Source organism: Scomber japonicus, chromosome 18 (assembly GCF_027409825.1).
Source record: "Scomber japonicus isolate fScoJap1 chromosome 18, fScoJap1.pri, whole genome shotgun sequence".
NCBI lineage: Eukaryota > Metazoa > Chordata > Actinopteri > Scombriformes > Scombridae > Scomber > Scomber japonicus.
In genome coordinates this window covers 14,643,663-14,932,020 of record NC_070595.1, presented here as the reverse complement: position 1 = coordinate 14,932,020, position 288,358 = coordinate 14,643,663, and the positions used below count along the sequence as shown (strand labels likewise).

The window sequence follows — 288,358 nt, the reverse complement described above, 5'->3', positions numbered from 1 at the left end:
ACAATATGGCACGTGCTCATTATGACTGTGAAGTGACACAACTATATAACAGGTAGACTAGTGCAATGTTGGAATAGTCCAAGTCATCCAAATCAATACTGTCAGAAGAAAAGAGGGAAAACAACCAATTGTTGTCACTTACTCCAACTCTAATGTATGCATGCTCAGTATCCACCCTCTGGACTTTCAAATCGTCCTCCTCAGCCATGGTTAGACCTATTCTTAGCATTTGGGGGATATGAAAGACTTCTTCAAACGCACCTTTTAAGCGTCTTCATTTGTGAAACTTAAAATAGACCTCTCTCTGGCTACGGGACGAATTCTCACCACCCCCTTCTCAACGGTGTCAGTTATCTTTTGCCTCGGATTTCGATGGAGTGAAACTATAAAAGGTCACCGGGAGCACCAGGAATTTCACTGCAGTCGTCTCGAGTCTTGTCTGTATCATCTGTACCCTACAAAGCAAAAACATCAGAGGTGAGTTTGACTGAAAATGAGAAAAATAAACCTGGGATCCAAGCACACAGAGACGCAACATCACGCCTGGCATCTCTAATGTTTTTTTTGTTTTTTTTTTTACTTTTAACAAGGACTTGCAACCATCTAAAGAAAAATATGAGTTTTGCGGGGTTTTTTTGGGGGAAGAAACACCTTCAGTTGCATTAAGAAGACATGGATTACGATTCAGACCTCCCAGCATCAATACAGTTGTGTAGCAGGGAACAATCGCATCCTCTCGAGTGGGACTTGCCATTCAGAAAGAAGTGAAAGGAATTTGTCATGAAGCTTTCTAAACTTTTTGCATTTGGATAAGCATTATTTTTTGGCACCAGACAACACTCGTGCAAATTATGGAGTTCATTTCTTTTGTTTTAATGATGATCGGTATTCAATGTCTATTTAATGGGATTCACTACTTACCCTAAAAGATCAAATAAGAAACATTTATTTAGGAAAGCTCCCCTGTGGCTCCTTTGTGATTATTACTTATGTATAGGCTACCATGTCCTAAACGTTTAATAATATGTATTTTGTTTCTGCAGATCACAATGGCCTTTGCAAGTGTACTGAAAGATGCTGAGGTCACTGCAGCCCTGGATGGGTGCAAAGGTGACTCATCATGAGACAATCATAGCTTTAATCTAATCTAATCTCAGCTATTCTGTATCGCTTCGTTAACAACCCATTATCATTTTCAGCCGCTGGTAGTTTCGACCACAAAAAGTTCTTCAAGGCATGCGGTCTGTCCGGCAAGTCCACCGATGAAGTCAAGAAGGCTTTCGCCATCATTGACCAGGACAAGAGCGGCTTCATTGAGGAGGAGGAGCTGAAGTAAGACTCACACCTGCGACTGCGCACCCAGCACCAGATGGTATCCTCTTCTGTGCTCAACAACAGACCATGTAGTCTTTTATGATGAAATTATTTGGCACAGAGGTTAATAAAAAAATACATTATTGCATCTTCTGTCCTATCACCTATACAGCAGTAATATTGATAGTGTGATTAAATATTTGAAATGATTGATTCTACTTAATTTATCATATTTTAAATCTTCAAATAGATTATGTATGCGCTTTAAAACAATAGGCATGCCTCTAGATATAACGTCAGCATCAGTGGATAAAGTGATAGGGTTGTGGGATCATGTTGCATATGAAGTTATGAAGTGTGTCTCAGCCGATGGGGAGCTGTGGACCGTGAACTAACCACCTCTGTTCGCGCACAGGCTGTTCCTGCAGAACTTCAAGGCAGGTGCACGCGCACTCTCCGACGCCGAGACCAAGGCTTTCCTCAAGGCCGGTGACAGCGACGGTGATGGCAAGATCGGTATTGATGGTAAGCACTTTGAGATGCAGGGGCATTGTTTAAATGTGTTTGGTGAAATTGATGCCCTCAGCTGTTGGTTTTCCTCTGTCTCTCCCTCATCATAGAGTTTGCAGCCATGATTAAGGGATAAAGAGGCTACTGACCAACACCCGCTCTGATGGAACAACAATGCCCGCGTCGACCTCCCCCCTTTTCATCTGAATATAAATAATTTTTATACATTTGCTTAAGAGACCTTTCCTCCTATGCAACACACTGTCCTAAAATGATGATTGTGAATGTCGCTCCGTTGTGTTCATGTCTTAAATATGAATTTTGCTTACTGTAAAATCTATGCACTTTCCAGGAACGAACGGTATAAAAAGAATAAATTATTCTTTTGCTACGGTCTTATTGGGTATTTATTCTTTATGAATGACCTGTGTCTTTTTAATTAATGAACACAATCTGATGAAGTGTGCAGGGCAAATTCTCTCTCTCTCTCTCTCTCTCTCTCTCTCTCTCTCTCTCTCTCTCTCTCTCTCTCTCTCTCTCTCTCTCTCCTTAATAACAAACTTATTATTATTATTGCCAAAAGTAAATTACATAACCCTGTTGAGCTATTGAATCATATCCTAACAGTCAATTATATTGATTGTCACTGGAGAGAGGCAGGATCATCCTAGCTGCACGGGCAGCCTGTCTGTCAGCAATTTAAAGACACGCTGTCAACTTGGGTGGGAACACATTTCCGGCGTTCACTGCAGGTCAGCAGCTGCAAATCTGTATGGTTGTCGAGCAACCATGTTCTCCTTTTTTAATTTCATTTAATTTGTGTAGGCCTATATATCCGTAGCAGAGGTTGTGATTTTGCCTGTTTTTAAATAAAAAGCAAAAATTATACACTCTTTACTCCTCTGTTTTATCATTGTAAGAGGGAAACAGGTATAACCATATGTTTAGTAACATGTAGGCTATATACATATATATATATAATCTGAAAAATAACTTGGCTTCACATTGTTGTCACATTTTTATTTACAGACTTTTTTGTTTTTCACTTTTTTGTGATGCCTACGCAGCAACAGGGTGACAACTGACAGTGACATGGTTAAGTGGTATACTTTATTGGTCACAATATTAAAAGGGCAGCACTAAACTACACTGGTGTGTGTCAATAATTTCACATATACAGTCTGAACAGAGACAGCACAGAACTGGCTGTGCCCTAATCAGGCTTTTATATAATTGTAATTGTAATTTGATTGTTTTATGGTCAATACTTTATCAATTTAAACCAATAAATTGCTTGATTCTTTGTTCTGAACTGTATGAAAAAAGTCAGCTGAGGTGATGACTCTCAGTGTGTTCACTGCACAGATGAAAAATTCTTGTTAAGAGCCCTGTTCTGTCCTCCATGTTGGACATCAGCTGGTCTAGTCTGTCTGGATCCTCTAGAGCAAAACTGTACACAGACAGAGTGACATATGTGTTACTTCTTTACATGCAAACAATACAACTTAAATTACTTCAATGTGTAACATGTCATAATCAATTTATTGTATCTAAAGAAAAGTGGTGGACATCACAGTCCTCATTCTGTCTGATGTGTGCAGTTATGGGACTATTTCACTGTGGAGATGAGCGTAGTTTGAGCAGTCAGCTGTAGGAGAGAGAGAATGGGCTGAAGATGGGCTGAACAGGCTCAGCAGGAGCAGCAGTTGAGTTGATTAGCTCAGCTGAGGTGAGTTTCCTAATCAACCTCTCGTTGTCTATGCAGTAGTGGCTGGACTGACGGAGGGTTGCACAGCTGGAGAGAAGAGCCCAAAGTTTTAATTTGTTCTCTGAGTTTGTGTCGCAGGTGGAGTGCAAAAACAAAGGTTTAAACGACACACGGCATGTCTCTGTGCTCTCTGCAGGGGGAACCCTCCGTGGCAGAGACTCTGCTACATTTATTTATTTTTTATTTTTTTAAATTTTTGATGTGATAGTCATATGCAGTTTTTCATGCCGTATGTAACACACAGCTGGCCCACATCAAGTACGTTTTGTAACCTAAGTTTTAAGGACAAACATATTTTTAAAAATGAATGCAACAAACAAGCTTGTTTTTACTGAAGTCACACATGACGATACATCAACAATTAAAATAAGTGCTTTCGATATAGTCCGTCTCAGTAAACGTTAAGCTACTTTACACAAATCCTCCTGAAATGGCAGGTGTAACATTGCTTAATGTGTCAACGTTTTACGCTACAATGACATGTTTTTAAGTGACACACACCTTGACTGGCCCCCGGGACAGCATGTGCACTGTGACTATTTTTTTTTATATCACTGGATTATTACTGGACACTGGATTACTTACTACTATAAAGTACACAGTAAAAATAGTTAATAATATTTGTGCATGTAGTTTAAGAAGTACTAAACCACCGTTTTAATTTCCACTAACTATTTATGAAAGACAGTAAAAGCAGTTGATAGTATTTGTGCAAGTAGTCTTACAAGTAATAACTCCAAAATTATTGATCGTAATACTAATTAGTAATAGTATTACAAGTATATCAGTGCTGAATAGGACGTTTTTTCCTGCTCCAAGCACCGTAGTACTTACACACATACAACATGGTCACTTTTGGGGACATTAGACTTCTACATTAATTTCCTGGAGACGTACCCCAACATCACCACTAGCCCTAACCTTAATAATTGAGTGGGGACACGACTTTTGTCCTAAGGTTGACAGGCTGACCCCAATTCACTGGGCCCACAGTGTGAAATTTGTCCCCATAGTAACCTTTGACAGACTTCTGCATCACACACATACTAACTAATCACGCAGCTCCGTACAGCAGCCACTAGATGGAGTCACATCCATTACCATAACAGTGGATGTTGGGACACCGGTCACAGACCAGATACGCCTTAAATCATTTGGAAATAAAATCAACTGTTGAGACTGTTCAGACATTTGATTCCCTTTAGAAAGAAGAGTCTAGTTTTAAGTAATTGGGCCTTGGCCTATTCACCAAAATGGGAAACTCATAATACTTCCATACATTAAGATGTCTGAGCCATTATAGGCCTATTTTCTTTTAACTTGTTTTTTATTTCAAGTTTATTGGCACAATGCAGATTGTAGAACTAAAGTAAAACATATCTTCTTAAATTTATTAATGGGAAAATCAGTCGTTAAATAGTCTAAAATATTTTTTTCCAGTTTGACTCAGTACTTCATTTTCTTGATTGCTGTAATATTTTTGTAGAGATTAAATAATGCACATAAAATGCCATTCGATTTACAATATCATTCCCTTTAATCCCACTGAATTAAAAATAGGCTATTGTTTCAAATATGTTATATTATGACATTGGACATTGGACACTGACATGTAAAAACGATGTGATGTGAGAGGAGAAACAGGGCGATCTAGGCCTGTATGCCCAGTAGTGCCGTTCGTAAAGAACATTAGCAAATGTAAATGAATAAATGATCGCCAAGTAACTGTATAGTCTGCGAGGTATCAACATGGCGCATGACATCATGCACCGGCTGTGGGTAAAGTCGCACCACTGCTCTCGATCCGGTGTCCTTATTCTCTTTTTCACACACAAGTCTGGAGGAGATGATTGAGTTTCTCTTTGCTTGAGGATTCCAGCTCCATTGGAACCTCACAGGAGACTATCGGTCATCACTTGTTGAGGGCCCCCATTAACAAGTTGGCACCGGGATTAGGTTAAGGAAAGGTTGACAATGACAAACCACCGGACATACTACAAGCTTTTATTGAATAATGAAAGACTGCAGGACGTTGCCAACGCATTATACAAAAAGCCACTTCACGTCCCCTGTGCTTAAAACTCATCCCCAAAGCGCCGGATCGTGATTTTTACATAGTACAGTTTCTTTAGAAATAACAGTAATCGAATAAAATGAAACAAAATACACAGAAATGATGGCTCCTTTTTCCCGGGCCACAGTGTAAGTCTTTATACAGTATCGCATTACTGCGCACGAAAGTTTTCTAGACCTTTAAATAATGCTTAAGAGCACATTTGCGCGCATGTCATCACACTACACCGGTCAGACTTTACCTGTTGTTCTCGGTCGCCAGCTGACGCGAACAAGGGGGGCTGCCAAGAGGCGCTCGTGCGCATGGAGTGACTGACTTTTAATGTGAGAAAGGTGGTGCCCCTGCCTTTGGCTATATTGAGGGATATCCCGCAGTGTCCGGTTGCAGATGATATTCCTGGAGACACTTTGGGGAAATACATCTCTGTGGACGCAGTGACAGTGTAATGATTAGACTCTGATTCTGGCAAACCTAGTTCAAAGCTTAGTGGGCCTGATTACTTACAAAACCCAGTGAAATGGCATCTGATCTGTCACTGTTACATGCCACTTTTATTGAGTGTAAATCGTTTTTTTACTGTTCAGATTAGATACCATTTACATCACGGCATATGTTTTTTCACCACCCCTTAATGCAACTGCATGCTGCATCATAGACAAGTAACCTTCTTTTCGTGTGCTGCAGTGAACACTCTCCCAGGAATGTGCTCAATGACCCCTGAATTTGTTTTTGTGTCAGACCCGTTGGGGCCCACAAATGTCCTTTGAGCAGCTGCAATGGTCACTTTGCAACTTGGACTAATGGACAGACAGACAAAACGCTCAGTGTGCAGCTCCTGGTCTCCAGAAAGACAGACACAGTGACCTAATGGGACAAATGATCAGCCCTGTATGACCTCTGCCATACCTTCATCTAAATGGCCCGTGTGAATACCTCGGATACTGTAGATTATTGTGCATCATCATCACCATCAATGCGGGACAGGACAGCGACAGCAGAGGGTGACCTCGGGTCCCTTAATCAGCACAGTTGACAAAGCAGTTCAGAGAGGCTGTCCCGCTGTCAGCGTGAGACGATGAGAAGGTTACAAAGTGACATTTAATGTACTCTGATATGTTTTTGGTGTTATATTGAAAATAATCAAAACCCCATCTGCTGCGACTCTGTATCTATGAAACAAGGGCAGGTGTTTTAAGATCCAGGCAAGAGGTAGATTGGGGCAGGTATGGCTATGTAAGTACAAAGAGGTCATAATGGTCTCACCTATTACAGGATACCACCCAATAATGTTGCACCAATGCTGTTTTGTTTTAATCAAGAAAATGTATCACACAAGACATGTTCCTTCTGCAAGACTACAACTGAACTACAACTAATTAAATAGTCAGTTTACATTTCATTTTTCACCTTAAATGTAATGATAAAGGCATATTCGCAGCTCGTTTTGGGATTGCTGCCTGTAAAAGGATATCTGTATGAAAGGGATGGGGGGGGGGGGGGGGGGGCAGAAACAGCAAGAGAGGGAGAAAAGGAGGGAGAGAGAGATTGCAGTTACAGTACAGGCACTCTGCATTCACTGGTACGTAGGCTGTAATTTTAAAGGCGAGAGGAGGGGTACTGGGATGACAGGAGGGAGTGGTGGACGCGGGGAGAAGAATGCGCTTTTTAACTTAATTTGCTATTTACAAGGGCGTTACAGATGTCCACGGTCCGGCCTCTCTGCCCCTGGGCGTTATAAATAGTAAAGGTTAATTAGTTAGCTGAGAAATTGGATCAGGGGCGGGCAGTAAGAATTTGATCCATAGACAGGTAACTCAAGCAATCCCCATTGTCACTGCAATCAGACCTATATAAATCCGCCTTGACGGACAGCATCACCACATAGCCTTACCTCTCTGCTGCATCACCGACCGGGCAGGAACCCTTAACACGGTAAGTTGCTCTGTGGCTGCAAAGAAGTCGCTTATGATGGAAAGCCTTTGGTTTTTGAACTGTAGCTTATCTAAAAAGATTATGTAGGGACGGATCCTCTGGCTTCTATAGACTATATTCAGCACTTTAATACACTTTAGTGGCTGTCTGTAGTTTAAAGACAGGTGATATAATTATCAGGTAAAACTAGATGTTTCTTTTCTGTTAAATCTTTGAGATGTGACAGTATAATGCGTTGTATGAAGAAAAGCTGGCATTATTTTTACATTATTTAATTAAAAAAAAAAATCTTAGTTATAAGTTTTAAGGACTTGCATTACAGGCTTGTTCTCTCCTGGTACGTTACTGCACTGACTTCTCAGTGACAGTGATCAGTCACTTGGATACTTTTTGCTTTCCATCAGTGTCTAGTGAGAAGGTTTAGCTGCTGTACCTTGCTAAATGTGTTAATAATTCACTACGGTTGTTCCTCCTACAGGAATAAAATGTCACTCTCATCTATCCTTTCCGCTGATGCCATCGACAGTGCTATCAAGGACTGCCAAGGTATCGTCTTCCACCAATATCATTATTGCTTTCTTCATTGTTTTCTTTTTAAATTCTGAAGCTACAGTATTTCTTCTGGAGCCCGTACTATCACCAGGCTGCTTCTATATGAGAGCCCCCTGGAAGAATTAAGAAATGAAAAGATGCATTAAGACATAAAGGGCTAAGTCAAGTACAATGCAACCTAGAGTACATATATTTTATGAGTGTTGGTGATGAGTGATTTACACCGCACTTAATAATACTTTTTCAGTCAAGAGTCATCAATCCACTTGTCTCCAAAATTCAATAACAACAATTTGGGGCTTTGTTAACATTACATACAGACTCTGTTTTAATTCTAGTTTGATGGAAAAAACGCCACACTATATATTTGTGTTAGATATTGTAATTCAATTGGTTATGGCTTCTGACTGTGCTCCCTATTTCTCCTCCAGCACCTGACTCCTTCTGCCCCAAGAAGTTCTTCCAGTTGTGTGGCCTCACCAAGAAGAGCCCCCAGGATGTGAAGAAAGTTTTTGGGATCCTGGACAATGACGGCAGTGGTTTCATTGAGGAGGAAGAGCTGAAGTGAGTGAGCAGCAGGGTTCTACAAACTACAAACTTTTTGTTGTGCCCAAGGATTTAATCAGCTGCTTTTGCTAAGGCGAAGATATAAGACCTTTTTCTGGAAAATAATACAATTCGTAGTCATAGGTTTTCATGAAATTGAGAAGATGTTACGAAGAGGCTACCCATCCATCATTAATTTATCCAACCTTTTAGCAAAACCTTAATAGACCACTGGAAATGCTTCTCTGAGATTAAAATAGCTTCTTGTATATACTGGTATGTCTTTGACTTATGACAATCAGCTATAGTCACAGTTTACTCAAAAATATGACAAAATCTAATAACACTTGTGGGATAATATAGGTTTAAATGGGCCTTTAAATCCATTGTGATAGTTTTGTCCTCTGGCTGTACAGCAGAACACATGTACGTAGCACTATCTGATATCTGAAGACAAATGCTTAATTTACCCACAATGGAGTTTACTTGTTTTGCATCACACAATACACTTTGCTTATGTAGAAGACTGTTGTGTGTATGTTTTTATAAGGACTTATTTAACCTCACTGTCAGATCCTGATTATTGCTTTTGTGATTATTGCTATGTGCTGCATCCAGTAGTTACTAAAGGGTGTCTCTATAACTATAAGCTTTGTCTGTAATTATCTGTGTCTGCCAGGTTTTTCCTCCAGAGGTTTACTCCTGGGGCTCGTGTTCTGACAGACACAGAGACCAAAGCCTTCCTGTGTGCTGCTGATGACGACAGTGATGGTCGGATTGGAGCAGATGGTTAGAGGATCCACACCTATTTGACAAAATATTTTTATTATATATGTGCTTATTGAGCAAAACAATTCCTACAATCTTTACCTTTCTAATTAGAATGCAAACTGACTAAATTGCTGTATGATTGTTCATGGTCTGTAAGTATTGCTAGAGAGAGACACATTAACACATTTAAGTATAAAATAATAAAAAAGACACAAGTCAAGTTTCTTGGTGCAACAAGAGTGCAGAAAGATGCAGCAGGTATTTAAAAAGTGACACATATAGAATGTTTCTGAAGTGCATTTCATCTTAACTTTCTTTTTTCCTTTTGGTGTAATGTCTTTGTTTTGTTCTTATAAATTGCACACACATTAGAGTTGCAATGAGGCAGGTGTCGGACAGATGAGAGAAGTAAGAAGGTGTCACATCCGTCTAACACTGTTTCTTTTCTCCACAGAGTTCCAGGCCATGGTCTTGTCCTAAACAACTGACCTCCCTTTCTTCAACTCAGTCCGAGACCTCCTCTACCTGCCCCCATTTCACTGCTTCAGGGGGCTGTCTTAGTTTGGTCAATCATTTTTCATCTGGTTAGATAAAAACTTGTTTGATTATTTTTATTTTGCAAGACTCGCCCCGGTCCACAGATCCATATTCTCATCATGGTTTTTTTTTTCTTGTTCCATATGCTTTAGACATACCATAAAGCTGTATTGCAAAAATAAATGTACAATTTACCAAATTAATGAGAAAATAAAATAATAAATCCTAAGTTCCCTTGTTATATTCATTCTTTTTATTCAAGTGTATGATCTTGTATGTCACAAAATAACATGAGATAACCCCAGAAATGCTGTATGGTGGAAGTCACTGCTTATTGAAAGGATTCATATGCAAAAAGTGAAGGTCTAATGATGAAGTGGGAATCTATATATACAGAAAATGATCAAGATGTACCTGCCTGTGCACAAAATAAACATACACATGCCACACCACGACACGTCAGAGTCATCTTTAAGTCAGCAGTAAAAGAGAGCTAATGTCAGGTATGAGAGAGATACGTCTTACAAACACAGGGTTTCTGATTTAGTGTGTATAGAGTACAGTTTAAGTGTGTGTGTGTGTGTGTGTGTGTGTGTGAGAGTGTGAGTGTGAGTGTGAGTGAGTTTATAGCCATCGAGCTATAGAGAAAGCAGAGGAGGTGACCTTGATGACCACCTGAGTGTCACCGTGGCTGGATCGAGTGACACCTGACCTCAGCTTTGTAAATAAACCCAGCTGAACCTTGGTGCTGCTCAGGATAGAGCGATAATACACACACACATACACATACACACGCAACAAAACCCAGCGCATTTGCAAAAACCAAATATGAGATCCGACACAGGCTCTCAAATATGCACATTAACACACACACACACACAAACCCACACACACATCCAGGAAATGTATTAATATATGCATCCAGTTGAGGTGGTGTGTGTGTGTGTGTGTGTGTGTGTGTGTGTGTGTGTGTGCGTGTCTGTGTCTGTGGGATGCACAATAGGAAATGCAAACTCTGCAGAATGCTATAGCTCAGAATGCTAGGCTTTCATGTGCTCCTTTGCCAGCCAGGTTTGTCTGATAGATCAGGACAGCTTGCTCAGGACATATTAAAGAAGAATCATTTTAATACTCTCACCCAAATTCTCAGACAGAATTTGACCATCTCAAAACTGATACCCCCTGCCCCAGCCTGTACACAAGACCTTAAATAGCACATATCTTTTTCATCCTGCATTTATAGGATTTATGGGATTAAAATTAACAACCACCTCCCCATTCACCTGCCTGCCAGAGGCGCCAAAATACAGAGTGCCACAAGTTCTTTCGGTGGTTCCACCTTACTGTCATTTCAATTATATGTGTATTATAGGGAGAACCTGACTATTACAGCAGATACCTGCCACTCAGAACTATGAGGAAAACACTGGTGTTAGCATGAGGTCGTGGTCACGGATGTAGGATGTATAGTCATTTCAATTACTACTTGATTCATATCATGTGCTGTGATGATAGATGTTTCAAGTGTTGTCCTTCCCAAGTCAAGTCTGAACTGCTTATGAGAGACCTGCATGTGTCTTATTGTATTAAACAGTTTACTGTCACTATAAAGTGATAATAAGGTGATAAAAGAATACTGATTCATAAGCATTTTGATATGTTATACTCACAGTGGTAACCATTTCAACCAATAAGTCAGACATATTCACGTTAAAACACGCCCGATCAAGTCAAGTCAATATTAGTTGTATAGCCCAATTTCACAAATCAGAAAATTTTCCTCAGGGGGGTTTTACAATCTGTCCAGCAATACAGCACCCCGTATCCTTTGACCCTCAGATAAGGACAACGTTTTTTTTCCACGGAGAAAAACATGGAAGAAAATAGAAGATCCCTTTTCCCATAGAAGAGCAATGGGAGAAGAGCATGGACAGAACTGCTACAGCTGTGGTGTTTACAGAATATACCAGACCAGCAAAACTACAGAAATATAGCATTGAAAAACAGGATGACAACATTATGGATAAATGACATATGTGAAAAATCTGATCAGGAGGATGTCCAGCAACTTCCCGCTCAACTTTCCGAAGGCACTAAAGACATTTCACAGCATGCACCAACAGACCCATAAACAGTTTGTATCCAAATGCCATCACTATACTGAATACTGCACTAAAGGACGCTGCAATTAAGGCACCATAAACAATCCTGTACTATGAAGTGCAATATTTGTATTTATTTATTTCTACTGAGTGCAATACACCTACTTTTAAACAAGTGAAATACAAACAGCTTCTGGCTGTATATGTAGTTACTGTGTATGTATGTTTGACATGTGTGTGTGTGTGTGTGTGTGTGTGTTTGTGTGTGTGTGTGTGTGTGTGTGAGAGAGAGAGAGAGAGAGAGATTTTTAACTTAAATTTAAATTTTTCTTTTAAGTCTCTTTCTATTTGAGCTCCACTCTGGCAGCGCAGCAGAAATTTTGTTTTCTAACTGTACTGTACAATGACAATAAACTAATCTATTCTATTCTATTCTATTCTCACTTCCAGTTAACAAAGGTGTTAATTTCCCACAAGTTATGATGACACAGCAAACACAGAGTAAGCCTGTGAGAGTTAAGTGTAGATTCAAAAGTGATGCTGTATATTTGAGCACATGCATGCGTAAAAAGATAGTGGTGTGCTGACGATTGATTCTTAGGTTGAACTCAATGACACTGCAACAACAAAAAGAAATATTAAAATATACAAAAGCAAGCTTCAAGCATCTATACATATACTGTAGGAGCAGGAGTAATATCAAGATTGTGATTAAAACTTTTATTCCATACATGGTTTGTTCATAGAAAAATAAAAACCCAGGATGTGAACCTAGCTGTTTGTCTTACAACTTATCTCATGAATAAATCATGAACCTTTTATTATAATATTAACATTGCTCATGCTCTTTTATCCATATTTAAACATGTCACTTCAACACAGTTAATGTATCAAGACACAGACACGAGACATGTGCAGAGATACAGATACAGATTCATTATCATATCCACATCTGCTGTTATCAGGGGGTAATACTGGTAGCACAGCTGAAAGCGGGACAATGTTGGGGAAGCCAGTAGGTAACACAAGCCAGGGGACACGCAATGGAGCTGTGACCCCTGTGGGTCAAGAGTGGCAAGCAGTAAACAGGAAGGAAATGTGAGCCAACAGGTCGACACCGACTGCTGGTTGTGCTGCTGTGGGACAGCAGGAGACGAGCTGATGTGACCAGAAGATTACCTGTACTCAAGGGCAGAGGAGGGAGAGAGAGAGAGAGAGAGAGAGAGAGAAAGAGAGAAAGAGAGAGAGAGAAGCTATACAGTATTATTTGTGAGGAAAGCACAAGTAGGATAGGCCATGAGTGTTCACCTGTCCTGATGGGCCGACAATATGAGACTGCAGGTCTTGAAATTCTCCCACCTAACTGGTCATAAAATGCAGCTCTATTAACTGTCAAGAGGCAAAAACAGCAATTTAGATGCAACCTACAAATGTATATGTGTATATTCTGTTGACTCATTTTCATTAACCTCTTAACGCACGCTGTTCCGTTCACGGGACGGGACGGATGTTAGGAGGTAGCCACAAGTTCTTCTGCATGTTTTAAACACCAACCCTTAAACATATATATTCATGCCGTACATTGTTAGAAAGCTTAGATTGTCCTGATTCATTCAAGACCACTCACGACTTATATGGTTGCTCACAGCCGTAATAGTATTAGCGATTAGCTCGGCTAGCCCCTGAGCTAAGTAAGAAAAGCTATAATGCCTACATACCTTCAAAGTCTTCCCTTTATCCACAACGATCATCTTATGACTCAGGACTTTCTGTACAGCTCGCCAAGTATCCATTCTTGTGAAATATGAAATCCGTTTCCATAAAACCGGAATATTTTCCTCAATATGTCCATGTATTTAGTCCAACACCTAATGTAATAACACAAATAACAAACCATATACGGTCCGTTTACGTCATTTCCTGACCTGCGCGTCCATCTCAGAGTACACGTGACTAGATGTTTACGACCGTGAGCCTCTCCTGCTTCTGACGACACCACACACAAGCCAATCGGTGCTTAGGATTAGGCAGTACATGTCTCCAAAGCCAATGAGGACATGTGACCGACAACAATGACGACATGGCTTTGATTGACTGCTCTTCAGGCCTATGGAAATATTCGGTGAAATGAAGTTGATAACCTTTTAGCCAATAGTCTGAGGTTTCCAACGGTGTATGACACTAAGCTATCAGGTTTAGCTGTCCATAAACAAACTCCAAGCGTAACCGGCGTGCGCCCGGTGCGTAAAGGAGTTGAACCATACATCATTACGCACATGGCATTTTGGTACACAGTTGGTTCTTCTTCGACTTGACATATGACTTATAGCAAAATAAACATATAGATAGATAGATAGATATGGCCAAACAAAAAATATGGTTATATGTAATAATAATAATAATAATAATAATAATAATAATAATAATAGTAATATGGCGTCAGCTTTCATTAGAGACCAAGATTTTGATTGTAGGCAAAGGGGATGTGAAGTTATAGGTGTTTGATTGTGGTTATACAGCTTTGGTAACCAAGTGTCCATTTGGAGTCTCCAAAAAGGACCTGAGGAAAACGCATGGACATACCTGTTGAAAAATAAGTCACAGAATCACACAGACATTTTTACGAGAATCCTGAGAGTGTTTCCTTTCCAATGATACCAGACACATCTCTGAGTCTCAAACTATGTGGGATCTGTGCCGCTCACAACTTGGGCATGTCGTTTAGGCTAACAGCATAAAAAACAGGGGCGTGTGTTAAGTGGTTAAGGCCAGGTAAATTTAAATAATATGGTAAAAGAAAGGGACATTTTGGAAAGGCAATCCTTACCTTTTTATCCATTAAATATAAATGACCAGTGAAGGGGGTAATTTTGTACTCTAAGAATTAATGAGAGAGGTTACAAATAAAACTTTTAACAGGATGGAATTGAGTGGTACAAGTTGCAGCAGTGATAGTTGTAATCGTAGTAGCAGTAGTAGGCATTTTGAAATGTTAGGATGCAGCATTAGGTGACAAACAAAGGACTAACAATTAGAGGAAATACAGCACCTTAACTAAACTTTTACTTCACATGTGTATAAAAACATTATGTGTCAATGCTAATAACCTTGTAACACCATTCGGACAGGCTCCTCGGGATGGACACATAGGCCTGGCCTGCTTGTCTGCGTCGCACTTCAATAATTGATGCCCTCGCTTCATTGTCACCAAAAACTCATATCAAGAAAGGAGTGTCAGGCTCACCTTTCTGATTAAGTCTATGTGAAACTTTAATGTGCACCCCATCTTCAGCTGATAACAAACGGATGTGCTCGAGGGCAAACGAGGAAAAGGGAAACTAAACCATTTGGATGAACTCTAAACATCCAGCATCTGCTTTGACAAACGCCGATCATATTTTGACTCGTCCCCATTTCTTTAGGAGCCTGGAGGTATCAGAGATGTTGCTACCTGATAGTCTGAAAAGGGAGGAACGTCGTAAAAGATTCAACTGGTGTGTTAGGATGACTGAATGGGCTTTGTGAGCTCTGTGCAGGAACTCTATTCATAATGCAGGGGATGACAGCACTGCCTCTGTTCCCCAACAAGCATTAGTCCTGAGCCTCTACTTATGATGTCTGCGTGCAGCTTCCCTTCATTAATGAATGATAGGCCATGCACATATCAATGGCCATCGCTGACACACACACACACACGCACACACACACAAGGCATCTACAGAAGGTGATTTTTCAAAGTCTATTTCCACCCTGGATTGAGCCTATAAACTTAAATATCTGCTAATTGATAGGTTTTTTATTGAGCTGTGTCTATTAACTGGACTAATACAAGTTTGCAATTTGAACTAAAAGCCACACCCTGCTTAAATCCCTGAGCAGCTGTTACATGTGCTGACTCACCTTCAGACTGAGTAATGGCTGTCATGGAGAGGTAGACAGGTACTTTGCAGACTTTTCCAAATGAGAAGGCACAATCAGATAAGATAGCTAGAGTCATCTAGGACAAACTTAGTTTGAGTCGCTGAATAATGAAGGCAAACTGTCAGGTTGGAGAGATCAACTGAAGAGTGTTTGCGTCTAGGTGAAGTCTGTTTGGTGGTAAACATCTTACAACATCCATAACTGTTGATGTAGTCATATAGGCTATGTGTTTAAATTACATGCATGGCGCATTAGTAAACTCAGACATTAAATCACAAGTGTCTACTTCTGAAAATTATGGTTAATTTTTATTTATGTTCATCAACATAAACTTTAAAAATGGGTTCACAATTATTCAAGTCTCTCTTAAAACACTGAAACAGGTTTTTGTAAGTGGTGAAGGCCAATATGTACCAGTCAGTATGAACAGGAATTTTCACAGCAAGGAAACCCCCATTCAGTGGTCATATGTTTTGGAACAGACTTGAAAAATTGTGAATCTACGTTTTTTAAGCACCTTAATTATATCTTACGATTTGAACCTCCAAAGTTTACTACAATTAACCTGCGTACCATATGACATTTAAAAGCAATATTTAAGGCACGATGAGAAACTCTAAGCAAAGCATTCATTATTCTACGTGAGTGACCCAGTAACTCTGTAATGTACTCGAGCATGATAGTACTTACGAGACCTATATCAACCCCCACTCTACTCCAATGCTACCCACAGATGGACAGACTTCATGTACCATCCTTGTTCCTGCATGATTTAAAGAATTACTGTCACCTGTCAGGTTTCAGCTACCCTCCAGTCTCAGTTTCTATCTCAGGCCTAAGTCTGGCCATGAGATCTGACTGTTACCTCAGAAGAGCTGCCAGGTTGGTCCCCCTACTCCTCCTCCCCTCTCTCTTGTTAGATTTCAGCAAAGAGTGAATTATTCAGGGTTAACAAGCTGTAGGAACAGCAAACTCAATTACACATTTTCATTAAACCTCTCTTGCGGTGGTGTCTAAAGAGGAGAGGATGTGGCTCAAGTGTAAAACCATGCTAAGCTGACTCCACTGACAGAGAGGCGACAGAGAAGAAGTGACATGTCAAAGGAGAACCTGGTGTAAGGCGAAGTCACAGCCTCTTCAATTGTTTCCTGGTAAAGGATTGTGTTGCCAGATTTGATTAAGTCCAAAGATCACTTGTGAATGAAACAGTAGCTACACTGAGCTAATTGATTTCTATTGGCGCAACAGGTTGACTGCTGTTGAACTGAAGCAGACAGAGCTGAAATGCTTAATTTATCAATTTGGCTACAATGGGTCACATATATGTTAATTTCAGGCAAGACACAATAAGTCATGTCTGTGGTTATCACAAGACCTGTTCTTTTGACCTATTATTCTCTGTAGAACATTAGTATGTAAAGTTTTGGGCTTGAGGGCTTGACCATTCAAAATAGTAGATTTAAAACCCACAGAGAGTTATCTTCATGTCTAAGAAACTCTAGCTCATGAAATAGCTTAGTTACACTATGACTGAATCTAGGAAGCAAACGTTAAATGCATTACCTTTTTGTATATTTGGTCAAAATATATGCTGAATTAATACATTTTATTACAGTAAAATGTGGATTCCCAATGAGTATGCTTGACTCACTGCAAAAATGTTGATTTTATCTAGTTATTTTATCTAAATGTAAATCGTCACTGAATGATGTCCGACACAAAACTACAGCAGCACTACTTTCTCTGGGCTGTGATGTCATGTCACATGCCTGGCTGCCCTGATAAGAGTTTAAAATCTCATTAGAAGATGTTTCCTTTTGTAACAAAGAAAAGTAATTTGGGATTAAATTACTTAATGGTGAATTGTACTGAAAGCAGAGCAGAAGTAAATGTAAATTTTACTCTGGCAAGTTTCAGAATCAGAGTATTCAGTGTTAAATTTCCAGTGCTAAAATTCAAACCAGTCACACTAATCCTATGCATAGCGTAAATGGGGGTGAATGAAAACAGTGTTAGTTTGAGTTTTGTTGTCATTGTAAAACATATGAAGCTAAATCTCAGCTTGCATCATGATTAAATGGTCTTTGTTAATTATGGTGAAGTTCATAAATTGATAGTATGAGTTCCTCTGTTGACTCTTGACCTACAATTGCTGAAGTTACTGAGCTTGCAAAGATGGGACACGAGAAAAACGTTACTGTGGCGCCCTCTAGTGTATTTAGAAGAATACATGCAGAGGATATATTGAGAAAGTTGATGATTTCAGCATCACTGTGTGAATATTTCAAGTCTACCTTCACTCAAAAATATGTTTTTCTTCTTGTTCATACAGTTGGATGTCTGAGCTTCACTATGTAGAATGATGTATGTGCAGAGTTTGATACTAAGGCTGTTTTCACATTCATAAAAGAAACACAAAAAACATATCAGACACATATTATTAGTCAAAGTAAAGTGTTTTATATACCTCTTAAAATGTCTAGAGGGGATCTTTAAATTGTTAATTAAGATTCACTTTCCTTCATAATACACATTACTTTAATTGTTTGTTGAAACAATAATGGAATACACATTCAGGTAAACATTACATTATGCATATAGTCTATACGGTTCAGAAATTAGTGACACACATGAGGAAATGAAGAATATGTTATATAAGTACATAAATGGAAAAATACATTTATTTAATAGATCTTAAATAAATAAATAGTGAGGATTCATATATCATTTTGTCAGGAAATAGTGTTTTATAGTGGTTTATTCATTTATTGCTTTTTCTTATTATACACTAGTTTGAGTGATTCAAATAAAGAGTTCAATTCTTTGAGAAAAGGTGCAATTTTAGGTTATGTTTTGGAGAATTTGTGTTTATTAATTTTTAAAAAATGAATAATAAAATTAGCAAGATATTCTGCAGTATTATTCTCTGAGATATAATAGCAGATGGTACCTTTGAGGTCAACAGAGTATAGATAGTTGAAAGCTTCAGAGAGGTGAGATTCCAGATCAGTTCAAATATTTTTGGATATTTCACATTCAAAGAGCAGGTGTGAGATCTTTTCCATATGATGTTTACAAAAGGTGCAAGACACATCAATGTTCATGAACTTACCATGAACCTACCAGTCAGATAATTAGTGGGGTACATTTTTGGGGTACATTTTATTCAGGATTTTGAAGTGTATTTCTTTAGCTACTTATAAGGCAAAAGCCAAGCTCTTTTCCAATTCATGTCTCCAAATTTTGATCTCCAGAAAAACTTGCTTCTGGGTCTTATTCCTTCTTTTTTATCTGTCACTTCAATACCATCCAACATTAGAGAAGACTTATCACACACATACACACACACACACACACACACACACACACACACACACACACACACACACACACACACACACACACACACACACTTCCATGCCTCTGTCACTTTCACCGGATGTGACGTCACTGCGGCCTCTTTCCTGTGTAACCGGCTCTGGAGCTAAGCTGCTGCTGCTGCTGCCTGTCAACATCACACAGCCCCAGAAGAAGACATCTGTGTCCGGGATTTTGTTTTGTTTTTTAATCAGTTTGTCTCTGACAGTACACGTCCATGTCCTCCGCCATGCCCATGTACCAGGTAAAGCCCATCAGTGGGGGTGACATAAAGATTGATTTGCCCACCTGCATGTACAAGTTACCAAATATCCACGCGCAGCAAGGGAACAGCTGCACCCCCGAGCACGCGTTTCAGGTAACTCTTAACTCATTTCATTTCGACCAGCCTCATCTTTATTACTGGTTAGCTTGTGTTTTACCCTCGCTTCGACTAGCCCGCACTGCAGTTTTTTGCTTCTCTCGTGTTAATACATGCTCTTACTGTGTGTTAGCATGAGCTGACTGAAACCAAGCTAACTGGCTAATTTAGCTAGTCAGGACAATGAATGATCTGGGTGATGCAACTTGTGTCAATTACTACACGTTTCCTCTGTTCCATTCATATTAAACATTGTTACACGAAATAAAGTGGGGGCACTTGTAGAGTAGATTGTCTTCATCCTGAGCTGCATTTGCTGACATTGTCATAATTATATATCTATGTGCACATAATGATGGTACATGGGAGACCCTTTACTTCATGTGGAGGTTTCACTGTCAGATCAGACATTTGACACATATCTAGTATATATATAACCTAATCTGACAGCAACAGACTGCAGCTATCCACCTCAGGTTTAGTCTTATAAAATCTCAAAAGTCTTAAAGTCTCAACTCAAAAATACGATTTGATTCTTGTTCCTATAGTTTCACAGTGAAGAATGGTGTATGTGCAGAGTTTGTTTTCACTTTTAAGTTGCTCAGATTTAAAGGCGTTGGCCTGCCAGCATGATTTGTGACATCACAACTATTTTGGATCCTATCATTGTCCAGTATGCTAACTTACACAAGTGTGATGTGGAAACTTGAAAGGTCCAGTGCAAAAACACTGAGAATGAACTTTTCAGTGAAGTACGAGACAGTTTTTATCCAACAGTTAAACTACAATATATTTAAATTTTTAATGAGAGAGGCCATTTAAGTATTTAACATGGTAATCATACTTTTTTTGGTGGGAAAACCATATCAGACACACATTAGTATTCCATGGAGACTATGTTTATATGTCTAAATGCATGTCTGGAGGGGATCTTTAATACTGAAATATCCTGTTTTGGTCAGTTTTCTTTGTACTGTAGGTCTATATCATATTTCTGTAAACTGGGAATATGCAAGCTGTCAATACTGATGATACACTTGATGTTATCTGTGCATGGACAGTTTCACATTAGGACTCAGAGTCTCACCCAGGTTTTAAAACTGCTGGGGATCTGTACTGCTACTCTCAAAGCCGTCATGCTCTCAGATTTTCATTTGCGGTTTCAACCAAACTGTGCAATCTTCTCTCCGTCTCCACAGAATGGCGAGGTGGACCCAGCAGTCAAAGCTCTGGAGGCCCGGCAGGATGAGATCATGCACAAACTGTATGAGCTGAAAGCAGCTGTGGAGGGCCTGGCCAAGACGGTAACCACGCCAGATGCAGATCTGGACCTGACAGTCAGCAGCAGCTTCTCCTCCCAGAGCTCCAGCTCCACAACCCTCAAAGGAACCGCAGACTTGGACACACTACTGGGCAAGGTAGGAATCACTGGTGTTCTCTGGATCCAGGTGTAAGCATTAGAGCCTAGATGTAGTCGATAAATGTTGCAATACAGTATTTATTTTAAATTCTGCAATTATTTACCTCCTTTATCTTGTTCATGTCACAAGGACCTTGGTGCTCTCCGTGACATCGTCATAAACGCCAACCCGGCCCAGCCACCTCTGACTTTGCTGGTGCTTCACAGCCTGCTGTGTCAGCGCTATCGGGTGCTCTCCACTGTCCATGTCCACTCCTCAGTTACCGGTGTGCCACCACAGCTCATGTCCTGCCTGGGCCCACGCCACGCAGACAGTTACGCCCGCCAGATGTTCCAGCTGGGCTTCACCCTCATATGGAAAAATGGTAAGGCACAATGAGAGAGGCAGGATTTGTTATTTAACATGGACGTAGGACATGGGACTTAAAGTGAAGTGCAGCAACAACAAAAAAAACAATTACATGCACAAAGCCATTAGTACATCAAATCAACGAGGCAAAATATAATTTATCTGCACTAAACTTGAACCAGTTTTTGCTCAGTCGTACATGCAGGGGCAACACAATCCATGAAAAAAATGTTCTTTAATTTGGAAATAATTTGTTGAGAAAATGAGTAGGTGTTTTGCAATGAAACTAATTACAATAGCTCTCACCATCATAGTAATTACAACAAACAACTGTAATCAAGCATTAAGCCATTTGAGACGTGGCACTGCTAATTTGACTGCATGTGATTAAGATTTTGAAAAATGACAGTGATTTAATTATCGAGAACAAATCTTTGCAACATTTTAACACGACAAAAGTACCCTTTTGACACCATAAAGCATTTTGAATTACATGAAATTACACATAAGCATCGCCAAAACACAATGGTATACATACCATTGTGTTTATAACTTTATATTCTAAAATAATCAGCATATTGACATGATCTGACTGCTTTAAATGCTTTATAAATGGTGTTTTTGTTAACCATGAGGACTGTCTCTCTTCTGCCCTGTTCAGTCCCCAAACTGCAGATGAAATTCAGCGTTCAGAACATGTGCCCCATCGAGGGTGAGGCCAACGTTGCACGCTTCCTCTTCAAGCTACTCGCTACCTACCCCTCTGACCCTGCTCTGGCCACGCTGGTGGACAGCTGGGTGGACACTGCTTTCTTCCAGCTGGCAGAGGGCAGTGCCAAGGAGAAGACTGCCGTCCTACGCGCTCTCAACTCTGCTCTGGGCCGCAACCCCTGGCTGGCCGGGCCAGAGTTCTCCCTGGCTGATATCGTCTGCTACTGCTGCGTGCTGCAAAGCGGCCCAGCTTCGTCCACTCCCACTAATGTCCAACGCTGGCTCAAGTCCTGCGAGAACCTGGGCCACTTTGGACCTGCCAAACTACTTCTGCAGTGACCAGGGTTGTCTCTGGACCAGACACCGGAAGGGTGTCTTACCCAAGCAAAGTGAGAGAAGGGCATTAGAATATTAAAATATCCAAGCCATGTCTGGAACGCCTTTTAATGCTTCCCTCCTTACTGTAGTATATCACAGAACTGACTAAGACTCAGTAGAAGCAATTGGTGGTTGACGGTTATAGTAAAATAAGAGTATTTGTCTCTGCCATGTTGCTTTTGTATAACAAAGAGATTTAAAGGTAACTTCTTGCAAGGGAGGAAGCATGAGAGGACCGTAAAGACAAGGGCGTGCTAATGGATTAATCAATGATACTGACAGAAGCTGTTAGTCTCACACACTGTACACCTTCCACCCACTTTGTGCCTAACAAGATCCTGTACTAAATGTGTGTGTTTATGTGTGGTCACAGGTATTACCAGGTGTTTTGAGAAGTAATACTTTGTACCATTGTTTTACTGAAATCATTAAAACATCCACTTTGGATCAATCTTTGAACTGGGGGATGTAGTTTGTTTATTTGCTATGAGAACTTCTATAAGTGAGCGTGGCATGTGCTGAAGTGCACCTCTGTGTCCAACAGGGGGCAGGATTGTCAGATGAGTTAAGGATAATTAGGATATTGTCATGCATCCATTCCATTCACCTGCTGTTGCACAGAGCTGCATCCTATTACACATAAAGGGGAAGGTAGGGAAAACACTCCAGACAGATTAATCTTCCATGACTAAGCCAACACAAGACTTCACATCTTTGTAAATTTCTACTCCACCTGGCCGTGGCGAAACGGTTAAGCGCATCAAGGCACAGTAAGGACACAAGCGCACACTAACAATAAGGTTTGGGACATTAATATGGGCAAATCACTAAATCTTTGACTTAAAAAAAATAAAAAAATGTCTTCATGTATAACCATGATTTGGCTAAAAAGCATTGCAGGTTTGGACTGAAATCCAGTAGTGAGGTGTTAATTTAGCTGAAATCACTTATGGAAATTAGTGCAGATGTAATAAGGTTTATAAAGAGCAAGTCAGTTTAGTTAGTAGTTTGTTATTTTCCTTACTTGCTATGTAGGTACTGTAAAAGGCAATACTATGCAGAGTATATTTTGAATTATGGGCCACCACAATTAAAGTAATATGAAACAGTGATTATAGTACAGAGAAAATGTCAACTGTTAATCCTTTAACACAATCAGCCACAGTCAAAAAGCTGTAAAATACATTTGCAGCCACAAACTCAAAATATTTCTTATAGTACTTCTAATGTGATTTAATCACCCAATATTTAGTTTTAAGCATGTGTAAGTTTTATGCCTGACAGGACAACTATTCCCAAGTATGTAATCAGTTTACTTTAACTTTTAATTCCTTAATCGCTGCTTTGTTTGGAAAGGTTTGCACTGTAATGTCACAATTCTCCTAGTAATCCTTAAAGCTACTCACCTTAACTGTGTCCCTTCCCTGCTGCTGGCTTTTAAAACAGCATTTTCCCATATCAGCTGCTGTGCTGTTAAATAGAGTCCCAATAGCCCATCTCTCACGCAGAATAGATTTTGAAGTTCTTTTGTTAGTCTGCCTAATTCATTATGAGTGCTGCAGGCAAAGTCAGAAAATCAGATAACTAGAACATAAAGAATCATACATGCAATAATATTGAAAATAAGAAAAGGCAAATCCCACAGCTTTTTGTAGGCTACTCTCTCAGGGTTGGTTTTGCATCTTCAGTAGTGTCATGTTTACAACAGCTCGGGCCCATACCGAGCCTGTGTGTGAGTGTGTGTGCATCTGTGTTTTCTGACAGCCTCCTTTTGGTCTCTAGGCAGCTGTCTGACAAGCTCTTAACTGACATCTGGGCACATGGTGGGGAATGCACCTGGGACACGGCAGCACTGGAATTTTGCTGTTTGTATGCTGTGTGTTTACTTCACACACAAACACAGGCTTCTTGGAGACTGTCATCAGTATCTGTTGATGTAATCAGGGCCGCATGCAAATAAGGCGTCTGATCCCATTTTGTCACTAACCTAATTAATGTTGCTTTCCAGTTGCTTTTTGGTTTAAAAAAAGAAAAGCAAAACGATACAACGATACTCTTTCCTTGTATCTTTATATATTATATAAAACATACAGACAGGAGATGCATTCTCATTCGACAGCTGTAGAAAAAACAAGCTACCCTAACTGAAAGACAAAATCAATTCAGTTTAACCCTGTGGCTACTTCAAATCACAATACACAGATAGAAAGATGCTTTTGTCAGTGTTTTCCGTCCATGATTGTCAATTATTTTCATATACAAGTAGGCCATTCTGGAGAAGGAGATATATACTATGCCTATCAAAAAAGGAGAAAAAAAATTATTATTAGAAAACACATCTGGCTGAAATGTGACATTACTCTGGGTTTTTTTTCTGTAATGACTTGAAGTTTTAGCACAACATGGTTTGATTCTGCATCAATCAAAAGGCTGAGGAGAGAGAGAGAGAGAGAGAGAAGAGAGAGAGAGAGAGAGAGAGAGAGAGAGAGAGAGAGAGAGAGAGAGAGAGACTGGTAATGTGTTCAAACAGGGGCCAAAGCGCAAATGCTGCTATTGTATCTTAATAGCTGAATGCGCTCAAAGTAGTCATCAGTCAGAAAGTTTCTCTGTGAGGTGACCAAGTTGCCTTTTTGACTGAAGAGGCGCTGGACGGGGGCGGTGGAGGGCAGAGTGGTGTTGTATTTTAGGAAAAGCTGCTTCACTCTGGGGAAGTCCTGAAGGCACTCTAGGCTCTTCCCTGGCCCTTCAATGTACTTGCGGACCTCCTCCATCGCTCCCCGCTGCTGGATCTGAGTGGCCGGCCTCACGGGCCCGTAACTGAAGAAGTCATCTTCAGATTTAATGGTTGACACATTGCACTGGCTGGTGTTTGCCTCGGTTATGTTGCAGGGATCCACCTGGGACGCCTCTGTAGCCAGCAGGGCGCACATCTCCTCTCTCTCAGAAGCAGGCATCCACCACAAGCGAAACTGAGGAGTTGTCGCTGTTGCAAACTTTGCTTCTGTGCTGGCGAACAGCTCCTGGAACCGTACATCAATAGCCATAACAATGGCAGTGATGACATCGCCGAAGTAGTTTGCGGCCTCTTTCTGCTCGTTTAGCTTGTTCTTCAGACTTAGTACAGTTGGGATGACCAGACCCAGGTAACATTTCTGCTCCGCTTGGAAAAGTTCAAGTGCAAAAGCGAGTGGGTGGAATACAGTCGCGTATTCTTTGAGGAAGGCCATCTCCTCTGGTTGCAGACGTGGGACCTCCAGACGGGCACACAGCTCGGTCAGCTCCCGCTCACTGAGAGAGACGATCTTCTGCACGGCACAGAACTCCACATTCCAGCGTATGACGGCAGGGACGACGAGCGCCATCTTTCCTATCTCCTCGGCTGCATCCATACCAACTTGGAGATGGTGGCATTTGCTCCATATCGCGTACACCTTAGCCATTGTACTGTAATGCAGCTGACACATGGGCCCCTGCGACACAGCTTGCCAAAAGTCTTCGGAGACAATCTGCTCCAGGGTGTGTGATGCACAGCGTTGCACAGTGGGAAGAAACAAGAGCATGTCCTGTTCCGGCTCACCCTCGAGGATGGTGCTCACATTCTCGTAGAAGCCGATGTCATCGTCGGTGTCCTGGCTGTCCAACACAAACTCCTTGAACACGCTGACAAAGGGGCTGCCGTTGTCCGCCACGGTGGTCTGAACTTTACTTTCGATATTGAACGTCACATGGATGTCATGTATTTTCCCTGCAATGGTGTCATACGTGAGCCTGCCCTGTAGCCTCACAAAACCCAGAGCAGCAGATTTCCTCTCCAAAGAATCTGTGTCAATCCAGTGACAGGTCATCCCGAAGAAGCTTCTGTTGCTGGCTGTCCAGATGTCAGCTGTGGTGCACACATACTGGACATTACTGAGTTTTGTCATCAGCTCCTCCCGCATCCTGGAAAAACCCTGGTCCACCTTTGTAAACAAGGTCACCCTGTCCATGGACTTTAACCCTTCAGTCAAGCCCGCAATCAGCTTCTTGAACCCAGGCTGCTCCAGCACATAAAATGAATGGCAATCCTCCACGATGAAGTTGAAGACATGCTCGTCTATCTTGTTTTGGGACATGCATTTGGAGATGATTTCCGCTTTTAGCTTTTTGAGTTGGCAGTGCCTGCTCTCCTCGCCATTGTGTTCTTCCCTCCTCCGTCCCCTCTTGGCATCAGGCCTGGCATCACAGCCCAAATGTGTTCTCTGGAAGACAAAACGCAAACATGGTTTTATGTTGGATATGTGCCATTTTTTCTACTGTGCGGACTTTCCATCACTTCACAAACTTCACAACTGCAATGAAAACCTTTCAAAATAACACGTGTACAGAATAATATGCTTGTTTTTCTCCAGCAAAGTTGAACACAAAGAGCCTGAGCGACACGAGTTGGTAATCAGCATGCAGCTACAATGTAACGTTATTAATCACGAGTGCAGCTATTCATTCATTGACCCTTTTAAACATTAACCTGACGGCTTCGGGACATCGTTTACCAGTACATGACTGTTTTGTAACTCACGTCTAAGTGCTTCTTTAGGTTTGATGTTGAGGTCTTCGACGTGGATAGCAGATTAACCCTCGGCAGACACAGATTACACTGGACGATGATATTTTTTCCTTGATCTGCCTTGTACGTGAAATGGTGGCGATAACGCCAAGTATGCATGGCCGATTTGGTCTCGCCACTAGGTTCATTGTGATCCACATCCATGTCGGACGCAATCTCTACTGTTGTTTAACGTCCTGAAATAAAATAAAAGTATCGTAATCCGATTTAGTAATCGTGATTACACGTAAAGTAACGATGGCAGTAGAGAAATCCTCCTGAAAAAGGGGCAGGCCTTTGTTCAGCTGCTGCCTACCAATTACACAAGGAGAAGCCACTAGCGTCACCACCTGCTTCTGCGCATGCCCACTGACGGTGACACCAGTATGGCAGAGACTAGGCAAAGAACAGTAATACGCATGCGTGGTACGTACATGGGCCGCTGTGCCGAGGCGTCACAGTCTACTCCTGTAGTGTTTTGCTCGCAGTCATGGTACTTTAACCAGAATTTCCTTTTTCTCCAGCCAGCGTTGCAGGCGAGTTGGAGCCACCATGAGGGCAACGAAAGGAAATTGATGCAGTTGATCAAAAACCATCCAGAGAGTTACTTTATGTGAAAACAACGATGGCCATTTGAACAGCAAAGACAGAAACTACGAATAAAAACAGGCATCGTTACTATTACAGAGAACTGTACACACTCACTGTTTTTCTCTTTAAATGTATTTAGGGAAAGCGTCTTTTACAACATGTGTGACAATAATCCAATAACAGAAAACAATTGGGCATCATAATGAAATAAAGATAAGCTAAAGGACGTCACTTTCAGTTTGTTAGACCATTCAGCGGCTTAATATCTGATGCCATCATTTTAAAGACTGATAAAATCACATTTCAGTGTGACTATTCTGCTATTTAAAGATTTTGAATAGATTACAGATTAGTGGCAGTGTAAGTGTAGTTTAAGAGTAGACTGTAAGCACCAGCTCCTATAAGGCCTACTTAAACTACTTTTACTTAGTTTAACCCTAACCCTAACCCTTTTACATAGTAGCCTACACATAAATGTATTCAGAGTAAACACAGGCCTATACTGAAATCCCCTGAAGCCAGCTTTTCAGGGAATAGTAAAACGCTGAACTATGTAATCTGTAAATTATTTCTCATTATAAGTGTAACCCATTAAGGCTAAATTGAAACAATACGTCAGATAGTCTTATCCTAAAATGAATTGCTAGAAATATAAAATTTCCTAGGCTGGCAAGAGTTGTTTTTTCTACTCTAGCATGAGGCACCTTGCCAGTGAACGCCACCCAAGCATAGTGGTTTGAAAACTTTCCATCTGGCTCAGAGATGCATTAAACATTATTTTTGATCTGGTTTTCACCTGGGCGTGAATAGTATTTTTGCATGTGTAATAAAGCAATTTGACTGCTTCATGATTAAAATTCATGAGCAGGAGAGGAAAGAGTTTGTGTGAAAGTGACTGAGGAAGAGAGATATTCACACGTTTTATTTTTTATGCCAGTGTCATTTGCATGAAACCTACTTCAATTACAAACCATTGCCTGTATTTACACATCTATCTATCTATCTATCTATCTATCTATCTATCTATCTATCTATCTAAACTGTCTGTCTGTCTGTCTGTCTGTCTGTCAGCATCCTGCTCTTGAGACAAGTGATTGACATTATGTTTGGTGGTAATAAGCGCTCACCAAACCTCTAATAGCTATTATAATGGTCTTGTGATTGTTTGGTGTTAGTGCACCACACATAAGGACGGGTGTGTCAAAGCCTGTAATTATTTCTCCCCCCTAATCTCCTTCTCAGCCAAACGGTGACTTTGGTAATATTAACAGCTTCTGAATTCAGCAGAGACAATTTATTTAACTAATTAATACCCCGCAACCCCCCCAAGATTCCTGTTTAAAATGCATGAGTGGTCCAATAGTAATTTGTAATGTCACTAAGGTGTTTTTTTTCTATTTCTCTCTTTTCTGCACATATCCTCCATTGGCTAGATTTGGTGAGGGTGGGGTCTCACTTAACAGCTATTGACGTGATCCTTTTTAAATGGGTTTTAACAGAGGCGCAGTCTATGTGGGGAGAGAGAAAAGTGCTTTGAGACAGAGGTAAAGGAAGGAAAACAGAAAGATGAAGTGGTGAGGAGTTTGGGAGTTTTTCTGGATTGGTATATGAGATGTTGCTGTGTTGCGCGCTATAAAAATCTGTGTGGATCCTCTGGAGTGGGCACAACTGGTGGCTTCTCATATTCACAGCAGCAATCAGTTGCTTTTGAGCATCAGGTGAGCTTTTCAGCCCTACATCTTCCGTCTCCTGGCTGCACACTTCACTTTTAGCAGAGGAGCAGAAAGAGTGAACGCACCTTAACAATATGCCCAAAGGATCCGCGCCTTGACGCGCCCCGGTGTGTTGGACCGGTGAGAGTATGGACTAGTATGAAGCGCCATGGCTTGGTGTGACCGCGGGGTTCAAACGCTGCTGGCCACCGTGGGGGCTTTTGCTGCCTTTAGCCTGATGACCATCGCCATCGGCACGGACTACTGGCTCTATTCGCGGGCGTACATCTGCAACAGCACCAATGCATCCACAGACGACACCCAGTCACAGCCCAAAACCAAGAAGGGCGATCTCACCCACTCCGGGCTGTGGAGAATCTGCTGTATTGAAGGTAAGACCGCTCCAAGCCTAGTCTCACTTTAGGGGCTCTATATTTATGGAAGCCGTCAACATGTATGGTGCTCTGGCAATTACACTTAGACTGCACTGTTCTGTGTTGTTTTTGTGCGAGATATAGTTTTAATCCTCTCTTTTATATGAGGAGGAATCTTTTGTTTCTCAGTAGGCACAGTCATCTGGGCGCACAAAAGTACGCGCTCCCTTTACGCACACATAGACTGAAGATGGATGCATAATAAGAGAATGATCGTATAGGTGAAACAACTTTCAGAGGTTACAGGTCAAATGGACAAAAATGCAAGATTTTAACACCACAGATGTGCTGAAATAGCAAATGAACGCTAAACAAATGAGCGGTGTTCAGCTCAAACCAAGCTGTCTGCCAACTGTTACATCGCCTTGTTCAAGCAGAGGCCCACACAATACATTCAGCTGTGATATAGACTACAAAAGATTGCGATGCCAAACCGGCGCGTCTGAGCCCATTCACTTTTAAGCCGGTCGCTGCCAGGAAATGTGTGCGCTATTAGTCTACTTTCATTCATGTCTTCATTGTATCCGATGCTGTTGCTTGGCAACATCTCTGAAATTGCTATGGAAACATGCCCGGTGATTTAAAAATAGATGACTCTGAGTTCACGTCATGTCCAAGCAAAAGAGCAAAATTATCATTCATAATAGGAAATTAGGCAAATAATTTATACTTTACATCTTGTTTTTCCCTTTGGAAAGTGTTTCTGAGTAGTTTTACGCATTGGATGTTTGAAACCAACAGAGGTGCGCGTGCAGTGACGTCTTGTTTCAGATGCAGACAGACACCCATTCATTGACCAACCCTCCTTCCGGCCATCCCTTGACTTTTCGCCTTAGCTACAGTATCATTAAGTGAGTCGATGAGACTGGATGGATTTGTTCACGTTACAAACGTCTCTCGTGACGCAGTGATTGGCACAAGCAAGGTTTGCGAATAAAAAAATGTCCAGCTGCAGGCAAGGTAGAAATAAGTGTTAAAACGTTTTTAAACTCATAAAACGTGTCTGAAAATGCACTGCTGGCAATCCCAAACAAACTGGATAAACTGAATTAACGCCACCTGCATGAGCACTAGATACATTTTGTAGGAGCGTATCATTTGAAGCAATATCTCGAAATCTTGTTTTAAAGGACATTTTCCTTCAAGAGCGACTTTTTTGTCCGTAGTGGCAGGCAAACACTTCAGGAGGAGTTGTGCTCTCTAAACGCAGCACATTGTGTTCCAGCAGCAGGTACAGAGGAGCTGCCATGAAACGTGACACACACAACCCTGTTGTCATCTGTGGAGTAATACTGAAGATGCAAAAATAAAATGAAAAGCTGTAAATATAGTAGTGTTGTGAGACAGAAACAAGATCAGAAAGGTTTTTGTTGTTCTTTTATGTATTTTCCTTTGACTGTATTATATATTTGTGTGGATACAGTAAGATACACTAAGGCAACTTCATCTTTTTAGTTTCTTCTTCTCTAAAACCAGCAGAAAACACAAAATTAAAAAAAAAAAGAAAGAAAAGAAAAACCTGGGCACTGGATACTTATTATTGCCTGTAAAATCTGTTTTAGTGGTGCATCAGTTGCTTTTCAGTGTCTATAGTCCATTCTGTGTCCATTAGTGAGCTTGTTTTCATTCACATCTGTTAGACTTGAAGCCATAACCCACACACAGGGAGAGATTTAGCTGTCAGCAATGATTAAACTGTCTCTGGGTTTGTCCTGCAGTGAAGACGAACACTTTAGACACATGTAAAGAACATCCTGGTGTGTTATGACACTCGCAATTTACTGAGAGTCATGCTCGGCTGGGCACCTGTCTAGGATGTGTACAGTCTCATGTCAGATATAATGCAGGGAGCATTATATCTTCTAATACCCTAAGAAATGATGATAAATTACAAATGCCGGCCAACTATTATGTCAGGCATGATTTCCCATCAGTACTTTGAAGTAAATAATGAAAGCCGATTAATGACAGTAGAGACTGGATTGATGTTGATGAGGCTAGGGACAAAGACTGGCTCTGTGCAGTGAAGCTTCTTTTTGAAAACATAATTTGCACAAACAATGGCCAGTCTATCATATCAGTCTCTCCGTCGCTAATAGTTTCACTTCTGTGCCTCTGCCTAAAACGACAAGCTGCTGGACGATGGCTCCGTTGTCATGGAGACTCATAAGTATAGAGGAGAAGACAAGGAAGGAAGCCTCACCCCCGCTCCCCTACACACACACCTCCTCTCCTCAAACACACTCACTCACACACACACACACACACACACACACCCCTCTGGTCATTGTAACAAACACACTGGGTTATTGACGGCTCCGTGTGTATCACAGCTACTGGGGAAAACATCAACGCGTTTTTAGCTGAACAGATTGTAGCAACAACATGTCTTTCTCTCAGTGACAACACACTGCTGTAACACACATGGCTCTGTTCAACCCTTTCCCTCTTCACAACCTTGTAATAAATGTGTTTTAGTAGTCACCCTGTTTCTTCAAGAAGTGTTACCTCTTCCCCAACAGGCCTGTGTGACATTTAAGTAGCAGGCAGGAATATATTGAATGAAGCTTACTTTACATTGAGGTCAGCACTACTCTCATTTATGGAAGTCCTTTGCATTACCTTTTTTTTTACCTTCCCTGTTTTTTTCTCCACATGAATATTATGAGGTCAGGGTAGCACCCACGAGTGCACTGAGTAAGTCTAATTTGCATCAGAATCGGCAAATGCATCAGAGGCTGTTGCTTACGTGTGGCTCGAGTGCATAAATCCAACATTTGAGAATGAGAAATAACCTAATGAATAATACAATTATCAGGTATATATTTCCAGTAAAACACCCCAGCCGGCAGTGGTGGTGGTTTTCCTGTTTTCCAAAGTAGTGTTGGGCTGGTTTAGGTGGGGAGGGGATCACTTTGCCAATTCCACCATGCTCCATAAGTCTGTAATTAAAACGTGACAACAGAGTAGCTGATGTGCAGTGTCTCTTTTCATCTCTTTCAAGGTTTAACAATTCCATTCATATCATTATTTTATCTGTTTATGGCTTTCTCTTCCGCTATTCTACTTTTTTAATGAACCTTTGTAATCCCTCTTAAATTTTGGATGCATTTAATTTCTTTTCTCTTTCTCTTTCTCTTCTCTTCTCTTCTCTTCTCTTCTCTTCTCTTCTCTTCTCTTCTCTTCTCTTCTCTTCTCTTCTCTTCTCTTCTCTTCTCTTCTCTTCTCTTCTCTTCTCTTCTCTTCTCTTCTCTTCTCTTCTCTTCTCTTATTTTATCTTATCTTAACTTATCTTTAGCTCTAAATTGAGGTCAACATATTGTAGAGAAGGACAATTTGCACATCATACAAAGATGAATTCATTGTTTCAGTTCAGGATTTGTTGGAAAATTGCCAAAGAGAAAGTGTTGTTGGGAATGAACACCTGTTCCAAACAAATCTGAAAATGTTAGGGATAAAGGAAAAGGATGAGGAAAAGAAAATATGGTAGTTTGTAGTTTAGGGCATTTACATATGAAAAGGATTTATCATGGCAATTTTGAAATACACACAAACAAAGCTTCAAACCAAATCTATTTCTAATACATCATGTATTCAGTGTCCTCATTGTTTGAGATGTGGTTTCAAACCCAAAGAAAATACAAAATATATGTAAAAGAGCACCTATAGGTTACAGTTATTCTTTAATTTTTTATTCTCATTCTCTTTTAGACTCCATCATAAATGTTCAGTACCAAACATTTTCTTATTGAAGTGAATGGGAGGGTGTGTCCAAACTTTTGACCGCTGCTGTACTTTTGTATGAGTCATTTTCAACAGGCTACATGTGGTGATGGATCTGAGTTTTCTTTCAACAGCGTGAATACAAATGCACAGTCTACCCCAAGCAGAGCTGTATTTGAAGAAACTACTACCTGGTGACAATTTAATTAACCAACTGTCAGTCATATCAGCACTGAATCACTGATGTCTTCTCCAAATTGCTTTTCTTTTATCCTCACTTAGACTGAAAATCAAAGTTGAGGGGTTTGTTTGATTACACAGCTGCTTTTTATATTGCATCCCAGCATCCCCTGCCTCCATAGTAATAAATGTATGTATTGTTAAGTTCACATGAGATGTACATGCATGTCTGTATTTTCTATCATGCTCCAGAAACAGAGCTCTGTCTGCTTACAGCTTTATAAAACCTTATCATCTGTTATAAACCACAGTGCACTCTCTACTGTCAGTGTTCACACTGACTGTCGCAGAAAGCAACAAGAATAAAAGCAAAGCAAGTTGTTTCTGCTCCTGTTTGCTGTAAATCTGTTATGTGGATCCAGTGGCAATGCTATTACTGAAAGAATATCACCCACCAGAGGCCACACAGTTCTAGTGAAATACAATATTAATGTCACTTTTGATTATTTTATTCATCAATCTATTTGCAGTGCTATTGAAGTGTGAAAACGAGGAAGTAGAGGCATATATCACATATAGCTCATTGTCATGATGTACTGTTCCTGGAGACACCAGGAGGTGAGCAAGTGTTTGACTTGATGAGACAATGCTATTGGTGTATTCCACTGAGGCTGCTTCCCTTATTGGCCAAACTGCGTTAATTCAAAATAATAACAACGTGCATCATCCTGTTGCCACCGGCACCACAGCTGTGACATCTGCTTCCACTGAGATGTGTGTGTGTGTGTGTATGTCTATGTACACGTATCTGTGTGCTTACGTCTGTCCATTTGGGACCGCAGTCATGTACTGTTCAGTGGTGACAGATCTGTGAAAGGGAAGCTGGGGAATTACCATCTCTTGTTTCAAAATATAGTGAAGATGTCAAAAGGCTTCTTGTATATTGTGTGTGTAAACAAGCTTATTAAAAACTAACAAGCGTTGCCATGGAAAAGAGGAGGAGATGCTCAGCATGGGGCTTTGCAACTCCAGTCAGGCACGGGGAACCCATTATTTCCTATGTGATGTGTTTTCTGTGTAAGATTAATTTCCACTTTGTCACTACACAATCACCTTGTCACACGCCCCTGAATTTATAGAATATAAGTCTGTCTGACCAACCCTATGTCCCTGTCTGATTCTCTATTCATCCTTTACATTTACAGTTGTTACATTGCACAGCTGTCCTCCGACCTTTATTGCACGATCCATATTTTGCTGTACCTTTCCTTACCATTTCTCTTTCTCTTTGTAATGTGGCCTCCTATCTTTTCTCATCTCCTTCATTCCTCTGCTCCCTGTGCTTTTGTTGTTTCATTTCCTCATACATTCTTCCCTTGTTTAATCTCCACTTCCTCCCTCCTCCCTCCCTCCCAGCTAGTCAGACTTTATTTCATTTCATGAAGGGTCCATCTGACAGCCAGCATTCTCTCTCTCTCTCTCTCTCACACACACACACACACACACACACACACACACACACACACACACACACACACACACACACACACACACAGACACACACACACACACACACACACACACACACACACACGCACACACACACACTTAATGTAGACACTGAGCTGATAACTGTCACTCATAAATCCCAAGCCTCAAGGCCTCTGTTTATAATCTGATTCCTAATCAGTTGCAATATTGTCTTCTATTTTATCCATCTGTGTGTGTGTGTGTGTGTGTGTGTGTGTGTGTGTGTGTGTGTGTGTGTGTGTGTGTGTGTGTGTGTGTGTGTATGTGTGTGTGTGTATCCAGCAGACACACATACACAGGAGGAGACAAGAAAAAGGCGTCAGACAGGCTGGAGTTGTTGAGGTCTGGGCTGGAATAGACAATGGAGAATATTGTGCAATAGTCAAAATTAATAGTTGTGTTCTGGGTTCACAGTGGAAGGTGTGCTTTTGTGTGCCGTTTTTAAACAGTGTAAATCTAGTTTGACATTTCAGTTCAGTAGAAAAGACACACACATACTTACAAATATGTGCAGGTGCTGCAGCATGATTTGGTGTTTACACAGCAATTAACAGGGTAGCAAAGGTGTTTGTATTTTTGTTATCTACTCTGTTCTTAATCTAACCACGTGAGCCAAATGTGTTTTATTTCTTCACAAGGCACAAAGTCTCACATTGTGGCTTAAAATAGTTCCGAGCCATTTTTTTTTCCATCAGTGACTAGACACAGAAACTTGTGCTCTATTTCCGCCGACTGATTTGACACTAATTAATTTGATGTCCCTTATTAAGCAGCAGACCCAGTTAATGGAAGCCAGCTTGCCCTTAAAAGATGTGCCACAGACAATAACGGTTGTGTGGCTCACCCTTGGGCACCTGGGAAATGGAGTTGACAGGTGTCTGTCTGTCGTTGGCACAGACGGTTAATGGGGTGGTTGACTTCAGTATGGTATAGGTCAGCTCTAATCTTTGCTGCCTGTTGGGCCATTAGGAATGAGGAGGTGGGCATTGTGTTTTTGATGTGAAAGTCTTCAGTGCATACGGGTATAAGAAAAATTCAACTGAGATTCTGCCAATCCAAAGATATGCAAGTGAACACACAATGCACACAAAATCACTGATATGATCATGTAATCAAACAAATGAAGTCATAGCCTTTAATATAGTGGTGTGCAAAATGACTCACTCACAGTGCAAATGGTGAATGAATAGCCAAAGAGCTTCCACCATTACCACCACTGCTCAGTGTACATCCATTAACCCCGCCCCCAAACCTCTTTCTCTCTAGACAAGGTGTTGTTTATACTCCTGCTCAATTACAGCTGTAATCTCTCTCTGTATCTCTCTCTCTCTCTCTCTCTCTCTCTCTCTCTCTCTCTCTCTGTCTATAACCCTCCACTCAGTTCTCCCATTTTAATTCACCTAGGCATTAAAAGCTTCCAGCACATGGGGCTTTTGTTGTTCAAATAGGCTTCTTGTTCCTCCTGGCACTCAGCCATTCACCTGCTGGACACGTGCCAGATCGAATCCTCCCATCCCCAGCCAATGCAATCTTAATCACACCACTGTAAAGCTTATGTACTGATTCTCAAAACACAAACTACCACTCTGGTAGCGCTAATTATTCTTCTTAGATGTGGTCTACAGTTTGCAGGATTCACAGCACACCCAAAGAGCTATCCACAGTAACAGCAATGCTTGTCTGAATACCCAGTGTGCTCTAGGTCAAAGATGAAACTCTCATTTGCGACTTGAAGTAAAAACAATTGAGAGGCTAATCTAAGAAGCTAATCTTAGACAATAGTTTAATTCAACCAGCAAAAGCTATAAGAAATAAATGGTAAAGTTTTATAATTATCTTTCAAAAATAGGAGAAGCTCTTACAATCCGTGGGTCTTTTTTAATGTTAAAATCACAATATTAAATAGCATTAATAAAACTGACCTGGTGGTATTCATTCAACAGTTGACCAAATAAATCTGAATGGAAGTTATGGTAAAGAATAAGTTTGGCATTTTGGGAAATACACTTTGCTGAGAATTAAAGATTAAAGATTAAAGATTTGATACCACTCACGTGTCTGGTTGTGGTATTAATCATTTAATTTAAGCAATAAGAGTACTTCACAAACTGTTGAACTATTCCATTGAATTCATCAGAAAGGCAGTGTGTCCCCCTATTACGTGCTGCTGCCACTTGCCAAGAAACCACACTGTTGAGACATGAAAAATAACCAGACGTCTTCTGGGAAGTGACTTTCCACTTCACTCTCTTTTATCTGAGACAAGAGAAGGACACAGTTACTCCAGAGGACACAGTTTAACAAAAACAGGTCAGTGGTTAGGGAGTAACTGTGACTCCAGGACCTGCTCATACTTCAGCCAGCTGAAACCAACTGGAGTTTGATGAATTCACATCAAACATGTAACCCCAGGCTTTGAATAAATCTAGTTTAAGTTCAGCTCGCCTCAAAAGCAGATTAACACATGTATTCTTGATCCTATTTGTTGGACCGAACAGTCCTCATCTCTTAAACATCACATGTATCAAACTGTTATGGCAACTTGGTGTGCAGTGAGCAATAATTCATGCATTTTTCTGTCTTTGTCCTGCAGGGATCAATCAAGGCAGCTGTTACAGAATCAACCATTTCCCTGACGACAATGACTACGACACAGACAGCTCTGAATACTTGCTGCGTAAGTGCTCCCCACTCATCCTTTTTGTCTGGCATTGTTAAAACTGATTGTCTGTTATTTTTAAGGCTGAGCAAAAAGTCCACCAACCTCCAGCATCTTATTATTTGACAGTCGTTTTTAACCAAGCAATACTCATTTATACATAGATTAATAAAATGCAGAACAAAGACATAAAGAGATATTTGGCAGTTTTCAGAGAGGCAAGCTTTAAAATACATTCAAGGCTGGATTATAAGAAATGTCAGACTGTGATCACACCACAGTATGTTTTAAAAAAAAATCTTTTTACCTACCTCTCCTGTTTGTGTATCTGATATTTCAGACACCCACAATTACTGATGTCCTTGTCGGATGATTTTAAAGCAGATCTTGCCTAACATGACTGAAAAGTAAAGCCAGTTCTCAATTTTGTCGGTGGTTGATTGTCACACTTGAATGCAATGTTCCTTACTTACAGCTCTGTATACTCCACTATCACAAGAGATAAGTTGACACTGTATTTTTAGGCATGGAGGTCAAACATAGGACGAGCTCTTTTCTCACTAAAATATAGAAATGCCTTTAAAAAGCAGAGAGAAACTGACAAAAACTAAGATGCACAAAAAAGTGGTTGAAAATCACATCTAAAAATACTGTACCATCTGCAGTGTATTGTTTTTGTATTTCTTAATTGCTGTTGGTGTAGGATCAGCAGCTTATTTGCATGTTCCCATCATTTCCCTTTCTTTTTCCAATTAAGTGAAGCATATTCTAAACTTTGCTCAATGCAAAGAGGAACTTGTTTACTCTAAACTGTGGTGAGGAGCAAAAAACAAAGCAACTTTTGGCTAGGTGTGGATATACAGTAAATCCCTTGTTGTATCTGCTATGAATATTGATTAAAAGACAAAAATGACCAAGCTTACACATAGATTGTTATTCAGTAGGTATAAAACTGGAGTCATTCAATCAGCAAAGGACCTTTTTTGAAAGGACCTTCATTTAAGGCACTGCCAATTCAGTATGGGTCTAATATGTAAAGACTCATCAGACTACACTCCATTAGCCAGACTAAATAAAAGGACGGCTTAATAAAACACTTCACAGTTGGATGGGATCATCCATCCTTGGAAACTTGAAAAATGGCACAGTGATTCATTTGTGGGGAGGTGATAGTCAGTGAGACCTCGTGCTGCATCCCACAGCTGATTAGCAAAGCTTTGTCACAACAAGGCACAACAAGTATACAGTACATGGTAATGGAGTTCTCAAAAATGGAGAGATGGACAGAAGAAGGGTAATGAAAATGCTAATTATTTAAAAGGGAAGTTTTTTTAAAAACAAAATGTTCTTTTAAAAATCTCTGTGTTGTGACCTATACATCTATGCATTGTTTTGTAATTGCTTTGATCTATTGATACTCTATTGATTTATGCTTTTGTATTAATCACTCCAATGTGTCCTTTTATTTATTAAGTAGTATGATTAATATTTTTACTACAACAAATGACAATGTGTAATAAGAGAGGCATCTCTTCTAGTAAACCTACAGAGAATAATTACTCGAGTCCCCCTTCAGCTTGTAGTGAGTTTCAGCTCATTGTTTAGCTGTCCAGCCCACGACTTTACTGTGTTGGTTCACTCTCACTGCTCTCATACAAATGTTTTCAGCTCTAAAAACGCCTCTGTACACTATGTGCCCAACACCAAACAGCAGACACGCTTAGCGACTAGCTACTCAACATATTTTCCTTAGGAGTTGATAGAGACAAAAACAGCTAAAAGAGAATGAATAGGCTAATGGTCTTTTGTTCATCAGGTGGACAGAAACATGACTCCATGAATCATAATGTTACAAATGCTGTATGTGTAATAAGCAACTGTTTATGTTGATACCAAGTGGGGCACTAAGAGCAAAAAGATAGTTACAGGTTTAGGTTTAATGAACTGTATTAAACTATTTGCTGTGACTTTGTATTTTTTTTCTTGCCATGTCTTCCCTCCTCTGTCTCTACAGGTATAGTTCGTGCCTCCAGTGTGTTCCCCATTCTCAGTACCATCCTGCTGATGCTTGGCGGACTGTGTGTAGGGGTTGGCCGAGTCTACAACAAGACAAATAACGTCCTCCTCAGTGCTGGCATTCTCTTTGTAGCTGCAGGTGAGCTGAAGGCTTACACTGTCAGTCCCACTACACTACACTCCCAGTGTGGAGCAATCATGTCAGGCCTGAGTCTCATCATGAAGAAAGGCAGCTTAATGTGGCACTTGCGGTTATATGTTTTAATTCATCAAAGGTGCAATCATGACGATGAGCTTCATTCCCCATCGAAGACGGTCAGGATCTCCTTTCATCACACATCTCATGTATTGAGGACACATGCCATTAAGAGCCTCAGTAGTGATGAGAGTCCTGCAATCATTGGCCGACAAACACTTTTACAGTCTCCACAGATGTCGTGATTGAATGTGGTGAAATCATGGATGATTGATTCTTGCTGGCTTTTCCTTCACCTTTTTTTCCTCATGCTCTTATGCTACTTTACTCCTTCCAACTTTCTTTTTTTTCTTCTCTGCCTCATTTTTTGTCTTTCTGATTTTTCAGGTCTGAGTAACATAATTGGCATCATCGTCTACATCTCCAGCAATGCAGGAGACCCCAGTGACAAACGTGATGATGACAAGAAGTACACTTACTCCTATGGCTGGTCCTTCTACTTTGGCGCCCTCTCCTTCATTGTGGCTGAAACCGTGGCTGTGCTCGCCATCAACATTTACATTGAGAAAAACAAGGAAGTCCGCTGGAGGGCGAGGCGCGAGTTCATCCGCTCACTCTCTTCCTCTTCCCCATATTCGAGGATACCGAGTTTCCGCTACCGCCGGCGGACGTCACGCGCCAGCTCTCATTCTACAGAGGCTTCACAGGAGAACTCACCTGTGGTTGGACTGAAGCGGGCGCCATCTTCCAGTGGGCCCCTGGATGAGCTGTCCATGTACGCCCTGGCGAGGGACAGTGTGACAGAGAACACGTACAGCCCTGAACATGAGGGAGCTGCTGAGTTCCTCCAGGTCCATAACTGTTTCCCCAATGATTTAAAAGACGGGGTAAATCGCAGGACCACACCAGTGTGAGATTAATTCTGGAAGTGGATAAACGGGAACATGATGAAAAACCAGTGGGCAGACCTGTTAAAGCCTGTGTGCTTGTGATAGCCTGCCATCTTTAGAGACACAGTTTTCAAAGAGAGACTATCGTTTTTGGAAATCACTAGAAGGAGACGAGAGGATAGTCAGCTGGATAGAAGATGAGCCAATTAACAGAACCATCATGAGTTCTTTCTCATGTATCTGCTTTTAGAGATCATCAAAGCAGAATAGAGTAACCATTGTCTGTGCTGTAGCCAAACCAGTGTACATCGAAATGCTTAAATTATCAGTGTGTTATCATAACCCTTGTTTGGTTAATGGTCACTACACACGGTAAAGTGTGCCAATCAGCATTATACTACCTGTAAATGATATAACAAGGTGCTAAATGATATGTACTCTTTGACTTGAAAGTGTTTCATCTGTGTTTGAAGTTGCTAGTGTGGACCTCTCTTCAAAGTTTCTATTGTGTCCTCATAATACTGTGGTCTTGCCTTATAATGTAATCATATCCCTCTCTGTCTTTCAGCACTGCCCTTTGGAATAATGTATGGCCTTTTAAACAAACTAAAATGATGAATATTTTCCTTTTTGATGAGAACAGTCTATGTCTTAAGAAAACAATTGACTCGCCAAGTTTCAGTATATTGAATGTTTAATATTTTAGCAGATTGTACATGTCAACCATTGAATCCCCCCAAACAGTATGAAAGATGTTGTCTCCTTCTCTGTCTCTTCCTTAATCCTATTCTTCTCTGACGTTTGTCATTTGGACAAAATGTCTGTTTTGTCAGTGGAACACCTCCATTCAATGGCCCCTTTTATTCACTTCCATATCAGTCCGCCATCCTTCCATCACACCCCTGTGATGGATGTGACATTGTGTATGTGCCTGTCACAAAAGAAGAGCAGCTGACAAAAAGGGGGTGCCCAGAACTGTGAAAAGGCACAAGTCAGGACTTCATTTTGCTCTGAATGGAGTCCTGGCATCCAGAGTGTTTAATGGATAAGGATCAGTGCCAGGCGGTCTGTCTGTCACACCGCCTGTGAGTCCATCTGGCTGCCTATGTCCCCTTCCTGTGTCGAACAGAGACCCCAGACAGAGGCAGAGGAAGCTGTCTGCAACTGCATCCCTGTAGACTCTAATAACCAGACGTGTGTGTGTATGGCCGTCTTGCACATCCATCTCTGCTCTTACTTTCATTTCTCTCAGGAAATACTGTGTCGTGGCAGGCTTTACACTTTTGAGATCCTCTCCATGCTTTGCAGCCGTGCCGGGAAATGGACCAGTGATAAAGACAGACCTAGTGAAAAATATTTCAAAAGAAAAAACTGCCATTAACATATTTAGAAAATACTGGGTGTTTGCTTGAGCTTGTCTCTAAGAACCAGCTGGGGTGGGGGTTCTCAGTCTTAGGGCTATTCAGCTGGTTCTGGTTTGGCAAGCGAGCTCACTTAACCACAGTATAGTATTTGATTGTATTTAGTGTGTTTGATATTCCATTAGAGATACCACTTCATGTATCCAGCTGAGCCTATGTAAATGAAAGCCATCAGTGTGATCCATTCTGATTGTAGATCTTACACTTTTATATCAGTGTGGGGGAAAAAATGTGTTTGTTTGTAATATAAAGTTGTATATAAAATAAACATTTACAGATGATTCAAAGCATTATTTTACTGAACATTGTCTTAAATATTGACACAGCTTGTGGAATAATGCCTTGAAACAATCTGGCATTGGTCATACGATTCAATTTACCATTTTATATTCTGGTTTTGCTGTCAATTCTCAATAATTCAATTATCAGTAAAAAAAAAGACAAAAGAAAAAAGAAAAGGAAATAATCTACTGAATATTCTGTTTTGTAAGGTGAAGTACAGTAAAAACGTTAGAAAATATGTATATACAGCAGCTGTACTTTACTGTATGTGCTTTTATTTGATAACGGCTTACTATCGTGGTGAAATAAGCACATGCTCTTCTTTTCTTCAAGGAATTAATGATACACCTTTGAGTACAGATGTTCACAGGGGAAGGTGCTAATCTGATGAGAATAAAAAAATCATAGGGAAAGAAACTAAGGCACTCCTGTCTTATTGTATCAAAAAACATGAACTAATTTTCTGAGACACCTTCACCACAAATTCAAGCAACCACCTAGAAGGTACTTTATTATTTTGATATTGGATAGTAGAGTACCTTTGTTTTATTAATTTGTTTCCCGATTTTATTGTTCCAATCCACAATAAGCATTTTTCAATTGTTTTCCGTATTGTTACTGTTTAGTTACTACCAAAAACAAACTGTACATAGACCAATAAACCAAATCAGGGTCAAACTGTTGTGCTTTAGTGGTGATTTCTTTAAAGGAAAATCCACATATCCACCCCAGGAGAAATGTGAGACCACTCTCCATCAAAAGAATACAGACCAGTAAATGTATAGGATTTATGCCAAATGATTATAGTGGAGGAATAATATCAGTGGAGGTTGTTTTCCCTTGAAGACCTTTGATTGTAGTGCTTCATTCAGATTTCTGGGACTGACCTTCTCCGATTCCTGAATGCCTCATCACTTTAGCCACATAAGACTGAATCACTGTCATCTTATGATGAATGAGCCACTTCAGCCTTGGAGTCTCTACATTGTTTGGCAGAGAAATAAACCAGTCAGCATGGCACTAATGGCAGCACTCTTAGATCAAAATGTTAAAAAGCCGTCACTCTCGCTCACAGAGGTACCTCCAGACCGAAGAAAGCCTTTTTTTTATCTCAACGGTCACCCGGCTGATTCGGTCATTGAGCAGAATGAACCGTTGTTTTCTCTTTGTGTTTCTGTGAATCATATGAATCAATTACTTTTTTCCCCTGCAAAGGGTTGATCATATGCAGCTAGGAACCTGCATGGAAAAAATGAGACTCATCATCTGACTTATTACAGTTTCTGTTTGCATATATTTCAAAAGCACTGTGTTACAATGATCCTGGACACAGGCATCTCTCTGTTTCAAATTTATAAAACCACCAGTTAGGATGGTTACATACACTGAGATATGCTGTCCCTCATACATTACCCAGTTACTGTCTGATATAGATGATTATTCTGCTATAGATATTATTTAATTTAGTCAAAACAGGAAACAGGGCTATTTACTATTATTGTTTTATAGTAATATCTGATGTTGCAGTACAATACCCTTGTAATTTTCACCTAATTTCATTTTTCTTCAATCTGTGCTCATTAACCCACAATTCACTATCCCACATCACATAACTGCTTCACATAGATGGGTGAAAAAAAGCTTTCGATCTAACAGGTTAAATGAGTGAGGATGATGCCATGGAGGCGAACGTGTATGGTAACTGATCCCGTTGTTATAGAGAAGAATATTAACATGACCCTCATAGAAATGGCCTTGGGGCATGGGTAATCTAATTTAGCTTGAGTAATGTTGCCTGTCATTAGCAAATGAATACAGTCGGGTCCCTCTGAAGGCTATGCAATCTATTCTGCTATGGGTAAAATTAGCCACCAATTAAGGTTGTTTTTCATCCTGGAATAAAAATTCTAACAGGGAAGCTGGCAGCCATAATTGAAGTTAATCACTGCTCAGTTTAGACGTGTCAATTCTGATTTCAGTAGAAGTGATTTTGTATGTTTTTGTCATTGCTTGAACAGATACTGAAAGCTTGCCAGCAATATTCCTGGTAGGCTTACTGTTGATGACAATCCAACAAGTGGCACTCACAAGTGAGTCAAAGATGCCTGCTAGCCAGATGCTGTCATCTGTTTTCAGTGTTTCTCATCTCTCATCAGCTGACATGAGGTGATGCCTCCAGTAACACACAATTGATTGCTGATGACGTGTTACCACGGTCATCCACACTGCTGGCTTGTTGCTTGGAGACTCTGCAACTGCAAGGTGTTTTGTCTCTCCGCAGTTGCCAGGGCACCATGAGAAAATGAAGCAGGTCAGAGGGTCACCCCGTAAGACAGGCTGCACCTAAAGACACTATTATTACACACTTACAGACAAGCGGTCGCTCTCACAGCTTCAGCAAGGGACTCGTCCTCTGGGAGAAAAAGCAGTTTCACTGCAAATGTATCCAGGTGGAACGTGATAATGAACACAACTGTCTCTCATCTCCTCTCATCCCCCACTGTGGGGTTTCTTTTCTTCTAAACTAGTGAGTGAGATGATTTATCTTTAATGATCAATTTCCTGGTTCAGTTAGCTTATGATGGTTTACTGAAAGCACTTTGGTTCTTTCATGTTACATTAATTTTCTAAAGTGTGAGACATCAGACTCACACAGCTGTGGTTTTTCTGTCCAACTCCTTTTCTTACACACATAGACATCAAAGTATTTTTTGTAATAATTGGCCTAAACAATATAGAAACCATCCAGACTCTCTCTTTGATTTACACACACACACACACACACACACACACACACACACACACATATTCACACAAATGGGTTCAAGCGTCGTATCATTCTCGTGACAGACTTTCCCTTTACCTCTAGTGCTTGCTTTAAGTGCTTGCCATTTAATGTGTTAAAAACCCAGAGCTATATGAGTGTTGTCAGGGCTGAAAATGGGCCAGAGTCCTGTCTAAAGTGGGGCACAGTGGTTTATAAAAAGCAAGTCCATTTACTCTAAGTATTTCATGGGGGAAAGGTTGATTGTGCCTCTGAGATGTATCAGGTTTTTACAGTTTTTCCCTCCTCAAACTGTGTGATATGTCTTTTCTTTCCCTACATCTATTAAAAGAGATAAAAATTAAACGTTTTGCAATGTCACTTCATAGACGGAAAAGACAGAGCAACCATCAAAGTGCAGCACGCGGTATGCCACAGGAACTTGTTGGATTTCACAAGTAAGCACTACTTAATACATTTTCAAGGACATAAAGAAGGTCAATTCATTAAACACAACAATGAACAGAAACGGAGAACATTCTCTATTGTGCTGCATGTACTACCATATTTGAACTGCATAAACAGAATAAAGGAAATGTATTAAAGGTCTTTTGTTGAAGCCCTTTTTTATCTCTTTCTGAATGGCTGCTGCCATCAGGTGGGATCGCTGTCTCAAACCTTGACTGCTGATTGGCTGAATAAGTAGATCAGCTCATTCAGACGACAATTAATATAGGAAACCCCCCCCCCCCCCAGGAGTCCCCTGACACACAGCACCAGAGACAACTGAACTGGAAACAGATCGGACATAATAAGACTATGAGAGAGATTTGACAGAGAATGTTCTAGATATGTGATTGATAAGATCAGTATTTGGCATACAATGAAATATTAAACAGCACTGTCAAAACTTGATGAAAGTTTTCATTGGATTGTCTTTTTTGCATAGTTAAAAATGTACAACTGTAAGGCTCACAATCAGCAAAGTGTGTCTAAACGTGAAGGTCTGAAAGTGTCTGATCTTGACCCGACTTGTCAACATTAGAATGGTCAGGTAATCAGGTAAAGTGTAAACCCTTCCCTGTAACATCTTCATCCTGTAGCTGAATGGCCTCAGCTCACCAACAGCAACTAGGGAGGGAGAGTAAGAGAGCAGAGAGGTAGAAACTAGGGCACTGTTATCTGGCCCCCTTTTTTTGCCAAGCACCAAGCACAAGGCAGAGAAACAGAAAGAAAGAGTCCTGGATTGGAGAAGCAAGGACATCAGAAGTGTCGTGCAGCTGTGAACAAGACAGGGGAACCTCTGGAATCAACATCCAACACAGAGGAGCTGAAAACAAGCAGGAAAAAAGCAACCTTGGCTGTCTTTACGATCTCACACACACGCCATCTATACAAAGCCACATACGCACTAACATTTCACTTACTCATATCACACGCACACACACACACACACACACGCGTACGTACAAACAGTCACGTGCACTCACAGACGAACAGCCACTTTTCTTTCCAACTTTCAACTTTGCACATCAAGCAGTGACATGTTTGAGGAGCAGGCGACCAAGGTCAAGATCACCTCTGTGGTGATTTTGGTGGGTATGTCGTCAATGCTGGCAGCCGTGGTGACTGACCACTGGGCTGTGCTAAGCCCCCGGGTGGAGAAATTCAACGCTACCTGTGAGGCGGCTCACTTTGGCCTCTGGAGGCTCTGCAAGAAGAGCATCTTCATTGTGGAGGAGGACCCCCAGGGCAAAGGCTGTGGCCCCATCAGCTTACCTGGAGGTATGTAGCTTCTTTATGTTACAGCTGGTGAAAAAAATAGACTGTTTGATGATGTGGTTTTTTGTGTAGGGTCTTACTTGTGCTTAGGGTTAAAGTTCATGTCAAGGTTAATCTGGTCAGATTTGGATGTAACATGTACAGGTAAAACCTTTCTATTAGTAATCAAAGTGAATTTGTTGTATGGTTGCTGCAGCTGACATCTCCACTAGCTGTTCCATCATGATCAGGAGTTTGTTTTGGCCAGATTTAGAAAGACAGTGAAAAAATTGGTGAATTACAGGTCAACAAGAAAAAACAACAGAAAAAAATGACTTCAGCTGGATATAGTAGATGCATCTTTCTGCTATCTTTCAGTTGCTTTCCTGTATCACAGAATCACATTAAGGTATGACTTTGATGTATGTGGGTTTCAGCTCTGCAGAACTGGTGTTTTTTGCCTTCAACTGACATTTTTCATCAATCCTTGCATATTCACAGGAAAAAAACTAAGCCAATTATCAAGTTTTCGATAAAATGAGACCCTCAAGTATTGCTGATCATTGACAAAAGGCAAATCATTGTAAGGACTGTCTTGGTAGACGTAAAGAAGGGAAAGGAAGGTTTGGAGGGTCAGAGTAACATTTTCTTCAAGATCTGCTCTCTTGATCTCCACCTGTGTGTTTGTCCCTTCCTCTTTTTTCACTCCTCTCCCCCAAAAGGCACATGGGAGTAAATACAATATGTTGGCATACGCACTGATGCGCAACAGTTCAATGCGCAGCCTTCCACTGAACCGTCATTATCTTCCACAGAGGAAGTCTCTGTACAGACTGCCAATTAAGCACACTCCAACAGCTGAAGTCAAGTGTGTAATGGAAGAGCATGGCTGGCTACTATACTTCACAGTTACACATTTACCTCACAACTATGGCCTTATTTCTCTAATTTCCTTGTAACTCTGTTGTAGCTTCTCTCACAACACATCAGGAATTACATCATTTCTCAATATTCTGTCTGATTCTTTATACTAAAATGTAACTTCATAAGGGTTCAGTTTAACTTCTACACCCCTTAATTCCCCCTTTATTCTTACTCACAGTGTCACAGTAGATCTGAAGCTGGCTTTGATCTCATATGCAAGTCTGTCTACAGAGCTTTTTTTTGGGATTGCACTTAATTCCCTGAGCAATTTCTGATGTCAATGTCATGATGTATAAACCCACCAATTTGTGGCCAAACTCTTGCTTAACTGTAAAAAATAGCAAAAATAAAAAATGAGAGAGATTTAAAAAAAAAAAAAAAAAAAAGAAAAAGTTCTTTCCTTTCCTTGCATAATGTTACATACAGTAAGTGATTCCAAAAAAAGTAAGTCAAACGCCTACTGTCTTTTATTTAAAAGTCTGCTTCTCCAAAATAGCCTTGTAGCTTTAATTACAAGCTCCCTTTGAACAGAGCCAGCCCTGGGGTAAACAGTGTCTCGCTGGCCTCTGGCTGTGTGTGCGTGCTTTGCAGCTTAACAGAGAGATTTCTCTCTGGCTCTATCATTGACTTAGCCTCCGGCTCCAGCACCTCAGGATCAGTACAGACCTTAATGAAGTGTGGCTTCCCGCTCCAGCTCATGAGTTAGAGTACACCTGGGAGACTCAGGAGGGATGAAGGGAAATGGAGGAAGAAAGCAGAAGTCTGTGTGGGTGGATAGAGTCAAGGATGCCTCAGTTGATGGGGTAATGGTGTCCAGTGAAGGGGGGGGGGGGGGGGGGGGGGGGGGTGATACTGTACATTGTTTACGAACCAGAAAAAGGGGGTCAGTAGATGCAGCTGTAAGATGTGCCCCTGCTATAAAAAATATGGCAATCACAGGGATAGCCAAGGCCTCCAAACACATTCTTGGCACAAACAGAAATGTCTATCTTTTGAGACCAGTTGTTTTCCATCCCACAATTCAATCACCTGTGGAATGCATGATGAGCATATTGTAGCTGACAGACTCTATATCTCAATTATCCATTTACAACCTGCACAAACTAACAGACACAGTAAAACAGTGTCAGGTGCCAGTGCAGAAACCCAGCTGCTTCCATGCTCAGCATGGCTATGCATTAAAAGAGAGAAGCCATCTGACAGACCAACTTGTCAGCGGCATCTTCTTTCTTTCTTGCCAGTTAGTTGGTAGTTCGGCTCATTAAAACAGGGTCCTACTCTCCCCATATTGGCTACAAATTGTCAGAGTGCTGTTTTTGTTAGAGAGTCCTTGGCTACCATCTTCCCCACACTTTTATGAGGGTTATGAGTCAAAAAGATGAGTCATTCTCTCATATTATTTTAAAAAGTGTGGTACTCTGCTGTTGGCTCCCACATCAGTTTTGGTTATACAAGCCCATCTCTCCCCATTTGTGGCCCCACTGTTGTCAGAAATGGATGTAATGGCTGATGAGTGTGGTGGTGTGTCCCTGTTCAGTAGATTGCAACTGCTCCCCGTTGTTTTTCACACCACGTCATTTTGAGATGACATTGGGTGAGATGCTGATGAATGATTTCTTTTCTCCTAGTGGGAAAAAGTTAAAAACAGAGTTTGTTTATTGTCCTACACCAGTGACCAAAAAGGTGTCTAAGGATTTCCTCTTTGACAAACAGTTGCTTTCTGTAATAGCTATTCACAAGTCAATCTGCTCATGAGTTTGACAACAAAAAGGATCATACTGTATTTCTGTTTGTATTTTTTCCTTGATAGAGTGCTTTCAAGGAATGGCAGCTAGGCTGAAGGCTTGGCTAGATTGCAAATTTTATGGGTGTACAATAGTTTTGAACTTAGCAAGTCAGCCAACCACAGACAACAACGTTAACACCTCTGTCTGCACCATGGAGTCATTTTGATAGTCTCCACAGATTTTATACAATATTCAACCTGTAATAGTTGATTCATTTGACAGTCCTGAGCAAATATTTAAATCTTTTATATCTCAATTAGCAATAACTCTCAACACCCTGCTCTGGTAGTTAGCAGGATGCCTGTGGGGTTCTGTGGAGCAAAGAGAGCCCTAGTACAGTTTTAGATTTGTCTACATAAGTAAGAATCCTCTGAGTTCACAGCCTAATGGAGTGGGTAGTGGCTAACAATACCACCTCAGCGTAACTTTATCTAGGTCTCAATTTAATGTGTGTTGTGGATCGAGTGTTGAGCACATCAGTTAAGCACAATCATGTAAAAAAAAAAAGAGGCCAAGTTGATCCAGGGTGCACCATAACAGATTACATCCTTGATGAACAATGTATACCCAAGCAAGCAGCGGTGATTGGACTTAATAACACGCATTTGCATTTTCCCAAACACAGGGGGAGTTAGTTATCAAGAGGCACATACATAAACACTTTTTCATATGGGCACAATTATGCTGCTTTTGTGAAGAGGTTGCATAACAATGGCAGCAAAGCAGTGCACCCAAATGACTTCTGAAATTAGCTTCCCACAAATGACGCATGATGATAGCTTGAGTGCTGTAAAAATCAAACAGACTCTTTATGCATCGTATCATGCTCCCCAGAAGGGAAATAAAGAGAATAAATAGTGCATTTGTGTGCATGTATGTGTTACTACATACAGTATATGTGTGCAGAGAAGCAAGGGAATTATGATCAGCTGTGTTTTAGACTGTCTGAGTGGTCAAGCATCACATGTTTTTCCAGCTTTACAGTGGAAAAAAATTACCCCCTGAGCACTTACACCTCAAATAAAATGTCTTCCTCATCCTCTGCTTCTTTCAGTGATACAATACCTGGCTGGTGCCCCCAATTTATGCCCTTAAAATCACCAATATTCACCTTAAGCCACCATTTGCCTCTCTGGAATGTCTGTTTTTTCTGCTTCGAGTGCACAGCCAAAAATGTGGAGGTGTGGTGCTGATTTTGCATTTGGAAAACAAGGTCCAAAATTTGAATGAATCATTACCCGTTATGCAAATTTGAAATATCTAAAAAGAAATACATATTCAGAGATAACTGCTGCCTCCATTTGCCGAATGCAATGAGGTTGTTGTGGTGATCATGATGATCACACACACAATCATGCATCTACAGGACCACGAGGGTCATGAGAACTCTCCTTCACTGTTGTGTCCTAGTTAAGAGACCCTGGTGGCCATTCAAATACCACCCATCTTTTTAACATTGACCTAGAAATAGTAATTCTGTGTGGCTAGAAGAAGGACAGACTGCCTTCATGTATCCTCAGAAATGTGAAGGATAGATAAAGAGTGAGTGGATGGAGGAAGAAGAAAAGAGAACCCGGCTGTAAAAAGAAAGAAAGAAAAGGTTGAGACTAAAGAGAGGGACAGGAAAACTTTAAAAATGCATTAAAAAATGCACAGACAGGTGGAGAGGGGAAGATGGAGAGGAGTCACAGTGCTAAAGGGGAAAGGAGAAGCTCCATATTAAAGAGAGGAGGTGTCAGCAGAGTTAAATGGAAAGAGGCAAGTCTAATGACTTTCTCGCCTGGATCTAAAGCTCCCTATTAGCGAGACTGCAAGGTCAATGTTACGGACCCAGATGTTCTCCTCCACATTGAATTTTCCTCATCTGGATTTGCAACACAAGCCAGATTTATATTGTTAACCTTTATGGGGGCAGTGTAGTATTATTTTCATTGCAGAAAGTGTGTTTTATGGTGTATTCATTTTGTGGTTGCGCTTGGTAATAGCTGAGCAGATGTGTTTTTTTAGAAGCAGAGAAACAATGGCAGAATGTGTCATAAAGACAAGTTTACAAACTTTTAGACCTGGAATCTATGGTGGCAGTGAAAACTAGAAAAAGTAACAAACTGGATAAATCATGTGGATGAATCACAGCCATGCACTTGCTCTTCCTGTCTTCTGTCGTACTCCAAAGATAAAGTACTGAGGAAAGAAGAGATTTCCTTACCTTACCTGACTTTTTATTCAAGAAAAATGCTACATTTAGAACTGCTGCTGTCTACCTTGTATGATATAAAGGCACTGAGAATGTCAGTAGCAAACTAAACAGGTTACAAAAAATACATATTCTTTTTTCTATAGTAGGCAAGACAAGGTTTATTACAATGAATAAACAAAAACAATACTGAATCTTTATTTCCTTGTCTTTGACATGGATCATCATCTGATGAGAGTACTGACTTTTTGGATATGTAGCTTTCTCCTCAGTCCTTCCACATTAAATCATGTTTGTAGTCCTCATGTGCATATTTAAGACCCCTTCCACTGGCTTCTCTCTTTTAAAAAACAATTTGAATCAGCTGGGAAAAGTATTTTCAACCAACTCACAAAGATGTAGTGATCTGCTAGCATCAGGCATCTTGCCTGGGTCCAGACCATTGAATTCACCCACTCCACTGAGTTGAGTTGACAGGCAATCAGGCATCTTTTAATCCTTACATGTTCATATTCTGAGCCTTCACAGTAAAGAGCAGGTCATTTTTGACCCAGTTCAAGTATTTCTTGATAATTCCCTATATAAGTCCCTATACCAAACTTTGAACCACAAATGTATTTTTCATCCATATACTGTCATTATATCAGTCACTAAAGAAAGTAAAGGATGCACCAGAATTTTTGAAAAGTAGGTCTACTTATTACCATTAAAGTCATTCAAATCATAATAACAAATCCAATAATTTCCACTTATTTTGGGCCACTTTACTAAAAGTCATAAAATTTCAGACCCAAGAAGGGCTAAACCAACCAAATCCACAGCTGTCAGCTTAAAATGAAACGTCTGCTTTTGTCTTGTTCTGTGTGATATTTGGAGACCCACATATTAGAAAAATTAGAGCTAATTTTGAGTGCTAAATCTGCCATCTGTTATAACTGCAAACTGATATATTAAAAAAGACAGTGACAGTAACTATCAATAACTAAAGCTAAGAAAATCAGTGAATGAGAAAATCTGTTCTTTTTTCACTGCTAATGTAGTGTAAATGAGATCACAGTCACTTTAAGCCTCCTTTGTTTATATAAGAGGTCTTGCTGTCTTACCTTTGTGTGGTGGGCAGAAAGTAGTCTTCACAGAGACTGAGGTAAATCTTACAGCTACAACCAAACACACATTAGCTTAGATAAGCTGAGCCCCAGAGGTAAAGACACCTAATGAGAAAAAACTAATGAAAATAATATATTTGCAGATCCAAGCTGCACTGTGACCCCTCCTCCAATTCTCCCTACCGCCAGCCTATGTGCACACACACACACACACACACACACACACACACACACACACACACACACACACACACACACACACACACACACACACACATACACACACAAAACACACCTATGCATGCACACTGCTGTGTATGCCTTTACATGCGTAAATAGATAGGACTAGCCAAGACCCGCAGCAGCCTGTTGCTAGGTTACCTCTAGTGATTCTTTCTCATCCTGTGTAACAAACTGCTCCTCTGTTGCCAAGTACACACACGTATGTGCACACACACACACGCGCGCAGACACCAACACACAAATATTGTCCATCTCTGTGGACAGAGAGAGCACCTGTCTGCTTTATGGGTTTAATCTCAGTGAGAAAGGATGGTGAGTGGTGGAAAGAGGGGACACTTGCTTGGCCTTTACATCCTCTCTAGCCCTTCCTCTCAGCCTAGTTGCCCTCTGCAAATAGATAGATGGATGTGTGGGAAATGACTGCACCTAGGTAAAATCACTTTTCTGTAAGAGGCTATATTGAAGATTGCAGTCTAAGGAGTTTGGGCAAGCAAAGTGCAGCAATGTGTCATTCTTCTGTGGAAATGGGTGTGGACTGATTTCTGGGAAGCAAACACAGTCAATAAGAACAAAAGTGATGGATTGTTGTTTTTCTAGGATGACAGAAAGTCACAGAACACTGCTATGTTTTTTAGGCATCCAAAAGATAGCCAAAGAGAAACCGCAACAGTTGTGCATGCTGATTCTTTACCAATTTAGAAATGAGAACGATGTGGATGTATGCTTTGGCAAAATACAACAAACACAACATTTTAGCCCTAGTAAAGAATGCCTTTCAACTAAAGAAACTCAGGTTCTAGCTGCTGGGTTTGCATGCATCCACCCAGATGAAAAGACCAAGTTTACACAACACTAAATCTGCTCAATGTTGTGCTGTACTATAGAGACAATATTCACAATGCCCCAAAGAGGATATTGGACTGACATGACATAGAAAGGCAGCATTCAATTTAAAGCACTGCAGTCTGATTTATAAGAAGATAGTTCAAGAACATGATGGAATATGTCTTGTTTATTGAGAATAAATTATGTGAGTTGATAAATGAGAGAATAAAGCATTCCTAGAAAGAATTGTAACTGAAGGCTGAAAATACATGATGATGTGAAACATTTATTTGCCAGGTTTAAATACAGTAGTGTGCTTTAGTACTTTATAAGTGAAATATCAAACCAGAATTCAAGGTTTCAAATAAAGCTGTACAATATTTTTCAGTTTTTCTTAAAATTAACTTGTTGTTTTTTCATGGCTGTATGTCTCATTAATATACCATATGTATTGATAGGTTTTGTAATGGGATCCATTGACTTGCAGACACATGGAGTGCACAGATACAACCTGAACCACCTGCTCTCTACCCTTCAATCTGTATTTTCATCTCTCCCATCCTCATGTCTCACTCTGCAGCAAAAAACTGTTCCTACTTCAAACACTTTACATCTGGGGAAGAAGCTGAAGTTTTTGAAGTCAAGACCCAGAAAGGTGGGTATTTCCTAACTTATACCCAGAATACATATTACAACGAATCATTTTTATTTTTTAAATCAGAGACCTAACTGTCTGTTTGTGATGAAGAAAAAAACCAAAACACAGCCATTATCATTAACATAAAATGAAAGAAGGTGAACAGTAAATCATGTCAAATGTCATACATGGATATACAGTACGCACACCACACATCCATACAACACAAACCTAAATACAACATGTAAAGTGCACTTTATATCACATAAACACAATATCCTGTCTCCTACAGGTTAATTTTATTCATACACAACTAACTTGCAATAGCACATATGTTTTGTAGCAACTGTTAATGCCATCTGGATTATGTTTTATTCAACATCACGAGAAAAGCTTTGAGTGCAAATACTGTAACAATGCACACTGTCCCTCATATCAGAGAGTAATCTGTCAACATCCTCTGGCTGTCATCCCCCATCTTTACTTTGTTAGCCAGATTGCTATTTTCAAAGTGAACTCATTTCCATGAAACAGCTACATTACATTATACATACATTGTATAAGTACAAAAGGAATATATATTGCATCTATTGTTTAAAATACAGAATGATGAAGGCGTATGTTATAACTATGTATTTTAGCACAACATCATGTCTACACAGGGCCAATAGAAAGAACTACCTTGAATTAATGCAACAAAAAAACACACAGAAGGTAAAAGTGAACAGAGCTGACACTTAAACACACTTACATATTTACACAAAGCAACAGTCCTCAGACACAAAAAGAGCCTGACCTACACTGGAAAGACTGTAACATTATTTTACACTTGGTGTTATTCCACAGTCGGGGTGCTGAAATGGAATAGGATGCTCCAAGGATCATTTCTATCACAGTTGGAGTGTTATAGAGAGGGACAGACTGGATTATGTTTATCTGACAAACAGACAGGAGGGGAGGCGGGCAGCAAGACAGAGAGAGAGAGATGTTCTAACGATCTTGTTATAAGCCTGCAGCATCTTATCTGTCATGCAAATGGTATTATTGCCAGTTTGGATAAATGACTGTTGTTTTTAAAAGTGAGGCTAATTTAAAGGCTAATTATCTGTGTCAAACTTGTCTGAGTGCAATATTGAAACAATTGCTATGTAAACGATGCCACATTCCTCTGTTTTTTTATTGCTACCGCTTTGCTGTCTTTTATTCCCTCTCTCACTCTCTCTTGTTCTTGTTGTCTCACATCCATCCCCTAATTCTTTTCTCTTTTCTTTTGTGTCTTCCCTCTCTAAAGAGTATAATATCTCAGCAGCAGCCATCGCCATCTTCAGTCTGTTCTTCATGATCATGGGCACACTCTGTCTCATTTTCTCCTTTGGGAAGGGGCGAGACTACCTGCTCCGGCCTGCTGGGATGTTCTTTGCCTTTGCAGGTCAGATCATGTAAATCCTAGATCGGCCTTTGTCTCTAACTCTTGTCTCTGTGTTAAACTCAAATTCAAATGAGATGTGTCAATGTCACCATCATGCACACCTTTTCTTTTGATGATAATTGCCTTTGTAGTTATTTTACAGAGCTAAACCAAGCCACTGACAACTCTTTTGGAGTTGGCATGTGCTGATAGAGTTGATGTAGCTCTGTGGTGACAATTCAAAATGTCTAAGTGTTAAATTAACTGTGATGTGTGTGAACTTCTATCTAGCACTATATTCACCACTACAGGCACAAAGTTAAAACAAAGCAGACAATCTTGAAGTGAAAATGTGGAACTGTAACATTTGATTAAACAGTTATGACTACACAAATGCCACAAATGTAAGTGAAGCATCTGCTCCTTTCCAGCCCATTACAACCCATTCTTACTGTTTTTTGTCACGTAGGCCTTTGCATCATAATTTCTGTCGAAGTAATGCGCCAGTCTGTCAAGCGCATGGTTGACAGTGATGAGACCATCTGGATTGAATACTACTACTCCTGGTCCTTTACCTGTGCCTGCGCCTCCTTCACCCTGCTCGTCCTCAGTGGAGTTGCCCTGCTCCTCATCTCTATGCCCCACATGCCACGTAACCCCTGGGAGACCTGCATGGACGCTGAGCCTGACACCTTAGATTAGCTGCAGATGATGCATCTAAAGAGCTGGTTCAAATGACAAAAACTACAAATGATTTTACATGATTTTAAAACCTTAAACGACTAATCCTATGTACTTTACTTTTACTGTATGATGATTGCAAGCTATTTTCCAAAGTATTCAAATAGCCTGAAATAACACACTAGACATCCACTGGTTTCTGTTCATGTTGGTAAAATATTAATAATCAATCAACATACAGTTACATATGTATGACATTTAAGATTAATCTTCCAAATAGCACCTTTTTTAAAAAAAGAAAAATTCCTCCAAACTCACATTATCACCTTTGTTTTTACAGTTGACAGTAGACAAGTTCTACAGTCTAAGTTTCAAGTCTCTTCAAAATGATTAACCAGTGACCAGTGGATGTCTATTAATAATGAATGACTAAAACTAGAAATGTGTGGTATGTTTTTAAAATGGCAAAGTTTAAACAATTTGAATGAATGTGGAAAAACATGCAAACACACCTGAATCTCAAAGCCAGAGTATTTAACTTTGACACAAACCTACAGTACCAGTCAAAAGTCTGGATACACTTTCTTTAGAAAGAGATTTAAAAAAAAGAAGTTATTCAGTCATTAGTGGATTATCTGACAATATCAAACATGAAAAACAAACAAAACATGATCAAACATGAAGAATGATTAGATCAATTTAGCCAGCGATAGAAAAGACCAGGTATGAAAAAATAGTACTGAACTGGACTGTGTTAGAAACAAACTCCTACACCAAATATACAGATACAACAGGTGACCCACTGCACTCTAACGCTAAAGTGAAGTAGTGAATCACTGAAATGGGCTACTGTCTCTACGGTCGTTTCTCTACAGACTATCTCTAATCAATCTGCCATTGATTGTCTAGAGAGGGACCACTTGCCTGCTACTCCTTTGTTGACATCAGCCATTGATTTCAGCTCAATGTTCAAGACTTAAGCCCCTAAGCCCTGATCCATGATATTGTCCTTAATATCTGCTGAACCTCTGGGTCATGTTTTACATGTAAGTGAATGTAATCTGCTTTTAGTGGGCATTTTTAATAGTAAAAACACCAGATATATAAAGTTTAGAAAAAAATGGAGAGCTTGCTACTGTACATAACTGTGGGGTTTGAAACATATCTTTACTTAAAATATATTGTAAACATCCATAGACAATTGTATTGACATTTAGAAGAAATACAGATGTTTGTGACACTTTTGTTTTTTATTGACAATGCTGTATTAAATTGTGTTACCTTTCTTTTGAGGCCATATATTTGACACTGTTTTATTTTGCCCTTGCTTGTAAAATTGTACATTGAAGCTTGAAGAATTTCCTGTGCTGTATATTGTTGCTCTCAGATGAAAACCTTGACAGACAAACTTTCTTATAAGTGACTTTTTAATTATTTTCATGTTCAAATCCCCGGATAACCTTTTCATTTCTAGTACAATAAATTAAAAAAACAACAAAAACCTGATTTCACCTGACAGGAGTAATTTCTATCTGGCTCTTTTTCCTGTTACACAAGCATTGTATATTGTTAGCGAAAAAAACAGCTACCTATGTCCTGTGTGTTGTTTTTCAGTGAATCACTCTGAACCCGGAGTCAGTCGGTACAGGCACAGTGAAATTAAGGTTGCCTAAATGACACAGTTTCACAGGGGAACACAAGCAGAAATGATTAAATCTAGCTCTGAGGTTTGAGAGGAAAATGTCCATTTTTCTTGCTGCAATCACAAAAGTTACTTACATTTTTTTCCATTTTATGACTGTTTTGTATATTTTAATTACATGAAGCCATCATGTTCAGATGGACAGGAACCAGGTGTGGTTTAAATGATTAGTACCTGAAAAATCTATATTTAAATACAGCATACAATAATCCTGGAGGTGCTTCATGCATAAAAAGCCACATTTTTATGAACAAAACCTAAACAATCGACCTGATTTGTATTTTATTTCAGAATTGTAAATGTGTTAGGTATGTGTCCATGGTTGTATTTTTTTTCAAAAGAAATAAAATAAAATAAAAATGTCAATAATGCTATTTGATATTCATGACTTCTTGCTCACAGTATAAGGCACATTTCCACTTTGGTATGACATCTGTATTTTCTTGGTAAATGGGTCAGTCAAATGAATGCACATTTATTCCCGAAAATAAGAACAGAGCTTAAAGTCTTTTCTTTACCAAGCATTTATCTTGGTGTCGTCACTCACACATTCACAGAGCCCCTTCAGTTCAGGAACCTCTCAACCAGAAAATGTAGTCGAATTGAGAGACAAACCAATTGGAAATGCTCCAGGGACTCTACACACTGCAGGTCAGGGCTTTTCAGGAGTGGATGTAATAGATGCATGGAGCTCCCTAAATCATTCATGAGACCTTTACCTGAGAGCAATGAGAACAGCACGGGCAGAGCATACACTGACACACAGCCCAGCACGTATTTATGCTCTGATCCCTGGAATTCCCTCACGGATCTGTTTTATATCGTTGCTTCAATATCTGATTCCAATCTAAGAATCTAATCTAAACCATGTGTTTAATATTTTGCAAATCAAATTAAGAGGAAATAAAGCCATATCATTTCTGCATATATCCGAGGCTAGAGCACAAGATGGTTGAACATTTGCATAGTGGATACCATATTTGGCTGCTAGAGGCTATACGTTCGAGTCACAGGAAGCCAATCAAACTTCATCCAGAGGCAACTGTGGCTCTGTAAATAAGGGACCAAAGAAAATAATCCATTTGGAATAAACTCAATGCTGTTAGATTTGTAATTGATTTGCTTGTGGAAAAGGTCATAGAAATGCTTGTAATACTGCTTTCATGTGTAATTGGTTTGTGGAGAAAACATGACCACGCAGCTGCCTACGTGTGCAACCCCCCCTCCCATTTACCTAATCTCTTATCCACAGAAGCTGGAGGTGAGGCCTAACACTTTATAATTTTCCACAATTTCCACCTATGATACGAGGTATTTCTGGTGTGGCTAGATGGACCATAGTTGTTAGTTATAGAAAAGCATTGCAGACCATGGTGGTTACAACACCTGCTTTATCATTTAAAGTGATATTGAATCTTGGTCTAACTTTGTGTCTACTGTCCATGCGGTGAGTCTAAAATATTGATCATCGTCTTCAGCAGCTGCTCCTGTACACCACAAGTGTATAACATTGAATCGCTCTCCATACACTTTGCAATTTGAAGCAGAAACTGAGTGGATTCTGTTAAAAGTCAGAAATGTCATGCTTTAGCAGGTGCCATGTTGCAATTCAACAGGTGGCCTCATTAACATGATTAGAGGAGTCTTTGTAAAATACTGTACCAACCATGTCTGTGTTATGTGTCTGTGTTTGTTTCTATGAAATAAGGGTAATTTTGAGACCTTTCTTTTTTGCAATTAATGTGTACTAGGAGGCTATACTCTGTTTCACACCTGTGAAGCTCGAGAGTAGGTGATGAAGACAATCAACAACATTTGGGTTGATGTCATGGCAACTAAACTCTATAACCCAATCTCCAAAAAACTTCAATATCACTTCAATGTCTTCAAAGTCTTCTGAAGCCATGTGTTCACTCTGTGAGTAGAAAAACAAACATTTTGTATTGTATTTGCTTCCTTAAAACCAAACCATATGAGATGGAGGTATCACTGTTGCACTGTTGCGTTACTAGCAAACTAGGTGGTTTAATGCAGCAGCCCCACAACGATCAAATAGATAAATAATAATGGATTTGACTGGATAACGGATAAATATATATTTTTTGTCACTCTCAGAACAAACATACTTGAAGGGGCTGGCAGAAACAATGGGGGGCAGTGCTTTTATGTAAGTATTGCACATTTTTTGGGGCTTGTGTTTTGCTGCTGGCACTTAACCTCATAATTAGAGATAATTAAATTAAATTAAATTATAATCAAATGAGACTTGATTACCATAGCCAATATTTACAAGACTAGAAGATAGTCTTATTCAAACTCAAACTGAAAGATGTCGACAATCCGCTAAATTAATTTAATGAATTAAGCCTAAACTCAAACATCAGTGTAACATGTATGTAAATAGCCCAACAGGATATGACTGTAACTGGGGTGAGCAGGAACTCACGGATGGGGCCAGCAGGGAAAACATTACTGCGCATATTCAGTGGGCCGCATAACATGAAAGCAATCCCAGAAGATAGAAACTTTTTTGCCGTATGCACCAACCGAGCAATTCTTATAAGACTGAATAGGCGCTATATTATATATAATAATACAACCATGATAAAAAATAAATAAATAAATTGAAATATTAGCAAATTAAATTGTTGAATGTTCTGACAGATTGGGTGCGATTGGTCATTATTACTGTGCAATTGAGTCAATGTATTTAGGAATATGTTAGGTATAAATATATATAAATATATTCTAATAGGTAGAATATAAATTCTACCTAAAATATATTCTAATAGGTAGAATATGTAGAATGAGCAGAACAACGCCATCTAATGTCTCGAGATCGTAGTCGCAACAACCAAAAAGTAATTCCAGCAGTCGGGTTGCCAGGTCCGGTGCCGGATTTTATTTTAGCTCTAACTCTGTAAATATACCACTTTATCCACATGTCTAACCTTTTTAGGCGAGAAAGTAGCCCTTTAGATCAACAATGTGACGCTAATTTGTCCAAATAACATCTGCTTAAAGTGTTGTTCCTGCGAATTCGGAGCCACTCAAGTTAGCCGTAGCGAGTAACGCACTTCCGGTCATTTTCACAAAATAAAACACCCGTTGCCTTTTATTATTAAGAAAACCATAACGATAGAGTTGGTGCTTTTATTTTGAAAACAGGAAGCGAACATACCCTCGCTGTAACTGACTTGAAACCACCGAGGTACATTACATTGTAACGCCAGTGGGAGTAGCAGCCATAGACATATATACGTAGCAGCAATGTCTCTGCATGTACTGCCTAATCCTAAACACCGATTGGCTTGTGTGTGGTGTCGTCAGAAGCAGAAGAGGCTCACGGTCGTAAACATCTAGTCACGTGTAGTCTGAGATGGACGCGCAGGTCAGGAAATGACGTAAACGGACCGTATATGGTTTGTTATTTGTGTTATTACATTACGTGTTGGACTAAATACATGGACATATTGAGGAAAATATTCCGGTTTTATGAAAACGGATTTCATATTTCACAAGAATGGATACTTGGCGAGCTGTACAGAAAGTCCTGAGTCATAAGATGATCGTTGTGGATAAAGGGAAGACTTTGAAGGTATGTAGGCATTATAGCTTTTCTCACTTAGCTGAGTGGCTAGCCGAGCTAATCGGTAATACTATTACGGCTGTGAGCAACCATATAAGTCGTGAGTGGTCTTGAATGAATCAGAACAATCTAAGCTTTCCAACAATGTACGGCATGAGTATATATGTTTAAGGGTTGGTGTTTAAAACATTCAGAAGACCGTGTGGCTACCTCTTAACATCCGTCCCGTCCCGTGAACGGAACAGCGTGCGTTAAGAGGTTAATGATCAAATATCAAAATCCGAATAGCGTCAGAAAGTCAACCCACTCTCCACATTTCCATTGCTACCGTTTTGATACTTCATGGTACACAAACAAATAGCATCTCATATGAAAGCTAAGACCCTGGCGAGTTCAACAGTACCACTATTATTGAGCTAAAAACTCAGTGAACCAGCAGCATACAAAGGTAAACAACCACTTATTTACAGCGACTAACAGATATTCTGTCTTACCTTCGAAGTTTTGTGATGAAAAGTTGTACTTGAGAGCAAAAAACGCTGGTTTTAGTGAGTCCAACACGGCCGTGTTTGTTTACAACTCCATTTCACCTGAGGCCTGTACTACGAAGCTGGATTTTCTCTTATCGAGATAACTTCAGGGTTAACTCTGGGTTTTCCGTACTACGAAGCTGGTTCACTTCTTACCGGGGTAAATCACCATGGTAACTTATGCTGAACGACTAACCTGCTCCGGAGCAGGTTATGTTCTGGATAAGAGATCAATGAGTACAAAAGCACCACCTCCTGACCAATCAGCTCTCTTAGAAAATGACCTGCCCATTCTTAAAAGATCCTGTCAACACGCGGATCGCGAGAGGAGCGCTTAGGAGAGAATGAGCTTTTAGGGATAGATGCAATTTTTTAATTGGCCAAAATATATATTTAAAAAATAATCATTGAGGCACGTGGGGGATATTATTCTGTAGGTTTGACATCCTGAGATCAAAGTGTCAGGGAGCATAATAACTGTATTTATTTATTGTAATTGTAAAAAATTGACGAAAATATATATTTGTAAAATAAGCCTTGAGGCACATGAGGGATATTATTCTGTATGTTATACAGTTGGTTTGAAATCATTCACTCAAATGGTTGTAGCGCATAATAGGTTTGTATTTTGAATGTTGAATATTAAATTAACTTAATGTCTCTTATGAAAGGAAGGGCACTGAGGAAGCGCTCTGCCCCAAACGTCTGTGCCGTAATAAAGTGGCATTGTGTGATCAGAGTGCTGTCCGTTTATATTGTCTGATATATTAATATTGTATGATCTCGTGAATTTACACATTAACAGAGTCGGCAATTTTCTGCCAGCATTCCTTCCTGGCTTTTGCTACATCATCAGAGTTACTTTTGGCCTGGATGATGTTTGAATTCTTCATATTTATGAAGAATAATTGTCTGCTCCTCCATGGTAAAGGGTAAAGTAGGCTGCTCTGCAGGGTTTCTGCATGTTTGTGATTGGTCAGACGCTGCAAACACCTCCCCTTTATGTGAACGCGCACTGATCCAGATTGGAAAACCCTGGGTTGATTTACCGAGTTGATAACCAGCTTCGTAGTACCGCTTATCCTGGACTGCGAAGATCTGGTTAAGTCAACCCAGGTAACGGAGAGAGATCCTGGATAGGTTAATCCAGCTTCGTAGTACAGGCCTCCAGTGTCTGCCTACAGTAGCTGCACCGGAACAACAGACAACCCTGGCAACCCGCAATTCCGGCCGTTAATTGGCTGGTACAATGTACACAGAACGTGTCAGAACGTCATTGTCGAAAAAAATTTAAAAATATTAATTCAGCCTAATATATTTTTTTATGGAAAAGCAATACTTTCATTCTGTACCCCTCAAAACGCCCCGTGGCTGTATTATTTAAAAAAATATATATAGCTTTTAATAAATATTCTACATATTCAACCTTTAATGTAAGGGTTAGAGAGAAGAAGTTATCAGACACTGATGTTGATGAGAAAAGGCCATAATGACTGCTGGTCCTCTCTAAAACATGTATATTATATTGAATCTACAATAGACCATCCAACTAATTAGGTTGCCTCTAAAGGTAACAGAAATGAATTATTTGCCAAACTGAAAGGGGCTAGATAGACTTCATAAGGGTCCAATCCTATGGAATCGTCTCTACTTCATACTTCTACTGAACTGCAACTCAGCCCTTATTTCACTCCACTACATTTATTTGACCTGTTATTTTACATATTAAACATTTTATACTGACATAGCCTACAAAACATACAGCATGATGAGTTTATAAAATTTGATACACTGCTATAGATTAAACCTCCTATTTCTGTATAAACCTAAAATGTTAAAGCATCAATGATACTAATCATATATAAGGGAGCATTAAACAGTCACAGATCCCAAGTTTTTACATTATGAATACTTTTACTTTTGATACATAACTGCATTGTGATACTTGCATGCTTTTACTCAAATGACACTTGAGGTTGCTCACACACACACACACACACACACACACACACACACAGAGTGAAAGAGGCAGACACAACAATATTTACTCAACTGATCATTTCCACAGAACTACATATTTGACCTTAGGGTGACTATTAAAAATATTATTGACACTAAAGCTGGCCTGAAGCACTGCTTTCACCATAACTCAACTGTCTTTCTTTCCCTGTTTCCTTCCCATCACCACGTTAATTCATATTCAAATAATCTTTATTGACATGACAGATCAGAAACCTACATTGCCATAGCAGTACAGTACTCTTCTCTCTTTACTTCAACTCCGCACTTGTCTCTCTCACATTTCTCTTATCTTCAACCAGATCAAACCCCTCCCCTTTTCTTCTTTCTCTGTTTCACATCTTTGTTGTCTTATCTTTTTCTCTATTTTCTTCATCTTTATCACTTTGTCTTTCTTTCTTGCCTGGCAGCAGATTATGCTCTCATTTCTCCATTATCACTCTTTTCTTTGCTGCCCTTTCCTGAGTCTTCTTCAATCCTCATTCCTCCTCCTTCTCTCTCTCCTTTTGCACCTCTGTTTCCTCTCCCTTTCCACAGTGACAGTGAGCCATTGGTTCATCTCCGCCTTCGTTTTATCAGCTTTTTCCTCTCCTCCCCTCTATCTTTCTGCTCCAGTGCACTCTCAAGCAGGCACTCTGCTGTCTAATGACTTGGATCGCTAGTGACTGTTGAGAGGAGATAGACCTGTAATAAGGCAATCCAAGTCAGTGGAACAGTGCAAGGTGTTACCAGTGCTTCATCTGTACTGTACACAGAATACTGCTCTGTGACCTAGAGGCAGAGGAGCTGACAGAGCATGGACATGGAGATGAAATGTCCTCTGGGTTGAGAGTGCTTGACTAAACCACTTATGTTTAGTGCTTAGATATTGGAAAGAAAAGAGGACAAATGGTGAGATTACACCAAGGAGGAGAGGGGTAGGGTTGTATTTCAACAAATGAACGTCCTGTTAAAAAGAGGGAAGATATGGAAATAAATCTAATATTGAATATGTAATCTTGGACAATGGTCTCCAATGTGAATTTGAGGTCCATTTATGTGCACGTTTTTATTCCATTCAAATCATGCAGCAGCACATTTCATTAGCTCCTCCTGTCTGGCTTAAAGTGGTTAAATTAACAGCTTCAGTGTCTGGTTGAAATCTAAATTGAACTCAGAGTTCTTGGAATTACCAGCTCAAGTAAATCTTACACGGTTTATATGAATAAGTCATCTGTGTAAGTCATCATCTGAGTTGCATTTGTGGTTTGAAATCACCAATAATAATTTGAGTGACGTAGAAAAGTTCATAGTTTACTCCATATTCATCTCACGAAGGTAATCATTTAGTCATTTAATAAAAACATGTTTTCAACTGCTGCCTTAGCAGATAGGTGAAGATAACATTAGCTTGGAGGCATACAATTCAGATGGAACCTGTTCTTAGTTCCCATCTCTAGACATACAGCTGCTAAATACACAATAGTTATTCTAATTGTATTGTATGGTATATGGAGCTCTTTTGTCACTTATGTCCTCTATGTTGGCACTGGAGTTCAGAACTGAGCCTGGCCGTGTGGTAATAAGAGGAACCTGAAACTTGATAATCCGATGAAGATGTTTGTACGATATGAAGCTGAAGTTTTGCCGGAACCTATTCAATGACATGTGATTATAGAATGTGGATCTACAGGTCTACACTGAGATGTGGCCAGAATGTGTTTATGGTGTCTCTTCAAACAATGTTCACCCTGATCCATATTGCACTATACATTTCATCTTTATGGAGGGTTTGTGTTGGCGTTTAATATACATGTTAAATGCAAAAACACCTGCTGGTACATGATAAAGCTCAATATGAAAGACAAATACTCATAAGGTAATGGACTTGCACACACACTCACGCACACACACACATGCACTGGTCTTGCTGCCATGGGCAACAAGAGAAGTCAAAACTCTCACTGTTTTTTTTGTTTTGTTTTTTTTGTGAATTATTAATCCAAGTCTGTTTTCATAATCAGTAGGGAGGACATGTGGAAGAAAAGGTCAGGCAATAATTGCCCAAAACAGACACATACACACATACACACACGTACAGGAAACAATTGTTAAGAATGATGGGCATGGAGGCGTTATTCAGTCCGGCCCTTGTTGAAAAATAGATTTGAGCACTGCCATTATGCTTCTTTCTATTATGTAAGAGAAGAGCAGAGACAGGAAGAGAAGAAATGAAGAATAGTCACACTGACAAAGCCACAGCCGGGTAATCATGGGGACAACAACAACATAGTGTCTGGAAGAACCTTTTGGCAAACAGCAGTAGAATGACAGACTTTACCTGTTATCATTTTATTCATTCTTTCATTCAGCCATTCATTAATTTCATTCTTTACCTCTTTTTTGTTGCTTTCTTTAAAAATATAAGTTTAGAAAAGTAAAAAGTGACAAACAGGAGCTTGATGTTTGTTTTCTTATGCATTAAATCAATGGCAAAAAAGCAAAGTAAAATTGTCCTGTGTCACAAAGAAATATTTCCCTGCACTCAAACAGTAAACCTGTGAATGTTGAGCAAATGCCAATGCTGCAGTTTGTTGATAGAAATCTGAGGTGTCCTGCAATGTGCAATATGAAAAGTTTCTCTGAACGTTTTTCTTAATCATGTCATTTTTTGAAAGTCAAAGGGGCCACTGCTCCTGGGTCACTGTGTAATTTGCTTTCTGGGATTTTGTCACCAAGGTAAGAATGAGACAGCATAACCCAAAAAAACAGAAAACAAGCATACTACATTCACACCACTCATTCAGGTTAGGCTACAAACATAGGAAAATTAGTGCAATGCCACATACAGCTCATGGGCTAAATGACGACTAGCAGAACCATCATTTCTCTCACATGCTTGGTAAAAGCTTTCATCTCTGTCACGCAGGCCTGTGACTCACTCATGGGCAATGTGGGAGGAAAGCACATAAGTACAGCCAAAGTTTTCTCAATTTTAATTTTAATTTTTCTCATTATACTGTATATGTTTCCTCTTTGGTATGAGCTTCATAGTAACCATGGTGACCATGAAAGAGGGCTAGTGAAAGACAAAATGAGAGAGAGAAAACACTGTTGTGACTGGTGGAGAAAAGGTCACAATGGCTTTAGTGTAAGTAGATGATGGAGTTGTTAGTTTGTGTGCAGAAGAATAAAGTGTCAGTTTAATTTTATTTTTGAGTAAAATACTCATTTTCAATGAAGAGACGGAGGGAGTAGGAGAGATGGATCCACCCCCCCATCACACACACACACACACACACACACACACACACACACACACACACTCAGACTTTCACCTCAGGTCTTCCACAAAACTTAACTCTACTCAGGGTCAAATACAACACAGCAGTTTCTCCGTGCCTACTTACGGACACAGCCAGTCTGTACAGATTCACCTTGACGTGTTCCCCTCATGTCCATCAACCTCCAGTACTGTGATAGCAACCATGGCTACAGGACATTTCCTCCATAACATGCATAGCTGCTTCAGGGTTGATACAAGTTGTCAAAATGCATACAATATAATCCCTGACACCTAATAGATAAAATGTAAATGGGTGTAATGCTGTCTCCCTTTCCCATCATGTTCCTGTATTCTACTAGGTTGTCCACCCACTTATGATTAGTCCTGTTCTGGCACTGGTTTTATTTTTACTTTGTCTCAATTAGCATCACATTTGTGCGTCACAGCTATGAGTCGCAGCTTCTCATTTTACATGTGCATAATTTCATCTGTCTGTCTCTGTCTTCAAACTATTAGGTTGTCATTCTGTTTTTTTGTTTATGGACTCAGTCTAACTTTGAAAACAGACAACCACTATTGTGACATTTTTGTTATTTAAAATGTTGGTGGTGTAAGAAAAGCAGGCTATTTTAAATCATGGCACTCTATTTGCAGAGTAATGACATTTACACAAGATGCACCAAGGTGAATAATCAATGTAGTACATCACTTATGTAAAAGTATATGACAGCAATATACTTCCACATGCCAGGGGTGATTTTTATATAGTTTTGAATCATTTATATATTGACTTTAAATTTAAAGCATTTGTATTTCACGTGTAGCTGAGTCATATTTGGGGACTAGATCCTAAAGTAATTTCATGCTATGTGTAATAGATTCACAATAGTTTGAACTGTTTTTATCTGCTATTTCCTTTAAACTGGGCTCCAGTCACGTGTCCACTTCACACCTGAATTCAGTGAAGTGCAGCATACTACACTGTTTACATGTAATGACAGATCACGTCCTAAAATGACAAACTGAGACTGACAGAGACATAGACAGATATGTAAATATGCACTCACATACACACCTGGTGAGTTTCTTTGTTGTGTCCAAAAACCAACCACATTTATCATTTTCTACCACAGTGTTATGTCCCGCTCTGACAGAGGTCAAAATGACACGCTGTGACAAATGACACCTTTTCTATTCTACTAAGGAAAAATGTTTGTCATTGTCAGTTAAATGGTGATGCATGGAGACATGAAAAAAAAGCTACTCTGTGTCATTGTTCAGCCCATGGATGGAATTAGACAAATGATGAGCATGTCCATGAAAAAACAGACACATGTGTCATAGACAGTGACAGTCACATTTGCTTATGTTTGGATAACTGTGTGTGTGTGTGTGTGTGTGTGTGTGTGTGTGTGTGTGTGTGTGTGTGTGTGTGTGTGTATCAGTCAAATGTATCAACTTCCTCACTTCTCCAGTATGTGCTTCCAAATGTGACATAAATGTATGACCATCTTTGTGTGTGTGTGTGTGTGTGTGTGTGTGTGTGTGTGTGTGTGTGTGAGAGAGAGAGAGAGAGTGTGAGTGTGAGTGTGTGTGTGTGTGTGTATGTCAGTCAAGTGTATCAACTTCCTCATTTCTCCAGTATGTGTTTCCAAATGTGACATAAATGTATAACCGTGTGTGTGTGTGTGTGTGTGTGCGTGTGTGTGCGTGTGTGTGTGTGTGTGTGTGTGTGTGTGTGTGTGTGTGTGTGTGTGTGTGTGTTTATGCCCCCCTATCATTAATCTGCTGCATTTGAGGGCTGATGCAGATGAGTAAGCCTTTCTATCAAAGACAAGAAATTGTTCATAATAAAGAGACGGCTGCAGCACGCCCTGTCATCAACAACATGCCACCTCATCTCTATACACACAAATGTAATTTCAGAGGCAATTCAGAAAGCAACGGGAAAAATCAATGGAGTGTAGTATTAAATGAAAAAAACATTTCCTCATTAAAAAATCAGTTATTTGTACGAATTACAAATATTATATTCTCTCTCTTGCAGAATTACTTTGTAAATCAATTACAAAGTGAAAATGAAGATTCAGGTACATTTCATTACAGTTGATATGCACTGGGTCTGATACTTATGGGGAAAAAAACGTTTTATTTAATCAGGTAGTCTTATTCATCTCTTTCAAGAGAAATGCAAGAACAAGAAAGATTATCAATCACATAACCAGCAAATATGACCAGGCAACCAAAACGAGATAATTCATAACTAATAACAAGAGTTGTAAAAAACAAAAGATAAGAAGAAAGAATCTAGTTTGAGGGCAGTTGCATTTCTTTTAAAAGATGCAAAGTACCTGAAACCAGTTATACAAAGATTAGTCTGTACATGATATGCGTGGATAAGTCGTCACTGGACTGTGTACTGTCATTACAGCATAATTAACATCAACAAAACCTGTGTTTTACAGTTTTAGTACATCTGAATTCAGTCGTTGTCTGTGCCTGAGTCTGAAAAAGCTGTTAACATTACTAATACTGGAGGAAGGAACTCATCAATTCATGTTGTGTCTTCCCACTCCACAGGTGAGAAGGAGGAGGAGAAAGGCAAGGTGTATGTGTGTGTGTGTTTAACTTTCATCACAGTCTAGACAGCACCTCAAAGCCCCTTGGATGAACTCATTAGCCTCCATCTGAAGGATCATTAGCTTACCTTTGCCATCTTTTTCTCTGTCACACCCCGCATTTTTGAACTCCTCCCTCTCCTCCCATTTCATCTTCTTTTTAGTTGCTGCTCTGCCATTGCCTTTTATTTTTCTCTGTCATTTAGAAAAGCAGTTTGTAGTCTGGGCCTTTATCCTGTTAGTTAACCTCTAAGATCTGGGGACACAGTAACATCACTATAACACTGTTATCATGCTTGTTGTTACATACACAAATGTAAGCATGTTATCTAAAGCACTGAACAATAACAGTCAGTCAGTCAGTCAGTCAGTCAGTCAGTCAGTCAGTCAGTTAATCAATCAATCAAACTGTATTTGTATAGCAGTTTTTGTACAGGTTTGGGCAATTAATACTTTACCGATTACTGAAAAGCTGAGAAAACAGTACAAATGTGAAAAGTATCATTTTAAAACATGGATAGAACAAAATAAATGATTAAATGAAATAAATAATGTCCATAAAACATTCAAAATCAAAAGCCAGGCTAAAGAGGTTGTTTTAAGTTCACGTACATTAAGTCCATAACACTTTCAGCTGCTCTCAGATCGCCCGGCAGACATTTCCAACAGCTTGGAGAATAACAACTAAAAGCTGCAGCGGGTGTTGTGGTTCATAAATGACAAGCATACATGGCAAGCATGTCAGACAAACAGGTTGGTGCAAGACCATGAAAGACTTCAATATGGAAACTTAACAACAGGTGCAATGTGTAACCTTCTAACCCTCTCTTTCTAGTCCTATCATTACTGTGAATGCCTGAAATATTCCTGTATGGTAAGTGTGGTAGTTAAAGGTACTACAAAGTTACCCTGCAAAATGTTTGATGTTTACAATTGAAGCAAATCAAAGTAAAAGGCAAATTCACTTTTCAGGTCAATTAAAATTCAACTCAGTTCTGGTTTAACACACAGTACTGTGATGGTTAGAGCACCTCTTCATCTCATGCCAGGATTCCTGCATGTTTTTTTATGGTACTTTGATCACTTGTCTCAACCACATGTGATATGGTTCAATGGACAGAAAGCACGAAACCAACAAAGGATTTGAAAATAGGGCAGTGACAGAGAGAGAAAGACAAGATCAGTTTTCATCCAACCATCAGGTGAATTTGAACTTCTATCTGAAACTGTGTGGAGTCAGTCATTATTTATTCATCAGATTGCAGCATGTAGCATTTTTCCAAATAACTTTTCAGTTTCAAATGGCTGTGACAAGTTTTTCATCATAATGAGAACATTGCGTTGAATTTTCATTCTGCTTTTCTGTTTCAATAAATCATAATATTACAAGGAAAAAGAGAACTTGAATGGAACCATCAACTGATTATCATACAGGCAGATTACCTTCCAGAGCATTCAACAAACAACACAGACAATCTTCAAACGTACAACTTTTTAAAATCTCTCACTCTGCAATGATTGGCTGACATATAGCAACCGGTGTCTCCATAGTGACATGAAGGCAGCAGCTTGGCTGTGAGCTGGGCATTATCAGCAGGCCTAAAATGCACTGTGGCCACTGTGACGAAGCAAAAAACATTACCTCTGTTTAACAAAAAGCTGCGATTCAAGCAAACACAGTCCTGCACACGAGCATATGCAGACACATGCACAGGAAACAAACATATATGCACATACATACACATCTCAAAAAATTCTTCTCCCTTCACACACCACACCCTAATAGCTGTGATATTGAGCGGTTGTCATTTAATCTTCAAGGAGAAATGCAAGCTGAGCCCCAAGATGAAAAAAAGACACCACATCTCCCACAGCAATATCGCTCCACTGGCAATAAGTTTAGATTTTATTATACATTATGCAAGAGACAATCTTCTGCTCTAAATGAAATGTGCATGACACCTAGATGGCTGTCTGACTCACTAGATTGGGAAATAGCAAGTCTGAAATTACCTGGATAAAAAGACACATTATGGCTACCCCGTTTATAGGATTAGTATTTTTTTTTCATGGTAATGCTGGTCCTGAAGCACCACCACTCTCCACATGTCTGGATTTAGGGGAAAGCTAAGAAGTGGATTACATCTCAGTGTATCCATGGAAACAGTCTTGACATCGACACGTCAATCACTGCTCTGAAAGGTTGCGTCTGCATGATTGAGGACGAGTGCAGATGTGGTGACAGAAGAAGAGCATTTTGGAGCGATGTGTAAATGATGTATATTTGAAAGTGATGAGGGAAAATGCCACTTGATGCTTTATTCTTATTGTCTTGTTGTTTTTATGTTGTCCATGGTTGTTTCTTCTGATTGTGAATAAGTGCTGTACTGCTCCCTCCTGCTGTGATCCTACTTGTATTTATTGTAAATCAGCATAGTTATCTTATTTTTAAAAATTCTCTACAGGGAAAAAAAAAACGTCAGAAGCATATGTACTTGCAAACACCAATCAAGGTCAATGTCCCTTTAGACCTCTGACAATACCAGGCCTCAGGGAACATGGAACAGGTGCTATTGTACAAAGTGCTGTTTTGACAGCCCCAGGCAGTGTAGCAACAGAGACAAACAGCAATTTCTGTGAAGACAAACTTGTCACCTCACCTCATAAAATCCCTCAAAGGTGTTCTGACTTTAAATTGCTGTCAGTATTACCATTAATGTCATTTCTCAGCTCCAAATTGCCACCACCCTGGTGTGCATTTGACAGCAGAGAGAGTGTATACTTAAGTTTGTGGTACCTTGCACTATGCTTGTGTATGATTATCTGTCTAAATAAGTGTGTGATACATATGTTTAAGTGTTTGTATCATATGTGGCAGTCATCTCTGTGTGTGAATCCCTGTGGAGAAAAAAAGCACAGCTGATAACAACACCCTTTACATTTTCCAAATGATATGATATTTTTCACCTCACACTCTCAGCCACTTCATCATCACTTCATTTGTCCCCTCAATGAACTGGCCTCCATTCACTGCTGTGCAGGGGTCTGATCAACACATTCATGGTGCTTACAGTAACATTTGCGTCATGGAAATAAATATTTATGTATGTTGTATGTGGTCCACATACAAGAGAACTTACGCTGTTGACAGTGCTGACTATAGACTATACAGTTGATAGTGTTGATAACAATTCAGTTAGTGTATGCTGACTAGCATATGGTGGTCATTTCTTACTGTGCAGTTAATTCACCTGAATCTTGCTAACAGCACTGGAAAAATATTGGGTCTGCCAGGGGCAATGGATGCAAGCAGGTTAAGCCAATATCAAGTGCTTTATACCTGCATTCTTTCTAATGGCCAGCAATGGGTGACTCCACAGGTTGTAAAAAGAAGTCAGATTGTATGGAAGTTTTTGAGAAAATGACCCTACTTCTCACTTGAGCCTCACTTATAACCTCAGGAAACACTTTCCTAATGAGTTTATGGTCTAAATTACTAGTTTAGAGTCTTACATTTTCTAAATTATGGTTCCATTTAGAGTTAAATAGAGGATAAGACAGGGTATGATTTAGGGCGTGGCCATCTTGTGATTAACTTGTGGCTACAATGTTGATAATGTAATGTAAGTTCACGAGCAAGGAACACATCACCAACGGGATACGTTTTAACAGATTTATTGACAGAATTTGAATTAATTGTGTATTCTTGATGCGGAAGGATTCTTGATACGGTGATTCTTGATGCGGTGTGGGGAGGTCGGACGAAGGATCCGCTAGCTTGGCCAGCAAAGATGTCAACGTTCAAATTGCTGAATACAAGGCTTCAAAACATAGTCCTCAAACCTATGAGTGACTGCTTCCATATTTTTTTTACAGCAACAATGGCAACATGTTGCTTTCTTTCTAAATCTGCCTTTTTTGATGAAAAGAGACACTGAGCATAACACTGTCCACATTATTGTGCAATATGCAATGGTTTAGCATTAAGGTTTCTCAACTTCAGATTCAGCTTCAAACTGATCTTTTCAAGAGTATATCAGTTATCTTGCTGTTTAATCCAATATATTGAACAGTCTAAAAGTAATGTGAGCTGATTAACAGTGCTGCGTGCATGTCTGTGGATAAAGTCAGCCATTAAATGTTACTTTTCTCAGCTGCTCAAGATTTTCAAAGTCAGAATAAGATGAAAAGAAGAACAACCCACAGGCAATTTTTACACCACGAAATAGGTGGATCAAAGAAGTCACAGTTTTGAGCTAACCAAACCAAAATCATTGCTGTTCACATTGAATAGCCCAGTTTTGAAAAGCTGCAGCCCTGTGTTGAACTTTACATGGATTGAATCAAGTCTTGCTAGAGTGACAAGGAATTCACTGGTAACACAAATGAAGCATAAAAGACATCCACCCCCGTCCAACCCAGACCCCCTCCCAGTCAATTAACCTGGATCTAATGCAATCATTAAGCTGCTCTGTGAAGCCCGTCTAATGTCAGTGTTTTCTCTCCTAGACCGATGGCTCCAATAAACCCCTTATTAATTTTTGGCTCCAGCACAACCCTCACTATTGAACAAGCTGAGAAACGAGCTACTTTCTCACAGTAACAGTGGACTGACTGTGTTGAGAGGTTAGGAAAGTGACAGTAAAGGCCAGCTAATGATGTTGAGCGGCGAGCGGCGTGGTCTCTTAGCAACAGCTTCTCCTCTCTGCTGACACTCTGATACAGGCTGGAATAAGAGTTTGGTGTGTGTGTGTGTGTGTGTGTGTGTGTGTGTGTGTGTGTGTGTGTGTGTGTGTGTGTGTATGTGTGTGTGTGGCAGGCATCATCAGTTTGACATTATATTTAGCTTAACTTAATGTGACATTATTTTTTTCTAAATCCAATTAGAAATGATCTTTATTTATGAGATGATTTTTATATGAGACATGATTTTTGTGGTCGCTTCGTGGTGAACAAGCCTAAGAAATTGCATGTTTGTGTAACTGTGGTGTGGGTACATAATGAATTCATATGGAGAACAATATGTTGAAGAGACTTCACACTTTAACTTTAATGGGGGACATCATCTGACAATCAATGTTGACTGTTTGTGTGTGTGTGTGTGTGTGTGTGTGTGTGTGTGTGTGTGTGTGTGTGTGTGTGTGTGTCTTGAACCTTACAGGACAGTCACACCTCTTACACAAACTGGTTAAATCAGACCAGAAATAAAGTAGAAGCACACAAAACAGATTTGTTTGGACTGTTTTACATCACTTGGTTTACTCTCCAGGCCTGCCCATTGGTCATTATGTGTATATGTAATAGTCTGAAGATCCAATTAAGAAATTTAGACTTGACTTGCAAGTCAAGCTTGTCTTTACTTAAAAATTAAAATTGTCCCTACTGTAAAATCCTTTCGAAACACTAAGTCTAAATGTGAGTATGCACTGTTGCCTCTGCACTGTCAGGATTGGAAAATGTTATCCAGATACACAGCATAGAGTATGCAAGTGCATTGCACCCTCTTGCGTTGAGACATGGGAACTTCAGTTTCTTTCCCTAGCAGCACAGTTTCACCAATTGTTAATCCCACCAGCCACACTGCTGATGGTTAATGAGTGTAAAATGTATGCAAAACTAATAGTGGTAGTCTGAATTATTCTTTATTCAGTTTTCCTGTAGGATGAAAAACAAACTTTCCTAAATTAAACTTCCTCAGCCATCATTTTTCGATTAAAAGAAAGCTTCTTTTTGAGGATGTAATTTTTGAGGAAGAAACATTCAAGCAAGTATAGCTACACCTACCAGAACCACTACTTTCTCTCTTTTTTATTTTTTCATTATTACAATCCATAAGGTTATTCTTTCATTGGCAGGTTATATAGCTTAAGTATCTCATTGTATCTTATCTCATCCTATGTTATCTTATTTTATTCTTCTAACTTCTTTTGATTTAGTATTTCATTCTTTTACTGTTTCATGATTTACACAAGAAATCAGATTTTTTTTCAGGGACAAAGACAGAGACTTTCAGCACAAGAGGTTTGACTCCACGCCTCACATTAAAATGAGTCCCATACACATTGATCAAAAGTCGGTTTTCCACTCTGTTTCTGGTACATTTCCCAAACAGAACAGTTGACAATAAAACCCTGGTCAGTGATCAATGATCATTGAGTTGAAATATTCAGTCATAGTATGATTTGAGTGACTGTATGAGCTCCATGAGGCCCACTAAGAAATGTTTGGAGAGATTTAAATAGTTTTAAAAATTAGAAAAGCACCTAATACATAGATGTGTGACCTGTGATTGTTAATGTGATACAAGCTGTTGTCCTCTTTACAACTCTGTTTACCGAAATTATGATCTGTCTGCCTATGATGTGAAACAGATGGAGATTTTGTAATGCCTTCACACTAAGATAACATGTGTATCAGCCACCAGCGGGTCTTTCATTAGCTCTGATTTTAAATGACAGTTTGCTTCATATTGCTGGCTTGTCCTCAAAAGTTGTCTTCAACTAACGACAGAACTTCCAGAACTAAAAAGACTTTGCTGAAAGACTGAAAAATTATTGACAATTTGGGAATAAGGCACAGTAATACCACTCCTTTTGAATATGCAACATGGGTATAATTTCCTAATTTAAGCAGCTTTTATCAAAGCTTATAAATTGCCTAATGGTCTTATTGTTTTAAAAAAGTAATTAACTAATTATTTACAGGTCATTTCTGCTAGCCATTCATAAGAACACATTTTGGGTTGCCAGGTTGTGTTTATCCTCCTCCAGCAGAACACTTGCTTTGTCTTTTTAGGTCCTCTAATGTAAAGTTTGACCTTTTAAGGAAAGAGTTGCACAGCATCTGGATAACCAGTGTAGGATTATTGCAAAAATATATATATAAATAAATACATTTTAAAAAGTCAAAAAACCTTTGTTAATGAATTGTTAACATTTATCATTTCAAATGAGTACTGTTGATGCCTTATTGGAAATGTTTTCATGAATTACTATTAATGACTAATAATGGCTCAACAGCCAACCCAAACGTGATCTTATTAAAGATCTATAACTGATCAAAGCATTTGTCAATTATTTATTGATCCTAATCAAATCCATTGCTGATATTATAAACTCTTTGTAAAGGATGGCTGATTATAATATGGATCTGAAATAACTTTAAAGACGTGAGAGAAAGAGTTTATCTTTTTTTTTTTGTTAGCTTGAAGATTGTGACAAACTTTCACTCAAGCGGCAAACTTTGAATCCTGAAGAAGTTTCATAAGCAAGGTCAGCTCTAATTCAGGACCAAGGTCAGCTCTACAACCAAGGTTAGCTGGTTCAGAGAGAGGGCACGATTGGGGGAACCCCTTATGATACTACAAGTCCTAAATATACCTTCTACGTGTATTCATGGTACTGTATATGATTCCAATAAACCAAAGTGGTTCTGTTTTGTAGTAACGAGAGGAAAAAGTCTAAGTATGAAACGTTATGCAATGTTGCCCTTTTGGTATTAAATTTCATCAGCTTGTACTTCGACTATAGGTTGTGCGTGGTAGTTGTTTACAATCATGTTCCATCTAAATGGTTAAAAGTCGATTCACTTTCCTGCTTTGACATCCACTATACTGGAGGTTATCATCCTGTTCCTGTGAATGGAAACCATTGAGATCCTGAAGCTCTGCGCTGAGTGTGCGGAGAGCAAGCTTGTGTTCAACAAGCCAGAATAACCCGCAGGACTTCCTCTGTACGTGAACATAAAATATGATTTCATATTTATTACAAACAGGGATATTGAATGAAATCAATCACATTAGAGTAGAATACGTGTTTATTTTAAGGGTGCAACGCCGAGAAACAGGGACATTTATGATACTGCGTTAAGAAAAGAGCAATCAATAAATGTTTTCCATTAGATTAAATTATTATACAGTAAAATAATGCTTTGCATCGGTTTTAATAGTGAAGGTCAAACCGCAGCATTTCCTGTTCAACACTGAGCTCTCTCTCGCTCACTTGACGCAGCTGCTTCAGACGGCTGCGCATCCCTGGACAGAGCTGTCAGGAGCAAACTCAAAGGAGCAAGAGATACATACGCTGATAGATCTGCGGAACTGCTTTCCAAGTGAACACGGTGAAACGGAGAGTGTTTGTGTCCTGAGAGCCAGGGGAACGGCGGAGAGCTCGATCCTTGCCCGGGACGCGAGCACCCACGAGAAGCTGCTTGTTGTTGGAGCCGTCCTGTTTTGGGAGTTTGCTGTGATTTTATTTTTTTTTAACTTTCTTACTAGCAAACGTTATCCGGTGGGAAAATTAATGCATTTGAAACGGTTATATAAAACTAGCATTTATTGACTTTACAGCAGAACTGAAAGACCCTCTTGTTCGGACCTGGTGCGTGTAAGGACTCGCATAACCGTGCCGGTGCAGCTGATGCAGGAGTGTGGAAGAATTTAGTGCATTTATGGACGTCGTTTAATTGAACAAATTATTTCACCTGAATGACTGACTTGCAGAGTCTTGCTGAAGACTGAACTCCGACAGACCGCATCTTCCGCTGTGTTGCCATCACCATTGTGCGATGTTGATGAAGGAGTACCGCATCTGCATGCCTCTAACAGTGGAGGAGGTAGGTGAAGTTTTCTTGGCTCTCGTGTTGGTTTGTACCCTGCTCATTGACTCCTTTACTGCAGCCACAGAGTTTCAGGTTGGCATGTTCTTGTTGGATTTGATTTTTTTGTTTTTTACTGTGGAGCGGATTATTAAAGTTGTCAATGATGAGCTTCTATAATTGAGTATGGTCAGGTAGTCACCGCCGGGTGGAGCTGTTGTTGTCTCTCTTTGAGCCTACTACTTCAGGTCCAAGAGGAACGATGAAATTTGAGAGATTGTACAGCAGCAGTTTCTTATAAATAGAGAAGAACAACTATGTATTTGTATTGTGGTTTTATGCTTTCTGAGTGTTCAAAAGCAATATGCACATGCAAAATGCCTTCTTCCTCTGTTTAAAGCTCTTCATCTGTTATTTCAAACACCACCCTGCATTTTATTATTCTAAACATGGTGGATATTTCTTAGTCATTTGTTTAAATGCATAAATTGATACTTGTGCAACAGCTGCATGCATTCAGTGTCTTAGAGGTGAATAACTAAATTTCAGATTTTATGCACATTTTTGATTGGGCTTTATTTGTAAAGACACATTCACATACAGTGTTTGGTGTTTGGAGATAAATAGGACAAACATAGGATGAGGGGGAGAATCATCTGCTGGGTGAAGTTCCCATCAGGTCACAGTGACAGAGAAACAGCTTCAGGATCAAGTTATGGTGCTCCTGATGTTCTACACTTCAGGATGCAAATACACATTGTTTCTTGTACTTTCTTTCTGGATCCTGCTCCTGTGTTTCCTCTATTGGCTCAAAAAGTGTTATCTTTTCATTAAGTTTGTAACCTTGTCTGCATTTACTTGTCCACCTGCTGTAAAGGCAGATTGTCTTCAGAGGATTCATTCCAGTGTAACCTGAAGCTAAGCAACAGATGTTCCTCCTGAAGTGTTTTATTCAGCTAAACAGAGCCATAAAGGTTTTACACACCATTTAACCCAGCTTATGATGTAGCATGAGGTGCCTCCTCAGGGAACCTGAGTATTTATAAATAAGTGTGTTACCATTGTGGTTCATTGAGTCGATATTGTAGTCAACTGTGCTGTTTGTGAAGACACCATCCTTTGTTGCACACACACACACACACACACACACACACACACACACACACACACACACACACAAAGTCCATCATATTTTTCTGAGGTGCAGAATGAAATTGGAGTCACACATCTCACCCAAACTAATCAGAAAGCAGACTTGAAAAGCCTCTTGTGAATTCTATTGATCTTTATCTTGCTCGATCACCCTGCTTTGGACCCTTAAGTAGTTTCTGTGAGTTTCATGTTTATAATTACCAGGATGTTACTTTATCACATCATGTCTTAAGGCTGATTGGCTTTTCTGCTTTGCCTCGCTCCAGTGGTGATGGAAGACACTATTGTTATCTGTGGCCAGCTAAAGGCTCTTACATCTGTTAATGTAATGATAATAATGAGGCTCAACCTGATCTATTGATCTATCATTAACTTGACAAATGAATATTTGCAATCTATTTATTGAGCAACTTGTAAGTATGCATCTGCACACACAAAGACACACAATTCATACAGTCATCGTGAGTATTGCGTCTTTGTGTGTGGGTGTGTGTGTCTCTGTGTATGAGAGAAACAAATATGATGTCAGAAGGGTTGAAAATTCTTATCAGCTCTTGGCACTGAAAATTGGAAATAACAAAACAATAATTAAGTGCCACAACAATGAATTAACTAACCAATCAACAGAAAATGAATAGCCAACAATTTTGGTAATTGATTGTGCCCAAATTATTTTGTTCCAGCTTCTTAACTATGAATATTTTCTGGTTTCTTTAGTCCTCTGTGATGAAAAACACATTTTAGGTTGCATCTTTACTTTTTATAGACCAAACTACTAATTGATTAATGGAAAAAATCATCAGCAGATTAATTGACAATAATGATTGTAAATTGATCTCTCCCCTTCCATAACAGCTTTGCAAGAAATGCAGCTAAAACTTTAGATAAAGTGATTAGAAAACCTTTTATTGCACCTTCTTTATTCAATGCAGCAGCAACCTATGGCATTTTAAAAAAGGTTCTTTCAATGTTGCTGGAATCTGGACTCAAATTACACTTTGTACTGTTATGAGCTGCTGTAAAGAAAAATTGATAAAACACTTATTCACCTCACAGATTCAGTATATTTCCCTTGGATTCATAATGAGTTGAGTGCTCTTGTGTCTCTGTTATATTATATGCCACACTTACACAATGCATCATAAGAGTCATGAATCAGAATCTCCTCAAATGGCATTGCAGCACGAGGCTCCTCTTCAGATAAATATGAGCGTGTTACTGAAGTGGACAGCTTTGTCACACAAACACATGACAGTGAAAGAATTTTATCACTTACTGTCTTCAGCAGCCTTCTTCAGGAGACTCTATCTTTAAGCATCCCTGAATGCAGATGAAGCGTGCAATTCAAGTGGCTGTTTAAGAAAAAAATGTAACAATTCACTTACAAAGACCATGCCATTGTGCAATATTTAAAAGAATAGTTTATTAGGCTTGGCAAGAAGATTTGGGAAAAATGTGATATGTATCAGTTGTGGTGGGATGATTGTGGTAGAGGAGAGAGATGAAGAAGGTCAGATGAACAGGAGCCGAAAGTTGGTCGAGGTCATGATCCATGGGATGATAGGGCGGCAAGGGGAGGGATGAAAGGGGTTGATTAAATGGGGATGAATGTTGACCAAATGGAGTTGTGATGTTGCTGGAGCCTCTAGGAACCCAGTGGTTGTAACTCAGGCTGGGGGCATGTCTCAATAACCTTTCAGCTTCATCATCCCCCAGTGGTTCCTATAATGAAAGAGGGAGAGAATTACTGAGATGGAGCTATCGACCCCAACACACATGCATTTGATAGTGGGCATGGCCGGAGCGCATGGTGGAAACCCACACAGACATGGGAAGAACATCACCACATAAATGACCTGGGACAGCTGGAGTTTGAACCCAGGTCCTCCTTGCTGTGAGGCTATAGTGCTAACCACTGAGCCACTATACCGCCCACTGAGAGGAGAGAGAAGAGAAGAAGATTTTGGGGGGAGGGTTGAGAGAACTGAGACAAAAGGGAGAGAAAAAGGGTTAGACACACCTATATAGGTATACACAGGTGATTGGATGAGTGAAGCACAGGTGTTTATTTAGTGAGAGAATGTGGAGGGTGGTGTCGTTCCTGAACTCGTGGAACTCTTTTCTGTCATGCAATCACAATTCAAATATTGTCTTCCATGAATAACAAGTAGTTCTATATTTTTACATTCATTTTTAATATGAATGCTATTTGTTAATTAGGCAATTGTCATAGCTTGATGGAGAAATTTGATTTCAACAGTCACAGATTACTGTTTTGTGTGTATGTGTGTAAGTGGGTAAGCTTTTTGGAGATACACTAACACACAATTCATGGACAGCTTGGCTAATAGTGTCAACATTCAGGGAAGATATTTCCCCAGAGTTACATTAAGCACCACCATTAAAATGATGATTCAAATTGGGTTTGGTCAAAGTGTCTCTGTTGTAAATTGTACATTCAGAAACCTGTCATTTGTCAGAAAACATTTCAGTCTCTTATGATGGCTATGATGACAGAGTCATAATGTACACAGACGCTACGCACAAAGCCTTTCACCAAAATACTGACATCCTTTGTGATCATGTTACACTCTACTGTCAATCATCATGTAGCCACAGGAAGAAAACCAAAGTCTGACAGAAAATGGTCCATCAGAATGTGTCACTTCACCAAATCCGCTGTCACATCCATTTCCACATGAGTATGACGTGTCTGATAGTTTGGAACTGACAAAGTCCAATGAATTTTTAAAGAGGATGAAAATCATGACAATACTAAAAACTCTAATTTGATTTGGACTACTGTGCACAATAGATGGAAATACAAGGCTTTCAGTCTTAATCTCTGTATTCTTGCACAAAGTCGTAGTGCTTGTTCAGATAATACTAAGCACACACCATCTCACAACCCCCTGTTGAAGCTAACCCATGTTCTCCTGCAGTATGACACCTGTTTTGAATCAGGTGACATCATCTAGTCAGTGTAAGATCAGTCTCTGGGGGATTCCATATGTTAGTTTATGTCCCTGCATACTGAGATGCGCCACAGCACATCTAGGCCCAGACCCAAGATCTTGTTTACATCCCCGGAGTAGAGGCTTGGTGCTCTGACTAATGAGAAGCCTGTTCCTTCGTTGTTCCCAAAGGAGCTCATATCTCAGCCAGACATTGACCTGGCTCACACGCAACCAGATGGAGAGAAACATGCTCACTCAGATGATCTGCCAGACGTCAAAGGATCAGCCAGAGAGAGAGAGAGAGAGAGAGAGAGAGAGAGAGAGAATGTATGTGTGTTGAAAAGGTGATGGATCACTTTGGGTAACTAACTGAGTATGCCTAAGTCAGCGTGATTTTGTTTTGCAGGTCGATAATTCTACAGTATACAGATATTGAAGCAGTTTTAGGATTCAGCACCACCATACTGTAACTAGTATTTTAATTTACTGTATAACAAATCCGATCTGTAAGAAAAACAGAACAAAATAATCTGTCATTCCTACAATTAAGGGTTTCTTCACACCTAACCTGTTCGGTGCTTTTTTAGTTCTGTGTATCTCGCCTGTCACTCCTGGTGTGAAAGTTGTCATTCAGACTTGAAAAGGAGGGTCTTGTTACACTTCCAAGCAGACTGGTTGGGGACTCTGGTGCTCATTGGTGGTGAGAAAGCAAAGAAGATCAACTAATTTAATGACTGTATGTGATTTATGCTTTTAACATGAAAAAATGTTGCTACTCTTTTAAATCTGCATGCCATTTCAAGAAAAAGACCTCATAAGTGACATGTAAAAGCAGCACATATACAGTATCTATGGCAATCTTTTGGTAACCATGGTAACATTTATGTCATTCACAACTAAAGAACTAAAAACAATGTATGTTTTTTTTCCACTCGACCTAACCATATATAATATGTTTCAAAGCCAATATGCTACAATCTACTCTTTTCTACAGGGACACATTCCTACTGTACCAGACAGTAACCTAATAATCACCTCAGTGCCCAATAAAACAGCTATGGAAGATTTGTTCTGATATTTGGTTTCAGACTAAGGGACAGAGCTGTGACAGCCTCATCAATTACCATGCAGTTTCCTCAATTTATTATCACAATTAATTAACCATTCAGTAGTTGAAGAACAGAGAGCGTATTTCTGTACCTGAGCAGCAGTTGAATTATTCTCACTGTTTATGTGATGAGCTCTTGAGTAATGAGCTTTGGGAGCGTGGGTTGAGGGAAGAAGAGCATTGTCTTTGTTCTGTTTAAAAAACCGAAAATGTCTAGGACTGTCACGACAACTACTTTTATTGGATGATATATTACTCCAGAAATATTTATATAATAGGATATTCTTGTCATTTTAAGACCATTTAATGCCACTGATATAATGATAATAATGCAAGTCCAACCTTTTAAGAGTAATCAACTTGTAATTCCTAATATTCAGACATTGGAATTGCTATGTGAAAAAAAACTGATCCCATGGCTTCCATCTCAGATATCATATGTAAAAATGGAGGAGGCCAGGCAGTGATGGCAGTGATGTGAATTAGCTATGTAAGCAGCAGCAGCCAATCTATTGGCTATATAAGCGGTTAATGAGGAGTGTGAAAGAAATTGTATTCATCAATTTTGGAAACAACCTGCTTATCCAGTTAGATTATTTGCCTCAAATAGAAAGACCACAGACAATAAATTATACTGTTCCTTATGGCATCATGTTGGCTAAAATGTAAAACACACATTAACAAACAAACATGGAAACACAATTAGCAATATCTAGGTCAGCAAAAATGATCAAGGTCATGTTCATATATCAATACATCACAAAAAGTCATGAGGTCAATAATTACATAATCATACAATAAATTGAAAACGTAATTATCCTGACAGGCCTAGTGTTTATCATTAAATAATGATTTAGTCATAATGAATTTAGTCGAGCTCAAGTCCACTTTCAGTCAGTGCTACTTGTTTAAGTGACTTGTCCCTGGATCTTCATTAAAGTCACTAAGGAGCTGCCGACCACTTCTGATGCTAGCTCTCCATGATTTTTAAGAACATTACAGGAACACTATCAAACCAATAGAGCCATCCATCCACACCTATCATATCTCATGGAACACTTCTGACTCAAATGTTGTAAGCCTGTTTAACTCAATTTTGCATGACAACTTCCACTTCTTTGTGGCTTCAGTTGGACTTTGGTTGCTGCTGATAGTGATCAGCCAGTTCTCTACCTGCAGCCTGTTTGACTATTTATCTGCGTAGTAAAACTTCAATTGCTTCCATTTTCCTGACTTCTGTTGCTATTCAGCTGCCAGCCTGCTGTTGGCTCATAGGACTGCACTGAATAAGTCCCTGCTGTGCGGATAATTGAAACCCTGGTAGTGTTTTCTAGCCTGCGCTCACACACTTTATCACTGATATGGCTGCTTTATTAAAGTACATTTTCTTCTGTATCTCTCCAGCTGAGAACCTCTTTTTCTGTGTCTGGCTGTTGCAGGTTTCTCTGTAATGCATGATGTTTGGGTCCTGCAACCAAAAAACAGCTAATCTTTTGGGGAACAATGGCAGTTGCAGGCAATTAATGCAATATTGTTTGCTGGCAGCCTAGACAATAATTTTAATGGGCAACATGACTGTGTTTGTGTTTGCATGCTTTTTAATCCTTTCTAATGAGTCACCACAGAGATGTTGTACAGCACAGTGAGAGCAGGGAAACACTTACATATCATTTGCATGATGTCTGCATTTTCTTTGTTTTATTAGTGGGCCGCCTGACTCTTCTTATGAATCTGTTTCTCTCCTATGTCCTCCTTTTTCTCTCTACACTTTGTAACTTGCAGACGTTTGACTATTCAGATTCCAAGGTTAAAGATGAAATTAAAGATGATTTAATTTCCCTGTTCATGACAACTGTGCAATCTTTATATAACTCACACATTTAAATTGTATTATGGCTTAAAGTTATGCATATTTAATGGCTACTTTGACTGACAGGTGGGTGCTGTCACAGGCAAGTCGCTACCATGGCAACAGTGTTGGTTAGGTAACATAACGATGGCATGACCACAGATTCATAGGCGAGCTGTAGCTGTTGCTATTTTCATATGTTTTCAGTTGAAAGTTATTGTTACATTTTGGTCACCTAAAAAAGTTTGGTTCAGCCTTTGGTTGTACTAAGAGACCCTCTAAGTTTTTTTCTAAGTACATTTTGTTTGAATGGTTGTATGCTTGTTTTGCATTACCACAGTTAACCAGTTAACCATAGACTGGAAATTCACTGGAATATGTCATGGTGGCTTCATCCATTGTTCTTTACAGTCTATGGTTGAAACATGAGATAAAGTGTCTTTACCTTTCAAGTGCAGATTCAATCACACACTGGAATCATTATGCTGACGTACCACTTCACCCTGTTGAAAAGGTAAAAGGCAATTTTCTATATATTGAAATAATATTTAGTGTTTCCAAATACATGCACTATACTGAAAAATGATGGAATAGAAAATTCTGAATACCTATTCCTTGCACTGTCTCAGAGAAAAGATGATGTAAATTTGCAACTATAAAATCTCAATCTCTCTCTCTCTCTCTCTCTCTCTCTCTCTCTCTCTCTCTCTCTCTCTCTCTCTCTCTCTCTCTCTCTCTCTCTCTCTCTCTCTCCCTCTCTCTCTCTCACCCTCCCATATATATAATTATGGGGTCACTGGGAGCAGGTAGTTCAATCATAATCAGGTGTTACATTTTACATTATGAAGCTAAATCATAATTTATATAGCATCAACTTTTATTCTATTCAGCAAGCATTACAGCAATTTTAAAATTCATTAACCCAGACTTGATTGATATAATTTATTTTTATTAAGACATGAATTTAATTATATTCTACTGGAGTACATATCTCATTCTAAAAAAGGTTTACATAAAATAAAATAAATATCTTGAACCATTTTAATAGATTAACCTCACAGAACAATACTCGAAGGTTGATTGAATTTTTCTTAATTACTCATCTATTTTAAACCTTTTACTACACAATAAAACAATTTAATACAAATATAATGTAAGGTATCAAATAAGAGTTAGAATTTCTCAGGAAGAATACACTAATATTGTAGTTACTGCACCTGTCCTTGGGCTATATCTGTTTAAGGTAATACAAAGGCAGAGTGCAGTATAAGTAACTTTGAAGCCTTTTTTCTCAGTTTTATTGTCAGTGTGGTTTAGTAGATATGCTTGAAATACCAATAGGCTGCAGGGGTAGATGCTCTGGGACCCTGGACCATCAAGGGCACTGAAAAACTCTGTTTGATGTATGGATGAGGCAGGCAGAGTGAGTTTTTTTTAGGCAGTTTACCGAGAAAGTGTGACAAGGTTAGATACTGGAACACATGAACACATGAGCAGAAATGGCAAGGCTGCAGTAGCTACGTAGCAACGTTAATAACCTAGTAAACATGGAGGGTCAACAGCTTTCTATTTATAGTTGAGAGCTAGGGACTAAATTAAGAGCAGTTGTGCAGGAACTGTTGGTCAGGTGACTGGAGGTTGTGGGAACAGGGGTGACTAAGAGACAGGTGAAAAATGAAAAAAGTCCTGAGGCCATTCATGAGCCCATTCATGTGTCAACACATTTTAACATATGATTGAGCCTAGTTAGGCCTGAAAACTTTAAATATTGACTGAAACCCAGAACACACAGTGCATGATTATGAAATTTTAGGGACATGGTTGATAAAGGCAAAACACAAAGAGCGAGGTAAGCAGAGAAGAATAACAGTCAAACATGATGATTGATAGGGCAGAGAAAAAAACACATCCAACAAACTGGCTCACAAATGAAATGCAGAGTATAGGGAGTCAATAAAAAGGTTTAGAAACACAATAGAGTTGTCACAAACACACACACACACACACACACACACACACACACACACACTTAGACAGTGACGTGCTCAGCCTTGTGTACCTAGAACAAGAGAGGGTTCAATACAAAGCCAGAGCAAATAGGACTTTGAGGACTCTTGAAATCTGAAAAAATGATTCAGACAGAGCCAAAGGAGGGATGTACCGAGGCATTGTGTTATTATGCAATGTTTATTTATATTTAAATACAGACAAAAAGGGGGATGATAAGACAAGGTGATGTTAGACTTTCACAAGAACTGGCGATAACATGGAATACTAATAATAATAGATTTCTTCTTTTAAAAACTATAGATTTAATTTTATTACTTGAATTATCCCTTCAGGTCGCGTTATGATAAGACAATGAGCACATTACAAAGTAACCCTAGCACTGTGTTGAGCTTTATTACAGGTAACGGTAACTTCAGAATGAAGAAAATGGTCCTAAAGGATAGTAGACATGTCACCATACTGGAAACAGGGGGGGGGGAAATCACATGCATGGAAGAATCACCAATAAAATGCTGAAGACAGTTAGAGAAAGAAAATGTAGTACAAGAGACAGCTGATGAGAGGGGGGAGGGGCATGTGATTGTTGGCTACATAAGCTGCATTGATCAGCAAGATGGGGGATGTGCTTTGTATCTATCATTTACTCCAGTTTTATGCAGATGTGTGGCATCAAGGTGTGAATACCTTGTCATCCTATAGGTTCTGACTGAACTTCACACAACAGTTTGATAATAATATGTAGGGGCATTCTGAGTATATGCAATCAGTATCCATCCAGTAATCTATACATGTCACTCATTTACTTGAAAATGAACTTAAATCTCTTGTCATATCTGTGGCCCTGCCCGCGGCCTGTGTTGTACCAAAGCTTAACATCTGTTGTACCCTGTTGCTGCTGCCTCCGGTTATGTGTTTGAAACTCCACACATAGCTGCACTGAGCTTCAAACAGAGCTCCTGTGGGGGTTCGAGAAAGCAGTGACACAATTTTAAATGGTCCCTTGCACACATGTGTACACACCACAGGAACACACAGATATTTTGCAATGTCACGAACCTGCGTACAGTGTTTTAATTCCAGGAAACAGCAGCCTTGTTTACTTATTTATTTGCAGTAATGGTTTACCTGCAGAATACTGCAAAAGTAAAAGGCCATGAGAAGATATGTTACCTCTGATCAGGTTTGCTTACTTCATTTTTATTTAGACCCAATTATGATCCATTTGAAATTGATCAGCGTTCACATAGTCAATACCAATCCATTACAAAAGATGTGTGAATGTGTGAATATTATATCAAAGTAAAATGTTGGTGTCATATAGTGTTTATAGACACTATACTCCAAGACTTAAATGGCCCCTGCTAAAAAAAAATTAAAAAATAATCTTTTTGTTCACTATTACAGATGTCATTTTTCAAAAACCGAGCAAAACTAATTAAAGCACCAGCACAGATAGTGATTCACTGACTTCTTTCTAAATCTGCAATCTGATGGACAGTTTCTTTAATATCTTCAGTAGCAGTTATAGGTGTGAATATTTACAGTTCACTTTTTTCTAAAGAATTTCCCAGATATTTACATTTTTAAATGTTTGTAATATTGTCTTCAGTTATTGAAAAAATATTAGGCTCATTACACAAGATTCTCTTTAAGCACTGTACTTTCATCTGTAGTATAGCTGGGACTAAAGATGCACAGTATCACCTAGAGTAAATAAGTGCACTCATAGATGATGTCTGTATGTAGCTTGAAGCAGATGAAATGTAGTTCCACCATCTCGACTAGGAGCACCTGAGCATTTGTTATGCAAGGGTCCACAAGGGATTAATATTATTAAAAGAGAAACCAACCCAATGTGCATTAAGGTGTATCAACTTGTAAGTGAAAGATTTGAACATCAGAAATTAGGCTTTCTGGGATTAAACAAATCTGAGTTTGTAATGATGGACAAAGGAGACCAAATCACCAAATATACTGTCTCTGTTCTTTTTCATTTGATTTGAACTTGGCTTGACACTCCACTAGAGTAAAACCTTTGTGTGTCCAATTTGGATGTGATGTTTGGAGGCTACAACACTGGTGTGAAAATACACACATGTATGTGCTACAGAGCAGGCTGTGCTGCCACCGGTTTATAGTGAGTACAGTATTCACAACATCAGACCAGGAAATTCTTAATCACCTGTCCTCTCTTCCTGTCACCCTAAACCTTACTTACTGTCAACATCCTGTCTAAACAAGAAAAGACAATGGCTCCTGAGAATAGAAGCTGCGCTGAGTCAGTAGAGTTATGGGACAGGTGGCAGAGGAGATGCAGCACTAGAAGGGAAACAGCTGGGCATGCCGTATTATAATGTGATCACGATGTATCAGGATGGATTGTACTCTGTGATTGGTGATAGATTGAATATGAAAATGATATGATAATGGAGGGTGACACTGATCAGTCTTCATCTGTTTGTATGTTCATGTAACGTAATGCACACTGGTCTCAACCTGCACTGATCACATTTTCATCCAAAGAGTATGTTTTATAGTTTCAATCTTGTCTTCAACCTTAAATTCAATTAGGAAACAAATCTGCTCAGTTTTAATGTTGTAGAAATGTCAAAGTTTGTACACACACACACAAACAAAAAACACATTTAGATTTAAATTTGAATTCTGCATTTTCAATTTACTTTTGCTGATCCTGTGAATTCATACAGATACAGACACTAATTATTTTAGCACTCTTGTTCTGGTGTAAGCCTCAGATCAAAATGTTTTCTTTGGCAAATCAAAGCCAGAGATTTGACCGATTTAGATAATGAGCCACGTAATTATCAACTGATCCTTTGAAAGGTTTCACTTTCAAAGGTTAACTAGAAGACACTCCCTACTCCATACTCCATACTCCACTGGCATAAACCCAATCAGTTCCCAACCTGGTCATAAACAAGACCCAATTAACAAATATACCCTATAGCAGTCTCTGCATGTGCCATTAATCTTCTCACAAGTCACTCTATAGATTCTTTATCAAAGCCATGTGTGTCAAAGGGCAGCTTCACAGTCAAATGACCCAGGTGTTGGTAAACTACAGGGTTTTAACATATCGACCATGACACATAAATGTATGTTCAATCCTGTCCACAGAATGTTGGTGTTTGCACAGATACGTGGTGTGAATACTAGAATAACAGGTACAAGTGTCATTGGTTGCTATAGGAACATCAGCAGCTCACAACTAATTAGAAATCTCTTTGATGATGAAGTGGCCTTCTGTATGTGCATGTGTGTGTCAAGGTTTGTGTGTGCATGTTGTATGTGTGTGCGGATTTGAGCCCAGTTGACCCACACAGTCAGTCAGTGGTTTTCCTGAGAAACAACAGAGCAAACTATGAATAACATTACATGTCGCCTCACATTAATATATTCTTATGAAAATATGTATGTACTTTTAATGTTTTTATTACATTAAAACCTGGTTGAAAATAGAGTCATGTAGCCAGAAAGTTCACCTCATCCAGGTGGTCTGTGCAGGTTTGTGTGTGTGTGTGTGTGTGGCTTTTTGCATGACTGCTTTTCTGTATTTTAACACATAAACATTATACACAAGCACAAACAGTAGGGATCATCAGAAGTACATTCCTAAAAACATACTCTGTGTCAGATATCTTTTAGAAACGTGTCATCATGCAAGGACAATATTGCCATCAAGTGGACAGCATGCCAGTTGTTGTCTTCTAAATGTAATCAGTCTGAATTAAAATATTCAAGTATTTACAACTCAAAAATAATCAAATGAACTGTCCTTTAACATCAAATTCAGTTTCTTGTGCAAGCCTGCATTGAGTGTGTGGCAGTTATAGTCTATTGGACCTCTATATTACTTTTGTACTAAAGCGGCAGCAAGAAAAAATGGCCATTTATTCAGTCATCTACCTACCACCTGATTTGGAAAATAAAAACATCACATTCCAATGCATTAATGTGCACTAATGATGTGTTCAAGCTAACCATCATAAAAACACACACACACACACACACACACACACACACACACACACACACACACACACACACACACACACACACACACACACACACACTGCCTCAGCTAATTAATGCAAATCTAGCAACTGCTTAATCCTGAACCATACAAATAAGGCTCAGCATGTCTCACAGTTGTTTGCTGCTCTCCTCTCCCATCAGCCTTCAATTCATCAAGCACCCAAATTCTACCTGATTACATACTTATATACTGAATGCTACTTATGAAGATTCACTTGTAATTTTAACATTGTGCAGATGTCTGTGTGTGTGTGTGTGTGTGTGTGTGTGTGTGTGTGTGTGTGCGCACGCGTGTGCGTGTGCGTGTGTGTGTGTGTGCGTGTGTGTGTGTGTGTGTGTGTGCGTGCTGTGAGCAGGACTAGATAGGACATGCACACACATCTTTAAAATCAAACAGATCCAGATGGTGTCTGTTTCTTTGTGGTTTGTGTTTTAGTTTTTTACCTCTGTGGACTGCTTCCATACTGTGCAGTCTTGTGAATCATTCTTCACAAGGCCTCCATGAGCGCCCTTCTTCTGCCATTACCATGATCAGGTTGCACATTCTGACACCCAATTAGACAAGCCATATGCTGATGTTTCAGTTAGTCTTATATAGTCCAATTTCAAAGAGGGCTGCATGACCTAAATTATCAAAATGACCTGTCATGACTATTCTTTCGTATTTGGGAACAAAAAAGCTGACTTTTTAACATATAACCAAACAACTGCCCTCACTTTAAGATCACTTGTAATAGATATACAATATTAGGTTTATACGTTTTTGAATCAAAATCTTGTTAATGTGTTGATAAACCACAATAGTGAAAACATTATCATGTGATTAAATCTGCAGAAATGGAAAATATAAAAATTAAAGAATCAAACAGGTTTTCTAAATTGTGATGGATTGAATAAATGTGTGTTGTGGAATGACAGTTAAATACAAATTTGTATTAAAAATCAAATCAATACAGACAAACACGGAAATATACAAACAGATCATGACTGGGATTTTTTCCTTCTGAAAGAGGAAACTAACTTATCAGCCTGTCATACAGTGAGATTGTGAAAATATGAGGATGTGAATAGAGGTTGAAGCATGAGGAAGAAAATGCTTCATGTGTTTTATCATACAATAACAGCTTTTTTTTTCTTTTTTCTTTTTTTTTGCTACACTGTTGGGGAACTACTGTACTGTACAGCAGTAGTTGTGGCAACTTTAACTGGCTCTATTTGTATGTTTTCACTGCATTAATGAAATGTAATCTTCATTTATAATTGTTGTTCAGCTTACAGTTTATACACACATACACACACACACACACACATATATATATATTCATTCACTTGCTAGTGCTACAAAGTCTCATAGGTTTTATGAGAGAATATCAGAGTTAAGTGATTCCACAGTAATGGGATTTATTGTCATTGAGATATTTAAAAAGTTTTAATTGGGATGTGTTCATTGTCATTTTTATTGTGTCTTACTTAGTTAAAGTGAATTAACAAGCCTCCCCTTGGATTGCCTTGTCTTTCTTTTTTTTTTCCCCGGTTTGCCAATCTACGTTTACATGACTTTACAGGTATGAGGAAGTTAGTATCTAACATAGCCAACCTTGAAAAATCTTTTTTCACAATTTATAACCACAGAGAACAAGAGAGCCACAGCAGCACAATTAAAGAAGTCCAGACTGAAAGATATGCACTTCAAAATTTGTCTTGTTCTCTCAGGAGCTCTTTGCATCTATGCACAACGTAAGTAACCCTATTACTGTTCCTTTTGCATTGAAAGATCATCATATTAAAGGTATATCATTGTATTTAGTTGATGTTAGGTTACTCAAAAACCCCAAAAAAGAAACTTGTGACCAAAATGACTAATATACAAATTCATCTGTACTAAAGTATGTATTAGTATAAGCTGTTGCTTGATTTATACATTGATTATTACATTTTCATAGGAATTTATGAACTTTGTCACACTTATGGATGCTATGATTCAAGTGATACTCAACTCTGTGTGACACTGGACGGTGAAGAAGTCTACCATGCAGATTTTAAGAAAGGGGTATTGGATTGGGAGAGCAAAATCCCTGTAGTTCTCCATGTTCCCCACGCCTACAATTATGCGGTATATTACCGAGCAACATGCAGAGGAGACTTGTTGAGATGGAAACCAGACAAGTCAGCTGCAACAAAACCTAGAAGTAAGTGATACTCCACATTGATTTTAAGTTTACTACCTACTGTACTTTGTACAAAGTACATTAACTGGAGTTTGTATTAATTTAACCTTCAGAAGCACCAGAAGTCATCGTTTACCCAAAAGATGAAGTGATAAAGGATGAAGAGAATACTCTCATCTGCTTCATCAACCATTTCTTCCCTTCCAACATCAACATAAAGTGGACAAAAAATGATGTAGAAGTAGCAGTCGAAGATCCTTTAATCAAGTGCTTGCCCAATCCTGATGGGTCATTTTACGTCTTTTCCACCCTGGACTTTGTCCCAGATGAAGGAGACATCTACGGCTGCACTGTGGAACATGTGGCACTGGAGGAACCTCGGACCAAGTTTTGGGGTGAGAACAAAAGCGTTTCTTGTTATGAAGTATTTGTTCTATAAATATAGCAGTCAATCAATTCCAAAAATCAGTTTAGGATTTTAATTTTTTTTAACTGAAGAAAGGAAAGTCAATCAAAGTGTTTGACTGTGAAAGCCTGTTTTCTTCTGTCCATTGCAGAGGCTGACATGAAGGAGACTACCATTGGTTCAGACGTCTTCTGCGGACTTGGCCTGAGCCTTGGACTTCTCGGGGGTGCTGCAGGAATATTCTTTTTTGTTAAAGGAAAACATTATCAGGCCATCCTGGTGACCTAGTGGGTTAAGCATACTGTGTTTATGACATCCCTGGTTCATTTCCAGCCGGGGACCTTTGTAGAATAGATCTTTATTGTCATTGTCACCAGGTACAACGAAATTAAAAACTGTAAAAATATTACATGTCATTTCTCCTTTCTCAGTTCTTTTGTTTCCTTTTATTTTTCAGTTATCCAATATCAATTAAAGAGGAAAAAATGCACACACAATAAAGCTTCTATTGTTGTTGTTACCTGTTTGTGATTTATCACAATTGTTACTGTTTATAACTTATAATAAATGCAACTGATTGGTTTTTGTGCTTCAACTGTACAAGTGTATGTTGATAACAATGTGTTATAGTCAGTGTTGGGGGTAACGCGTTCGAGTATTTGGATTACTTTTTTGAACAAATAATCGAACATGTTAGCTCCACAGTTTAAGTACTCAGTTGTTTAGTTATTTTTAAAAAGGTAATCCGTTATTTTTTAACCAACTACTCCTGTAACTTTTGCCACAAGAAAAGAAAGCAGCTCGGCGAGCAAGGTGGGACAGCATTCATTTTGGTGAAATATTCACATTATTTTTATTTTATGGTAGGAAATAAGAACAAGAACATTACAATGACATGTAAATTGTGCCCAGGTAAGAAGAGCCTGTTGCCCTGTTGCAGTGATGTAGTGATGTGTTTGAAAAGCCTATAGCCTATGTAGTCTTATAACTTGTGGGCATATGTTTGAGAAGCCACTGTAATACAACAAACAGCTATTAAAGGGATATTGTGTCCATTATTCCTGCTATCAGTGTAAAGATTTACAGATTATGGGCCAGACTTGGCTGTGTGATGATGGTACAGTCATTATATTTAAAGGAGGCCCGGAGAAACACAACATATGCAAGTAATTACGAAGGGGGGTTTCATTTTCGGTAATGCAAAAGTCTACTACTACTACTCTAACAGGTTACTTTTCTCAGAAGGTAATGCTGTAATGTAACTAGTTAGTTTTTAATGGAAGTAACTTTGTAATGTCATTAGTTACTTTTAAAAGTAACATTCCCCAACACTGGTTATACTTAACATATTCCATGTGGTCCCACAGGACTCCTGTTCCTAGTACTATTCTTGAGTCTACAGAATATGCAGCATTAACTTATCTTGGTCAAATCATTAACAGGTAGCGTTTAGGTGCTTTACTTCTGCACTGTGTGAAAGTCATTAGATTTTAAACTTTCTAGAGATGTGTAAAATCCATCAGTGATCATTTAGTTGTCTTGATTTCATGGCATAGTTTGACTATTGTTCATTTTTTAGAAAGATTTGCATTAATGAGTATGTTTTACAAAAAGTAAAATTCATAACACTAACAAGAATGCATAGAAAACAATAACGTGACTTTGGTTCTTTCTTGAATGTCCAACAAGTCCAGTATGATGGAGTCTCTCTCTCTTTCACACCTGTCGTTTGTATAGGCCGTAGACTGTTTAAAAAAAAGAGGAAGAAATGGATGTAGCCACTGTGACTTCACCCATTGGTTTGTGAACTCGCTTTTTTTGCCTCGAGTTTGGCCTTTTTACAGATGCCATCTCGGATGTTTGGAGCCAGAAGTGATAAGAAATGACCATATCGAGATGAGAGCATGGAGTTGACCCTAACGTTAGCTCATAGCTTGGTTAGCATATTCCAGTCTATGATTAACTGTCGTAATGTTAATGCCACTTTTCGCTAGCAAAAAAATGGGCTAAGACCATTTAAACAAAAGTACTTACCGAAAAAATTAAAATAATTCCTTAGAGGGTCTTTTAGTGTAACCAAATTCTGACCAAAACTTTTTAAAGTGAACCAAAATGTTACAATTACATGAACTGAAAACACACTGAAATAGCGGCAGCTACAGCTATGCCTATACTCTGTGAATATGTATGTGTATTATATATATATATACATACATACACATATACACATAAATATATACGTGTGTGTGTGTGTGTGTCTGTCTGTCACACAATGTGTTCATTGTTATAAAGTGGTTCAACAAGCCATTGTAATTTTTTTTGGCTCGTCTTAACAACATTTACATGACTTTACAGGTATGAGGAAGGTAGCATTTTACACCGCCAACCTCAAGATGTATTATCTTTTTAGCAAAATCTGTAACCACAGAAAACAAGAGATCTTCACTGTGATTATTCATTTTAAGAAATGTTTGAGTTACTATATTTACAAACCATACTGGCATAAAGAGAAACTAGCAGTTGACTGGAAGATATTTAGGAAAATGTTTTGCAGTATGCATGATGCAAATCCACATATATGGTCCTTTTCCTCCTGTTATTCGTGTTTGGTTTGTTTAACCAAAATATTGTAAAGTCACCAGTAACATACTTTAGTTCCTCTACATAAAATAACAACAATTAAAAGTAGTAATACTATTAATCATGTCATTATTTTAATGAACATACAGCGTCACTTTTAACAAAGCAAAAAGTGGGTGTATTCTTTGACTTGACACACCTGTTCACCATTTACTACTGCTGTGTATCTGTGAACATAATGCTCCTCGTCTGAAAAAAACTTTATTCCTGTTGTTTCCTTCTCATGCGAAAACATGCACATTTATACATGTCTTTTTTGTGTGGCTTTTTCTCTTTTCAGTCCTGGTAAGTAACATCACTCCTTTACTTGAATGCATCATGGAAACATAAGATTATAGTGATTATTATATTAATTAATATGACATAATACATATCTTTCCTTTTATTACAGTTTTCTTAGATGAAGATTTTTCACAAATAAGAGCATGTTGTACATTCAAGGGTCCAGACCAAAAAGATACAGAGTATATTATTCTGTATCGCTTTAACAAGAAATTAATGATGCAGTATAATAGCACAAGAGGAAACTGGACAGGATTCACAGCCTATTCAATCGAAGATGTAAAAGACTGGAACGGCGATCCCTATGATGCAATACAAAGAGCCTTTGAAAAGAAGATACTTTGTACGGACAACATTGATTTCATCCATCAACTAGGTAAGAGCATTTTCTCTTCACATTACTTCATCTTGAATGTACAAAATGGATTTTGATGTGTTGTGGACAGGTACATTACATTTGGGAATTTTAAGTTTAATGCACAATATACTCTCTACAAACAATGCACTACAGATTATTGTGAAATGTGCATTATTTCACAGCATAATCATCTGTGACACATGCTGTAAAAATGGACCTCATGCAACAACATTTTTATATTATCATTCTTAAACTCTCTTTTCTATGTGGTTTGTAAGTATAAGTAAGTCCCAAGTTGAATTTAACAAACTCTCTTAACCACCCAAACTTGACAAATAGCTTGTTTCAACCTGATGAATGCCACCTGTATATGCGTAAGTGTGCTTTTGTGAGTTGTGATCATTAGCACAATCCAAGCCCCTCAAATTATTATATAAGGCTCCACTTTCTGCTACATTGACTGATTGTTGCTGAAAGAATGCTGGGTTAGGGTTTGATCAATGGGGTTTGATATAGTTAAAATAAATGAATATTGATAATTACTAAATGTAATCTGGCTCCAGGAATATCACCAACAAAATGGTTTGTCTGTTGGGACAGATGAGCAAAAGCAGCAGTTTAAGCTGGTTTATCTGACAACAGAAGAACAGGATAACAAAAAATATGTAGACATTTTAAGCAGTCTCATTTCTGGCATACAAATACATTGATTCAGATCATCTAGATGCTATCATCCTCATACCTAAACTAGAGATATCATTTGAACTTTTTTTAATAAAAAATAAAATTAATGTATCAAAATATGTAAAACTATTTGTTTCTTTCAGAACGTGCTGTTATAAGCGAACCGAAGATCAAGCTGAATTCAGTGAAGCTGCCTGGTGGTAAAAGTCATTCAATGCTTGTGTGCAGTGCCTATGACTTCTATCCAAAACTCATCCGATTGACGTGGTTGCGGAACGGGCAGGGAGTGACCTCAGGTGTAAGTTTCTCTGAAGCGATGTCTGATGGGGATTGGTACTACCAGATCCATTCCTACCTGGAGTACACTCCAACTGCTGGAGAAAAAATTAGTTGCATGGTCGAACACCCCAGCCTCTCCAAACCAGTGCTTCAGGTCTGGGGTAAGTGGGCCACTTTGATGTAAAATATACCTAAGAAAATGTAAGATGTTTAATTAAAAACATATTTTTCTCTCATCATTTAGACTCCTCCCTTCCTGCATCACAACTAATTAAAATAATTGTGGGAGTGTGTGGTTTGATGCTTGGTTTAGTCTCCATGACCTCTGGATTCATCTACTACAAGAAAAAGTTTGCTGCATACACAACTTTCTGCCAAGGTGAAGACACTGAGAGAAAACCGATAGTTATAAAGTCAATTGATTGCAATCTTGATAACCTTTGGTATTATGTTATACTTTTGCCATGGTAAAAATAATTGTTCTTATTCTCATTTTAACAGGGCAACAATTTATTCCTGTGGCAGACCTCCCTGCACCTGCAGCACCCTAGTGGTCTAAACATACACCAGAATTGTTGGTACATAACATCCATGATGATCTGAATTTGAAGTTTTGAAAAAGGATAGTGGATAGTCATATTTATCTATATCTGAAGTTTTATTTCATTTCATGTTATGTCATACTAGTCATAATCACTACTGGGTGGCCAGGTAATGATTTAGAACGTATACATAAAAAACACTGGACAGTACACATGTATGTTAGCAGCAGCAATATCTTAAATTGAACAACATATAGCATTGTAAGTGTAAGAACTTTTACATAAAAGCATAATGTTGACTGATCAAATCATTTAATATCCATATTAAACTTAAACTGTCTATTGTTGGCCCCTTTAGGCCACCGGGTCAAGTGCAAGGTCTCATTTTCAATTCTTAGAGCCTGACCTCTCACTCTGATTTTGGCTAGCTATGCTCCAAGCACTATGGGGTTGACTGTATTTATCCATGTAATCATTCAGTAATGTAACTGAAATACATTCATGTCAGCTTTTTCATCTGTATGAACATTATGGTAAATTAAAGCATTAAGTCAAATCTGTTTGTGTAAATGTGTTGCTTTTAAAAAGACCTGATGTCTGATGACATGATGATATTTTGTAACGATCCATGGACTTACTGAAAACTGCATTAATAACAATAATAGTAGAAATACATAATACTATTTAACTAATTGTGACATTATATAGAGTATTTACAGCACAACAGTAATATTGGTATTGAGTGGTAATATACCAGACATATTGGTGTTATATATAATATAATATAATTTAGAAGCACCAATAGTTATCCCTACAATATTGTCACAATAACAATATTAAGGTATCTGTTCAATAATATTCTAATATTTGATTGTGTCCATATTGCCCAGTCCTAATAGATTGTCATGAAATTTGGGACAGAAAACTGTATGATAACCAGAGAAGCCTCTCCTAATGACAGTCTTCACTCCCACATAGTCTCAGTCAATGGGTGTTACAACCCGACCTGTCTAGGGGGATCAGGAGTAACAATAATGTTTAAAAAACATGAATACCCAGGAAGGGGAAAATGAAGCACCAGTAGGGTAAATGTAAGCCAAATATTTTATTAATGGACTCAAAAAACTGTAAGCACGAACACAAGATAATCTTCCAAAAACTGAGAATGACCAGGTCTAACCCTAGACTGAAAACAGTCCACTCAAAAGGAGGGACGATAATGCACAATAAGTAAAACTCAGAAAAGCACCGGATCTTAAAACTAGGCAACTACTAGAGAAGGATATCACTATTAATGTCGAGACGGTGAGACACAGTTCCCTGGAGCACTACAGCAGTCCACTGAACCCCGGTGGCCTCAGGCCCCTCTCCTATATACCGCTCTGATTGCTGACTGCCACCAGCTGCATGGCACCATCCAGGGAACACACCTGTAAAACACACACACACACCACAAACACTACGGCACATAACAGTGAGCATTTTGTTTATCACAGAAACACAGTTCAAATTGTGTTGCTGCACTGATAACTAAAACATAGGCTATATTTACACTGCACACAGTTATGCCCATTGCTGCTGCTACTGCTGCTGTTTCTGCTTCAGCTGTTTAGTCCTGTCTACTTAGTTCCTACTCAGTGCTGCATGTACTATACTGCACTAAGTTATAAAACTCCAGTCGACACAAACTCTATGAACTCTTGTTCTATGATCGCTCTATCTGTATTTAAAACAGCCACATTTGTGACAAGAAGAAAATAAATGAGTGACTGAACTTAGAAAGACAGTCCTGCTTAATTAAGACTTATTTTTATTTTAAACATATCAATCAATTCATATTTTTATCATTTGGAAAAGTTCTACTAAAATACCCTCACAAAGGATACGTAGTAAGATGATGAGGAAGTTTCTAGGGGCATAACTGTTTGATTAAAAAGATAATGAGTATGTGTATTTCCTCATTCCTTTTGTTTTGTTCACCTGCGAAACAATGAGGAAAAAGAACCTACTTTGGCACAGATATTGTTACCAGACAGAAGTGATGACAAAACAGTATTGTACTTTCTTTGCATGATGTAATGCAGTAATAAAATGAGGATGTTTGTTTATATTTCTTCACATCTCTTACCTTACCTCACAGCTCCAACCCGTAAGTTTATTTTATCCCACACAGTCTCAGCTCATCCATGACCCTGTTTTCTCAAGAACAGAAAATTCTTTATATTTGAGAATATATTAGCTCCACAACAATCTTTTGTTTTCTTCTCCAGCACTGTCCTACTGCCCCATGCTCACCTCCCTGCACTTATTGCACCTGCCACAGCTGGTGTGGAGTTTCCTGACATATAAGCTTATTCAAACTTCCCTTCTTTTATGTGAGGCTATCCCTGTGTAACAGCTTCATGGCAAGTTTTAAAGATTTTTTTTGTTCACTCTTGCCAACTTCTAGTGTCTACAGTGTCTGATGGTTTCAAGAACAAACCAAGATAACAGAGCTGCAAGAAGTACACTGTGCTCTCACTATGCATAATAAATGAGATGGTTTTCCCCAAGCAACCTGAAATTCAAGTTGAGTGAAACAGTTGGGACAAAAGGCTAATGTAACACAGAAACATATTTAGCACTTATCAATCTCCTTGCTTTTGCTCAAGGCGTAGTTCTTTGAGGGGGAAAAACTGAGGTTAAAATGTGATAGATTCTGTTTGATTAAGATTATGGCATATTGTTGGTAGAATAGATAATAAATTTAAAAATCAACATTGCTACTTATTCATGTCCTTAGCATCCACCTGTAGGCTTAGCTTCTTCTTTCTTCCCTGCAGGGGAGATGATTGATGATTCAGTGCTCCTGCCTTTTTTTACTGACTTTAAATTAAGCATTTGCAGTGAGTTATTTTCTGGATGGCAAAGTAAATTGTTCATTTGCATTTTTTGTTTATACAATTAAAATGTTACATTCAATACGTGAGGTGACTGAAAAAAGGGTTCATCATATTGCAGTCACCTGAACATCAGCAGTTCCGAGTGTGTGCTTGTGTGTGTGAACTTCAGTCTTTCAGTCTATGCAGTATTCATGCATTCAAGTCTCCCCTCTTTGCTTCTCTCTCTCTCTCTCTCTCTCTCTCTCTCTCTCTCTCTCTCTCTCTCTCTCTCTCTCTCTCTCTCTCTCTCTCTCTCTCTCTCTCTCTCTCTTTTTTTTTTTTTAAATAAATTACATCAGCTAGTTGGTCAATATTTGAGTTTCAGAACATATTACTGCAATGCTTTTTTTGCTGTGTATTTCAATCATTATACTGTAGCATCAGAGACATGACTATATAATGATGCTCTCAGGCCTGGGTCATGGAGACAAGAGATGAAATGAGAAAAACTAGGAGAAAGGAAGGAGTAACACAGGCTAATTGTTAGTAGAAAAAAAGTTTAAAGGAGAAAGTGAAATGCATGATGGAGGTAATGGAGTAGTGGGGGAAGCAGGCGAAAGGCAGCTGTTTGTGATCCAGTCCTCTTATATAATGGCCCAACAACCTGTCAGTCTGATCTGAACATCTTTCTTCTGCGGCACTGCCCTTTCTCTCTCATCATTTCTTCTCTTTGACACTCTACCTCAATCCTTCCTCTGTTCTCTCTCACCATTTTCTCCTCGCCCTTTTTCTCTTCTCCTGCTACATGAATGCACACAAACACACCCAGGCCACCCGTAGTGCTGCAAAGCAGGGAGTAAACATGATGCATAGTGGAAAGATCCATAGTGAGTGATCTTGATGTTATGTAATCTATGGTTCAGTGACCTCAGACACTGCAGAGATGCAGGATGGGGGGTTGGGTTGGAGGGTAGTGAGGGGAGAAAGGGAGAAAGACAGGAGAATGCTCTTTCCCACCTGCAGCGATCAGTATTAATAAGTTATGTTTATATAACACACTAGTCTTCTCTTGGCAAGGGGTTTTAAAAGACCTTTCTGTGTATTAGCGCTGGTGTACGATACACTCCAGTCCATTCATAACAGTGGTTGGACACTACATTTATTTGTCTCCACAGGTATAGAGCAAGTGATTTTGTCCCTTTTTAGAAGCACAAAAATGTATTAAAGTACAGTTTAGACTGTACAATGTCCTCCATGCATACTGCATGTTTTTTCCAGATGTCAGTGCTTCTTTGCAGTTTAAGTTGACTTGCTGTAGCATTTTTCCCATGTTGTAAAGCAAAACAACAGCTGCATAATGAACAGTTTTTTTGACTCTGCAGAGAGCCTTGAAAATATCTTTCAGTTCTGGTTGACTTACATGAGCAACCAAGCACACCTAAAAATGCAAAAGGCATTCTGTGAGCCTCTTGAAGAAAAGGCACTGACACTCAGTAATCTTGTTCTCAGACCTGTCACTCTCCATTGCTCTTGGCTTCTGGACTGACTGACTGAGTATTTTAGTTAGTACCATAAAGAGGAAAAGGCTACTTGTGCGGCAGTGTTGTGCGAACAAATTGCTTCTCTGCGCCAGCTGCCATCTTTAACATCCTCCCACAGTGACTACTTTATATGACCACCACTTCTATGGCATGTGAATTTATCAAACTATTCCAGGGAGCTGACACTCACCTTCACATTTAGCTGAATCAGCATGAATGGAGAAAATGCAGTCAGTCGTATTGTACGTGCTCCCAGCAGCATGCCCACATGCTGCAGTTGAATTGCTGAAACAGCACAGTGCGTATGTGTGTTCTTCTGCTTTATCCTTGTGAGCAAAGGACCAGTTTCAGGATTTTTTGCAAAGTGACGTAACTTCATCTGAGTTAAGGATAGAAAACATGGTTGAAAGGTTATTGTTCACAGAGGAAATCTCCAAACATTTCATTTGAAATTATGTGGAGTGACCCACCAGCTATGCATCAGGCCACAGATCAGTGACAGTCACTCCTCATGTATTGTGTTTTAATAACCTCCAGTTATCTAGAAAACCAGAAATACACATAGCGCTGGTCATATGGTCCTATATTTCAGTGTGAGGTTGTTTCATTAGTTGTGACTGTATTTGCAAGAAAGCAGCTTCCTCATGAAAGCCTCCTAAATATGGACATATTGGTCAGTATTACACACATTCATTTTTTCAGTTTCATATATGAAACAGGGCCCCTAAGTATGTACTGCAGTGTGGTTTGAAAGTTGCATAAGAAATTTGCACCATGGCTCAGGACTGTAACTGCACTTTAAATTCTGTGCTTTAACCAGCTCAGCATACTTCCCTTCATATCTCTATTATCTGGTTTCAAATTGAGCTAATTCATGAGGTCAGGATGTAAATGGTTTATTTCAAGAAATCTCAAAACTCCTGACTCCTTTTTTCATGTTTCTTTGCCATCAGTTGTCAAATCCCGGATCCCAGAGTGTTACTTGTTGCTATGTTTTACTCATTCCAGTTATGTGTTTGTGGTTTTGGATTGAGTTTGCTAGCAGATGGTTTGATAAATAAAGATCAACCTGTGCCAGTGTAAATTAAAATGTCTCCATTTAAATTTTGGAAATGTTCATTTGGCCACTGTTTTGGAACACTGTACATCTGTTTGGAGGCAGGGTGTTTATATCTGTGTGTCCTCTCTGATATTAAAGTAAATTTTCCACCATATGGAGTGATTAAATAAAACAATGTGTTTGGATGTCATGAAAATATAACACAGAAAAGCTCTGAACTGAACACATATTGTATGTTAAAATCCAGGTACTAATGATGCATATTGCAGATCGGTTTTCAGAAATGATGCCACAATGATTGGCCAATAATTATAATATTGAGAGACTGTTAGATTAAATACAATCTGCCTAGTTGTCATATGCATAAATACACACAAATACAGACCTGTTTCTTTCTTTTCTCATTCACACATGCACACACACACACACACACACACACACACACACACACACACAGAGAGAGAGAGAGAGAGAGAGAGTGAGAAAGAGTCAGCTCCAAAATGGACATCAGAACACAAAGAGGCTGTTTATCTCAAAAGGAGTACAGTCCTTTATCGTAGAGTACAGAGAGCTTAAAGCAGTAATTAGTCTGTCTCTGGTTGAATTTTAATTACATGTTAGCATTGTGCCCAGTATTGCCTTAGGTATGCGTGTGTGTGTTGGGTGTGAGCATGCACTGTCAGAAATCTCACACTCACACTGACACACTTCTTGGCTGCAGCACAATGACCGCAGCTCTGCACCGCCTGCTGTTGTGATAGAACAGAGAGCTGGCGAGGCAGAACAAGACATAGAGAGTTTGATCACAGTATAGGCTCAGTGCCTTCATATTTAGTATTTTACATTTTTTAATTATATGTTAAGCCATGATGACATCATGGTGACTCAGATGCATATTGATAATGCAAATGGCATGTTTGGTGAATTCATAATAGTGGGTTTTTGGCATTTACTGGGAAAGTGATTTCTCAATTCTCTCAATTACTGAAGATCAGCATGAGTCTGTGGCGAGTTACATTTAAATGTAACCACTGGTAGTATCACCTTGTCACCTAGGTAAATTTTCCATCCTTCCTTCCCATTTTAGAGCAACCAAGATCAAGATTTGTGTTTTCTTTTTGTTTTTTTTTATTTAACATGTTCCAACACACATTACAAGTGTAATTTATTAAAAGTCCCCTTTGAATGCATTTTCTTTACCCCCTTATTCTACTTCTTCCCTTGTATCTTCCTCATACGTACCCAGGAAATATTTCATCAGTACACCGTGTTTACAAATGATTAACACTGTAATTTACAGGTGTTAATCTAAAATCTTACTGAAAGAGCTGCACCTGAGCTTACAAGATAGCATCTTTTTTCCTTTGTGCGGGCTCTTCATCGTGTCCAATTGCTCCACTGTCTTTAGAGAGACAGGAAAAGAGCGAGATATCAAGAATTATTCATGGCCACTCTAACCTGAGCAAGGGCCACTTCTCCCCGCTATCATTAGAGCGAGATTTCCAAAGACAACAGTGAAAACAGACTCTCATTCATCATCCGCAGCTCTCAGGTGTAGACAGCCAACATGAGCTGAATGTAATAGTGAGGCAGGGAAAAAAAGCACAATGGCTGACGTGTTTGCACAATATGCGAATGCTGAATGGGCCGTGGGGAAAAGGAAAAAGGTGGTCTTTAATGTTAATACGCTGTTACTAGTCATCATCAGTATGATCAGAGTCATTCTCAGAGGTTGTCTCAAGTGGACATTCTGCCTTGAAACCTCCTGAGCCACTGCCATTGCAGGGCATAGAGCAGGTCGTCCACCAGCTGCAGGAATGGAGGTTTGATCCCCAGCTCTTTCTGTCAATGTGTCAAAGTGTTCTCAAAGACACTGAACTGTAGGCCAGGGCCTTGCATACAGGGAGCTGTAACCTGTGCTGTCAACTGTCTCTCATCTTTGTTTTGTTCTGTCTCACCAAACAGGAATCACTGGAAATGTAATTATTGATCTGTTCAGCAATCTTCTTCATTTGTTGGCTTTCTGAATGTCATGAACTCCCCCACTCTCCATCTCTCCCTCCTTAATGACACTTACACACATCAAATCCAGATTCCTGAAATATTCAATGAACAGTATTGTAATGCTGGAGTTTTCAAGGGTTAGAAAAAATAATAACTAAATTATTATATAATTTTTCTCATTTTTGCAAACACTGCTTGAAAGATGGATGTTATTAGTTGATTACATTTATATCCTTGGTACACAGCAGATGGTTAGTTTCACCTTGTGACTGCTATTACCTACTGTTGATGCTATTTATGCAGTGTGTGTTTGGCATGTGATTTTCAGGACAACCCTTATACATATCCTCATACATATTAAATTGTATTGCAGTATAATAGAGATGATTTGGAAAACATCGCCAAACATCACTGTCAAATGCAGCTGTCTGATGTTCAACCCATCATGACCCACCTGCATTAATTATGGGGGCAACGCAGCAAGCTGTAAACAAAACAGTGATATGTTATCACCTTATGAATTTGATATGGCGAGTATGTTAGCACACATCCAGTAGATACAGAGCAACATTTGCATTCATATGTGTTTGTGGCCATCATATACACTTTGCTCTAAGGCTGTGTTCTTTACTATCTCCTGAGGGAAATATCTGGCTCCTTAGCTGCTAAATGCAACACTGTGTTAACCAACTTACCCCTAACTTTGTGTGTCTCCTGTTTGGTGGTGGAAAGGTATCGTTATCAAACTGCTGAAATGCTTTGTAGAGTTTTTAAATATATGTTATCGTTTGATCCATTGTTAATATAAAAAAACTGATTAGAGTAGCTGTAAGTTATCCTAGATGTAAATCCCTCTTTTACAAGCTGGTCATATTATTTAGTCTATCCTCAGCATTTTCAACGGCTTCAATACTAGTGTGGATTGTAAGCCTAGATGTATGTGGATGTGAGTTTGTATGTGAATAAACACAGGTTCCCCTTCTATGAAGCCTGGCCCGTGACTGTGTCATTGCAACGGAAAAACGATGCCACACACTAACAGCTGTTCAGTCAGAAACACTCGACCATCAAAATTCCAGCTGGGAATACTCTGTCTCAGCCCTTTAGTTTTCTCTCGGGGTCGGCAAATGGAAAATATTGTCATTGTGATATAAGGAGCTACACGCTGTGCTTGTTTACTGTTTTTTCCACTTCACTATCACATTTCTCTTCTCTCCATTCCTTGCTTTTTGTGGCTGTATGTAGAGTCACAAGTTAACATCCCAGGCAGTCCTTGTCATTTTTCCATTAGCTTAACACAGCTATCCTTGGTGGGAGCTTGGAGTGTATGTGTGTGTATGTGTGTGTGTGTGTGTGTGGCAGTCCTACATGGCCCCTTGGCATTCCAGCAGAGTGGCAGAAGTCACCATCAGGGCAGTATCGATTTCCCCAGGCCGGAAATAGGTCTACGAGCAGTCGGAAATCTCCATCCTGGAGCACCCTCACTCCAACACTTGTCGTTTTCCAAATGTATGGAAAATAGTTGCTGTGTGACACCCCATTCCAGGCTGTCAAGGCGACCAAAGATGACATCGTCATTGGGCCAAGTGGGTCAGTCAGTGACGAGCGAAAGATTGTGGGTGTTGACTGATGTGACACAAGGGGCCGTGGGATAGGGTCACCTAACTTTCTACTGCTCCTATCACTATTGTTGTGCTGCTCCTGATTTGATATGAGGCCTTAGTCACTATGCTGCAGACTGATCCTAATCCTACAGCTTTCTTTCGCTATGGAGTCTGTCACCAGGTGTCATGAACATATGGTGAGGACAGTAATCCTGGTATTTTCCCCTCTGTGTTTATCTTTACGGCTGTTATAAAATTATACTGTTGAGTCAACTGTTGGACTCCAAGCAAGAACATATTGTTTCCGGTCAGAGTGCACTCATCAGAATTGTCCCCAAGAAGCATACCTACAAGGACAATTTGCTGCCATAGCAACGTTAATATGTCAAGATAATCTCCTTCACTTACCACGTAATTGTCTCACTAAAAGTAATAAAAGAATCAATCGAATATCAAACATTTCTGTTTGTTTGTTTGTTTGTTTCCTGTCTGTCTTTCAGTACCGAATTGGCCAGCTGTACATGATCAGTAAACACAGTCATGAACAGAGTGAACGTGGAGAAGGGGTGGAGGTGGTCCAGAATGAGCCATACGAGGACCCTGAGCATGGAGCAGGCCAGTTCACTGAGAAACGAATCTACCTCAACAAGTGAGTGTCTCCCTCTCTTCCCATGTAACATATGTTTAATTTAATTCAATAAGTGATATAGCTGTATATATAACATACATTTTCAATACTCCATTGACCCCTAAAGGAGAGAAAAGGATTTGTTTGTCTAGCTCCACAGGAACATCAATGCTATATTTCTTGAATTTATATTCTGTTAATATTTCTCCTGTCACTAATAATCCTCTGCATTCAATCAAAATTCATTTGACTGCTGCTGATAAAGCTGTCAGGAGACATTTAACAAGGGAAAGATTATGTGAGTCTTTTTTTCACTGCATAGCTGTCATGTCGCAGCAATCCTTGTCTTAAGACACATTAGTTGTTGGTTAGATGGTCTAATGATGTGTTTATCTCACGCATCTTTAGCTGTGTATAAATAGTCACATCTAGGGCATGACATCACAGACTTTGCCAGCTGCACTGAGCGTGGCTTTTGTGTTTCAGCATTAAACATGGGGAAAAAATGTATCAATGTGTTCATTTTCATCTCTTTCCGACACTGTTTCCAGCGGGATCTGTTTTTTTGTTCAACTTGATAAGCGTGAAATTGAGCATTTGATTTCCTGTTATGTAAATCACAATTGGATTAGCTACTGCATGCAAGAGCGAGTCAAGTGTGGTCTCCTAACCCTCTTTTGTGAATTTGCTGTGAATGTGACCCTTGTGACCCCGCTGCTGTACAGAAAAAAGGTTCATTACATTCTCTTACTGAATCTCTAACGATTGCAAAGGATGACTTGAGGACAAACAGAACAGTTGAGTTGGAGAACTGCAAAAGAGGTTGTAAAAAGTAGTTAATACTGAGTGCACATATATATACATCATTGACAGACTTCATAATATGATTCACTGGTTCTCTCTTTCAAAGCCAGAATTTGTTTTTTTTCATCTTAGCTGTTCTTTGTGCATTAATCACTAGATGACTTACTTCAACAGCAATAATTCAGTTTTTTCCTGGTCAGTCATACACTGCAGGCCCATCGTCACACACTTGAATAATTCCAATAAATCCACACCAAACACTTGGCAGTGGGACAAATCCATCAATATAGCCAACTCCTATCAAAGTAATGTAATTTAAAACTATTGATTTCCATGAAAAGATTGGACCACAGGGTCAGCCGCAGAGCAGTGTACTCGAGCTGGTATGGATTCAGCATCTTGCCCGAGCGCGTTCCGATATGAACAACTGGATCCAGGTGTGACATACTGTGTGGACATTTAGACAGGAACTACACAGACAAAGGTTTCAACAGCTAACACAGGTTGAATAAATCAGATGAACCTATGGCACAATATAGGTCTCTGAAACTATTTATCCATTTAAGGTACTAACACTAGACTTTAATTATGACGTGAACAGTTGCTTTACAGTCATTTTGTAGAATTTCACTTCTATGTCTTCTTTTGGTGTGATAAGTCCACACTGACCAAAATAAAGTACTGCTATAGACCACTGGGGCATTCAATATCAAAAGTATGACAATGAGACAGATATGAAAAGCCAGCCACATGGAGGAGAGCAAAGTGAGAGGCAGAGAGGGTGAAATTTTGTGGTCAGAAGTGACAAGTAAGTGCGCCTTTGGGAAATGTGAAGTGTCATTGACAGAGGAAGGTTTAGTGCCATTGTGTATGTGTGTGTGTGTGTGTGTGTGTGTGTGTGTGTGTGTGTGTGTGTGTGTACTTGGCGAGTGTTGCTGTTTGTGTGGGCAGTGAAAGATGAAGTCCATGCAAGTGACGGATAATTTGAGCAGTCACTGTCGGACACCGCGCCTGCCTCTCTCCACCCACAGGCCACCTGTTACCTTGTTATAGCTGCGGTCTGGGCATGTGTGTTTAGTAAGTGTGTGTGTGTAATAAGTGTATGTGTGTATGTGTGTATCTGTGTATGTGTGTGTGTGGTGGGGGGGGCGTATTTGGCTTTTAGATAAGGCAGTGTAAGGACATGTGACCAGTCTGCTGTGTCTGGAGACTCCCCTGGCTGTTTGACAGTCCACTGGAGGGAGACCAGAGGGAACCATCCTCATGTCCCAGTGGCCCATACAGACGCTTAGTGACAAACCAGTGTAATCTCCACAGGGAATAACAAGACAAGGGTAATAATGTGGGAGTTAAAATAATCCACGGATGGTTTAACAGAAAATTATCCTGAAAATTTAATTTGGCATAAATTTAATGACAGCTGTGTATGCAATTGTGGTGCTATTTGCCTTGCTTGATTGGCCAATATTCAATCAGGCAGTGTGTGGACCGTGTGTGATTTGGGCTGCAATGAACTGTTTTCGATGGGACTTGATAATGAGACCAGTAAAGACTGTATGTTCTATTGTTAAAAGTATCCAAGTTTTTCAAAGAAATCTGCTCTATTTAATTTCCCTCCAGTTCCACCAAGCTTCTGTCGCTGTTGTTCCCCGTCCCACAGTCATCTTTTTCATTTTGATTGGATGCCCAATGAGGTGCCTGGTTGCTCTGCTTCAACTACCAGCATTTAGAGTCCATTTGTGCTGAGTAATAGCTAGTTCTCTGTACTTTTCCACCCTCTGTGTCCCTCTCTATATCTATCACGGTACAAGCACTGGAGAAACTCCACTGCAGGGTGCAGGCTGTAATCAGTCTAATCAACCTTCCCGGGGGTCATCATGGCTGCCTTGTATGGCCTCCATTACAGTTCTACACAGCTGGATACTTATAATTCCCTACTCTGGGTGATAGAGCCAAAGAAAAGAGTGGAGAAACTTTAAGAGAGGAGCACTCTGACTGCATAGCACACAAGCTATTTGTTTCATCATTCCTCTAACTTTTCTGCTGTTTCCACTCTTCTCCTTTAATTCACTAATCCCTTCTTTCTCTGTGTTTCAGCAAGCTGCCCAGTTGGGCCAGAGCAGTGGTCCCTAAAATCTTCTATGTCACAGAGAAGGCTTGGAACTATTACCCTTACACTATCACAGGTAATGCATTAATTACACATGTCCGCACTTGAATCTATAATGTACATTCAAAAAGTGTGAACAGTCATGCAATACACACATTATTACATACTGTACCTTATGTTATGTAATAAAAATTAGCCTTGGTTTAAAAAAGTAGAAACCCACTGTTATAACATTAGCCTCTGCTGATTTGTACAAGAACAACGCATACACACACACACTCCCATTTCCCGCAGCCCTCCACAAACATGTTCCTGTTAGCCTGCTGGCAGCCATTATATGGGATCAGTGGGAGGGCAAAGGGATACAGAGGCAATATTCTGTCCAACACAATCCGCAGTGTGTAGAGGGGAGGGAGGGATAGTGTGTGTGTGATGGAGAGATGGCAGACGGGTCTTAATTAAGATGTGTAAGGCTTAATATTAAGTTTATAAACCATCCAGTAGATTCACCAAAATTATTAAAAGTATTGACACTATAATATATGTACAGTATGGTATGAACACAAGAAAATAGCATAGCACAACTTATTTGCATTTTTATTGTAATACATTAATCTCAGTATCAAAAGCTTGGGTAACGTGTCACATAAAATGTGACTGCACCTGCTTTTCAAAGGCATATTATAATGTCATATTTTATTGTGGCACACTCAACACACCTGATGCTTTAAGTTTAAGTGTTGTTTTTATCATCTGTTAACACCAGGATGCAATATCCTCCAGAAACCCCTGACACAAAGATAGTGTCAGTATTTGTGAATGTGCCAGACAGCTATTTTCAAGCTGTTGTGTGGTGATATATGGAGGCTATAAAGCACTGAAACTTTATCACAACTTCATTTGTAATAATACAATTTATAATTTAATTTTTTATATACACTTTTATTTTTCCATGGTGTAACTTCTAAATTAATCTGTCAATTACATCAATCATCCATCAGTCAATCTACTGCTTTTGCCTAATTCAAAATAGCAGCACCCGATGCAGATCATTATGAAATCTTGTGTGTTATAAATAAAAGTAATAAATAAAAATAAATACAATTATAAATAGATAAATAGATGTGTGAATGGGTAAATAAATGAATATCTGAATGATTAAAAAAACACAAATGTAACACTTAACACTTATATATTTAATGCTGATTTAATTTGTTAATTTATTTACAGTGATAATTAAGCATTAAATACATCATTATTTATTCATTTAATTAAGCTTTCAATTATCTAAGTGTCATTATTACAGTCTGTCACAACTTTTGAAAGGTAGGCAAACATTTGGCAAGCTCAGATGCTTCAAACACAACAGACAGGACATAAACCATCATCAGTGTGCAGATATCACAATGCCACATATTTATGTTTGAACTCTCAGTAACTGTGAGCACTGCAGTATGCAAAACAACATGGTAGCAGCTGCACAGGAACATGCAGCTCGTCTGTACGAACAGTTTGTCCATTTAACAAACACAGGTGACTAAATATGGATCATGCATTTGAAAAACAATCAGCGTCACAGAGATAAAAGAAACAGGACTTTATGTCATAACAAAATGGATTCCTTTTATGTGCTTTCAAATGGAACTGAAGTGATACTACTGAGGCTTAATGTTCCTTTTTCCATTCTGAACTAAATGATTTTTTTTCTCCTCTTTTCTCCACTGATCTGTCTCATACTGTTTCATTTCTTTGTTCTCTTGTACCTGTCTGACCCCTTCACACACCTCCCATTTCTGTCCATTATACTGATGGCCTCTGCTGGGAATGTGATCAGAATACACAGTGAGTAGTTTCAATGTGTCTGCTCCCATGCATGCACACACAAAATCACACATACAACACACTTGATCCAACAGTTGACATGTAAGGCAGTGGGGTGGAAACTAAGGTGAGAGAAGCAGCTGGCATGGGATGGAAATGTGGTGTTTATCTGATAAACTCCAGTCTCCTCTAACATGAATTCACAGTCACTTGAAATGACATACAGATGAGACGTATTTCCACCATATTCATATTCATCATGTAATGCAAAAGCTCGAAAGAATCATATCATGAGTTACACTGTGATTTCCACCTCTGATCTGTATGTTTGTGTGAGTGAGTGAGTGAGTGAGTGAGTGAGTGAGTGAGTGAGTGAGTGAGAGAGTGAGAGAGACTGCTCGTGTTGATGTCATTATTCTGACCTTCATTCATCAGATTGCACTCATAGCCCCTGAGGCCTAATGCAAATAGAAACATCTTCTCTCAGACTTTGGCATTTTTCATGCAGTGACATTTAAATGCAAACATCCTATCTTTGAGACATAAGTAATTTCACATCATTGAAAAACCCCAATGTGATCTGATGTTTTATTTTTTCCTGTTAAATTTGTGTTTGTTCTCTCCTTTTGTCTGGATGATAATTTGTCAAATGCTATCCTCAGTTTTCATTATCATGTATAACTCATAACAACGAAACAAACACTGTGTATACAAGTAAAAATGATGAGGAAAACTGGGCATTTACTATCCCTTCATTCATTTTCTACTCATCCAAGTTTGAGTTGCTGTGGCAAGGTAACCCAGATGTGCTTCTCCCTGCCACTTCTTCCATGTCTTCCTGGGTAATGAGGTGTTGCCCAGGCCAGGATTAATATTTAATCCCTCCAGTATGTTGTGAGTCTGCCCTGGGGTCATCACCCAGTTGGATATGCCTGGAATACCTCCACAGGGAGGTGCCCAGAATAAATCCTGATCAGAATCCTGATCAACAAAGGTGCACACGTCCTACTCTAAGCTCCCTCCAGATGTTTGAACTCCTCACCCTTCCCTAAGGATGAGCCTGGACACCCTATGAAAGAAACACACGTTATATCTGAAAACGAATTGTTTCAATCACTGTGCCACAATTAATGAAAATAAAGGTTGATGTGTAAATCAACTTCAAGGCCTGATCTCAAATCTCTGCTACACCAATCCACCAGTCAATATCAACTAATCAAGTAAATTTACCTTAGAAAACATCGAGGGACCCCACAGCTCTCACCGGTATAACTGGTTAATTGACTGTTGCTGAGAAAAAGCACTAATGATTTTCTCTGGGACATTTGAGGGACTAGACTGCTCACCTTATGTCAAAGGAAGCAAGGAAACATCAATGAAACACAGATAAACAACAGCAGGCTGATAATCTCCCCTGAGCTACATTGAACATCTGGATGTGTGAGGAAGGTCACAGTAGCTCATGTGGAAGTTACTTTTTCTAACTCAGCAACTGTAAGAGTGTAAATATGGCTGAAAAGGGAATGTGTACCCTTTCCTAGAAAAATATGCTGCAAGTTTACAAAAGAGCTCTCCTAGTGTATTCTCATTTCAATAAAAGCCTCCAACAAGACAGAGGGCGGCTTGTAATAAGTTAAACAAGCATTAATCGTCGGTGTTGATGGTGCTTGTGTCATCACGCTGCCTCCAGGGACTGATTCAGCTGGGGAAGGTTTTGTTATGATTAGCCTGAGGTGGGTGGTGGTGAGGTAGAAGTTGAGGATAATGAATGGTAGTGCAAATGAGCATGACCTTGCTTTCTGAAAAAGCAAACGTAAATGATAACAGATTACAGGAATTGACAAAGTAAGGCCATTAAAAAACATTGTGGGAAAGCAACCACTGCATTAACACATGACACACACAATGCATGAATTGTGTTGGTGTAATGGCTCATGAAAATGCTGCACTTTGTGAGACTCATGAAGATTCCTGTATGATAAGGAGCAAATGAATAACAGGGAATCAATGATGATGTCAAATAAAGCTCAGTCTTCTGCAAATGACATTATCTCCTCCAGGATGAAGGTTTATGTGTTCTACAGTATCTCTCTGTCACACACACATACACACACACTTTTCCAGTAAGCTCCATTAGGCAGCACTGCCTTACTGCATCGTGCACAGTAATTACAATAAGAAAAGGTGTACACTCTCTTTCTCCTCTATCTGTTTCTTACGCACACACAAACACACACACACCTATGCATTCACCTTGAGCTCCCAGCATCAAGCCCTATGGCCTATTCTTTACTGTGCTGCAGGGCAAAATTGATCTGGTCGTGTTGTATCTTTCCTGCTGTGCCACACACACGCATAAATAAACACACACTGGCTTTTATATCAACAGCTTATGTAACCCGTATTCCACTTTTTGGTTGTGTAATAATTGGAAGTGTTGAGCTTTAATCTAATCGAGCTGCTGTGTTTAAGAGCTGATGTCAACATGGCCAGTGGCTATAAAGTGTGTGTGTGTGTGTGTGTGTGTGTGGTGTGCTGTTCATGAGCGATGAGGTTGTAAATCTACACAGTGAGAATAATCATTATTGCTCATCTGGTCTGGGTGATAAAACACAGACGTAGAGTCACACAAGTAGTCTCACATCTAATCCCGTGGATCAGGTGACAGCAGTCTAATTGTGTGATGTGATATGATCCAAACCTATTTGTTGAGTAATTATCCAGGGACAAACTTACCACTGTGCATGTGAATTTCTGAATATCTTGTCTATTTTTGTCCCCTCCAGTGCTCTTTCCTACCCAAGTTTTCCATCCACATAGAGTCCAAATACGAAGACAACAAAGGGAGCAATGATAACGTGAGTAGTGTGTGGTCATGAGTGTGAAGTGTGAGTATATCTGACAAAGCAGGAGGGGGTCTCAGCATGGCTTTTCAACAGATTTCAGGGTTTCTTTTTTTCCAGCAGGTCTCAGACAGTCTCCTCTATTGTACCTTTACACACTTGTCTCTCTGTTTTATTGCTTCATCTTCTTTTTCTTTCTTCACAATCCGCTTTCTTCAAAGCCTCCAGATCTGCACTGCTGAATTCTCTGTGTCAAAGGGTTATTGCATCATTATGCCATCACCTAATTTTAAAATTGATCCCATGACTCTGTGAGTGGTTTGATTAAGTAAACACGATTTGCAGTCATTACACTACGTTGCGTGATCAAGTCTTTCAAAGAAATAATTACTTTGGCTCAAATTAATTTGCATTTATTGATATCCCACACAAGACCACATTGCCTCATCTCCTTTTTTTCCCATAAACTTACCATGTTTTGATTATGTTTTCCATTGAAATGCCTATGTCTCTTAAAAAAGAGATCCTCATAGAAAGTTGTGTTGATGAGCCAAACAACCACAGAAATCATAAATTCTTCACCACCTGCTTCAGTTCTGTGACACTTCCATCAAAAGCTTAAAGTCATAAAGATCACATTATTTCCAAATCCAATAGTAATAATAATATCAAAAGAAGATTTGAAGGAAACTATTACATCAGAAAAAGTGTTGATTTTCTCTTATAGCATTGAGGCAAACTTTTGGTTTTGTCTCTCATCTTTGTTAAAAGCACTTTGCTTGCTCTCCACCTCTCCTTTAGTGCCACTTAATGTACTTTGATTGGCAGTAGTAGCAAGTTTGAAGGTTATGCAATTGTGCCTGAAGCCATAGTTGACAAGAAAGAAGTCGCAGCTCCACTCAGTGGTGGGTTACAGGAGCTGCACACCCATTACATTGGTTTCACAGATGGTCATGACTTCACATCTGAAGCTTAGCGTAAAAAGTGAGAGTGTTGTTGAAACAATTAAGCCCAGAAGAGTTTTCACATTCCCCCCCCCCACCACCTTCACAATGTGTGCAGTCACCACTGTTATTACCCTTTTCTCATTCTCTCTTTCCTCTTCTCCCATATGTTTTAATAACCTTTTTATCTATCTCACTGCCCTTTCGTCCTCCTGCTACGTCTGTACTAATAGAGTTAAAAGTATGTATGATTATCTCTGTGACGCAGGAGCAGAGAAAAAGTTCTCAAAAGAACATATAACCACAATTGACATTGCTTTGCCATTAGTGTGTGAGTCACACAGGAAGAAATCACTGACCACACGATGAGTCACATTTATCTTCACAGTTTAAGTGAATTGTTTGAGATTAAAGCCAGAAGGAAAGTGCTCATCGTGTCATCTGTGCTATGTGCCTTCGAGATCAGCAGGAGTCAACCTCTTTGAATCTTTGCTTTCCTGTGAAATATGTCATTTATTTTCAATCTGAATCACCTTTCAAACCATTCTTAACACTTCCGATGTGTGAAGCCGCACCACATATATCGCACAGCATCTGTCACCCCTTAAAGTGCAATATTGATTTAGCTGTCCTCACATATTGAACTCTACTTGTTCTTCAGATCTTTGGCAGTGAGCCTAGAGATGAGGAAACAGAGGTGTGTTCTGTGGACATCGCCTATGATGAGATCCCTGAGCGCCACTACAAGGAGTCAGAGGTGAGGAGGGTCAAGTCATTGATATTACGATATACTGTATGAACGAATGAATGCACACATGGCAGAGATAAAGAAAGGATGAAGAAATGAGGAAAGATGAGATTTTGGAGATTGTAAAAGGAGAGAATAGAGGCGGGAATATGGAGAAGAACAAAGGGAGAAATGAGAAATAAAGAGATTGTGTGTTATCTTTCTCTGGCACTGTCAGTTCATTTCAGACCACCAGCTGGCCATCTACCAATGTGTGATGGAAGGAAGGGAAAATCATGTTTATGAGTGGGGGGAGATGATGGACACTTGCTGTAGTGATTTGACATTTGTATGCGTGAGCGCGCCAATCTATCAGGGTGTGATGGTCATAAAGAGCTGAGCTATTAATAATCAAGAGGGGTCATGACAGCACTGCAGTGGTGTTTTATTATTGACACTCCCACTTACTCACACACATATATAAACACCTCCCACTGGGCTTTATGGTCTTCCGCTTTTATCCACTCAGAGCTAAGAATAGCACAGAGAAGCAGGGCTTAACGTGGATGTCACATGACCGAATGTAAATATCATTTGATTTAAAGACTGATGAGTTTTAGATACACAGCAGTCACACCTGACAATGCACCACATAGACTAGTGTTATAAAAGAATCAACCACAGTTACCACTTTGGTCACATGATCAATGTGCTAATAGCATGTGTGCGTTAGTTTGGGGACTGAGATCACAGATTTTTTTATTATTTGAATAAAAGAGAATAACATAGCTACTCATCTCATGTTGTTTCCTGGTTTATTATATGTGGATGTTATAGGAATAGTTTGACATCATGGGAGATCACCTTATTTGCTTTCATGCTGAGAGTTAGATATACTGTAATATCTGTTTGTTAGATATGAAGCTATCTCCAGCAGCCAGTTAGCTTAGCTTGGCATAAACAGCTAGCCTGGCCCTCAAAGCCTGTCTACCAGTACCTTAAAAACAACATGTGATTTTAATAGGGATGGGTGTATTATAAGAACAGGATACCAAAGATGGTGCCCATTTGTTGTACTTTAAAATCACTTTTATAGACTATGAGAAAGTTTTATGAATACAAAACCTTTATGTATTGAATATTAATAATACAAAGTAATAATTAACCTTGTTTGCAGTTTGGGGTGCCTTGTCAACAGTGCGACAGACGTCTCTTATAATGGGGGTCTATGGGGAAAGAGCTTTCTGGGCTGAAGGCGAATTTATACTGTATGCTACAATATGAAAATTGGCAGCAAGTCTGAGTGGCTGCACCATATTCAGCTTTCTTGATATATCCATATATATCCATGGGGTTATGCACCAGACTATTTCTTGGCAGGCTGCAGTAAATTCATGGACTGTTGTCGTTATTGCACCCTGCAGTCTTTGTGCTAAGCTAAGCTAACCCGTCATTAGACCATGACTTATTTTTTTATTTTATTAACTGGCAGACATGACTTTGGTATCAATCATCTCATCTTAGGGTTAGGGTAAGTGTTTTTCTCAAAATGTCCAACTAGTCCATTACATTTTTTGAAAGTCCCAGGCATCTGTAGCAACGTCATTTCATTGATTTGATTTTCAAAACTGCAGAATATATATTTCTTTCTACACCTGTAGTTGTATTTTGTGGGTTTTGTATCATTCACTTATTCAGGAAATGTTTTAGGAAATGCTTCAGCAAATGTGGAAAAGATCAAGGCAAAATATAAATTGACATGATATTTCAAAACAGAAGAAGCTCTCATGAGATTTTGTTCATCTTTTCATTCTTTTTTCTCTGCCAAGAAACTTTATGCCATTTTTTTTCTTGTGCAGACAAATGCAACAGGCCTCCTCCATCTCCACTGCAAATGTGTCCCAGCAGGGATGGAAAGGGTTGTGTATCACCCCTGCGCACACTCTGTCATGGTCAGACATATGACCCTAAAGACAAATGTGCACCACTGTATAATTAGTCTATAGGGAGCAGTGATTAATGTGCGTAAAGACTGTGATTAGGGACCTCCTGATGTGCAGCTTGGCTCTGCTCTGCTTGTAGCTCGTAATGAAGGCAGGTGATCCTGTCTCAGGCAGGATGTGTGTGTGTGTGTGTGAGAGAGAAAGAGAGAGAGAGCGAGCGAGAGAGAGAGAGAGAGAGAGAGAGAGAGAGAGAGAGAGAGAGAGAGAGAGAGAGAGAGGGGGAGAGAGAGGAAGCAAGAAAAAACATTTTGATAAGGGTTCCAATTCTTTATGACATTTTTTGATATTTTCTCACACCTTTTCATGCAAGTCTTAACAGAAATAATGAGATTTTCCAAATGAATAAAAAGTCTTATTTTCTCAACCTGGTGTCTCATGGTCTCGTAGGACTTGCGGCATTTCAAGTCAAAGAAGACGAATCGAGGCCTTCTGCAGGAAGGATGGATCAACACCCAGGATCCCATCATGTGCTCCTACAAACTTGTCACAGTCAAGTTTGAAGTCTGGGGCCTGCAAACACGTGTTGAGCAGTTCGTACACAAGGTCAGCATGAATTTTTCTTTTTTTTTAATTTCTAAAGTTTTTTGTTGAGATAAGTTGTACAGAAATAAACAGACAAACTTTTTTTGACCCGTGTAAATTGCTGTCAGTGCCAGAGGCGTTTCATTTTCTGCTCTAATGTGATCATATGTTACACAACCAGTCGGCCAAATCAGATGTTTCATTATCGCCATCTCATGTACTACAGATTGACCCCCCCCCCCCCCCCCCCCCGCCCCCTCCAACGTCCCTTTACTTTGGCTGGGCAGTTTAGATTTCTTATCTCCCATTTCCCAAATCCATTTCACCTATCCCTGTACAGCATCTGTCCCTGGGGTGAACTGTCACTGTACTTCTCTTCTTGCCTGAGTCACACACTCACTGACTCACACACACACACACACACACACAGAAACACAGGTGGGCATAGCCATTACTAACCTCGTAACACCAGGATTGACTCATATTAATCACATTCCTCGGGGGGTGAGCGGAAACCTTTAGCACTTAAAATGTTTTGAAACTCTCAGCGGCCTGCAGAGTGAATTCATTCTGATTCACATCCTCTCCTCTTGAACACCCTCCCTGCCTGTGCCCCTCTCTGACTTTCCTCTTCTGTGATCTTGCCTCTTGTCTCTCTTTTTTCTAATTCTGCTCAGGTGATTCGAGAAGTCCTGCTGTTAGGACACAGGCAGGCCTTTGCCTGGGTGGATGAGTGGATAAGTAAGTGTCATTGTTAATGAAGGCAGTCCTCAAGAGACCTGGGTTTTATAGCCTTCGATTCACCTCAAGATTGCTGTTTGATGTTGTGGAAAACTAATCCAGAGTCCATTTACCTTCATGTGGAACATAGTTTACTTGATGAAGTACAATCTGTGTGACTCAAGTTCAAAGTTTCCCTCATAGCAAGTATTGCCAAACTTATCCATCTGATAAGGATGTCTTTTAAAGGACTAGTGTGGCCATATCTATGTTGTAAACACTGAAAATGATTGTTTGAATTTGAAGTATTATTATTATCAAACAGATAGCTGCTTGGTTTATACAGTGAAGGTAGTGGTTTATACTTATACATTATTGTTTTGGGCTTGGAACAATGAAATATATATTATAATTAAATATATATTATTATACTATATTATTATATATTATATAATATCTGAGGGGACAGATATATGTACAAGCTTTTCTGCTGTTTAGCACTCTGGTGATATTAAAGCCACATACTGTAGATGTGATTTCCATGTTTATAGAAACTTCACTGTTTTCAGCTGTACGCTCTCTTTTCATCTCAACTATTTAATGATTCATTTCTACGGAGGCCTCAATGACCTAAATGAAGATATTTTTTAATCTTGTCTACACAAATATATTATCTCTTTTAGAGCTGTGGGAGCTCAAGTTCACATCTTTTCTGAGGCTTTATTATATAACTTTGCTACAGGCAATATGTCATGAATGTTTTCATTATTGGCTTTGGACAAGCTGCTGTAATAACAGATGCTCTGATGTAAGCATGCTTACCCACAAGCACACATTTAAAATGATGCTTTCTGTTTTATTGGCTTTGAAACACTCAGCATGATCCATCTCTGATCTGTATATTCACAATTAACCATAGTTGACATCTTCTGTATGATTAAATTATGAACCTCCCTTCATCCTCACAAACAGTGAAAGTCCTATCTCTCGTTGTAACTCTACAATGCATCCATCCCAACAGACATGACCATGGAGGAAGTCAGAGAGTACGAGCGTGCCACACAGGAAGCCACCAACCTAAAGATTGGCACCTTCCCTCCAGCTATCTCCATCACAGAGACACCCCTGCCATCCAGCACCCGCAGCGGGCCCAACAGCGCCCCATCCACTCCCCTGTCCACCGAAGCCCCAGATTTCCTGGCAGTGCCGAAAGATCGTCCAAGGAAGAAGTCGGCACCGGAGACCTTGACCCTGCCGGATCCAGGCCGCAGGGATTCGCTCTTCAAACTTCCCAGCTTCTTCTCCTGGAACTCCAGTCCGCAGCCAGAATGAGAGCGGGGCCATCCCACTGGTGAAACCCCTCAGACCTGTGGATCAGTGGAGGATGCCTTCCGAGCACATCCCACAAATGCCCCCTCAGCCAGCTGAAGTGAAGGAGACTTGTCACTGTCCTGGTGATCCCAGTCCCCCCCTCGCCCCACCCTCAGCAGACCCGCCGGTGTTACAGTAAAGCCAACAGCTCTCAGACTGCCTTTACAGGTACAAGTAGGCAGCCTGGTCTCCACAGCAAAATGTCTTGTGGGTGTAAAGGTACAGCACGTCCCATTGAGAGTCTAATAAAAGCAGCTGGAGACTCTTGATTTCTCCCTCCTCCTCAGATAACAACCAGCCAGCACCATGCATCAGGCAGTAGTTCAATTAGCCAGATTGAGTGTAGCATACATTCCTGAAAATGTTTCACCCCTCAGAGCATCACCTTGCTTTTTATCCAAGCTCGGGGAGTGTTGATGAGATATGATGAGATTCAATCACTGCACACATAAACTTTACATGTACAGAATTCCACATTTAGTTTTTTTCTTTACCTTTAGCATCAAAATCTGTCTGGCTTTGTTAACTGGAGCTTGTGGTTTGACGTATCTATTAATGTGGTTGGGACTTTTAGACAGATTCTCGTTGGCCACTGTATCAGTTGAGTATTATGGTTTTCACAGTCAGGTGTAAGGTGATTGTGTATTCTTGTAAATAGTGTATGAACATTAAATAACCAGTAAAATGTCAGTTAATCATAAACAATATCATAACCAGCGACAAGGCTGCTATGAATTTGCTGTTATGTATTTTAAAAGGCTATCTTCTGTAAGTGTTTGTTTATTATAGTGAGTTCCGTCAGCCACAATGTCTTCAAATGATTTGTGTAATTGCATGATTTTGACTGCAGGAGCTACTCTCTCTCTCGCTCTCTCTCTCTCTCTCTGTTTCATCTGCCTCATACTTGATGTGTTTTAACTGAGATTTTGCAGATTGGCTTATATGTCGTTTTGCTGCTGTAATCATTTCAGCTGTATTCATTTTCAGACATGCTGTTGATGGGTTTTGTATTCATCAGATTAAATGTAATAAATAACTGTCATAACTGTAATTGTGTGAGGAGTCTTTGCTAAAACCATTTTTCTCCATTTCTCCTTATGCCTGCATGAGTTCTCTCCGGGTACTCAGGCTTCCTCACACAGACCATAAAACATGCAGGTTAGGTTAATTGGTCACTCTAAATTGCCTGTAGGTGTGAATGTGAGTGTGAATTGTTGTTTGTCTAGCCCTGTGACGGACTGGTGACCTGTCCAGGATGTATCTTGCCTCTCACCCAATGACAGCTGTGATTGGCATTTGATAAAAGCACCAACACTATAAATGTACAGCACTCAAACATAAACTGAACTCATTAAATAGCTAAGCACAAACACAGTTGATAAATTGATCTACAGAAAATGTATCTATTATCTCTTTTGATCATTTAATAATTATTGTAGTAAGATTTCAAGCTTCTTTAATATGCTGATTTAATGTCTGTCTTTGTCATACAGGACAGTGAGTTAGATAGCTTTGGGTTTTGGGTTGTTGGTCAGACAAAGTAAAATTATGAAGACTTCACTTTTGACTCTGGGGAATTATGATGGACATTTGTCACTTTTTTCTGAAATTTCACAAACAATTAATCAATTAAGAATCATTATATTAATCAATAATGAAAATGATCATCAGTTGGAGCATTAATGATTATTTCTCTCGTCAACTTTTGAGAGTGCAGTTCAGTTTCAAGTCACAATTCAAGTCAAGTCACATCCTTAACTTTAGGTTTCAAGTCCTAAATTAGTAATAATGCATTTAATTATTCACCTAATTTAATGCTTTTGCAATGCCTACACATTGGTTTACATCATATAAGTGTTTGACTGTCCAACTTATGACTAATTCCACACCTGTGGCGGACACTACAGTTCAGCTTCAGTAACCACAGTTGATAATGTTCTGTATGCCAAAACACTTTATACTTAAAAAGCAAAAAACACATCAGCATAAATCAATCAGCTGCAGTTTCTGATTCACACACACCCATGTAGCCTCTTGACAAAGGACTACAGAGACCTCAAGTTCTTATAAAACTTTTAACTTTTAATTCAAAAATAATAATAACCTGTATGTTTCAGTGCTGGACAGAGATGTAAGCACAACGCATCACCTTTAAGGAGTGTATTTGCCCTACACTCCACACAATGCTTATTTTCCCATCACAATACATAATACAATAAATATTACAGTCACTTAAGTGTTCATGTTTTTTGTCTATGGACAACATCAGCACATAATCCTAAAGCAAACCTTAAAGACTCCTTCTTCAAGTTAAGTGACTAAAAGGAAGTCCGTGAGAACAAAGTTACACCTTGTTTAGTAATTACTTAACAAAAGTCAGAGCTTAAAATGTGCAAAGTTCGGTTTGAGCATTAAATGTTGTTATGGCATTTTTTTTTTCTCTTAAAAGCACGCACATATAAACCTTAAAAACTCAGGATAAAATATGAAATACATTTGTGGAAAAATAAATGTTTGTACAACACGAGGTATAATGACACCACAAAAACAGATAAAGTTAGGCTTTGTTTTTTCATCCTTATGTGTAAACACAACAGAGCCCGCCACCAAACATCAAACCAGCTGATAAATTTGTCCAAGTGCAAGAACGAAGTGTGAGGATACGTCCTATGTGCATGATTGTGCAATGGTTTCTCTCATTATCTCTCCTTTGCGTCTTTGGTGAGGCCATTTGCTCTCTGTCTCTGCTTAAGGTCACGCATGGTATTGAGGAAGAATTCATACCAAAAAAAGGTCAAGCCTGTCGATAGTGCAGCCTTCACAAGACTGGGAGAGAGGCCTTTAAAGAAGCCTCGGACGCCCTCCTCTTTGGCTATTTGAACCATGCAGTCCGCCATGCTTCTGTAACTCCGCACCTGCACATGAGACACAGGAGATAAACATGAGACCCCAAAAACAAGCTCCAACAATGTAAAACACTCACAGGAAAGCATACCTGTCCAAAGTGAACTCTGGCTTCCTCAAAGCCTCCAACCTGCAGTCTCTTCTTAAAGAGGTCAAAGGGGTACGTCATTGTTTTGCTTATCATTCCAGCTCCACTGCCACATATCAGGCTTCTCAGGTTTCCTTGGACAGAGGACATGTAAAGTCAGACTCAGGCAAACTGTAAACACTGCACATGTGCACATATGTAAAATGTCATGCGGTGTAATAAATAATACGGGCAGGACCATGACTTTGATCTCCACTGACCTCCTGAGTTTCCAGTTTTGGGCTGTGGATCCAGAAAGTTTTTAAAGACTTTGTAGAAGAAGAATTGCAGTCCAGCGTATGGAAACACTGCCACTAATGTAGGAGACAGGCCACGGTAAAAGGTCAAGACTCCCTCTGCGCGGCACATGGTAGACACTGCATGTCGAAGGTTCCTGTACACCTGAAGTGAAGACAGATGAGTGTCAGAACAAAAACACTTTAATGTTACAAAAAGAAGCACGTTTGACCAGACCAAACAATGAGAGTAAATGAGTAAATGAAGCTTTTTCCAAGACAACATTTGGTCAGTTGTTTAGCACATTTCTTTAGATGGGTAAAACTTCAACTACTGGGAGCCTCATAACTCCATTCTGGCCAGGGAGATTTGTTGTGTGCCATACTCATCGCCGCCTCTCTATGTTCCCTTCCTGTCTCTACTATCTGCTGTCAATAAAGACCAAATATACATAACAGTAAAAATCTGAATGTCAATTTTATTTATTTATTTATTTTTTTTTTGAAAAGGTGCACCAAACTTTTTATTTACTCACATTTACACAAGAGTCTAATGTAATATGCATCTTCATATTAGAGTTTCCAATTTGGGTATTTTCTTAATATTCTTCATACATCTTTTCAAATCAAATATGACTATGACTTGATGTAAAAGACTCTTAACTACTACCAAAGATAACATGGTGACAGTTTGATTAGCAGGCGTGTGTCCCACCTTGGGTTCTCCCTGAGCTGCAAAGCGTGTCCGCAATGTGTCCAGAGGCTGGCAGACCACTGTGGCAGAGCAGGCAGCCAACCCCCCACATACAAAGTGTACTCCTGCTGTCTGGCTGTCATATGGCGTCATCTTGTGGACCACCTCAGTCATACACTCAAAACTGGCAAACTGCGAAGCGCACATTCACACATTCAGAGTTAGGCAAACACATATCAAGTGATTCACTAAGACAGGTTGTAATAACGCCAAATTAGTACTTGTTTATGTGCACGTGACACAGACTTTACCTGGACAGCCCCAAAGCAGACGGAGAGGAGCTGTGCAGGGAGGTGCCCCTTCCAGAAAGCAGAGAGCCCCTCCTCTGTATGAATGCGACGAGAAGCCTGAAATAACCCCCAGTACCTTCCCTCCCGCCTCTCTGAAGACAGACCCTCAATCTGCAGCTGTGGAGGGGGGTACAGACATACAAGATTGAGATACACAGCAGTATATCATTTCTTGATTATTACAGCTGTACAAGTAAAAGCTCCTGTTAAAAACACTAGTAGTAAAGTAGACTGTTACTGCTTGTGTACGTCAACATATTCCTGGCACATCAAGTTTTGGCAGCTGGAAGCACATCTGCCACAGGTAAAGAATTCAAGAGACCTGACATTTGCACACAGTTAACACAACACTGATGCATCATTACCTGAAATCTGATTTTAATTACATCAAAGGGGCTAACGAGGGCTCGGGTGACCATCCCAGCAGCTGATCCAGCCAGGGCCACCTCATGTGAGGAGAGCGCTGCTTCCCGATTCCCAGGGTCGTAACCCACCATGTTTTCAAAGCCTCAAGCTCGTCCTAATACAGACAGAAAACATTAATTGGTGCTTTAATGTAGACAATACCTAGAGAAATGGTTTGGAGAAATAATCATTTAAGGAAATATATGCATATTAAACAAATGTATCAGTTTGAATCCTATGTTACTTATTGCTTATCATCAAATATATTCAGAAGGAAACATAATGTATGAGCTGTGGGATATAGGGTAAGTGAAAAGTAAGTCATTTTCTTTTGTATCATACTGCACTCTGTGATGATTTAGGTTCTCTCAATACCTTATAATAGTGTACAGGTGATGAAGAGTGGACTGGTTGTGGTTTGGATTATTTAATTAGTATTGGTTCTAATTGCTCTAGTATAATACAGCAGTGCTGGAAGAAACATTCAGATCCTTTAGCTCAGTAAAAATCTTATAAGTGGATGTCTGAATGTAGTGAAGAAGTATGAAGTAGCAAGGCAAAAAAGAAACACTCCAGTAAAGTGCAAGTACTTCAAAAAAATGGCTTAAGTTAACTAGTTAGTCGTTCTTCAACAATTATTATACAGTACGTGTTTTGTCTGGAGGTAAAAAGAAAATAATGCTCAGTAGTGGTATGCATGCCACAATAATAACAACTTCATTCATGTTTTCTGCACGACTTTGTGGAGCATCCGGTCTGTGCAGCATTTGATAATATGATGATATTCTCAGAGTATTAATATATTAATATGTAGGCAAAAACAAATAGTCAGGGCTGTTTTAATACAAACAGATATGAGCCTTTTATGAAGATATGATAAAGAGGTGGAACATGCAGAGGACATGCAGAGGGACCTTGGATCAAGCTAGCTAAGCTAACAACAACAACAGTATATATTTAACATGAAGGTTAAGAGCTGCAACAGTGACACTTACCTTACTGTAAAGGTTTCATAAAAACAGCTACAGCTACAGTACTGAACTCTGACTCTGATGTACGAGCTCGCATTAACAGGACGAGAGCATGTTTCCAAAACCCTCCATGACCTACTGATAACACTTCCGGGTCGGACTCAAAGTGTAACAGTCGAGGCAAGATGAATCCCTGCCTCACGTCATCACCGCGGTAACGTGTCTGCTTTTATATAGATATAGGCTAGTACTGTGCCAAAAACATGAATAATTATATATCTAATCATTCTACTAATAATAATACTAATCAGTCTAGTACTACTATGTAATAATAATAATAATAATCATCATTATCATCATCATCATCATCATCATCATCATCATCATCATCATCATCATCATCATAATACAGAAAACAGGTCTTTTTTCATTTGTTTAAAAAATGTTTTGCCAAAAATAATTATTATTCCCAAATTCCATTTTCTTGTCCTTCAAATTTTATATTTTCATATGCTAAATATCAAGGTACTTTGATCATTAGCCTATAGGTTATCCAATATTGAAAAGCCTCCCAAAAGGACCTGCAAGGTTAAAGATGTTCTAAAGTTTTAATGTCTGAGTTGCTAAAAGTACAGATATTTAAATCTTAAATTTCGTTCATCATTTGGGCTACTGCAGAAAAATGCTGATGCTGCTCCATATGTAGGCTAGATATAGGCTAAAGAGGTTTTCTAACAAAAATACAATAATTCTTATTTTCAGTTAAGTACACACTAAGTAAAACATACTTTTGAATGTTTTCTTTAAAAACCCCAAATCTGTTTTAAAAAAAATCTGGTTAAAGTCCCTTTTTAGGAACAGTGACTTCAGCCCGCTGCTGACTGAATCTGAGTTAATAACATTTGTTATTAATTAAGAGTGAAACTTCTGAAGACATTTAAGTTAAGGCAATATTACAGAGTAAAATTAAAAATGAACAACATATTTTATTTCTTTTTAATCAATTTATTATCACTATTTATTTATAAGTGCATTGTTTTGGAAAAATGGAAATAAGGACAAAAAAGCTGATCTGAATCTTGTTAACTCCTAAATCCGCCCATACTATAAATATTATATTCAATTTCGGACAATATTTCTGCCAGTTGAGCCCCTGAACTCTTAGACACTGTCCCTTTAAGGGAGGGGCAGTTATCTTTGAGGGAAGGGGAGGTAATTATCTTGCTCTGACTCTTCATCTTTGTAAGGTTGTGTCCATAACGTCTCATCTGGGATCAGCTTAGATGAGAAAAACTGACCTGAAATAGGTAAACTTTCGCACTTAAAATGTAAGGGACTAGTTTCATCACATTTATTCTTCGATAACTTATAAGTCGATATTTTGGGTTGAATTGCTTTTCTCCTTTTTTCAGCTGGACGTATCGTTTAGTGCAGTTAAACAAACTTAACTGGTTTTAAGGTTACTGTCTTTAGCTAGCTAACGGTGACGGTGTGTTAAATATTACCGCTCAGGGTTAGTTCACAACGACTAAGTGATGTTTTTTAACCCTGCAATAAACCTAAATAACGTTGGTAAAATTTACGTTTAGCTAACATTTAAATTGATCAGATTGAACTTGTAGCTTGTAGTCAACACTTAGTCTCTGTGTTGTGAGTCAAATGTGTTGATTTGAGGTTTTGTGTGACCTCTTTTGACCCGAGTTGGCCCGCGTAATCCCTCCTATCCCCCTGTGAATGAGCCAGTCTGATGACAGGACAGGATTTTGGGGTTATTGTTGTCTCTCTAAAGTCTCCCGTGGTGTCTGTCTGTGATGTAGTTGGTGCTCAGAGTTGAAGCAGAGTCATAATGTGTTTAAAATGCCTGAACTTTGCGGAAAATACCCTTTTAAAATAATATTATAACGTGTTGCCTGTGCTCCACAGTGTGACGGCTCTCGGGTGTGTTTTGGGTGCCTCCACATATAATGGAAAACTCTACAGAGGACTACAAGATCCAGTCTTTTGACCAGGATACACAGATGCTGCTGAAAACAGCCTTGAAAGGTCAGCTTCTTAGTCTATTACTTTGTTAGATTTCAGCATAATGTCAGTGCTGCAAATCCTTTCAGTTCAAACCATTAAATGCACGTTTCTGTCTTTCAGATCCGAGTTCGGTGAACTTGGATAAGGTGTCCAATATCATCGTGGATCAGTCTTTGAAGGACCAGGTGTTCAGCAAAGAGGCTGGACGCATCTGCTACACCATCGTGCAGGTCCTTACTGTTGGTTGTTCATCACAGTGTAACACAAGATGTTGCACATACAGTAGCAGTCAAAAGTTTGGACTTTTTTAAAGTTTTCTTTTTAATCATTTCTACAATGTAGAACAACACTGAAGACATCAACCTATGAAATAACATGTTGAATTATGGAGTAACAAAAAAGTGTTAAACCAACCAAAATATGATTCCTTCAGATAGTAACCGCCTTTTGCTTTGATGAAAGCATTGCAAGCAAAATGTGGCACCTTTGAGGAATCTAAACTATTAAACATATCCTGTTATGTATATTTATTTGAACTTGAATTATAAAACACTATAAAAATTAAAAGGAAAAAAAAAAAGGAAACACATTTTGGTTTGTTAGACACTTTAACTACATGATTCCATTTTTTTTTTTTTTTGCTTCAGTATTGTTCAGCAATGTAAAGAATAGTCCAAAAATAAAGTAAAACCCCTTGGATGAGTAACAACAGGAAGGACATGAGGCTTGTTTACACCTGTTAATGTTTCCACTCTCCACCCTCTCTCTGACCCCTCTCTCCTGTTTCACACCACATGCAGGCTGAGGCCAAGCAGAACAACGGGAACGTGTTCAGGAGGAACTTGCTGAACCGGCTCCAGCAGGAGTTCAAGGACCGCGAAGAGACGAGGGGGCGCTCGCTGCAGGAGTGGGTGTGCTACGTCACTTTCATCTGTAACATCTACGACTACCTCAAAGTAAGAGTCAGAGGCAGTCTGTAGAAAAACATGTACACGTTTCATCCCTGATAAGAACCTGTTGTTTAGCATGTTCTGTGTTGTGAAAGAAAATAACCCTGTTGACACTCAGGTGAACAACATGCCGATGGCGGCCCTGGTCCATCCTGTGTACGACTGTCTGATGAGGCTGGCCCAACCAGACGCTCTCATGAATGAAGAGGAGGTGAGGAAGAGCATGTGGTTATTTCCTGTTTAAGTTCAGACCAAAGATTCACAACGATACAAAACGGTTTTAGAATATGAACTTACCACTGAAGCCGTCTGATGGCATCACCTGCAGCTCAGCTTCTCAGGTCAGCAGTGGCTGGTTTTAACGCATTACATCACCTGTTTGAACAGCCAAATAACTCCCAGTGAAGTCAGCCAGTCAAGTCAGTAAACTGTCAGCTGATTTGAAATGGCAAAGTTTGGATGGAGGAAAAGAGAGCTTCAACCATGAGTTTGCTGATTCATCAAATACTACTAATGCACCTAAAGCATGCAACTCATTATCCTCATTCATATTTTAAAACACAACCAGCCATGAAAAAAACTTGAAAAGCCATCAGTGAGAACAGTACAGAAAGTCGTTGCCATGGAGACAATATACCGGCATCTCATCAAGTCACATTGGAGTAAACTGGCAGGTTTTGCAGACCAGCGCATTACAAGTAGTTGCAAATTGAACTTGTCTCTTCATGAATGTTTCATCTGAACTGGACTTTATATTTATTTAATTTGGTAAAACACATTTTTCTCTGCAGCTGTCAGTTTTGGAACCTAGCACAGATTGATATTGAGATTTATTGCAAGCTTGAACTGTGCTAATTTTACATCTTTCTAAATGTCTCATAATGTCAAAAATTGTCATATTATAAGCCGAGAATGCGTACATAGTTAGTTTTGGTGTCTTTTAGTGTAACTGTAACTGTCTGACGTCTTTTCCGTCTTCTCCGTCTCCTGCAGGTGGACTGCTTGGTGCTGCAGCTGCATCGCATCGGAGAACAGCTGGAAAAGGTGAACAGCCAGCGGATGGACGAGCTCTTTTTCCTGCTGCGGGACGGCTTCCTGCTCCAGGAGGGTCTCTCCTCCATGGCCCGCCTGCTGCTGCTGGAGATCCTGGAGTTCAGAGCCGGAGGTTGGGTGCTCAGCAGCACTGCCCACAAATACTACTACAGTGAGATCGCTGACTAGGACAGCTTAGTCACCACTGATTATAAAACCAGCAATTTAATGACGGACCTCCAGGTAATCAGTGGAGGGGGTTTGAAAGGCTCCGGCAGTTCATAAACTGTAAAAAGACTTTTCATCTCGCTGGATTGTTCCTTCAGTTTGAAAGTATTACTAAAAGACACGGTGCTGTGGATGTGGAATGTGCAATAGTTCAAGTTCAGTTAACGAGGTTTAGCTACGTCCAGGTAGACTTTGTTTAGAGTTTGATGACAGCTAAAAAAAAAGCTGAAGTTATTTTGTATGTGTTTTTTTTTTATCTTGCTGGCATTCCTGTTTTAAAAAAGACATTTTTAAGTCCAACTTTTTTTTTTTTTTACCAAATCCAAAAGAGTTTGACAGTCCAGTCAGATGCGAGTTGATTTGGTATTCGCTTTACTTTTTTTATTGTTGAGTGACCAATATTTGAATTAACTGAGAATCTGTATTTGAATTACTTAGTTAAATGTTTTAAGTTAGAATTTAAATATTTTACAAAAGGTTTGAATTGAAGTTCAGAGGAATTTTCCACATAATCTGTCCAGTAGGATTCCTGTGTTACTGTTTCTTAACCACTCGTTATGTGAGGCCGGCTTTGTGCTTTAAATTCAGGGATTTTCTTTTATACATTTTATTTTCTCTCCTTTTTTTTGTTACAGAATACAATGTGTTCAGCCTATAAATAAAAGACCAAAAGATACATATTTAAACTGTTTCTACTGACAAATTACAATGAATTCAGGTATTGAATTATTTTCAGAACATCTGGATTCACAAGTTTGTAAAGCAAGTTGTGCCAATAGAACAGCTGCATCTAATAAAGATGACCTGACCAAGCCGACGCCGTTACTCAGCGCTCCAGGTGCTAGAGGAGGAACGTTTCCTCCCTTCACATAAACACAGGTCTGTTCTGAACATGAAGCTCAGTATTTTTCTTTCATTCCTCGTTGAGTAGACTTAAATTCAGGTCCCATCAGTGTGCTTAACACTGGCTGAACTCTTTACTGTTGGAGTCTGTTGAAACCTTTTGTTGATTGTAATCAGTGACAACTTTTAAAATCTCCAACCAAAGCTGTGCCTGAGAATCAGACACACAAACACAGGACATAGTGTTTTAACTTTATTATCAACTAATCTACCAAATAACTACTTGATTATTGCTGACTGCAATGTCCCATATCCAATATGTAACACTTCCAATAGCTTATTTAGTCTAGATATTGAGTTTACCATCACTTTAGACTAAGTTGCTGATTTCTTTTCTGTCTATTGACTAATCTCTCTTAATATTTTATTATAAATATTAGAATATGTAAATAAGACATGACAAATCAATCACTGATTAGGTCAGTGAGGAATGTAAAAAAGAAAAAAAGTAAATTTAATCAAAAGCTCTGACACTTTGTCCCACAATCTTTTCTTAAGCAGTGCTTATCAGACCGAGCTGATAAAACAAACTGAGGGTTAAATACTTTTAGAGATAAATGAATCCTAAAGAGTTAAATGGGTAAGTTGGAGTGCTGAAGACACTCAACCATTTTGTTTTATTACACTGTTGCAACATTTTTACATCACTCCACTTTTTTATGGTTGGGTTGTACATTTAATGCAGATATGTATTTGTTCTAATAAACCTTGGAAGTTTTTTGTTCCTTAATTCAGTTTCTCATGTGTTTATTGTGTGGCAGGAATACATTTTAAGTATCACAATACAAAAAAGTGACCTCTTCTTATTTACAACGTGTCACTGACTCTCGCGTGACTCTCAGTCCTCAGTTAAACTCCTGAAGCTCCCTGCAGGCAGCTCTACCACCAGCGGTAGTGGGCGTACGCTCTGTTGGATTCTGCCATCTTGTGCAGCTCGAACTTCTTCTTGATGACGTTGCCTTCCTTGATGGAGGCGGCGAGCAGCTCCTGGGTGAGTTTTTCATACATGTGCGTGCGCCTGTGTTTGTTTTCCCTGCATTCTGTGATCATCCACTTCATAGCCAGGAAGCGACGCCGGCTGTCCGTAAGAGGAATGGGCACCTAGGCAGAGGGTCAAATCAGTATGTAATCAGATTACTTTCTTCATGCTTAGTCGGCATTAATAAAACAAAAAGAGCGTTTCTCTGCCTTGACACTGACCTGGTAGTACTTTCCACCTCTCTGTATGCTCGCTAGTCCAACCACAGGCTTACAGTTCTCTAGAGCCTGGTGGAAGATGACGTAGGGGTTGCACTCGATCTCCTCTTTCTTCTCCGGTGGAGCTTTGTGGTATTTCTCCACCTGTTTCCTCTTTATGTACTCCAGCGTCTTCCAAAGAAGAAACACAAGTATTTAGTATTTTGTTATTAGGCCAACGACTAAATGAGTGTGATAAGATCTTTACTTTCTTACATCTGACATGATCTCTCTGGCCAAAATCTTGTCTCCGTGTTTCATCATCATGTTGACGAATTTACTGAGAAGCAAAGACAGAAATGACATCATCAGACACTTGAAATAACAGCTTTAAATAAACACGAGTGACGGATGTTGCTTGTTTCTACCTGACGACCGGGTCGTTGAACAGAGAGCTGGTGACACTGTTCGTTGCTGCCTTGATGGGTCGGAGCGCTTTGAGTTCCCGCTGCTCCTTCTCCTCAGCGCTGAGCTCCGTCTCCGGTCTGCCGTAGACCTCCTTCCTGACCTCGGGCTCCAGATAGTACGGGTTGTATCTGCTCCATCTCACCAGGAACACGCTGCAAACACACAAGAGAACAAAGTTTGACTAATTGATTTGACTTTACTGTGTGTTGTGAGGACTGGAGGGGCATTTCAAACTCAGCATTTAATAGATTTTGTTATCGATACCACAGAAAATTCTCTTCATCCCAGCTAAACTTCTCCATTAACACAGTACTGAGAACAAAGTTAAATCAAACTCAACTCTTCACTGTCAATTCAATCATTCTGGACTGAAGCCAGCTCTGCACATCACTCCAGAAAAACCACAACACTTCTACCATATCACATCATTACGACATCCAAGACCATATCTAGTCTCATCCCCCAGACCTACTTAATAGACCACTAAGGTAAGGTAACAAATTTACATTATCATCCATAAAATGAGCAACAACCCAAAACATTCTCTGGATCTCCATTCCTCCATGTGAGTTTCTACTGAGCAATATCAAACATGCTGCTCCATCCTGGTGATAAATTATGTTTACATATTCATCTCCAAAAGAGAAGGGTTTGCTGATGGAAATAAGAAAGTTTAACGAGCCACAATTAAGATCGCAGCTAGTAAAAAGTCTTATTCATTAATGAAGATAAACCAGAGAGAGTGTCTTTTACTGACTCACAAATATCAGCAGGGTTAGGAAGGTTACTTTCAAAATGTAATGGGTAACAGCAGGTTCCTCGTTTAAAATTGAATAAGTAATGTAACTATTTCAATTACTTATCAGTACCTTATTACATTTGATTACTTTTCTAACAAATGTTTTCAACTGTTGTGGTAAGTGTAACTATTAAGCCCACCAAAATCTAAGTTCAGGTGTTTTTTTTTATCATGGATACTGACATGATTTATAAAAGGTAGATCATTTCTTATGTAGATTTTGGAATATAAAATAAAGATATTTAATTTAAAAAGTCAAAAGTCTGGCATGGGCTTAATTGGTACTGTGTGCTCCAAATAAAACCATGTCATGATTTATTCAGTAACATGTTAAATATTAAAAAATGAGCAAAATCTTAAAGGTCTGACTTCAGATGTAACCTCCTTTAGAATCATCAACATTTCCATAAGTAACTGTAATTCAATTACACATTTTTTCCCCTCAGTATCTGTAACAGATTACAGTTACATGTATTTTGTAATGGAAGTAAATGAGTCTCTGTTACTGATGGTGTACACACACACATACACCGCAGGCATGACATTGTTCGCTGTGTAGCAGCAGCGTCATGTACGTTCCTATTTTCGTCTTCAACTAAAGACAAATATCCGTCTACGTTATATCAAACAGACTACTGACAACATCTGCTAATAGCTTGTATCTCTATAAATTGGAGACTTACCTCGGTGTCCAAGGTTTTAATAATCCTGAGAGGGAGGCAGACATGTTGGAAATGTGAGTGTCACTTAGGACCCCGGGATGTGCAGTTTAGTACCCCCGTGCAGATGCCTTTTAAAAAAAGAAAATTACAATCAGCGTATTAATTTGCAGGTTTTTAATTCAATACAGTGATTAAATATATATGTTTTCAATAATATACATCTTCTGATATTTAGAAAATATCACATCATTTTGTAGTCTGGCGCACACGCTGATGACATCACGCGATGTTGTTAGTGCTATGGCGTACCAGGAAGGGGAGTCGCTTGAATCATGGCTCAGTGAGTGATTAATCCGATTTTATGAATGAAATAATGTGGTTAATTAGCTAGATATGTTGTTTCAGATGGTAGCGACAGTAAGCCCGGCTGTGATGGCGCTGTCTGTCTGTTTCACAGCTGGTGGAGGGTGCTGGGGTGCTAGCAGTGTCTGCATCATTAGCAGGGTGGGTGATGGGAGAGCTTTAATCAACACTGTCTGGCTCTCCAACACACTGAGGATTAGACATTTCTCGGTCCCAGCTTTCTTAAAAGGATATTCACCCAATTGCTGTCTGTCATTGAAGTGTCGTTACTATATATATATATATAACTTTTCTCAGGGTTGATTTCAACACTGTGACTCAAATGATGTAATAATGCTTATACCACTCCCATTTAAAGCCAGGTTTCCTAATATTAGCAGGCATGCTTGGACTGAATTGAACTGATTTTTTTTTTGTTCCCAGTAGGGTTAAAGTAGTTCATATTCCTGAGATGCATTCATTCACTATTTTAGACCAATTTTAGGTTGAGTCCTTTCCTCATTTACTTTATGTCTCTACTCATTTAATTCACTTTTGGAATCAAGTTTCCTTATAAATGTGGGAGACTCATGGGGTCTGCACAGAAGGCGTGTTCCTATATTTGAATGAAGAGCAACTTCAAACTTGCCATGATTGTGTCTGTAGAGTATCTAAAATCCAAAAAGCTTTACAGACATCTCATCTGTTGAGAAACACTGGAACAACATTGTCAGATCGTTAAATTGGTTTTCAATATTGCTTATTCACTTTTTTTTGTTTTATTTATATATTTTCCTCTCCTAATGACAGTATAATGTTTCTTTTTACATTGTACAATTTATTATTTCAATTTTGTGTCTTTTTTACGATTAGTTTATTTTTGTTTGTTGTTTATATTCTTATTTTATTTTAGTTGTTTGTATTGTAATATAACTGTTGTTAATAAAGTCTGGGTCACTTTTAGTAGGTACAGCTCAGTGCATGCTGGGATTGTGCACAGATATGAAGCTGCCACTCATTACAGTCTGCTGTATGATGATGATGATGATGATGATGATGATGATGATGATGATTAGGAATGAGCAGCTCTATCACTGCATCAGTACAAACGAGGAAGAATGATAACAATTACTGCTTTGTCATGTTGATCTCAAGACTCACACAGAGCCGTGTTCAGAGTAGGATGTGATGTGCATTCAGATCGTGCTCGTGAAAACACAGCAGTTCAACTAGTGTGAATGTCTTTGTGTGACAGATAAAGCCACCCATCCGACAAACAGACAGGAGGACTGGGAGTACATCATAGGCTTCTGTGATCAGATCAACAAGGAACTGGAGGGGTATGTCTGTGAAATATTTCATTTTTTGTTTGTTTGCTGTTTGAAAATATCATCTCTCAAGGGGGAAAAAAAAAGTGTGTCATGTGGGATTTTCTTCTTTCAGTCCTCAGATAGCCGTCACACTGCTAGTCCACAAAATCCACTCACCACAAGAATGGGAAGCACTTCAGGCTCTGACAGTAAGAAAGAAATGCTTCCCCTACATGTCAACAAACACCTTCTTTTGCTTTACTGGAGTTATTTATTTATTTATTTTTGCACACAGGTATTGGAGGCATGTATGAAGAACTGCGGGAGAAGGTTTCATAATGAGGTCGGAAAGTACAGATTTTTGAACGAGCTGATCAAAGTTGTGTCTCCAAAGGTGAGCCGCGTTAGATTTGACACTAATAAAGCTGCTTTTATGTTCTACTATGAGTCCTCCTTCTGATCTCTCCTCTTGTTTCCAGTACATGGGCGACAGTGCGCCTGAGAAGGTGAAGATGAAGATTGTAGAAATGCTGTACAGCTGGACTGTCGCTTTCCCCAGTGAGGCCAAGATCAGTGAAGCCTACCAGACACTGAGAAGACAAGGTGTGTTGAAATGTGGACAGATTTCATACATTTCTCAGATTTCTCACTTCATTATTCAGGTTTCATGATTTTACACAATGAAAAGACATCTTATTAATCCTGTCCTCACTCTCCTCACCAGGGCTTGTAACATGTGACCCAGAGTTACCGCTGGACAGGACTCTGATCCCCTCTCCTCCGACACGACCCAAACATCCTGTGTTTGACAACGAGGACATGGGCAAGGTGAGGGATGGAAAACAAAACCTCCTTTGTTATGTTGTGATTTCTCTCATAACACATACAGATGTTTAATTGTGTGTTTTATGTGTGTGTGTAGCTGCTTGCTGAGCTTCTCCGGAGCAAAAATCCAGAAGACCTCCAGGAAGCCAATAGGTTGATCAAAAACATGGTGAAAGAGGTCAGAGCCGTCTTAATGCCATACGTCAGGCTTGATTTTACACAGTTATCATCTCTTGCACTAGTTTTATTTGACCTGCTTGTCACTATGGGAACAGGTGAAATGAACTTCAGTCTGCCATGGTGATATCACTACAATGCTTTATGTGCATAACATGGATATTACTGTGTGTGTCCTGTTGCTTTCAGGATGAGGCACGTGTGCAGAAGGTTACGAAGCGTATAAACACACTGGAGGAGGTAACCATCAATGTCAAGTTGCTGAGTGAGATGCTCTCCCATTACAATAAAGACAGCTCCTCTGACTCAGACAAGGAGATCCTTAAGGTGAGCACACATACACACAAAGGAATCACTTCTTTTATGTACAATTTTAGCCCAAAAAAAATGATCACTGTTTATAGGCACAGAAAAGGTGAAATACTGAAAATATTGGAAGATGATTGTATTGTTTAATAGTTTTATGTGTTAACAGAAATGTAGTTCTCATGGAATATTGTTTGGATAATATAGTATTTTTTTTATTTGACTATGTAAAGTTATTTCATATGTTTGTATTCGTGATATTTATAACAAACTACTAAAAAACAGAACAATACCATTTCACATCAGCTTGGTGTCCCTGCAGCATTTAAACTGCACAGCGCCTCCTTTGTGTTTCTCCTCAGGAACTCTATGAGCGGTGTGACAAGCTGAGGCGCGCTGCTTTCAAGATGGCCACTGAGGCCGAGGACAATGACACCAGTTTAGGTTTGCTAGTTGTTTTTTTTTTCTTAGCTGGATAAGCTCTGTGTTCACATTTTTGACTGACACTGTATATAATCTGTGACCTCTTGACCCCCTCAGGTGACATCTTGCAGGCCAATGATGACCTCTCCAAGGTCATCAACTCCTATAAGAAGATTGTTGAGGGGCTGCCGATCAATGGTGACAGTGAAGAGCCTCAATCCACAACTGAGAGCGGTGAGACTTTTGTAAAAATCTGATTGCTTTTATGCTCCAGATGTGCTGCCGTAATCCAGCTGCTGCAGTTCATCTTCCTCTCTGTCATACACACCCGACAGACACCACAGACACACTGATCGACCTCGCTGGCCTCGACACACCGAGCCCTCCTCAACCTGCCGCCCCTCCCGCACTGTGCTCAAATCCCATTTCCACAAGTCTCACGGCTTCCCCCATCCCTGTCCTGCCTCCTCCACCTAAACTCTTGGTGGGCTCCCACGGCAGTCAGGGCAGCAGCCCGAGTCACCCTCCCCTCGACCAGGCCTCCACTGCGCTCTCTCTCCTTGATGATGAGCTGCTGTCTCTAGGTAGTATGTCCTCGCTGCAGCATCCAAAACTGTGTTAAAGATAGAATATTTTCCCCCGTTGTGACGATACACCTGTGGGTCTACTATATTTCAGGACTGAATGACCCCCCTACCTCTCTGAGCAGCCAATCAAAACCCAAGTTGAACGAAGTGTCCAATCAGTGGACCTCCATGCAGGTACATCTGGAATTTTGTGTCAAATAGCAGAGTCTTAGTTCAAGTCTAATGGGATTTTTTTTAAATTTTGTTTGCGGTCTCCTCATCTCCTCTGCAGGCCCCGGCATCAAATGTGGATATATTTGGGAGTGTAGCTTGTCCAGCTCCAGTGGTCCCCCCAGCTGAACCAGCCATCGCCATACACAGTCTCCAAAACCTACAAGACCTTGCTATGATGGGCTTTTCAGATCCAAAGAGGTACAATGTTAATTATAGTATTTTATGGAGTATTATATATACACAGAAAATTAACACCTGTAGACATTTTGAAAGGCCTTGAGGTTTATTTTGTGAAGAAAAAGTACCTCACTGACTATTTCCTATTCATGTTGGAGCTCTTATTTAACCAGTCTGCAGTATTTTAATGTCTCTTACATGTGATTTTCAGTTTGTCCCGTCAGATGCCGATGGGAAGCAGCTTTGGGATGCCTGCAGCAGCACCTCCCCTTGTGCCTGGGCAGGGCTCTCCCTCTTCAGCCTCTCTTCTCCAGGGCACAATGACCAGCTCCCCTGCTCTGTCCCAAGCCAAGGCTCAGAGCCTGGGTTCAGCCCCAGGCAGCCCACTGTTCCGCTCTCTGTCCCCCTGCCACCCTCCCCTCCAGGGCAGCCCGGCCAGAACAACAGACATCTCTCTGAGCAATGTGCATGTCCCTCTGGAGGCCATCAGACCGAGTAAGGAGATGAGTAAGAGGGTGGGAGGGAGGGACACTTAAGATGAAAGAAAGATCAGGGGTTATGTGTGATTCAGAATCTCACTGGATACTTCTCCTATGTCTGCCTGCTCCTAATTGTCTGTGCCCTTTCCGTCCTCAGGTAAAGTGTTACCTGTGACAGCCTACGATAAGGACGGTGTCAGAGTGCTGCTCAACTTTGCGTCTGACTGTCCCCCTGGCAGGCCTGACGTGTTGGTCATGGTGGTGTCCATGCTCAACACAGCACCACTCTCTGTTCACAATGTGGTACTGCAAGCTGCTGTGCCCAAGGTAGACTTTCCTCTGTTCATTCATATGTTTAATGGTCTTTTACTAGCTATGTTGTCATTGCTCAACTGTGGTTTGCTTTTATTAAATTCAGGACTGTGTTGCACATTCATAAAGACATGCATTTAATAAGAGTGACTTTTCCTTTATTCTTCCACCAGTCCATGAAGGTGAAGCTGCAGACTCCATCAGGAACAGAACTGGCACCATTTAACCCCCTCCTACCTCCAGCCTCCATTACCCAGATCATGTTGCTGGCTAATCCATTAAAGGCAGGTGACATCCAAACATTTAAAGATGATAAATAACTCACAAGCCATGATATTTCTGACCAGTGGGGAAAAGCTGAGTGAAAGATCTTTGCGTGTGTGTGTGTGTGTCTTCGCAGGAGAAGGTGCGCCTACGCTACAAGCTGGCTTTCACATTAGGAGTTCGCCCATGCAACGAGGTCGGAGAGGTTGACCAGTTCCCCTCATCAGAGACGTGGGGTCATCTATAGCAGCATGTAGGTCTGCCACCACTCAGCAGGGACAGACCGGTTTGTACTCCATGAAGGGGTGTTGTGTAGTCAGCTACACCCCAGAGTGAGTTGCAGGGGGAGGCGGGAAACTTGAGCTGCATCATTACAGCAACAATTACTTGACTTTTCAGCTTCACATTCCTGATATTACTTTTTTTTCCCCCATTCTTATTATTTGCAATGAGATGCTAACAGCAGACACTAAAAGTTCTATTTATACAGTGGTTGTATACTTTTCTGCAGAGAGCTAACAAACTAAAGACTGGCTTTAGACTGGCATGATGCGTTGCAGCATAACAAAATATTTTAAATAAATAAAATTAACCTTTTATTTATTCCTCTGGTTGAGCTTTTTACCCAGCCTACAGACAACATACTTGAATATTTCCAGAGATTTTGAAATATATGGATTCATAAAGATTTCTTAAGATGGAGTTGAAGTGGAAAATTTTAATCTGCTAAATTCAAAAAGTACTGTTATGTATATTAATGCAGGAAGATAGTTAACGGTTTCATGTATTTATTGCGTGACTATTTTAGTCATCAGGATTTTTGTCATGGTTAAAGTAAACTAGCTAATGTGGCCCTGTTTTAGATTAGTGGACAAACAATGTTGAATATTGTGCTGGTAAGGCAAGAAAGATGGCACTTTAGGTGGTAAATTCCAATTATTGATACTGTATGTCTACTGAGTCCAACACTGGTTTTATCTTATGTGATTGTTTTTTTTTTCTCCTTTTGAAATAAAGTGTTTTGTCCATGTTGTCAGAATTTCAGGTTTTAGTTACAGTCAGTGGGTACCAATGTTTTTGTTCTGTATTTTTTTTTAAAGTTAATTCTGCCACTACTGTCATTATTTAGGGGTACTTTTGGTCATTTATTTTCTTTTTTAGTATTTCAGTGCATCACTGAACCCAGAAAATGTGACTTGAAAAATCTGGATTTAAATTTGGTAGCTTGAAAGAGAAATCTGTTATCAGACAGGTTTCTTTCTTGCAGCAGTGGGATGTGTGGAAGTCAGTCCACCTGGTCCTCCATTCGGTCTCTTCTCCGGTAGTCCTCAACTTATCGTCATGTGGGATGTACAGAAGTTTGTGTTAAATGTACATAGTATGTAATGTACCTATCGTTTGTTGTATGACAAGTTATGTGAACATGTGACGTACAGATATTGGGAGTGTTAGGTCTGTACATACTGTATGATGTGCCATTTGTTCGCTGCATGAAGAAATAAATATTTCTTTCAATGGATGTCAATTAAACTCTTCATATACAGGATTACTAAAAGTTTAAAAACAAACAAACACACATCACGAAAAGTGTTTTATTATCAAAGGGTACATTTTGATCAATGGAATTTTATATACAGTACAAAAACACATACGAACAGCTTTCACCATTCATGCTTCCACTGTGCCTTCTTTGACTATAGCCATAGCCAGATTCCTGGCCAGAGCCAGTCTCAGGAGCTCCACTTTGGTCACCTCTATGTCTTCCTCCTGAAATGACAAATACAGTAGAATGAGAGGTGTAGTGGACTGCATGTCTTAAATACTGTAGAGTAAGAGGTACACTTTACAAGACCAGGGTTTGAGCGTGTGTATCTTTTACCATCATCTGAGCAGCTTGAAGGCTGTGTGAGGAGATGCCTACCTGCATGGGCCTGTCTGTGCCAGGAGTGGTGGTGTTTAGGGAGGAAGTGAGCTCTTCTAAACAAAACATTAGCTCATGGGTTTGTTCTGCAGAAAAGATCACCTACAAAAAAAAAAAAGACAGAGCCAACATTCAGAAAAAAATAGACCACCTGCATAGCAGATACGGATGGTTTTGGAGTCTCGAAATTCCTCTTTTGTTCATAATTTCTCTGTCTCTTTAAGACTGCAAACTTGATCATGTAAAAATCTGCACCTTTTCAATGCTGGACACTAGTTTATTTCTATTTAGGACAACATGAATGACACTGAAAACTAAAGTGTTTGGTTTTGACAAAAAACAACTCAAAGGAAAAGCAAGACTGACTCAATGAGTTAGTCTCGAGTCAAGTAATTGAAAACGCGTGATCGTGATTGGACATGTTTATTTATTCATTCACAGACATGCACTGTAGTAAAGAGGTCATCTGCCCAACGTTACAAATTTCTCTTAAACTGCAAGAGAATTCCCACACAGGAATGTGCACAAAGCAACAGATAAATCAGCTGCTGATTTTATTTGGAATTATCAGAAACTATTTAGAGATAATCAATCAGTTATAAAAGTTACTTTTCAAGCAAGAAATGCCAAATGTCTGGTTCCATCTTCTTGAATGTAAATATTTGCTTTGGTTTTCTTTCTGACTGTAAACTCTCAAAATCTAGATTTTGGATTGTTGGTTGGACAAAAACAATTGAAATCAATCGATCACTTTAAATTAAATAATTACTAGCAGCTTAAATCCACAGAACACTGCACATTTTGTGATGACTCACCTCTTTCTGCTCCAGCAGCGGCAGAGCGTCGGTCAGCAGGGTCATCCAGAAGCTTCGGGGGGCGATCTTGGCCGTCATGAGTGAGAGCAGCAGCTTAGCCGCCTCCCCGAAATGCTTCTCTCCGTACAACTTGTGGAACTCACGATACTTCCCTAAAAAAAACAAAAGGAAAAAAAAAAGGTTTTATTCTGCAACACTTGTTGTGATGGAGAAAGATGCACACTGATAGCCGATGTTAAAACTTTTTGATTACTAGTGATCTAATGCTGATGTAGATGTAATCAAAGAAAAGTGCAATGGTTCTTATTCACAACTAATCAGATGTTTTTTTGTCTTTGCTGTCCCCCACGGTGCTTCAGTCGTCACTGATACCCATCAAACCGCATATTAGACAGCTGACAGGAAGAGCAGTCAATGCTCTGATTATGTGGAGAGACTTCATGTATATGTATTTTTCAGCAATGAAACATCTGGCAAACACTTTGATTCATCATCTCTGTATACTTTAAATCAATGTAGAGATCTACTTAAAAAGAAAATCAGTTTGTTTCTACCAGTATCTAAACTTCAGAAGTGTTCTATAAATGGCTTATGTCTTTTCACTGATTTAGTGACTGCAATAAAGCACGCTGTCACATGCTGTTGAATTAAGCAGTAAATAGCTTTAGTTAGATATGTGTGTGTGTGTGTGTACATCTCTGTGTTTCGGTCTCATGTGACAGCCTGAGAGAGACACACTGACTGGAAGTCCTCTCACCTGATGCGACTGAACTTATGGGAGTGCTGCACTGGTTGGGTCACAAGTTGAGCAGTGCTACTAATGCTACAGTGTGTGTGTGTGTGTGTGTAATCTTTGTTCATACCGAGGAAAGTGAGCCTGTCACTGAGCAGCATGGCTGGGCCCAAGTTGTCTATCAGGTCCAGATCAGAGAAAGTCCCTCTGTTGCAGTAATCCTGTAAGAACCTGACAAACACACACACACATTTTTAACACCACTTGGAGCCTGACAACACACACAGTCATTATACAGGGAGATCATAGTCAAGTTGTACTTCATCCAAGACCTCAAATAGATTATAATGCTTGATTTGTTTTCAATCAACCACATGTAATCCTTCAAGCTGTTTTTTTTCCTTTCTGTTTTATAAAAGCCTTCCCCAGAATACAAGCAAGAGGGACAAGGGGGAGCTTCTTGTTGTCTTTAGATGTTATCAAATCAAAAAATATCATCTCACAAGATTCATCCTGATTCTAAATTTGATGAGAATAATAGACGGTGCCCTTGTTTTCAAAAATGCCTGCAAAAACATTTCTCTTCCATGCTGGATACATTGTTGAGGAGATAAAGACAAAGCGCTCATTGACATGGAAAAAAGTTAAAAATACATTTATGAGGAGAAAAAGTTACCAATAAAACCCCCAAACAAAAAATAACAATAAATCAGTCCCTTCTTCAGTGCCTGGGGTTTTTGGGGTTTTTTGAGGATTATTCTATTAAAAGGTTTCAGCACAGACAGTTGGAGAGACACCTTGAAGGATAAGTGCCTTGTTAAGGAAACTCACTTCTCTGAAATGAGGGTGGCGAAGGCAGCATCTTTGGCCCTGATGCTCCAAGAGAGAGCAGAGCCGAGTCTGTTGTTCCTCAGAGCCCGCATAGCCATGATCTTACAGATACTCCGCACTGGATAAAGACAAGGAATTCAAAAATGTCAAGTCTCTACTGAACTGGAAAACAGTTGAATTATTACAATGTGCAAGACAAGTGGACAGAAAATGAGAAAGTGCTACCTTGCTCTGACATTTGTCTTTGCTCACAGATCCTGAGCACCTTGAGGGCTTTGCGCTCTGTGTCTAAAGGAACCCGTTCGATCTGCAGCTCCAGGTAGACACGGCCAAACTCTGGGCAGTGGTCAAAGTAGTCAACAGCCAACTGCCACAAACTTCATACAAAACACACAAATACATCCAATTACTGCTGACAGCTGGTTTGTGTTTGTACTAAGACCATTTAATACTGAAAATACAAGTTTTCCTACGTTATGTAAATCTAACAGAATTTCCATGAATAAAATTGTCACATTGAACTTTAGATTACCATACCTGTGATGAGTGAAGAGACCAGAAGCATATTCTAACAGCAGAAACTCTCTCAAGTTGGAGCCAAAGCTACACACACACACACACACACACACACACACACGCACACACACACACAAGAAAGATATGGTAAATATTAGATGAATAACGTGTGCAATCTTATTATCTCCAGATTAAAAAGTGTATGCAAGTACAAATGTAGCCAAACAGAGTCCTTACTGTAGATTGTGGGACTGGAGGAGTTTACAGTGATCCAAGAGATCTGTCAAATGGGCCACAAACCACCAGTTGTTGAGAGCGATGCTGCATGGACACATGACGGAGAAATGAGTAAATGCTGTGCTGAAAGAGTTCAAATTCATGAGCAGGTATGTGGCTGCCGCGTACCTGCAGTCTTTGATGACCTGGTGAATGTCAAACTCAAAGGCAGCCAATAAGATGCTGTCCAGGGGCTCTGGGACGCTCCTCGGGTCCAGAAACATGGTCATGCATGACTGCAGAGCGTGCACACACAAAACATATGGGCATTAAATAGCAGGAATGTAGTAGAAGTCAGTATGAATGTTGAGTGGTGCAGCAGTAGTGTACCTGTGCGTAGTAATGTAGCTCTACAGGTTTGACTGTAGGGTGGCAGAAGAGCAGTCTAGTGACCAGGAAGTGGTACCAGGTGCTCAGCAGCTCTTTGTGCTCCAGCAAAGTGTCTTCATCACCCACTAGGATCTAATATCAAAAAAAAATTTAAAAGCAGATTTGAGTGAGAGAGTGCTGGTCGTCCCAGTTTGCAGAACAACAAAATGCACTCCAATCATAGCATACATAGTATACTATAGATCAGGGGCGATTGCTCTGAGACAACAAGGGAAGCTCACCTTCCCCTAAAATTTCATCAAATAAATTGTCACAACTGTCATATTAAATTCACACTAAAATTATAATTTGCATCACATCAAATCTGCACTTGAATGCGTTCGATTTTACAACTATGTCATCCTGTAACCAGCTGTTTATTGCCGACGCTATTATTTTCCAGCGTGAATTCCATATCACACACTGCCAGCTTCAACAGTGTTCAATGAGGCTTCTCCCAACAGCTGTTTTGGGCCAGGGCGGGACATACCAGGATAAGACGCTCATTGAATAATGCGACAAACTCGTCCCGCCCCTGGACGCTGAGCGTCTCTGACGGTCAATGGAACAGTGTGCAGGTCGGACGCTCTGCTGCTGTATGATGATTAGAGGAAATGTGGGCTCAAAACCCTTGATAGACAGCTTTGAAAAGGCTAACTCTTCTGAGTGTAGTTTCGCCAATGTGGCTTGACTTTCTCGCTAAATCTGGCGACTTTCCAAATCTTAGCGATGTTTTTCTCAAAAGCGACTATCGACAAATCTAGCGACTTTTTCTGGTGTTATTGGAGAGTTTTCTGATGTTTTGGAGACTGACATGAAAGCACGTTACTCTGTCCTCAACGAGCAGCGGGTGCTGCCGCAAGCCCCTCCCCCGTCCCAAAGCACTCACAGGCGGTCAGGTTCCCAGCAGCCTCGCGCAGCAGTCCCAGCTGTTAGAGTTACTATTGGCCTCTGTTACCTGGGTGGGTGAGGTGTTAAGACAGTGTTGCTACAACGCCCTGTGTCCTGTGGAGGCCTACCTGGGCAGGCTAGTGGCTAGTTTTAGAAATCTTTTTTTGTGTGTGTGTTGATGTGGTTCTATGGCATAGATGAAGCATACAACAGCCTCAATTAAACACTTCTTTTATTTGTAACTGCCTCGCTTCGATATGACAAGTTTTATGATGAAGAAGTAAAGCGAGCTTCCCCTGTTTAAAACACCAGCAGCTGCCACTGCTATAGATATATTGTAGATATACACTGATGGACAACAGCTAGAGCTACTGAGGAGACAGAGTCACTGACCTTGCAGATGAGCTCCAGGTGTTGGTTGCTGGCGAAAGAGTTGTCCTGAAGACAGCGGTCCACTTCCTCATGCCAGTGTCTCCACTTCACATCAAACTCTGTCAGCGTCTGCGTGCCACTAGGCTGAAGGATTAAAGCGAACTTAGACTCATTATCAACTGAAGATCTTCACAACTACACAACAGGCTTGTGTTTCAAGAATTTAAGAACAGTTTAGTGCGTTTCAACCAAGTGCAATGGGGCATTTATAACAAGTGTATGCAAGCAAGTGTCCAGTGTGCAAAACTGGTTTGTAACAAATCAGCCAATACAATTTTTAGTGCAGCTTTCATACTTTAGATATAAATGAGATTCCATTTACAACTGAGATCAAATTGTTTGAAATCAATTTGACTATCAAGTGAAATGCAAAACTAATTTAGCCAAAGCAGACTAAAGTTATACGGTAAGATAAACTACCGAGATGTGATCTTACGTCGTAGAAGGGCATCTTGCTGAGCAGGGTGTCCATCAGCTTGAACATGCTCCTGGCGGCAGGCTGTAGGGTGGCCTGCTTCATCAGCATCTGTCTGGCTTCTTCCAACCTGCCCTGCAGCACATAACCCAGAACCTGCACAGGAAAACATGTAATCATTTAGGTTTTACGAACCACTCTATGTCAGATAAAATGCAAATAAAGAGTGAGTTGTGGATCAGCCAGGTGTTTTTTGGAAAGACATCCCCACACATTGCACTACAGATTAAAAAGGCAGAGCTTGGTGTGTGTGTATAGCACATTTGAATAACAGACGTCCTGCACCTACCACATCCCAGTAGTCGTGGTGCTCAGCAGGGCTCTCACTCTGCAGCACCTCTCTGGTCTTCTCGTCCACAGGCTTATGTAACCTCACCCAATCCAGGAGGTGGAGCAACAGGGAACCCGCTGAGGACACAAACACACACACACACATCACTGAGTTGTTTGTTGGGGTGCTTTCAAAATCTCTCAAAGTAACTTCATAAAATATACCCCAGAGAGAAAGAAGGAGATTATCTGCAATGTCAAAATGAAACTAACCAGGAGCAGCCTCGATGAACAGCACTTCACACAGATTCCAGATCAGTTCTATGGCCAACAGAATGGACACCTGACACACCAAAACAAAGACTGAAGTCAGATCAAAAAATGAATATGTATTCCTCTTTATTTGCACCTCAGTATCAAAAGGCTCCTTCACTTACTATCTTAGTGTCAATTTTTAAATGAAAAGTTGTCATTCTCATATATGAAACTTCCACAGGGTGATCGATGTTAATACTGAATTATTGCCCAGCCCCATTCAGACACTAATACACATATGGCCTCCTGTATGTTGCATATGGCCTCCTGTATGTGCATTAGTCTACTCTTCCAATAAGATGTAATCTCTCTGCATGCTGTGGCACAGACACACACACAGTAGTACAAACCTGATTTCCAGACTGCATGGCCTCCTCAGCATCTTTTGAAGAAACTGCAGGAAACAGAATGGTAAATTTCATTATCCAGTGTAAGTACAAAATTAAAATTCCATTACTATATTTCAAAAGTCTGACCTGCAACTTGCCGAAGCTCCTCCATACAGGCTCGAATCACAGATCTGTAGTTTTTACTGATGCTGACAAATCTAAGAATCAAGACAGAGACAGGTTTAATGAAATCATTAAGGAATCATGAATGAAGATTTGTGTCATTGAAGCGATATATGGTGGCATGGAGACGACTCATCTGTCCAGTGTCCTTACTGAGGTTTCTTGTTTTTGCTGGGGAGGTCCTCTTTAATTGTCTGCAGGCCAACAAAGATGTGATGTGACTCATTGAAGAGTTTGCGTAAAATGGGGGAATATATGTCCTCATCTTTTCTGACCTCGTGGATGAATGGATAACCTGGTTGTGAAGCACCTGAAAACATAAGATATAAGAGGTAAGAGTGTAACATTAGGCTACAGAGTGTTAACATTTAAAATAAAGGGCTTGTGTTGTGTATCTATACATACCTGATCTTTTGTAAAGGGTCTCATACACAAGGATATCACCTGGACCCCACGCAAATCCTAAATGCTTCACAGCACTGGCTGAAGGAATATTCTGTAAAAAAGAAAACAAATTGATTTAGTTTTTTCCAATGAAACGTTATTGCAAATTCTAAGGATGTTGGTTTAGCATCATATGTTTGTATAACAGGATGAGTAAGTTATTTTTTGGTAACTTTCACTTTAACACTCATAGGATTTTATGCTGTCAAGCCAAATCTCCAACTTCTTATTCATTTATATTTAAGCTACTAATTTAATCAGCCAATGAAACTCAAAATGTATTTATTAGGATAAACCCCTTGAGATGCACACTACATGACAACAGAGAAGCGACAGGAAACAATACATACAACTAACAAAAATACAATCATTGAAAACATTTTAACCACAAAATGGCTAAAGTGACCAATAACAGATTAACAGTGGCTTGTTTCAGAGATATAAGCAGTAGATCTGAACAATGACAGCTTCATTGATAAGTACATTTTACAGCGAAGAAGTTCGAGGTTACTTGCATTGTATCTATTATATGTTGTTACTACTTGGCCACTTTTGACTATGTTCTAAAACATATAAATTATTCTTATTATCCGTATGTTTCTGACACGCCGTATGGGAGTGTTTATATCACTGTTAAATTTAAATTAGATATTTTAAAACAGTTGTTGCGGCATGTTTAGCTTGTTAGCAACATTGTTCAGCGTCAGTAAAGACATAAATTGAGCTACAGCGGCTTTACTTACGGTCACTGCCGGCTCGACGTCTACCTCCTCCATCTGGAAACAATATCAGCCAACACAGTGAAATATAAAAAGACCAAATATTCAGCTATGAACACTGTCCTCCATGAGCTGCAGGCGTGATGCTTCCGCGCCTCATTCAGTCAGAAGCCCCCATGAAGGGCTGTCCTTCCTCCTGCCTGTTGCATTTGCTGCGTTTTATAAAAATATAGAAAAAACCTAAAATACATAGCACATATGTATAATACATACATAATACACAATACGTAACCCCTTCACATGCTAGGCAGAAATTATTAATTAACAAAATATATATGGATTATTCTTTTTTTAAACATGTACACAAATAGATCTTTTTTTTTATTGGAAACTGTTGATGACCCTTGTGTCTTTTTGCTGTGTGCATATATAGACGCTCTTAAAAGTATTAATTTAATGTATTTTTAGAGCATCTCCATTTACAGAAAAAAACAACATGGCTGCTGTGATTAAAAGGGTTCAAAAGAGCAAAATCAAAGTGTGTGTGCTGTGTGTATGAAGCAGGTATGGTTTATGAGGGGTGCGCACGGTGTGATCAGTCAAATTTTTTTGTGATTACAAACAGCTCATCAATAAATCTGACAACAAAGAGCACGATGTCGTTTTGCGCGTGCACGTGTGCTCAAATGCAACTGTAACGCGCATTTGGACTCCCGCACATGTGCAGACTGCCGCTTTCCTCCACGTGACTACATGTAGCCATTCAGAGCCGCGGTGCAGTGAGCGCGCACGGGCTCGTGGCCGCGCACGTTCGCCCAAATAATTTAAACGGGAACGAGTACGTGCGCGTACTCGTATTCTTTGTGTGGCAGCGTAGAGAAGCGCCAAAAGAGTGACCATGGCAGATGAAAAACCAAAGGTGAGCGTTACTACACGGTTTTAAAAATACCTGTTTGTTCCACCGGGTCTGTGGCATCGGGGCTCATAGAACAAACTTACATTTCCACATTTTCTGTTTTATCTTCTCTAAGTTGGCAGTTTACAGCTCAGCTCCCAGCTAACGTTATACCTACTTTGATAGAGACCGGAAGGTTTGTGAACGCGCATCCGCAGGCGCGCAGATCGCTTTCTGCTCGAGCCCTCACAGCTGGGGCCTGCAACGTTAAGCAACTTCAACTTGATCCGGCTCTCTCTAGGTGAGCTGGCTTCACTGAGCTTAACATTGGCCATGCTCGATGTCCAGGTATCACTAAACTGGCCATCTACTAGCTGAGTCAACTTTTCCTATCCAGTTACGAGCGCGTTCATGTGAAAGAGGCGGGGTTGTTAATTATGAGCGACATCATCAGGACCATGAATGAAGTACTGAATATGATATGAGATGAAACAGTGATAACTAGTATCTGCAGAGAGCTTCTGTTTCACGTACAGCAAAAAGTCATATTCAACTAAGTGAAATGTAAACCACTGCATGCAATCATACCATAGAATCAGAAGATGTAGAAATGATATATTAAGTACAGCGTGAGTGTTTCGTCCTATTTGATGGATAATTAAGAAACCACTGTGAATATGCCACCCTTATGTTGCATTTATAATCATGGGAGCTAATTAACAGTTTGGTTATTATTTTTCCATTTAAAGACATGCTTTTGTTTTTATTTGCAGTCATCACACAGGTGTCTCGTGTTATTCAGTAGTAGTAGTGGCTTTATTGTCACTGTATTGAGGGTCTGATAACAATATAACGAAATTTAGATAGCACTCCCTGAGGCATAGAAACATTTAAGACAATTAAAAACAAATTGAAACATAAGACATTAGTAATCTAGAATATGAAAAGGTGCAAACAGCAGCAAAGCTTGTTGTAACATTAGGCCATATGTAAACAATTGAAACAATGTTATGGCACACAGCTTATATAATTACACAAAAAGAGTTTAATAATATAAGCCGTGAGCCTTTAAAATAGTTTAAATACTTTACATATGTCCTACTGTTATAATTCTGACCTGCAGGGGTGTCAGAGTATAAAATGACAGCTGTCACTCCAATGATGAAACAAACTGTGCACAATTAAAATGCAGCTAGCATTCATTATTATGTGTTCTGTATTCTAACCAGTCTCTCTGTTTGTTAGAAGCTCTGTTTTAAAACCAGAGTGAATATTAAAAGCCTGCCTGATTAATCAACTGATTTAAACATCAACTTCCCGTGCTAACCTTTTTTTTTTTTCTTTCTGCCTCTGTCCTTCAGGAATCAGTGAAGACAGAAAACAATGAACACATAAACCTGAAGGTAGCAGGTCAGGATGGATCTGTAGTACAGTTCAAGATCAAAAGACACACACCGCTCATCAAACTCATGAAGGCCTACTGCGAGAGACAGGTGGGCAAAACACTGTCAGCACACAGCAACCATCACTGACTGATGATTTCCTTAACTTAAGGGTGCAGAGCTATTGAGGGGCGTTTGGGGAGTGTAATTACATTTGAATAGACCTTTTTAAAACACAGGTGTTAGAAATAGCAAAACTGCTGCATTGTAATTCTTACCACACACAGACAACAGTTGTGTCACCCTCAGTTGTGTGCTTGTTGTGATATGTAGCTCAGTCTCAACCCCTAACAAAAATGTTAAGAATAAAGAACAAGTTTTAGTTTAGTTTTTCTTTGATTATAAGTTATTGATCAATGTTTTTTAAAATATCAAATGATAGGAGTAATGCTGTCTCCTAGACTGAAAACACTTTCCCTGAATAGAGATTAAATCTGCAAAAGGAACTGGCTCCTTTTTTAGCTTTTTAATCTTTTTGGACAGGATGAAAAGGTGAATTACCTCCACCACAGGCCTCTCTCACAGCCGTTTTTTTGACTTGTCATAGCAGGAACAGGACAGGTGCTATTAATAACATTAACGATGGCCCCTCCGTTTTATTCAACCGTGCCAGTAAGTCATAACAGTTTGACAGTGAGCCAGCATGCATGACACCAGCACCCTGAAACTAAAGAAATGAAATGAAATTCAGTTGTCATTAACGTTGTGCTTTTTCTGCTGTGATATCTCAAACCTCCAGCATGCAACACATCTATTCTGTTATTGGATTTTAGGATCAATGTCCATATTGGGGAAACTTATGCCATCATTTCCTCTTGTAATTTCTTAACAAAGCTCCTGTTGCTCTCTTAATTGGCCATTTCACTGCATGCAGAGCACACCTAATAACATTAATAATGGTGCATTTCCATGTAAATGTCCCAGTCAGCCATGCCAGTCAGCCCTGGGCCCGTTTCACCAAATCTGCAGCATGCAAGCTACGACATGAAATAATTCTCTATCGTGTTTCTTTGGATGCCTCTAACAAATCAAAGTGACGCCATGCTAGTGATCCATGTGTGAGCAATGCCAGAGGACTGTCACACATTGCTCGTTGCACATTTTTCTGCACTTTTGTGAGTGATAATCAGGTGTGAAATAGAGCTCTGGCACCATTGACAATTTGCATGTACACAATACTCTCACATTGTTTAGTGAAACTGGAACTGGCACACCTGAATGTAATGAAGCCATTATTAAAGTTATTACTTACACTGATCCTGAAAGGGCTGAATCAAGAACAAATGGACTTCATCTATTAATCACAGCTTAGCTTTTCCTGCCATGATATGTTAAAATGTCTGCCATTTAAAAAAAAAAAAAAAATTAAAAAAGAAAGCCTACTAGAGTGAAATGTTTTTGGCATTGCAGAGACCTTTTTAGGCCTTACTATTGATCAAAGAACCACATTTACTGGAGTAGTCTCTGTCCAACTGCATACACAGTGTGGAGCACGGCTTATAAGAGCTATGTTGCTAAGTTACGCTGCACATCATATGGAAATAATTATTGGAATTACTTGATGGTTCAGAGCAACAACTTTGAAGTATGCACATGTTTATTCTCATTTGAAGACAAAAAAAGGCTATGATGAAAGTATGTATGGTCAGCTTTATCACACTTATCACCCATGCACTCAGTGACCGGTCAAAAGGTGACTTTTATTTGACAGCTTTCTAAATCATACAAGCAAGTAGTAGTCTGGCCAATGTAAAAGTTCATTGTGCCACATAAAATATGTGGTCAGAAAGGCTTGATTTTAATATGACATGAAGACTTTACTTGATTGCTATTCACTTAATAGTACGATCATGTTTCAGTAAGATTGGTGAAACTGCAGTCGACTTGCTTTACTTCTATTGTAGTTGTGTAAAGTTGATGCATCATACTGTGTGTGTGTGTGTGTGTGTGTGTATATATATGATCAAAGGCTTTGCAGTATGCTCAAAGGTCAAAACTTGCAGTAGTGGTTTAAGTTTTAAGGAAGGAAGAAGATTAAAAAAGCGAGAAGGTCATCAGTTCAATCACCAGACCGGCCTGATGAGTCAGAGTGAGGAAAAGTGAAAAAGCAGCATTTGCTCCTCCTTATTACCACCACTTATTTAACCCTGACTGCTCCACTAGAGCTTCTCAGTGGTCAGCCAGTCCGACTGTGGTTGTACTAGGTAGCTTCCAGGTGTGAATGTGATCGTGGTGATCCTGCAAAGAGAGGCCCCATTCAATTAAATAAAGTGAATAAGTAAATAAATGATAAATAAATAAAAGTCAGATGATGGTATACATAATGGTCATGTTGTCAGCCATTTTTCCTTTTTAAAATATATCATTCACTGACTGTGATCTAGCTGTACTCTACATTTTTCCCCTTCTGCTCACAGTTAAAACACATTTACCTCTTTTATCATCGCCCAATCAGCTTATCTACTAATCTGTCTCTAATTTCACATGTTAATCCCAAAAGATGATTCATCTTTTATGTCAGCAGAGCTAAATCGCTCCTGAAGTTGTCAATCACCAGGCCGCTTGATATAATTGGATGCAGGAATGTTGACTTATTGAAATGAGTTAAGACTGGGATGACTGCCAGTTTGATTCTGTCATCTTGATTGCATGACTTCAACTACAATCCCAAGGTTTGATAACTTCTACATTTTGAAATATCTATACCTAAAAGTTGCTTTCATGGCCAAATGTGATCTCACATCTTTCATTGAAATTTCAATCTGACATTTCTCTTTATCTGAAAGTCAAATAAGAGTTCAGCTCTCTGGAACAATGGAAACCAAATGACAATATTGTCTATTCACATTTTCAAAACTGCAGTGAAAACCAGATGTTTTCCATTTCCTTTTATTCATGGTCCACTGCAAGAGACAGTATAGCTCATTATTTTTCTATGACCCTTGAACTTCAGCAGGCTTACCTTTTTAAACAAGACAGTAGATGCTTTAAATTAGCCTTCTTTTCTTGGCTTTTTGAATACTATTCATATAATAAACTGCTTTGCTCGTGATGTATCTGACAGAAGATAAAATACAACAAATCTCCACTACAGTATAAACTCATGAAAAAAAAGTCAATTGTATTTTTGCAACCTTTGGTCTTTTTTGTTCTGCGTCTTATTTGATGTGTTTATGTATAATCTTTGTATTGCCCAAATTATTATAGTTTTTTTAATTGATCTGTAATGTGTTTAAACATTTATGATTTTTCTGACTTTAAAGTTTTATAATCTTTTTAAATGTGCCATAAAAATAAATGTTTATTAATGTTAATTACACATATATTGTTATACAGCCCGCTATAGTAAACAGTCCATCAGTTCTGTCACTGAAAGAAAGGAAATTAGCATCAGTCATCTAATTTTACATGAGAAAAATACACTATCATTGTGGACTCTCACTTTCAATTAAACAGCAGTAAGAGCTACTGACATGACATGAACAGGCCAGTCTTCACTAAAGCCGCAGGCCTTCTCTTCACACTGTTGTCTCTTTCTATTTCTCTGTGTGAAATGCTCTTAATTGCCTCTGTTAGGCTGTTAAATGTTCAAAGCATTGGTAAAAGTATCCTGGTTAGAACAGCCTGTGTAACGATTTATGGCAAGAGATGGGTATAATGGGGGTCTTTGTGTAGACAAATGAGTTAGGGCTCACACTTCAGATTTACTACAAAGATTTTTTAATGTGTTTCTTCTCTGCAGGGACTGTCGATGAGGCAAATAAGGTTCAGATTTGATGGACAGCCAATAAATGAGACAGACACGCCATCACAGGTGAGTTTGAAATCTTAAAACGACGAGTTTAGCTGAAAAGAGCAGTGTCCTTAAAAATATACTTTCACTGAGCATCCTGTTGCTTAACATACCTCATGCGCTTCCACATGCCTCATGGCTTGTGCAGATGCAACTCAAGCATCCTTATCAAGCAGGGTATGCAGATTTCATGCATTCTTTTTATGTCCTTTTGATGGGCAAGATTATTTTAGTACTTGAGATTTCTGATATTCTCTTTTTTTCTTCTCCTAGACTATGTTAAATACGTCATGTCGTGAATGAGATCATTGTGGTATACGCACAATGTATCCAATGCTTCACAAGTTTTGATAAATGCTACTGTAGGACATGCAGGCACTCAGATATTATGCAGACAGAAAGTTAAATATACAGAAGATTGTCCCACAATGAGCATGTGTATAGTAGGAATGTGTGTAGGCTGAAACATGGCCTACATATGGGGCTGGTTTCATAAAGGAGGACTTTAACTATAGCTTATATCTAATAGACAGAGTTCTCATAGACCTTGCACAAAGTTATCTAGTTCTTGACTGTCTTAAGCACAGTAGGGCTTCTTTACTATGAATTCTGGGCAAAAACACAAAGTTTGTTTTTGTTTCTTTCAAACTTGACACCAAAGTTATACTGTTACAACATTTCAGTGGGAGAATGTTGTAACAATACAAAAAACTTTCAGTATTGCCAAATTGTACTGCCACACACACCTCCACCAGAGCTGAGATGCTGTGGCTTCTTAGGACTAATCTGTCAGGCTCTGGATCATTTCCTTGGACAAAGTCTGATGATGTCCTCACTGTTGTATGTGTATCTCCAAAATAAACAAGTTCCCTTCTCATTGCTCGCTATGCAACTATTTTTGGTAATATAAATTGGTGCCACTGGTCAGCAGGTACAGTATCAGATGGAAACATTGCTCTTAGTCTTTAGTTAGCATGAGGGGTAAAGAGGCTAACTTCTCACTTTGTTCTTGTGAAACTGTAACTTTCAAAAGACTAATCTTGAATCAAATTAAAACAGACAAAAACAATACATCAATCATTTTGAAAGCAGCACTGTGTCTTGTTGCAGTTGAGCAAATGCTGTCATGTGAAGCATATAGCATACAGATGCCTGTCAGAAACACGTCAAACAGGATTTTAGTTGGCATGTCCTCTAGCTTACACTGTAGACAGATGTCAGTATGTAGTACTTGCCACAATTCATAGCTGGAGGAGATAGTTCATATTATTGCAATGCTGTGCAAGCCTGTCTATGCAGACTATGCTTATCACAGCCAAATACAATGTGTAGTTTTGGAGTCAGTATTGACATTTTGCCAATGCAAAGGTCAAACTTAAATTTGTTTCAATTGTACTGGTGTCAGTTTACTCTCTGTTTAATATATCTTTATATTTTTTTGTTTTTGTGTTACATAGACTTTTTATTTGCCAAATCATCTTTGAATTACATTTCCTTATACATTAATAGACAAAATGCAGACCAATCGGCTATAAAAATATGAGATTCTGCCGGACTTCCAGCTTTTTGAAAGTCATGTGACACGTTTCATCTTTTTTTCTCCTAACAGTTGGAAATGGAAGACGAAGATACAATTGATGTGTTTCAGCAACAAACGGGAGGCCTGATCTAATCAACCACATGCATCACCACTTTCCTCCTCGACATAACCAACCTTCCTGACCTGTGACACACACACACACAGCGGCTGCTTCTTTGCAACTTGTCCTTTTGTCTCAACAGAATTCCATGCAGATGAAATGTTCATTTCTCTGCTACACATAACTGCTGTATAGTATTTTCATTCTTTCCCTTGTTACTTTTCTGTTTTTGTACATAAACCACATCCAGATCACTTTATGTTCAGGTTTTGTTTATTCATGCTATATTGTAGTAAATGTTAAGGACTGCCCTTCCCAGTTTGAGGGGCTTGTTTTAAGGTTGTGGACAAATAGGACTGGTGATGGAGTAAGAATGAATAAAACTGACTTTATTGATCATATGTTGTTGGCCTGGGCTTGTTCAGAGTCCAGCGAGTGTACTATTTTGGGACAGGCTATTAGTGAACAGTATAACCAGTTTGGAAATTGCAAATGTCTTCTGGTTTTGGATCTTCTGAAAAAAAAAATTGATTTTATACATTTTTATATACTAGTGAATGTGTAGAGAAATGTTTTGATCAACCATTTAACTAGGCCAAGCTTCAAATTTTGGGAAGCCTGAATAGATGTTTCACTCAGATAAACATCTGTATTGTCTATTAAGATGCCTGTTAAAATAAAGCTATTGTCTTTTTCCAAACTTTCCAAACTGATTTTTGTCTCGCTGTCCAGTGTGACTGTTTTGCCTTTTTCTTTAGCAGAAATAATATGAAACAGATGTGTTTGACTATGACATATACAAGGACATAAATCAGGAGTCATTTTGCTGCCTATTTATTTGTTAATGTTCCACTCCACTCAAATATGTTTTTTTCTTGTGCCTACAGTTGAATATTTGAGCTTCAGTGTGCAGAATGATAAGGGAGAAGGTGTGGATGCCATTAAAGATGCCCTCCAGACATGTATTTAAAAACACTGCTTGGATCAGCCATGTGTGTCTGATCTGGTTTTTCCACAAATAAAGTATATTTACCATTTCCTTTAAAATGGTATGTACTCCTTCCCTCATCTAAAATGCCAGAAACTATAAATATGCAAATATATTTCATTTCAGAGGTTGAACTGCTGGACACAAGATGTTGCCTACTTCATGGTAAAGTTCATCCTCAAAGCTTCAAGTTTCCATTATCGCAGTAAATGAAATATTGGACCATGATTAGCTTCTGAACTACTTTCTAATGTAATAAATCAGGTTTGTAGGTCCTTACAACTGTAGAAACAAGGGGGGGAAATGTTTTTAACATGGCAATTAAAGCATATCAGATACACATTATTATTATTCAAAAGTAGAGTTTTTATATCTATCTGAAAAACATGTCTGAAGGGCATAATGTATATCATTGCGCATGAACTGCAGCTTGGCAAGCAAGATGGGACAGATGGGATATTCACATTAATTAGATTTTATGGGAGGAAATAAGAGCAAGAACATTACAGTGGCATGTACTGTAAGTTGTGCCCGGGTAACAAGTGCCTGTTGCCCTGTTGCAGTGATGTAGTGATGTGTATGAAAAGCCTATAGCCTAGTTTTATAACTTGTATGTGGGCATATGTTTTGGAAGCCACTTTAATATAATAAAGAGCTGTAAATGGGACATTGTGTCTATTATTCCTGTTATTAGTGTAAAGATTTACAGATTATGGGCCAGACTTGGCTGTGTGATGATGATACAGTCATTATATTTAAAGGAGGTCTGGACTACAACAACATGCATGAGGAATTACGAAGGAGTTTAACCCAAAAGTATTCTAACGAGTTACTTTTCTCAGAGGGTAATGCTGTAATCTAACTAGTTACTTTTTAATGGAAGTAACTTTGTAATGTAATTAGTTACTTTTAAAAGTAACATCCCACAATACTGGTCCCAAGACCTTCACTGGCTCTTTTCCTCATTTTTTAATAGATTTAATGAATTTAATACATATGTTGCTGTTTTTATTAAAATATAAAATTAATATTTTGTAAATAAATATGATGTGGACCTTATTTTGAACACACATGGGCGTACATGGTCACAGTTCAAATTAAACCTGTGTCACTTGACACTTTGACTTTTATCCAGGGGCGATTTTGGACCCTTTTTGGAGGGGGGAAGGGGGGGGGCATATTCTGACTTTTAATACAAGTTTTATTAGGAGCTGAGCCCCCCCTAAAGGTCTGATCCTACAATCGCCTCTGCTTTTTTCATTTGTATAATTAAAATAGTTACATTACTTATGACATTTTAAACAAGGTAACTAGTAATCTCTAACCTATTACATTTCCAAAGTAACCACCCCCAACCCCTGATGAACAGAAAGTAGTCCTCGAGGATGTGGACTGTTCTGTCTGATCACTGACATGAAGCAGAGAGCTGCCACCGACAACAAGAGAGGCGCGAGCTCTGAGCTTCTATCCAATGAGAGAGCAGTTCCATGATGTCCTCTCCAATCAGAGCGGTCAGAACGCTGGTGGGCTGGGTCTCGTGGGCTGGCACCGCAGAACCCTCGGATCTGGTGTTGGTTAAGTTTGTCAGTGTCGGGTGGAGTCAGCGTCCCGTCGCATCTCTGCGGGGAAGGAAAAGGAAGGAGTAGATTTTTTTTTTTACACTACTTTTTCATTGTCTATTTCTTCACCGCAAAAGCACCGAAATCCTCCATAAAGATGACAACGACAACCACCTTCCAAGGAGTGGAACCTGGCGCTAAAAGCAGTTCCAGGTAAAAAAGGAGCTGAGAGCCTTTCACGGAGGAACAAAAGAAGTGGGATGCGGGCAAGCCTCTCAGCTAGCAAACGCCTCTTTTCTGCTACCTACCATTAGCCCGCTGGTGGCGAGCGAGGGATTTTTCTGGATTTAGCTACTGTCACATAGTCTTGCTAATTAACTTAATCTTATTGGGTGACGGATGCACTATATAGCCTTTAGCTACATTAAGTTAGGTTGGCCGCTCTGGGCTTGGTTGAATAATTAGGCATGCAAGTTAAAGTAAAAGAAAATAACTTCCTTGACGGATCTTTTTTTTTTTCTTTTTCTTTTTTGCTTGTTTTGAGCAATGGACAAAGCTATCAACTGTCTATGGCCGACTACTAAATAACTTTTTCTAGCTCAAGTCACAACCCTTCGCCTTTGCTGTTTTCGAAATGTGCTGTTCTGTATTGTTATACCTTATCTATTAAATGTGGAGTTTGTAGCATTTTTTTCTTACTTAAGGATCAAAGGTTCACATCGTGAGCTATAGTCCAGATATGCGATTGATTTCAGGAAGACCTCCAGACTAGACTTGTGTCTGCATATGTCATTATCAGCCATTTGCTTCATTGTCGGATCGGGCGAATTGAAGTTTAGGGAAACTCAGATAATATCCATTTTGTGGTTTCAATATATGTCTGCTCTATTCCCTACGTCTAACCTACAATATGTGTTCAATCTTTAGTTTTAATGAGGTAACATCATATAGAGGACCACTCATCCTTCAGGCACGCAGTCCTAGATTTCCTGTAAGTAATGCGTCTCGTCTGGATGCATTCCTCCCCCTTTTGCAGTGAAAACAATGCAAAGAAAATCCATTGAAATGATTGCTGCCTCAATACTGGGGAAGGATTTGAGGTCATATAAACCAGATTCAGAGTACTATGTATCAGTCTTTGCTGAGTGAGCATGTCAAATCTCGGTCAATCATCAAGCGTTTTGAAGTCGCAAGCTGTTTTCGGATGATGCGGGGGCTTGGGTGGGGGCTCTGAGCTAGCTAAGCCTGTAAATCTTTCCTTAGCTCTTTGCTCTTGCTCCTTAAAGCCCCCTTTTACGATCTGCAAGTCATTTCTGCCGCCGGTCGAGCAAAGAGAGATCCGTACAGCAGCAATCTAGCAGCAACTTGAGCAGAATTAGGGTAAAATCTTAGTAGGCCATCAAAAGCCTCCCACCCTGCCTTATCAGACATGCCATCTTTGGCTCTGGAGCTAAGCTATATCTGCCCCTGCTCCACCTGCCTGAAGCTGCCCCCCCAGCCTCTAACAGATAATGCCATTTCATATTGATATTATTTGCAGTTTCATTCTAGGGTGGGGTCTGCTGCCAGGCAGCTAAAAGCCTTTCCCCGTTGCAATCCATGTGGAAAGCATGAGCTCATCCTCTCTGGCCGGGAGGTGAAGTCTGGTTTAGGCATTACTGTCACAGCCAAGTTAGACGGACACGAGTGTGTATACAACAATTGATTGAGAAAAAACACAGCAGTCTAGTCCACGCTGTGTGGATTTTTCTCCTCGTTGCTTTCTTTCGAGTTCCGCCTCGAGAGCCGAGTTGTTTTTTGGCCTCCATCTGCCTGGCCCTCAGACAGCTGCTCAGCGTGTCAGCTGGTGGCTTGTGGGACTCTGAAGAGAGGACAGTTTGCTGGAATAAAGAGGGAGGGGTCCAGCAGGGGCTCTGCAACCACATCAGTTTCTGCCTTCCACCCCAACTGTCCTTGAGCACTGCAAGGAAAAAAGTGTTCCCCTGCTCATTATTGTGTCCCTTTTGTTCAGCTTGTGGTGGAAGGAATGTTGGACGTTGTTGGGGTGGGCTTTGTTTATCATTGCATGCTGGCTCAGTATATTGTGCTGGAACAGTCTATTTATTAGGTGACCTATATTAGCTGCGGAGCTCTGACTTTTCACCTCCGTGTAATGCTGACCCAAAAAGGGGCCGTCGAATTCAATCTACTAATTTAATAATGGGATGACAATGCTACCAGGCACGGACACCAGCCTCGCGTGTGTCATTGCAAAGGAATCTGTGCTGAGGAGAGGTAACAGCTAGCTAACAGCCAGCTAACTGTGATTATATGCGACTGGAGTCAGCTGCAGGGCAGAGATTGTGACTGTCTGTCTGTCAGGCTGACAGCCGGGGCTTAGAGAGCGGAGACCTTGCTGGTAGCTAGTATGTTTTGTGTGTGGTATGTGTATGAAAGGGGTAGGGTGGAGTATAGGCTGTTAGTAGCTTGAGGCGTCCTCATGTTTATTTAGCTATTGATTTTTTTTCTCTTTTGCACTGTGCAGCTGATCTGTGGTGTGTGACATGGAGGCCTTGTGTTTTAGTTTGACCTAAAGATAGGAGGATGGGGCTATGGTGGACAGGATGTCAAATAACTTGCATTATAATCCTTCATTTGTTGCTCTTCAGGGTACTACGACCGCCAGGCGGAGACTCCAGTTTCAGCTTTGGCACAGATGACAATACAACCCCCCAGCGCAAGAACAAGATGGCCTCCAGCATCTTTGCAGAACCTGATGACCCCCATGCTCATCGGAGGAACAACCCACCCAGTAATTAAATCTATCTCATTTGACATCAGTACCAAATGAATCAAAGCTATAGCTTTGATCTGAGTTGATTAAGAAGGAAGCACTGACAGTTTGAGTGTTGCACTAGGGCTGGGCTAACTTTATAAGGTCTTATGTGTTGGCAAGTTCAGTTCTGCAAAAGGAGACTGAACTACCAGAAGCCTTAAGTAAGCAAAAAGCACCACAGTATTAATTCTTCTAAGAATTCTTGAGCTAGGAAAAGATACAAACTGGGGTGTTTTTTTATTATTTTTTCCATTTAGGTTGTCAGAAAGCACATCCCATCAGTGCAGTAGCCAAAAGGCCCTGGAGTACTGGGATAAGGGTAATTTGAAGCTAGGCTTTGTTAAATGGGAATGAGGATCAGCCCTCAATGGAAAGAAATAAGTCAGTTAAAAATGTGTCAATTGGTTAAATGTGTGGCCTTGTATAGACATGAGGGAAGTTGTATTTCCAGCAGGGGAAAAGAGACCTGTAGATACAGCCATAGAGGCTTAAGTGAGAAATGAATATAGTCTCATATTGTTGTACCTGGTGGTATGTTTAGATTAATATAGGTAAAGCTTTAGCCAAACATAATTTACTCTTTGGTATGTAGTATGCTTTACTGCCTGTAATAAAGGAAATGGAGTTTTTACCCAGCTTGTCAGTGTTTGGTTAAGGCGCCAAGATTTGATAAAGTGCGTATAGAGGAAAATTCAACTTTTGCAGCAGTACAATTCCATTTCAGCTCAAGGCTGAAAAGTAATTCACAAGCCAGCAATCACATGTTTTCACACCAGACACTTAGTGGAAAACCATTTACATGCTGTATCAAATTTTCCGGCTATGTGCAAAATGAAAACTTTATTCTAAACACATAACTTCAGCCCCGGACATCTACAGCCAGCAGCTGCTGACTCCGGAGCCTTTTCCTGCCTGCATTGTTTCCCTCGGGTTTAGGTTAAGTTCATGGGAGCCGTCTCACATTCGTCCCACTAACGGATACAACTGGGATGAGGATATTCATATCTGCCTGAATGATCATGGTTTTATGACTATAACAGGTGAAATAAGCATTGTCTGATCTGTTGTCTGGCCTTGTTATGAACTCGTAGTGCAGATGAACAGACCTGTTTTCTCTGGCATGCTGCCATTTGTAGATCCTTTAAGTGGGTCAGATATGCCTTTTATATGTCCTGAGCGTCTAGAACAATGTCTGCTTGGTTGTAAATACTGTCTTACAGTATAGTACATTACAGTATGGTGGATAATTATTATAATAAGACGGCCTCTTGCAACTAACGGTTTGGAACACACTTTGCTTTTCTGCATTTTTTCTACAAAATTAGAGGCACAGGAAACACAGGCAGAGGTGGGAACATGCACTTAAAGTCCTACCATGGACTGAAGCAGAAACATGGCATTTAATGCTGCCTTTTTTGAGTTTTCTTATCCCTAACAAACATGTTTTTCTTCCTTTTTATCCTTCATCAGAAATCATTTGCAAAGCCAGTTTTTGTTTTAAACACTTAAAATCTTACATTGTTAAAATCCAGATTTTTGTTATGAGCTCGCAGTCCTGTTCTTCCTGTGCTGGCGCATTACAGCACCTGTAGCTCACTGGAATAGTTTGAAACCATTGGCAGCACTATGCATTGGATCATGTGTGTGCATGTCAAGCAGAACAATACAAACCAGAGACTCACAAATAAATCACTGCTCCATAGACCTTCCAGAAACTCACAGGGTACCTTTTTAAAGTAGCATCTGAGACCACTCGGCCACAGAGACTGCTCAAATCAGCTTATGTTGTGTGTGGACATTTAAAAAATCAAACTTCTATCTCTTGATGAATAATCCACAGAACAGTTTCACACAGTGTAATTCCTCTATTCAAAGTAGTTCCAATGAAAACATTTCACACCAGGTCTGTGGATGATCCAGACTAACCCAGGGCTTTATTTTCTTGAAAAACATGTTGCTGTTACATGTTTGTCTTTAGCAGTGAAATTATACTCACCTAAATAGTATTGGGGTGGTGACATAAACCCAAAATAATCATGGCTAAGGAAGAGAATGCTTTTTGTAAATTTGGGTGAACAAACTGGAAAAAAGAGAGCAGTACGTTAATGTGTCAAGCAATTTCTTCTAATAGTTGGTTAGGATATCCAAGACCTTCTAATGAGAGTTCTGAGTGTGTTGTTTCAGCTTTAATTGTATTGAAATATGCTAATAGTATGTTTATGTTGAAACGAAAGCATATTTTTCTTCAGCCCTAGACTTTGACAGGTTTTTGTCAGGATTTTCTGGGTTTTCAGACACCAGAGCTTCCAAAGTTGGTTTGTTCAGCTTTTATCCAGTTTGAGGAACTCTCTGAAATCAGAGAGGAAGCCAACACCTCCAGCAGCAGGGTGATTGCTGTTCCTGTTTTCCAGCTTGTTGATCGGTGATGTCAGTGATAAACATTTAAATCGTGGTCCCGGGAGATCTATAAGATTAAGTGGAAGGTTATGTTTTGCAGCGATGATAACATAATGCATCACTGTCCGGTCCATCAGTCTACTTTAATCCTCTTCCATTTGCTTTTTTGTTGCTCCTGTCCAGAGAATTGATCAGACCAAGAAACGTGGAGCCAGTAATGAAGGAACTGTTGTTGAGCCATCGAGGCTCTCAACAGTGCTGATTCACTTTACTCCATTAACAACAGTGGCCACTCCTGTGTGTCTTCAGCAGCCATTATTCTCTCATGACAAAGACAGTCTGTCCCCTCCACGGCCCTCTTGGCTAGAGCTGTTACCTTATGTGGCTTTTGTGAGCACACACTGCATCCCCACAGTGGGCCAAACACTCCGTTTAATGCCCTTTCTGCTAAAGGAGAGTGCAGCAACTACAGGGTTATGTGAGTTTTGGCATCCAGGTTGTCTGCCTGGAAATGTTCCATCGCGTTTCTGTGTCTGTTGCAGCGGCCCGATCGGATTTGCTGATGTTTCCTGTTGGTTTTCAGTGATTTTGTCTCATGTTATTGCAGTCCAATTCCTTCATAAAGCTGGTGTTTTGTCTCAAATCTGAGAAGATGAATCTTGCGGTGAGCTCGGGTTAGAAACTTTCGGGTGTAGCGGTGGCTTTGTGGCTAACTGGATTAGTGTCCATGTGGTATGACTCTGCTGCTTTGAAGCCTGACTCATGTTTTGTCATTTGTCTCTTCTGTTTCCTGTCTAGCTTCAATATAATCTGTTGACCTAAAACAAAAAATATTCATTTAACTATGACTGCTAGGACTGCAACTAATCATTATTTTCATTATTGATTGATCTGTTGATTATTTTTCTCACTTAATCAATAAATTGTTTGTTCTAAAAATGTTGATCACCATTTCCCAAAGCCCAGTACACAACCTAAAATCTCTTGTTTTGTTACTGTCACAGAGGACTAAAGAAATCACAAATCTGGAGTAGCTTGAACCAGATAACTTAGAAATGCTTTTCTTAAAAGTAACTTTAAAACATCAAAACTAATTTAATTTTAATTTAATAATTTTTTAATAATTATCAATTTATCATTGAATGGACTAATCATTGCAGCTGTAATAACTGCTATTGTTTAAGGCTCACTAATAAGTTTGTTTCTGTCTGTCTGTCTATTATGTTCCCCAGCTGGTGAAGCCGCAGGGACCCTGTGCGGAGAGCCATCTGCCCCACTAAGGAGGTGCCAGCAGCCTCTTCTCTTCCCCAAGAACCCCCAACCGGAACTGACCACCATCCACAACTCTGGGGCAGCCTTGGTCTGGAACCAGAGACGAGACGTAGGTCTCATTTAATCTGACAGGGGCTGTTTCCAAAACAGAGCCACAAGACCAGTTAGAGGCTAAAAGGCACACAACCATAGATTATGTATAATTCTAAACAGTACAGCGGAAAATTCACCGGGGGGATTGATGGACTTTATCCAGCTATTTGAAACGGACCCAACATTTTGTTTGATAGAAATTCTCCGCTGACATGTAATCCCTGCAGAGGTTTAGTTTTTATTCTGGGAGTGAGCCAGTCCTCTGTGCCTGACATGACTGGAATTTTCTAAATGAGCAAGTTAGAAGCAGAATAAATAAACGCTGAAGCAGGATATCAGTGATATTATCAAAGGTAGTGGTCAGATTGATAAATGTAGGCATGACCTACCTATCACAAATACAAATGATTTCAACTCTGTATTACTACAAATGAAGCTCAATAGAATTCAGATGATATGAATACAGGGGAAAATAGTTTCATGTTTCAGTGAAGAGTCACTTTGGTTCAGTGAAGATATTTGATACTGTTTATCCTGTTTTCATTGTAGGAGGAGAATGGCCAAGAACCAGCAAATGATGGTGAGTATCCTGAACTCTTCAGCTGTTTATAAAAAGACTTTCATGTTTCTGTCACACTCTTACTCTGTTTAAACAGCAGTGCATGACTTAGATTATACAGTGACACAGTGAATAGCTTCATGGTACACTGTAACAGATAAGGTAATTCCTCTCCTTCCTACCTCTACAAAATCAGAGCGTGGTGACCGATATATGTGGTGTCCCATATACTGATGACATACCATAATTTGGTATGTTTCCAACATTGCAGTACACATGTGTACCCTTTCTAAGTCAACATCACATGACACATGATGTCTTTGATGTGGTTTTTCTCCTGTCATGGTAGCGTGGTGGTCTGTCGTCAGCAGCTGTTCTTTGATGGCAGCCTTCACTTCATATGAAAAGCTTTTTATTAACCTCCAGGTGCAGGTCTGTAAGAGAGTGGCTGGCTCCTCAGATAACGGAGGGTTTGACCGCACATCTCGAGAACAGTTAGAAATCAAAGCGCACTTGTTTGTCCTGCTTTTGAATATGATTGGAATGTGTGTGCAGTTTTGAAGTGTGTTTATATATGTGTAGTACTAATGTTTTTGTTCATCAAAAAAAATGAGTCAGCCCTCACAGAGAGCAGGGCAGGACAGCAGTGAGTCCTAAAGTGGAGACTGGAGTGTTTTGTTTTGCACACAGTGGAAATATGTGACTGTGTAACTTCTATATCTGTGGCGCAAGTCTTATGAACTTATACTTACTGCAGTTGTCAGTATGGACCCTCCACTCCCTCTGATGTCAAGCAGAGAATATTTAGCAGCTGGGTGTAAATTTAAAAAAAAAGTTTGTCCTGTGTTTTTAACATTTAAGTTAAAGTCCTCTTCAGTGTGCATATTCTACAGCAGGTCAGGCACTAATGGACAATGAGAGTCTTAATTTTTCAGCACTCTGTTTCAGTACAGTACTGGATAACATTAAGTAGTGTTGAGTACTTTTTACTGCCTTTCGTGGTTATTCGCTTATACATTTTCACTTCTAAGTCAAAAGGTATTCAGTTTGAGTTTTTTTAGATTTCTGGATTGTTGTTTTTGTTTTTTTACTGTTACTTAAATATCATCCTGTTTTTATGCTTTGGATGAACATGTTGTCTTTTCGTTGCATCTGTAGATTATCCTGACAATCAGGAGGAGCAGCAAGACGATCAAGCTCACGACACGTCACAGTCCTCTGCCCCATCGGGAGGTGCCAATGCTGCCTCGGGCGGCCGAAGAAACCCACCCGGTGGCAAGTCCAGCCTCATCCTGGGTTGAGACCACTCTTCTTTTTTTTTTCTTTTTTTTCTTTTGTTTTTTCATTCGAACGCTTTTTTTTTTATTTTTCAAAAAAAATAAATGCCCTCTCTTCCTCCTCATCCACCTGTCACCTACTTCCCTATGTATTTCACATGCACTCATGCTGTCACGTCCATGGAACCTCTCCCTCCACCCTCAAACCTTTTGTTTTGATCCTTTTTTCTATTAAAAGAAGAAAACTGTTGACAAAAGCACTTTATGTATCGCTCCTCCCCACCCCCACCCACCCGCCCGCCCGCCCGCCCCACCCTGCCTCGCATTTCAGCCCATCCTGTAGTGCATCGCGCCTGCTGGGAAAGGCATGACGTTTAGCTTGTCTCTCATTCTTCCCTGTTGTAAATGGTAAAGGAAAAAATAATAAAGATTTGATGCGTGAATTTCTAAATACAATAAAGATTGATATGAATTTCTGTGGCTGACTTCTGTTTTTTTTATTTAGTGTTAGTGTAGAAAACACTGGATCACACTTTCGGTATTGCAGTAGAGAGACCTATAAAATCAACAGCACTGTTTCTCCTCAGTTTCCATGCACGTAAATGGCTCAACACGTAGAGCTCAATGTTATTTATGTACAGTGAAATGGAGCCTGAAGACTGCGGCCGTTGAGAGCAGAGACAGGCTTTGCGATTGGAAGTGTGCCCAGCCAAAGTAATCGCCAAAGCTGCCGCCAAATTCTGTCAAAAGAGAAACTGCACTATCTTTTAAATGACATCATACGGCAGATATTTGGCTCCGTTTGCAGCCTTTCTGATTTAAGATAGGTGTTTTTGCGTTTTGCTGAAACACTTAAAAAGTCAGATTTCAAAAGGTGATGTGATTCAGGCTAGATGTGATGTTACTTATAAAACATTACCTCTGATAGCACTCTTCCAGGATTGCTTTATTTGGAAATGCTTGTCTCAAGTCTGAGTCATTTTAACTTCTTAAGCGCCATTAAGAACACACAAAGAGGAACACAGTACATCAGTGTTTCTGTAGCGGTTTTTGTTTGACACTTCAGACTTTTCCAGCATTGGCTCTGCACGTATTTGGTTAGCAGAGAATTATTTAGGCTATATATAACAGTAAAGGTGTTTGGAGGTGTTGCCTGAACAAAACTGTACACATATGATATGAATTATGGCTTTAAGTAGAAAAATCATATACAACCCTTTTTGACATGCATAACCAACCAAATTGGAGGTTTCTATTTACCTAATGACTAATGAAGTAAAATTATACATTTCTCCTGTTGTATGTTTTAATATTGCCCTACTGAAGGGTGGTAACACTGCACAGGGTCCCAATAAATTATTACTGCTACTTTGAACTATAAAAGGGATTATTCGGATGTGGACACACCCACAATAATGGATTTTATGTACAGTACCAGTCAAAACTTTAGACACATTTTCTCATTGTGAATGGGAAAGTGAGATATAGAAGAATTGACTGAGCAAAGAGGGGTAATATTAAGAGCCAGTGCATATGTTGTTCTAGTTACTATGGATGTTCCAGTGATCGTAGAAACAGATTCTACAGTTCAGAGCCAGGATGCAACCAGTAAACCATTTCGAGACTTGTTTAAGAGAGCTGTATCCAAACAAACGGGACGAGGAGCCCACAGTACACTCTAATGCAGTCAAACTGGTCTGTTGTAAACTCCAGTCACTCGGGTTGAGAGTCACTAAGAGTTTGACGTGAATGGTGGTGGTGCTGTATTGTTGATTTGATGAAAGCGAATCATCACTGTGTGGGATCATTCCTGTAAAACTGAGTCATGATAAAGCTTCATTGAGTCAATCTTTCAATGAGTTATAACACTGTTCTTATAAATAATGAGAAAAGACAGCAGTGAGTCATTTGACAGGTCATCTGAGTTCAAAATTGTACGCCAAATCTTCACAAATAGCATTTTTCCAATATACTGTGCATGCTCTATATGTATACAGTCACATACAGTAGGTGCATTTCAAAAGGAAGACCTGATCAAAATTTCATAGTAGTTTCAGTGGCTTTTCTCTCTCTGCTTCCTGAACTTCAACTCGAGCCCCCTTAGAGCTAAAATCCTGCAGCAAGCAGCCTGTGAAGAGTGCTGGGGCACGGCGGTGTGTTTCAGCCCTCATCTGCCGTGAAAGGCATGCAGAGGTCACTCAAGATCAGGAAAAGAACTTCCTGCCCTGGAGAGATGCCAGGATGTTGGAGTGCAGTCAATGAAGGCTTGTTTTCAGTAAGTGCTGCGCCCACAGGGAAAGTCCAGTGCCTTTCATTATACCTTAAGATATAGGCTCAGGAGTGGGCCTGGATTCCTAGTTCATTCCTGAGTCTTTTTCTGATGCACGTATGACCTTTGTAAATATGCAGTGTTACTCCAAAACAATATTAGACTTTATACAGCAATTTGTCCTGAGCAGCTAATCAGTAAAACTAAACTCTCCAGTCCTGCTCATCCCCCCGATCATCCTACTAATCTTTCTAAAAAGACGGGAGATTAACATTTTCCTCCCCCATGGCCATATGCCAAGTTATTTAACTGGTGCCTGTGATTAATGTTTAACCGCACCCCTGCTCATTTACAACTTCAATCTATTGACAGGGGCATTATTACACCACGTGCACTCCAGATGAGGCCATGTGTGTCCCGGGAGATATCCGAAGAGGAAGACAATATGTGAGCCTGGAAACAACTAAGGGGAAATGAGGTGAGTCATGGCAACAAATCAATACTCCCATTCAGTCATGCAGCACTGACTCAGCAATTATAGGTGCCCTCAAGGAGAAAGATACAAAGAAATACATAATTGAATATGTTGCTCATGTTGATACTGTGAAAGAAAACAGCAGGATTAAATCATCAAATATCCAAATATTTCTGTTGTCTGCTCTTCTGTTGTTGTAACCCTGTCCTAATACACAGGACATACACAGACACAGACACAGACACCCACCCACCAAGAGCCTTAAACAGGAAGCAATGATTGGCAAATGGACAGGGCTGTTTCCGTAGCGACACAGGGAGCCTAAAAGCACCAAATGAAGCATCTACTCTGTGTCTCCTTAACTGGATGAGACTGGAGGAAGGGAAGTGATGGAGCTAGTGGGATGGACAGGGACATTACCATGCTGTCCCAAAGGGAGGCAGAGACAGAAGGGGATGGGGGTCTTTCCTTTTTTTTTAAAAACTCATCTCCAAAGACTGAAAGCTTGTATTGATGTTATTGATGTTGACTTTACAAATCTCCCATGACAACTTGACTAGTTAATGGAGCTTACTAAGGTCGTTTCGGCCTCAACCTACTTTGGTCATCATCTTATATAAACCTTGTCAGCAGTAAGTGACTGTGATTTTACAGTGCACAAAGGACATATAGGAGGATATACTTATATATGAAACCATATGCTGTAATGTATTGTAGTGATTCTATAGTTGTAATGGTGTGTTCTGCTCTTACAATCACAAGGAGTGATGGTTTTCCACATATTCAAAGTGGGACCACACCCACACTGTATGCCACACACTTGGCCTAATTTGCGTTCACAGAAGAGAGGATTTATTTCATTTATTTACTTTTCCTCTTGATGGTTCAACTTAAGTCCTGTGTAAATCCCAACTAGGCTTTTAGAGCATCTCTCAACCTGAGCTGAAAAGATGTCAGAGGCTTCATTCTTCATGCTTGTATAAAGTGTGAATATTCCTCAAAGACATTGTATTAGGTTGATGCAGAAATCTCTCCTTCTAGTAGTTAAAAAAATACATTTATTTATTTGATTAGTTTGTTAATTTTGGTGAAATTGCCCTTTACATTTATTTTCATACCTGGTCGTTGTTTTATGCTGTATCTGGAGATGTACTGAGCCAGTGACATGGTTCATTCTCTTGCAGGGTGATATTTTCTTCAGTACTGTCTCCATATGATTATATCCCCATATCCTGTCATATCACACACTGTATACACATCTTCATCACATAGCCCTTGGTCTGATCCTATTTGTTGTCTTTTCTTCTTGTTTGCTCTCCTGCCACTAGAGGACACTGTGGCAGCAAAACTGTGGTTTTCCACCCTTTGCCACAGCTAAACTTTTGACCTACTTTTGGTGTTTGTATCACTCTGTATCTCTATACTGCACATTCTCAAAAACACATCAAGCAGTGATCAACTCCTTCCTGTGGATCTTTTGACTACTGTTCATGTTCACTGTCAGCATGTTTTCGTCATGGTGATTAGATATTTTACATGATGTGCTGCTACTGTTGGATTTCATTCTTCAACTGTCTCATACATACTATAATGATAATTGTATTCAAGTAGTATAGTACTTTTCAAAATACTTATTACAAAGTGCCTCACAGACCAATATATTTTTGAAGTAAATAAAACTGGATAACAATTAAAATAATTAAAACTGACAAGGTGAACATAAGGGGGAAAACAAAACATTCAAATATATACACAATAGATATTAGTAAGCGAGAGGCTAACAACAGGCTTGTACAAGTGTTTTTTGAGAAGGGATTGAAGGTTGGTACAGAAGTGAGTCTACAGTGGTCAGAGTGTGGCCAAGAATCCTGACATGAAAGTAAAACATTTTTTTAACAGCTTCCATTAAGGACTATAGTGACTATTCAACTCTTGTACAGGAAAGAGGCAAATCTGTGGTTACTGTATTGTCACGCTTTTTTCAGAGCATGACAAACTTGCACTTAGTAGAGACATACAAGTTGTTGCAGATGAGTCAGCCCAGAAAAGTGTGAATACTGTGAATTTCTTTTCACATAGACTTGTACGAGTTATTGAGAGTATTCTATGCGTGGTTATATCCATTGCAGATATAGAAGAGAATAATCTTTACTGTCAATGCACAGGACAATGACATTTTGTTGGAGCAGTCCTCCAGCTGTCTTATAAATATAGATATAAATATAAAAATATAAAAAAAGAAAAAAACAATATATACAAATCAACAATAATTAAAACATGTGCAAAAAGTCCAAATCCTTAAAGGGGGGCCAGTAGTGCAATGTGTGTGTGTGTAAGTTAAGGTTATTATAGTTTTGAAATTTTCTTTAGTTTTTTTTTTCTTTAGTTTTTATTTCAGTTTAGTTTTAGTTGGTTCAACAAGTGATTTAGTAGTTTTAGTTTAGTTTTTATTTTGAGTAATTGACTAGTTTCAGTTTGTTTTTATTTAGTTTTAGTCTTAATTGTAGTTTTTCAGGTATTAATAGAAAGTCTTGACTTGTAGAAGCTGAAAAGGATGAAAGACACCAAATATGGTTTATCAAGTTTTTAATTTCATTCTTTAACCTCGGCTGCTGCAGGACAGGAAGTAATCGAGGGAGAAAACTAAACAACAATGAAAACGAAGCTAAATTTATCTGCAATTCAGTTTAGTTTTAGTTAGTTCAACAAGTGATTTAGTAGTTTTAGTTTAGTTTTTATTTTGAGGAATTGACTAGTTTCAGTTTAGTATTTATTTAGTTTTAGTCTTAGTCTTAGTTTTTCAGGTATTAAGAGAAAGTCTTGACTTGTAGAAGCTGAAAAGGATGAAAGACACCAAATATGGTTTATCATCAAGTCTTTTTTAATTTCATTCTTTAACCACGGCTGCTGCAGGACAGGAAGTAATTGAGGGAGAAACCGAAGCTGAATTTATCTGCAATTCAGTTTAGTTTTAGTTTTACATTGTTCATTGTAGTTTTTATTTAGTTTTCGTTTTAGTTTTAATTGTAGTTTTTATTTTAATTTCAGTTAACTAAATTATTTTTTCATTGCTAGTTTTAGTTTTAGTTTTCATTAACTATAATAACCCTGGTGTAAATGTGTGTTGATTGAGGGGAGGGGGGGGGGGGGGGTGGCATGCATTATTGTAAAGAGATTGTTCCTCTTTCACAAAGGAACAAATAGTTCACACACAAGAGTTAGGTGTCAAGTGATTCTTGCACGATGTCCACTGCCAGCATGTCTCCTATCTTGCTGAAGCTCATAACCGTACTGTGCCTCTCCTGCAAAGCCCAAACTGACACACGTAAGTTCAATTACATGCATATAGTAAATGTGCTAATGGTAAGGTATAGGCACAGGTAGCTTATCAAATCTTAAGTGAGGTGAAATGTGATGAGTGCGCTGCATTTTTTGTCTCTGTCGAATTTACCTGACCATTTGAAATTTGTTTTAGTATTGTTCAATATTGTTTTGTGTCAGAATTAAAAAAATATACAGAAATAGTGAGGTGGTTTCTCTTCCTCTAGATCTGAAATATGGCACTGGCTGGGGTTCTGTCATGTTTATGGATACACAGTCTGTCTACTCTTGTGTAGCTAGCCAAAAGAAAGTTCATTTTTTCACAGAAGTTGATCTCATCTAACTTTTTTCTTGCCTCCTAGTTATTATGAAAAGATGTATTGTTCTGCCACTAGAGTGTAGTGTCACTGTAAGGCTGTGACTTTACTTCCTCTTATACTCAGAGGACTAAACACTAAACTTTTGCAGGTACAAAACATGTCAAGCAATTATAATATCTCACCTAATGCTTTAGAGAAGAATAAAAACAGTCTAATGTTCATCTTCTCCTCCAGAGAAAAAGTTGTTTTTATGATTCCTCTGTTCTTACATTACTGTGTTTGTCTAACTGTTGTCTTATCTTCTGGCCCACATCAGGTACAATTGGGTCACGTGTTCTTGTTAGCGATTGTATTGGGTGATGTGGGTGGCAAAAGCGCATGTTTCCTATTGAAGACTTAGAATTCAAGTGAACCTTGTATTGCAGTCACTGTCAGCATGTTGTCTGTGTGGTTAAGGTGTATAACCAGCCTTTGTCTCTTCTTTACAGCGCTGAATGCCAAAGGTAAGACTGATTTAACGTCTAATGCTAACGTATGTGTTTTCATAATCCATGTAAGGCAGGATGAGTTTTTAAAGTTTTATCAAATATCAGGTGAGATGAAACAGAATAACTGCATATTTTTGTGTCTGTCTGTGTAGAGACTCATGTGGCATTTAAAGATGTTGGAGAACAAATCACTATCCAGTGCAGATCATCTAAACCAGACCGGTCCCTGTCCTTGATGAAAGGTCTCCATGAGGAGTCTCAAATTCTGCATAGAGCCAGTAATGGTAAAAATACCATTGCTGCCCATTTCGAGAACAGACTTGAGGTCAATGGAGAAATGCCCAACACGGACATTCTCATCAAAAACCTGACTTCAGAAGACACAGGGCCATACTGGTGTGTGTACAAAAGCTTTGCTAAGAGCATGTCTGAAGAAAAAAGAGGCACAGGGTCTATGCTCCTGGTGGTCAGAGGTGAGCCTTATCAATTTATTCATTATCTCACAAAATCATTCATTCTTTACAATTCAACATAATTTAATTTCCACTAGAAAAAAATCTCTTATGAGAGAGACATACCAACAAGCATAGACATGAACATCATGACAGCATAGTGCAACCATGTCATAAATCAACCTTGGTGTACTACGTGAAGTCATTCAAGCTTCAAAGCAGAATTTATTGTCATTCTTTCTAATCACAATAAGAACTGACATAATACAAGTTAAGACCGAAGAGTAAGGATGTGATTAATTTTATTAAAAATACTAAAATCGTGTAATGAATTGAAATGTGCAAAAACATAATAATAATATCAACCTAATGCTTCCATTAATAGAGCAGTTCTATTTGTGTTCATCATTTTATTGCAAATGTGGATCGTAAAGTGGATGGATGATATTCGTTTACTCCATTGCCATACCTAAATTTGAATTATATATATAATTCTATTTATATAGCATTTTTAATTTCTCCAAAGCAGGATTGTATCAGAGAGTTAGAAAATGTAATGTGCAAAAAAATATTTACACGCAATAAATATGCTTGAGGGGAAGAATAAGAAAACAAATTCAATCTCCCCATGTTGTCTCTCAGATGTAAACTGTGCATTATTGATAGATTCCACGCAGCCTTGTGAACTAACAAATAAGAGTCTGATCCTCGGGTCCGTGGTGATCTCTGGTGCTGTGCTTCTCCTCATCATCCTGGCATTCTTCATGTGGTACATCTTCAAGGTACATGTGTATTCCAGTGTGTCTGTGTGCATGTGTTTCTACGTGTCTCTATGTGTATTTTTTTATTTGATTGTGTTTTGCAATGACTCACTATCTCGGGGGCTGTTTTCCATGTTCCACACATAATTAAAAAAAGTGTGGAATATGTTCTCTCAGATTTGAAACTGAGGTTTATTCAGTCTTACTTTCAGTTTAGGATGGAAGACTTTCATAGTTCTGATAAAACGATAAAATGATGAATCTGGATTTTCTGTTCCCCTGTGCTGTTCCACTATTTTGTCACAGTTCACATGTTGTTTGTCACATGTTGATGACTATATGTGTTTTTTTTTTCTAGAGCAAGAACTCTCGCACCTCCAGTCCCTCCAAGAAACCAAGGCACGCCACCACCAATGATGTTTACGAAGATATGCGTGGAACCCTCAGGCACTAAAGATGTCACAGTGCTTCATGCAAACAACCTGCAGCTCTGCACCACTGACACACAGGCATTGCATGTGAGCATCTGAATTTGCACTGAACATTAACCAGAAGTGGTTTAACACAATGTATAAAAATACAGTAGACAGCCACAGATGTTTCTCTTATCTGAAAGTAGCAGTAAAAAAAACAAGCAAATATTAAATGATTCATAGTGTGATATGGATATTACAGTGTTTTTCTATTGTAAATATGTTCTTTAATTTCAGTAATGTCTTATAGTTTGGTAAAAAGTTTTTTTTTTATCATAATTACAGATGATAATAATGATAATGATGATTAATAAAGATATAAATATATTATATATATATCTATATATATATATGTAATACTTCTGTAATTTTCCCTCTACACGAGGGACGTCTGTGTATTTGTATATTACATAATTATATGCAATAAATTTGTAGAAAACGCAGCAATGTCTAAAACATGTGTCTATTTATTCCATTTTTTTCATGAGGGTGGTGAAATATCTTAATTGGTGACGTTATTTGACTGATGGTTAGAGGATTGTGCTTGTGACTGGAGGGTTGCGGGTTTAATGCCCCAAATTAGCAGCAAAACATGGGTGGGGAAAGTGAACAGTAAAACAGTGCTTTTTCATAACTACCACTAACAATGATGGTGACAAGATAAGGAAAAAAACTTAGAGATCTTGACCTCTAAATATTCAAATCCAGTGTGTTGATTGTATGATTTGAGAGTCATCATGTAAACATTCACTTTCTAGTAGGAAATTACTTTTGTCTGAGCCCAGAATTCATACTTACAGGCTGAGCAGCATTTGGATAACTTAGAAAGTGAGCAGGTGATGACATGAGTCACATCTCTGGTTCTTACTTTACATTGGCATTTACATTTATTGTAAAAGAGATCATTTGACTGCAACAAACAAGCTGCACAAATAAGAATTTGAATTTTTACACAGCGTCAACCCAAACATCCCACATGAGATCAATCAATCAACTGTGGTATTCTAACTCCAATTCTTTAATACCTGACAGAAAATTGTATTATTATTATTGTTGTTATAAAACGGTGAAATGCACACAACCACACAGGAAGGAACTACCATTTGAAAAACAGAACAGTTTAATTTATTACCAGTGGCAAGTCAAGTCCGGTACATGTATTCACTTCATCTTCAAAAACTGTAAATAAAGGAACAGTTCAAAAAATATGAGTCAAGGCAAGTTGCATCCAAACACAGGGCCAAGACACGCTGTAGAGGTCAACATTAAAATGTCACATTGTCTGCAGGAAATAAAAATCTCTCATCTTGTAGCAATATGCAGAGCACAGTAATGTTTACATATGCGGTAACTTTGTGGTCGCAAGCTGTGACTTTTTGCTTCATTCTCTAAGCTGAGATCCGCTGAGGCATTTGTGTGCGAGAGGTAAGTATACTTATTTGTGTATGTGGGGAACAGGGGGACCAAGCAGTTGTGTCAGTACACTGGGACCCACTTAGGAAAGGAAACTGCTTTGAGGTGACTGGTTTGCTCATAACCGGAAATGTAGACCCCACTTACAAGAAAAATAACTACAGCGCCTATAGAAACATGAGGTTATGTACACCACGATGACACAGTTAGACAGTCAGACAGTCAGACAGGTGTCCGGGTAAACGTTCTAGTCCATCTACCTGTTTGTACTAAATCAGACCCGAGTTTTGTACCAAGGTGGAACATTCTTGATTGTGTAACTGCAGCAGTTTCTATACATGTCATAACTTGTAAAGGGAAACAGTAAATGATCATGTCAGGATGTGAAGCTCAAAGACACAGCAAGCGATAATAATCTGGCACAGTTTTGCTCAACCAGTAACTGTTGTGGATTGTGTGTACAAAAACCAAGGATATGCCATTTTTACCTTTTAGTGACATCAACAGATATGATGTCATGTGACCTTTAGATGTCTCAGTGTGAAGTTTGAAAGTGCTTTTTAAACAGGGTCAGAGAAATAAAATGGTACTTAAAATGTGCTGTTGAATCATTTCTTCTGTTTTTTGAGCTGTTACAGTTTGTCACAGGAGTCAGAATGGAAACTGTGACATTTATGTGCTTTTACCAGTGTGGGCAGGTGTTGGGTAAAAAGGGTTTTGGATCTAAGAGTGTGTGGTTTCAGATTTTAACACGAATAGAAATTCAAACCATAGGAAACAGATAGATTCATCAGCAACTGCTGGTGCAAATGACACAGTTTTGCCACTTTAAACCTAAGTCAACATAGCAAGCACTTCTCTTCCCTGAAAACACAGTAGAGTTTTAGGGTTCACTGAGTATTTCTTTCCTCTTACTTAAATGCCTGACTTGCAGCAGCTGCTAATGCTGATATCCACATCTTGTAGCAGTTACAGCAGCCGTTCTGAATGGCAGGTCTCCTTATACAAAGTCTTCATAACCTTTGAAGCATCTTAAATTAGATGAATAATGTAATATATCATAATAACATAATAAAATATAATTAAATATAATAAAAGGACTTGTGTCAGGGTTATGGCTCGGTTAAAATCATGATGTACACGTATGTGGCTCAATGATCAAATTAATTTAACCCTTTATACAGTATTATGGTAAGTGCCAAAGGTTGTTATGTTCATCAACAGTATGGTTTCCTGGTATGTTCATGGTGCTGATGCAGCATATGTTCTTCCTCTTACACTCGAGCGAATCTGGGCCACAGAGTTTCAGTTGAGCATTCGCATGAATGCTAAAATTGAGTTGGAGTCTGCAAAAGACATCTGTCACCATGTCAGACCACAGTATTCACTGTTTTGTTACATTGGTGGGTAAGCAGCTCCATCATCTAGTGATATAGTGTGTATTATGGGGAAAAGAAACACACTATAAACTTTTGCTTAGCTTGGATTGTTTTGCATAATACAATGCAAAATGAAAACAGTGACACACAATTATTGTATTGTGTATTTGGCCTGTCTCACAAAATAAGTTTAGTTAGCTGGTTGGACTGAAATCATGTACCAGATTTTTGGTTGGGTTAAATGTTTTTCCTCAAATCAAGCAGTCCGGAGATAACTTTCCAATCCTGCAGAGTTAGATGATTATGTAGTTACGTCTTTGAGTCAACCATGTTAGATACATCTGGTAGCCAGAGCCACTGGCCCTCTGAATCATTATTGGATATTTTCTCATTTCTGCAGCACAGCCCAGTGAGGTCTCTGTCTGCTGCTGGCAAGCAGATCTCCTGATGTTGTGATACAGTTATTTCCACATTTGAGGTATAATGCAACACAAAGGAAACTGACTGAGGACGTTCTACTTTAATGACTTACGGTGAGCCTTTAATTAACGGACTTTAAAAGAGGTCTGATGATTCTAATTTTCTTATTTATGTTCCTTTTTATAGCGTACTATTTTGATGCCTATCCAACAATTTGGAACAAGAGTGTCTTTTGAATTTATTGTTTTATCCCCAAAAGTGTTTGGTAAACCTAAAGCCTCCACTCTTCAGCTTAACAGAGCTGTGTCAGCTGTCCAGGACATGAAAAAAACACTTGAGCGGATCCGTACCCGCTCACAAAAACAAAATATGTCATCTAATTTCTAAGAAAAAAGCATGACTCACTTGAACCTTTTGCGCCACTTCCTCTGCAAACCTGCTTTTAAAGTGTCTTTAAGTGGCAAAACAAATAGAAACGTTGGCAGTAACATTTTTGCATGCTTATACTGCTGTCTGATTCAACCTCCAAAGTTTCTCTAAAATTCTGGTTTTAGCATTCTGTCAGCCAATGATCCTCCAGAAACACTGACAGGTTGTGTTTTCTTTAATAATTGATTAACCAAATGAAATGATTTATCAGCAGTGACTTCGAAGGGTGGTTTTGGTGAAATTTGTTAGTCCCTTTCAGCGAGAAAACTAAAATTGGAGAGACACTCATTGGTAAAATTTACATTGGAACATTTACATAGTAATTAGCCCATGTTGTCTCATGACATCCATGAATCATTTTATGGGACAAACCTCAACACGTTTTTCAGTTATAGTTGAGTCATTTATTTTAACAAAGGTCACTTTGCCTGAATAAATGATTCACAAGGCCCAGAGCTGGACAGTGGCACTCAATATGTCAGGTGATATCCAGAGAGAGATATCCACTGTGCCAGCTCTGTTGTTGAGCTATTTGAAGGCAGAGCATAGAGAGGAATGATGAGAGGAAGAAGAGAAAGAGACCAGGCAGCAACCACAAGAGGTCTCCGCAGCTCAGAACTGCAGGATGTGAAATCAGCTCTTTTGAACATGAAGCAGGTTGCTACAGTTTGACATGTGGAGTTTCAAAAAAAGGTTAAAGGTCGTGGGCACAGCTGAATATCTGAATAGATGTGAGCTAACTCAACCCTGTGGACTCACCCAACTACAAGCTTTATAGGCTAGCCAGTGCTCCAACTCCACCATCCAAAAACACACACACACACACACACACACACAATCACACTCAAGCCTATCCACCCAATACATACATGATGGTGTGTGGGTGAGTGGATTAATTTTCATGATAAATTAATGCCATCATCACATGCACACAAAGGAAGGGATTGGAGTTTTTCTGTTTGTTTGGTTTAATTGATGATAATCTGTAGGATGACAGCCATAATCCGCTTGAAATATTGTGTAACCGTCCAGACGTGGGCATTGTTATAGTTCACGATTGCTAGACACACACATTCATTAATTTGCTTCCGGTAGTTCTCTTTAAATCACGACAGACGCCTAATCCACCTCAGATCTTTGATAGGCTCTGTGAAGCTCCACAGTTACAGTAAACCACTCCCGCTCCTGGACTGGGCGTGCGTCAGGAGCGCAGGTGTGATTGTATCCATTCCTAACAGACTGTCTCCTCAAGTGGTTCGCTGTGGTAAAATAAAGACTTTGGGAGTTTAGGGAAGTTCAGCAAGCGAGAGTATTTTACCTATAATCAGGTGATTAGCGTTCAGGAGTTTCAGAAAAGGAGAGGAACAGAAAGAAGAGCGCTCAAGAAGAAACAACCTGGAAAAGTTACCGATGCAAACGATCCATTGACACACACACACAGAGGGGACTGGACTCATCAACTGTACACTTTCAAACTGAAATAGCACGACCAGGAGAGGAAACATCTACAATAATGAGGAAATCTTCATATACAGGTGAGCTGCTGCAGTTAGATAATGTGACGATGAGTTATCTTAAAATGTACAGTTAGACAGACTGAATGTAGGAAAAGCAACTTGTGTGTGTGTGTGTGTGTGAGAGAGAGAGAGACAGAGAGAGAGAGAGAGAGAGAGAGAGAGAGAGAGAGAGAGAGAGAGAGAGAGAGAGAGAGAGGAGGGATTGGCATAACTTCAGGTAAATGTTTAACAGTTATAACAGTGTCTGATTAAACTTCATCTCTTGACTTTCCTTGTTGATAAAGGCCCATACAGGATCTCAGGATCTGTAAGTGTGGTTATAAACTATTTCTTGCAGGTTTAGCCTACAAAGGCCAGATGATCTCTGAGTACAGCCTTACACATATGACATCATGACAGAAAGGTGGCAAAGACAACTGAGCTCTGATTCATAAAAGCCTTCAGGCAAATGTGAGTTTCTTAAGCTCTGAGGAGCGTAACAAAGCAGACAGTTAAATGCACCACTTGTGATGCACTGACAGTGATTTCGTCCAGAGTGACACTAAAACATATAAAGCCTGGAGTTCGTACAAGTTGTGCAGGATTCATTTACAGTTGGTGGAGGTGGAGGAGAAATTGCAAAAAATATTACAGTTTATAATCATAACAGAGTTAGCTTGTTTGAATTGACAGTTTTATGGAGAAGTTCATTCACTCCTACCCTACTAATGCCCACAAGAATGACTTGATTTATGCATCTGAATCAAATCTACATGAGCTCAGTGTACTAACATGGTTCAGTTTATTTTAGCACCGGCTGGATCTGATTGCGTTTATTGTGAAATATCAGCTGTTTTATAAGATATGTAAGTTGTGATGAGTGGAAATGAGATAGCCTGCAGCTCATGAGAAATCTGTGGAAGACTGGTGAAACTGATTGTTTGCTAAAAGACACTTTGGAAAAGAGATATTTGGTTGAACCAAGGATTTTATGTTGAATGATCTATCTAACCACTAGAGCTGCCTTCCTACTTGCAATCAAGCCATTATTAATTGTGTATACGCCCCCACTGATACTCCTCTTTGCCCATCTCTCTTTTCTCCTCCAACTCTCCCTTATTCTCCCCCCTTCCTCTCTTTCCCATAATTCCTTTTTTTGCAGCACTGCTTACTCTCACTTCCATCTTCTTCTGAACCTCTTCGCCCTCCTCCCCCTCTTTTTCCCTCTATAAGCTCCAGCTCAGTCCAGTGTACACAACGCTATCCCGCGGAATGCTTTCCCGGCTCCTCTTTCCAGAGTCTTTGTGCGATGGAGCGGCCAACGGTTTTCCATCGGAGCCAAGCGCATGTTGAGTCATGCCACCTCTCCTCCTCCTGCATGTGTGTGTGTGTGTGTTCTTTCTCTGCTGTGCGACGTGTGTGGAGCTGTCACATTCTTTGTCAGAGCTTCACTCAAGGAATAGTCTTAATAACAAAGTGTGTGTGTGTGAGTAGTCTGATGTGTATGTGTGTGTATGTCTTTTGTGAAAAGGCACTCCTCTCTAACGCGTAGGGGTGTTTAGACAAGCATCAGAGATCTGTGTGTGTGTGTGTGTGTGTGTGTGTGTGTGTGTGTGTAGGGGGTGACTTTGAGAGAAAGGTCGGTCTGTGTGTCAGCATGTGTGTGTATATTTTGTACGCAAATACCCTTGCACACACCAACACCCAAACACAGAATGATTGTGTACATTTGGGCATTTGAAATTTGATTTTTAGACTTTAACCATGAGATGTGTATCTATGTGTGTTTTTTGGGGTGTTTGTATGTATGTGTGTGTGTGTGTGGGGGGGGTGTATATGAAAATACATATACAGTGGGGAGAACAAGTATTTGATACACTGCCAATTTTGCAGGTTTAATTAATTAATTTGCATTTTATTGCATGACATAAGTATTTGATCACCTACCAACCAATAAGAATTCTGGCTCTCACAGACCTGTTAGTTTTTCTTAAGAAGCCCTCCTGTTCTCCATTCATTACCTGTATTAACTGCACCTGTTTGAACTCGTTATCTGTATAAAAGACCCCTGTCCACACACTCAATCAAACAGACTCCAACCACTCCACAATGGCCAAGACCAAAGAGCTGTGTAAGGACATCAGGGATAAAATTGTAGACCTGCACAAGGCTGGGATGGGCTACAGGACAACAGGCAAGCAGCTTGGTGAGAAGGCAACAACTGTTGGCGTAATTATTAGAAAATGGAAGAAGTTCAAGATGACGGTCAATCTCCCTCGGTCTGGGGCTCCATGCAAGATCTCACCTCGTGGGGCATCAATGATCATGAGGAAGGTGAGGGATCAGCCCAGAACTACACAGCAGGACCTGGTCAATGACCTGAAGAGAGCTGGGACCACAGTCTCAAAGTAAACCATTAGTAACACACTTCGCCGTCATGGATTAAAATCCTGCAGCGCATGCAAGGTCCCCCTGCTCAAGCCAGCGCATGTCCAGGCCCGTCTGAAGTTTGCCAATGACCATCTGGATGATCCAGAGGAGGAATGGGAGAAGGTCATGTGGTCTGATGAGACAAAATTAGAGCTTTTTGGTCTAAACTCCACTCACCGTGTTTGGAGGAAGAAGAAGGATGAGTACAACCCCAAGAACACCATCCCAACCGTGAAGCATAGAGGTGGAAACATCATTCTTTGGGGATGCTTTTCTGCAAAGGGGACAGGACAACTGCACCACATTGAGGGGAGGATGGATGGGGTCATGTATCCCGAGATCTTGGCCAACAACCTCCTTCCCTCAGTAAGAGCATTGAAGATAGGTCGTGGCTGGGTCTTGCAGCATGACAACGACCCGAAACACACAGCCAGGACAACTAAGGAGTGGCTCTGTAAGAAGCATCTCAAGGTCCTGGAGTGGCCTAGCCAGTCTCCAGACCTGAACCCAGCAACAGCCCCAAAACCTGAAGAATCTGGAGAAGATCTGTATGGAGGAGTGGGCCAAAATCCCTGCTGCAGTGTGTGCAAACCTGGTCAAGAACTACAGGAAATGTCCGATCTCTGTTATTGTTAACAAAGGTTTCTGTACCAAATATTAAGTTCTGTTTTTCTGATGTATCAAATACTTATGTCATGCAATAAAATGCAAATTAATTATTTAAAAATCATACAATGTGATTTTTCTGGATTTTTGTTTTAGATTCCGTCTCTCACAGTTGAAGAGTACCTATGATAAAAATGACAGACTTCTACATGCTTCGTAAGTGGGAAAACCTGCAAAATACTTGTTCTCCCCACTGTATGTGTGCCTGTGTTCACTCAACTACCCCTTGCTGCTGAACCCTTCTCAAGGAGCCGATCTCTGCCTTGCACACCACTCCCTCGAGTCATCTGGATCAATGAGTAACCTGTATGAATAACAGCCCACTCCAACACACACACAGAGTCATTATTTCCCAAGTACACTCCTCCTGGTATGTCCTCCTTTTATGTCCTACTCAAAACACACACATACACGCCTAATTCCACTACTTGTACCTGTGTGAAAAATGCCTCACTCTGCGCCGCATTATGGCTTTTAGCCTGTTTATACTGGAGAGTCAGTGAGGCTTTGATTTGGAGCCTAAAGCTATTGTTAGATGGCAACTTGAAAGTCCAGCTATAAACTGTGCTGAGACATATTTGCCCTGTCATCTAGTAGAGCATGCCGAGAATGGTCTAACCCTCAATTTGGCTTCCTAGAAGCCTGAGAATAATAGACCAATAAGGTATTGGAACATGTGGACATGCACGTGCAGTGCTGTGGTTGGTCTAAAATCTAAAATAGTGGAGTTAATGGAGCTAAGGGTTGGAGTTTGGGACATTGCTTTTGCAGCATCAGAGGCTGGAAAGCAAATTGTGAGGAAGTAGAGAGCATCAGTTGACCAGCTGGATGTGACAAATAACTCTTAAAAAAAATGAATTGAAGTATGACAATGAAAATACCAGAATGTGGATTTTATTGTGCAGTATTTTCCTCCTAAATGTTTACCGTCCCAACTGGTTTTGACTAATGTGGCCACTTGCCTAATGTGTATCTTTGAAGGTAGGCATTTAATTCATCACAAACCTATCTGGGTATCTTCAAGGCTCACATAAACAAATCCAAAACTTCCCCACATTGTGATGTTACTCTAATAATGTTTGCAACACCATGTCACTGATATCTGCAATGCTTCCCTGAGTACTGGAGACCTACAGTCTATGTCTTGTCTCTGCTGTGTTTTGTCCTCCCCTCTCAGCCGTGTGGAGCCTGTTTTGAAGTGTCCACTCTGCTCTGTGTTTATTATCTGCAGCCAAGAATGCAGCTCTGTGATGCTGGTTGCTGCTGTGGCTGCTGTTGCTGCTTGGGGTGTCAATTGATACAACAGACTGACTGTGCGGCTCTGTACTGTATGCCTGAGGCCAGGAGAGAGCCTGTAAAAAGATAATGGATGGTTTCTATGTGTGGTGGAACATGTGCACTGACATCTAGATGTGGTTATTAGAATGATAAAGCACATTCAAAGACAGACATTATTTGGACCATTTCATATAGCGGTATTCATTAAAATACTTCAAACTTTAAATTTACCATTGTTTGATTAACATACAGATTTGATTTGACATATTTTAAGTCCATAAGAAACAGAACAATCCCTGTTGTTTGCTGTTTTCAGTGAGTCATAAAAGCCATATATGAGATTTTAGTAGCTCTACTGTTTGGCAGGAGCAACTTGTCCTGTCATGACATGAATAAATATCTTATTGCAGCTAGCGCTCAGTTTAAGTGTTAGTGATTCATATCTGCTCAGAAAGCGTATTAGAGTGGAGATCTTCTGCATTGGCAAGATCATGCTTGTTAAATGCACAAGTTTGTTGTCTGCGTACAAACTCTGCATGTCATTTATAGAAAAGAAGTATCCAAGACAACCACTCATTACAACTTTATAATTATCTGGAAGTCGACTGAGCATTATGAGCACTGGCGGAATGTAACAGCTGATGCCATACTTCAATTCTAGTTTCACATTGATCAACTTTATTACACGTAGAAGTGATAAGATACACATAATGATCATATATGTCATGATGACATTGATTGTTTGATACTGTGCACTTTGCTTCCGTTTTAAGACATAATGAGGTTGTTTTGTTTCATTGTCTTTTGTCCTCCATGGAAATCCCTGCAAACACACGCCAAAACCTTTTAAAATCTGAGGTAATCTCTCTCTCTCGCTATCTGTCTCACATTTCTGAACATGCACATACATACAAGCAATTACTCACTCAGTTGTTCACCTGTGATATACACTAACTACATGTTTCCTTGGGGGAGGTTTCAACCCATAAAGCTCTATGGAGTACTAAACTGACTCTGTGACGTTTTAACAGCCTCACAAGAAGGAAGGTCGATCCTTATCTACCACACCAGTATTGTTTTATTGACTGCCCTGGTATCCTGTCTAACCTTTTTAGATGATTTGGGCTTGTGTTTTCATTGTGAGGAGTACAGAATAGGTGACTGTGTGTTTGGCAAAGCGGTGTCAGTCTTCAGTGAACGTGGTGAGTGAGGGATACATTCGTGTTGAAAGTGCGGAGGTAGGAAGAGGTGTTGCCACTTTATTTCTTTGGCGCCAGCACAACGGCTATTCATTTGGGAGGAGTGCAGTCCGGGGTCAGGTTACGACGACTAGATGTGTGATCGTGTGTGCACATGAGGCAGTTGCGTGTGTATGTGTGTGGTGTGTGTGTGTGTGTGTGAGTGCGGTTGGCGGGGTTCATACTCATTAAGAATGCATCCAGGTAAAGGTCTTATCTGGGCTGTAAAAACAATCTTGAAAAATGGTATTCTGGCCATTCAGTCTGTCTTGTTTTCTTTCTTTCTTTCTTTTACTGACTCTCTTTCTCTCCATCCGCTCCCAGCTCTTTGTGAAACGCCATGTTTGCAGCACACCCTTAACATGTGTAATGAGGGCTATAAAAACACAATGGAACAGATGAGTGAGTAGAGAGTAATGTTAACCTTTTTCACATCCTGATTTTTACTAAAAATTGTGAATATATATCATGATATATGATAACTGCCCTTAACTGGCTTTAATAAATGAATGTGTGATGTTAGAGCATCTTCAGCTTCTGTAATGTGATGTATTTCTGAGTGAAACTGAATATGTCGGCAGGTTATAGTTATGATAGTTGTAAGTGGGGTACTAAAGGTCCTTCAGATTTGGCTGGATTGCACAAAAGTGGGCGCAGTTTAGCAGCGAGATATGGAGCTGTAGAGAGACAAGAACCTCATTAAAAATATTTTAAATAATAATTAAAAGATTTCACATGAAAAGAAAATAGAGGTATATTGATATAAAGGTGTTAAAATGGACTTTAATATATGTTAACATATAAAAAATCAAATGTAGTCACCCCTACAATATTGTCACAATATCTATTAATTTGTCCATATTGTCTAGCCTTATCACTTTGTATAAAATGCTATTTTGTAATATTGTGATATAGTTAAATTGCTGATAAAACAACCAGACAGGAATATGTGTTCTGGCTAATGCATTGAATTAAATAGAAAATACTTTAATACATTAAATCATTTTCAGTCTCAGGCTAACAAAGTTTAAACAATTTTTTTAAAACTCCACCCAAAGCAAATGAAAAGTGTGTTAAATGTAACTATAGTTTTCAGTGGCAGCCCTATTTATCTATGTGCAGAATGAAAAGACATTGGCTCTCATTAATCAGGTTAAAAAACACACCTTTCATGTCCCAATATTGTAGCTTTGACTCACAGTTGACGCTTGAATCCAAACACCACCTAGCCCTAAAGGGAAGGATGGAAGGAGATTAGGAACAGTAAATAAGAGAGCAAATCCCTCACCTCCTCTGTTCTCCTGCTCAGATTAGGACAGCGTGGCCTCCTTCTTCAAACACAAAAATCCCCAAGTAGTTGTGTGCTCCAAAGAGACAGAGCATGCATTTATAGTATATGTTTTGTAAATCACTCCACCTTTACATGTGGGTGTCTGTCTGTTTGCAAGCCTTCATTCATGTGTTTGTGTGATTGCTCTTGTGTTTCAAGTATGTCTAAGTGTTGCACTCCATCCCCACTGTTTACCTTTGCTAGTCATCTGAGACCAATAACTAATCAGTTGACATGTTTGTCCAGCCATAGCCATGCATTTGAATGGTCATGTTACTCACACACAGCCTCACCAAGCACTGCAATTGACATCAATCAGTTGAGGCCTACAGCAAATACACAGGCAGCCGTTCATTTACTCAGGTCCATAATATGACTTGCAGCATTGCTCAAAGTAGGTTTTTACCATTAGCATAAACACTGGTTCCATTCTTTTCACATATCATGTGTCTGCAATGACCTTTATAGTACATAGCAGTGTCATAAGGCAAATATGACCTCAGAAGATTATAAACCCCTTGAAAGGAAAAGAGACATTGATCATAGCAGCGATACATGCTTTGTGTGTGTATGTGTGTGTATGTGTTCTCCTGGCCCCAGGCAAGACTGAGCAGATGAGTACAGCCGCAGACACACACACATACACACACACACCTTTGTGCCAACATACAGTTTAACTTTTCAGGTGTCACTCTTTAAAGCTGTATCCAACTGGGATTGGCTAACGCATATTTGCTTTATGTCTGTCAGTACTTTTCCTTCACTTTCAAACCGCACAGCTGCTATCAATGTTGAATTATATCACTTCAATGCCACATATCATCTTATCAACACAACTAGTGTTGTTACAGCGTCTGTGGCATGCTGCTTTGTTGCAATGTTAAACTTTGCTTGGCCTGTTTGAAGCACTTTGTGTTGCAAGGGCATGTGTGTGTGTGTGTGTGTGTGTGTGTGTGTGTGTGTGTGTGTGTGTGTGTGTGTGTTCACCTCACCTTTCTGTAGAGGTGAGCTGAAGCCTGTATTCACAGCTAGAAAAGTAAATAGGTATAGACATGCTTTTTGGCTTCAAGGCTTTATAGACTTGGATAGCTCTTATTAGTTCTGTCATTGTGCATACACTTAAATCTCTCAAACAAACGTATTTCTGAACACGCTCACATAAAAGACTAAAGGTGTTCATGGCTCACGGCAGTTGCTCTTAAAGCAAGAAAAAGGATTGACTCTTTTGCTTTTATATCTTTGACAGATCTCAATCCACAGTTAGTGATTTAAACAGCCTCAACTTCCTTTCTTAATCAACAATGACGCCAGTAGCATCTCTGTCACTTTTGACCTTTACATCAACTCTAGATTAACATTTCCTATAAAACACTTTCTATTAACTTTGATGGAAGAATTTGGAGTTCAGCCCCCAGTATATCACAAATCACAAAATTGCCTTAGGGGGATTTACAATCTGTACAGCAATACAGGATCTTCTGTCCTTGATTTGAATGAGGGAAAACTCCCTTAAAAAACCCCTATGCAAGAAAGGGGGATCCCTCCCCCAGGACGGACAGTCATGCAATAGATGTTGTGCTTACACAAATGACAGAAAACAGTAACTAAAGAAACTAAATAAATCCTGGTTTTATGATGCACACTGCACCACTTAGAACCAACTCAAACTGACCTAATTAGAGGAATAATTGCATTACTCATTCCTTGACTTTTACATCACTTTCTAGAGGATGTTAGACAGAAATGTGTCTACTGTGGACATGAGAAGGATTTCCTTTGCTATGCAGTCTGACACAAGTCTCTTTATTTCATCTTATAGTATGTCCATTTAGCATTTAGGTTAGGTTTGTAGCACACTATAATGTTCTGTAGTTTTTAGCAGATATACTCTTCAGATACTTCCTCTAGTGGGCATCCATAACCAGATGCTTGAATGAATGAAAATAGAGAAAAACACACTTATGATAATATAAAATATGTCTCAGTGTTGTCTGCTGCACATATGGTTGAAAACAAGGAGTTCAGACATTTTCACTGACATGTTTTCTGCTTCACTGCTTTGATGAAGTGCTTTGTTGAGTTAGGTGCGGTGAACAGGTTACTCTGACCTCGACACAACTGCTCTAAGTGTTCATTTTATATTCTTATCTTTGCATGACATTAATTCAAAATAACAAGTTCCTTCACTTATCAAAGCATTCAGCCTCCTCTGCCAGCTTGTGTTTTGTCTTTCCTCCTGCAAACCCTGCAGAGGGGTGTTTGTGTTTGTGTGTGTTTGGACCAGGAAGGCAGAAAATGAGCTAATGGAAAGCGATTTTGTTTAAATACACATTGATGCATGTCTTAATTTAATGTGTCATGCCCATTATTATGTCAACATTTATGTGTTGCACAAATATTTGCAATATATTTAGTAAAAAAAAATTGTTATGTTTTATACTACTTTATTTGGAAGACATAGAGGTATTACAGCAAATGTGTTGCTAATGTTCACATTTCATCATCAATGCTAGTAGTTTCTTTCTCTCTCTCTCTCTCTCTCTCTCTCTCTCTCTCACTTACTTACTTACACACACACACACACACACACACACACACACACACACACACACACACACACACACACACACACACACACACACACACACACACACACACACACACACACACACACACACACACACACACACACGCACATACAAACACACACATTACAGAGGCTTTACTCATGTCCTCCATTCACATACGGGCACATTCACTCCCCTTCCCTCTGACCAGCTGTCTTTGTGTGGAAACTAGTGACAACGCAGGCAGAAAACCACTGTGCCTGCTGACATTATTTGCAGAAAATGGGTGTCGTGTCAAACACTGATTTGTGGTAGGAAGTATTTCTAAGAACTTAAAAACAGGAGGGGAAAATTGACTCACCGGCCACCGGATGAAATCACCTCATCTGAACAGCCCTGAATGGGTGAATGCAGGGCAGGAAAAGAGGATAGGGGATGTAGAGAAAAGAGAAAAATGTACGTGGTTGAATTTAGAGAAATGTTATTATCCTGCCATCACCTGTTCCAGGAATGGATGCGACAAAGCTACTGACTTCATTTGTTTTACCAAGTACAAAAGGAAAGTAGAAGTAGTGAGTAGGAGGTTACAATAACAGACTGATTTTTATCTATTTTGTATTTTAATAAATTATGAAGATTCTTCTTCATAAGTTATAGTTAGATCAACTAATAGAATAAATTTAATAGTATATACTTAGATATAAAACATTACACATATTTTTAAGAAAGAATATCATGATCCTCTTACTCTTTTCTTGAAATGTTACAGCATAGCATTTATACTTTACTGAAAATAGACATTCCCATTTTCCTGATGGAGCTCAATCACTCAATCTGAATAGACACATTTTTTCCCTGTTTAGGCCCCCTCCCTTCTCACCCTGCATGCAATGGCTGATGATTCAGCAGAACTGAGAGCACATATTCACACACAGACAGGGACAACACTCTGCAGACGATCAATGACAGATTTCCCGGAGCATTCCACCATAGTTTCAGGGATTAGAGTAGACCATCATCTAAGACGAGGAATCAATCCCCTGTTTCCTAAACCTGCCAGGGTCACGTAGTACTTGGTTGAACCCTGACCAGGTCACACATGTGTAACTATAGCAATATCAGGTAACTGAAATCTATATAATGTGAGTTAGTGTCAATTATTTCTGCAAATTGTCACTCAAAACCAATCAATATTACAAGATAATGTGAGCTTGTTCTCAACATTGTTCACTGCAGAGCTCAAATAGTTTTACACTTTCAGGTTGGCGGTTACTGTGATTAGTACTTATAGTTGTTGTTTTAACATTCCTGTTGGTGTTTATTAATATTTAATCGTTCAAATTTTCCCCTTTAACATGTTTATCATTACCTATAAGTGTTCTCCATCCACACAATTTGGCTATACTGATTTGAATACAAAACCAAAAGCAAATATCCATAGTTGCAGAGTTGTCACACTGCACTAATCAGTTTTATTAATATACTACTTCATGCACTTTGTTCTACATGCAACTTCCGTTTGAGTTATGTCTACATCATCTTGTAAAAATAGATACAAAACAGAAATTAAGTTTTTAAAAAACAATACATGTCTGGCTTTGTCCTCTATATCCAAATGTCAGTTTCTCCATGGTTGGACAAAAGTAGCAATCTTTTAAACATTGGTTGACTTTGTTTTTCCAAATGTCAAACGTAGATTATTTCGTGGAGTCAAGGAGAAAGTGAAGTAACCATTTTCCACTTGGTGTTTGTATATATGTTGCATTTTTACAGATTTAGCTGGTGTTCCTTTCCGATACTGAATTGGCAGCAGGTGTCGCTCGAAGGCTGCTTCAATGCACTTGAATGTGTCATTTAATGCTACGTTTGTTGATCACAGTTTCAATTCTCTCAACCTTTTGGGAGATTTTACTAATTTGTCCTTCTGTTTGCCCCCATTTACAGCGAGATCGTCCAGCACCCGAGTGAGGAGGACAGAAAAAGAGGGATCTGGCATCACCAGTCCCAGTAAGTAGACTGCATACCCATCATTTGCATCTATACATACAGTACATCTGTCAAATTGTCATTACATCCATATGTACTTCAGTGCATACATATATTTAGTTCATCCAGTCACTACATCTATAAAACTGTGATCCATGTCTTTGTTTCTGTCATCCACCTACATTTGAGCATTATCAAAGTCAGACAGGGGCTTTTCCAGCTTCTACTTGATAACCTGCTATTCCTGTTAAGTATTTTATAAGTTAGTGTCACTGACCTTTATCAGACGGATGTGGTAAAGCTGACGGCAGAGCTGATTCCTGCACAGATAACATCTGATAGCTGGTAAACATCGATCACAGACGCAGTGGTAAAGATAGCTTTATTGGCAGAAGGAGGCAAAGTGTCTGAACGAAAGACCGAAAGATGTCATCAAAAGAAAGCAGCTCTTCTTGTGTACTCTGGTATATCATTATATTTTATTGCTACCTTTAACCTTAGACTTCTTCTATCAGACTTTCATTAGCATCTCTACAGTATCACCGTCAGTCAAGTACAAGACCATTTTTTCAATATTTTTATCTTTCACATCACACTTTCTGTGTTTCCTGATGTTTCCCCTTCTGTGTTTGTGTTTATACATGCATGCGTGTGTGTGTGTGTGATATGTGCGTAGCTATTGCACAGTATTGGAATGCAAGCTGAAGATGTGGCTGAGTCTCACCACTGAGGCATCTTCTCCCAGTGGGAAGAGCAATCTTTTCTGCATCATCAGCACAAAGAGGAGGGAAAGAGGAGGGGTACTGGAGCACGCACACACACATGCTCTCTTTACACACGCAAACTGTAGACAGTATGTGTAGGCACAAACATGCCTTGTGAGGGGCTGCGTGGGGTGCAGGATGTGTATTCATCCTGCAGACAGTTGCCAATGACACAGAATACACATTCTGACAGTACATGGTAGTTGTGTGCATAAGTGTGTGTGTCAGCACAGATTAGAGTCTAGATAGTATGTTTGTTTGCGTCGGTAAATGTCTGTGGAGAACCAGTAATGAGAGCAAACAAGGACAGCAACATGAGTGTAGTCAGTGTTTTGAGGGCACAAGAGAAATTATGTTGTTGCTTTCAAATGGGCAGTAATACTTCCTTCAGGTTTGACTGTTTATCCCTCTGTGCAAACTCAGAAAAACCCAAGAAGAAAACTCAATTGGATTTGGTTTGAAGTCCAGCCTCTTACTGTTAGACTGGATAATTAACTGTGAAATAAATTTGATTCTCACAGCTGAATTTAGATGTGTGAAAATTTAATTGTGAGTTCATAGTTTTGAACTCAATAGACAAAATCAAAATTGTGCCCTCAAAATTTGATCTGAACTTAATGTACAAAACTGTCCCCATGGTCAATCTTCACTTGCTGGTTGATCTGTTGTTATATGTTTATGTTTATATACAACAATACAGTAAATATTATTTTTAGTCTTTGTGAGCATCAGAGCACCTTGACTTCTTGATACACTGTGCTTTTCTAGTTGTGAACCAGAGTGACAGACAGGCAAAAAGTGAGCAGATACACACACAAACACACACACAAAGCATGCTGAAAGACAGTAACACACACAGCACACAGATGCTGCTACATTTAGGGTATACACACACAGGTTGGGGGGAAATGCTTAAGGCTGCGGATAAGGCGCTGCTTGTCAGCAGACCTCCCCGACGTTGATGCAGTCGCCACAGGGCGTGTGTGTGTGTGTCTGTGTGTGTGTGTGTGTGTGTGTGTGTGTGTGTGTGTGTGTGTGTGTGTCTGTGTGTGGGTGTGGGTGAGTGGGAATGCGAATTGGCATTTGGTGGGAGATGCCCCATACAAAACATCTGCCAACAGGGCAGATTTACGAGCTGGCAGGCGGGTGTTTTGGGAGGATGCTTTACTGTAACCTCAACTCATCTACACACACACACACACACACACACACACACACACACACACACACACACACACACACACGGACACACACGGACACGCACATACACAGGTCTATCCAACACTGTCCCTATTGTTGATCTGTGTGCGGATTATTCCCATCTGGGAGTCAGCAGATCCTGAACACACACACACACACACACTCACACACACACACACACACACACACACAACAATGATTTGTTGAAATCACATTAGAATTATTACTTTTGTTACAGCTGCTAACAAGGATTCAGCAACCTGTGCTTATTTACTCATCCTACTCATTTTATTTGTGTGTGTTTATCTTATCCTCTGTGCTTCAAAATGTCTAACTGTGAAAAGAAGAACCAGAAAATAATACCTCCACATAATCTAAACTTCTTTTTTTTCTCAGCAAAGCAAATAAGCAACAACATAATTAAGCAAAAGTTACAGGAAAGAGTGAATTGTATTATTTGGCATCACAGACTGCCTGGGCTGGAAAACTGTCACTCCCTACACCTCCTGGCTTTTTAAACTGTTATCTACTAACTTGCAGGGCATGATTTATTTTGGCCATTTGGGGTCGCCAAAGTGCAGATTTTCATTAGCTCAAAGTTTGATGGGTGGCTTTAATTAAAGAATCAGTAAATATATGAGTGGAGACAAACTAAAAACAAGCACACATACAGTAAAATACACACTAATTACAAGTGTGAATGCACAAATATAAAGGTGCACTCAGGTCAACATGCAATACACAAAGTCACTGGAGGAGTGTGTGTGTGTGTTGCACAAGACAGCAGACTGACAGGTCTGGGTGTGTTTGATCTTTCTATCAGTGCTCAGACGCTTTCCATGTGACCTCTGACCCCCCAGTGCAGTGTGAGGAACGCTCAAAATGTCAGAGGTCATCTGGGTTTCCTGAACAAAGAGAGGGGTCCACACCATGCACGGAGGTTTCACTAATCTGCATAATACACACACACACACACACACACACACACACACACACACACACACACACACACACACACACACACTTGGTAGTTCCCTTTCTGTCTGTCTACAGTCTTCCCTTGCCAGTAGGTGCAAGCCTGCTGCCTCTACTGCAGTAATCGCTGGCCCTTGAAAACATTTTGAGGAAGTGTGTTTTGATCAATTGCCTCTCTTGCTTCCGTCCTGTATTGTATTTTGCACATCAGTATTATTTCAACAGGCTATCATTCCTCCACATGTTTCCAGAGGCAGAACAGTGTCTGATTCATCATGTAAAAGTCTAGACATATTTTAGGGAATGTCTTGACACCGGTTTGACAAGATTGTTGTTGGTATCATATGATTCAAGGCTACAGTACACACACACACACACAAGGAACATTATAAGTAGCTGACAGAAGAGTTTGCAAGTCCAACGGGTTATTTTAGTCTGGAGGAGCCTGTCCATGTCACATGGCAGAGCTAATGGTTTCTATTTTCAAGATACAATGCGGCTTCAGTCTTTTTGGTCTGCTCAGAAGAAAGAGAAGAAAACAGAGGGAAAGAGAAAGAGAGAGTGGCGAATGCAACATATGATCAGCACATGGGGGATGTCGTAATTCTGAATTCATTAGCAAAACACACTGAAGGAATCAAACTGGGGGAGAGGGAGGGAGAACAGAGAGCCCAAAAGGAAAGAGAGAGTAAGAAGAGGAGGAAGAGGAACAGAGGGAGGGAGGGAGGGAGGGAGAGAGAGAGGGAGGGAGGGAGAGAGGGACGAGAGAAAGGGAAGTCCAAAAAAAGACAGGGAGAGAGAGGGAGGGAGAGAGAGGGAGAGAGAGAGAGAGAGAGAGTGGAGTCAAAGAGCAGACACTACATGTGGCTGTGGAGGGAGTGATCTGGTTATGGAGGGGGACAAATTCTCAGGTAAGATAAACTCTCAGCCCAGATGAGCACACACTTCTCCTCTTGAATGGAAAAGAGAGTGTAGTTTAAGGCTCTTCAATCAACTCTTTTACAGTGATCGAGTGTCTTTTCTGTAAGAGCCTGCCTCTATTTTCCCCTCTATGGTATTTTCCACTCTCTCATTCTGTCCTGTTTGCTGACTGCATGTTTTCTTTGGGGTTTGGAGCTGGAGCTGGGAGCTCTGCAGGGTTTGTGTAGCAGCTTAGCGGACCCGTTTTTGTAGATCTGTCTTTATCTGTTCTGTGCCTGTAATGTTTGCAGGCTTTTCTATCTCTGTTTGTGCCCCCCGCCCCATCTCCTCCCTCCTGTCCCATTGTTTCCCGTGAAATATTTTTGTCTCTACAGGTCGTCAGGCAGTCACCATCTCTCGCCAGTCTTTCCACATTTTCACGTTTGCTGCATGGAAATACAATGAAAAAACTTTCTGAGGAGCTGACTCTGTGGTGAAATGACACAGACGCTGCACTTATTTCTTAGACATTTTTCTCTCTCTTTTCCTCCATCTGCATTCTCTCATTCTCCTTTGGTGTGAAAACAGGAAGGAGCTCTGTTTGAACAGTACTACTCTTGTCCCTTGTGGCTCTGATCCCGCTTCGGCCATCAGTCAGTCACTCCTTTGGCTAACAGGACAGAGAAAGCCTGCTTCAGTCTGCTTGGAAAGTAAAGGCCAACTTTGCATTAAAAAATCCTTACTTTTTCCCAGCTGTGATGTTGTTTTCCCTGTTGGATACTCTAAACCACATGCATATTGAATTGATAAAAGTTAGTCTGTGTGTGTGTGGGGGGGGGGGGGGGGGGGGGGGTGAGTACATTATGCTAAAGTCATCATCAGTGACGCAGCACTGTCTGCTATTTAATGGTATTTTTATGAGTGTTAGTGTGAGCATTGTAAAAAAAAAAGGAATGAAGAAACTTAGCTGGAGTGGAAATGGTGAAGTGTCTGCAGCAGCATGTGCATGTTAGTGTGTGCGTGTGTGTGTGTGCACATGTGTGCATGTTTGTGACCTGGCATAGTTGTGGCACCTACACGGTATGTGAAATTTTGGTTTAGGTGAGATCATTGACAAGTGTGTGTGTGATGGAGGTGTTACCCTCCCTTCCCTCTCTCTCTGTTTCTCTCTCTTTCTCTTTCTCTCTCAGAGTGGCCTCTTGTCTCCAGGTGCTTCCTCCAGGGAGCTGTAAGAGCTCCAGCGAGACATGCTTTGTGTATAATTCTGATGTGTGTGAATGTTCACAGCAGTATTTATGTATTCATGCTTTCTTGTGTGCGCAGCTCATGGCAAAGTTAAGGCATTAACCCCTTCAGTTGCTTGTGGTCTAATGACTTCTTCTGGCTCCTGATATTGCTTTATATGCACATGTCTCATAAGTAACTTTCATCTGCCTTGGTCAAATCAATTCAATTCCCTCCTCCCTCACGTTCCCTCACTGGTGTTGATGGTGATTTGCAAAGCTCCCTTTGTTTCCTGTGTTTTCTTCCCACGTGAATCAACAGTGATGATGGTCTCAACGGAAACTGTTCATCGGCCACAGAGATTGTGAATGGAGCGTAAAGGGGCTGACACATCCTATTCTTTCTGGTCACAGTGAGGTCAGCTGATGATGTTTGATGAAAGTCTGTGTGACACAGTAATAGTCAGCGCATGTTGAAATCTCAAGCTAATGACTCTTTGTAGAATAGCCTTAGCGACCTTAGTTCACCCTCGGACTAATTAGTTCAATGAAAGATGTCTGATTCATCTTGAATATACAGATAGTTTGATATGTAATATATGCTTCCCCCACTAGGTGGAGGTGATGAGTTGGGCATTTCAAAATCCATAATGTAATCTCACACAATCTTTACCTTAATGTCAGTGTCTGTCAGTTGTCAAGACTTAGATACTGCAGGTTTCAGAGCTCTGTTGTTTTTTGTCACAGTCTGCTTGTTTTGAAAAAGTTTTAAGAAGAAAAAAATGTAAAAGGAAATTACAGCCACTTTGCTTCCTGGTGGCACTTAAGTGATGTTTTGGGTGAGTTGCCATAGCAACGTTCTGACTTGTACAATATGCATGTGCAGCAAATAGGAAGTTGATCACAATGCAGTCTTGTTGAATTACTAAACAGTGTTATTACCCGGTGGAGAGATGGAGCAGAGGGTGGAGGTGGGAGAAAGTGAGAGAGAGGCCTATTGAGATTAATCTCTGATGGAGGACAGCTGCTCTCTCTATTTACCAAGCCATTCCATCCCATGCATGGAGGAATACACACACACACGTGCAGTTAGCAGCATGTGTGCAGACAGTCGATATACTGAAGCACATACATGCAAAGAAAACCACCAGCAAAAGCAATTGAGAGGGCGTACCAGTGTGTTTGTGTGTGTATATGCAGTGCAGTGCAGTTGAGCCATGTTTCCAACAGGTGCTGTATTTGATTAAAGTTAGCGGAGCCTGGCTGGGTGCTGCTGTTTAACATTTGGTTAACGGCAGCTGCTGTCACTACAGCTGTGCATATACTTTAGATGAAGCTGCTTCACCATGTGGGCTATGGGGCCACAGTATGGGGTTTCATGTGCGTGTGTCTGTACTATTGTGAAGCTGTGTGACCTGCTGCCCCAAATCTTTACTACATTTACATACAATTACATTCAACAAATAATGCAGACCCATACAAAACTACATGAGAACACTGATCATCTTCAGCTGTACAAGTGTTTAGTTTTCTTCTGTTTGCAAACATCTATTAACATATTGGACTGTCAGCAGTCCTCACTACTTGCCGTTCATTCCCACATGTAACTTAAAGTATAGTACTGTAATGTATTAAAAGCCAGGAACTTCTGGCTATGTTTATATTACCAGTGCTGCTGATTCCATTAGTCATGCTAAGTCTCTCGTTCCTCCTGTCTTTCTTTCTCACACAAAGCAGGGATAAACCTTCCTTCTTCCTTGCATTAAAACTGTGGGGGATTCAGTGTCACCTCACATCTCTCTTTTCCTCCTTCTGTCTTTCTCTCTTATCCAGGCAGAGAGCTGGCACACCTTTTCCCACCTTTTGACTCCCCTCCATCCATCTCTCCTCTCCCCCTCTTACCCATCTGAAGTCCCGAGCCAGGTAGAGCTGCTTATTATGGGGGTTGCCATGTAAACAAAGCTGCGGTAACTAGCTAGTTACATCCAAAATATACACACATGTACATATGTACACACACAGTCAATGCAAGCACTCATCAAAATGCACACAGATTTTACCTCTTCCAGATGGCTTATTTGACACAGCCTGACTCATGGATGAGTTGTCTGCATCAAGGCCAACAAAGCCTTTGTTGTTTTAGGATGAACTCAGCAGGAAGCTGGAGTTTCCTCTGTAGCTGGTGCTGCTAATGTTTAAAACTAACAATGACTGTCAAAACCTGACATGACCTGAAATGAAACACTGATCAGTGTTCATGATATAAAACTGTCTTCTACTTCACATACTTGCATTACCTGTTAAACAGCTTTCAGCAGATAAAATGTTACTAAATTCATTAACTTTTTCCTCATGGCGTACATTTTTCTATGAGGACTTCACATCAAGACAGTCTTTTAAATCACATCATACATCTATTTTTACAAATGTTTAATTTGTTAAAGTAATAAGATACAATAGATTAATTACACAATTATTAACTAACTTTTATATCTGCCAAGATATTTCTCCCTTCTTCCATCTGCCACATATGTGGTGGTAAAAAATGATTAATGAAATCTGCAGGGACAGATAGATGTTGGCTAGTGAAACAAGTTGTTAGGTTTAGATTCTCAATCTGTTACAACCTTACATTTACATATATTAGGTTATTATTCTTATTATAAGAAGGAAGAGTTGACATAGCATTAATGGTTATGAATAAAACCGTTCAGGTGTATCCTTGCATCCCACTGTCCGTTTGAGGTTTGGTTACCATTCAAACATTTCTTTGAGCTGAAGGACCTCTGTCCACTGGCACAGGCTGGGCTGCAGGGTAGGGGACAGACTGGCGCCGAGACATGTGAAAATCTGTTAGTGTCTTTGTGCATGTGTGCGTGTGTGTGCTTGTGTGCGTGTGCTTGTGTGTGTGTATGTGTGTGTGTGTGTGTAGATCAACCGCTGACATTTGCAACCTGTTGTTGCCTTGGCATCGCCCTAGCAACTGCCACGCCAGCCTGGCATCCGTTTATAGAAGTAGTTCTCCTTTCTTCTCCTCCCACTCTGCTCCTCTCATTTTTCAGCTTTCAGGAGGGCAGGACCCACTTTGAGTAGTGGTGGTCTGGGTTTCTTTAAGTGGTCAGCGGCTGTTTCTGTCTCTCTTCATCTGTTTGCTGCTGCAATGCAACATAACACCAGCAGCTGCCTATATTGAAAGACCCCACAAGGCACTAATGTACAGGAAACCCCAACAGATCCACTCTTTGCATTTGATGGACCTTAATTTTGTTGTTGCTGTTTTGTTTTATTTATACAAAAGTTATAAACCATTATCAATACTAATTTTAGACAGAGGTGAATCTCCATCAGACAGCAGCTCTATCTCCTCATGATGAAATCATTCTTGGCATAATAAACAGTTAGACTTGTTTTACTCCTGTACCTCACCATCATGAGCCAAAGAGGAAGAATTGTATTATTTTAGCAGCAGTTTGCTTTTCTTTGGCCATAAGGAAACGGATAGGAGAAACAGTGCACTGGGATTCACAACATGAAATGCTAATTTTATAGATTTAACATGACTATGGAAACTTCTCTGTGTCACACACACCATAACCCATCATATCCAATTCATATGTTCTGCTAATGGCTGATTAAAAAAGGTTTCCTCAAAGAGCCGCATATACTGAGTGCTAATGCATTCCTATCACTATGACTGCTATGATATGAATGGAGTTCTTTACAGATCTGTGGTGAAAAACATTCTTGTCTTTTCCCAGTGTGACAGTTGTTACAGCAGATTGGATTAGCGCTGTCTGCGCTTGCTGGGGCTTGCAGGGTTATGCAGTGGAAGGAAGTGTGCTTTTCTATATGTGCGTGTGTGCGTGTGTATTTTTGGGTGATGGGCTAAGTACATGCATTTGCCTAAATGTATGCATGTTGATATTTTTTGCATGCATCTGCTGTAGACATATTTGTTGTTTGTGTGTGGTTTGGTGTGCATGTGTGTGCCAGGAAGCGGAAGAATCTGACACACATATGTTGGGCAGCACATACTGTGTGGGTTGAGGGTGTGTCCAGAGCAGGATTCTCCCCGTGTCTCCATCTTTATCTCTTTCCAGATCACATTACTGTGCCCTAGTGACACAGCTACCACTATCACCGTTGCCCCTAGCGACAGTTTGTATCTATAGGTACAACACTGACCTCTGCTGGAGAAAGAGGGGCAGATATTGTGGGGTTTATACTTTGGGAAAACACTTAAAATATGTGCTTAAACTTTAGATGAATTCACATTTGATGTGGCAAAAGGATCGGTAGAAAGACTTTTTGCCAAGGCAGTAAATATCTTTATGAACACTGCGCTGTCACTTATCCACATGAGAACAAAGGAGGAGACCACTTTCCTACGGAAAGGGACAAATAATTTATATGCATTTTTACCCTGAGCTGCTAGGCTGCTTTTAAAAATTCCCGGCACAAGTCCAATTTTCATGTTAGCCAGAGATATTAAGTGACCATTAGCTTTTTCAGAAGTTTCTCACACATATTGTGGGTTACATACTTTGCATGGTTCAATAGTGGGAGAAATGGTGTAAGATAAATCTCAGGTTGCAGATTTTGGTATGGTAAAGCCTCCCATTTGTTTTTAAATCTGCGTGTCAGTGTTTGTTTGTGGACTCATCTGTGCACATTTGTGTTAATGAGAGGTAAACATGCATAAATCAACACAGACAGCTAACTTTGTAAGCCAGACAACTAACTTACATTCCAATGTAAGCAGCAAATTGGCCGTAAGCGTGCCTGACGTGCAAGAATTTAGCTCCAAACACTTTAATATAATTCGCACATGGGACAAGAACTATTGAGGAAACTGTAGAATTTTCCAATGCACTTTACATCCTGGATAATTTATTACAGCTTAAATCCAAATCATTTTCTATATCTCTCTGCTCTCTTTCATCTCTCCAACCCCATTTTTCATTTCACGTGTCTCCTCTCATTGTAGCCTCAGGTATCGTTGTCTCCCAGGGCTGCCTTTGTTTTTAAAGCAGTATATCTTTGCAGTTTAAAAGAGAGTTATGAGCCTTGTGAGAGGGGAGTCTCCTATCACAAGGAAATGGAGGTGATTTTACACCAAGGCTTAAGACAGCAGTTTTTCATGATCTAGATACTTTTGGAAGCAAGAATTGTGTGTGCATGACGAATTTTACCAAGACAATCCAGTGGATAAGTTGTGAATTGTGCTCAATTGTACTCAGTCATGATTCATCCCTGACATACTCATATACACACACAGATATAGACATCTCCCAGCTACCACATCCTACCACACAAACTCATGCATATCTACACACACACACTGACCAACGCCTCTGTGCACCCTCACCCCGCCCCCACACACAGACGCTCATTCACATGGTCATTAAGTCATTAGGCCACTTATTTATTGATGTCTGCCTCCACAGTGACTGAGCATGTCAGGCGATGTACTAACCGCCTGCTTGAGCCTGTCTTGACCATATTAGTCCATAAAATTATCCCGTCTTCACCCTGGATTTATTTATCTATCCAATGTGACTTTTCACTCCATCTACTGTAAGATATACATTTAAATAGAGACACGTCTTTTTATTATGTGACTATAAGTGTGCGCGTTGATTTATGTGCTTATAGGATGCAGATGTTGGCGTACACAGCAGCCAGGCTTTTAAAAAAAATCTCAGCAATGACCTATCTGTGCATTTCTTCAGTTGCCATGAGTATGTTAGTCATGTGATTGGGCCTACAGGAAGTGGGTTTGAATGTCAGCATGCGTATAATTTGACCAGCCCAGTCAAAAATGAGAGCTTTCACAGAAAAGAATCCGTCTGAGAGGACGGCTGTAGAGAGGGGAGGGAGGTATGGAGGTAAGAGGGGGAGGGAAGACAGGGAGTTAGAGAGAAAGAGGGAGGGAGGGAGGGAGGGAGGGGGGTTATCATTGCTCGCACATTGCAAGCTCTGGAAGTTGAGAAGGAGGAGAAGAGAAAAATAAGTTACTGCTTTAAGAAAGAGAGGAGTGATAGGGAAAGTGAGAGAAGAGAGCCGAGGGTTTGGATCAGTGAGCAGCTCCACGCTTGTTTTTTTTTTCCCTCCCCTCCTCTCTCTTGCACTGACTCCTAATTTGGGATTTGTTTAAAAGCGGGACTGCGCCCAAGGAGGACTTTTCCTTGCTGGGGAAAGGGAACCCTACTCCCTCTCTCTTGCATTATACACATACGCACACACACACTCTGCTCCCCAAAATGTCTGATTCCACTGTCAACGCTCACTTGGAAGGGATCATATCAGACTTTGAAGGTTAGTTTCTTTCTCTCTTGCACTCTGCAGCTCCACTGCTTTTCTTATTCTTCTCGTCCCTCTACGGAGTGAGCCACTTTCTAACCCTGCCATGAGGACACTATAGATAGTTTCCACATGTTTGATTGGAACTGTGCGGATCTGGAAAAAATGACTGTGAAGGGTTCGTTGACATCTTGTGGTTCGCTGTGGTATTTTGAAAGGGAAATCGTGCTAAAAGTGTTGCTTCTCATGGTTCTTTAACTTTTGTTGAGATGTACGAGTGTGTGTTTGTTATGGATGTCATGTTGGTGTCTGTATCTGAGCCATGGCTGCATATGTCAGAGAGAGAGAAATCCAGCATTCTGAGGAACGCGTGGTACTGATTTAGAGCAACCTGTATCATACAAAGGCTGTGTGTGTGTGTGTGTGTGTGTGTGTGTGTGTGTGTGTGTATGTGTGTGTGTGTGTGTGTGTAACTGACCATACGGCTGTGAGGGGAACACCTGGCACACCTCCCCCCTCTGTGGGGCTCTTCTTCTCCTCATCCTTTTCATCTCTCTGCCCCTGGCCCACAGATTCCCCCTGTCATCCCTCTCCTCCCACTCTTTCTCCTCCTCCACCTCCTCATCCTCTGGCTGTGCTTCCCCATTTTCCTCTCTCAACAGCTCGTCCATCCTCAGCCCCCTCTCCCCTGACCTGACTGGTGGTGGATGCGACAAGCTACATGGGGGTTGATCCTGACAGGTCAACACCTTTTCCCCAAACCTGTCTGTCTGTCTGACTATCTGTCTCCTGTCTCTCACAAACACATAGCCATTAGGGACGCATCCGCACTTGTCTGGGGCTGCTCCTCTGTCAACACCAGTTTGCTTGTGGTATGTATGGTGAATATCTCTGTCTCCCACTCTCCCTGCGTTTAGGTCTTGAAACTGCCTCTTTACACAGCGCAACAGAGCAGAAAGATAAGTGCTATTCAAAAAAGAGAGTTTAAGTGTGCTTTAACCATGTGAGTTGAAGTCATGCTTTTATCCCTTGTTCTCATGTGTAACGCCAACATAATAGGCCACTGTTGTGATTGTCAGTGGTGTGTGTTGCCCCTGGTTGGGTTTGAGAGTGTGGTAATACCTTTGTGTCAACACCACGTGCCATGATGTATGGGCCTGTGTGGCTCAGTGAGTACAGCATGGCACAGATACAGCAGGCGTGAGTCCCCTGAGAGCCAAAAAGTAGATAAGAATCAGGGTTGGAGAGCAAATAGTAGTAAGTAGCTTCTCACTTCACTGTGGCCACTTCTTTTGGCACATTTTTAAATGAGTTATTCACTTTCTCTACGTTAGACTCTTAAACATATTTTATTAGTATTTATTATTATTTACTAATTAACTACTAATGAAGAGGTAAGAATACAGAGTGTTCTACATCTGAAAGGATACCCCATTTGAATTTCCTTTCAAGCACCTACAAAACCACAGAAAATATGGTACATTTTATTAATTGAATGTCATTAAGTCTTCCATGACAATCATTTAGGGCTGCAATTTACAATTGTTTTCATTACAGATTAATCTGTAGATTATTTTTTCCTTTGGTCCAACATTTGTGAAATCATGAAAATGTCAATCACTTTTCCCCAAAGCCCAAAGTGACATCTACAGGTGTCTTCTTTCATCCCAACCAATAGTCAACACCCAAAGATATTTAGTTTACTATCATAGAAGACTAAATAAACCAGCTTGAACCAGATAATGTGGGTATTTCTTCTTAAAACATGACCCATGACAATTTTCTGTTGATTGACAAATCAATTAATCAACTAATTGTTGCAGCTCTTCAATAATTTATCAGCCTACAACACACCATTGTAATCTGTGCAGTGCGTTTGTACACTAAAGTAGGCTTTTCTTTCTCGACATGTTTGTGCCATGTCATTGTTGAACAGTGACTGAGATTCACTCATGCTACGCCCTTTGCTGATGACGTTAGTGAGAAGCTGAGAGAAACAGAGGACAGGATTTTCTTGCCCGTGAGGCTGATGACCTCAGCTGTGACCTCACCCCCACACAGACTGACAGATCACTGACCAGGATACTGGGCCTTCCGCTCAGCAGAATTAACACACACTAACACACACACTAACACATACATCAGATCATGGTCACTTTTTGGGACATTACATAAACTTGCATTAATGTTCTGGAGACTTACCCTCACCCATGACTACTACCTGTCTAATCCTAACCTCTACCACTGACCCTAAAATCAACTTTTTCCCAATTGGGGACATGGCTTTTGTCCCCAGTTGGAAAAGCTATCCCCAATGAACTGGTCTTAGTCTGAAATTTGTCTCCAGAAGTAGCCTATGATAGACTCGATACCCACACACAAACACACACACATTTTCATACAGTGTCATATTTTACAGCTCATTGAAAGAGATCTGCTCTCTTGCAAACATGCTCTTGTGTTTCCCTCCAAATGAGGGATTGAAGGAAGTATAAACATATATCATATTTCATATCTCATGAAGCAGACATCTGTTTTATATTGATTCCTATTTCAATTGCACTGACAAGCTGATACTAGTCTCTTTTCTCTCAGTTGATCTATTTCCTCTCTTTTCCGCTGTGTCTCGAAGCTGAATGTTAAAGGGATTCACTGATCCAGTGAGAGGAAATTCCACAGGAGCAGATTTCTGTGGTGGGTGAAAATGTCGGGGTAGGCAGCGGAGGAGTGGATCTAAGCACAGCTGGGCCTCTCTTTAGAGATCTGCATGGCATGATGAGATACAGTTCAGAGAATCACCCTGTTAGGAAGTGAGTTGTTAATAGATACCTTAAATAAGTATTGAAGATGGATAGAGCTTCTTCGTGATCCCAGCTGCTATTGGTCTCATAAAGTGTATATTTGTGCCTGTGTATTCTTTTTTTTCTTTTTTTTAAAATTACTCTAATTTATAAAAAGGCCACATGAATCATTTTTAGCTTACGTCACTCCAGTTTGTGCACTAATTACTTTTTTAATCATATGCAGGGCAGATTTAACAATCCCTTCCAAATTAGAGATCCCTTATATTATGTAGGACAAATCTCCTTAATGGTGATGGTGAGAAATTTGATGAGGGATCACGGCAGAAACTCAAACGCCTTTCAAAATGAAAACTGTTATTATAAGCCAACTGCCACTTAGCTGTGGCTTTGGATTTTTTCAGGAACTCTGTTAAATCAGTTAGTGCTCTGAAAACCCAGAATGCAATGAAACTGTGCTATTAAGAAGAATTGGAAAGAGATTTTGGGAGATCAAACAGTCGTTCAGTCTTTTGTGAGATAATTTTTAGCAAATATTTATGGGCTTAACATGCTATTTATTTTAACCATGAGGACTCAGTCTTGTGACAAAACAGCACAAGGAGCCTCATTGACAGAGCCCATGTGTTAGAGGGAGGAAGTGTCTCATCCTCGGGAGTCTCCATCGTTATGAGCATCATCATGTCGAACAATACTCACCAGCAAGGACAGGTTTCCTGCTGATGACGTCAACAGCATCAGTGCCGCTGGGAAGCTCCAAGGGTCAGTCTGAGGTAAAATGAACACAGCAGGTCTTTGTTAAGGCTTTAAAGCAACTTGATGTTTTTCTCCATTTTGGACACGTGGAGTGAAACCTGCACCAACCTCAGGCAAGACCCCCGAGCTATCAACAGGTTCTATGCTATTGCTAAAAACAACTATCCTGTGATGAAAGATTGCCTTTTGTACTTTGAGAAGCAAGTGTTTTTTTATGGAGGGAATGGAAAGAGTGTTAGTAATAGACACCCCCAGGAAAGAGAGTTGGACTTTAAGACTATTTAAGGGCTGAATGCTCATATGTTACTGGTCCAAAGCACATTTTGACACGCAGAGCCTTTCTAGGGCACCGTGGCAAACTGCAGAGCTGTCTTTCAATGTGAGAATGAATGTTATCAGTGCTCCATAAGTCAAACTTAATTTCAATTGTAATTTTGTTTTATTTTTGCCTTATACCATATCTTCAAGTGCAATTTACCAGAGTATTAGCTTATACCTTTGTTGTACAATGGCTGATTGCTTGGAGACTGTACTCTCCTGGAAAACAGTAGTGTAGTTAGCAGTTCCTGTCTATACTGATTCACAGTTTTCCTCGATAACTGAAGACAAAAGGAGGTCTTCTTGTTGACCAATACAACTCATCTGCTGTCACGCTCAGAGAGGCATAGAGAATGTCCGTGTGGTGCTCATCCTGTCCATGCTACACTGGAGAAAAGAGTAGCACTATCATGTGATTTTCTGGCTGTTTAGCCATGTTTCAATTCACCAAGTTTAACATGGATTCAGCTCATTCACTGACTGGCTGTTAGTTGAAAGGTCTTTCATACTTGGCAATTCAGTCTGCCAGAAAGTTTACGGTATATCGTTTTGAATGGAGTCCGAGGTTAATGGGTTCAGACATCTTCAAAGCAGAATTTTGTTTGAATTCGAGGTCAAATGAAAGGTAAAGGCAGGTGGGGGAGAGAGAGGGAAAACTACTAAGGTTGTCAATAAAAGCAGAGCAGTGCTGACATTTGGTTCGCATTGGTGCTCATTAGGATTATCTTAGCTCGGCTGGAAGTTCTGTGATCATTGCTATCGCCTCACAGTAGCAGACATCAAATGATTTTGTCCTTGAAACACACACACATACTCACACTCACACACACACAGACATGGAAAGCTATGAACACACCGCCATGCAAACACAAATATACACTACTTTGCACAGTCATGAACACACGCAGGCACATAAAAAGTGACTGCACAAATCTGCCTTCATTCATGCACATGCACATGCACATAGATCTCATGATGCAGTGTGGTATGACGTTAACAGAGGCACAGAGTGTGGCTCTAACTGAGGCAAACCAGGCCGTGTTTGCTTTTGCTCTACAGCTGTGTTTAAACACACACACACGTACAGAGAGAGAGAAACACAGCTGACGGGGCCTCTGTCTCCACTGTGTCTGTATGGCCTTCACTGTGTTGGGCCTTCAGTCACCACAGAGCAGGCACACACTGCACAGTTAGCACAATTCAAAGCAAACAGGTCATTATATCAAAATCACAGTCAAACACAGTCTTTGGAGGTCTGTGGCACTTTGAATAAGCTGCAGGCATTCACTGCTCAAGCTCTTGCAATTAAAAGCTGAACACATCAACAAATGGTTCAAGTAATGTTCATGTAAGGGTGTAAAGGGGAGTAGCTGCAGTAAATTAGCTGCTCTATTTGTAGTTCAGTTCCTGTCCTGCTGTTTTTTTAAAGACCATCTTTAGATATGTCATGCCTTTACTGCAGTGTCCATTGAATGTACACTATAGTGCGTCATTCCTGCTTTTATTTCTTATACTTAAAGAAGAGCAGAGCACACCGACAACCCTGTCTTCCAGGAAAATTTCAAAGCCAGTTTTTTCCTGGAATTAAATTACATTATCCCACATGGACGACACACAGAGCTTATTGTCAGAGACAGATTCAATGATCTTTAATGGTGGAGATGCATACTGCAAAACATATATGGCAGAGTTTGGATTCATGTTTTTTGTCATTGTCTCCCTCTTTCTATTTGTTTCTGTCATTCTCCGCGCAATGAAGAAGGGCCAAAATTGCCACATAGAGTAAGCGCTCAGGAATTTGTTTTTCTAGTATTCTGTATGCCAGAGGAGTTACTGAAGAAATGGAAAACATCCTAAAAATATTTGAAGATGTATTACACCAGGACTGAAAATACAAAAGCAAAAATCACAATATGGGTTGTAGATGTCATATACTATATCTGGTAACTATTCATTATGCTGTTAAAGTGCTAAATGTATGCTCAAGTGGTGTGCAATACAATATGGCTGCAGATACATGAGGTTTCGTTTTACCGAGAAGAGCTGTGTAAATTATTAGCATCAACCCTCAGCTGTGCAGGAACTGCTCATTAGGAGTTCAATTGCCTGTGATAAGCTGCTGGCCTGCAATTGCTATAACCACTCTGAAGATGAGAAAAAGTTTAAAGGAAGTAAAGCCTATATTGGATTGAACCCATTCACCAAGAAAAATTGAGGAAGGTTAATCTCAAAGATTCAGACACCCATTTAAACCAGCATACTGTGAACCAGCTGCCTATCAGTAGACCCTCTGATATCAAAAAGCTCATAAAGCTGCTGAAACATATGAAGGATGTGAAAACAGTGACTTCCAGGAAGGCGGTCTTGTCCCATGCTGGTGCTTGGCTCGTCAGCCTTTAAGCAGGCCAGACGCCTGCGCAGGCTCTGGTGTTTATCTGGGACAGAGGCCTTGTTGCTCCAGGGCTTGTAGTTTCTCCTATTCTCCGATCATCCACACATGTGACATGCTAACTGTGGCTACAGAAAGCGCGTTTATCAAACAACAATAACAGCTGATGAAATATTGGCACATTAAATCGATATGGAGCGAGAGAAGTGGTTAGTGTGGGTTTCAATGCCAGTTTTGATGTGATTTTGCAGAAAGTTCCTGTGAAATTGAGTAATTTATTTGAACTTCTGTTAAATTAGTTATCCTTTTGAAAACAGAATATGACGCATGGCATAACTGAACTAACCACATGCAAAATCAATGTGACTTAAGTTAACCCTCAGACCATCTGGGCTGCATGGCATATTTTCCCATTGGCATGGCTTTGAGTGAGTTTTTCCTTATTTAAATCGAGGGTATAAAGACACAAAATCCATAGACTGTAAATCCTAAACCTTGTGATTTGTGATATTAGACTATGAATAAAATGGACTTGACCTGACACCAGCATAATCACGAAAAACCATTACAGCACTAAAACCACAAGTCATGGCACATTTTGTTATCACCATAATAAGTCTTGTCCATTGTTTCTTATTCAGTCATATAGAAATGGGGATTGGCCTCTGTGCATGAACTACGTAATCAATCTGCAGAAGGGGTCACGCGATCAATCAGAGCGTCTAGTCTCCGACAGGTGTGCGAGGTGACGTCAAAAGATGTCGGTGTAACTTCTGTCTGTAATATCCGTATTCAAGGGATTAAATTCAAAGGAGTTTTCTTCTGCCAGTTTTGGACAGTTTTTTTAATTGATAGATAAGTGTGTGAAGCTGTCATTATTAAAACCCGTGGATAGGAACTGGCAATACAAACGCCATGCTGTCGAGCTACGTGAAGCGTGTCAAATCCGGTAAGTTTATCAACGTTAGCCTCGTTTATTTAGAGTAATTTAGTGGCTACCGCAATGTTTAATTTTATGTTTCTGTTTCCTGTATATTCTGGTCAATGTGGTATAAATTTGTTAGTAGTTTGCAGGCGCTTGTCTTTTTCTGTTTGTCAGGACTGTTTCTCATATTGTGTATTTCTCCTGCACAACAACCCCAAGAGTCAAAATGATTGCACAAACCCCCTGATGAAGCCTAGAAATGCTTGGCCTGTAAATCCTGCTGCTGGTTTGGGTTGCAGTGTTGTCTTTTTTCTTTAATGCAACATGTTTGAACAATGTCAACCACAGAATGAAAGAGTATAATCACATTCTCCAAAGGACAGAGTCTCTCTTAGTTGTCAGGTCATGTTTTGTTTTGAGAGTTTTACGAATGGTGAGATGGTTGAGTAATGAATGTAGTTATTATACAGATCCTGGTGCTGTATCAGAAGCAAATACCTAGCATCTGCATCAGCTAACAGAGTCCTCTGTTTTTTTTGTCTAACCACAAATGTTCTGTGTTTTCCAGCGCTGAAACGGTCATTTGAGGTGGAGGAGGCAGATTCATCCACACACCCCTCACCGTTGTCCCGTCGGACCACCAACCCCCTTCGCTCATCCACCTCCTCCACATCCAGCCAGCGGAGTTACGACCTGAGTTCCCGCAACTCTGACTACTCCTCTTCCAGATCCTCCCCCTCTGAGTCTTCCAATCTGCGTTCCCCCAAGACCGGCATGAGGCGCATTGAATTATCAGGGGGTCGCAACCCTGACACAGCCTCCTCCCGCCGCACAGAAATCTCCATTGAGGTCTCCTCCAAGCAGATTGACAACTCACCCAGTGCCGGGATTGCCCGCTTTGGCCTTAAACGACCTGAGGTCAGCCTGAGTAGTCGGAGTACCCCACTGGACAGCTCCTCCAACTCCATCCCCAGCTCCACAAGCAAGCTCAGCATGACACGGTCCAGTGAGCCCCCTGCCCCTCCTCGGAGGATGGATGCTCAGCTGTCCTCAGCCCCGGTCTCTAGGATCCCTGAGCCGTCTCAGAAAAAAGCAGAGCCCCCGTCCCCCATCCTCAACCCAGTTGAGGTGGCCACCAGGAGGCCAGAGATGCCTGTCTTCAGACAGCTGGACAGTTTGGCGTCGGGCACTACAGTGGAGAACAACAACCACCCACCTCCTGTGCCTAGTGCCCCCCTGCCGTCCCTGGCAGACACCAGGGTGGAAAGGGTGCAGTCACCTGTCACAGAGCCTCCCATGGTCCAACCAGCAGCGAGTGAGTACCTGCTCCATTAAGCTTTTTTAACTGTAACTCTTATGACTCAGCAGTTGCCAAAAGTATATTATGTTTGTTTCAACTGCTAAAGGAGGCATTTACACACACAATCTGTTTGTGTTTTTTATTTAAGTGCCACTTGACTGTCCTTGTTTTTTTTATGATTTGATTGTGACTGTTCTCAGCGTGGCCTGTCTTTCTCAATCAAAGTAACTTGCAACAGTTTGGCAACAACAACACTATGATGAAAGTTTCTGAGCATTGGTTTATTATGTTGCTGCTCAGGTTCCCTTTTCTGTTTATTGCTGCTTCGTGTTAACCTGATTTTGTAAGTTGCAACAAACTCATTGAGTTACTGAGAGAAGTAGGCGTATGCATGCTAACACCCACACACACACACCAAAATGCACTTACGTCTAATCTTCAAATATATTTAACCTGTTTCTGAAACCACAAAGTCTAGTCACATCTACTCACTGAATAAATTCACCATTTCCTTTTTAACCAGAGCTCTGTAATTCAGTATAATATACAATTAAACCTTTTATTAATTATACTTTGTGTTTATTCAGGATTTCTTCTCTTTACATTTCATCTGTATTAATATTAAAAGGCAGCAGTAAAGTAACAATAACAACTGAAAGCACAAGTTTGAGTCCTCGCGATCTTGTCAGTCTAGACTCTCTGTGAATGTAGGTCAGGGAGGGTGATGATGAGAATTGCAGGGCTGGTCCCACGACAGCTGTTAAAGAAGAACTCATACAGTCAAGAAACTGAATTTCTCAGCTCACTTTAACTTTGCTTGAATCAGGACAAAATGAAAAGTATAAAATGACTGGAAATTGAGATTGCGTGAGATAGGTGCTTGTTTTTTAATCTGTGTTGAATACACAGTAAGTGCATTTCATTTACTCATTTAAAGAGGGAAGGTTTGTTGTAATTAAATTCAATTAAGTATTATTAGTTTCACAGCAAGATTGGTAGCTTTTGTACTTTTGGGTGTACGACTTTAAACAACATGATGTAAACTAATGTAAAATCTATTCTTGGCAAACACAGAGGTGGTTTTTAATTTTTTAGCTACTGCCGCTGACTAGCCTCCCAAACATGAGGTGTGAATATGATGCCAAGCTCAAACCGAGCATCAGATGTTTTTGTAGTAACTTGAGCCAGAAGTATTTGGTTTTACTTCAGCAAAACATCAAAAAATGCCCCATAACTGTGGTGAGGTACTGCTTACTGGTGAGTCATTGTTTTGTTGGACTAAACTCTCATGCCGACCAGGTCAAGAGTGGAAGAACAAGATACACATTTAATCCAGCTATGCCACAACAAAAGCTTTAGAAGTGTGGGAATTTGCTTTGCTTTCTTTCCACAAATGTAGGAGTGATTGATGTTGGTTGGTCTGTCTGTCTGTCCAGAGTGTTGGTTCAGAGTCAAGATGTCCTTAGATTACCTTGAACATATGTGCATGAATTTTGGTCTGAATTGTACTATTTCCAAAAGGGTGATCCCTAATAATGTTGGTCACCCCCCTGACCTTTGTCATAACGGCACTGGTTAACATGTTAAAACTTGAATCAACACTATTTCCATAAAATATTCTGTGCATGTTCTTCATCCTCTGCATATTAATCCTTATACTTATGGTGACCCCATGGCTCTTCTTGCTTTCAGTGCCACCCTCTGGACAAATTTTGCACTTCCAGACAAATTCCTGGAGCGATTCTATGAATACCTAAATTGTCAGGATGCTTATTACATCCATTACTTTGCTGCTTTAGGTTATAATGAATTACAGCCTTCAGGGGTCATTATCAGGGCTTCAAGATTTTCAGTTTTTTTAGAACGTGGATTATGTTACAGTCTCAGTGTTAGGATTTGTCTTGAGTTTGGGACTAGTCCTTTTTTTCCTTTGTGCCAGTGTACATGCAGTGGCCTCAAAATGACACTTTTTTGGCAGGTTATTTGCACCGTTTGCCTCCCTCTGTTATCATATTATAACAGCTATCTTTATACTGGTGTGTGTTTATGTAGCGCTGCTATCTGGAGACAGCTGTGCTCATGCGTTGCTTTTACTGGTTGAGTAGTATCCAGGCGTAGGCGGCTGGGAGGTGATACATTCCAAATCTGGAGGTCATAAAACATTCTACATAAAAATAGAAAGCCTCCAATTTCCACTTTTTATACTGTGTGTTGCCGGTCTGTCTCTCTCTATTCACTGCACTTCCTTTACAGACAGCTAGGGATATAAAGTTATTTCTGTCTCTTGCTGAAGATATTTCTTTGCTGTATTTTCTTAGGTGCAACCACTGTAGCACTGGTGACTCAGTACGCAAATGTGCATGCTCAATATCTGACATGTGGCCCTGTGGAAATGGAGGGGAAACAAGCAAGGAAAACTGAGAGGATTTAGTCTCAACTTCTGCCACATTTGGCTCAGATTACGACCTTCCTGCTTAGCCGTGCATGTGGACAGCGGGAGGGAGTGAGGGGGGCCTTGCGAGAAAAAAGCAAGAGAAGACGCAAGGAGCAGATAGGAGGTGGAGAGAGAGAGAGCAAAGGGAGGCTTAGTGGATACAAGGGAAGAGGAAGAAAAATGGAGACAGGCATAAAGCATGCGAGAAAGAGTGTGATTTCCTGTAAAGTGCGTCTGCAAGACGAAAACAAAATGAGAAAAAACCCTTCAACCTCCAGTCATTTGGGAGTAAAACTAACCCTGCAGACCACGCCGCTTTGACGACATGCCCAAAACTACAATTTAGTTTCCATTTCCTCAGCTAGTGCGCACTGATTCAGGCCTTTTTGTCAAGTATTTTGTCTTTATTTACATAAAAGAATTGATATTATTTTAGAAGGGAAAAGTGAGAATGTTTTCTGTTTATTTCTCTGTTTATCCCTTGTGCTGCTTGTTTCGGCACTGGACCGGATGGGATGCTGGCAGAATGTGTTTTTTGGTGTTTTTTCTTTGTTAGGAGGAGTTTTCGCGTCATTGCTTCATTGCTTGAGGGTCCAAAAGATATTTTACCGGTTCTCTACCTGTCTCAGAGCTCTTTGTGCATCTGTGCTCATGTGCATACACAAATTAAAATGTGAACATGCAGTACTTCCTCATTACTAGGGGAAGGTGACTGATGAACATGCAGATAAGCGGCTCGCTGGTTGTTTCTCTGGTGGCGGTCATAAATGTTCCGTCTCGGTTGATTTGTTTGCCATAATGACGAGCAGCTGTATCCAGTCTTGTGGCGCTTCAACAGGATGTGATCTCATGTTTACAGACAGACACACACATTCATTCATTCTGTGCTCATCTTAGTTTCCTGTCCCAATGCCTTGACCTTGATTTATTATCTTATTATTGTCTTGGCCGCTGCGATACATCCTGCAAGTCAAACTCAATATCTGACGAAAGGCACTTCATTTTAAGATGATGCATAAACTTAGTTAACATTAAATAAGGAAGTCTGAGTTGAGGAGAGTGCATACTTAATTGACTGTGATCCACACACAATTAAAAGTAAAGTGATAGGGTGGGTGTTTCTTCTTAGAGGATACATTTTTAGTTGTTTTCTGGTGCCAGTTGATATTCCCCATGGCAGGACAAAGCAGGGAGAGGCACGTTTCACACAGAAGCAATCAAAAGTGCTTTAATATAAGGTGAGGAAATGCATCACAACTACTGCATAAGAACATGAAGTAGGACAGGAAGTATGTATTATGACAATAGGGCTTAAAGTAAAAATGCAGGCTACTCAGTCAGTAGAAAAATCATGCAGCACAAATTAGATGATGGCTCAGTTTGTTGCAGTACAATTCAACATCATCTGGCATCACACTGCAGTGGCCTGAGTGAACAGGTAGAAAACATTGCAGCATTCATCATGTAATATTGGGCTAATTCTACTGTTAACATCTCAAGCATCTAGACTGAGCTGGTTATTGTCTTAATAACCCTTCAAACTGGACTTTTTGGATTGTATTTTATTCTGTCACCACTACCTGTAGCCAGCTGAACACTGTAATAAGGAGATACAAATAATCAAAATGATGTAAAATCAATTATATCAGATCTCTTTATATCTCAGAGCTGTTTTATTTTTAAACATGGCCAGTATTACTGTTAGTAATATTATTGCACATAACCCAAAATACAGTATAATGAGGTCTAGTAAGCTGCTCGCTCACTGGGACATATAACCAATTCTTCAGTGATGGTGCTCTGTGCTTGAGCTTATTTCTGTGTATTGATATCAATACTCGCAGGTAATGAATGAATAGCTATAATTGTCCGGACATTAAAAGATTGATATCACAGTGTTTTACGCGTGAGTCATTTATACCCTGATTCAAATCATCTGAGAGATCCCTTTGTACCTATAACTTGTTACAAAAGAAATATATAACCTTAATTTTACCTAAAGAATAAAGACAAGGTGTATATTTATGTAATAGTGGACTTATAGGGCCACACAGGCACACCAGGAATGCAAGACAATATTCTCAACATAATGTCATCCAGCTACTCCCTTTTAAAGTTTGTCCTGTACTGACTTTTACCACTCAGACTGTATGCTTGCTGTGCCATACAGACGAATTGTAACACAAACTTTGGTTCTCAGAACTTGTTTTGGGAATTATTCCGTCCTCTTTTCCTATTTTTTAAAAAAAATCCTAGATTAATTGATTTAAGCAAGAGAAAATCATTTTTATTTGCAACTCTCATTGTAATTGCCAGGTAAGCAACTTAACCCAGTTACCATTGTTGAAGTACAGTTGGAATTGAAGTAGCTATAAGCTATATAAACAGATTTTGTGCTTTGTGCTTTCAGTGCATATAGAGTAAACTGGGCAAAACAGACATGTTTCTGCACACAAATGTCAATATCTGATGAGTGAATTCATCAACCCAAAAAAATTATTCTACAAATTGACCTGTAATCAACAAAACATATATACTCAACTTTTTAGGGAAATTGCATAAATAGATGATCAGATGACTCAGCTTTTAAACTTCTTTTTTTACAGACCAATCAAACAGCAGTGCCTGTTTATCATTAATACTTGGCTCTGGACTGAATTTCTTAAAGCTAAGTCTGCAACAGTTTTTAATGATGATTCATTTTCTCATGATGTGTTGGGTCTTGTGCAGGCCTGCATCCTGGTTTCACCACAATTAAACAGTATTCATCTCTTTAACACAAGTATAAAGGCCTTTTGATAGGCCTCTCTGGGTCTTGGCTAGAAACAAGGACTTGTGCATGTCACAAGGGATAGAAATGGTCTCACTGGTAAATTGGATGAAGAATACAGTGCATGCTGTTAAAAGACAGTCTTGTCTTCATGTTTTTCCACATCTAACTTGTATACATCTAGTTTCCTTGTTTATAGAATTAAAACATTAACATGAGTTTGACTAAAGAGGTATAGTTTAATAGACAGATTTCAACACACCAGAAAAAATACAAAACTATAAAAAAGTACAGCCCTGTTTAAAACAAATGCTACAATCCTTTTATATCAAATTAAGTTAATTCCTAATTTCTATCATACAAATCTCTTCCAAACATAGGAAGGTCAACAGTGACTGATTACTCTGAAATTAGACATGTTGAAGCATGACAGTGTTGTATGACTGAAGCCTGGGGCTTTATGACCATGGCAGAGCAGTACATGATACACTGTACAAGACATTTATTTCAGTTCAACTATTTCTGTACAAAGGATGTTTACATTGTTAACAAGCTGCAGTTCTGCACTGTAAACAAACAGTAATGCTTAATATGTTCAGCTGTATTTTTGGTGAAACACACATCAGGAAATACATTCTTCATATCACATAAATGTTCAAACTATCATTAGGTTTTTGATGTCATGTGATGTCTTTGTAAATTTGCAGGCAGATTAAAATTCATTCAAATGTTGAAACAGGTTTATTTACAGCAGGTGTCTCAACATATGCCATGGAGGTCAGAGTCTGCAGGCTTTATTACCTCATGTCCTGATCATATCAGAGATTTTACTCTGGTCCTATAAAGTAATATAAAATTGAATGACTGATTGAGTTGGTCTGAAATCCTGAAGACTCTCAGCCTGTCATAGCACATGGTTTGAGATGGGTGAATTATGGTATTTGGTCAGGTTAGGTTAGGTTACTTTATTGGTCTCCCTAGGGAGAAATTTATCTTGGAGACAGGGACAGTGTTGCATAAATAACATACAATAAAAAACAAAACAACATGCCATACAGACATACGGTAAAAAGACAGTGGTGGAAAAACGCAACCTGACATTGGATGATCCTACTCATGTACCGCCATATACCCCCTCCTCCCCATCAAAGCATTCACACAGGGTCTTTCATCTCAAAGTCTGATTGTCTGATTTGATCACCAAATTTTGTTGTCTGCTGTTGTGTCCCTGATTTCCTGTCATTTACTTTCCCTGTGTAATAAAGAAAGCAAGACCCACACAACAAACCAACAACACAAGAAGAAAAATAATTACACAAAAATTATCATTTTGTCTGTTTCCTTGATTGTTGAAATGTCTGTTGTACTGGAGAGATTGGAGAGAGGAGTGCTTGCCCTGTGTCACAATAAACAACAGCAGTCCAAGGCACGCAAGGTTACCCCATGTGTTTCTGAGGTTCCATATCTGGAAATCATCAATGTTAACACGGAAGTTGTGTGTGAGCTGTGATAGTGAATTCCTGTTTCCTTCTACAGAAAACTGTCTTATCTGTCTTAGTAGATTAGTAGTGATCTGGTAGGTGTGAGCTTGATCATAACTTGTCTCTTCAGAATTTCCATAATGCTGTGTGATATATACTGCATCTATTGTCTGCCAGGTTTGCCATCCTGTGTTGTGCTCCCTGACTCTGAATATGATCCGGTCCCTGTTTCCTCCCGCATACCCCCCTACCGGGGGACGAATAACATACGGTGGAAGTGGACTGGGCACATCTTGGTTGAGATTACCTACAGTGTAGTAGCTGTATCCTCCTTGAGGCAACAGCCCCTCATAGTTCCCGTAATGATGTGAGCCATAATCTCCATTTGGATCAAAGGTCAGCTGTATGACATTGTTATCATCAATGTGAACTATGTTGGCAAACCAGTGGAGCAGCACAAGACTGTGCTTAGGTACAGACTGGCCAAAGTTGATTTCCTTCAAATCATTGATTGAATTGAGCCTTTGCACAGCTGACACAGAGGTGAGGGCAAGAAACAGTGCCACACAGAAACTCACAACTCTTCCTGACATCTTCATCCTCCTGTATAGATATTTAAAAAAAAGTTATTGCGTGAATTATTCACTCATCCATGTTCAATCCATGAATCTTTTAGCCACAGATGCATCTTTGCATTTCTATATGATTGTTTATCATGTATCATCAAAATGTTTTCTAAATTCAAGTTACTATTAAAACAAATAGTAAACACGTCAAGTCAAAAACCAAATCATAATACAAAACCATAACATGTTTTGACTTGATGACAATTTGCCAGGAAATGAATCCTAATAGTTAAAGGATTATGAGATGGACATCAGTGAATAATCTTGTTGCTGAATTTGGACATACTAATATGTGTTCTTCATTTCTATGTGAAATAGTTTACTTGTGACTCAACACAAATTTCAGTCCAACATAATTAAATCCAAATCTAATTAAACGTTGTCTTTTAAATATTAATCTCACCTAAAGCAGAGAAATGTCCACAAGACAGTTTAATTTAAGCCATGATGGGTGGCAGCCAAGGTAACAAAAAATAGTGAACAGAAAATTGTAGAGCTCACCTGCATTCGTCGGCTGCCGATAGGTATCTGATCTCTGTGTTTGTGTATGAGCAGGATTAACTCCCCTTAGGTTAATGTTTCCTTGAAAATGAAACTGGGAAAACCAGCACTACTAGTGGTTACAGGAAGTTTGATAATACAGTTGTTCAGATGAAGCTTCCTTTTAGATTCATAAAAAGTAATGTTCTACTACTTTGTTGGGTTTACCAGTCATGTGCTTGTGGAAAGGCAAAAGCTGATTATTTTATTTGCAGTTATCAGTGGTCACAGAGAGGTATAAACAGTTTAGATGGAAACTAGTCTGTGCAAACTACAGTGTCTTTTAGAGTTTTTAGCCAGTATTTGTCTATCACATATCAATAGCAAATTGCATTGCATATTTTATAGGGTGTCTCCCTGAAATAGTTTAATGTTCAACAGCAAAAAATCTAACATCAGATTCAGTACATGTCTGTAAATAGTCTTAATCGTCAAATCTGATTTCCTGTCACTGACATTCTAATAAAATCATTTTGGAAAAAAGAAAGCAAGAATGATAAATATAAATAATCACAAACATCATTTTGTATATTTACTGGAATGTTGACGAAGAAACTGATAATTAATTTGTGTGTGCATGCGTGTGTGCGTGCATGTTTTGGATGACTATGCTGTTGAAAGACACTCCCATCTTCAGGTTTTTCCACATTTAACTTGTGTATGTTCAGTTTCATGTTTATAGAATTAAAACATTGACATGGGTTTGACTAATAAAATATAGTTTAATAAACACAAATTTCAACACACCCGAAATAATATAAAACTATAAAATAGTACAGTCCTGTTTAAAAACAAAAATGCATACAATATTTTGATATCAATTTCATTTCATTCATCAGGGCAATTTATATCATACAAATCTCTTCCAAATATAGAAAGGTCAGAAGTGAGTCATTACTATGAAATTAGACATGTTGAAGCATGACATTGTTGCATGAATGAAGCCTGGGGCTTTATGACCATGGCAGAGCAGTACATGATATACTGTACAAGACATTTATTTCAGTTCAACTATTTCTGTACAAAGGATGTTTACATTGTTAACAAGCTGCAGTTCTGCACTGTAAACAAACAGTAATGCTCAATATGTCCATCTGTATTTTTGGTGAAACACACATCAGGAAATACATTCTTCATATCACATAAATGTTCAAACTATCATTAGGTTTTTGATGTCATGTGATGTCTTTGTAAATTTGCAGGCAGGTTACAATTCATTCAAATGTTGAAACAGGTTTATTTACAGCAGGTAAACATATGCCATGGAGGTCAGAGTCTGCAGGCTTTATTACCTCATGTGCTGATCACATCAGAGATTTTACTCTGGTCCTATAAAGTAATATAAAATTGAATGACAAATGAAAATCTTGAAGACTCTCAGCCTATCATAGCACCTAGTTTGAGATGGGTGAATTATGATATTTGGTCTTTCATCACAAGCCCATTTCGCCAGACCTATATATGAATCTATACTTAACAGTATTTACAAATTAAGTAGCTGATATAGTAGAAAATAAAATCAAACATAAGGAAGCAAAACAACACATACAATGGAAACAGCATATTTGAGGGACATACAAATCATGTCTACATAGCCTTGGTCAAATAATTATTTCAGTTTTGTTATGAAGCAGATGTCTTTAAAATACATTTTGTTGTGGGCCTCATTTTCTCCAGTGTATAATTAATAGTCCTTATCACCTCCAGCTGGGAGTGCGTGCTTTAACTACTTCATCACTGAGTATGAATCTTGCTTGGACTCCTGGGGCTATTGCCATACTCGAGCGATACTCATAGACATCATAAGAGGATGTCCTAAAATCAGTGGATGGTGTAAATTTAGTTGCCCACTGCCATTGCCACCATTCATATTCATTTGTGCCTTTATCTGTGGAGGTGTAGAATCCAACCCAAGACTTGTTAAATTCTGACCTCCACTCACTGAAAGACCTGTCAACATATAAGCGAGCACAAGCTTTACCATCCTTTACAAAGAGTTGTAGTCTTGCTTGGTAGCCCGTTATATTCACTGCTTTTGGATCTTTAAACTCTGGACCCCTGCAAATCTCCTCTCCAGCCCTTGTCCAAAAACAGCACTGTTTCCTCACCTTATGTAGTCGGACCTGCAGGCCGTCATTCAGGGGTACTGAGGTGTCGTAACTGCCTTTTCCGCCATCAATCGATTTGTAATAGATGGCCTCCTGGCCGTTATTGTCCTTAAAAAGCACTACCATCACACCTTCTTTTAGACGATCTCTATTAACATTGCTCCAGAGAATCCTGGCTTTCCCATTTGTGCGCGTTGTTACCTCAAGTGTTACGTGATCCTGAGGCAAGAGATCTCCAAAGGACACTGAAACGTGAGCGTTGTGGTTTTGTCTGTTTTCTGGAAAGCTGATGACAACATCAGGTGCTTCTTTTTTTGCCGCATGTTGGGATCTGTTGTTTTGTTGTTTACGCAAGTGCTTTTCCTGGATCACAATAAACAACAGCAGTCCAAGGCAAGCAAGGTTACCCCATGTGTTTGTGAGGTTCCTTAACTGGAAATAATCAATGTTGCTTCCAAAGTGATCTCTGAGCTCTGATAGTGAGTTCCTGTCATTGTCTTCCACAGAAAACAGTCTGATCTCTCTTAAGAGGTTAGTAGTGATCTGGTAGGTGTGAGCTGGATCATACCTTGTGGCATATGAATTTCCATAATGCTGTGTGATGTACACTTGGTCTATTGCCTGCAGAACTTGCCATCCTGTGTTGTACTCCCTGACTCTGAATATGATTCGGTCCAAGTTTGTTCCCACATACTCCTCTACTGGAGGATGGATAACATACGTTGGAAGTGGCACAGATGTGTCCTGGTTGATATTACCAACAGTGTAGTAGCTGTATCTGACATTTCCATGAGGCAGTGGGTCCAACAGCCCCTCATAGTTCCCGTAATGATGTGAGCCATAATCTCCATTTGGATCAAAGGTCAGTCGTACAATATCGTTATTGTCAATATCAACTGTGTTGGCAAACCAGTGGAGCAGCACAAGACTGTGCTTAGGTACAGACTGACCAAAGTTGATTTTCTTCAAATCATTGATTGAATTGAGCTTTTGCACAGCTGACACAGAGGTGAGGGCAAGAATCAATGCCACACAGCAACTCACAACTCTTATTGACGTCGTCATCCTCCTGTATAGATATTTTAAAAAGTTATTACTTCAATTATTCATTCATCCTGTACATTCTCAATCTATACATCTATTTTTAGCCACAGATGCATCTTTGCATCTCTGTATTTATTTTTATCATTTGTCATGATTGATCAAAATGTTTTCTAACATCAAGTTACTATTATAACCAATAGTAAACATGTCAAACCAAAAGCCAAACCATAATACAAAACCATAACATGTTTTGACTTGATGAGAATTTACCGGAAATGAAACTGGATACTCAAATGACTATGAGATGGACGTTTCAGTGAATACGTGTATCTGTTGTTGTTGAATTTACTACTAATGTACAGTACTACTGCATTCTAATTTATATTCTTCAATTCTATGTTAAATAGTTTTACTTGTGACTCAACAGAAATTTCAGTCCAACATAATCAAGTCCAAGTCTAATTGAACCTAACAATCTGTCAACTTCACCGTCTTTAAATATTAATCTCACCTAAAGCAGAGAAATGTTTATAAGACAGCTTGAGTTAAATCATGATGGGTGGCAGCCAAGGTAACAAAAAATAGTGAACAGAAAATTGTAGAGCTCACCTGCATTCGTCGGCTGCTGATAGGTATCTGATCTCTGTGTTTGTGTATGAGCAGGGTTAACTCCCCTTAGGTTAATGTTTCTTTGAAAATGAAACTGGGAAAAGCAGCACTACTAGTGGTTACAGGAAGTTTGATAATACAGTTGTTCAGATGAAGCTTCCTTTTAGATTCATAAAAAGTAATGTTCTACTACTTTGTAGGGTTTACCAGTCATGTGCTTGTGGAAAGGCAAAAGCTGATTATTTTATTTGCAGTCATCAGTGGCCATAAAGAGGATTTATCCAGTTAGTGAATCATCTGGTAATTTTATATACAGGTTTAGATGGAAACGAGTCTGTGCAGGTCCAAGTTTAAACTACAGTGTCTTTTGGACTGCAGGTTAAAGAACTGGGATATTTAGTAGAGCCTGAGTGATTATTAGCCAGTACTTGCTTATCACATATCAATAGCAAATTGCATCACATAATTGTTTTATAGGGTGTAAGGCAAGAAAGAAAACCAAACCAATAAGAAAAATAATTACATAAATGCAATCATCACAAACATCATTTTGTATGTTTACCAGAATGTTGACAACGAAATTGATAAATCATTTATCTGTGCGTGTTTTGGATGATGCATACAATACATGCTGTTAAAAGACACTCCTCTGTCTTCATGTTGTCCCACATCTAACTTGTGTACATCCAGTTTCCTTGTTTATAGAATTAAAACATTGACATGGGTTTGAGTAATAAAATATTGTTTAATAGACACAAATTTCGATACACCAGAAAGAATACAAAACTTTAAAATGTACAGTCCTGTTTAAAAATAAAAAATTGAATACAATACTTTATCAATTTCATTTCATTCATCAGAGTAATTCATATCCTAAAAATCTCTGCCAGACATAGTGATCAGAAGTGAGTCATTACTATGAAATCAGACATGTTGAAGCATGACATTGTTGTATGACTGAAGCCTGGGGCTTTATGACCATGGCAGAGCAGTACATGATATACTGTACAAGACATTTATTTCAGTTCAACTATTTCTGTACAAAGGATGTTTACATTGTTAACAAGCTGCAGTTTTGTACTGTAAACAAACAGTAATGCTTAATATGTTCAGCTGTATTTTTGGTGAAACACACATCAGGAAATACATTCTTCATATCACATAAATGTTCTATCAACTATCATTAGGTTTTTGATGTCATGTGACGTCTTTGTAAATTTGCAGGCAGGTTGCAATTCATTCAAATGTTGAAACAGGTTTATTTACAGCAGGTGTCTCAACATATGCCATGGAGGTCAGAGTCTGCAGGCTTTATTACCTCATGTGCTGATCACATCAGAGATTTTACTCTGGAATAAAGTAATATAAAATTGAATGACTGATTGAGTTGGTCTGAAAGACTCTCAGCCTGTCTAAGCACATGGTTTGAGATGGGTGAATTATGGTATTTGGTCTTGCATCACAAGCCTATTTCATCAAACCTATCAATCTTTACTTAACAGTATTTACAAATTAAGTAGCTGATATAGTGGAAAATGCAATAAAACATAAGGAGGCAAAACAACACATACAATGGAAACAGCATATTGGAGGGACATAAAAATCATGTCTACATAGCCTTGATCAAATAATTATTTCAGTTTTGTTATGAAGCAGATGTCTTTAAAAACATTTTGTTGTGGGCCTCATTTTCTCCAGTGTATAATTAATAGTCCTCATCACCTCCAGCTGGGAGTGCGTGCTTTAACTACTTCATCACTGAGTATGAATCTTGCTTGGACTCCTGGGGCTATTGCCATACTCGAGCGATACTCATAGACATCATAAGAGGATGTCCTAAAATCAGTGGATGGTGAGAATTTAGTTGCCCACTGCCATTGCCACCATTCATATTCATTTGTGCCTTTATCTGTGGAGGTGTAGAATCCAACCCAAGACTTGTTAAATTCTGACCTCCACTCACTGAAAGACTTGTCAACATATAAGCGAGCACAAGCTTTACCATCCTTTACAAAGAGTTGTAGTCTTGCTTGGTAGCCTGTTATATTCACTGCTTTTGGATCTTTAAACTCTGGACCCCTGCAAATCTCCTCTCCAACCCTTGTCCAAAAACAGAACTGTCTCCTCACCTTATGCAGTCGGACCTGCAGGCCGTCATTCAGGGGTACTGAGGTGTCATAACTGCCTTCTTCGCCATCAATCGATTTGTAATAGATGGCCTCCTGGCCCTTATTGTCCTTAAAAAGCACCACCATCACACCTTCTTTTAGACGATGTCTAGTAACATTGCTCCAGAGAATCCTGGCTTTTCCGTTCGTGCAGGTCGCCACCTCAAGTGTTATGTGATCCTGAGGCAAGAGATCTCCAAAGGACACTGAAACATGAGCGTTGTGGTTTTGTCTGTTTTCTGGAAAACTGATGACAACATCAGGTGCTTCTCTTTTTGTCGCACGCTGGGATCTGTTGTTTTGTTGTTTACACAAGTGCTTTTCCTGGATCACAATAAACAACAGCAGTCCAAGGCAAGCAAGGTTACCCCATGTGTTTGTGAGGTTCCTTAACTGGAAATCATTAATGTTACTTCCAAAGTGATCTCTGAGCTCTGACAGTGAGTTCCTGCCATAATCTTCCACAGAAAACAGTCTGATCTCTCTTAAGAGGTTAGTAGTGATCTGGTAGGTGTGAGCTGGATCATACCTTGTGGCATATGAATTTCCATAATGCTGTGTGATGTACACTTGGTCTATTGCCTGCAGAACTTGCCATCCTGTGTTGTACTCCCTGACTCTGAATATGATTCGGTCCAAGTTTGTTCCCACATACTCCTCTACTGGAGGATGGATAACATACGTTGGAAGTGGCACAGATGTGTCCTGGTTGATATTACCAACAGTGTAGTAGCTGTATCTGACATTTCCATGAGGCAGTGGGTCCAACAGCCCCTCATAGTTCCCGTAATGATGTGAGCCATAATCTCCATTTGGATCAAAGGTCAGCCATATGACATTGTTATTGTCAATATCAACTGTGTTGGCAAACCAGTGGAGCAGCACAAGACTGTGTGTGGGTACAGACTGACCAAAGTTGATTTTCTTCAGACCATTGATTGACTTATGCTTTTGCACAGCTGACACAGAGGTGAGGGCAAGAATCAGTGCTACACAGCAACTCACAACTCTTACTGACGTCTTCATCCTCCTGTATAGATATTTTAAAAAGTTATTACTTTAATTATTCATTCATCCTGTACATACTCAATCCATACATGTTTTGTTAGCCACAGATGCATCTTTGAATCTCTACATGCATTTTTATCATTTATCATGTTTTCGAACATCAAGTTACTATTATAACAAACATTTAACACATCAAGTCAAAAACCAGACCATAATACAAAACCATAACATGTTATGACTTGATGACAGTTTGCCAAGAAATGAAACCTAATTATTAATGACTATGAGATGGACGTCAGTGAATAACTTTTGATGAATTTGGACATACTAATGTGTGTTCTTCATTTCTATATGAAAGAGTTTACTTGTAACTCAACACAAATTGTAATTGTACTGAACAATCTGTCAACTTCACTGTCTTTAAATATTAATCTCACCTAAAGCAGAGAAATGTTCACAAGACAGCTTGAGTTAAATCATGATGAGTGGCAGCCAAGGTAACAAAAAAATAGTGAACAGAAAATTGTAGAGCTCACCTGTATTAGTCAGTTGCCGTCGGGTATGTGATCTCTGTGTTTGTGTATGAGCAGGGTTAACTCCCCTTAGGTTACTATTTCCTTGAAAATGAAACTGTGAAAACGAGCACTACTAGTGGTTACTCTTTTGTTGGGTTTACCAGTCTTGTGCTCATAGAAAAACAAAAGCTGATCATTTTATTTGCAGTCATCAGTGGCCATAAAGAGGATTTATCCAGTTTGTGAATCATCTGGTAATTTTATAAGCAGGTTTAGATGGAAACTAGTCTGTGCAGGTCCAAGTTTAAACCACAGTGTTTTTGGACTGCAGGTTAAATAACTGGGATACTGTTTTTGCTTATCACATTTGAATAGCAAATTGCACCACATAATTGTTTTATAGGGTGTCTCCTGAAATAGTTTAATGTTCAACAGTAAAATATCCTTCATCAGAGTCAGTACATGTCTGTGTAACAAGTCCTGGTCAGCAGTTTTCAAGGTCTGCTGTTGTGTCCCAGTTTTCCTGTTACCATCTTTCCGTATCTAATGAGACCAATAATACCAAAGGAAAATAACAAGGAAAACCAAAGCAAAAAGAAAAGTATATAAACAGCACTGAGAACAATCATTATTCTCATAATTCATGTTCCTATTCTCTTGTCCGTTTTCTGGAATGTTGACGATGAAATCGGGGTTTCTTCTTGCTTCATGGTGAGATCTGTTGTTGCGTTGGTTAGAAAGGTGCTTTTCCTGGATCACAATGAACAACAGCAGTCCAAGGCACGCTAGGTTACCCCATGTGTTTGTGAGGTCCCATAACTCAGCATTACTTCCAAAGTCATCTCTGAGCTCTGACAGTGAGTCCCTGTCATTGTCTTCCACAGAAAACAGTCTGATCTCTCTTAAGAGGTTAGTAGTGATCTGGTAGGTGTAGGCTGGATCATAACTTGTGGTATATAAATTTCCATGCTGTGTGATGTACACTTCATCTACTGTCTGCAGATCTTGCTGTCCTGTGTTGTACTCCCTGACTCTGAATATGATCCGGTCCCTGTTTCTTCCCTCATATTCCCTTACCGGGGGACGGGTAACATACGATGGAAGTGGCCTAGGAAAGTTGTGGTTGAGATTACCAACAGTGTAGTAGCTGTATCCTCCTTGAGGCAGTGGGTCCAACACCCTTTCAATGTTCCTGTAGCGATGTGAGCCATAATCTCCATTTGGATTAAAGGTCAGTCGTATCACATCAGTATTGTCAATATCAACTGTGTTGGCAAACCAGTAGAGCAGCACAAGACTGTGCTTAGGTACAGACTGACCAAAGTTGATTTTCTTCAAATCATTGATTGAATTCAGTCTTTGCACAGCTGACACAGAGGTGAGGGCAAGAATCAGTGCTACACAGCAACTCACAACTTTTCCTGACGTCTTCATCCTCCTGTATAGATATTTTAATAAGTTATTACTTTAATTATTCATTCATCCTGAATATATGTATTTGATGTTGCTGCATTTGAAAATACTATTGTGTGTTTTTCATTTCTATGTGTAATGACAGTTACTAAATTGTACAACCAGTGTCATGTAAACTGTGGCCAAGTTAGAGAGAGCTCCTCGTCTTTGATGTGCACTAACAACATTGATTTAAACACTATTTCAAGATGTGTGTTTGTTTAAAAGTTATCCTGAGCACAGAGCATAATTATTTTTTTAACTTGTGACTCAACAAAAATTTCAGTCCAACAAAACGCAGTGTAATCTAATCCAAATCTAATTGAACCAAACAAACTGCCAGCTGCATTATCTTTAAATATTAATTTAATCTAAAGCAGAGAAACATTCACAAAGACAGTTTAAGTTAAATCATGATGAGTGGCAGCCAAGGGAACAAAAATAGCCATCAGAAAATTGTGGAGCTCACCTGTATTGTTGGCTGCCGTCAGGTATCTGATCTCTGTGTTTGTGTGTGAGCAGGGTTAACTCCCCATAGATTTGTTTCGTTGTAAATGAAACTGAGGAAACAAGCACTGCAAGTGGTTACAGGAAGTTTGATAATACAGCTGCTCATGAAATTTTGAAGATCTTCTCCTGAAATATGTGCTTGCAGTATATTTGGTGAAATTTGGAAATGTGGGAATTCTAGCATTTTGTTTTCATTGGACACTGTGTTGTTTGCCAAAAAGCATTGTTTTTTTTGTCTGTTTTGTATTTTAAAGTTATATTGAGTGGTATATTGTATCCTGGATCAATATTAATACTGCCTAGTATTCTACCTCTCCTGTAATGAGGATTGGCTCCATCACCTTCTGTCTGCTGAAGAAAGAATATGTATAGAAGTGATTGTAAACAGGCCTGTTGAGCCGTCTGTGTCACTGCTGCAACTCCACCAGCAACCAGCAGGAGATGCTGTCACACAGGTAGTTGGCCTCACACACCTGGAAGGTGTAATCTTGTGAAATCTGTGTCAGTGTAGCACTTACAGTCCAATATAGTTAACAATTAGAAACATACTGAACAGCAGATCAGCTAGCTGGCTCTGTGTTTTGTGTATATATACAACACATATGGCTCAATCTGGAAAGCTGTTATGAGGGTGCAGAAGCTAATTTCAGTGCACCAACAGTGTCATTTGGTTATTAACTATAAATCCTTCAAACCCAGAAAATACTTCCGCCTTTCCATAGAAATGGGTTCATGTGACGCATCAATAAACACACACTGGAGCATATTCTTGTGTTGTTCTTCATATCCTGGAAGCTTTGGTATTCCCTTTGGGCAAGGCAGAAAGAGAATCAAAAAAACACACAAAGGAAACATTTAGTTTTATCTGTGGTCACCACCCACATCTTTCACATGAACAACACAAGAGCATCGTACACACAATCCTGTATTATCCATGTAGTCCTCTTGCTGCTGTTTGTTTTTTTAAATTCTTTTGTACTCCTCAGAGACCTCAACATGTACTTAACAGTTCAGCTTAAAATACCGGTATGTGTAGTAAAATTCATATGGGGCCTTTCATTTTATTGCTGGGAAATTAATTACATAATTAGAGTTATGTATGAAAGACGTGACGCCTGATTTTTACCAACCTTTACCCGTCAATCTTTTACTAATCCTAGGCCTCTTGTTGTATACTGATTTATGGGACACAAGATGTCACTCTGTCTTCACTTTATACAATTACTAAATATTTTATACTTTCATTTGAATGGGAAAGGATGTCTGAACCTTTGACTGGTACTGTACATTTCATACATACACCATACTTTGCACTTTCAGCAGAGGAAAAACACCAGCCAGTGATGCATTTTATATAATGCACCCAGTGAGTCATCTATCATCATGTTTCTGTGTTATGAAAGACCTTGGACAGCTGCAAGGAACGCTGTCAGGGGTCAGCCAGGCAGCCCCATAGTCCCGCCTGCCAATACATGACACCATCTTGGCTCTGCGTAGCCCAGAAACATCAGCCCCTGCCATCGACTTTCTGTCACTTCTTCCCCTGTCTCCTCAAAATGAAGACCTTTTAATCTGAGAAGGCCGTGTCCCCAGCAGGGCAGCGACTCTGTAATAAAGGAGCATGCCAAGTTATGTTGGATCAAACAAGTGATGGTTGGCTCACTCTGCATGCATGCAGGGTTCACTGAGGAGTCAGCGCATTTAAGAAGAAGCTTCGAAGGGGAGAGAATGTAAATCTTTTTTTATCTTACAAAAGGCCTTTTTTAACCGATTAATTATTAACATCTGTAACATCATGTCTCAGCTTACATAGTTGGTGGACACAGACTAAGCTAAAGCCTTCTGTGAATTGTGTATATTGGGTGTCAGTAACGACAGGGACAACAGTTTTGCACTTCAGGCTTTGGTGTAAAAGAGAGAAAGACAAACATGAGTTATTAGCGACAACTAAAGAGAGTGAAAGAAAGGCTCCAGGGAGGCAGCAATTTGGGAAAGAGGCAAGAGGAAAACTGGCAAGTGATTGTTGGCATGTAAAATGTGTCTCTTTTAAACAACAGAGCAACTATGCCACGACACTGCCTCAGAATCACACATAAGGCTAATGTACTAATTCCACTGAATTAGGGTGTTAATAGTTGTTTTGCACTGGATGGAAAAAGCAAAGATTGTGTTGCGCTTGTTTGCTTGTGTATATAGATTATCTTTCTTCTTTGTCTCTTTCTGTTTACTGTGGTTTGCTTTAACTCTGGCCTTGTAAGGGGGTGTGATGGGAGAAACTTGTACAATATCCTCCTGTCGTCATGTCTTGCTTTATAAAGAAAGCAGGGGGTAAATCTTAAGGAATCACTGGGATATTCTGGTAAGTGAACTGAAGCATGGCTGATCCAATAAGCTGAGGCCAGGAAACTCCCTCTAGTATCTTCTATAATCACCAGTAACTCCTGTCAGTTTTATCTTCATTTTAGAATATCCAATTCAAACACATGTTTTTTATTGGGGCAATAAAGTGGAGATGAAAAGTGAGAAGGCTGACAATCTAGAGTTTTAAGACGAGGGCCCTTAGTTTGGGGGAAATGTAAGGTTTCTCACATTGTAAAATTTAGTACAACACGGGTTTGTTTCAACTCCATATTTGGTAAGACCTGGTTTTGATTAAACTTACAAGGCCATCTGTGTTTGTGTGTCCGATTCTTTTTAGTATTTTGTGTGTTTATATGCTGTATGTTGCTTTGGTGCAGGATTTTGAAGGATAAAGATGCTTCAGATTTGTTAGAATGGACGAGGAATAAACTCTGCACTGGATGTACTGTAGCAGGCTTTCACCACTGAGGTGCCAGCGTGTGCATGGAGAGGAGTTTATCTTGGCAGCTACATCTCTGTAATGAATTGAAGAAAATGCTTCTTTCCAGCATGTTGTCTGTTTTTTCAGGAACATGACTCTTCATCTCAGGGAATACAGGTGCTGCTATCTGTGTGTGTGTGTGTGTGTGTGTGTGTGTGTGTGTGTGTGTGTGTGTGTGCGCAGGTGTGTGGGTGCGCTCATGTAGCTGTAAGGTTGCACTCAAGCCTCTGCACTGGTGTGTAATTACACTTCCTGTGAGCCTGGAGACAGCTGTTTCCTCTCCTCTTTAATCACACAAATATACATACTCCATATGAATAGTAATCAGCCAAAGTAATTGGTTTGCTTGCAGGTTTTAAAAATAAGTGAAGGCATAGCTGCATTTCTAGCTATTCAATAGATATTCAGCAACTGTTGAGGCATTTTTAAGTTTTGATTTTTTTTTTCTTTCCAAAGTTAGACTGTCATTCCTGCCTTTGGTCGCCTCCCTATAAAAAACCACGGCACACTAATGTCTGTATCCTCTCAATTTGCTGTACAAAAGAATCCCTGACTTAGATGACTTTATCAAAAATATTTCCATATAAAAAGAAAAGGTTTAATTTGGATATTGTGATAATTGAGATATTACATAATACAGTAAGTATTTCCCAACACTGTCCAACCCTGGTTCACACATAGTATTAATATCCCAAAGGTGTTCAGCACCAACATGTTTGTTAGTGTCGTGAGAACTTAAAGTAAAGTTAATCAGAGCACTGACATATGCAATGTCAAAGAGAATCACAGTAGTTTGATGTGATTTGTTTCAGGTCTGTGTGAGAGGAATGAGAGGGATGTGATGAATGTGGAGCCTGAGGAGCAGATGAGAGGGTCAGGCCAGGCAATTAGGGTTGTAAATAATCCCCGGTGTTTAGGAGATGGACATTCAGCTGGCTCAAAGGCTGCAGTCAACCTCAGTGTAGACACGCACAGTCTCTAACTTATTCACTATTACACAATCATCCAGCTTCTCTTTGTTAGGCCAATTTATTTTTCCCTCTCACACAATGTTTAAACTTTGCTGTTGACAAATACAAAGATCCCTTTTTGTGCACACAGGTTGGAAGGTTTTTTTTTTGGAGGGGGAAGGAGAGGGGGTTGAAGGAAGTGGGAGTGTCTTGTTGCCTTGCATGCTGGGTCACATGACATGCATGGGTGGGAGGGGCAGGCAGGGAGCCTCCGAGCCACAGCAGAGTTTGGCCTCTCACTGGAGCGCTGCACTTCGGCAGGGGACGACTCACACACACAAATATACACACACTTCACACACGGTGAGTGTTCTGCATAGCGGGAGAATACCTGTGCGTGGTTGCATTTGTGTGTGATGTTGCTGGTTGGAAGTAAAGAAGTAAATGTTTTTCTTCCCTTATTGTGTTTTATAGATGTTTCTCTTCTTCCCTGGCAGAAAATGATGTGCTTATCTGTTGTTTTCTCATACTTGCCCTGATAAATATCTCTGCATGCCTTTCACTCTTGACTCAGAAGCCCAGTTTGTCTAAATATCACTGCTGTTATAGCTGTCCAGTGTCAGCCTTTGTATGCATGGTAGTGTGTGTTAATTTGTTGTCTGCAAAGAAATATGGCTTTGAGCTCAGGTGTGAGAAGAATCTGGTGTTTTCCATTTATGTGTCTGTACGTGCATGCCTATAATTACCATTGTTGATGTGTTGCTTACCCTCTGTCTTTCATCCCCTAAATGTTGTGTTTCTGCTATTTGGCACACTTTGTAATCAATCCGTCTTTGCACAACACACACGCGCGCACACACACACACACACACACACACACACACACACACACACACACACACACACACACACACACGTTTATGTATAGAGGGATGTTGTAGTTTGTACTGTTTAAAATTCAGTTTTCTGTTTCCTCCCTCCTGACATTGTGTGTAATAGAGTGGAAGGTTAGCTCCGCACATGTGGTCAATAGGCGTCACAGTGTGTGGAGGGGAATCTTTCAATTTAGTTTTTGCTTTGGAAAGTACAGTGAAGGCATCGTCTTACCTACTAATAATCAATGGCGAAAAATGTTTATTTCTTTGCAGTAGGAAATGCTACGTGTCAAATCAAAATCGAAGCTTTTTCTATTCCATTTTTTCCTTCTTTGAGTTGTTGTGTTCACCTTGTACAGCGTGAGATTCTCTTTGAAGTTACGTTGTCATGTCACTGCTCTTCTCGTTGGTCTTTCTGTCTCTGTTGTAATTATGAGAAAGCAGCTGTCTGGCAATGTGGCAACCACTGGAACAAAGCTGAGCTTCCGCATTGTATCATCCAGGCTTTTGTTGTCCAGTGTTGATCAGGGGAATACAGGGCATAGCTCTCTGACAATATCAAACTGATTGAAAACAGCAACCACCCTTCACCTTTTTCGAGAGTCACCCGCCTCTGGTTTGCCTCACAAGCATGCACACAAACACATTCTTACACACACTGAGCTGTTGAAAGGAGCTCTGTTGTGGCCCCTGTGCATTGCCAGGCGAGAACAGACAGTGGCCTTTCTCCAGTGTTTGATGGGACGCTGAAAAGGTCATCGTTACCTCCTGTATCTTGCATGTCTTCGTGTGTCAGTGTAGGTTGTGAGTCAGCCAATAAGTCAGTGCAGCAAGATTATGTATCTGTTGTGGAATTCAACATTATAACTTTGAAATGCAAAATATTTCATGAATGTAACCGGAGCTCTGTAATATAAAATGTTCATCTTTGTAGCTTGACATGCGGTATATTTGCAGAATAGCTAGTTGTGAGTTTACATATTTTGTTCATTGTGATAGTGGCTTGTAAAGTGTGAGGCAGAAGAAGTTTTAAGTAAGTCATGTTTTAATTGTACTTAAAACATTTATGGCCTATATACTTTGGAAGCACAATGTAGTAGTGTTTCAAGATGTTCAACTGTAAACCTGGACATACCATAATGTAGAAACAATAGCTACAACCACAACAACTTTTTTAAGTGTAGGACTGGACTTCCCTTAGTGAAGTGGGGAATGTAAACAGTGTGAAAAATGAGGTCTTGGGATTTTAAAATATCCTTTAAAAGACAACAAGGACTGTAGTATTGCACTGTGTGTAGAGATAGTAGTAGGCCTCCCTTATCATGTGCTGAGGTGTTAAGCTCAGACAACAACGATGTTTCTATAGTAGTCCATTCTGGGCTACTATAGAAACATGGCAGAGCAACATGGTGTCTTCCATGGAAGAGGACCAACTCCCAATTATACACTAATTGAATACTTAGTAATATTATATTCCATTTATGCCGATAGATTTCCCTGAATCTTACACACTGGTCCTTTTTAAAATGACCATAGTTAGTACTTGGGGTCCTCTGAAGAAATTGTCTGCTATTGTGCTCATGAGCTGTGAGTTATGTGGGTCAGTCACAGTCCATAAATACTGCTCTGACCATCTTTATATCTCACACACACACGCACACGCACACACACTGTGGAGTGTCTAGAAGAGCTGAAGGACTCCTGCTGGTAATGTTGTTGATAGAATGATGGATGTGAGTTTGTGCACATTCACACGTACAGTGAAACATTGTATTAATGGCCTTAAAGACCTTTAGCCTTCCCATCTTAAAACTACAAGTAGGGGAATGCATATTTTAGTTACTTAAAGTCAACCAAGAATTTATGTATGATACTGTGTTTTAAGATAGTTTATGAATAAGTGTGCATGGATATTTATGTCACATTTATTATGATAATGGCAGTGGGTCGTGTGAGAAATTAGTTCACCTTTCTACGAGCCCTTTAAAACTAGACAAGTGTCCCACTACAACCTGCCACAAGTCCCAATTACAGATCACCTCTGAGTATTATGGGATGTGGCAGAATTGTCGCAGAAGTATCTATTGTAAGTGTTTGAATTTACTGATATTGGTCCATATAAAATTATATTTCCTGATGTTTGTTTTTATACTGCTGCATATGGACACATAATGGCATGTGAAAATATGTTTTATATGACTTTGACTTCAGTTCTTCTGACTGCTGTCCCTGAGGTGAGGTATGTTTGAAGACAGAGGTCAGACTCCAGAGCCCTCACGGCCATCAGGTCCCACGTTCGCTGTCAACCAACCATTTCACTGATACACTTTGACCTGTGCATGAAGATAAAGAACTACATTGGCTAGCTACCATAGTCTAATGACTTTTAATGACTCCTGTCAGCGAGCAGCTAGCATATAATAGCTAGCTAACTGATTATTCTTTCTGTCTGCAAGGAGCCTGCGAAAATGGGCAACTCTGTGATTGTTTTAGCCTTTGTGTAAACACATTGGGGTTAATGTTTTTGTTTGGGCTAGAAAAGCGTTTTGTAACGCTCAGAATTTCAGTCAGTCAAAATTACACTTACGTGAGGAATGTAGTATTGTGGTGGAATTGCTTCCCTTAAATGTATATGCTATATATAAATATATATGTTAGAAAGTTAATGAGATTGGTAAGTTAGTCCATAAGGGCGCCTGTTTTTCATGATCTATGGATGAAACCTTGTGAAAGGTAGTTAGTTGCAGTTGAAGGACATTTTTCCTCATGGGCTGCACATCGTCAGATGCAGTTGAAGAGCCTAGAAAGACTGCAGCTTTTTTTTGTGCACCACTGCAGTGTGGAGAGACGATACATTCCTCTGGCAGTCTAGACAAACCTGTAGGCTTCTACTGTCATTACTGCAATTTACAAACATTTCTCAAAAAGCTAGTAAGATACACTCGCTACTGATGCCATGTACACATAATGTACACTGACATGGACACAATTTCAGCCATTGGTGTGTTGCATTGATGGAGAAGCATTGGTTTATAGTAGTGCGGAGACAGTAGACGCCTTTACAAATATGCAAGTAAAACTGTGTGATGGATAGAAGATCACATTTGATGGAGAAGAAAGCACAACATATGTGACAGATGCACACACACATAAACAGTGCCAGGTGACATGATGAGAGTGTTAGTCCCTGTAGGGGTCAAAGGGCACATTTCTCCAGAGAGCTGAATGATGAGGACTCTGGGAACTAGGCCTTGCTGCACAAACACTCAGACTTTAATAACACAGCAGACCATGTTTGCACTGCCACCACTCCAATTTCCCCTTTTTATTAACAGATTCACTGTAACAGGATGGGAAAGTGTGTGTGTGTTTTGTGTTGGTGTGTGTGTTGTGTGTTGTGTGTGTGTGTGTGTGTGTGTGTGTGTGTGTGTGTGTGTGTGTGTGTGTGTGTGTGTGTGTACACGCAGTATTTATGTCCCTCCCTTGGCCTGTCCTAAATCCGTGTGGTCTAATTGATTCTGTGCTGGAGGTTTGCGTGGAACCCGAGTTCAAAATAATTTAGAGGCCACATGCATTTCATTTATTCTCAGCTGTTTTTGTACCATTTCTTCATCTTAGGGGAAATCAACTGTAAAAAAGCAAGTATGAGAATCACTGGAACAGCCTCCCAGAAACTTTAGATTTTATCACAGTGAGTAAGATTTGCAGTCGCCCACACACTTCTGAAGAAGCATCTGGGTTACTATCAAAAACAAATGTAGCCATGTTAAGATGAGGCTAGGCTGCAAACCTCCATTGTCCTGTCTGAGAATGTAAATAAGGGACAAAAAGGAGCAGATGTTTCTAAAGAGGGTCCATAAAAATATTTAAGAACAGGGCAAAGATGGAAACGAACCATTTAGTGGTTCAGTCCACTAATCTGTGTTTGACATGAAGCTCCAGACAAGTAGTGGACTGATTTAACATAAAATAGTCAGGTCCCCTCCCCCATGCCGAGGGATTGTGTAGAATCGTGGACCTGCATTCTCTTTCTTGGACAAATGAGTTCATTGGTAGTTTTAATAGACAATAAAAATGTAGGCAAATTGAAGAAAACATACAGATAATTCTTTAAAATACTGAATACTTGTGATTTTCGCATACTGTATCAAACAGTCCTAAAAGTGTAAATAAAGGGAAAGGATTTGTAGTATCTGAGCTTTAAGGACTCAATGATGAATCACTTTACAGAAAAGCTTCTTTTGATCCAAGTTTCCAGTCCTTCCTTTCTCTGGATTCCTCTCTCGTGATTCAAGTTAGTTTGTACAGGGGGTCAAACCACTGCTTTGTTATAATGGGGGCTAACCTCAGCCGAAGCTCTTTTCCAACCTAAACTGGGAACATGACCTCTGACCTGCTCGCCACGCTGTCAAGATCAACACCCTGGACAGCTGGAGCATGGCTCAGTGGTTTTGACCACATCTCCACTAAACATAGACGACACTGTCGCAGCGTTCCTCATAGTTCATCATAGTTTCAGTACATTTTGAAAAGGCCACGCATTGAACACGGGCATGTTTAGCTGGTTTCAACTGTATTTACATCCCAGTTTGGAGGCCTGTGTGTAGTTAGTGAGGAATGCCCCAGGCAAAAGCAGAATGAATCACAAATTCTACTGCCCACAGTTTTTTTCCCTCCTCCTCCTCCATTCTGCACTCCTTCCTCTGTCCTCTTTTTACTGACTTTATCTTGTCTACCTTCTCTTGCTCAATGGTCCGCTTCCTCTTTGCTTCTCCTCTTTATCACATGCCTCTCCTCACCCTCTTCTTGACTACATCTTTTCTCACTACTTTGACTCCCCACTCCTTTCTCCTCCCCACTCTTGTTTCACTTCTTTTCCGCCCTCTAAAAATGCTTTGTGGTATGGGCCATATTTACAAAAAGCAAAGCAATCCGATACTGCTGAAAGCAAAGAAATTTTTAGTGCCTGTAATTGAAAACAGGATCGCAGCAAGTCCAATGAGTCATTCTCTGCTTTCCAGTTGCTAAAATTAATTTTGCTTTCTCACAGACTCTAAGAAAACATATTATCCATGTCATCCCATAACTGGACCTGATACAGGGGAAAACCTTTTGAAAAGTAGAACTGAGGGATGATTAACTTTTTTAATCAATGATGATGTATGGTGCAAAGTGTTAATATGTAAGAAATGGTTAACTGACTTCAACTAAATGAATTAATAATGCCTATTAAGTGAAGTAAATAGTCATTGAACACTGCTTGGCTATTAAGTTTCCTTGTTTAGTACAGAGATTAGTTGAAGGGAGATATCTGTAGGGTAGTAGCATGATTACAGTGCATCAGTGAACTCAGTGCTGGATGGGAAAACCAAGACATGTGAGTCAGTAGGACTCACCTGACAGTCATTACAAACACTGCAGATGTCATAGCATGATAATTGATTAATTGCTCACATAATTGCTTTGAACTTTTTAAGCTAGATCAGTTGACCCTCAGCTGAGAGCATGCAGTCATGTTTTCACCAAAACCAAATAATTCAAGTGACAACATCCACCAATCCACGTATTCAGATACCTGATTTTCTTCCAGTTGTTTGGTGGGGTTGGGCTAATGTCCACCAGCTGGTAAACCACCAGGACCAGACATTTGTCATGCAGGGGTCAAATGTCTTTTAACATTTATAGGGTCGTGCTCCAACCGGCTGTCTCCTGACACCTGTGTTTACTGGCTAAGAACCATTATAGGTCTGCAGATCCTCGGGAGGGCATCATGGAAGAGATGAAGGTACTGGGTACTTTTGTCTGATAAATAGTCACTGTATCCAGATGTTTAACAATAGGCTGCCCCTGAGTCATTTACCACTCTGGTTTTATTTGCTCTCAAAACAACACCACTGACAGATGACGCTTCACTTACAACTTGACATTCTTACATCAACATCACTACACAGTTTACAGAAATTGACGACACAAGACTAAAACGGTTTACTACCTACGTGATTTATTGTCATTGTTGGGTTGAGCTGGGTTTCCCACAGTAATGGTCCAAGACTTTGAAAGTGAGGTCTGTGTTTCTTTTGTGTGTCGCGTATTTGCCAAGTAGTTTACAGTGTTTGAGTCTAAAATAAAGTAAAGTAAAGTAAATGAGCAGTGTGCATTCATCACAGACAGTTAACGATGCTTTGAAGAGCCTTGCTGCTTCTATCTGGGAAACCAGTTAGTTAAGATGCAGGACACACAATCATACCTTCAACTCTGCTAGTCTGTCTCGATGGCTTTTAGTATTATTTCACCCACACTAGGCGATTAGTGTGTGCAGCTTGTTAATACAATAGATGTGGGTAGTATTCTTCTTAGTACGTTGTATTCAAACAAGGAAATGAAGAACTTGTTTCAGGACAAGATCTTATATCAAAAGCAGGTTCCGTAATTGTTTGCATATGTAAAGCTTTTGAAAACTGAAATACTGACCAGAGATTAGGGGCCAGATCACAGAGCTACCTGAACTTGGTCATGACCAAAAACCTCTCAGGGGCCATTCTTCATCACTGATTAGTGAAATCAAGAAGAAAACCATTCTCATCTATTTGTTCTCCTTTTAATCCCACATTGATCACGAAGCAGGTGGTGTAGATACAAAATTAGGAAATATTATCTTAGAGACTGAGGAAATGTGGATTGTGGTCTCACATTTTGACTGTGACGGCATCATTTTTTCTTACCGCTGTGAAAAAGCAATATATCCCCATGGTTTGGTGGTTTACCAACCGCGCATTTATACACCAGTCTTACCGGACAGTGAAACAATCTTGTCCAACCAGAGAGCTGTTTGCCTGGCTAGCTATATAGAAGAGTCAGGGATAGTGTTGTGCAGCCATGTTTTGGTCAATACGCGGGCACAGCAAGTTGTCATTACGCTCCAGGAGGTCAGAAGCAGTATTTTAGTCTAGTTTGTTGATGATTTGATTGATGGAGCAGACGTTAGCAAGTAAGATTGAAGGGTGAGCTGTTCGACTGGGGTTAACCTTTAGCCTACCTGGATTCTGGCTTGCTTGTCATGCTTCCGCTTCCTCACACACACACCCTTGCAGCCTTGAGCCAAGGAAGAAGAAGTAACACAGATTCTCCAATGTATCACATAGCCTCCTACGTCTTCATTGTAATACCATATGGCACGCAGTTATGACTGTAATGAACACACCCCTACAGTAGGCATCACATGGCGGCGGTATTACAATAATGTTATTGCCATAGCCCTACTTCAAACTACCTCGTCTTTGTAGAAAAGAAAGATGAGGCCTGCTATATTTGAGTGTTTTGCTAGTATAGTTGCTGTTTGACCATATTTGAGTCCACTGAGGTTGACACTGTATCTCAAGTGTCTTTTAACGCCATTCATTTTGTGTTCAGTCCCTTTGATGCTTGGCTGGTGTCTTGCCTTAGGTCACACTTGGTAGTTCAAACCTTGCCTGTCAAATTGTGCTGCCCGCTGGCCAAAATGTCTGTTCACAGCATCTTTAGAATAGAGTGCGAGAAGAATTGACAACAACAATGGCGAGTGGAGGATAACATGGAGCAAAGGTTGTGTGATGAACTTAACGTAAGATGTGACTGGGGGGGAGTTTAGAAAGTGGACAACAAACACAATGTTCAAGATAAAAGCCAGATGAGCATTAGTGGGGAGGAAGGAAGGAGTAATGTCAGAAAATAAGACAAAGCAGTCAAACAGAGGAGACAATAGACAAGCTAGACTAAGAGATAAGGTCAGGGGAAACCTATGACAGATGAGATAGGACAGAATCTCTGTGTGGAGAGAGGAAAGGGTGAGGTTGAGTGAATCAGACACAAGCAGAGGTACGGGAATGTTGGAGGTACAGAGGAGAGGTGGAGGGCAGTAAGTCGCAGTAAGTTGCTGACCGACTGCTGGAACAGGATGAGGAAGTGGTGTAGGAGGCCAGGAGAGCTGCTTCCATAGGTGGGTCTCTATGACACACTTACACACACACACACACACACACACACAATGGAAAACATTATAAAAGTAAGACTTAATGTTGATTTTGAACTAGGGTTTAGTTTCCACAGCAGTGTTATTCTTCACTAGATTTCTTCCATTAGTCAATGCAGTGTTAGTTTGAAGTGTGTGGGGCTTCTGGGTGAAGTTCCCAATTGATTTTTATTCCCCTGACTGATACTGAACCAAGTGAATTAAAAGGAGCCGGCTAGTTGTCTGGACTTCATCTCCTTATGGCAAGCCAAGTGTTGTTAAGTATAATTTGTGCCTGTGCTGAAATCCAATGGCTGATAAATTCTTGGCAGGCAGTACAGGCTGATGTTCAATGTGTGTGTGTGTGTTCATGTCTTCATGTGCTCGTACAGTATACAGTATGTGTATGCATCTACACATCAGTCAGTTATTTTAATACAAGAGGGGAAGGCTGAGTGTGTACGAGGCTGTGTTTGAATGCACAAACGTAAGCATGTAATCTGTGTGTGTGTGTGTGTGTGTGTGTGTGTGTGTGTGTGTGTGTGTGTGTGTGTGTGTGTGTGTGTGAGTTGAGTTGGGCTAGCTGAGAGAGTGGATCAGGTTTCAGCCTCTGCAGTCTCTCTTTTCCACTCTTACATTAACAAGACAGTAACGCTGGACTGTGGAGAGCGAGGGAGAAGGAGGCCTTGTTAGGGGTAGCAGCTACATGAACTGCAGACACACAAACACACACTGTAAATTCTTTACCTACACTGACTTAACACGCAGAGCTACAGCCACTTTCTTTATGTGTATCGGTGAGCACTTGTGTTAACAGACCTTAGTGGACATATTTAAACTTGAATATTGGTCTTATGACTGGACACACATCTGTAGGCATTCAACTGAAGGACATTGAGCTAATCATTATCAAAACAAACTGCAGGGATAACCTCCTGCCAAGTGCAAAGTACTTTAATAGTACAGAGTATATTTTCTTGTAGTTTTCTGTCGAGTCAAGAGCTTGTGCTGGCATGAGACCAGCCATCGCCTCGGTTTGAAAGAAAGTCTTGAGGTGTTTGAGATACTTGTCATCCTTTTCTAAGGATCTCTGATTCTTTGAGTGTTTCTTGTAGCCTCTCTCATCTACTTCTCCTCATATAACTTACAGTGCCTATTTTTCACTTTCTTGCCATTGCTTACCACACACTTACTGTCATAAATCTCCACCCCCATTCCCTTCATAACCCTTAATCCTTCCAAATCACAACCTCAATTCTAACCCTCTCTCTTCGTCTTTCTTTCTGTCAAATCAGGGCCAGAGGTGATTCCCAGCTACTCCAGCAGTGCCATGACTGAGGCGGTGGTGCTTGATGCAATGATGTCCCCAGCAGTGGGTGGCCTGTACGGGGAGAAGGCTGGTGCCCCTGTGGTGGACTTCAGTTATGTGGGCATTGACGCCATTCTGGAGCAGATGAGGAGAAAGGCCATGAAGCAGGGTTTCGAGCTTAACATTATGGTTGTGGGTAAGTAGAGCTTGTGAACAGTTTCACTTATTATTATGCAGGCCTCAGAGCTGAAGCTTGTCCCTGTGTGCTGTAGTGTGACTCTTAAATATTTAAATATAGTCAGATAGAAAGGATTCATTTCTCATTGAGGGCTTTGATTTAATTTAAAAGTAGGAGTTCTTGCTATTGAATGGTTGCCAATTGATATGTACTTGAAACCTAAACAGCTACATCACAAGGCTGCATGCAGATGATTTTTTTATCTGAGCATTATCATCAAGTCTACAGTCAACTATCATATCAACCCACACCAAATGTGTGCTCCAAACAAAATGACCTCAGTCAGCTGTTTTAACGTGTGCTGTGTGCTTTCTCTCTAATCAAGTCTTGACAGAAAATTGAGGTCTCAACTTTATTATAATAAGCAGCCTGAGCCACACACACCAAGACTTAAAACTCTTTTCCATTTAGCCCTCATCACTGTGATCAGTCACCTTTTTAAAACAGGAGTTAATTACACACAAGCACACCTCCACAGTAGACAGGCCACCATAAAACTCATACCACCTCCTTACTGTATGTCTCCACTGGATGATTTTGCGCCGGTTGGTCTGTGTTTCATCCTCAAATAAAAAAGCTTGCTCAAGAAGCACCCTCTGGGCTGAGACTGTGTAAAGCTGCAGAGGCAATGGTAAACAGAATTAAACACCTCCAATGTCAATTAGATTGCATCACTTAAAAAAAGAGATTATTACAGGGGGAACGATGCTTTTTTAGTGAATGATTAGGTTTGTATTTTTATGGCCATGAGAGTTGAACGATTTGAGTAAGATGATTTTGGTATTTAGCTGTAGTTGCATGATGACAAACAATTGAAGCAATTTACCCTTTTCCTTTTTTATTGGGCAGAAGGAAAAATCTTTCATCTTCATTCGGAAAAATCTTTAAAATGTTTGATTTAACAATATTGTGAAGATATTTAGCCACAGTTTTTGTTTGCTAATAATTTTGTCTCGTCTTCATAATGGGAAGGTTATCACCAAATATATATATATATAGTCACAGTTAGAAAAAAGATCCACACTCCTACGGCGTGCTACATAAGAAAGCGTGGGATTTTGGCTCCTCGTCATTGTTGTGATGGTTGTTAGTGGAGGAATGTTGGAGACTCTTTGGGGAGATACAGCTGCAGCAGGGGGGGGTGCACACTAAAATGTGTGCGCCGTCAATGTCACCAGAGCTATAAAGAAGATAAAAAGCAAATTGGCATGTAGCGATAGTGACTTTTTAAACTTCCATCTGTATAAGTAAAAGTATAAATTCCATCCATTAAATTGTGCAGCTGTTGGATTAAGTATCTGCTGTATCAATCCATGTTTTCATGCAACATATGCTGCTGACTGCCTGCCCATGTGACTGTGTTTGAGTGTGCCGCTCCATAAATCAGTGAAGTTCCCAATGTTGACTTAACCTGAAATTGAACTCTCAATGTTCACTGGCCAATGTGCCCCTTCAAACTCATCTTCATCAACCCATAGTCTTGTTAACATGAGGTGCAGGGGCCACAGATGGTCCCATCCATATAGACAGACAGTTGTTAATGACCCACAATAGGGATTTTCACTGGTTCATTTCCTTCTACAGTAAAGTTGCCAAAGCCAGTACATCTTCTCCAGATGGAGAGCATTTTATCAGCCAACTGCAACATGAACTCACTGTGCTGTTATGCACTTATAAGAAAACAGCAGTGATTCTTTTAGTCAACAAGTTTAAAAGTATCTGTGAAAAGCAAATGATAAGTAAATAAAGCATTTCATATTTAGACTCTGTAGAATGGCTATAATATTTCTCATGTATCATCCATTCATTCACACTCATCTCTGACATGGTGCCACCCAGAATTAAGTTTCTTAAAGTTTGTGTTAATTCTTAAAGGTGGATTGCATTTAACATATGAAGGTTTCTGTATTTCTGATCACTCAGTCCAAGCCTCTGATCCAGTCTGTTTCTTGGATGGTGTTTGGATTGGGGTCATGTGTACTGGCACTGTTTATGCAGACAAATACCTGCAGCTTGTCACCGCTTGACAAGCTGAAATCCTGGAGTCACCCTGAGTTTCAAACTACTGTGGAAAATAATCACTGAATCTTGTTTGGGTTTGGTATGGCACCGGTGATATAGTGTTGTGGCCTGTTCAGACTGTGATCAGTAACTATGGAGGAGTAGCTTTTTTTCCACATTTGTCTTGAGGTGTGTGTGTGTGTGTGTGTTTCTCACTGTCTTCTTCTATGACTGGATTTTTACTTACAGGACAAAGTGGCCTGGGAAAGTCCACTTTGATGAACACACTGTTCAAGTCTAAAGTCAGCCGTAAGTCAGTGTTGGCCACAGCCCAGGAGAAGATCCCTAAAACAATTGAAATCAAGTCCATCAGTCATGGTATGGCCCTCTTTAACCCCTTGTCTTTTCTCTGTGTTCCTTCTTTTTGGCTGTTTTCTTACCATCTGTAGATCTGTCAGTGAAAATACATCTATCTCATACATCACTTTGTTTTTCAACTCTTCCTTCTGCACTGTGTTTATACTGCCCATCTGTATTTATACTTTTTTCTCTCAGCCAAGTCAAAGCACTCTCAGCACTTATCTTATCTTTCTTTCTCTCTCTACTTTTCTTTTCTTTAAATTAAATTTTCCTTGATTACAGACTGAAACCATCTCAGAATGTATTTTTAGCCTCACAAAATCATCCCAGTTTGAGTTATTAAAACTGGGCAACCTCGACAACTATTTTAGAAAATGTAACACAAATTATCCTCTCACATTAATTTCTGAATGCCTTTCAAGCAAGAAATGGGTAAAAAATGAGCAGAATCATTATGGTATACAGTGTGCTGGCACTGACTAACCCCGTGTGTGTTTCTTTTTGTGCAGACATCGAGGAGAAGGGAGTGAGAATGAAGCTGACAGTTATTGACACACCAGGTTTTGGAGACCAGATCAACAACGAGAACTGGTACACTACAAATCTTGCATTGCATTAACTATATAAACAATGAGGTCTAAATTGGTCTAACCAAACAGGACTCCCTTTCTCTTTACCTTCCTCTTCCTGTTCTCTGTCACTCTATACTATCTTTCTCTCTGTCTCCCTCTGCTTTTCTACCGCTGTTGGTTCCTCCTCTCTTCTTTTATCTGTCCATCTCTTGCTTTCTCCCCCATTCCTCCCTCACCATTCCCTCTATGCATCCCTGCCACGGTTTAGCTGGCAGCCAATTATGAAATTCATTAACGACCAGTATGAGGCGTACCTGCAGGAGGAGATCAACATCAACAGGAAGAAAAGGATCCCAGACTCCAGAGTCCATTGCTGCATATACTTCATCCCCCCAACTGGTCACTGGTAAGGACTCATACAAGCACAAACAAACATGCAAATATAGACACATGTGGATAAGTTGAGGAAACACATATAAGAAAGCCTGAAGTCCCCCACAATAAATGATACCAGTGCTGCCCTCTGTTGTTCTTAGAAGTCTCCATCAAGTAGAATGCCAGATGTTAAAGACAGGGAAGATATAAATCTAATTATGATCGCTGTGAGTCATGGCCAAATGGTGATGTTATCAGTCAAATCATTTAATAATGAAGATTGACTAGACCTGACTTGAACTGGAATTACATCAGCTGGAACGTAAACAGCTGCCCCTTGCAAATGTGCAAATAGATCATTGATACAGGCTGCCTTTGTTTATTCTATGCAGTGTGGAAGATCTCACAGCTTCGTAACCACACATATTGAACACACACATCCCCACACATTTCCTCTCAGCACTGTGAAACATATCCCAGAACACCAGCACACGTTCACACACACAATGGAAAGATGGGCTGCTCTCGCCAGGCCCTGGAGCAGCACAATGTCCCATGTCTCTTTCACTGGATCTCATACAGACACACACATCTGGCTCTGATCGAACTGCACAAACTGCCCTCCCTCTCCACAATCTGTTGGTTCAGCCCCTCGCCGTGCTGAGATCAGGGGTCTGGTTTATAGTAGGAGAAGAAAATGGGGGAGGGAGAACACAGTCTCATGTGTCCATCAAGTGGTGGATCACTGCACACTTTACAGCTTTTGCATTTGTGTAACTCTAGTCAAGTTTAGGGGCGATTCTTTGGAAAAATGTTTAAAGCAGCTGCTGATTGTGAGCCTCGCTCGAGCACAGACGTAAAGACACAGTTGATCACAGAGCAACGTTCGAGTGCTGCACCTCTATTTATTTTTGTGTCATGGGCTGTCTTTAGTCAGGCAAAGGGATGTGTGAAATGGCCCCCTGTCTCTGTGCCCCATCCAGTAATGTTTCATGTTGATCCAACACTGCAGATGTCACATGGCCTGGCCAGCAGCTGCTTGGGGTTTGCCTTAAAAAGCCTTAATGGAGAGAGGCAGGAAGGACAAGAGAGACTGTGTGTGTGTGTGCGTGTGTGTGTGTGCGTGCATGCGTGAGTGCGTGCATACGTGTGTGCATGCATGCATGCAATCAATTTAGCATTTCTGTCTTGTTGAGTGTGGTCATGGAGGAGTGTACAAGACTCCGTGTTGATAATGGCCAGTCTTTATCCAAGTGTTGCTGGCCAGGCTACAGACACTTTTAAAAACTGCAGAAAGGTCCTGAGGTCCTCAAACCAGCCATGCTTCCTTTCAACCTCACGAAGCTGTTCACACACACTGTATAAGATGATAAGTTCATGGATGCAATGTGAACTGTAAATATATCAGTAGTTACAGTTGTCCCTTCATCCAGGAGAATTGTTAGGAAACATCTGCCCTCTGGTGGAAGAGTTTAGTGTTGTTCATCATTTCATTTACGTTTCACATTCTTGTTTTTACATGTTATGTCTGCTTCACCTCTCTTTCTCTCTTTTCCTCCCTTTTTCCCTCATGTTGTCTCTCTCCCTCTCAGTCTGCGGCCTCTTGATGTAGAGTTCATGAGACGTCTCAGTAAGGTGGTCAACATTGTCCCAGTCATTGCCAAGGCAGATACACTCACCTTAGAGGAGAGGGACTTCTTCAAAAAGAAGGTAATATTATTCTGTCTTCCATTTGATCTTTTGTGTGTTTTTTCAATAGATTTATTTATCCTTTTTGTCTCTGTTTTACCATTAAATCCACATTTATACTCTATAAACATCCTAATTGTGGCTCTCTTTCTACACTTCCTTGTTTGTGTGGTTGTGGTACAATAAGCAGAGACTGGATAAGTTCCTGTGGTATTCTTTGATGGATTTCTAGTGGATCTCTCTTGTATTATCCTCTCACTCTAGACAGTAACAAACATGAGTCTATTACACCAACAGGTGAAGAGCATCTTGCATTCTCTTACACTTCTAACCACATACACCCCCCCCCCCCTTTGCTTTCTACTCTGCCTGTAGTTAATAGAGCTGCAGTGTTTCATTTGTATGTTTTATTTGCATTGCCTTTCAAGGATCTCAGGATTTCCCCTCCTTTCATTAGCAATAAGGACGCTGAACTCCCTCTGATTTATGTGTGCACAGTTATGTGTGTCTTTGTGTGTGTGTTTTGTATACATTATCTGCACAGCAGACTTGTGTTTATGTGTGCAGAGGTTTACGCATAAGCATCCATTTTGTTTTCTGTTATGTTTGTATACAAACAGTGATTAATGATTAAGCTCAAACTTTTGGAGTAGATTAGAAGCCAGATTAGTGTTAATACCACCTAAATCTGTACATTGTGCTGATTTAAGGTGCATTTGTTTGATGTCTCTGAAGACAGCATGAAGCACTTCTGTCTAATTACTCCAGCAATTAAAAGGCCTAGCCTGTATCCTTTCAAAACCGTAGTGGGTTAAAGGTTTGCTGTGTTTCTCTGTGTTTGAACAGATCAGGGAAGAGCTTCGAGCTAATGGGATTGACGTATACCCTCAGAAGGAATTTGATGAGGATGCGGAGGACAGAATGATCAACGAAAAGATCAGGGTGAGTGGATCATGTTATAACAGATCTATAACATGTCTGGCAGGGGTTGTGACTCAGTCATCTTCATTTATGCGCAGACAGGCTTGTCCACAGGGCTATGTCATCCTCAATCCATTCAGAGTCATTTATAATATACTTTACCTAAATGATGTCTGACTCCATTGTCTGCTGACCTTTTTAACCTGTGAGCAGGAGATGATCCCATTTGCTGTGGTGGGCAGTGATCAGGAGTACCAGGTCAATGGTAGGAGGCTGCTGGGGAGGAAGACCAAGTGGGGAACCATTGAAGGTACAATTCCCTCTCCTCTTCACTCCTCATCCACTCTCTCTCTCCCTGTTTTCCCTTTTTCCCCTTCTTTTTCTTGTTATTGTTATTATGTTTTTCAGGAAACTTTCAGCACATCATTTGTCAGTGTACACATAACTAATCCAGCAGTTGATTTGTTGGGAGAAATAGACAAAAGGGAGACATGTAAAGACCTCTCTGAGACTGTCAGTCAATAAAACAATACCCCATTCAGTATTCAGACTGGTGTCGTGTGCCATGCAGCTGGTTCAGTCCTCCAGCAGACACAGTGTGTTTGAAGAAGCTTGATTTGTTTAGTTGGCGCATACATGCCCCCTTTTGTTTCGCAAAGGAAACACAGAGGGTAAAATAAATATAATAAATGTAATATTTTGGAAAGGGGAAAATTTTACAGATGTTTCTCTGTTTGAGTTTTTCAAAACATGAACCAGGTCAATTAATAGTTGTTTGTGTGTTGTTGTATTTCACTTGTTCAGCTTTATCTGTTATTACAGTGTCAGTGTGGGTATATTACCCCTTCTTTTTGTTAACTTCAGTTCTTACTGTAGTATCTGTCTTTAAATACCTAATTATGTTATCCACTCCAGACAGGAGGCACTACCCTTTTATCAAGTGTCTCATAAAGGAAGTTTCATTTCCTGAGCGTGTGCTGTACACACACGCGCGCACCTGACAGGAATTTTTTCAGCAGCTAGTCTTATCTATTCAAGACTCCAAGTAGATGAAGTTAGCGACAGACAACGTCATGTGAGTGTTGAGATTACCTATCTCTGGGTCTTTAAATACATCACACTGGGATTAGACTCCACCTAGTGGAATTTTCAGGAAACAGCAACCAGTCACACAGCATAGTTCACAGCTCCTCCTTTTTTGCCAGCACTTACTGTCACCTGGATAATCTCACTTTTGATTATTTCTTATAACTCATCATTTCTTTCTCTCCATTAGTTGAGAACATAGCCCACTGTGAGTTTGCCTATTTACGGGATCTCCTCATCAGGTGAGTCGATTTTGTCTCAATATCACTAAATCCCAGTTTTGTATTCTGTTTTCTTGCATCAGTGCGTTTACTGAATATATTACTTTAAAGTTTGCTTGTACTGGTTTCTTATGGGTGTATATATGTGTTTCTTTCAGGACCCATATGCAGAATATTAAGGACATCACCAGCAGCATCCACTATGAAATGTATCGTGTGAGGCGCCTTAATGAGAATAACACGGTGGTGGCTCATGCCAACGGTATCCCAGAACATCATCTTGCCGCCCACGAGATGTAGACACCACCTGCTCCTCCGCAGTTAACCTCAACTCAGTGTATTTGTCATTTGCTATGAGACTTTGACCTTCATTGACAGCCTTCCCACCACTCCAGTCCCTGACTCCATCCCTCATCTCACAGGTGGGATAGAAACTTAAGAACTTGCCAGAGGGACTGTATTCAATGACTCAGCAGCTGAATAGACTGTTCATGTCAGTTTATGGCCTCATTAACAAACACTATCCTCTCACTATCGTGGACAAAGAGAAGTTTGGAGAGAAGTTTGATTCTTCGTAATGTGCTGCAGCTTGATCTTATCTGCTTCCTGATCATAAATTTAACCTTTGTGGGTTTTACTTGTGGTGCCAAAAGTTCAGCATCTGCCAAACATAATGAACTGACACTCAATATGTGTCAGGCTAAGAAATGCCTTAATCAGTAACATTTTAATCTTGTCCACTTTTACATTTTTTCAAGTTGATGTTTTTTCCGCAGCGCTTATAAGAACCTGTGCTGTAACAGAAGCACACTTTTCTTTGGCACACACCTGTATCAACATGTGTGGATTGCACTTGATCACTACATAGTTGCATACATTGACAAAGCATGTTGGAAAGGGGGCTGGACAGCACTTTGCCAACATGTGACATATACAGTCGGACAAGTCTTTGCGTTTGTCTGTGTGATGCAGTGTCATTCAGCACTCTCCCCTGTGGGTAAACAAGAAAAGGATATCAAAATAGCACATGCAGTATGTCTGAGTTTATATGATTTGTCACAAACTGTGTTCTGCTTTAACTGTTCGTCCTATGTTCATGTCATGTTAAGTATGGATGTCAGGTCCTTGATGTCTTTTTAATTCCCAGTAATAAATGTCAGTGTTTATTAATAGAAATATCTTCAAGTGATTTAAGATGAATGAGTATTTATGCACGATATAAAATGTGAACGTTTGTCATCAGTTGTGGTCCACTTATTCAGATTATTCACACACATAAACACACATACACATATATATACACATATATATATATACAAACACTCACACATGCATTTGAGCCCATCGTAGTGCCTTATTTATAGGAGAATGTTTGATAGCGTGTTGGCTGAAACTGGAAAGAGAGCAGGTTTGCTGGTGCCGAATTACCTACATTTAGACATTTTTCAATCCTTTTCCCTTTTTTATCTGGTTAATAAAACAAATCTTACACTGACCAGCCCATTTTTTCTTCTATCTTTCATAATATACCAAGGATCTTTGTCTGTTTGAACCATATATAATTCCCTCAGCTGTCACTCTCATGCTCTGTCCTGTATATTCATCTGTGTTCCGATACATTTTTTGTACTTGTATTATTGATAATAACAAATTTTCCTTTATCTTATTTTAAAGAAATAAAGATTAAAGTTGTAAATATTTACTTTCTTTTATTGCTTTTTCTTCTTTTAAAAATGCTGTATACACTTTTTTTTTCTCATTAATACGTTTTACAGACCCAGCCTGCAGAGGAGCATGAGATGAACAGTCGGACTGCGTGAGTTCTTCACCACACTTCAGATGATTTTCTACTACACTGGATTCCTGTAGTATTTAATTGCAGGTGTAATTCACATACTGGAGCACTTTAATTGCCATGTCATTAAGCTTTCTCTTGATTAGACTCTGAAATCAATATGGCCGCCTGCTAGGTCAGTGCATGGCTGATTAGCACTAATTACTTGAATGCATGAGTGCATGTTTTGCTGCCTCTGTATGGGAGATGTGATAAGGCTCGTCCTGAGCTCCAGTCAAGACCTCGGATTCAGTGTGAGGATATGCAGACGTCAGTGTCCTGAAGCACTAGAGGAGAGCACACTGAGGGGTTTAGTTTAGTTTAGTTTATTTGGATCCCCATTAGCTGTTACCCAGGCAACAGCTACTCTTCCTGGGGTCCATGTTAAAATAAATACAACCAATTACAATTAGAATTACAATATAAAATAAATGCATACCTAAATAGAGTCTCATTATAAACACCCCCGGGGTGTAGCAGTTAGTATGTTGACAGATCTAACAGAGATATCAAGTTAGAAAAAGACCACCTTTTCTGTGATTTACATGTTTTGATTTCATTGAAATGACTTCACACTGAATGGATTCAGCCCAAGGGGGACTTTACAGAAATTAGTGTTATCCCATAGTTCCTGACAAAATACGCCCCTATAGTTACACCAGTCTGTGAATGATGAAGTGTGAAATTACTGATGTTATTTGATCTGATGTTTGAAAGTTTAAAAAAATCCAGACGGAAAACTTTGTTCATAGGAATGAGACAAAAGCTTCATTGTATTTAAAAGGACTTAAATTGAATAGCCCCATTATTTAAAGAATGGGTTCACAATTTATTTAAGAAGTAGTAAAACAATAATCAAGTGCCCATATGAACATTGAAGGAGGTTTTGTTTGTTTTAAATTATTCCTCCTTTTCATACTGTCCATTAAAAGATCCTTTCCTAGTTTGCTTTCATGTGATGGGGGACAAAATCCACAATCCCTGTTCTGTGCAAAATATATTCAAATGTTTATCTGAAACTAAAAGTAGGCTGCATAGTTTAAATGAGTTAAATCAATGGAAATCTTCCACTCACAGCCTTTTTAAAAGCGCATTCCCTCTTTTTGCTACTATACTTCCACTGCATCTCAACAGTGGAAGTTGGCTTCAAATGAGGCTTAACGTTCACAAAGTTTCACTTGACTGTCCCTCAACAACATTAGTCCAAAATCTCCAATCATGATCCAATCCAAATTCAACCGGCTACCTTGCAAATGAAACAGTAAAACAGCATAAAACATGGCAAAACTTACAGCTTCAGAGTTTGAGGTCGGGTATTGATCCTTCACACACACATACAACAGTTTTCCAGTTGTTGTGGGAAAGTTTCCATCAAAAATGAAGTGATGCAACGTGTCTACACTTCCTCAGATGATGGAAGGAAATAAAGACTGTTGAACCATCAGCCTGCTGAAGGGCTGGCGGGTGAAGTCTGTGTTTAACAGATCCTTTTAAAATGGTAAATGGACTGTACTTATATAGCGCCTTTCTAGTCTTTACAACCACTCAAAGCGCTTTACATTACAACTCATTCACCCATTCACACACATTCATACACTGATGGCAGGGGCTACCACGCAGGGTGCCAACCTGCTCATCAGGGGGAATTTAACCATTCATTCTAAAATGTCATGAAGGGAGCCAAATGTAAATGGTGTTTTTATACACACATTTACTCAAAGATGGAGCGGGAGATGACCAAGTGTATTTTGCATATGTGACCTTTAAATCCTGTGCGTGTGTGCTGGAAACATACAGCATACATACAGAGTCAGGTTAGTACTGACTTTCAAAACAACAAGACACAGTTTCATCTCATATTTAGAACAAAAGGACAAAGCTTGACTCTTTGTCTGTAGATGTGAGAGTATCACTCACTGGTGAATCAAAGAATACCAATGAATGTTCTGAGGTCAGACTGTTACTGCAGTGTTCATGTGCTCATGTGACCTGACAACTCCTCAATCCACCTTCGCCTTGTTAGAATTGTATTATGGATGTTAATGTTAGGTGAGACAGTTTGGTTTTCTATTATTTACCTTTTCCCTTTTATCAAAATGGCGCCTTGCTGCATCGCTCCTCAAAATGGCCCCTGTTCTACCCCATCTCCCACCCCATCTCCCACAGTATTCAGGTGGCAGACACTCACGACCTCCAACTCACTAGCAAAGATGTAACCTCAACTGATTAAGTTGACGCCCCCACATTCTCCTACTCTTTTTCTCCCTCCATCTTCCCCAGGAGCAAACGAGAGAGAAGCAGCTGCATCTCTACCCTTGCTGGCCGTGGCTCGTCCCCCACCATGTACACCACCCAGCAGTCGTCCTGTTGGCAGCCACCCAGCGCTCCACTGCCTTAATGACTTTCATTAATGAGCTGCATTCTTTCTGGTTACTAATGAAGTGGGGAAACTCGAAGAGAAAGAATCTGTTTTGGTTAGCACGGCGTTTGTTTACACGCTGTGTTGTTGTATGAGCACGTGTGGAGTAATAAATTGATGTTTGACTATTTCCGATTTTTATCTTGTGCAGACCACAGCGATATATCTGCTTGAATGCATATAGAGTATTACAAACAGTGCAGATGCAAGTGTGTCAGACACCAGTATGCAGTATTATTTAATAGACCATTCTACTAGGCATTATGGTATGGGCATTAATAGATATGGGCATGCTCATTGGTCAGACCTGGCACATTATGATGGATGGGACCTATCAGAGCAGAGCGAGCCCTCTGGACAAGTAGCATTTTGACAAATACTCATCCTTGTTAATGTATGCCTTCATGAATATGCATGCGGTATGGTTACAGTAGTGTATCAGGAGAGTGCTTGGAAATGAATTGTCATATTTAATGCAACTGGAAGCTGAGTTTTGTGTACCTCTTAAAGAGTGTTTAAGAGTGTATAAGCCCCCCCACCCCCCACCCCCATATCCACCATGATGCTGCCATGGTGGTGGTCAACATATGCGTTGCCAAATATTGTTAGCAAGTCTGCCCCGCTCATCTACAGAGAGCCAACGTGCCACCAATTAGCACCTGTTTGTAAGATGAGTTTAACTACTTAGCATGCATCACGCTCTGTTTCCCCCTTTTGATTTATTAATCAGCTGGCGTGATTGCAAAATCTTTGGAGATGTTCGTGTATGTGTGTGTGTCCCTTTGTCTAACTGTGTATTGTCTATCTTCCTTACTTCCTGATCTCCTGTTGTTGTCTTTTGCCCCTATTTGTCTCCTCCTTCCCCCATCTGCTGCCTCTTTTCTCCTTTGTTGGCAGACACCTCACCTTCTCCTCCTCCACCCGTCCCCTTCCTTCCTCCTCATTTCTTTCTCTCTCCAATGTCATTTTCCAACCCAGCTCTTGGCTCTGTGCCAGCCACTCAGACATGTAAGGGGGGAGGGGCTGTCGACCATATGCAAATTATCCAACTTTATGCAAATTAGCCCTGCTGTTAATTAAAAGTCAGCTGCAAATTCAATTAGCTGACTGAACACAGAGGGAAGAAATGGGTTTTCTTGGATAGATGTGAAATGGGTTTGAAAGAAAAAAAAATCCCCAAACAGAGTGTGGGTAAGGATTCTAAAAACAAAGTCACAGCGGGGGGGAGATTGGATTTAAAACAGGGTAGGTACAGAGTTCAAAGGGTGACTTTATTGTAAGAGTAAACCCTTCGAGCCATTCGAATCATGCAAGCCACTGGTCTTAAAATAAAAATTGCAGGAGTGTGCAGTGGCATGCTGGTTGACATACACAGGGAGGGAGAGAAAAAGATCCAGATAGAGGAAGAGAGAGGTGAGACATAGAGAGAACAGCATCACTGGTAGCTCCTGCCTCTGGCTAATTACTGTGAGTAATTAAACCAGTCGCAAATGTATGTCAACGATTATGCTGCTGCTATGGAAATGAATAAGAATTAACGTGAACGTGTGTTTATGCGTACAGATAACTGTGCATGCTTATGCGTATAATGTCTATAATGTTTGCATGCCTGGAATATGGGAGTACGCTTTGTGAATTTTGGTTTCGGTTCCTTCTTCTGTCCTCGACTTTGGTGATCCTTTTAATCCAAAGCAAATTGTATTTTAAGTGATGGGTTTAGTGCCACGGTCAACTCACTGAACTACAGTATACAGATAAGAATGAACTTCCTAGCATTTACAGAACGATAGAAATGCAGTTGATGTGCAGGTTTCAGGGCATCACAATGGCAACACAACTACAGGCAGCAAAACATATCTACAGAAGCTTAGTTGTTGTCATGGCAGAGTCTCTTTAGACAGATATGTTCAGGTAGAAGAAGGAGAAGACAGTTCAGTTTCTAATGCTGAAATATACAGGAAGGTGGGTGAACGTGGAGGCAGGGTGGGTGAGTTCTGCTTCTTGAGGGGAATGTCATGGCACACTGCCAAGAGCCAACCAACAGAGTTGATTAATGGAACTAGGTTTATGATGAACAGAGCTGAAAGAGAAAAATGGGTATGAAGAGAGAAATTAGCAGAAAAATACATGCAGTGTACAAGGAAAGGAGAGGGAAATTATGGAAGAGCGACTGAAAGGGATTCAATTGGATAGACAAGTGCAATGAAGACATTCAGACGGGGACAGACAATCTTGTTTGTTTTTAACAAAAGAACAAGTCCCTGTAGTGAAGTGGAAAACTCAGTGCAGTAATTGTGCCAATGGATAGTTCCTTTGCTGGCTTGTTTTCAAGATGATTTCCAATCAATACACCACTCAAGTCCTGCTGAGTTCATTATGTTGTCTATTTTCACACTGAATCCTGTTTTATTTTGGCCACACATTTCTCTATAAACGACGTTAAGTACAATCAGACTTTTAGTGTATGTGCGTGTGTGTGTGTGTGTGTGTGTGTGTGTGTGTGTGTGTGTGTGTGTGTGTGTGTGTGTGTGTGTGTGTGTGTGTGTGTGTGTGTGTGTGTGTGTGTGTGTGTGTGTGTGTGTTCTTGTACATCATCTGCATGCAGAATGTAACACACACCAAAAGATCCAATCAGTGTGTGTATGTGCCTGGGGAAAATCCTAAATGTGCTCCTGTAGAAAGGACATGCTTTCCAGATTGGCGTTTGACTTTCCTGCTCCAGTCTCCTGACAGCTCACAAATTCCATCAGAGATGTGGCGCATAAAGCCAGCAAGCTCTCTGGAAAAGAGGGTTTTAAAGCTAGTTTGATGTATGCAGCCATGTGAGACAGCAGGTTAATAGTAATGGAGGTTAAGGATAGAAATTAATCATGTTGGAGCAAAAAAGGAAAAAGGTTGTTGATAAATGGTGTAAGGAGAAAGTGTTGTGTGTACATGTAGTGAAGATGGAAGCTGTTACAGGACGCAGGCAGGAAAGAGAGGTAGAGAGCAGGTTAGAGAGGAGGATCATGTAATAAGAAATTCATTTTCCTCATGGTTGCACATCGGTTTCAGTGGCAACACAGATGAGGGTGGTTCACAGTAGGTGATTTGAGGGGGGATGATTGGGGATGCCATTCCCCTTGTTAGCCAAATGACTAAAATTAATCCCCCTTGTAAACCTGCCATCCCCCTTCTCCAACCCCTAGTAGCAGAGAGAGTGCAGGGGCAGAGGGGTTACTTAGTTGAATATATTAGTCATATTCAACTAAACAACCCCTTTTCAACGAGTCAAGTCTACCTGACTCATTGGTCCTTATCTGATTGAGGTTTGTGCCGTAGAATCTATGGCTCTGACCATGGCTCTGAAATATCAACAGCCTGACTGTGCTGTGTATTAATAAATACTTGGCACTGTCTGTGGTGCTGAATTAGCAGTCAGATTTACAATTGTGACTTTTTCTCTCTGTCCCATTCCTTTTGGCGGCCATCTTGGATCTATAATATTCTTTAATCCATATACTATATACTCAATTCTTTACTATATTGTAGCCATATACTCTACTACTACTACATAGCAACATGTAATCATAGAGAGAGAGGATCATAGAGACACACCTCTGCTTGTAGTATCCCTGTAATATTTCTATGATCATTCAATAACATCTGTGCTGCTGAAAATACACCCCATACCAAGCCACCTGAAACAAAATGTTTTAACGGAAACATGGCTATAGGTATAGTTTTTACTACAAATGTCTGATGTTACCTGGTAGTGGGGGTAGAGCAGGTAATGTGACTGAGGAAACTAACTTGCACTGACTGTACTGTGCTTAGCTGCTACTGTTACATCATTCTAGGTAAAGTTCATACTGTCAAAACTATGGTGTGTTTTAGATTATAAGCATTATTAAACATGCTTAATGTCCACATCCAGTATTATAAAAGACCTACACAAAATATGTATTCAGCCTAATCAAAATTATATTTGCAATTAGTACCAAGAATGAGTGTAGGCCTATATGACTAACCGTAATATTCTCATTGGGTCATCCACCCTGTTAAAAATTAACAAATCAACTACTGGAGGTGTGAATGCTTGAACGGACTCATATACATACAGTACAAACTACCCACACACTTGCACAAATACTACAGTAGTGCTGCCCCTCCTCCACTCCAGTGCTGATAATTGGAAAAAAGCCTGTTAAAGAGGAAAGCAGGAAAAGAAAGTGTGACAGAAAGCCTCATAACAAAAGACATTTTATTTTATAGGTCCTTTAATGACATACCGATTTTATCAAAAATGTCCTAAAAAACCCCCAAAAATGTGTAAATGCTAAATGTATGCATTTAAACATTTCCAAGAAATTTGTATTAAATTAGGATAACACATTGCCCAAGACAGCTTCAAACACTCTAAAGTGGGTAATCTGATACAACAGCAATGAGGAAAAGCTGCTAATTTTGAGCTATTGACCTCAAAATGGACATTAACCCAGACACTGCCCCAGAGCTTAACATCAAGGCTTGGTTGATTGTCTGTCCATCTGTTTGTTATCCATGTTATAGAAATGCCATCAGGCGTCTGCAGAGACACAGAAGATAAGTACATCACAAATAGCACAGCAAAGGTAAGGGCGTGTGTGTGTGTGTGTGTGTGTGTGTGTGTGTGTGCGTGCATGCGTGTGTGTGCATGTGTGTGTTGCTCCTTTTTTGATTTCCCCATTGGCTGTCAGTCATCACAGCTAAGTTGACTGGCATAATAAACCTCCTGGAAATCTTCAGATACCTGCCTGATTAAACCAATTTCACACCAGGTAGTCACTTGGGGAATTAAGCCCAAACTTTAAAACCTATCCTCCACTTTCACCTCTGTTGCCCTTATTATGTCGAATATAATATTAACTGAAAAAGTTATTGTCATGTGTTGATCTGTCCTCAGAGCTTTTGCTCCGTCCTCTCCATCGCCTCTTTTCTCTCCTCTTTGTACGAAAGGTCTTAAGTTGTGAGGGTTTAATATCATGTGAATGCTGACCACCTACTTCACACACACACACATACACACACACACACACACACACACATACAAACATACTCCCCCTGTGGCTGCAGCAGTCAGTCAGTCAGATATGAACCAATAAAGCTGGCTTCTCTAAGCCTGCAGTGAGAGGCAGAGGGAGAACGTGCTCTTTATTAGAGAGGAAATGTTGGCACAAAGTCCCTCTGCAAATTCACTCTGTGCTGCTTCACTGATCCTACCGCCTTCACTTTGTCTCCAGAGCACTTTGGTCTCCACTTTTTTCCTGTCTGTGTCTCCACTCTGATATATTTCGTGTCGCTATGTCTGGTTTATGACATGGAGGGGGATTTTCATCAGTTTCTATATACAGAGAGATTTGAACAGTTTCCAGGCACTAATAGCAAAAACATTTCTCTGTTAGCTGCAATCCTCTCTGAGAGGTGGGTGGAGTGCTTGTTATCAATCGATGAGTCGCACATCAAGATATATTTAGATACTGACTGGTCTGCAGAAAATAAAAGAAGGGGGATTGAGTATACGCCCAAGTTTGCAGGTGTGTCTTCAGATGTGTTACTATAAGAGCTTCAATTTAAAACAATCAGCAGTGTATTATTCCACCCGGTTTTCAATTCATGTTGTGAGCTCTGTCACACCTTTTATAGAATAATCATTTTGTCAAAACATTTGATCCCCAGTGAACTTCAAGAAATGAAAGAGCAAGAGTGAAAGAAGAGGAAGAAATGCAATAAGTTCCTGTATTTAAATGTGTGTCCTTGATGCGATTGAATAAAATGTTCTCAACAGTGTTCAGAATGTGTGTTTATATCTGATATGTAACGATTTAGGGGTTAATGCCTCACCAGACTTTTCAGGAATAAATCCTTTACTGCCAAGTATCTGTTGTCCTTCTCTGTCCATCCTATCTGCATGGAGCCGTGCAGATTATGCACCATGCAGAAGACAAGGCCGCCTGTACACGATGATTTTAGTATTCTCTCTCTCTCCATTGCTCTTTTTTTTAAAATATTTGAGCTCTGTCCACTGATTCTGTTGTGTCTGTGTGATTTATTATTGTTCACAAATGTCCAAGGTGTCCCTCTTTATGAAAATTCATCCTTTTATTGGGCTTGATTGTTTTAGTTGTGTTGCCAGAAAGTCTCTATACATTTAATGTGTGTGTGAGTGTGTGTGTGTGTGTGTGTGTGTGTGTGTGCCTGTGCAACATTGGCAGCCTATCCATTAGCCTGGTGCTAATCTATATACTGCAGAAACAAGTGGATTAGAGCCTGCCAGCCTCTGCAGCCAATAGGATTTGACGGATAGTGCCCTTCACTTAAACACAAACACATACATTCACACATGCAAGCAAACACACGTCTAGTTTTGCACTGTAATAATATTATAGGGTATGCCTTCACATGAAATTAGATTTGTCTATTATAACTCGGAGCTGTGTGTGTGTGTGTGTGTGTGTGTGTGTGTGTGTGTGTGTGTGTATGTGTGTGTGTGTGTGAGTGTGCTTGGTTAAAGTATTCATAGCAGTATTAGCCCAGACTCTTTATTTGTCTGTTTTTACTCTTTCTAATGTGATTAAGGCGACCCCTCTCATCAGTGTCTGCTACTGAAAGCACCCAACTCCTTTTCATCACTCATAACACAGTTGAAAATCACCACCTTCCTTCTCTTCTTCCCCCCTCAATAAGGCTTTTACAGCCATGCTAATGACATAAAAGACAGGGAAACGGGGGAAACACTGTCCCTGTAATCCATGTGAAACTCCAAATGAGACTGCTTTATTAAGGAAGTGTGGTTTTATCAATTTAACTATTTACAGCACTCCTGCACACAGGTTCCATTCATTACAGAGGACCCCTGTAAGGTTAGATTCATAAAGTAGTACGCTTGGCTTCAAAGAGACGCGAGGGGAGGCTGCTTTAATTATGCTTTAAAGATTGTTGGAATTGATGCAGGGATACTGTGAGATGAAAAATGAAAGCAAGAGGGCTTCAGAGGATCGAAATATACATCCTATTCCCTGTGACTCAATGTATCCTGCATAGTTAGTTACATTTTTTTTTCTGAGAACACAACACCCACATACAGTATTTCCTCCTACTCTAGTTTTTCAGTGTTCAGAGAGCATGGCAAAGGTTACAAGACAGAAATAACTCATTCATTTATGTTAAACTACTGTAGAAGAAAGCTGAGTGAGATCAGTTCGCTGCAGTGCATGTATTGATAATGAAAATCATAGCATGTTGAATATCATTGCATTCATAAGTGACACTGTAATGAAAAGCCAGAAGTTTTACAAAGATGTCAGTGGTCGACTTTTAAATCATAGATTTCTTTAAACAAGCAAAAAGGTCTCACTACGCTGTGATAACATAACAAAAAATTAGTTTCAAGAAACGTAAAATAAGCAATGACAGAAAAAAGGTTCTCATAAGAATATATATAGCACCTATTGGTATTTTCACTCCTGTGTAGTTCGGGATCCGTCCAACAGGACCACATGAAAGTAGTCTGGCTCTGAGAGCTTTGAAACATACAAATCTCTATAAAGGCGGAGAGACGTTTGCAGCTCACGAATGCCTTGCTGTGGATTTATCCAGGATTTGGGAATCTTGTAAAGAACAAAAGAGGATTTCCTGACTGAGATTACTAGAATCAGAACAGTGAAGAGAAAAGTTACACATACCTGTCCTTTCTTTTTCTTATCCTTCATTTACTTTTACGTTCTTTATTCTCCTCTTCTCTAGATCTTTGAGTGACCAGGTGCTTAGGGCAGTTGCCTAAAGTTTAGCCTGAGCCATCAGCACCAGCAAGCACCATCAAGCTCCCAAGAGGGCAATCTCCTTCGTGAAGGCTGGAGAGAAGCCCTGCGTACGTCCACAAACAACCACAGGCCTCCTCCACACAGCCTCTGACTGGCAGCTGTAGGTCGACCTGGGAAAGCAGCTGAAGTTCCCAGCACACATTGCAGCAACATTGCTCCAGCCAGACATGATCATTATCTCTGAGGCTTCCAAACATGCTGGAACTTAAGTTGCCCTGGGAAGAGCGCATAGAGGAAGCTAATGAGAGGAAAAGCGCCAAGTACCAGGAACTCGTGGAGGAGTGCAGGGGCAGAGGCTGGAGAACATTCTACAAGCCCATAGAGGTCGGCTGCAGAGGCTTTGCAGGACGTTCACTCTGCAAAGTCCTCTCTCCATTGGGCGTGACAGGAGCAGCCAAGAAGAGAGCCATTAAATCCGCATGTGAAGCCGCACAGAAAGCTACAAGGTGGCTTTGGATGAAGAGGGCTGATCCATGGGTCACTGCTGGGGGACAGGGTCAGGCTTGATCAACCCTGCCCGGGTCACCTGGGTGAGGGTGTACATTGTGAGACCTGAAAAACCTGTTGACCCCAGGTTACAACACTGAGAGATGTTTCTTGTAAGTGAGTGAAGATCACACACAAGTACACATATTTGTTCTTTTGTCTGACACTTGTTGAAGTGATAAATACATTTGGAGTCGCATTAAGGCTGCTGAGATCATCTGAGCATTACAGTAAACAAAATTGTAATAGACCTTATTACATGTGTGTGTGTTTGTACGTGCATGATGATACAATATGACTTAATGGGGGTTGGTGGTTGAACAGTGTGTCTAAGCTGTACTCTGTTGGGAGCAGACTGAGGCCTGAGGGAGATGTTCCTCCTGTTGAGGAGCTGACAAAATAGAGGCGTTCTTTTCAGATTTAATAGTCAGGGATACGCACACATGAACTGTAATGCACCAAATTAATACAGTCACACAAGCACACAAGACAGAACAGACAGAATTTAGACCCTTTTTTCTTTTTAAAGGACAGCTGATTAATGAACATATCACATAGTCCTCACCTCAACAATACTGATATCTCATCACTGTTAGCACATCAACAGGAGATTTTGTTGTAATCTCCTGATATTCTGTTGTTGGAAAGCCACCACGTTGCCAGCACAGCTAATGGCAGTCTGCAGAAAAACCCTTTATAGTAATCATATAATCATAATCATAATCATCATAAATGTTAAATTTTAACATTGTGCAAAGGTTTTAGTGAAGCCAAACACAATGAAAACCTTTAGTAGGTCACATGTTTAAAAGTGCAACATACAGTAAATGAATTCAAGAATTATTATTGATTTTTAAATATTTTTTATTTAGTATTTTCAATTTAAGGAAAAACAAGTTGACAACAAAACAAACAAACAGACAAAAACATGGGGGCTCCTCAGTTGATATAGTGATATAGTTCCTTTTATATATAATGTCCAATGTTCTTAATTGTTAATGTGTAGCATCTATTGTTTTGATAAAAGCAGTCCATTTCTCCCATTTCCTGGGAAAGATCGCTCCTCTAGTTCTGAGAGAAAAAGTCATCTTTTCCCATTAAACATATTTTTTCACTCTGTCCATCCATTGGTTAAGGATGGGAGACTCAGTTTTATACCAGCACTTTGTTATAGCTTTTTTACAAGCCACCAACAGTATTTTACATAGATAGATTAGATCTTTTTTAATAATCACATTCTCGTTTAAGACACAAAAATAGAGGATCATCTCAAGAATTATTCTATGTTAATAATTGCAGAGATCAGGTTTTCTCCAGTTAGGTTGGTGAGTACCAGAAAGTTGATGTGCAATTATTAGGAAATACTGACAAGAAAAAATGGACACAATCTCATCTTAAAATTGGTAATTCAATTACGGACAGAGTCCCTGTTTTTGTTGAGTGTTCTGCTTATTGTTGAGCTTCAATCATCAGTAATGTTTTATTTCCGTTCTTCTGAAGAGTATGACTTTTTTAAATCCCAGACTTTATTTTGCTCCAAAAGTTGCTGAACAAAACAATTGTAGGAGAACAATAGTATCTGCTACAGATGCAAAGGTTTTCCACAGTTTGCACTTCAGCGTTACTTAAGCTGTGGTGTAAAATAAGTTAGTGTATAATAACACCTTGATAATTAGCAAAGCATAAAGTAGACTGCAGACAGTATGGAACAACATGGATGTTACATACTGTAAATTATATACAGGGCACATCAAATGACTTCTGCTCTCTTTACCCTCCACCGAGACAGGGGTCAGCTTCTTGGAAAATGCCAGGGTGTTATACAAAAGGAATAATACCCAGATGCAACCACACACACGCACACACATACAGACACACACACACACACATGTACATACAGACACACGCCTCCTCCTCTCACCAAGGTGTAACTCAAATTCTCCAGCTTAATTAAGAGCAGCACACTCTTGAGCTGCCATCTCGTTTAGCTAATTAGTCATGAATATGAAATGCCAAGATTTTAATTAGCTTACCATTGTCAGAGCGGGAGAGAGAGAGAGAAAAATCACAGACTAATTTTCTCTTCCCACTTTGCCACACTTTAGTGGCCCTGTAGCAAAATGATCTGATTGCTTTGTAACAATCAGTAAGTTGTAGGAGAGTACACACAAGTTCATTTTCACTGGTATTTAAAAAAGAAGGTGTATTCTAAATTAATGTTAATATTTGCTAAATGGTACGCAGCAATTGTTGTGTATTTCATATATTTAATGAAAAATGTGTTCAAAACATTGCATATTTTATGTCCACAGTCAGCACTCGACTAAGCCACACAGATGTCATATTATTCATACATCACTGAGCACCTTTACAAAGTATTAAAATTTGAGGCAACTCAAGATTATGGAGGGTTAAGGATTACATCATGCTAATCCAATATACCAACAAAAAGGAAAATAGGAAATTGTTTTTTATTAATTCATTTTTTCATCATTTGTACAACAGAAATGTTTGGATATTTAAACAATAGAAAATGTATGGATGTTCATTTCTGCCATGACTACAATAAAGAAGCCACTCTTAGCTTTGAAATGTTCTTATCGTGCTCTCTGTCTGTATTGTCTCTTTTTTTCATTGTCAACCATTACATTTTTGGGTACTTTTAAATCTACCAAGGTAGACATGTTTAGAGCAAAGGTTCAGAGAAGATTTGGAAGGTATATCAGACAGCAGTAGGCAGGTAGATGGGTCTGGGGTCTATTCTGCGGTAGGTAATTAGATTGATTACGGCTGAGCTGGGGCTGGAGACACGACGACAAGGAGTGGGAAATGGAGATGGATGAGCCTGCGGGGCTGCGGTTACGAGATAGGAATGGTGAATAGAGCTCATCTCAGCTAGTCGGCTGGCTGTCTAGCTGGTTGCTGTGGAGAGAAGAATAGGCCATTTGGTTAATCCCCCTCTCCGCCCTCAGTCTGCGCCTGGACTCAGCCGGGCACAGATTCATTCCCACTAAGATGTCACTGGACAGATCTCTTGCGAGGATGGACTATTCTTTTGTGTTTGCTTTGTATTTCTCTGTCCATCACTGTTTTGTGTGTCTGTGTATATCTCTCTCTCTTGTGATTGCAGAAGCATCCTTACAAGCACACACACACACACACACACACAGACACACAGACACACACACACACACACACACACACACACACACACACACAAAAACACACACACAAGCACTGCTGTGAGTGTGCAGTGAGAAGATCAGGTAGGCTCAGTGTGTGTCTGTCTCTCCCCGTGGAGTTAATGTTTGATCAGAGAGAGAATGAGAGGAAGAGATGAAGTATAACTCACCATGATTACTTTCTGTCTACAGGCGGAGCTGTGGCCAAACCACAACTTCCTCAGTCAATATCAGGTTTCAGGGCTGTTAGGTGTTTTCCAGACATTTCAGAGCTCACTGGGGAAACTGACATGCCACACATAACATTTCATCTCAGCAAACCCAATCAAACATTTGTTACCTATCAGACAGAGCTACGATGAAAGTCTTAAAATAAACTGCATGGTGTTTAATGTGGATTACATGAAACACTACTTAACATGCAGTCTGTGTTGTGGTACCAAACTAAATGGCAATTAACTTGGGCAGCACATAGGGGATCATGGCTGGACTGATTGGACTGAAGACTAAGTGGTGTTACATATACTTGGAAAATAGGTTTTGTTGATGGAGGCACATACCAGGCGGGGTCATGTGCAAGTCCTTAACAGATTTTTTTTTAAGTCATTATATTACTTAAAATTAGTATTTTTGCATGTGAAACTAAATCTAAATCTTCAGCATTTTGGTCTAGTTTGAAAAAAAATGACATCACTTTACCAGCTACACTGCTCATAACATCTTACCAGTAAACAGGAAAATAATATATGTTGTATGATACAGAGATGCAACAATTTGTCAATTAATCAGTCAAAAGAACTGTAGTCGGCAATTATTTGTTTAATAGATTCTGTAATTTTCCAAGCAAAATGCCAATGCAAATGCTTTTATGTCTTATATGATAGTATAATGAAATATATTTGGATTTTGGACAAAACAAGCAAAATATTTTAACTGATTATAAACTAGTTGCAGCCCGAATATGACAATACTGCATAGAGGAGTGGATATGGATGCAGCAGAGCTTTGAGGGATTTGGGATTTGTGAAGCTAAAGTGAGAAGAAGTAGAAGAAGTAAGCGGAGTGGAGTAGTGTCTCGAGTGCAGGCGGAGTGTTTTGCTTTTGCCTCTCTAACAGAAGAGGCGTGATATCAATCTAAATCTCTCTCAGGAACTCTTATTCAATCACCTGAGAGAGCTGATTTAATAGCAAGACCTCAGCCCTTCATTCATCACTAGAATGAAGGGCTTGTGCAGTGCTGAAAATTAACACAAGAATATGTGTGTGTGTGTGTGTGTGTGTGCGTGTGTGTGTGTGTGTGTGTGTGTGTGTGTGTGTGTGTACTTGGAAATATTGCCTAAAAGGGAATAAGTGCAAATTTTCTCTGCTTCACCTGCCTCACCCTTCCCTTCCTCTCTCTCTTTCACACACACACACACACACACACACACACACACACACACACTAACCCATGTTGCAACGAAATTAAAATTGTAATGATTATTGATCTATACTTTATAAATAACTCCCTTGTTCATCATCCTTTATAACACCCTCTATACTTTCTCACTCTCTGTGATTGCCATAAAATAAAAACACTCTTTAAAACTACACAAACATAATTAGAAACACCACAACCTACAAATTGCACATTTATGGGATTTCTTTTGCTCTAAAGCCACAACCAGTGTTTACTCCTTCACAGTAGTGTAATCAAAATAGATGATAGGTGACAGCCAAGCTTTTTGCTGTAACAATCTATACTTAAAATATAGTTGGCAAAGATTTGTATGTTATATATATTATTTTTCCCCCCTGACCCATGATTACAATGCTATAGTGTAAGTAATAAAGTTTAGGAATGAGCTTTGCTTAATTGGCAGACATATTGGTTATTGATCAGCAGTTGTTAAGGTTATAATGTCAGGGGTCATGTCTGGGCTGGTCTGTCTGAAACCCTGACCTCTGACCTCTCAGGCATTCCCAAGGGAGTCTAGAACTGAGGAGGTGAAAATCATATGTTATCAGCTCATGTGCACCTACTGTTTAAATTTGGTCTTTAATTAAACGTGAAAGTCAAGTGGATTTTATTGTCTTCTTGAAAGTGATTGAGGTAATTATGTGTGTAGATTTCCATTTGTTTTAATTCAGCAATGTCAGGTGTTCTTAAGCAGACATGTTAAATACAGCCATTTGTGAATGTTTTCTCTAACAAACACTTTTTTTTTTTTTTTTATCCTTGCCGCTGCAGGAGGGGATGTGATAAGAGAGCATCAGCCTAGTAGGAGATGAAGTACAAATCAGCTTACTGTCAGAAACTTGCACTCATTGTCAATTCATGTCCCTGCAACTTAAAGGTCATGTCATCAAATAAAGCTCCCCGAAGCAGATAACAGTGAAATGAGTAAAGGCTGAAGAACAAAGAGCGAACCCGTCTCCCCTCGCCCCTCTCTTTCTTCTTCACTGTCTGCTCCACTCTTTATCTGTTAATGAAGCACAATCCTCTCAAGAGCACAAGCGCTGGGATTTGTCAAGTTATCTCAGGCTTGGTTCGTCTGCAGCTCAACACTCTGCTACTCTTTAATATTACAGCTTCTGTGTCTCAGCCTGTCTGCCCTTCTGTCTGAATTTTAAGTTGCTGTAGTATTTTCCCGCATTCACTCGTATACCTTTCTCTTCCTTCACTCATCCTGCAACCTTCTTTTTGAGCACGTTCCTCCCCCTTCCAGATTTCTCTCCTTCTCTATTTGCAGTTGCTTCTGCTGAGGATCAAAGTGAATGGCCAGGAGCTCCCCCGATCAGGTTGAATATCATTCTCTGTATACAAGCGTCAACTAGAGTTTAGCGCACAATTGTTTTTCTCACAGTGTTTATTGCAAAAATCTGTTCCCAGAAAAACTCCCTTTATAGGATTCCACATAAAAATGAGGCGTAATATTTGCAGCTAATAGTATTAACTACAGCCTGGAAGGTGTCTAATCACAGAAATGTGATTTTCATGGACTGATTTCCATAAATATAATGTGCTCTGCCATCATACCTCGCACACCTCATGTATTTGATTGAAGTCGGAACTGAGTAATTTCCAGCAGATATTAAAAGATGCAAAATTGTGTAATTGTGTTGCATGGGTAAGAACAGTTTTTGGCCCGTGATGACAATATTACGAGCAGTACAATCCACCTCAGGTCACCCCTCACCCACTGTAATACAGTATGCTGATGATGCTACGCTAACAGCCACAATAAAAGTAATGATGATTACCGAGGCGATGGGGGTAGTAACAATAACAGACCCTTCGATGGATAGTAAATTATGAACATCCTCTACGCTGTAATTTCATAGTTAATTCATATTTTTATTCAGGGTTAGGGAAATTGGCTCCGTGTTCAGTGCTGTGTGTGTGTGTGTGTGTGTGTATGTGTGTGTGTGTGTGTGTCTGTCTGTGTCTGTGTATGTCTGTGTGTGTGTGTGTGTAACTGCAAATAAACCCAATGTATATTCAGCAATTATTATTATTTTTATCTTACTGCATGCATGACTTCATCTGTTTATTGTGTCAACATGAATACAGATGACTCCTACCTGCCTCTCTCTGTGTAATATCAACTTTTTATGACAGTGGAATAAAAATCTGGGATATAAAATATCCAGGCCTGGAATATATTTGTGATCCAGCTTCAGAAAGATGATATTCAAAATCTTGTCACTGGACTCACCTGCAGGTATCAGTGTATGTCATTCATGTTTCTACATGAATATGTCACAGTCTTGGGTTCATGGAGTATAAAATGCACGATTGTTCAACTATGCATTCGTGTACAATGTGTGTTTGTGTGCATGTGCATGAGTGATGATAGCATATGCAGTGATACACCTTCTCTCTGGTAGTCCCCCCAGCAGCTGTCTGATCATTTATGCAGCACACTGACTGTTTTGTCATTTGAAAGTTCACGGTGTCCCAAGAGGGAAGCACGCATGACAGCAACCAAGGGCTGTCCAGTTGACTGATTTGTGTTAGGACACACTATCACCTCACACACTGTGCTACAGACACATGGAGCGATGTATGTGTAAATGCACACTAACACACACACACATAAAAAACACAAACAAACACACACACACACACACACACACGTCTCGCCTGAGGGTCTGTCACAGTTCCCCAGAGAGGCTGCCGGGTTTGGTTTTATTGCCTGCATTGATCGCAGCTTGGGCCGAGTACAGAGATCAATATCTGGATTATAGGGAGGGAGTCAATTCCTCAGTGCTGCCCCAGAAAGCCCCCCCCCCAGTGCTCTGACACCTCTAGCACTCAGCACCTAATCACCACTGTGTTAGAGTGAGAAAGGGGGAAAGAGACATAGTCAGTGTGTATGACAGTGATCCACAAGAACTGTATCTAAATGAAGACAGGCACACTAGTGTCTACTCAACCTCTCTGTCTATCAGGCCCCCACCCGGATACCCCACACTCCTTACCTTTATCTACATATCTACAGTAACTGACATTTTCCATTTGGCAGGTTCTGTATTCCTCTTATTTCTATGGCAACCAGCTGTGGGGACCTTAGCAAAGTGATTTAGCTGTGCCCCTTAGCCCAAGGCATCTAGCCGGCAGCCTGCTCCTAAAAGCTGACAAGAGAGCACAGGGGATTTTCTTACTGCCCGTTTAATAAGGTAAATAGTCAGACACTCTAATAAGACCTAATTGTTGCTACTTGTTGGGAAATGTAACAATAGCTGGCACATCTAGTTACATCTACCTTACTGGGTTTCATGAAATAATATCTTTTTCATTTCCTCTTCCATTTCACAATAAGTGCTAATCCACCAAATATCTTTTAGTATAGACATGACCTGTCTACACCCGACCTGAGCAAATAATCAGTCTGCTCATACAGTATTGTGCAGATTAGTCTTGATGATTAGTCTCTTTAGTTTTCACTCAGTGTGAAGATCTGCAGAAAGTGTTAGTAGATCCTCCAGGTGATAATTACATTTTTTCCCTTTACGCTGTTGATGGGAAAATGACATATAGCATGGCCAGATGATGAATTAAATTAATTTTACATTTTCATTCAGGCTGATATGAAAATTAATTTAGTAATAGCATGATGTCTGAGGTATTTGACTGTAGAGAGATGAAGGAGCATTTGCCTGTTTTGCATGTGTTTCAATAACAGTCTGTCTTCTCTATCCTCTTACATTTAGCTTGCTCTCCCCTCGAATGAAGCGATACTCATTACTGTCTCTCTCACGATGCATCTGTCTCCTCGTTCCCTCTCTTTAACTCCCTCTTTTCATCTCTGTGTCACTGTCTCCGCCTCACACTTTCTCCCATTTTCCCACCTTTTTTGAAAAGAGTGAAAACAGGGTCAGAGTATAGAGGGTCTGCCCCAGCAGCACCGGTTGTAGTGCCGCAATTAGGAGCCTGAGAGCTTGTCAAGATAACAGTGGAATTAATACACACACACACACACACACACACACACACACACACACACACACACACACATATGCACACTTGGTGCCCTCAGACTCCCAATGAAGACATCAAAGGCATTTGTATGTGAGAGAGGGGAAGACAGGATTGGAAGGGGTGAGGTCGTGGTGAGTGGATGCATTAACAAGAAAACACTCTGGGTCTTTTAGATGGAAAAATAAGCTTTTGTAGGTTGCAGAGGGTGGAGGATAATGGAAGACTTAACAGCACTTGTTCCTTTTTTCTTATATCTGAGACATGGTGTGTTGTGGCCTTTGCAGTGAAATGGCCGCATTTGTCAGCACAGTTTTCATGTTTCTGTCATTCTCACAACAGGATACAGTACATCAAGAGCCCTCTCTTTCTCTTCCTTTCTCTGTATTTTTTCTATATGATGCACAAGAAAAAACAAGCTGTTAAATTGTTGAATGAATGTAAACATGATGTAAGGCATGCTCCACGGAAAGGACCATGGCAAGTATAATTGCAAATATGAATGTGTGATTGCTGTGCAGTGCAGACTCAGTCTATCATCACATCGCCTGTGCAGACACACAGACAAAACAGCCCCACCTCATCTTTCTAACCAGTCATTGCAATGAATACCAAAAAAAGGAAGATATTTTACTTTTCCCTTCTAACTCTCTGGTACTTTCCAGCTCTTGTCTGACCCTATACCTGTCATACAAGTTGCTGAGTTTACCCTCTGATTAAATGGCCAGTCATATGCTGTGTACCAAACCACTAGTCTGCTGACATCTTTCTTCACTTCATTTTACCGTGCTTTAGTATAGCATGACAAACAGCTTTACTGCTTATTTTCGCATCAACAGTAATACATTTGTATACAAATATGTTAGGAAGTATTAAGATACGTATGACCAGCATCTGCCATACTGTCACCAGAGCAGATCTTAAAAGGTTATTTTAATTTTACTGATTTGAAGTGTTTGAAGCTTTAGTGCTTTCTAACTCTAACAGTGTCCCATCATGACCCAAGAGTGTTGAGCTTTTCATTCCAGTCAAACACTGCAGCAGAGGAGGAAAGAAGAATGGAGAGAACATGGAGAGTGAGAGAAAAGCGAAGCGGTCGTTACACAAGGGAAATGGAAAATCCATACAGAGCCGATGAAAGAGCGTGGACTTTAACGTGCTTTATCCTCCCCTGTCTGCCTCTCAACCTTCCAACTCAACTCTCCTGCTGCTGATAATATCACAGACACAAGGACAGATTTACTCTCAAAAAGAAATGTCAACCTCCTCCCTGTGAGCATGTATAGTTGTGCGCTCTTCTGTCAGTGTGTGTTTGTGTGTTGTTTCACTCCCCTGCTGCACCACATGAGGTGGGCTCAGGGGACAATAAGTGTATTACTAGTTGTATGATTTAGCAGCTTGCTGACCAGAGTTAGGGGAATAGATATCATTAGGGGTGCACTTTGCAGATGCTATACTGTATACACTGGCTGTTTCATGCTAGAACTGGTCTCTCTGTGGTCTCTCAGTGATTATACATCAATATTGTTTACAGTTACTGCTGGGTATTATTTGGGCTAGTGAGAAACCTCTTTATTCTCTCCTTTTTGTTTAATACTTGTTTTATTCATTAGCAATCAATTTAATTCCAAAGTGCATTTGCCTAATGGCATGGTTAAGTACTCTGACCACAGTTATGCTTAAATCACTCAAATTTTGATCATCTGTTTGACAACCTCACACATTTCTACATGTTCCATTGTGTTACTGATGTTATGCCTTATGCTAAAATTGTTCAATTTTGTATTAAAATTAAAAAGAAAAACTGAAATACCACATTGACATAAGTATTCAGACCCTTTACTCAGTACTTAGTTGAAGCACCTTTGGCAGCGATTACAGCCTTGAGTTTTCTTGGGTATGACGTGACAGGCTTAACACACCTGGATTTGGGAATTTGCTGCAATTCTTCTCTGTAGATCCTGTCAAGCTCTATCAGGTTGGATGGGGACTGTTGGTGGACAGCCATTTTCAGTTCTCTACAGAACACCCCCACAGCATGATGCTGCCACCACCATGCTTAGAACTGAGGCCAAACTATTCAATCTTGGTTCCATCAGACCAGAGAATCTTGTTTCTCACAGTCAGAGTCCTTCAGGTGCTTTTCTGCAAATGCCAAGCAGGCTTTTCTCGTGGCTTCCACTGAGTGGCTTCCGTCTGGCCATAAAGTCCAGAAGAGTGGGGTGTTGCAGTGATGGTTGTCCTTCTGGAAGTTTCTCCCATCAGAGTGTCCATCAGGTTCCTAGTCACCTGTCTTACTGAAGCTCTTCTCCCCCAGCTGCTTAGTTTGGCCTGACAGCCAGCTCTCGGAAGAGTTCCAAACTGCTTCCATTTAAGAATCATGGTCTCATGGTCCTGCTCCTGGGAGCATTCAATACAGCAGAATATGTCCCCCGCCAGATCTGAGTCTCGACACAATCCTGCTTCTAAGCTCTACCCTAACCCTAACCCTAACCTCATGGCTTGATTTTTGCTCCAGTATGTCAGCTGTGAAACCTTACAGTATACAGACAGGTGTGTCCCTTTCCAAATCACATCCAATCAATTAAATTTACCACAAGTGGACTCCAGTCAAGGTGTCGAAACATATCAAAGATGATTGAGGGGAATGGGAGACACCTGAGATAAATTTCAAGTGTCATGGAAAAAGGTCTGAATGATTCTATCAATGTGATATTTCAGGTTTTTCTTATCAATTCTTTTTTTTTTAAATAAAATGTTCTTGGGGTTTTGACTGTAGACTGATGAGGGAAAACATTACATAAGACTATTTTAGCATAAGGCTGCAACATAAAATGTAAAAAAAGACAAAAAGAAGGGGTCTGAATACTTTCTGAGTACAACCTATATTAAAGTAAGTGTGATTTTCAAGCCTTTATTTCAAATAACCTTGTCAATAACAACCTTGTATATTCTTCATGCTTCAATCTTATTTGGTCCAGTTTTAGAGATATTCTGCAGCTCATTGTTCAAACAACTTCATACATACCCATATCCATACCCATACACACCTCATTTAATAAAAGTACATTTCATTTCATTTGTAGCTCTTTATCATTTCTTTCTCCTCTTTCTGTCTGCTTCTGACTAGACCTGTCTCACTGTCTTTCTCTCTGGGGAGAGGGTTGAGGGCATTACGCGCTGCTATGAATGATTCATTGCGCTCTGTGGTATATGTGCTTGGACTAGGAAACAAGGAGGCGAGGAGAGTGTAGGTAAAGTAGACAGTAGTAGGAAGTGGATGTGAGGTGACAGGAGGGAGAACATATTGCCAGAGGTAGAGGAACAGCAGCGGGCACTTTGAAAGAGAGGCCCATAGAGCAGTGATGAAAACAACACAAGGAGGATTTTAGCTGCTTTTTGTTTGGGATAACCTGCAAAATGAACACATGCAATGTGACAATATATCATTTCATTAACATTATTGTAATCATATCTTTACTGTGAAGACAGTTTTTACCTTCAGTGACAGAAGATTTCTTAAATTAATGTACTCATTACTACTTAGGAGTGCGCTGTCCTCAGCAGGCTAATTGCCATTCATCATCCTTGCACAATCTCCTCTTAATGTCTCATTAATCTAAATATCATCAATCCATCAAGCTTGTTTAGTTCTTTGTCCCATCCACTTTATCCACTTCTTATTCCATTTTTTTTTACCAGTAATGGATATAATTCTCCTAAAACACTCTTCCTATGCACTCGTAGCATCTTATAAATTTGTAGCCCCTCCAACAGAAAACACTCCACTCTCTCCACGCAATGGTGAGACCCTTGAAACAACGTTATCTTTCCTTACCTAATTTCCCACAACCTGGAATAGATTATCCACTGGATAATTAAGACCTGCTGAATAATTAAGTGGACAATAATGCTAATTCATGAATACTATATCTGTTTATGATGGCGAGGCATAGATAGGGGCGGCTGTGGTGTTGACAGGAAGATTGATGCTGTGGCCTAGATACGATCTCTCCAGCGAGGGGATGCTGCTGACTGCGACACTGCCCATATTCATTAGGCCACTCTCATTGGCTTCTGTTCATAATGACATACGTACAGTATGTATAATTTATAGGCACATCCCAAGACAGAAGTGGCATACATGAAGGAAATGGAACAAATGTTTGTTTTGGCTTGAGGCATATGGAGTTTTGCTTTATAGTGCTACAGTGTGTTCTCATCTGTTGTGACAGATCGATTTCTTATTGCATTTTTATTTTACTCCTCTCTCTCTGAAGAGTAGATGTATGTGTGTGTGGTGAAGCATGGAATATGTCCAGTATTTTTTCACATGTGCATATGGCAGCAGTCTGCCGAAGTGTGGTCTGATATAGTAATGAGTAATGAGACTGCTGTGATGCTCTGTAATAAAGCTTTTATGTCTTGTGAATAAATGTGTGTCTAGAAGTGTGTGAGAGGAATCTGGATGCTGATTAACCTGTGTTGTCTCATATAGTTGTGCATGTGTATGAATAGCAGTCTGAATGCTCCGCCTTGTAAAACAATGAAACAAATCTTCTCCCCTGCTACCACACACCCCGCCCTCAACCTCTCAACCCACCCCACCCTGTTTTAGTCCAGCCTAGCCCAGCCCTGCACAGCCCAGCCCTGCACAGCCCAGGCTGTACCACCCCAGCCAGTTTGATTATATTTCTGATCAGAGCTGTAGCCAAGCGATGGTGAATTATGCCTGAGCCGTTACCCTGCCATTGCTGCTGGGGAAATGAGGCAGTGAGGCTGCATATGCCCCACTACTGCTGACCTTGGAGGTCACCCACAGGAAGGAGACATTCATCACTCTGACACATGGATGCTGTGGGGAGAAAAGAAGATGGTGTGTATCTGTGTGTATATGTGCATGTGTGTGTGTATGTGTGTGTCAAACATTAACCCCCTTACTACAGTATTATTTCACCCAACATGTCCGTTCACCCAGCTGGATTAAACTCCTTGCTGTAGTGCTCAAGATATGCAGAGTATACATCACTACTACCCTACTATATTGAACTGCTCAGGTTACAGATGTTTTGTCATGATGTTGTCAATTGAAATTAGTCCATGATATGATAGTTTCACATACAGATGCTCATTTTTTTGTTTCAGTTGAAAGGCTGATGTTCCCTTCTTGCTCTCTTTCAGCCAAGCTTCACTTTGTCACTTCATTTCGCTCCTGCTTTCTCTGCATATAATCATGAGTGGCAGACAAATATCGACCATGGCCACTGTTGGCCCATGTGTCTATTTGCTCACTAGAAAAGACTCATTATATTACAACAGATTGATATCTCTGCCCCCAAGGACTTTAATCTCATCTCAAATGAAAATAGAAACAATTAGAGCTGTTGGTGGCACAACATTTTTAGCTCTGCAGTGTGCTTGCCACTCTCTACTCCCACCTCAAACAGCAATGACCTTGACAGGTGTGGTCAGCAACAGGATGCACTGATTTGAAAAGTGACGAACAAACAAGCAGAAAAAAGATCTTGGAAACCAGACACAGAGAAACAAGTAAGATAGGCCAATTTATGTTTGCCAGATCTTAATTGTCTAATTTAATCATTTGAATATATAAAGGTGCAATATTATGTTTATACATGCCATAAATCTCTCTAGTGCAGAGTGCTGCTCTGCAAGCACAATACAGACTGTATGAGGGACTGATGCCAACCCCCGCACCTCACATCTGATTAGCTGCAAAGTCTCCATTTCTTATCTCTCTTTCAATTACCACACAATCTATAAAGTGAAGTACGATGATGTATCACTCACTAATTGCGCAGTCTTTTCTTATTTGGAATGCAAACACCAGTGACAAAAGCGTTAAAAATGACAAAAACAAGGCCTCTATTTCGTCCGTGGCCTGATTGAGTGTGCTTGTCTGGACGAGGTTTGGTGGAAGCAGTGCTTATAATCTATATGATGACTTAGGTTATATATGAGATAAATTGGTGTTCCTGTGATATTAGTGTGTGAGAATGAAATATTTTTCACCCTAATGTCTGCCCATTCAACATTGTGGATTATCATACCTTTCCATTTATTCCTTTACTTGTCTCATCTCCTCCTCCTAACACCAAAATCAATCCATTTTTCCACCATGCTTTCTGAGGAAATTAAAGGAGTTAAACCTGTTCCTCTAAAAGATGAGAGAAAACACATACCTATTCTACTCAGGTGCTGGCTTGCAGGCAAACATCAGAAACATTTTTTTATTGGACAAACTGCACATTCATAGCACTGATACATTGATTCAAACAAATAAAGATCAATGTTATGATACACTGCCTTCTTCAGATAATAAACATATTTATGTATATATTTCATATTTCATATATGCATAAAATAAGCCTCATCTTTCCTTAATGTGCAAGCAAACATGTGCCTATTGAGACAGCATATGTAACTGGCTATGTCATAAGTTCCATTTCCAAAGCAGGTAATACCTTCAACTGAATCAATACAAATGTCTCCCAGGGGGTCTCCCAGACCTGCCTCCTCCTTGGTATGAAATTACACTTTGATTGACCCCCTCAGCATTTCCCACAGGGACAGGTTGATATGGCAAGCATCTGACTATTGAACTTTACCCTCTACCAGACAGGTCAGCTGGCCACGGTCATAATTGAATTTCCCACATACACATTGACTGTTGCACACTGATCAATGCTGCTAACATACATGGTGGAGACAGCAAGGTCAGATTTTCTCTCTGGGGTCCCAAACAATTTACCACATATTGTCTTACACACAGACAGACGTTTTTCTATCTGTAGTGTAGTGATGCTTTGCTCTATCAATTACAGGTGAACAGGATGGAAATATGAGAGGTTTTATACATTCTTTGATGCTCAAGTAAAGAGGTTAAGATGAGCAGCTGAGATAGAACATTTTGCCAACTGTCTCTCTCTTTTCTTTTTTGTTTCTTTTTTTGTGTATCGCTGATCTACATTCATGTCCTACCTCTCTGACACCTGCTACATGATTCCTTTATCAGATCCTTTTCTTTTAGACTTGAACATGTCATCCACTGTCCCTGCACGTACGGGAGCTGCAAACAATGAGCTGCTTTCTTTCTCAGGTTGAATGTCCTCAGTTGACCTGAAGCTACCTGTAAGAGGGCTACAAACTAGCAAAATGTATCAAAAATACAGTGAACAGTGAAATACAGTGAAGATGAAATCTATAGTACCACTGAACCATTTGTTTGTGACCTCGTCAAACCCTGTCAAAGTCTATGCCATGTCGGCAGAGGTCGCAGTCCATAACCAGGGTCAGTGGACAGGAAGATAATTAGTCTCTACAGCGGCAAAATCTCTTTAACTATTAGCAAAGCACTCAGACCTTTTCTGAAAATTCACTATAAACTATGCTGAACAAGAAGTTTAGTTAAAATCCAATTAAAATAATAGGATAACAACTTCATTTAAAACTAAGCTTTCACAGAGTATAACTTACAGTATTGTTACAGCTGTTGAAGAAGGTAAAGTGGTCAAAAATACACACACAAAGTTTTAAAAGGATTTAGGAAATAGATTATTTTTATCTACCACCATGACACACGGAAGATTCATCACCATGGTGCTTCATTAGTGTCTCCTCTCCTCACACTTCTCCCCTTGCACTCTATCATCTTGTAGACTGGATAATTGTGTTTTGCCACCGTCTTTATAATGCATATCTCTGCAATTATCCAGATGTGGGTGACACCATAATCCATATGCGGGCGACACCAAGTACAGATGGTTCTGTAATTGCAAGCACACGGTGGTGATCGCCCTGCTTACAAAGTAGGAGCGATCCCCATCAGATTCATATTTTCTTCTTGTGGCATTCACCATGTGATGTTTCCAGAGTAATTGTCCTATCAGATGCTACTGGAGTCTCATTTAGAGTAGGCTTCAGTGTCCGCTAATGAGATACAGACAAGGGTATTTACGCAGCCCCTGATCTAGATCATTGAGTGGTAACATATCGGCCTGGCAGGCACTCCAGTCCTGTTTGTTTCTTTCAGTTTAATGGAGGAGATAAGGTTTTCACTGAACCGCATGCACAGGGGATTTCTCATTGTGAAGTGACCAAAATATTGACTTGTGGAAGTGACTGCTTTTACCACCAGCGTTTTAAAAATGTCAAGTCATGTCAGTTTTATTTGCAAAGACTAAAATTACAAATTTGACTTAAATGGCTTCACACCACCATGTCCTCTTCATATGTAACACAGACGCCCCACCACATGATGGGTGAAAACACTAAATTGTGACCTTTGATGTACTGTTGACATGTTCAAGGTGTCTGCGTGCCTGCTGAATGAGAGATAACCACCAGCCAACCATGACCCTAAAAGGATGAAGTGGGTTAAAAGAATAAATGGTGTGGGGGTTGTTACAGAGGCGTTCACACGCTGCCAATAAACCTGTTAAAGTTGTCAACATTTTCCATCAACATAGCACCATTTAAAGTGACTAAAAAGCTAAAAATGAAACCCAGTGGTGAAATAATTACTCAGACAGTTATTAACACTCTATTACAAGTCTTAGGTTATCAGCAAAATAAACCTAGTATCAAAAGTAGAAATGCCTGTTCTGCAGAAAACTGGCCTTGTCACTGATGAATCAAATATGACATTATTAGATTTTAGCTGTTGGCTGGTCAAGATGCAGTTATCTACTTTATATACAATTAGATCATTTAGCCCAGTGTTTCCCAACTGAAGGATCAGGCCCCCTCCAAAGAGTCCCAAGATAAATCTGGGGGGTAATTTGATGATTAATGGAGCATGAAAAAAAAGGGGGGGGTATGTTCTGCCACATACAGTTAGGTGATAAATGAAAGAAAAACACCAACATGTAGTGTGCTTAGTTCTTCAAATCTACTGTAGCGATGAATCACACCTTCAAAACATATTTCCTGTGTTCAGCTGGGTTGAGGTTTGGTGATGTGGAGGTCATAGCATATGGTTCACATCATTAACCCAGTTTTATCCCCTTTAATCTGTCACCCAGCTGTACATTTGTATTCATTTGTCAGACCTTATGCAAATCTTGGCTTTTTGTTGTTGGTGTTGTTGTTGTTGTTGTGAAATAGAACTTTAGTATCATTTTAAATCTTTGTACCTGAAATATTTACTCAAACGAAACTAGCTGAGAGGTTTAAAGGGGAAATAGTTTTTTAATAACTCATAACTTTTGAAATTGTAAATATTTCATTATATACTGGAACGAGAGCTCTTTAAGACTTTACACATAATTACTCTTCATTTTTACAAAGAATAAATAAGACAGAAATATAAAAATATTAGCAATAAAGAGTGCAGAGCAAGCATAAAATACAGTATAAGCAATAGTACAAAATGTAAGCAATTCAGAGGTACACTTTTCTGTGTTGCTATGTGACAATAAAATCTTTGAATCTCTATTGAAGCTTATTGTAAGATACATGTAAGATAAGATAAGATAAGATAAGATATTCCTTTATTTGTCCCACTATTGGGAAATTTACAGTATTGCAGCAGCAAAGTAGACAGTAAAAATAGAAGAGCATCATCAAAAAAGAATAAAGAACAATAAATAATAAGTACAAAATCAATAAAAAAACAATAGAAGAAATATATATATTGTTATTGCTCAGATTTGTGTAAGTGAGTATAGTAGTAGGCTATATATATATATAGGATATATATGTACACACACAGAGAGAGAGAGTGAGAGAGAGAGAGAGAGAGAGAGAGAGAGAGAGAGAGAGAGAGAGAGAGAGATTGCACAGTTGAACTGAAATTATAGTGGGCCTATACCTGAAATACTGAGATGTGTAGATAAAAGTATAATAGCTAATATGTCCCTCTGAAATGTGGTGGAGTTGGTAGAAAAATACGTATTCAAGTACATGTACGTCAAAATTGTACCTAAAGTTCCTTTACTGATGAAAGTGAGGCAGCAGCACAGTGTTGCAGTGCTGAGCAGTAAAGCTGGTTTATATTACTAGAAATTGTGCCCTCTGTTGGTGTAAAACCACAGTACGGGCCCCATGTTGCAGGAACAGGAGGCATTGTTGAAATGCTACTTTATTTATCCCTACAGGTCATATGCAGTCTGTTATCTTGTATACTTGCCCACTACTCCTGTAGCTATAAACCGTGCACGGCTGCAAGCTGGAGCGCATCAGCACAGCAGCAGAGAGGTGAGCGATGGAGGGGCTGCAGTTGTCATGGAAACCTCGGGGTGGGGGGGGGGGGGTGGGGCGTCGGGAAGTGGGACCAGTTTGTTTTGTTATTGAAGGTCACGTGGCAAGAAGAGGCTCCTCCCGCCTCCCCGCGTTACCACCGATTCAACCGTCTCGAGCTCCTGCTCCGGTCAGTTACTACAAAATGGCTGCAGAGGCTCCGCCGCCGCCGAGAACCGACTGAACGCTTCATGGTAGGATTAATTAATTAAACCCTTTTTTTTTACGAGGGGGACTTTAACGCGACAAATTTGCTGCTTGAAACACGCGGGATTTTGAGGTGAAATGCGTCAGCTGGACGAGGAATGAAAATATTTTCAGTTCAGCCCACTTTGACATCAGTGTTGTCGTCGATGCGAGTGCTCCTTTATCGCAGTTGTCGGTGGCATATTGGTGCCCCCCCCCCCTCTCCGTTAGTGCACGGTTTGCTGACCATCAACACGGACATATGCTTTTCTTGACTCTGGCTTCGTGGTAACTTGGATTAATTGGCCTAAGCAGCACACTGGCTGCACAGTACAAATGATTCAAGGGCACCGCTGTGTTATTGCTTGTTGAGTTGTCGTATTCGTAGTAGCTTGGCATTGGTTGAATGCTTGCAGTTGCACCAGCAGTGTGTACAAGAGTTGACATGGATGTTGTTGCAGCTCATTCTCATAAAATATACTCCATGCTGAGCTGCTTACATTTAACATGCATCACCTGACTGGCAGTAAATGCATTAGCAAGCCAAGTTTACCTGCTCATATCCAGATTATGATCCATCTGCTCATCCAACAGCTTCGTTTATCATGAATAATTGTTGCTTATGCGTCCTTATCCATTCAGCACTCAGTGAATAGCTAAGTGTTGGCCTTTACTTTAAAATAAATATTGGAAAGTGATTAATCTTTATGCAGAAAATACTGGTGTCTATTTTAGAGGTCTCTTGTCTTGTGGGATGGTTTTAGATGTTGTAGATCGGCTTGTTTTATAAAATGTATCTGTTGGATATCTGAGTTGTCAGTCCATGTTTTGAGCAGCAGAGTACAGTGTAAACATAGAGATATGATGCTTGGTTGATTGCTTCCTTCCCTTCACCATGACAAACATCACTGTCCGGCTCCTGCTGCAGCTCCACATCCTGCAGTGGCACACACACTCATCATGGACTAAGCAGTGTGTGCAGACCGGGGATGCCTACACCCTGATGCATGTAGAGGGCAGACTGACGTAAGCCTTGAGGCCCGCTGGTTTTACTAATGTGTCAGAGTCCCTAATTTAGGTCTGGGCCTGGCAAGGGATGAAGAGATGGTGGCAGTAAAGGGAAGGGGGTGGGGGTCTTTTCTGTCTCTGACTGGGTCAGGGGCCCCAGTCAGAGCCCAAGCCTCTGAAAGAGCCAGTGTGTATTCACAGAGAGGCGCCAAAGGGGGCTTGATAACAAAAACAGGCCACTAAATACTCTGATTACTATACAGCTTAGGTCATAGCCTCACTTTCAGTTCAAAACTCTCTATGGCTTTTTGCTAAGCACTGGACCAGAGGGCTGAGGGGCATTTTGCCAGATTGTGTCATTTGGTTTGGCGGGTTGTTTGGTGTCAGTGATCAGATGCTTAGCTGGAGTCCTCAGTGGAAATGATGATCTTGCATCCTGTGAAAAGCAGTTTATTGCTGTCAAAGAGGTTTTTTTTCTCTTGAGGTTTAATGAAACCAAAAAAAAAAGCTAGTTTGCTCCACGCTAGTTCCATTCATCCTGCACTTTTGAATGCTGGAGGTAATTCTTGTATTTTTGTACAGACTCTTACTTAAAGGCTGAGTCAGTATTAGGAGGTCATGTCATACACCCTTCCCAGTTTAATATTTTCATTTTCTATAAGCATTATCTTGTTTTTATGGTCAAAAATCGCCTAGTTACAGCTCTGCAAGTCATGGATGCCGCTGTTCTGTCTCACTCTGCCCGAAACGGCCTGTTTTGTGGCCGCTCAATGCCCCTCTCTTGTGATTGGCTGACTGTTTTCTAAGTGACG

At 39.9% G+C, this 288,358-nt stretch overlaps 19 protein-coding genes across 24 annotated transcripts; 13 read left to right on the top strand and 6 right to left on the bottom strand.

Moving 5' to 3' along the window:
• The first annotated feature begins 414 nt into the window (after nt 1–414).
• On the top strand, nt 415–2,220 carry LOC128378285 (parvalbumin beta-like). The gene is made up of 5 exons (XM_053337746.1): nt 415–477; nt 1,044–1,110; nt 1,200–1,332; nt 1,730–1,839; nt 1,935–2,220. The coding sequence occupies exons 2-5, from the start codon at nt 1,050–1,052 to the stop codon at nt 1,958–1,960; spliced, it is 330 nt and encodes a 109-aa protein (XP_053193721.1). The 5' UTR covers nt 415–477; nt 1,044–1,049; the 3' UTR covers nt 1,961–2,220.
• Nucleotides 2,221–8,083: 5,863 nt separating this feature from the next.
• Nucleotides 8,084–9,947, top strand: pvalb8 (parvalbumin 8). The gene is made up of 4 exons (XM_053338006.1): nt 8,084–8,144; nt 8,582–8,714; nt 9,376–9,485; nt 9,922–9,947. The coding sequence occupies exons 1-4, from the start codon at nt 8,084–8,086 to the stop codon at nt 9,945–9,947; spliced, it is 330 nt and encodes a 109-aa protein (XP_053193981.1).
• A 9,549-nt stretch (nt 9,948–19,496) lies between these two features.
• On the top strand, nt 19,497–23,083 carry aimp2 (aminoacyl tRNA synthetase complex interacting multifunctional protein 2). Its single transcript, XM_053338086.1, has 4 exons — nt 19,497–19,763; nt 20,966–21,184; nt 21,317–21,551; nt 22,197–23,083. The coding sequence occupies exons 1-4, from the start codon at nt 19,623–19,625 to the stop codon at nt 22,583–22,585; spliced, it is 984 nt and encodes a 327-aa protein (XP_053194061.1). The 5' UTR covers nt 19,497–19,622; the 3' UTR covers nt 22,586–23,083.
• A 2,018-nt stretch (nt 23,084–25,101) lies between these two features.
• On the bottom strand, nt 25,102–27,440 carry zgc:161969 (uncharacterized protein LOC569044 homolog). The gene is made up of 2 exons (XM_053338653.1): nt 27,180–27,440; nt 25,102–26,862 (listed from the first exon to the last, which is right to left on the bottom strand). Exons 1-2 carry the CDS (start codon nt 27,369–27,371, stop codon nt 25,147–25,149), a joined length of 1,908 nt encoding a protein of 635 aa, XP_053194628.1. The 5' UTR covers nt 27,372–27,440; the 3' UTR covers nt 25,102–25,146.
• Nucleotides 27,441–29,678: 2,238 nt separating this feature from the next.
• On the top strand, nt 29,679–41,161 carry LOC128378784 (voltage-dependent calcium channel gamma-4 subunit-like). Its single transcript, XM_053338376.1, has 4 exons — nt 29,679–29,901; nt 37,970–38,053; nt 40,050–40,190; nt 40,635–41,161. Exons 1-4 carry the CDS (start codon nt 29,679–29,681, stop codon nt 41,159–41,161), a joined length of 975 nt encoding a protein of 324 aa, XP_053194351.1.
• Nucleotides 41,162–47,148: 5,987 nt separating this feature from the next.
• On the top strand, nt 47,149–57,191 carry cacng1b (calcium channel, voltage-dependent, gamma subunit 1b). The gene is made up of 4 exons (XM_053338716.1): nt 47,149–47,389; nt 55,025–55,099; nt 56,373–56,510; nt 56,959–57,191. Exons 1-4 carry the CDS (start codon nt 47,149–47,151, stop codon nt 57,189–57,191), a joined length of 687 nt encoding a protein of 228 aa, XP_053194691.1.
• A 22,267-nt stretch (nt 57,192–79,458) lies between these two features.
• On the top strand, nt 79,459–124,407 carry LOC128378270 (cytoplasmic phosphatidylinositol transfer protein 1-like). The gene is made up of 9 exons (XM_053337729.1): nt 79,459–79,506; nt 109,550–109,698; nt 112,579–112,667; nt 114,426–114,433; nt 117,199–117,270; nt 118,861–118,956; nt 121,317–121,472; nt 122,129–122,192; nt 123,193–124,407. Exons 1-9 carry the CDS (start codon nt 79,459–79,461, stop codon nt 123,501–123,503), a joined length of 993 nt encoding a protein of 330 aa, XP_053193704.1. The 3' UTR covers nt 123,504–124,407.
• LOC128378514 (H-2 class II histocompatibility antigen, A-Q alpha chain-like) lies at nt 94,174–95,677 on the top strand. Its single transcript, XM_053338070.1, has 5 exons — nt 94,174–94,185; nt 94,334–94,361; nt 94,564–94,809; nt 94,902–95,183; nt 95,346–95,677. The coding sequence occupies exons 1-5, from the start codon at nt 94,174–94,176 to the stop codon at nt 95,480–95,482; spliced, it is 705 nt and encodes a 234-aa protein (XP_053194045.1). The 3' UTR covers nt 95,483–95,677.
• Nucleotides 124,408–125,865: 1,458 nt separating the features above from the next.
• On the bottom strand, nt 125,866–129,320 carry slc25a19 (solute carrier family 25 member 19). Its single transcript, XM_053338633.1, has 7 exons — nt 129,248–129,320; nt 128,219–128,373; nt 127,815–127,970; nt 127,525–127,695; nt 126,795–126,975; nt 126,538–126,668; nt 125,866–126,457 (listed from the first exon to the last, which is right to left on the bottom strand). Exons 2-7 carry the CDS (start codon nt 128,348–128,350, stop codon nt 126,242–126,244), a joined length of 987 nt encoding a protein of 328 aa, XP_053194608.1. The 5' UTR covers nt 128,351–128,373; nt 129,248–129,320; the 3' UTR covers nt 125,866–126,241.
• A 1,163-nt stretch (nt 129,321–130,483) lies between these two features.
• Nucleotides 130,484–134,736, top strand: mif4gdb (MIF4G domain containing b). The gene is made up of 6 exons (XM_053338112.1): nt 130,484–130,536; nt 131,153–131,272; nt 131,372–131,481; nt 132,052–132,207; nt 132,320–132,412; nt 133,195–134,736. Exons 2-6 carry the CDS (start codon nt 131,194–131,196, stop codon nt 133,420–133,422), a joined length of 666 nt encoding a protein of 221 aa, XP_053194087.1. The 5' UTR covers nt 130,484–130,536; nt 131,153–131,193; the 3' UTR covers nt 133,423–134,736.
• Nucleotides 134,737–135,000: 264 nt separating this feature from the next.
• On the bottom strand, nt 135,001–137,546 carry mrps7 (mitochondrial ribosomal protein S7). Its single transcript, XM_053338111.1, has 5 exons — nt 137,491–137,546; nt 135,969–136,160; nt 135,817–135,880; nt 135,565–135,732; nt 135,001–135,465 (listed from the first exon to the last, which is right to left on the bottom strand). Exons 1-5 carry the CDS (start codon nt 137,532–137,534, stop codon nt 135,244–135,246), a joined length of 690 nt encoding a protein of 229 aa, XP_053194086.1. The 5' UTR covers nt 137,535–137,546; the 3' UTR covers nt 135,001–135,243.
• Nucleotides 137,547–137,742: 196 nt separating this feature from the next.
• On the top strand, nt 137,743–144,435 carry gga3b (golgi associated, gamma adaptin ear containing, ARF binding protein 3b). The gene is made up of 17 exons (XM_053338110.1): nt 137,743–137,809; nt 139,067–139,151; nt 139,255–139,330; nt 139,417–139,515; nt 139,601–139,724; nt 139,846–139,949; nt 140,044–140,124; nt 140,313–140,450; nt 140,792–140,873; nt 140,970–141,086; nt 141,188–141,436; nt 141,531–141,613; nt 141,711–141,850; nt 142,041–142,324; nt 142,466–142,635; nt 142,794–142,904; nt 143,021–144,435. The coding sequence occupies exons 1-17, from the start codon at nt 137,743–137,745 to the stop codon at nt 143,129–143,131; spliced, it is 2,121 nt and encodes a 706-aa protein (XP_053194085.1). The 3' UTR covers nt 143,132–144,435.
• Nucleotides 144,436–144,462: 27 nt separating this feature from the next.
• Nucleotides 144,463–152,561, bottom strand: nup85 (nucleoporin 85). Its single transcript, XM_053338333.1, has 19 exons — nt 152,428–152,561; nt 151,646–151,736; nt 151,394–151,550; nt 151,205–151,275; nt 151,079–151,122; nt 150,687–150,756; nt 150,433–150,551; nt 150,105–150,239; nt 149,630–149,752; nt 148,307–148,438; nt 148,106–148,212; nt 147,938–148,021; nt 147,722–147,787; nt 147,410–147,561; nt 147,185–147,302; nt 146,484–146,584; nt 145,621–145,772; nt 144,806–144,907; nt 144,463–144,651 (listed from the first exon to the last, which is right to left on the bottom strand). The coding sequence occupies exons 1-19, from the start codon at nt 152,458–152,460 to the stop codon at nt 144,553–144,555; spliced, it is 1,956 nt and encodes a 651-aa protein (XP_053194308.1). The 5' UTR covers nt 152,461–152,561; the 3' UTR covers nt 144,463–144,552.
• A 695-nt stretch (nt 152,562–153,256) lies between these two features.
• On the top strand, nt 153,257–160,867 carry LOC128379059 (small ubiquitin-related modifier 2-like). Its single transcript, XM_053338671.1, has 4 exons — nt 153,257–153,322; nt 154,660–154,791; nt 158,483–158,554; nt 160,143–160,867. Exons 1-4 carry the CDS (start codon nt 153,302–153,304, stop codon nt 160,203–160,205), a joined length of 288 nt encoding a protein of 95 aa, XP_053194646.1. The 5' UTR covers nt 153,257–153,301; the 3' UTR covers nt 160,206–160,867.
• Nucleotides 160,868–162,736: 1,869 nt separating this feature from the next.
• Nucleotides 162,737–171,598, top strand: LOC128378788 (jupiter microtubule associated homolog 1-like). Its single transcript, XM_053338380.1, has 5 exons — nt 162,737–162,933; nt 165,369–165,511; nt 169,165–169,313; nt 169,847–169,877; nt 171,015–171,598. Exons 1-5 carry the CDS (start codon nt 162,878–162,880, stop codon nt 171,155–171,157), a joined length of 522 nt encoding a protein of 173 aa, XP_053194355.1. The 5' UTR covers nt 162,737–162,877; the 3' UTR covers nt 171,158–171,598.
• A 6,339-nt stretch (nt 171,599–177,937) lies between these two features.
• Nucleotides 177,938–180,014, top strand: si:rp71-81e14.2 (uncharacterized protein LOC100002239 homolog). Of its 2 annotated transcripts, none has more exons than XM_053338642.1 (4): nt 177,938–178,021; nt 178,159–178,479; nt 179,125–179,240; nt 179,578–180,014. In XM_053338642.1, exons 1-4 carry the CDS (start codon nt 177,955–177,957, stop codon nt 179,671–179,673), a joined length of 600 nt encoding a protein of 199 aa, XP_053194617.1. In that variant the 5' UTR covers nt 177,938–177,954; the 3' UTR covers nt 179,674–180,014. The 2 variants fall into 2 exon arrangements, with proteins under 2 accessions (XP_053194617.1, XP_053194616.1); XM_053338641.1 differs by having other exon boundaries at nt 179,101–179,240.
• Nucleotides 180,015–184,837: 4,823 nt separating this feature from the next.
• Nucleotides 184,838–256,466, top strand: LOC128378331 (septin-9-like). 5 transcript variants are annotated; one of them, XM_053337814.1, is made up of 12 exons: nt 184,838–184,868; nt 196,283–196,345; nt 215,447–216,193; nt 247,393–247,602; nt 249,895–250,023; nt 250,515–250,596; nt 250,846–250,983; nt 252,545–252,662; nt 253,488–253,583; nt 253,776–253,872; nt 254,839–254,890; nt 255,028–256,466. In XM_053337814.1, the coding sequence occupies exons 1-12, from the start codon at nt 184,847–184,849 to the stop codon at nt 255,167–255,169; spliced, it is 1,896 nt and encodes a 631-aa protein (XP_053193789.1). In that variant the 5' UTR covers nt 184,838–184,846; the 3' UTR covers nt 255,170–256,466. The 5 variants fall into 5 exon arrangements, with proteins under 5 accessions (XP_053193789.1, XP_053193792.1, XP_053193790.1 ...); XM_053337817.1 differs by lacking the exons at nt 184,838–184,868; nt 196,283–196,345 and adding an exon at nt 200,066–200,174; XM_053337815.1 differs by lacking the exons at nt 184,838–184,868; nt 196,283–196,345 and adding an exon at nt 207,523–207,704.
• On the bottom strand, nt 224,738–227,810 carry LOC128378333 (uncharacterized). The gene is made up of 2 exons (XM_053337819.1): nt 227,791–227,810; nt 224,738–227,206 (listed from the first exon to the last, which is right to left on the bottom strand). Exon 2 carries the CDS (start codon nt 227,200–227,202, stop codon nt 225,727–225,729), a length of 1,476 nt encoding a protein of 491 aa, XP_053193794.1. The 5' UTR covers nt 227,203–227,206; nt 227,791–227,810; the 3' UTR covers nt 224,738–225,726.
• On the bottom strand, nt 228,686–231,521 carry LOC128378334 (uncharacterized). The gene is made up of 2 exons (XM_053337821.1): nt 231,503–231,521; nt 228,686–230,988 (listed from the first exon to the last, which is right to left on the bottom strand). Exon 2 carries the CDS (start codon nt 230,982–230,984, stop codon nt 229,509–229,511), a length of 1,476 nt encoding a protein of 491 aa, XP_053193796.1. The 5' UTR covers nt 230,985–230,988; nt 231,503–231,521; the 3' UTR covers nt 228,686–229,508.
• Nucleotides 256,467–288,358: the final 31,892 nt, after the last annotated feature.

Coding starts and splice junctions, on each gene's coding strand:
- LOC128378285 (XM_053337746.1), top strand. CDS start 1,050: ATGGCCTTTGCAAGTGTACTGAAAGATGCTGAGGTCACTGCAGCCCTG. Junction 1,111..1,199: donor AGCCCTGGATGGGTGCAAAG/GTGACTCATCAT, acceptor TATCATTTTCAG/CCGCTGGTAGTTTCGACCAC. Junction 1,333..1,729: donor ATTGAGGAGGAGGAGCTGAA/GTAAGACTCACA, acceptor GTTCGCGCACAG/GCTGTTCCTGCAGAACTTCA.
- pvalb8 (XM_053338006.1), top strand. CDS start 8,084: ATGTCACTCTCATCTATCCTTTCCGCTGATGCCATCGACAGTGCTATC. Junction 8,715..9,375: donor ATTGAGGAGGAAGAGCTGAA/GTGAGTGAGCAG, acceptor TGTGTCTGCCAG/GTTTTTCCTCCAGAGGTTTA. Junction 9,486..9,921: donor TGGTCGGATTGGAGCAGATG/GTTAGAGGATCC, acceptor TTTTCTCCACAG/AGTTCCAGGCCATGGTCTTG.
- aimp2 (XM_053338086.1), top strand. CDS start 19,623: ATGTCCTCCGCCATGCCCATGTACCAGGTAAAGCCCATCAGTGGGGGT. Junction 21,185..21,316: donor TGGACACACTACTGGGCAAG/GTAGGAATCACT, acceptor TCATGTCACAAG/GACCTTGGTGCTCTCCGTGA. Junction 21,552..22,196: donor CACCCTCATATGGAAAAATG/GTAAGGCACAAT, acceptor TGCCCTGTTCAG/TCCCCAAACTGCAGATGAAA.
- zgc:161969 (XM_053338653.1), bottom strand. CDS start 27,371: ATGGATGTGGATCACAATGAACCTAGTGGCGAGACCAAATCGGCCATG. Junction 26,863..27,179: donor ACCTAAAGAAGCACTTAGAC/GTGAGTTACAAA, acceptor TTTGTCTTCCAG/AGAACACATTTGGGCTGTGA.
- LOC128378784 (XM_053338376.1), top strand. CDS start 29,679: ATGGCTTGGTGTGACCGCGGGGTTCAAACGCTGCTGGCCACCGTGGGG. Junction 29,902..37,969: donor GAGAATCTGCTGTATTGAAG/GTAAGACCGCTC, acceptor TTTGTCCTGCAG/GGATCAATCAAGGCAGCTGT. Junction 40,191..40,634: donor CATTCTCTTTGTAGCTGCAG/GTGAGCTGAAGG, acceptor CTGATTTTTCAG/GTCTGAGTAACATAATTGGC.
- cacng1b (XM_053338716.1), top strand. CDS start 47,149: ATGTTTGAGGAGCAGGCGACCAAGGTCAAGATCACCTCTGTGGTGATT. Junction 47,390..55,024: donor CCCCATCAGCTTACCTGGAG/GTATGTAGCTTC, acceptor CTCACTCTGCAG/CAAAAAACTGTTCCTACTTC. Junction 55,100..56,372: donor TGAAGTCAAGACCCAGAAAG/GTGGGTATTTCC, acceptor CCCTCTCTAAAG/AGTATAATATCTCAGCAGCA.
- LOC128378270 (XM_053337729.1), top strand. CDS start 79,459: ATGTTGATGAAGGAGTACCGCATCTGCATGCCTCTAACAGTGGAGGAG. Junction 121,473..122,128: donor TTGAGCAGTTCGTACACAAG/GTCAGCATGAAT, acceptor AATTCTGCTCAG/GTGATTCGAGAAGTCCTGCT. Junction 122,193..123,192: donor CTGGGTGGATGAGTGGATAA/GTAAGTGTCATT, acceptor CCATCCCAACAG/ACATGACCATGGAGGAAGTC.
- LOC128378514 (XM_053338070.1), top strand. Junction 94,362..94,563: donor TGCATCTATGCACAACGTAA/GTAACCCTATTA, acceptor ACATTTTCATAG/GAATTTATGAACTTTGTCAC. Junction 95,184..95,345: donor ACCTCGGACCAAGTTTTGGG/GTGAGAACAAAA, acceptor TGTCCATTGCAG/AGGCTGACATGAAGGAGACT.
- slc25a19 (XM_053338633.1), bottom strand. CDS start 128,350: ATGGTGGGTTACGACCCTGGGAATCGGGAAGCAGCGCTCTCCTCACAT. Junction 127,696..127,814: donor TCTGCTTTGGGGCTGTCCAG/GTAAAGTCTGTG, acceptor TGCGCTTCGCAG/TTTGCCAGTTTTGAGTGTAT. Junction 126,976..127,524: donor CAGCTCAGGGAGAACCCAAG/GTGGGACACACG, acceptor TCTTCACTTCAG/GTGTACAGGAACCTTCGACA.
- mif4gdb (XM_053338112.1), top strand. CDS start 131,194: ATGGAAAACTCTACAGAGGACTACAAGATCCAGTCTTTTGACCAGGAT. Junction 131,273..131,371: donor GCTGAAAACAGCCTTGAAAG/GTCAGCTTCTTA, acceptor TCTGTCTTTCAG/ATCCGAGTTCGGTGAACTTG. Junction 132,413..133,194: donor CTCTCATGAATGAAGAGGAG/GTGAGGAAGAGC, acceptor CGTCTCCTGCAG/GTGGACTGCTTGGTGCTGCA.
- mrps7 (XM_053338111.1), bottom strand. CDS start 137,534: ATGTCTGCCTCCCTCTCAGGATTATTAAAACCTTGGACACCGAG. Junction 136,161..137,490: donor TTAAAACCTTGGACACCGAG/GTAAGTCTCCAA, acceptor GTGTGTTTGCAG/CGTGTTCCTGGTGAGATGGA. Junction 135,733..135,816: donor CCAGAGAGATCATGTCAGAT/GTAAGAAAGTAA, acceptor CTTCTTTGGAAG/ACGCTGGAGTACATAAAGAG.
- gga3b (XM_053338110.1), top strand. CDS start 137,743: ATGACATCACGCGATGTTGTTAGTGCTATGGCGTACCAGGAAGGGGAG. Junction 139,331..139,416: donor AAGCACTTCAGGCTCTGACA/GTAAGAAAGAAA, acceptor TTTTGCACACAG/GTATTGGAGGCATGTATGAA. Junction 140,451..140,791: donor CAGACAAGGAGATCCTTAAG/GTGAGCACACAT, acceptor GTTTCTCCTCAG/GAACTCTATGAGCGGTGTGA.
- nup85 (XM_053338333.1), bottom strand. CDS start 152,460: ATGGAGGAGGTAGACGTCGAGCCGGCAGTGACC. Junction 151,737..152,427: donor ACGTCGAGCCGGCAGTGACC/GTAAGTAAAGCC, acceptor TCTTTTTTACAG/AATATTCCTTCAGCCAGTGC. Junction 148,439..149,629: donor ACCTGGAGCTCATCTGCAAG/GTCAGTGACTCT, acceptor TTTTGATATTAG/ATCCTAGTGGGTGATGAAGA.
- LOC128379059 (XM_053338671.1), top strand. CDS start 153,302: ATGGCAGATGAAAAACCAAAG. Junction 154,792..158,482: donor AGGCCTACTGCGAGAGACAG/GTGGGCAAAACA, acceptor TCTTCTCTGCAG/GGACTGTCGATGAGGCAAAT. Junction 158,555..160,142: donor AGACAGACACGCCATCACAG/GTGAGTTTGAAA, acceptor TTCTCCTAACAG/TTGGAAATGGAAGACGAAGA.
- LOC128378788 (XM_053338380.1), top strand. CDS start 162,878: ATGACAACGACAACCACCTTCCAAGGAGTGGAACCTGGCGCTAAAAGC. Junction 165,512..169,164: donor TCGGAGGAACAACCCACCCA/GTAATTAAATCT, acceptor TATGTTCCCCAG/CTGGTGAAGCCGCAGGGACC. Junction 169,878..171,014: donor CCAAGAACCAGCAAATGATG/GTGAGTATCCTG, acceptor TTGCATCTGTAG/ATTATCCTGACAATCAGGAG.
- si:rp71-81e14.2 (XM_053338641.1), top strand. CDS start 177,955: ATGTTGTCTGTGTGGTTAAGGTGTATAACCAGCCTTTGTCTCTTCTTT. Junction 178,022..178,158: donor TACAGCGCTGAATGCCAAAG/GTAAGACTGATT, acceptor CTGTCTGTGTAG/AGACTCATGTGGCATTTAAA. Junction 178,480..179,100: donor TATGCTCCTGGTGGTCAGAG/GTGAGCCTTATC, acceptor GTTGTCTCTCAG/ATGTAAACTGTGCATTATTG.
- LOC128378331 (XM_053337814.1), top strand. CDS start 184,847: ATGAGGAAATCTTCATATACAG. Junction 252,663..253,487: donor GGGACTTCTTCAAAAAGAAG/GTAATATTATTC, acceptor GTGTTTGAACAG/ATCAGGGAAGAGCTTCGAGC. Junction 253,584..253,775: donor TGATCAACGAAAAGATCAGG/GTGAGTGGATCA, acceptor ACCTGTGAGCAG/GAGATGATCCCATTTGCTGT.
- LOC128378333 (XM_053337819.1), bottom strand. CDS start 227,202: ATGACGACGTCAATAAGAGTTGTGAGTTGCTGTGTGGCATTGATTCTT.
- LOC128378334 (XM_053337821.1), bottom strand. CDS start 230,984: ATGAAGACGTCAGTAAGAGTTGTGAGTTGCTGTGTAGCACTGATTCTT.